The sequence below is a fragment of the Nycticebus coucang genome, chromosome 2, assembly GCF_027406575.1.
Source record: "Nycticebus coucang isolate mNycCou1 chromosome 2, mNycCou1.pri, whole genome shotgun sequence".
NCBI classification, from domain to species: domain Eukaryota; kingdom Metazoa; phylum Chordata; class Mammalia; order Primates; family Lorisidae; genus Nycticebus; species Nycticebus coucang.
Window position 1 is genome coordinate 7,302,815 of NC_069781.1, and position 235,231 is coordinate 7,538,045.

General features: G+C 43.9%; 3 protein-coding genes and 1 pseudogene across 19 annotated transcripts; 3 read left to right on the forward strand and 1 right to left on the reverse strand.

The window, feature by feature from the left end:
• Positions 1–5,473: 5,473 nt before the first annotated feature.
• GPR107 (G protein-coupled receptor 107) lies at positions 5,474–81,897 on the reverse strand. 3 transcript variants are annotated; one of them, XM_053559770.1, is made up of 18 exons: positions 78,718–81,897; positions 66,066–66,179; positions 65,080–65,130; positions 64,748–64,827; positions 62,160–62,299; positions 59,902–59,939; positions 56,983–57,039; positions 52,638–52,748; positions 51,551–51,684; positions 47,009–47,084; positions 44,782–44,855; positions 43,900–44,017; positions 42,477–42,607; positions 38,330–38,373; positions 20,136–20,185; positions 18,198–18,281; positions 17,334–17,455; positions 5,474–10,479 (listed from the first exon to the last, which is right to left on the reverse strand). In XM_053559770.1, exons 1-18 carry the CDS (start codon positions 78,856–78,858, stop codon positions 10,383–10,385), a joined length of 1,662 nt encoding a protein of 553 aa, XP_053415745.1. In that variant the 5' UTR covers positions 78,859–81,897; the 3' UTR covers positions 5,474–10,382. The 3 variants fall into 3 exon arrangements, with proteins under 3 accessions (XP_053415745.1, XP_053415749.1, XP_053415756.1); XM_053559774.1 differs by lacking the exon at positions 78,718–81,897 and adding an exon at positions 78,497–78,638; XM_053559781.1 differs by lacking the exon at positions 78,718–81,897 and adding an exon at positions 67,596–67,745.
• On the forward strand, positions 34,238–34,349 carry LOC128580283 (uncharacterized; annotated as a pseudogene).
• On the forward strand, positions 39,962–41,878 carry LOC128567599 (60S ribosomal protein L23-like). Its single transcript, XM_053564922.1, is given in 4 exon segments — positions 39,962–39,972; positions 40,923–41,126; positions 41,696–41,745; positions 41,748–41,878. Coding segments are annotated over 4 exon segments (396 nt in total).
• Positions 81,898–87,881: 5,984 nt separating the features above from the next.
• Positions 87,882–232,870, forward strand: FNBP1 (formin binding protein 1). Of its 15 annotated transcripts, XM_053559721.1 has the most exons (18): positions 87,921–88,110; positions 139,769–139,884; positions 152,888–152,944; positions 153,702–153,849; positions 171,544–171,606; positions 172,004–172,108; positions 196,155–196,283; positions 197,976–198,122; positions 201,657–201,854; positions 202,789–202,971; positions 207,270–207,353; positions 209,676–209,690; positions 214,887–214,996; positions 221,186–221,318; positions 223,981–224,102; positions 224,386–224,525; positions 225,143–225,301; positions 229,834–232,870. In XM_053559721.1, exons 1-18 carry the CDS (start codon positions 88,087–88,089, stop codon positions 229,839–229,841), a joined length of 1,941 nt encoding a protein of 646 aa, XP_053415696.1. In that variant the 5' UTR covers positions 87,921–88,086; the 3' UTR covers positions 229,842–232,870. The 15 variants fall into 15 exon arrangements, with proteins under 15 accessions (XP_053415693.1, XP_053415732.1, XP_053415710.1 ...); XM_053559718.1 differs by lacking the exon at positions 229,834–232,870 and having other exon boundaries at positions 87,882–88,110; positions 225,143–226,021; XM_053559720.1 differs by lacking the exon at positions 229,834–232,870 and having other exon boundaries at positions 224,389–224,525; positions 225,143–226,021.
• Positions 232,871–235,231: the final 2,361 nt, after the last annotated feature.

Here is a 235,231-nt window from a genome sequence, read left to right on the forward strand (position 1 = left end):
AGCAGGCAGGGGGCCTGGGATATCTTCATGAGCTTCCTTTGTAAAAGAATGTTATCTGCTCCCTGGGCTTAGGCACTTAGGGCTCCCCATGCCCCCCAAGGGGTTAAATGTGGGGGATGGAGTGGAGCAGCCCCTTAGCCCCCACCCTATCCAGCAACATCTACAATACCTAATTGTGGGGGTCAGAAAGGGGGAAGGGGCAGAAATGGGGGGTTGGTGTTGGCCTCTCCCAGCCTCTGCCCCCCCCCAGCCCTGCTCCACTCGGAGGAAACCCACAGGGACTGAATGTCTGTGCCCCCTAGAATCCTTATGTTGAAATCCCAACATATTAGGAGGCGAGGCCTCTGGGAAGTAGTTAGGTCCTGAGGGTGGAGCCCACGTGAATGGGAGTAGACGCCAGAGACCCCCTCCCAGGGAAGGCCGCAGGGAGATGGCTACCAGACAGCCCTGCCAGCGCCTTGACCTCGGATTTCCAGCCTCCAGGACTGTGAGCAGTAAATTTCTGTTTATAAGCCATCTAGTTTGTGGTATTTTAACAGCCCCAACAGACTAAGATACCTGTCAACACCATGCTGACTACAGAGCCCAGCCAGCCCTGGGTACCCTTCAGAGGGCCTGGGTCCCAGAAGGAAATAAACCAGAGAGCAGGAAATGCGTAGGTTTGGGCTCCTTGATTTACAGGAGCTGGCTGGTGGCTTGGGGCTGACCTAAGGCGAGTTGTTACCAACTTATCTCTGAGCGTCTGCAGGCCACAGGGGTAGGGCTAGCCTCTATCTAGCCTGGGAGGCTGTGGGTGAGAAAGGCCTTGGACCAGGCCATGGACTCTCCCCTGCTTTGCTGCTTGGATGAGGCTCCCAGCAGGCCCCTCCGGAGGAGTAAATATAGCCTTGTTAATAATTCTGTCTGAATCACCCTCGCAAGAGGCCCTGGCTGCTTGATGCTAAGTGTGGTTCAGGGGGTCTGGGTAGACTCATCACACAGAGGTAAAGCATGATTAGAGATCAATGCAGCCACCTGCCGATAGAGTTTATGAGGCCTGGACCGCACAAAGGCAAGAGACAGGGTCAAACATGCTGAAAAGCAGGAAGGGCAGAGAGCTCAAATGGGAACTCAGTGGGCCATACACGCTTTTCCTAAGAAACAACAAAATCAACTGTATTCCAGGCTCAGTCCTGCTTCTAGTCAAAATCCAGAGCAATGAGTGGGAAGGACTCGGCCTATGAGATAGCACCCTTGGGTGCCTGGGTCAGGACTCTGGGGGTGCCCTCAGGGTGGGGCTGGGTCAGGGCACTCTGTGATAGGCACTGAAGTGGCTGCCCGCCCTCAGGTGCTCTGTGCCGCTGATGACGAAAGAGTGTTGTCACCAGACTCTCAGAAAGGACACTGGGGGTGGCGCCTGTGGCTCAAGGAGTTGGGCGCCGGTCCCATATGCCGGAGGTGGCGGGTTCAAACCCAGCCCCGGCCAAAAAAAAAACCACAAAAAAAAAGAAAAAAAGAAAGGACACTGGTACCACTCTTCCTTCCCACGACCGCCCTTCCCCTTCCTTTGCTAACGACCCCCCTTCTAGAATGTTGCCCAAGCTGGGAGCAGTAGCTCACGGCTGTAATCCTAGGGAAGCCTGGGAGGGTGGATTGCTTAAGTTCAGGAGTTTGAGAACAGCCCGAGCCAGAGTGAGATCCTATCTCTACTAAAAATAGAAAAATCAGCCAGGTGTGGAAAAATCAGCTACTCAGGAGGCTGAGACAAGAGGATTGCTCAATCCCAACAGTTTGAGGTTGCTGTAAGTTTTGACACCACAGCACTCTACCCAGGGCAACAGAGTGAGACTCTGTGTCAATTAAAAAAAAAAAAAAAAAAGAAGTTCTCTGTTCTCACTTGTGTGTGAGGGGGAATCGGAGGATGCACTCCGGTCCTCCCACCACACCCCAATTTGTTCTCCCATCTCCTCACTGCATCTGTGGCCTCGACAATACTAAGCGTGTTGAGAATGATGTTCAACCCTTGTGGCAGGGTTGATTGGAACCACTGCTCTGATGACACTTATCAGTATAGGCACACCCTGATGAGGGGCCCCAAGTTCAGCTCCTAAGGATCTGTTCTAATGAGCAGAGTCCTCCTTTTAATGGAGGTCAGCATTCCCTTGCAGACTGGGAAGGAGCAGTTGAAGGCACAGCTCCTTTGAGGGTCACACCAACCTCGTAACAGCCAGTTGCCCAAAGTGCTCAGCAAGCTTCTCTTCCCAGGGGCACAGGCCCAATTCCCAGGCATGGGGCCCTTGCAGGAGGCCCAGCCAGCAGGCCCAGAGGTGGGGAGAAAGTCAGCATGCTCTCTCCGTAAGGCAATGACTTCCCGGCCTCCTGTGACTTAGCCTGAGCCAGTGTGCAGCTATCTGTCTGCCACCTGACAGATTCCTGATGATGGGAAGGCCACCCAAAGGCAGATGTGACAATTACGGTGCCTGAGGAGGGGCTGGGAGGACTTACCCAGATTCCTGGGGCCCAGGAGGCAGCAGCTGTTCTCAGCTGTGGACATATGTCTGCTCTGGACTTAGCCTCATGGCCTGTTTTACCCAAACCACCAGAACCCACCCCCCACCCCCAAGCCTCTTGGTACTGAGGACCCTGCTAGTTATTTCTCTGACTTCAAAAGATTTTGCCTACCAGACTGTATTTACTGACAATTATGTTTTTCCATCAGCGACAGCTGTCGGTCAGAATGACTCATGCTGTGACAGGACTCCCTTACAACAGGGGAAGTGAGACGCTGCAGCAGACAGGTACCCCTCCCCAGGAGGCACGTGTCCTCTCTCAGAATGCATGCCCACCTCAGAGCTGGCCTCCAGACCTCCTGTCACAGAACAGCTCTTCCTGGGAGTCTTGTGCAGGTTTGAGCACCAGGTTGGTATTCACTGAGCACTTACTCTGCCCTGGCCGGTCCAGTGCTGGCACCGAGTGCCTGTGAACACTCAGAGTAACTCACTCAATAGACTGGGCTGGTGACAGGTCAGGTTGGTCTCTTCAGCCTCACACTGTGGAGTTCTGGGCAGGGTGTCTACAGTCAAGGCCCTAGTGATGGAAACCCTGGCACAGCCCTGAACACTCTGAAACTGCCTGTCCCCCTCAGAGTGGTCTTGCTGAAGGAAGCCCAGCACAGGGGCAAGCATATGTGCTGAAGGGCTCTCACTTGCTGAGCACTCACTTTGCACCAGGTGGCACGTCATGTGACACTGAGCAAGGGACATAAGGCTCCTGGGCACAGGCTTTCCTAATGCCAAACCCTGGCTCTGAGGCTTCCTAAAGCTCACCTCTCTGACAGCTGTTTCTACCCGGGAGAGCTCTCCCTGGCTGCAGGGCAGGGAGGAGTCAGTGAGACATGGAACAGTGAGGGGTTCCCCATAAAAATGTCCAGGGGAATGGGCCAGCTGCCGGCCCTCTCTCACCTGGTCTTCATTGGAACCCTAGCCGGCAGGCACTGCCCGCAGACTTCAGGACCAGCAGGAGCTCTGTGCAAAATGAGCTCGTGCAGACGCCAATGGGAAGCCTGACCTCTCAAGAGGGCTGGGGTAGGTCTGTTCTGACTGTGGTCCAGAACAGCCAAGTCAGCATCACCTGACAGCTGGTCAGCAGTTCAAATTCTCCATCCCCATAGAGGATTTGGATGCTGGCTACAGTCATAGAACCACTGTGTTAAATTTAAATGATCCCCAAGGTCCTTCCCTTTATTTTTGTGACAGGGTCTCACTGTGTCCTAGGCTGCAGTGCATGGTGTGATCACAGCCCCCTGCACCCTCCAACTGCTGGGCTCCAGTGATCCTCCTGCCTCAGCATCCCAAGTAGCTGGGACTACAGGTGCCCACCACTGGCTGGGCTAATTTTTCTATTTTCCAAGTCTTTCCTCAGCTATTCCCTTGCTAAGCTGCCTCACCATCTTCTTCCTGGATTCTGAGTCCTGGGCTCCCCACTCCTGGAATGTCCCCTCCCTGTCCCTCATACTGTACTCCAGAGGCAGCCTTGGTAATAGTCAGGGACAAGAGTTGTGTGGGTGGGCCATGGTGACGAATTGGAAAACCTCAGCATGAACGTGGAATCTAAGGCCACTTTTCTTTTCTTTTTTTTTTTTTTTTGTAGAGACCGAGTCTCACTTTATGGCCCTCGGTAGAGTGCCGTGGCCTCACACAGCTCACAGCAACCTCCAACTCCTGGGCTTAAGCGATTCTCTTGCCTCAGCCTCCCGAGTGGCTGGGACTACAGGCACCCGCCACAACGCCCGGCTATTTTTTTGTTGCAGTTTGGCAGGGGCCGGGTTTGAACCTGCCACCCTCGGTATATGGGGCCGGCGCCTTACCGACTGAGCCACAGGCGCTGCCCTAAGGCCACTTTTCATTTGAGGTCCTATGATAAGGTGACATGAGCATCATCATAATGTTACGTCATAAACATAAGGGCAGTAACCAGTAGGGCTGTTTCTGAGCCCTCACCATGCCAGGCTCTGCCAAGCCCTTGACTTCAACCTCATCACTCCAGCAAGGCTGGAGTTGGGAGCCCTGGGTTCTCACCTCAGCCTTGACAGTCACTAGCTGGGAGGCAGTGGTATAACGTTCTTTAGGGTAGTTTTAAAGGCAGGACTTTGAGTGGATGAATCATAGATTCAGCATGCTGTATGAAAGAGCCAGACCCAAGGGAGGACATCCTGAATGGCCCAGGCACAGGAAGCTCCAAGACAGGCAGATTCAATGATGGTGTGATCAGAGCAGTGACTGTGGGAGTTTTGGAAAGGGGCAAAAAAAAAAACAACAAAAAACGCTGGAGGGTGATGGACGTCCTACCTTGCCTGTGGTGGAGGCTACAGAATGGTAGCCAACTATACATTTTAAAAGGATGAATCTTCTGTGTAAAATATGTCTCCATTTAAAACATTCCTAGTGGGCAGTGCCTGTGGCTCAAAGAGTAGGGCTCTGGCCCCATATGCCAGAGGTGGAAGGTTCAAACCCGGCCCTGGCCAAGAACTGCAAAAAGAAAAGAAAAAAATCGTCCTGGTAAAACATTCCTAGTAAAATAAGGAGCTGGGACTGAATGAATTCTAAAAATGTTTAGAGTCTAGACTTGTGGATGTCTCTGCTTCCGACATGGCGTGACCCAGAGCTCTGGATGACCGCTGTCGGGAGTTGCACTAAAGCCGCTCACACTGTGGACTTTGTCCAAGACTGTCATCTCCCTGCAGTGGCAGCTGTGCCCAGGGCCTGATTCTGTCCACCAGCAACGTAGGACTTTCCCTTGTTTGCATTTTAATAGTGGCTGCCTCAATCTGCTAAGATGCCTGGGACTTCTTTAGTAGGTGTCACCATCCTCGGTGGGAGCAGGTAGGAGGCAGTTAACTAATTTAATGAACAAAAATCACAAAGAAAAGATGTATGAGAAGGAGGTGGAAGAGAGAAAGCAGCCAGGAGTCACTGACTCCCTAGGATCACAAACATGTATTTCCGTCATAGAATCTTTATTTTACACATTTGCATCACAGCAAGAGAGTTCATCGCATACATCACCGTCACCTTGATCTGACCCCCATCCCTTATATGTTTACATAAATACTCTTCAATGATCATTAGTGTTTAAAAAAAAATACTGAAAACTCCTCCTGCATCCCAATCTACCCAGGAAAGCAAATGATATTTACAGACCTGCAAGCCTCCCTCAAATGAAACTTATTTCTGGATTAAATGTCTGACTTCTTTTGTGGTCACAGGACTAGGCAAATGCAATCTGCAATCTGTAAAAGCTGCTTAAAGAGTCAAGAACCATCCCCTGTGTGGCTAGGATTCTGGATCCTGTAATAGCGCCTCAAATGCTAAGAAGGCTGCCCTCAAGCTCTCCTGTCTCATCTGACTGCCCACTATAGAATCCCAAACATGCATTTCTGTCACAGGACCTTTATTTTACACATTTGCATCACAGCAAAATAAGCTGTCTTGGGGACTTAGATTTTGTTTCACCCAGAACTCCCCCTCCCCCAACTTTCTGTCCTCAGGATCCAACAGGTGCCCATCAACACCACTGTGCCTCCCTCAGGGAGTGCCTGTCCTAGCCTTGCCTCACACCATCCAAAACCATTATCTGTTTCTCAAGCACAAACCACACAGGGAGGGCAGGAGGGCTTAAGCACATCAGCAGGATACAGAAGCGGCCCCTAGGGAATTTGGAGAAGGTTCTGCTTACCCACCAGTAACTACGTTCCAGGTGGTGACAAGTATTAGCACCAACTCAGGCGGCTGTCCTTTAGTGCCAGAAACACTCTAGGGAAAACTGGAGTAAAGAGCAGATCTTCTAGAACATTTGCTATGTTCCAGATGAATACCCTTTTGATATACCAAGAGGTACCAAGTCAAAGTCTGCCTTCTTCAGCTTCCCTCCCCATAGGCACCGCACACTGTGCATGTTACAAGGCCGGGCGGGTCTGAGAAGAGCAAGGCATGAGGTGTGGCATCTGGGAGCAGGGCTGGAGGAGTGGGCCAGGGTCTGTTTTCTTTGAAATTCAGCAGCTTGGCAGTGTGAGACATGAACCTTTCGGCTGTTTCACTGGGTACAGGGAGCTGGGCCAAGAACCTCCTCAGACTATCTAATGCTCTAAAGAGCCTTCCTCGAAGAAAATACTTCAAGATAGGGGAGGTGGCCAGAATACCTTCACAACTAAAACAGGCATCTTCTACACTCTTCTTTGGCATATAAGGACTATTCTTTGTAGCTGACTCTTACAAGTACTGAAAGGAGACAGTACACTTTAGTGTGGAAGGACCATCACATGCAGGCCAAAGCTATGATATATAGCATTAGTGTGCACTGTCTTAACAAATTCTCCTTAGTGTAGAAAATATCTCCTCATGGCTGCTGGGAGAAAACACTGCAATGCACCAAACTCTGTTGTGGGACCAACAGGCCTGGGCAGAAAGGAGGTGGGGGAGGGAGGAGGAGGAAGATGAAGGGAGGAGAGGAATGGGGGAGGGGAAGGAAAGAGAGGAATGAGGGGCAGAGGAGGGAGGAGGAGGGCGGCCGATGGCAGAGAGAGGAGGGGGAAGGGAAGAGTGAAGGATTGAGGGAGGGAAGGCTGTGGGACACAGGAGAGAAGAGATACTGATGAGATCATAATTCGGGAGTGGAAATCTCGCCACAGCAATCACGTGAAGTGGACTTAGGAGGCTGTGTGCTGCCTTGGCTGGGGGGAGAAAAACGGAATCTTTTACTCAAAAGTGGTTTCTTGAAAGAAAATGAAACTGGCCCAGGTTTTGCTTGCAGCCCTGTCTTTGACACTGGAGAAAGCATCTCTTTACAAGACAATGGACCTTGGCAGCACCTGTGGCTCAAAGTGGTAGGGTGCTGATCCCATATGCTGAAGGTGGCAGGTTCAAACCCAGCCCCGGCCAAAACCCACAAAAAAAAAAAAAAAAAAAAACAAGACAATGGACCACCAAGTCATCAGGATCATATTCAACATGACAGAACTTAAATTACTTAAATTTTAAAGCACTGAGGATCTAAGAAATAGGCTGATCAATCCATGACCAGTGTTAAGAGCCAGGATCAGGAGATCAATGGTTGTTCTTGTTGTCCAAGAAATAATTTTCTAGCAAAATACACACATTTCAGTACATCTCACAGCCAGCAGCACTTTTAGTCTGCCGATTTCTCAAAGGAAACATGGAGTTCTGTGCAGGCAGGACAGCGAGCAGAAGCTATAAATACCACCCATGGCTCTGTGATGTGCACTCGGTGTTTTTGCCCAATCCCTGAAATACTGCGAGGGCTTTAACTGTTCAAACTCTGCACGACATTGAGCCCAAGTGGCCAGTGATGAGCAGCCTGCAAGAAGGGCCTGCTAGTTAGTGACACTACTTGCCTCGGGACCATCTTTACTTGAGGACAACTGAACACTGAGTCACAGCTACTAAGTGATAGAGAAAGAGAAGACGAATTTACAGAACAGGATGAAAGCTTAAATAATTTTTTTAAAAGCTTGGAACTACCACCGTTTTCCTATGAGCTGGGGTTTTGATTTTTCTTAATCATCAGCCTGACTCCAAACCTTCTACCTGCTTATTAGGAAGGCTGTGACTTTACTTGTAAAGGGCTACCCGACTCCATCTGCGTGCTGCTGTTCCACCAAGTTCAGGACTATAAAGCTGAGGCCTCTTGGGCACTCTGTGGATGAGCCTGGAGGTGTGTGTGGCATCTGGAGACCACGCGCTGGCACGGCTGGGAAGGTGCCTGTCTGGGCTGCGGGCTGGACAGTGCTCGTCCGCACACATGCTCACTCTGCCCCTCACTCCTCTACTCCCTGGTTTCCTTGTTTCAAAAACTGAGCATGTGAAATGAGGCCACCTCCACGGAGACTCTGTCTAATAGGGAGGTTTCATCATACCTTTTGTTCCTGCCAAGGAGTCTATCACCTCGCCAACAACATCTGCTTGTAGGAGAAACAGCAAATGCATCCTTCTGAAGGAAGGACCTCCGAGAGTTTGGGTGGTCTTAACACAGGACGCACTTTTGCACTCCTACTGTGTTTACGTACAGGAAAACAAAGTGTTAAAAGTATTCTGCCTCCTGTCACATAGCTCCAAGTCAAGTTTTAAAAAAGAATTCCCTTAAGTGACTCCTTCATCTCCTGAAGATGGGAAGTTACAAGAAGCTTCCCTAAAATCCCTGCTCAGAGGCATCGGCTGGGGCCCCAGAAGAGGCCCACTTCTCCACGTGAGCCAAAAAGTGGGACCAGGCAGAGCACGGAGCGTTGAGAAAAGTGCACAGTAGGAACACCCATGGGTCACTCATGAAGGGACAACAGCATGGGAGAGGGAAGAAGACTAAAGAGAGACTTTTTGGGTTCCAAATCTGCGATTAGGAATATGACCCCAAATCCCCTGGTTTCTGACTGGCCCTCTGAGCCAGAGGTGACAATCACCCCCTCAGGTGGCCCTGCACCTGCTCACTGACAAGCCCAGGCAGGGGTGTCTCAAGATTCTGGAAGCAACCCTACCCAGTGGCCCCCAAGCACCAAGCAGCACTGCTGACGCCATGCTTTGGTCTCCTGGTGAGCCCTGGGTCACTAGGGACCTTCAGAGCTTGTCTCATTATTCAAATGACTAATCTTTGAGCTGCAATACTGTTCATTTCAGGCAACTATGTGTGTTTATCCCCAAGCTCTGAAAGTTTGGGAGGGAACTTCACTGAGTTTCTGTGAAAGATTTTACTTTCCACAAATCCCTGAGTATAACACTGTTTAAACAAACTCCTTTTCCCCACATGCATACTCCTGGGATCCAGGGACCAAGTCTGTGTTAAGTCCTGCTTGGTCAACAGGAAAGATTTCTAATGAGGATGATCTGCTTGTACTTAAGTGTTTGTTTAAACACTACCTTTGTGCCTCCAGCTGCTCCTTAAGGAAAATTCCTTCCCATTTTCCACAGAATTCTGATCATACAAAATAGATACAAGCCACAAGCGAGGGGCGGAAACGAGAGACAGTGCTGCTCTGGACTTCCGGGGGAGCCGGGTGTGTGGGGAATCCTACAGGAGAATGCTTTTTAGGCTTACAAATACATTTCTTTCCATCCACTAAGCAACAGACTATACTCAATCAAGAAGATCATTTCCCACCCCTGGGCTGTGTTCCAGGACCAATGACCCTGACTGTGACATTACAACCCTCGGATGACAGCCCTTTTGGAAAGACCACTGGACCCCTAGAGCTGTCAGATCCTGATCACCTTCAAAATCTGGAATAAAGGTCTAGGGCAACATTCAGGGCCGGGCATGCTGGGGCAGGTGCTACATACTAAATTCGGCTTTGACGTTGCTTTCTAAAATAACCTAATTTCATTTACTTTTGTGCCCCCCAACGATGCGATGACACTCTTGCTTTCCCTTCTTTGTAAGTCTTGTGCCCTCAGCAGACACCTGACCATGCCCCACAGCCGCACTCCGGTACCTTGACTGGCACCAGACTCACACTTCCCACCCCTCTTCCCTCCCTGTGTTCTTTCTACTCTGCCACACGTGTGGGGTCACAATTGCATATACCCTAGGGCTCCCACCTGAAAAAAGAGTTTAAGTGAAAAACAAATTCTTTCTTTTCTCTTCCTCCCCCTTTTCTCTCTACCGCTCCCTACCACTTCCACCTGGAGGAGAATTATAGCTGCCCATCACCAGCCTCAGCTGCAGCTTCCATTAACGAGTACAAAATCAGGTTTCTGTGGCACTTCACTCTTAGCCACGTGCTCTGTGTCACTGCCAGGAGGTGCCAATAGTTCACTGTCAGGAAATGTTCTTGCTCACCAATGGGACAGTTAATAAATTAAACGTCTCCTTTGATAGTGCCGGCCTCAACGTCAACTCTATCACACAGTGCCTTCCCAGTCGCCCTGGGGCTCCACAGAGCCATTGGTCACCTTCTTGACTTTTTTCATATTCTCCATCACTCCTGACGTTGTCACTCTGAACAAGGAAAAAAATAAAACAATCAGGAAAGTCTTATAGTAAAAGGCCGTCACAGCACAGTGGGTGGGAGTAGTTACAGGTATTGGATCTAGAATCCTGGCCTGGTCTTGCTAGGAGTTGTAACCTTGTATAACCTTGGCCAAGTCATTTGACTTCTCTTCTTTATTAAGTATAATAAATTTCACATTCTAGAACCATCATAAGGAAAAAGAAAAAATTCTTCAAAGTACCTAATCAATAAACAACGGCTGTCATTACAACCATGACTAACCTCTTTCTTTTTGCCATGACCTCCAGAATTTTTATGTTGTAGACAGACACAGTGGTTAGGGTTACGGGATTGATATCTGTGCCATAATTAACATTTGGAAAAGAAAGCTAATTAGCCGCACAGACATTTATAATAACCAGCCACAAGGGATCATTTCTGAGTCACAGGACAGAATCACAGATCAGAGGAATCTTCTGGGGCCAAAGATTCTTAGACCACTACAGAAAGAGGACTAACAGCTTTCTGCAAATCCAGGCCCTGGTTTCTGCAGGCTGGGGCCTGGCTGGATGGCTGCCAGCATGCGGTCTCTGCCTCCACTCTGAGCTCCCGTTCTGCCTGCCAGTGCTTGGCACTGAGGAGGCACCAAGGTGCTGGTCGCTGAACATGAGAACTGAAAATGGAAGGTGCAAGGAGCTAGTAAGGCAGCCACTTCCATGAGACGAATCAGGACACCTCCAGAGAGGGCACAGTCTATGAGAAGACAATCTCCTGGCTCGCAAAGGTGAGCTGGGAAGATTTTAAGGTGCTCTGCATCTACGAAGGAACTGGGTGGCTCTGTGAGCAGCAGGAGAAACCAGGCAGAGATATGGAGCGTCAAAACCCACTTGGCCCAGCAATCAGAGACAATGAGGCACTTATGTTCCCCTACTGTGAACCAATAGGAATTTCCTTATCAGTAAAATAAGTTCCACGATCAACTCAATTATTTGGTGTGCATCGGGCTGGACCTCACAGGAAATGCTTTTAGGGGGTTAAGGGAGAAAACTTCTCCTTTTCTTCGTTCTGCTGTTCCTGCCACCACATTGCTGCTGTGCCCAAGCTTGAAGCCACCAGCCCTCCCTAGAATCGAGATCGTTCTCAAACAAGACCTTCCAGACTTGGCAAAGTTGGGCCAAGATATGTGGCCAGAACATGGTTCTTGTGGAAGCTGAGGTTTCCATAGATGCTACTGAGTGTAAAAATATCCTCCGAGACAAAGGGAAACACCTTGACTGGGCACCAGTATCATTTCCTCCCTGATCTCCCCCGGCAGAGATGATGCTTTCCCCCAGAGGACGCGCACACAGAAGCCTTCTCTGAAGAAGCCTTCTCTACCCGGGCCAGAGGACAGCAGCCCTCTGCTTGTCCACATCTGTTTGTAACAGAAAGGAAATGCAACCTCCCATCTTCCAGAAACCCTCTGGTAACAACACAACTATCCTATGTTGTTAGTAAAGGACAGGCACTCAACACACATTGACACTGACAGGAAAGTACGCTCACTGAGACCCAGGCGCGGCTGATGGCCTGCTTGGCAAAGACATTTTGCACCTTTCTCTCCTTAAGAAAATGTTCCTTTTCAGGTGGTGAACCAAGTGAGAAGACAACTTCTAATCTTTCAAGATTGGCCTGGTGCTAGGTGACAGAGGAAAAAAAGGAAACTGTTGCTCTTAGGGAGACAATATCCCCTTCCAGAGCCACAACACAGAGTCATTTACGACACACACCTGCTAGGAAGAAGCCCCTCTGCCTGAGGACTGTAATGAAAGCTGAGGAAGAGAAAGGCAGGGGGTAGGCAGTTTCTGAAAAGAAGAAATACAGCAGGCGAGAGGCGTGGAGGGAAACACCACCACGTTCCCTGTGCAGTTGCGGGATACTGAGCCGCAGGAGTATCTCCAGCCGCACGTGAGGAAAGCAGCAGGGAGAGAGTCAAGGGCGGGCTCGGCAGGCAGGGCAGCAGCAGCCTCATCTGCCTTGTCTAGGGGACGAACTTGATTCTCATTCCAGGGGTTCTCAGAGATTGCACCCTGGAGAGTTTAAAAACACAGATGCCCAAGCCCCAGGCTCTGAGAATCTGAGTTTCCAGGGGAGTGGCCAGGAAACCTACATTTTAAAAACACTCTCCAAGTGATTCTAGTAGCCCAGGAAAATAGACAGGAAGGGGAGAAGGTCAGAGTTGGGGAAACCAGCCATCATGGAAGCTGGGCTCTGGGATGCAAAGGGGGGTGGGGGAGTGAGACATGATGTTAGGCCTCTGCAATGTGGTCCCTCACCCACACCAGCTGAGGAAGAGGGAGGTGCTTCAGTCACCAGCTGTCTTCTGCTGCTGGCACTGGGGTAGATGGTGGTGGTACCAAGGCCTGTGGGAACGCAGAGGAAAGGCACAGAGAGGGACCCGATGCTCACAAGTGGGCTGGAGCTGGGGGTTGGGCAGCAAGGAGATGGTCGGGAGCACCTTGGGTTTGGGTGAGTACCCAGAATGAGGGGAGAGAGAAGGGGAGCACAGGCATGTGGAGCACAGGAGGACACCAGAGGTGGGACAGGTGTGGGAACAGTTGAAGTGCCTTAAGGAGATGAAGAAACCTGAGGGAATGTGGGGAGGAGAGGGAACTGCATCCCATTCCCCCAGCAAATGCGAGAAAGTTGAAGGCCACCTGGGGCCTCAGGGCTGCTGGTGAGACTGGCCAGCCCCTGCAGCCCTGGCTCCAGACATCCTCCTTGCAATCCAGATGCTGCAGCAGTGAGAAGACTGGGTCAGACGAATACCCTAAAGCCTCAGCAGAAGGACACGTGGAGGCCGGGCCTTAGCAACTTCATAGCAGCCCCCGGGTGTCCAGTTTCCGTACAAACACGGGAACAAACAGCTAAAGAGCCAACAGCTGCCCAGCAAGCTGCACCACAGGTAACAGTCTCCATGCCCTGTGGGGCAGCACAGGAAGGCCCTTCAGAGCTCAGCGTAAGCGGCCAGCATGGTGACGTGCAGAGTATGTGAGGCCTGCCCTTCCTACTTGCTCTGTGCTCCTTCCTCTCACCCCACAGCACACCTCCCTCACAGCATGGCAACACTCAGCCACAGTCCCCACTCTGGAGGGCCAATGTTGCTGCTCACAGCCAGCTGCAAGCAGACTCAGCGCACGCGGACAGGCTGGCCATTCCGCCTGCCAAATCCACTGCCTGCTTCCAGCAGAAGCTATCTGCTAGCTCTGGGGCTGCTCTGGTAAGCAGTTCTTTGAGCCACTGCTGACTTCAGGAAGGCACCTGCCTCAAGGGCCAGCAGCTCCTGAGCCAGCCAGAGGCAAGGGACCTCAGTGTCATGCCAAGCAGAGGCAGTCCCTGGGCCCTGTGTGCCCAGCATGGGCGAGTCTGTGGAGGGGACAAGGAAGGGCCACCTCCTGCTTTCTTTCTACATCTAAAGGGTGACACTCCATCCCTGCACCACCACCCTTTGCTCACAAAGCCCCAGTGTCTGTGTTTATAAGTAAAAATGCTGAACGGGACACAGACTCCTGCAACAGCAGACTACAATCATCAGATGTGGCCCATGGATGCTTCTGCTTCAATAACTAAAAACTGTTTTCTGGATTTAAAACATAGAGAGGCCTGGTTAAGAGGTAATTCTTAGTCTCCAGTGCCCTTTTCCACTTGTGCTCCCACCTACTTGAAAGAACACAAGTAGCAGTGATGGTTGACAGCAACCTTTAGGACAGGCATCCTCCAACTTTTTAAACAGGGGGCCAATTCACTGTCCCTCAGACCGTTGGAGGGCCAGACTATAGTTCAAAAAAAAAAAAACTATGAACAAATTCCTATGCACACTGCACATATCTTATTTTGAAGTAAAAAACAAAACGGGAACAAATACAATTCACACCGCTTCATGTGGCCCGTGGGCCGCAGTTTGAGGACGCCTGCTTCAGGATGTGGTCCTGGAATGAGAACCCCAGGGAAGACAATCTCCTGGCCTGGGAACTCACAGCAAATATTTCTTCCCACTCTCACTGCTCAAGATAACAGAAGTGATTCAGAACATTGGGTGGGGCATATGCACAGCATATAAGGCAGCTACCAAATCTGGTAATTAAAATTGCATGTAACACTTTTTACCTTGCTGATTATCTTAACAACAAATTCTGTCGCCAAATTGGTAGGCCTAACGAGAGACAGTCAAAGAAACAGAAGAAGAAGGGGACAGGAAGTTACTATTCCTTCTGATTGAAACCTCATTCCAATGCTGAGAGAGCTGGGTCAGGCTGGTACAGATGGCAGCCACGTGGCCTGCACACAGGCTGGGCTGGTGGAAGTGGTCTCTCCAGGGGGTGAGGACACACGGCTCAGTCCAGGAGGCAGCTGCCAAGACTCACTTCCCAGGGCAAGGGAAGGGGAAGGAGGGTGGCCGGGTGGAGGGAGGGTAACTGACAGGACCTCACCTACTGTGCATAATGCAAGGGTAAATGTGAAATATATTAAGAGTATAAACGTCTTAACACAACAATTAAATAAGTGAGGTGAAGGCTATGTGTTAACCAGTTTGATGTAAGCATTCTAAATTGTATATAAAATCAGCACATTGTACCCCATAAATGCAGTAATGTACACAGTTATGATCTAAAAAAAAAAAAGATTTACTTCCCAAAGGTACTGCAGTCCCTTCTGCTCAGGTTCAGATAAAGGTCACAACATATGCGAAAGAAACTGCCAGAATCTCAGTCAGTAAGGCCAGGTTAGAGTTCAAGTTACCCTTCCTCCCACTGGCTAAGACTCATTATAAAGAGTGTGGATTTGCTGGGGGGTGGAGGGAGGTGTTGAGGGAAACAGGAGGGTGAAAGACATAAGAAGGGTTGTGTCCCATAAAGAGGTGCTTTGTTTTGTGGCAGGGATCAGACCTGGCTCCCCTTTCAGGAAACACCTCCCAGTGTGGATGACACTTGACAGACAGCTGATGACCTTCTAGAAAACAGAGGCAAGGGCTCTGGTTGCCTCTGGCTCAGGGTTATTTCAGGATGACTGAAGAGGTGCCAGCCAGGAACAGCACTTCCAAGCAGAAGAGAGAGATGACAGCCCCGGGTGCTGTGTGGTCCAGAGAAACTGTAATTAGCCTCTGCGTATTAGCCTCTACGCTAGCTCACTGGTGGGTGAGCAGGGATGGCAGGTTGATGGCAGCGCCTCCATCTCAGGCCTATTCTGCTCTGTCACATCTCACACATCCACAGGACATTCCCAACAGTAGCTAAAGAGAAATTCCAGAAGAACTTCCCCAGAATGATTCCCTTGCTGCTGTGAAAGCACCTTGCCTCAGCCCATTCCTCAGTGACTTCTGCTTCACGGGCTGCACCTAGTTGGTGCTCACTGGACACACCACAGCCCTACACAAAGCCTCCTTCCAGCAGACGGTCCCTGCATCCTTTCTTGTCACTGGAGAGCTCATTTCACATGTACGGCGTGGCTCACGCTAAGCCACAGAAAGGCACTCAGCATCACCACGTCCCCTTCCCTTGTCACAGAGCCAAGTAAACTAAGATACTGACTCCCACATGCCAAGTTCAACTTGGTCCTGCTCTCTAGCTCCTGCCAGGCTGGTGGGCTGTGCATCAACTAACTCCTTGCTACGCCCCTGGTTTTAATGCACAAAGGCCCCCTGCTAAAATGGCTCCCATGGTCATCGGATACTGTCAAAGAGAAACAACATCCAAGCAAAATTTTAAACAAGTTTTGCCATGAGATAAGACAGTGCATTCAGGCAATGGCGGAGGGAAAGGATGTGGGGGACAGTTCAGAAAAGCAGAGAAGCCATAACCCCGCACCACTCGGCTGAGAAACTGCACAACCCTCCCTGGGAGCAAGTGGGCTACAGGGCTCCCCGTAGGGGAAGCATGCCCCGTTACTCACTGAAGCTGCTGCCGACCAGACCTGCTACTTTATAAAAGGCAGGTCTGACGGTCCCCTGCTCTCTCCTCAACTCCTCTGCACAGGGAGACGCTGTTGGGGGCCACCAGCAGGCCTGCCTTCGGTTTATGTTCCAGGGGTGGGGCTGAGCACAGAGTTGCCCCATGCTGCCGGACAACAAGCAGAGCCCAGTATGGGCAGCATCTCAGCCTCTGAATTGAGAAAAATGAAAAGGCTGCCATTGCTGGGGGCAGAGCCCTCCTCCATACCAGAGGAACAGAAAGGGAAAACTCAGCCTTAAGCTAATCACCAGGCACAACTGACCTACTATGTTACAGAGTTAACAAGCAAACATACTTAATCACTATTCATATTTCTAGAAAATGATTGCCCTTTCCCATAAAATAGGTGCTGGACTTACCTTTACACAGAACAGCCCATATTAGTGCTCAGCTATAGGACAAAAGTCATTGTACTACCTGCGAAAAGCCACTTAGTTATCCGATGACAAAGGATATTTGGGGGTCATTAGCAAATTTGTAGATGACTCAGAAGATTACAGTTTTAAAGACAAGCTCCTGATAGTGAGGCCTGACAGGAAGAGGGGTTGCCTGCTCTCAGCAGTTTTTAGCTGGCCACGTATATTCCCAAACTCCTCCCACTGAGATACAAGCAGCAGGCTCCAATGACACGCAGCAGGACAGCAAGTTCTATATTTCCCTTGACAAGACTGAGTAGAGCTTGGCAGATACTGTACTTCAAACTAAATAAGAAATCCTAGGGCTTGAGGGTCCACTTCCTTCTGCTAAAAACAGAAGGAACACCTCAAGACCTCTGGGACAAGCGGATGGTGAGAGCAGCCGGTCCAAGACACACCGTGCTGCCTTTCAGTGAGGCAGAGGGCAGAGGAAGAAGGGGAAGAAAAGGGATTTCTTACACAGATTCCATTTCCAAGTCATCGTCTTCCTGAGAAAGTTGTAGGTAGGGGTTATCTGAAGCTGGACGGAATTTATACCCAGTTAGAACAAAGAATACCAGGGTCGCCATTTCGTCCAGGAGCTGCAAGTTTAAAAACCACCCCAAAAGAAAGAGATTAGCAACGCTATTCTTCAGAAATCAGTGGAACTAAGCAAACCAATACACCCCCACACACAACCCGCCCCTTGTGACTCTCACTCAGAGTTCACAACTAGACAGCATTCTCCTCAGATGTGCTGAAGCCTAAGCCAGCAGCCTCCTGGTCAGTGGGGACATCTCGGGGTCTGTGATTTCCCTGCTTTAACCAGTCTTCATCGGTACCTTTTAAGAGCTCATTACATGCTCACATTTTCCTATAGTGCCTAAAGCACCAAGAGAGTTCTTCAAGAAAAAAATCTCTAAATATGCAAGTAGTGGTTTACTTTGGTAGCAAAATTAGTTCTAATATATTGCAAAGATATTTTATTACTGAAATAATGGTAATCAGCCAAGAAGAGCCTGGATTCTAAACTATTCTAAGCCTTATAACTGAAGGAAAAGACCACGTCTCATCTAAATTCAATTATATAGGGAAAATATCGTCTTTCTCTGAGTCTTTTCTCTTCAAAGACTGAAAACTAAAATCAATAATGTAATAATTTTCAGATTTCTCACATAATCCAGCAGTTTTCCTGAACAGAAAATCTTCAGGCCAGACCAGAAGAGAGAAGTCTTAGTAGTCATTTCCAGATAAACTTAATATGTAGTAACAACAGTAAGTTACACCCTCAGACTTTACGCTCAGACATAAATTGTCCAGCACTGTCCCCTGTGAACAGCATACCTGGTAGAGCCACTTCCACTGGAATGGAACAGCGAATTTGAGGAGAAATGCAATGATCCTGGTGAAGTATATGTAACACACAATCTGTATGAAGAAGAAACAATCGGGAAATAAACTCATCATAAACATTAGGACACCACGTTTGCTTTCACAAATTAACTATGAAACAGAAGACAGATCACCCAAAGAACAGCATTTAGCAGTTCTAAATAAATCCAGCAGTGAGAGGGGACTGCTCAGTCAGTCAGACTTAAAAGGATTCTTCACTGTCTCTAGATGACCAAGACAGTGGTTAACGGCCACACCCACGGGATGATAGGACACTTTAGTATGGCTGTTGTTAAACCTTTCCTCATCTTATACTCATTGATTTCATTCTCCAAAGGGCTCTGAAAATAATTACAGTAGTAACAGCAAAGGAGAACCACAGAGGAAAACACTGACTTCCAGGGCAGCGCCTGTGGCTCAGTGAGTAGGGCGCTGGCCCCATATACTGAGGGTGGTGGGTTCGAACCTGGCCCCAGTCAAACTGCAACAAAAAAACAGCTGGGTGTTGTGACAGGCACCTGTAGCCACTCGGGAGGCTGAGGCAAGAGAATCGCTTAAGCTCATGAGCTGGAGGTTGCTGTGAGCTGTGACGCCACGGCACTCTACCGAAGGCGACAAAGTCAGACTCTGTCTCTAAAAAAAAAAAAAAAAAAAAAACAAAACAAACAAAACAAACCACTGACTTCCAGTCTCTTCTCCAGCAGATGCTGTAAATGTTTGAGGAAAAATGTACAAACACTATATGGCCTTCATTTCTCCTCACTGTGACAAGAACTGGAGCACGGGCTGCTCCCTGGAACTAAGCCCAAGTGGCCAGTTTGCAGGCCAGGCCGGGCCCGCTTGGGTCTCAGGCATGAACACCCACTATCCAAGCCTGGCTGTTGAGGCCCACTCATCATGAACCCCACTTGCCTCAACAGACTGTGTGATGATTCCTATGCCTCTTACAAAACTATGGAAAAAACCAACCAACCAACCAACCCAAGTGGGTCTCTTGCCTCTGTTTCTCCACTGCTAAAGTCTCTAATGTTGGCTCAGGCAAAAGAACTGTCCCAAGTGACAGTCAAGGCCAAAGCCACAGATGCAAAACTTGGAGTCAGGAAGCAAATTAACTGTGTAAGGCTCGTCTCTTAACATTCTCAGAATTGTGACCCTAGCGACTTACAGCAGGTGCTATCTTTGGCACTATGCTCACGGGACTTTGCATGTCACGGGACTTTCCTAGGTTTTACAAAAACTGTCTCAATTTTTCTGTTCTTGATATTACTATCATAACATGCAACTAGTTTTCAGTAGAGAAAAATACTCCAATAATTTTTCTTTCTTTTTTAAATTATTTTTTATTAAATCATAACTTTGTACATTGATGCATTTATGGGGTTCAGGGTACTGCTTCTATATATAATGTGAAATGCTTACATTGAACTAAGTAACACATCCATCACAATTATACTCATTTGAGTAAGAACAGCAAGTCAAACGGGCAGCTAAGTATGGATATGCCTAAGAAAAAAGCTGGAAGAATAACCACTAATCCATTACCTGTAATCCCCTCAGTGGGGCTCGGGGGGCGCTGGAGAGGGGCCAGAGGGAGCCCTGCCTCACATATCATCATACACGCTTCTGCTGTGTTTCCATAATCTCTGCATTTTTTTCTTGTATCAAGCTTGTATCACTTTTTAAAGTATTTAAAGCCAAATTTAAAATTAAAAAGAAGTAATCCAGATACTTAATTTTCTGTCTTAAGAGAGACGGCTTAATTTTATAAAATGAAACCCACACAGCACCAGGTAGCACCCCTCATGTTTTTACCAATTCTTTGGAAGTTCATTTGCTCTACTTCTTGAATTAACCTTATTTACAGATTTAGTAGTTCTTTTTTTTACTCACCAAGACGTAGTAATGTCTGAAAAGCTTCAGTTTTGCTAAGTTAATAGCAGCTAGAAAAAGAGAGAACAAAATGAAAGGCTCATTAACTTTTCTCATTTTTGAAAGCAAGTCCCATTCAGGCACCTTCTCGGTCAGGTGGCCAGGGCCAATGCAGGTGAGCATCACCCAGATGCATATCCAGTAAATGGGCAGGCCCCCCCCCAGTCACCAGGAGGAGCGGGGAGTTGCTGGGCTGGTGATGAGCTGGAGCTGCTTATACCGGTGACTCCTGCTCTGGGTCAGCAGCTTGAACCAAGCCACTGGGGAGCATAGCATATTTTCAGGACCTTCTCCCCTCCCAGAGCCAGTGGTAAACAGTTCAGCTCTGAACAGCAGGCACAGAACCATGGCCTCACTAGGATGGGTCTCATGTCAGTCAGAGAGCACCATCGGGGGGAGCCTCCCAATAGCCGAGGGTGTAAACTCAGTGAACTACAGGTGTATTTTGCAAACTTCACTTCAATTTCCAGTAAGTGACTTGTAAGGAGCCCTTTCAGTACAAGCTCCCTGATTATGTCCTACCTTGCTACTGCTCAAGGTCAGCTCCTGAAGTTAGCCCCTGCTAGACAGCTGACTTCCCGACACTGCCTCAGACTATGAAATATTGATGACCACAGGACAGCCTGGCTCCCTCCCAACCAGCAATCCTTTCATTCATCACATACCCTCCTGCAGGAGGCAAACTAATTTTGCTTAATAGCACTCAATTACTGACTCAGTTTAAGAATGGGACTGTGGGTGGTGAAGGTTCAAATTTCTGCTTCCTCCCCCTTCTGGCTCATGATTAGTGGGGGGCACTCAAGCTTAGGGTTCCAAAAGAAATTCCCGGAATCCTAAATTATCTTTAAGATGATTATCAACCAACACTATCTGCAAAAACCTCCTCTGAGAAACTGAATGCATTAATAAGGAAGGGAATGTTCAGAAAGTCTTTCAGGGCAATTCTGACTCTCATGGTTGAGAGGATAGAATATAACCACATAGGCTGGCCCCAATGGCTCACGCCTATAATCTTCACATTTTGGGAGGCTGAGGCAGGAGGACTGTTTGAGTTCAGGAGTTCGAGACTAGCCTGAGCAAGAGAGAGAACTCGGTTCTCTACCAAAAAAAAGGAAAGAAAGAAAGAAAAGAAAAAAGAAAAAAGTAGGCAGGCATAGGTGGTGCCTGTGGCTCAAAGGAGTAGGGCGCTGGCTCCATATGCTGGAGGTGGCGGGTTTAAACCCAGCCCTGGCCAAAACTGCCAAAAAAAAAAGGCAGGCATGCTGGTGGGCGCCTGCAGTCCCAGTTACTCATGAGGCTGAGGCAGGAGGACTGCTTGAGTCCAGGATTTTGAGTTTGCAGTGAGTATGATGATGCCCCGGCACTCTTGCCTGGGCAACAAAGCAAGACTGTCTCAACACCCCCACCCCCCAAAGAATCAAAACACCCACATCTATAGAGCTACAGTGGACCCGTGCATGGACACAGCATCTGAAACAGCAAAATTACAGCAGGCAGATGATCAACAAAGGCTTTCTTATCTAAGCAACCTCTCTGGCAGTCTTATTATTATTATTATAGCTCTCTGGTTCTCACCTTTTTTTATTCAGTCAATACCCTGTCTGAGTTGGGCCCTAGAATACAGCGGTAACATGGCAGCTGCTATCCATGGGGAGGGCAGGGCACCTTGGCATGAACTACACACTCACTCAATCACACACACACACACACACACACACACGCACGCACGCACGCACCCACCACGTGCTGATAAGGGCAGGCTTAGGAGGACTTCGGTTTCCTAAGGTGCTCAGCTGGGAGGATGGAAAAGGCTTCACTGAGAACCAGGTGTTAAAAGGGAGATGTCACTGGATAAAGAGTGCCCAAGAATATATTTTTTTTCCTTTTTTGAGACGGAGTCTCAAGCTGTCAACCTGAGTAGAGTACTGTGGCATCATAGCTCACAGCAACCTCAAACTCCTGGGCTCAAGAGAACCTCTTGCCTCAGTTTTTCTATTTTTAGTAGAGACAGCGTCTTGCTCTTGCTCAGGCTGGTCTTGAACCTGTGAGCTCAAGCAATCCACCTGCCTCAGCCTCCCAAAGTGCTAGGATTACAGTGTGAGCCTCTGTGCCTGGATAAGAGTGCCCAAGAATTTTAAACTTTGCCCATGTAGACAAATCTTTTGTGTTCTTTTTGTCCTCTTTGATCTCAGAAAAGATCAAATCCAGGCCAGGGGATGGGCAAGTGAGTTTCCCAAAGGGCCTAAACAGAGTCCAGGAGTAGACAGGAGTGGGAGGGGCGGTGGGGAGAATGCTCAAGAAGAGCAGGTATAAAGGCTCAGAGGCTGGACAGCTTAACCTGTCAGGAAGGGACAGCAGCTCAGCGGGGCTGTGCTGTGGAGAGGCAGGAAATGGGCCTGGCTAAGAGCAAAGCCAAAAATTAAGACAGAGGACCATAAACCTGTTCTGGTTGGTTTGTGGATCCCAGGGAGCCTCTAAAGATTTTTTCTTTTTCTTGGATTAGCCAAGTGCTGTAGTGAGGAGGGAAAGAGCAGAAAACAAGGAAGTTCCATCTGTAACTGACCATGAACCATCAATTGGTTCATGAAGCTAAGATTCAGAGTTCATGTTCAAGTAGTATTGAGTATTCTATCTTCACCATCCTACACAGGGTTTTCAGCAGGGCAAAGCCATGATGACAACTACATTTTAAAACAATCTTTGTGGAGAAAGTAAGGGATGAAATAAGAGTAAGAGCCCAAATGAGGCCAAAGAAGTTGAGTGTACAGAGGCCCCTCTCAAGGAGGCTGTGATCTATCAGGGCAGAGCAATCATGGCTGGGGTGGGAACGGCTGATGTGCCCCAGGGGCTGGCCGGGGAGAAGAAAGCACAAAGAGGCAATGAAGTTGAAGATCCCAGAAATAATTCATGAGGAATGAAGGTCCCTACCCTCCACTGGTAAAACAGGTGGGGAGAGGACGGAGAGGAAACAGAAGAGTTAAGGTGCTGCAGGCATTCGTGTGGGGCTGTGTCCAAGGGAGTGGAAGGCAGGCTGGCAACTCCCTGGCATCCTGTGCCACGCTTCATACCCTCTGACTGAGAAACCCTCTCAAGGGAGGCAGGCTATGAATCGCTCCGTAAGTGAACCTGTGTGCCACATATTTGGGCACCAGTGAAAAAACATCATCACGGCACTGACGCCAGGTTACCAGGACACATGCAAGGGCTGAAAAACAGACAACCAGTCTGTCTCTGAGAAATGTAGCCACAATAAGCACAGTCTGTGGTTATTTCCATAACCTACCAGGCAGGATGACGTCACTTCCAGTCACACATCAGATATTCGTTTGGAGACTGCAGCTGGCAGGGAGCAGGCTCCCGAGTCCCCCACACTGGTGTGAATGGTGTTGCGGCATGAGAAGGGAGTAAGCTTACTTAGCAGAGTAACAAACGGGGTGCAAAGCAGTTAAGAGGGCCAGCCATGAACATCTGGACATCCTGGGTTCAAATCCCAACTCTGTTGCTTACTGGCTGTGTGACCTCAGATAACTCGGGTAAATTCCCTGAGCTTCAGTTTCCTCAACCCTCAGGGTTGCTGGGAGAAACAAGGAGGAAGTGCGTGGAAAGCAAACAGCCCAGTCAGTAGTCCAGTATCTGGTGTCACACTGTTAGTATGATACAAAATTAGCCCAGCACCAAATGGGGCACACACTGTATCACAATGGCTGCCGCATATGGGAGGAATCCAGTGAATAAAACTGGAACACATGGGGACCTGAGGCCTGCCAGAGAGCCTGGCTCTCCTGGATGCAGCACCGCCATATGGACTTGATAAGTGAGGATGCCAGGCAGGGGTGAGCCAGCTCTGAGAGGGTGAAACCTCAGCACAGTCTGCAGCGAGCAACCTGGCGTCAGTGCCATGATTCCCAGCCCGGAATCCCAAGCCTCCCTTTACTTTGCTTCCAAAGATTTCTCCAGAGTAAAGAACACATTTTGCTGTTCACTGGACTCCAGGGTACAAGCTCCTCCGGGAGTGAAGGCTCACCAGGGCTGGCTGTTTCTGACCCAACCATGAGGAGCTGCAAATATGGTGAAAGAATGAGCCTGGTGAGAGGACAAATGCCCAGGCAGGAGCGGAAACCTGTGTGCCTACCAGGCCAGCTGCTTCCTGCTCCAGCATTGGTCTGGAGTCTTATTTGAAGACTCTCTATACCTGGATTACAGTTTCTTTAGGGCAAGGCTTCTTGCACAGGGTGAGCACCGAATCACCTGGAGAGCTTTATTTAAGTGCAGAAGCCCAGGCTGCCCCATGCTTATAAATCAGGCCCAGCTATGAGGGTTTTGAAACACCTGCAGGGGAGTGGGGATGGAGAGGGTACCGTGTCCACCTGCTCCAGGAGATCCATGAGGCTGACCTCCTGTGCATTCCTTTCTCTAACTCGCTCTGAGGAAAATGACACGACTCTTGATTTTGCCAAGTACTTACCGAAATGAATGCAGTAACTGCTCACTAAGGCAGGAAGTGCCATAACTCCTGCAAATGCTCAAGAGGTCAATACTCTCTCTGACCCAGGAGCAAAAGAGCCAATGTGCTAGGATTCCCCTAGATGTTCGCCTGTCCTGTCTGAGTCAAAGAGGAACCCAGCAGGCCGGCAGAGACTGATCTACCCCCAACCCCAGCTGACTTCCCTGGATGAGTCTAGAACTGTGACAATGACCAAACAACAGTATCAGCTGGCATCATCAACTGAGTGATCACCGTGTGCCGGGCATCAGGTTGGGCATTGCTTGCGCTTCCTCTCACAATGAGCTCTGTGAGGGAAGCAGTCTGATGAAGTACTCAGGCCTGGAGAGGTTTAGCAAATTACCAAAGTCACATAACCTGCGAGTGGAGAAGCCAATACCAAAACCCAAGTCACCTCCCTCCAAGGACCAAGCTCTTAGCACCTAGGCTTTGCACTAAGAGAAAAGCAATTCATACCGTTATAATCTGCTGGCAGCTCGGGGAGGTGCAGTCATGATTCAAACTGCCAGGCAATGCCCAAGGGCTGCCATCCACCCATTCTAAGGAGTTACTGCCACATGATTATGGAATACACAGAAGCAAAGGCCTACAAGAGCCACTTAAAGGGTAAAAAATGTCCCAAAATAATACTTCCCTGGGTGTTGAGGAAAGCCTTGAGACTTACAAACATCTCCACCTACCCATCACCCTTTGTTACTACTTCCTCTCTCCGCTATGCTACAGGGGAGATTTTGAGGCAAACACAAAATTAAAGAACTACAGATGATGGCAAAGCCTGGATGGCATTAGAGTCCTCCTGAGTCACTCTGAATCTCGTCACTTCCACAATCTGCTTAAGCTCTGGGCTCCACCTCACTCTGCATGGGGGACAGAAGAGCAGAACCCATTTGTGGTCTTATGTGGGCCTGAAAGACTGGCTGGCTGCATGGCTTTTCTCTGTCGTCAGAAAGACACCAAAGGACACGGCCACGTGCTGACCTGGGACCACACAGGTTCGGGGTTGGGGTTAGCTTACAGGGTGCCCTCTGGGCTCCACTAAGAAAAGGTCCCACTAACCCATCTCTGAGGTGGCATTAGGAGGAAGCCTGGGAAAGGCAGAGTGATCAAGATCAACTATGCCGGGAATGAACTTCTATGATCTTCAAACTGTTAAGGGTCATGTGAAAAATGACTCAAAGTCCATCCCAACATGTTTTGGAAGCAATGACCCAAAACACATCAAAAGTCACCAAATTTAATAGTTTAAGTGCTGTGTATCTTGCTACAAGCAAAACTGTATTTTTGCATAATAAAAAGCATCAAAGAAAGAAGCAGAAATGGTCTACAAGAGTGTAACTTTTTCTTTCTTTTTTTTTTTTTTGAGATAGAGTCTCACTTTGTCTACCCTGGGCACAGTGCCATGGCATCATAGCTCACGGTCACCTCAAACTCTTAGGCTCAAGAGATCCTCCTGCCTCAGCCTCCAGAGTAGCTGGGACTATAGGCACCCCCCTCGATGCCTGGCTATTTTTAAGAGATGGGGTCTTGCTCTTGCTCAGGCTGGTCTTGAACTCCTGAACTGAAGCAATCCACCCACCTCAGTCTCCCAGAGTGCTAGGATGACAGGAGTGAACCACCACGCCCAGCCCACAAGCATATAACTTAAAGACAATCTGACACCAGGGAGACCAACTCCCTAAGAGACTTGTGTGTTAAGTCTATTAAGTTTCCAGCTCCCACAGAGCTGATTCTAGAACCACACCGACAGCACAGAAAAGGGAGTGTTCATTGCTGTGAGCTGTGTGAGGCCACGGCACTCTTCTGAGGGCCATAAAGTGAGACTCTGTCTCTACAAAAAAAAAAAAAAAAAAAAAAAAGAAAAGGGAGTGTTCGAAGGGCCATGCCAATCTCAGACTGTGTTCCCACCAGCCCCTCCCCTTGCCTCTCTGCCTGCTGCAGTGTGCAGCTGCAATGCTGTGAGCTACGTTACGTCAGCCAGAAATGGCATCGGAGGCTGCAATGGAGCTGAGGTGCCTGTCACCCCTGCCCCACCCCCATCTGTCTACCGCACAGTCACAGTCGGCAGCGAGCTAGGCCAGGCTGAAGATCAGTTTTCCCAAGGCTTGATGACAAAGGCTGGTTAATGGCAGGCAAAATCTTCTCAGGAAGAGAATCTGACCAACTCTAAATATTACAGTAATCAACTGAGAAGATTTGGTTTCAACAGTCTCAAAAGACCCATGGAAACTAAATGCATGTTAATGTCACTAGGCAGAAGAAGTGAGCCCAGGCAGGTCTAAGGAGGGCACGCCACGTTGGGTCATTAACCAGGCTCTTAGGTGGCTGTGGGCTCCCCAAAGCACTTAAGTTCCCAATAAAGGTCTAACAGAAAATAATGGCAATGAGTCCATGACCAGGTTGCTTCTCAGCCTGGTGATAACGAGAAGCCTCTTTGCTTTTGGTTGTAGCTTATTAACTCAAGGTGGTATCTCTGGTCAGTCCATTATTTCATAATGTTAATAGAAGCTGTGATTAGGTTATGAGATTACAGGAATTTGGGGTGATCTGTTGAGGGAAAGTAACGAAAAGAGGCTTCTGGTAATTAAAAGAAATCAAAACCTACTGTATTAAACCAGCCTAACAGAAAAAGCACACACACACTAACTTTCATTCTCTCTTCCAAATAGTCTATTTAGCAGTGGCTTTAAATGTTTCTAGGGTCACAACCCTTCTGAAAATTTCCTAAAAGCTACTAACCCTCTGCCAAGGTAAATGCACGCACCAAATCTCACGTACAGCTTTTGGTACCCACAAATCCCTATGTAATGCATTCGTGGACGCATGGATGCAAAAAGCATCTGGATTAGAGGGCTGGCTACCTAAGTGAGGGCAGAAACACACGAGGGTTGTAGAGGGGCCACACATGAGCTCTGAATGTCCTGCCATCGCAGCACCTGAAGAGCCAGTGTTCCCTGGCTGCCCGCCTGCCACCTGTCTGCAGCAAACACAGCTGGCAATGCTCTAAGGGTGCAGCTTCAGACTTCTGGGACAGGAGTGGAATGACAAGTGTATCCATGAGGATAAATGGAAGAATGACAATTTTCAACCAGCTCAAGGTAATCTCATTCCTTCTGCCTCCTCCTGCATCATGAAACACTGCTCCAGAGCGTGGGATCCCACAGCACATGCTGGGACTAAAGGAATCCAATACCCATTCTTGACCAGGCGGCACCCAGTCCCACTGTCCTCTCCAGATTCTAGGGAGGGAAAATCACAGCAAACTGTGCAGCCAGGTGGAGGGTTTACCTCGTTCTCCTGGCCTCCTTCTTGCCTTGAAGGCTTCTGAGCTGGTGTCCCCAAGTTTAGCCTTATAATGATCCTCCCTGCCAACAGCATCACTGGCTTTAGGGCAACCTTAGTTTCTGGTTGGAAAGCAAAGGTTAGACAAACCTATATAGGTTAAATATCTTTAATCCAAAATGCTTCAAAATTGGGATGAAAATATTCTAAAATCTGAAAAAATCCAAAATCCAAAACACTTGAGTCCTCAGCATTTCAGATAAGGAGTACCCAACCCATAACTGCCTGGGCGCTGGATCAGTCAGCAGAGAAGGATCATAAACCTCCCTTGGGGAAACTTATAGCCCAAAGCTCTGCTGATAACTTTACGGTAATTCATGGTAAAAGTCAAACTTGTTATTAAGAGAAAAGTGAAGATTCCCATTGGAGTGGTAAGTAAGGTAAAATATCGAAGCAAAGATTTGAATAACATAGCTCTCTCACAGTTCCACTAATACTTAAAAGCAGTAATATCTTAAATCACATAATAAGCTTTACTGTCTTCAAAGTTCTTGAATATAGAATTAAGAACCAGTAGTCATCATCCCTCTATTATATGTATGGTTTAATGAATGGTTTCTCTGGAATGTCCACAACAGCCAGAGGGTGGGAAAACTTTTTGTGTAAAGGGCTAGGCAGCAGATGTTTGCCTGTGTGGGCTAGACACCTCTGTCACAACTATTCAACTCTGCCTAGAGGTGGAAGCACCACAAACAATATTAGATACAAATGGGCATGGCTATATTAGAAAAAAAACAATTTTGGAAACAGGGGACAGGGGGTGGAGTGGGGGTGGGACTGGGTCCATGTGCTACAGCTAGCCAATCTCCACCTGTGGGAATATTACATATAATGGGAAATTATGAGACAGAATCTCTGCTTCCTCCTTTTCCCCAAAAGAGATATTTTCACTTAGTGAAAAGTTAGATAACAGTATCATAAAATATCTAAAAGTAGTCAATGGCTTATTTCTGAAGTATCTGCCACTGAACTTCCTCCACAATAAGCAGACAAGGGCAAGGGCAAATCTTTTAATGCCAGGTGAAGTTTTCCAGAGGAGCAAGTCAGTGGGCGTTCATTTCTATATTATCTCCGTGCAAAGGGACTAGCTGTCCCATTGGATGCCAGCAAGATGCTCAACAGCTTCTTGAAGTAGTGAACTACCTAGGCAAGCGAGAAGACCCCAGGCAGCAGCAAAGCAAAATGGGCAAAGAACTGGAGTTGCCATTTTCCCATAGAAGGTAAACAAATGGCCAATAAGGACATAAAACAATGCTTAACATGGCTAATCATTAGAGAAATGCAAACCAAAACCAAAAAAAAAAAAAAAAAAAAATACCACTTCAGATCCATTAGGATGGTTATTATATATAAAAAAAAGCAAAAAAACCCATGGCTCGGTGCCCGTAGCTCAGTGAGTAGGGAGCCAGCCACATACACTGAGGCTGGCAGGTTCGAGCCCAGCCCGGGCCTGCTAAACAACAATGACAACTACAATCAAAAAACAGCCAGGTGCCTGTAGTCCCAGCTACTGGGGAGGCTGAGGCAAGAGAATCACTTAAGCCCAAGAGTTTGAGTTTGCTGTGAGCTGTGATGCCATAGCACTCTACTGAGGACAACACAGGGAGACTCTGTCTCAAAGAAAAAAAACCCAAACCAGAAAATAACAAATGTTGTTTGAGGATGTGGATGAAATGAAATCCACGTGCACTGCCAGTAGGAATGTAAAGTGGGGCGGCCACTGTAGGAAACGGCAAGGCAGTTTCTCAAAAACTTAAAGGTAGAATTACCATGTGATCCACTTCTGGGCATATGCCCAAAAGAACTGAAAGCAGGAACCTGAACACATGTATGTATGCCAATGCTCATATAATAGACCAATGTTCATAATAACCTAAAGGTTCAGAAGTGTCTGCACAAATGGAGAAACAAAGTGTGGTCCATACATACAAAGGAAATTCTGACACGTGCTACAACATGGATAAGCCTTGAGAACATAAGATATGTGAAATAAGCCGGTCACAAAAAGACAAATATTGCATGATTCCATTCACTTGCAGTCCCTAGAGCAGTCACATTCATAGAGACAGAAAGTGGAATGGTGGGTGCCAGGGGCTAGGGAGGGCAAAATGGACAGTTAGTTTTTAAGGCGGAGACAGGGTTTCAATTTGGGAAGATAAAAAGTTCTGGAGATAAATGGTAGTGATAGTTATACAACAATGCAAATGTACTTATTACCACCGATTTTTATATTTAAAAATAGTTACAACGGGCTGGGTGCAGTGGCTCACGCCTGTAATCTAGCACTCTGGGAGGCCGAGGTGGGTGGACTGCCTGAGCTCACAGGTTTGAGACTCCACATACTCAGGGAGAGATCTATACCTCTCACTGCGCCTCTAGTTGTGGCAGGTGCCTGCAGTCTCAGCTACTTGGGAGGCTGAGGCAAGAGAATCACTTGAGCCCAAGGGTTTCAGGTCGCTGTGAGCTGTGATGCCACGGCAGTCTACTGGGGGCAACAAAGTGAGACTCTGACTCAACAACAACAAAAAAAATAGTTACAATGGTAAATTTTATGTTATGTATACTTTATCACAATATTAAGAAAAATGGAAAAAAATGCCAGAGCACAAATGCTCTTTGAGGCACATTCCAGTGGAAGTGGAAGAAAAGAGAAAGCAAGAAAAAATTGAAGAGGAAACTTGCCAGAGAGTTCAGTGCATTCAATTATCGAACTCTGTGGCAAGTGAGGAAGTCTCATATCATAACTATGCTGGTGTGTTACTATCCATTGTACAAGAGTAATGTGATAATTTAAATTAATCTAAAGAAGGGTTATTAAACTTGGGAGTCTGCAAATGCCATAAAATTGCATAAAAACTCCACATGGTCAGGGAGAGGTCTATACCTCTCACTGTGCTCTCAAATCACTCCGTCACCCCTAAAAGGGATAAGAACCACCAGACCAAGGAAGAATGAGATGTAAGTAACATAGACATGCAGCCCAACGATTTTTTCTCTCTCCAACAGGTTTTTCGTTATATCTTTTAATATGGACATACTCAAATAAACATAGTTCTTTCGCATGAGTTGCCCCAAGGTAATGGATGTCTTAAACATCCACTAGCATTTGGCCTGAGTACGTCTGAAGTAAGCTCGAAAGGCAAAGGAAGAGAAGAACTGGGCAGTACTCTCTCCCCTTGTGGCTGCCATGACCGTGAGACTGAAGGAACCTAATCTCTAATGCCACGGTCCTCAACCTCTCAGTCTCAGGATTCCTGTACATTTTTAAAATTACTGCAGTCTTCAAAGAGTTTTTGTTTATGTGGTTACATCTATAAATATTTGTCATATTAGAAAGTGAAACAGAAATTTCAAAAATATTTAACAATTCATCTAATTGTAACAAAAACAAACCCATTACATGTTAACATAAATAACATTTTTTATTTAAAAAAAATCTTTTCCCAAAAAATTAGTAATATGAGTGGGATTGTTTTCCATTTTGTAACTCTCTGTACTATTTCAGCCTTTTTTTTTTTTTGAGACAGAGTCTTACTCTGGTGCCCTGAGTGGAGCGCTGTGGCATCACAGCTCATAGCAACCTCAAGCTCTTGAGCTCAAGTGATCCTCTTGCCTCAGTTTCTCTATTTTAGTAGAGATAGGGTCTCACTATTGCTCAGGCTGCTCTCAAACTCTTGAGCTCAAGCAATCCACCCTCCTTGGCCTCCCAGAGTGGTAGGACTGCAGGCGTGAGCCACTGCTCTGGCTATTTTTAGAGATGGGGTCTTGCTCTTACTCAGGCTGGCCTCGAACCTGTGAGCTCAGGGCAATCTGCCCACCTCGGCCTCCCAAAGCATTAGGATTACAAGCATGAGCCACTGCCCTGGCCCACTATCCAACTTAATAAAAACATAGCTGGATCCTCACATTTGCTGCTTCATCCAATCTATAGTAAGGAGGTGTGTTGGTCAAAGTATATGAAGAAAATAACAGCCACATATAAACAGACATAGGCCTATTTAGATTACTGAACAGTCTGATTCTACACTAAGAGTTGACAAGTGGTAGCTTCTAAACATTAGTGAGGGGCAGCGCCTTTGGCTCAATGGGTTGGGCGCTGGCCCCATATACCAAGAGTGGCAGGTTCAAACACGGCCCCAGCCAAACTGCAAGAAAAAAACATAGCCGGGCATTGTGGTGGGCACCTGTAGTCCCAGCTACTGGGGAGGCTGAGGCAAAAGAATCGCCTAAGCCCAGGAGTTGGAGGTTGCTGTGAGCTGTGACACCATGGCACTCTATCAAGGGCGATAAAGTGAGACTGTCTCTAAAAAAAAAAGGTGGGGAATCTGAAACTGCATTGATGAACTTTTCATCCTATTATTTAACTCCCCTAGCCTGTCCTGTACGCTGAAGAGCCCTGTCATTCACAGTGACTGCAGGGCACCTGCACTGGTCAGGTGGAAAGTACTGTTTCAGTGCATTACCCAGCTCTCCCAAATGTCTTATTATAAAAGTTCTTAACTCACATTGTTAATATATCACACCCTTGTTTGTATCAGAAGTCTTATAAGAACCAAGAAACTGGCTCAGCGCCTGTAGCTCAAGTGGTTAAGGCGCCAGCCACATACACCAGAGCTGGCGGGTTCGAATCCAGCCCTGGTCTGCCAAACAACAATGACAACTACAACCAAAAAAATAGCCGGACGTTGTGGCGGGTGCCTGTAGTCCCAGCTACTTGGAAGACTGAGGCAAGAAAATTGCCTAAGCCCAGGAGTTGGGGGTTGCTGTGAGCTGTGTACTCTGTACCACGGCTCTCTCTCCAGGGCAATAGCTTGAGGCTCTGTCTCAAAAGCAAAAAAAAGAACCAGGAAACTATTATGCATATAATGGTAGATATGAATTTTCCTAAATACTAATTTTCACTTGAAAACACAAATTTTATCACTGGTAACAACTACCGTTAGTTGTTCTTCCTGAACTGATACTTTAATTTCATTCATTTTGCAATAAAATGACTGCCTAAAACCCAAATCTAGGTCACCATAGCAGTCAGTCATTCTTTCAAAGAAAAATGGTGTTCCACAAGCACAACAGCTAGTCCAGCTGGCGACACACACAATCACATACGTTCTTCCTCAAAACCATGACATCGTACCTTGGCCTACAGAAGGGCTTTATGTATACTTTCCATTTTGTCACACAAAATATTAAAGATAGAGACTCTAGGGTTGAGTCCATCCCTAGTGACACAGCCTTTTTCACCCTTGCAAGTAGGTGGCAGTGAAGAATGCAATGAGCACGAGCAGAGTTCAGTGCCACAGCCTCGAATCAAGCGACAGTGCCAACAGTTTTACTCACCATTGTTTTTGCATCATCAGGGCAAATGTCAACAGTAAAAAAGGTTAATAATGTGTGATTATGAAAATAACTCAGACCCCCTTCAGAACTGCTGCCCTGACAGTACAGCTCATAGGCACAGCTCCTTTCAGAGCATGGCAGCAGCTCCGCAGGCAGCCATTCCTCCATTACCCTGCAGCCAGCCTAATGTCATTTGTATAAATGTTTCTGAAGCTCCATAAAAGCTAAAATTCTTCGGAATACTTCTCCTGACTCTTCCTCAGGAGCACAAGGCCAAAAAAAGAATGATGAGAAGCAGAGACTATTAATTAAATTTATGGTGTACCTCTCCAAGCCAGTCCTATATGGTAATGACACAGAGGAATAGCACTAGGAAAGCAAGCTCAAGGGCATTATCGGCCAGTGAACCCTGGCAGGCAAGAACCATGGAGCCAGAGCCAGGCATGCCTGCCTGGGACGCAGAGGATGCAGTGCTGCGGCAGATCTAAATGACTAAGGATCTGAGAGAAGCCACAGCATGTGGGTGGAGAGAAAGACATGGCCTAAGGACAGTGGGCAGCTTCAACCTTAGTGTTTTCTCAGGCTCTGTCAAAAGGAATCTAGAAACAAAGAAGTAATAAACAAGGCCAGTGTAGTGGCTCACATCTGTAATCCTAGCACTTTAGGAGGCCAAGGTGGGGGGGATTGCTTGAGCTCAGATGTTTAAGAACAGCCTGTACAACACAGCAACACTTGCGTCTCTAAAAAAAGAAAGAAAGAAAAATTAGCCGGGCATGGTGGTGTGCACCTGTAGTCCAGAAACTTGGAAGCTGAAGTGGAAAGATCACTTCAGCTCAGGAGTTTGAGGCTGCAAAGAGCTATGATCATGCCACTGCACAAAGTGAGACTCCCTGTCTCTTAAAAAAAAAAAAAAAACAGGGAGAGAAAGGAAGGCTTTCCTAATGCATGATAGAATTGCCTATGGTGGTCTCTCTGTTCCTGGGAGTGCAACATCTTTAGGTCCTGGGGTTGAGGGTTTGTCTCAAGTCATACCACCAATCCTATTTTCTGTTCTCTAGCCAAGGCCACTTTTGATGCCATTTCCAAGACCTATAGCTATCTCACTCCTGATCTCTGGAAATAGACAGTGTTCACCAAGTCTCCTTACCAAGAATTCACTGACCATCTTGTCGAGACCCACACCAGAGTCTCTGTGCAGAGGACCCAGGCTCCAGCTGTGGCTACAACATAGGGTTTTTATACAAGAATAAAAAAGTGAATTAAGTCTGTTTAAAAAAAAAACAGTAGGGTGGCACCTGTGGCTCAGTCAGTAAGGCACCAGCCCCATATACCGAGGGTTCAAACATGGCCCCGGCCGAACTGCAACAACAACAACAACAACAACAAATAGCCGGGCGTTGTGGCGGGCGCCTGTAGTCCCAGCTACTCAGGAGGCTGAGGCAGGAGAATCGCTTAAGCCCAGGAGTTGGAGGTTGCTGTGAGCTGTGTGGTGCCACGGCACTCTACCGAGGGCTATAAAGTGAAACTGTCTCTACAAAAAAAAAAAAAAAAACAGTAAAAGTAAACAAAATCCAAACAAATACTCTGTGAAAGCTATATTCAATCAAGTGCAGGAGGAATAACAACAAACAGCAATTGCTCAGCCTGGCTACATCTAAACTAAAAATGAGATTCTTTAGCCCAAGTTACTGTCAATGCAATGCAGTGAGTCAGTGGAACGATGAACAAGAATGAGAATGGCAGATACCATCTAGCAAAATGTTTCCAAATCCAACAGGAGATATTACTGCTGGTCCATGTTCTCCTTCGCTGCTGGGATGAGCTGGATGTCAGAAGGGGTACAAAGGAGCACAGAGGATCAACAGGCCCAGTGAGCTCACTCTAGAGCACCTGTACTGCCTCATAGGACAAGGCCTCACTGCAGTCACACCTGAGGTTGGCCTGCCAGCACAGAGTGCTATTCCTGAGATTTCTCTGCAGGGGGGACTTCAGCTGTGGACACATGGCTGCCTTCACTCTGGGAGTGTCATAAGCATAACCATTTTTCAGACTACAGAATAATACTCAGGCCGGGCGTGGTGGCTCACACCTGTAATCCTAGCACTCTAGGAAGCCGAGGGGGGTGGACTGCCCTGAGCTCAAAGGTTCGAGACTAGCCCGAGCAAGAGCAAGACCCCCATCTCTAAAAATAGTCGTGTGGCAGGTGCCTGTAGTTCCCAGCTACTTGGAAGGATGAGATAAGAAAATCTCTTGAGTCCAAGAGTTTGAGGTTGCTGTTAAGCTATGATGCCACAGCATTCTACCAGGGATAACACAGTGAAACTCTGTCTCAAAAAAATATATATATATACTACTCAAAACCATCCCATAGCCCAAATCAATTCAGAAAAAAGAACATGAAGTAAGAAGACACTCCTACTCTACACTGTCCCCCTTTCAGAGCTTGTAACACTTGCTACTGAGAAATGGGTACTTCCTTATCAGCCATCCTCCTAAGAACAGGGGGGTGTAAGCCCTGGTCTGCCTATGGGACTTCCTGCTTTTACATTCACTCTCCACCGAAGAGGTCCCATGCTGTCACCTGGTGGAAAAAACAAGCAACTGCCTCATGCGCCAGATGCTGGAGGACAGGCCTGACCCCATCTCTGGCCTTACCTGCTGTGCTATCTATCCCAGGCAGGGCACTACTAAGATCCTCAGCTAATGACCAACCTCAGCTGGAGTCAACAGTCACTGGAGTCAACAGTTACTCACCACAGCCACCCCCTACCCAGACCACTAAAGCAAGACAGAGAAGGTGAAGAGCAGCGGAGTCAGAGGGAGGAAGGGCCAGAGAACTGACAAAGGTGGGGGGATGGAGCCAAGAAGAAATAAAGCCTTACCAACCGAAAAACACTGCCTCTGGGGCTTCTTAACATTTTCAGACAAAAAACCCAGAAAGGTGAATTTAGAAATACTGAAGCACGTAAGAGGAAAAAGTTTAAAGGTCTCATTACTTTATATTAATATAAGAAAAAACTGGCCGGGCGCAGTGGCTCATGCCTGTAATCCTACCACTCTGGGAGGCCAAGGCAGGTGGATTGCTGGAGGTCAGTAGTTCAAGACCAGCCTGGGCAAGAGTGGAACCCCATCTAAAAACAGCCGGGTGTTGTGGCGGGTGCCTGTAGTCTCAGCTACTTGGGAGGCTGAGGCAAGAGAATTGCATGAACCCAAGAGTCTGAGGTTGATGTGAGCTTTGACACCACTGTACTCTACTGAGGGTGACAGAGTGAGACTGTCTCTAAATGAATAAACAAAAGCAAAAACCTAGTCACTAAGTTACAAAAATAATAAAAATATCCTTTAACATAACATGGATAGGCTTGGCGCCCATAGCTAAGTGGGTAGGATGCCGGCCATATACACTGAGGCTGGTGGGTTTGAGCTGACCCAGGCTTGGTAAACAACTGCAAAAAAACATAACATGGATAGAAATGGGAAAAAAGACAAAAATATCTCCCAATTATTCTCAGAAGGTAGATTTTTACTTTTTACCTTGGGTTTTTGTGTTTGTGGCAAGATGCTTTATTAAAATTTTAACTTTAATTTTATTTTTTGTATTTATTCTATCCCATTCCAGGAAAGGGGCACAGCCAGAATAAAAACAAAGGCTTTCTGCAGACGACAATGCTCCAGTTTAAATTCACTGAAAAGGATTTATCACAGAGGATATTCCAGAGGGAAAAGAAAGGAATCCAGCGCCTCTGAAATTTTAAATGAGAAAACAAAAGAGAAGGGCTATTTCTCAGAGGTAGAAAGAAAACATAAGGAGGCATGAGCCACACTCAGGAAGCTGGGTAGGCCTTGGGAGACTGGACTCAGCCTGAGCGGAGCTCCCTGCCTGGGTAAGTCCCCCTGCCCACTGCCCTACAAAGCCACCCAGAAGCAGGAGGTACATGGATGCAGACAGCAAGCACAGCAGTAACCATTCCAGGCCCCGACTGGAGAGATCTTCCAGAATACTGCGCTCTAAGAACCCAGGGATCTTACCTGAACCTGGTGAAGCCCTGAAATCATGTTTAATTCAATTTAAAAAAATGATGTGATATTAGTTATGTATCAACTTTGTGAAATAAGATTTGTAGCCACTATATGTTTTCTAAATTTCCAAAGATAAATCCATATCACCTTTATAATCAGAAAAAAGGTCAGCAACAAAACTTAATTAACAACAAAAAAAAATACCCTGTTTCTTTTTATTATTGGTAACCAATGATGTGCCATAAAGAATGTTAGTATCAATATTAGGTGTATGACTTCACGGATCCAGAGGCAGCTCTGGCCTTCCACGGAGCCCTGCTCCTCAAACCTCTGTGGCATCTGAGCTACGGCACCCTGTGGTACTGGGCATTATTCAAGTAAGCCCAGAAACACACAAAATATTTTCTTTGCAGCTTCTTTTCTGCCTTAGGAGGCATGGTTGCACAATCAAGGAGATGGAGAAGACTTACAATGGCAGGACTATTTAAATATCAATTTTAGAGGTTCTTTCCAGCATCAGAGTCTCATTTTAAATTAATACTGACACATCTATTTTGAAAGTGTGTTAAATCAGCAGGAAGGGCTGCTTTACACATAGCCATATCCAATCCATTATACCTCCTGTTCTCACAGTAAAGTGTTATCTGGCCCTTCCAAGACAAGATTTTCTCTTTCTGACTCAGTTTTGAGAAGGTGAAAATCACAATCATGAGTGGAAATGAATCATCTTAATAAGCAGCATTATCCCTAAGCCTCCTTTACCAGTGACTCTGTCGTGTTCAACACCTGCTTCTGCCCCCCTGCAGCCCCCACTGCTCTTCCAACGTAGGCCCCTAGAGTTCCTCAGCCTCACTCCCCAAGAAGAGGAAGCCTTCAGACTCAGCAGGCCTGCCTCCACCTCTTAGCAGCATTCAGAGAAAGCTGAGCAGCACAGAAAGAGCACAAGGGAACTTGCCTTTTCCATCTGTTGCTGACGCTTCTTGTAAATGTCTGATTGACCTAAAAATAAACATTTGGAGAACAAAAGGTTAGCTGACAAATTTGCATTCCTCTCTATTTCCAGCGCTAGTAACTTGAGGCCTTGAATCCCTTAATTATAAACTGAAAGGTTGGACCATTTAATTTTAGAAGGCACCCTCCCTAAAAACCAGGGGACCTTTGATAATCAACACTTCACCATGTATGGTGCTTAAGTTTGAGAGGCAAAGATGCCCTCTGCTGGCGAACCTGTGGCAGTAAATCTGGAAGCCACCAAAGTGTGAGGAAATAACCAAACACAATCATTTAACACTGCAGAACTCTAATTTCCAATCCCCACAACCATCTCCTCACCTAACACTCCTAAAACAAAGAAGCATCACTGAGCTCACCTGCCAAGGGGATAGAATTCACCCTAGAAGAAAGTCACAGGCTGACTTCTGAAGTTGAGCCTAGGTCCTATGGACATGAGGCTTCCTGAAAACTCATTTCATTGAGCAGAGATTTCTAACTGCTAAAAAATGCCAGCCTCCAAGAAGTCTATTTTTCTGGCTATGATGTGCCAGTAACTGATTACTATCATTACAGTTTAGGCAGGAGAACATTAGTATTATTTAAAAGCGGCAGATCAGAGTTCTAGGGACAGTTCAAAGCCACCAAAGGATAAACTGCCCTAGAGGGTGAGCAGGGTAGGGTACAGGCGGACAGGGTGTGCCAGGGAAGGGAGCCAGGTTCTGACACTGTCATTCTTGTTGACAAAAGAAATCTCTTCTAGAGGCTCAGGAGTTTGCCCACCTATGAGAGGGGCTGTTTACTTGAGAAATGATTACAGCAACCCTGAAAAGCTAACCAGTACAAAGATGGCCCTTAACCCACGCTAGCTGAACAGGAATTTTACCATGTTACTGATGTTATTTCTTACATCACTTCTCTAATATTTACTGATCTTTTCCTCATTTTATAGTAACTTTCAGGACACTATTACTTTAAGAAATCTTGCCATTTGGCATCTTCTCATTAGTGCTGTAATAAACAAGTGGCAGCAAATGACCACTTGTATCTCCATAGCTTGGGTGGGTTCCTAATGTTTGTTCTAGTAGTAGCCTAAATCAGAGTGGGGTCTTCACCTCTGCTCCCCGATAAGATGTTCTTTCTATCTGGAGACAATGTTGGCCAACTTAGGTTACAGATGCCTGAGTTACTTCTTCCTGAGCAGGATGGTGGATGGTTGTGGTGATAAAAAGACTTATTAGGGCTGGGCGCAGTGGCTCACACCTGTAATCCTAGCACTCTGAGAGGCTGAGGCGGGTGGACTGCTTGAGCTCAAGAGTTCAAGACCAACCTGAGTAAGAATGAGACCCTGTCAATACTAAAAACAGAAACACTAGCGGGTTGTTATGGCAGGTGCTTGTAGTCCCAGCAACTGGGGAGGCTGTAGCAAAAGGATTGTTTGAGCCCAGGAGTTTGAGGTTGCTGTGAGCTACGGTACTCTAGACTGGGCAACAAGAGTAAGACTCTTAACAAAAAAAGAAAAGAAAACTCATTAGTACCTTCTTTTCTATGCCGGTAACTGCGTACACAACTGATATAAGATCACGTGTGAAGTACGATGGAATCACGGTGAGGAGTGAATCTAACTGGCTGGAATGAGGACTACACTCCATTGGCACCATGTTCCAAATGATCAGAGTAATTGACTAACCCCAGGATCCTAAAAAAATATTGATTTGTTGCATGGGGCATTGTAATAAGAAGCATCTCATTTCTAATAGAAGGCAGGCAAATCTATTTCTTTAAACTTTATTTCAAAAGAATTACATTGAAAAAGCCACAAAACTTGGCTTGGGGCCCGTAGCTCAGTGAGTAGAGTGCCGGCCACATTCACCAAAGATGGCAGGTTCGAGCACCGCCCAGGCCTGCTAAACAACAATGACAACTGCAACCAAACAATAGCCGTCTGGTGTTGTGACAGGTGCCTGTCATCCCAGCTACTCAGGAGGCTGAGGCAAGAGAATTGCTTAAGCCCAAGAGTTTGAGGTTGCTGTGAGCTATGACGCCCCAGCACTCTACCAAGGGTGACATAATGAGACTCATCTCTCAAAAAAAAAAAAAAAAAAAAGCCACAAAACTACTAGATGATTAAGGGTGAAGTAAGTGTTTTATTTTTTTACTACACTATTTTCCTCTGCCAGTTTCTTACTGACCAAGAAGATCCATCACTTTCCATGTGATTTAATAAGGGTATTCTTTCTCATCAACCACTGATTTCGCACTAATGCCTCTTTCCACATAATCAAAGCATAATCTATGCATCTCCATTGCCATATGCAGGAACAGAGCAAACCGTTCTAAAGATACTCCATGCTGAGAACTGTCACTGGTTTTATTAATGTCCTTCCTCATTTTCCATGTAACTTAGCAAGAAATGGCTCCTTATGGGATTTCTTCAGTTCCCTTCCCCCTAAATTCAGGCTGCCATTTTTTGTTGCAACTAAGTTCTCATTTCCCAACTCTTCTCTACTGTCTTAGAATTGTGCCCAATGTTTTTTGGCATTCAAGATGAAGTGAAGACATTTTGAGTCCTTTGGCGCAAAATTCCAGATTTTCCTGGGTTTTCTGGCAGGAGCCATGATCAATTGTGCTGATAACACAAAAGTTGAAAATCTGCATATCATCTCTGTGAAAGAGATCAAGGGACAAATGAATAGACTTCCCACTGCTGGTGTGGGTGACATGGTAATGGCCACAATCAAGAAAGGCAAACCAGGGGCGGCGCCTGTGGCTCAGTCGGTAAGGCGTCGGCCCCATATACCGAGGGTGGCGGGTTCAAACCTGGCCCCGGCTGAACTGCAACCAAAAAAAAAATAGCCGGGCGTTGTGGCGGGCGCCTGTAGTCCCAGCTACTCGGGAGGCTGAGGCAGGAGAATCGCTTAAGCCCAAGAGTTGGAAGTTGCTGTGAGCTGTGTGATGCCATGGCACTCTACCAAGGGCCATAAAGTGAGACTCTGTCTCTACAAAAAAAAAAAAAAAAAAAAAAAGAAAGGCAAACCAGCCTCTGCACCTGTGGCTCAAGTGGCTAAGGCGCCAGCTACATACACCTGAGCTGGTGGGTTCGTATCTAGCCTGGGCCAGCCAAACAACAATGACAGCTTCAACCAAAAAATAATCGGGTGTTGTGGCGGGTGCCTATAGTTCCAGCTACTTGGGAGGTAGAAGCAGGAGAATCACTTGAGCCCAGGAGTTGGAGGTTGCTGTGAGCTGTGATGCCACAATACTCCAGCCAGGGCAACAGCTTGAGGCTCTGTCTCAAAAAAAAGAAGGAAAGGCAAACCAGAGCTTGGAGAAAGAAGATACATCCACCAGTGGTAATTCAATCATGAAAGTCATACTGGAGAAAGATAACATAGGGGTCACAGTAAACAATAAAGACAAGATGAAAGGTTCTGGCATTAGAGGACCAATTGCAAAGGAGTGTGCCACAGACTTGTGGCCCAGGATGGTGTCTGATGCTGGCAGCATTGCATGATTCTCCTCCAGAATATTTGTAAAAGAAAGTTAAAAATTTGATTTTGCCCCCTTCCCCCCACCTCACAACAAGAGAACTGTGCTATATGCAAGCCCAGGGTGCCAGACTAATCTACTGGAAGGCCCTGGGGAACTGATAAAGAGACAGAGGCCACCCCTTGTCGCGGATCCAGATCAGTCAGGGACCCAGAAAGCTGTATTTTTTATTTATTTATTTATTGAGACAGAGTCTTTCTATGTCGCCCTAAGTAGAGTGCTGTGGTGACACAGCTCACAGCAAACTCAAACTCTTGGGCTTAAGCGATTCTCTTGCCTCAGTCTCCCAAGCAGCTGGACTACAGGTGCCTACCACAATGCCCAGCTATTTTTTATTGTTGTTGTTGTAGTTGTCATTATTGTTTAGCAAGCCCAGGTGGGTTCGGCCCCAGGTGCATGTGGCCGGGGACCTAACCACTGAGCTACGGGGCACTGAGCCAAAGCTGTCCTTTTAAACACATGTCTTGTATGATTCAGATCAATCTGGGAATGGTCTGTTCAGCTGTTGAGCTTGACAGCCAAGCTGTCCTATCACTCAGCCTCCCTCTCTGGGGGTTACTCACCATACCACTGGGAAGAGGATGGCTCCACAACACAGCAGGTCAACCAGAAACAGGGAGTCCTTCCACAAGCTGTACTCTGTCGTGCCCTCCTCAGTGGATTCTATGATGATGTAGGCTACATTGGCCAGGACCTGCAGGACACGAGAATTTCCTGAGGCCTCAACTAGATTGTCCCAGTGACACCAGACCCAATGTGGGTGTACACCTGGGCCTATAAATCCCAAACCTACAGCCACAGTATTAGTTCCAATCACATGTACTCTTTCACTTACTTGCAAGTTTCTCTTAATAGCACAGTCTCTATGCCATCCCCTTAAACCTGGGCAGGCTTGTGATTGATCCAATATAGTAAGATAGATTTCTGAGGAAGATCTAGCTTCTGAGCAGCTTCTGCTCAGGACCTTTGGAGCCCTGAGCCTTCTTGGAAGAAGACTGACTACCTGAAAACACCAAACTGGAGAGACCATGCAGAGACAGAAAGATGCCCAAAGGGCCTGCTGTTCTAGCCCATCTGAACAAGTGTTCTCAGCCCAAGAGACAGATCCAAGTGCTTGGAGATGCTACCAGCCACTGTCAGACTCTACATGCAATCCCAAGCCAGACCTACCCTATTAAGCCACTCCCAAATTCCTGACCACAAAAAATGGGAAGAGAAAAATTAAAGGTCAGAGTGCTAAGTCACTAAGTTTTCAGGTGATATTTTACATAGCAAAAGATAACCAGGCCACTTTGCTTTTTAGGCACTCTGAGCCCTACGAGTTATTCAGGTGCTGGACAGGGTGCTTTACACCCCATTTAGCCATGATGCCTGTACTCCTTAGGCTCAGCTTCTCAAATATCTCTTCTATGTGCCAAATGGGACCACGCGATGAGAGACCAGAATGGCAAGAATGGCAGTTTCAGCACTGCAGCTGAGTGGCCACACTGCTGCTCACAGGCATCATTTAAGCCCAGGTCCTCCCTTCCCTGGACACGGCAAACTTCTCCCCACTGAGGTTCATCTGCATCCACGTACTTAACTATATTCTGCTTGTGGAAACTCACTGATATCATTAACAGTTTTAAAATAATTTGTTAATAAGATCACTGTGTATCTGAGCTTCTCATTAAGAGCACTATTCTGTTATAGGACAAATGGATGCAGAAGAGAAAGCAGGACTGTGTGTCTCCCGAGCCTCCAACAGCGCTCTATTTAAAGTGGAGGTATTCACGGCTGGTTTAAGGATGACTGTTTAATGTCTCCCAGTGCAAAGACCTGAAGTCCAGCTCTGTAGGAATTCAGAAAGAGAATACCGATCTTCAACCCCCAAGGGCAGAAGCTAGGTTTTTGGGACAGCTGATTCCCTCTTCCCACAGAGGCCTTGAGCTGAGCAGGGATAAATGCCCAGAGAGGAAGTGACAAGTGGGATTAGGGTTCCCTTACCTGGAGTGGGATGACAATCATGAAGATCTTTTTGTCTTTATCAGAAAGGATGTGCTTTATGAAAGCCCAGCCAGTGCCAATGAGTGCGATGGTAATGAACAGCAGTGCCCCTTTCAAACTGGAAGAGAGAACAATGAACAAACACCAACGGGTTTCTTTAGACCAGTGGTCGCAACCCATAGGAACTGTATTAAAGGGTTGCAGCATTAGGAAAGTTGAGAACCACTGCTTTAGATAATCACTTGGCCAGTTAGACTGCACAGATTATTCTCGGGCTCACATGCATCCCGTAAAAGATAGGCAGCTGAATTCAAGAAATGCACCGTGTCGGCTTGGTGCTCGTAGCACAGTGGTTATGGTGCCAGCCACATGCACTGAGGCTGGAGGGTTTGAGCCCGGCCCAGGCCAACTAAACAACAATGAAAACTGCAAAAAGAAAATAGCCAGGCGTTATGGCGGGTGCCCGTTGTTCCAGCTACTTGGGAGGTGGGGGCAAGAGATTCGTTTAAGCCCAGGAGTTTGAGGTTGCTGTGAACTCTGATGCCATCGCACTCTACCAAGGGTAGACACAGTGAGACTCTGTCTCAAAAAAAAAAAAAAAAGAAATGCACCATGTGTGTAAAACTTCAGTCAGGGCACAGAGTTAGCTCTGCATCTGCTACCAGTACAGCCAATGGTCACAGGGAGGCAAGAGCAAGCCACCAAGCCCAAATTCTCAAGTTTGAACAGCTGCATGTGCACCACATACCTTTAGTATGCAAAGGCCCGGACAGCCTGCCATGGGCGGCAGGGCCAGTCAACTCAGGGCAGGTCCCTGCCTAGCCCCAGATTTTTGGTATGCCATTCATGGTATGAGTACTTCATGTGTACCCTCATACTTACAGGTGAGTTATGTAGTACACAACAGCCCAACCTTCAATAGGAAAGCCCTGAGAGGAGATATAGTGGTAGTCGATCTGAAATCAAACAACGCATTTCAGAAAGGTTCATCTGCTACACGCCTTAGCAGGGGTCCTCAAACTGCGGCCCACGGGCCACATGAGACGGTGTGATTGTATTTGTTCCCGTTTTTTTTTTTTTACTTCAAAATAAGATAGGTGCAGTGTGCATAGGAATTTGTTAGTTTTTTTTTTTTAAACTATAGTCCAGCCCTCCAACGGTCTGAAGGACAGTCAACTGGCCCCCTGTTTAAAAAGTTTGAGGACCCCTGCCTTAGAGCACAGAAAAACACGAAATGACCTCAGAGGACATCACCCATTCCACCCCATTGCCTAATGCCTCACTTGACGGTTTACAAGTAAGCGAGTAAGGCCAGGTGCAATGGCTCATGCCTGTAATTGCAGCACTCTGGAGGGCCGAGGCTGGTGGATCACCTAAACTCAGGAGTTCCAGACCAGCCTGAGCCAGAGGGAGACCCTATCTTCAAAAACAGCCGGCTATGTGGCGTGTGCCTGTAGTCCCAGCTACTTGGGAGGCTGAAGCAAGAGAATCGCTTGAGCCCAAGAGTTGGAGGTTGCTGTGAGCTGTGACCCAACGGCCCTCTATGGAAGGAGACAAACTGAGACTGTCTCAAAAACAAACAAAACACAATTAAGCGTGTGAGCGCACCAACAAATGTCAGCTTAAGAAACTCAACACAGCCTGGGCCTTTCTCCTGAAGGAAGTGAGTCACTTTGGCAAATAGTTGTCTATTTTCTTAAAAATCTACAAAGGTCAAATGCCCCAAGTCTTCTAATTATCCTGGCCAAGAACTTTATTTTTCATATTCCTGCTACTCACATAAGCCAATCAGCCAATAAAAATAATCTACATGCAATCACCCAGCTTCAACTATTTCTTTTTTTTTGCAGTTTTTGGCCAGGGCTGGGCTTGAACCGGCCACCTCTGGCATATGGGGCCGGCGGCCTACTCCTTTGAGCCACAGGCGCTGCCCACTATATTTTTCTTTTAAAAAAATCTGTAAATTTAGGCTTGGTGCATGTAGCTCAGTGGCTAGGGCACTGCCCACATATACCTGGGCTGGCAGATTTGAACCTGGCCTGGGCCTACCAAACAATAATGACAACTGTAACAAAAAAATTGCTGGGCATTGTGGCGGGAGCCTATAGTCCCAGCTGCTTAGGAGGCTGAGGCAAGAGAATCACTGAAGCCCAAGAGTTTGAGGTTACTGTGAGCTGTGATGCCACAGCACTCTATTGAGGGTGACGCAGTGAGACTCTGTCTCAAAAAAAAAAAAAAAAAAAAAAATCTGTAAATTTAGAGCTACTTAAAGCCATCAATGCATTTTAACCTAAGTGGCAAGTTTCAGGAGAACATCCAAAATGCCTCCTGGAAGAACTAACAAAGCTGACGTCAACTTATGTATCTTTCATTCTATCCGAATGGCCCCTTAAAAATTAAAGGGACTCAAGGACCCTATTATTCATTATCCATCTGGCTCCAGAAAGCTTCTTTTAACTTAGATCCAAATAGAAAATTATCCAAACAACTGTCAGATCTTGACATTATAACTGGATTATTGTAACATTACTGCTTTTTCCTAGGGGACACTTGCGAGTGGAGCAGGAGAGCTCATGTTTAGAGACTGTCACCCTCCTAAGTGTGGTCATGGGTATTTTGTTGGCCCACAGACTGGAGAAGTTATAATCTTATCCCCACCAGCAAGTTCATTTCAATTCATATCTGTCCTAAACGGTCAAAGGTAAAGTTCAATTCTTATGCCTCCATCTTTACATTATCAATTTTCTCTCAAATTTTGACTTCAAGCTAAGTAGAAACACGGGGGACTATTTGGAAACATGGAAGTCATGGGAACAACTCAGCAGGTGGCACTCTCATCTCAAGAATGACAAAAACAAAAAAAAGAAAACAAGTGCCCTAGAAAAACTGTGGGCCTATAAGTAGTATCAGAAGATATCTTGAGTCTAGTGTCAGGGAAGGTGGTAAACATTTACTGCTAGGGCCAGGCCCTCCTAGACAAAAGGAGGCTTCATGAGAAATGTATTCTTCCACTATGTTACATCAAACTATCCCTTTTCTTGGACTTTCCTGATTCATATGAGCATTGTACATCATGTCATGAAGGACCCCCCAAAATGCTAATACATACTGCATGGAACACCAAGGAAAGAGACTTGGTGAAAGGAAGAGCCGCCATCAACCAGTGAATTTTAAATACATCATTCCTATAAAACAGAGAGAAAAGAATTAACAGAAGACTCCATTCTCCCAAAGAACAGTCAAAGCTCTCGGCATCAGCTATATTTATAAGGACATAGCAAATATACTATGACCAAACTGCAAATACGAAACCTTTTCTAAAAAGGAGTTTTGGGCCTAGGTGCAGTGTTTACACCTGTAATCCAAGCACTCTGGGAGGTGGAAGCAGGAGGATCTCTTGAGCTCAGGAGTCTGAGACCAGCCTGAGCAAGAGCAAGACCCTGTCTCTACTAAAAATAGAAAAACTCATTAGGCATTGTGGCAGGCACCTGTAGTCCCAGCTACTTGGGAGGCTGACACAAGAGGATTGCTTGAAACCAGGAGTTCGAGGTTGCTGTAAACGCGGCTGATGCCATGGCACTCTAGCCTGAGTTACAGTAAGACCCTCTCTCTAAAACAAGAAAAGTAGCTTTTCTTGTTAGAAAAGGCCTGAAATGGAGTCTTATAGCCATCTCTAACATACAACTTAATCTTGGGAATGGAACCGATAGTTATTGACTGAAGCCAGACAGGCTGGGTTCCGAGTCCTGACAGGATGGAAATCTAACATAGGCTGCCAGCTTCCTCTCTAGAGATCACCCTGAGAAAGCCACGGAGGCAGGAATGAGGCAGATGGAGCTGAGAAAACAGCACAGAATCCCTAGGAAAGCAAAATGTGCTTTGGTGTAGCTACAGGGGAAGTCGGCAGCCCATAGAAGGGAACTGGGAGCAGGCAGCAGGGATGGTGAGAGAGGGGCTGGGATCACGCCCCCTCCCCAGCCAGGGCTGGTGGCTGCCAAACATCCCAGGCAAATGGAGTGAAGCACTTACTCACACCCCTCTGCTCCACAGGAACTAGTCTACCTATGGGTTGCCGCACATTCAATTACTCTCTCCTTCCCACCTGTGCCTAAGAATGAATAGGACATGTAAGACAAGTATGGAGGAAAACGGAAAACTATTAATAAAGTATACAAAGACCTGAGTAAGAGCTACAGGGAGAGAACTCACACTCAGGTATTCAGACATTATGCAAAGCCAGAGCAGTAAAAAAATGTATAACAGGTGCAGTTTATTTGTTATTCAGACAAATAAACCAATGGAATAGACTAGAAAACTCAGAAATAGGTTTGTAAGTATATGGAAGCTTGATATATGATAAGGTGACAGCAAACTGGAAGCACTTTAATGAAATTACACCAGAGTCTACCCATGACCCAGCATGCCTCCTTCTGGGACTGTAGCTCACAGGCTGCACAGACCCATGGGGGAATCTCAGGAGGCAGAAGGGAGGTTCGTGACAGCACTGCTGGAGTAGCAGGGGTATGGAGGCAGCCTAGGCCTGCACCCATCACTAAAGGGACACAGCAGTAAAATGTGGGGATGCTGGGTGTGGAATGCTGTGGAGCAGACAAAAATCGATGAATTAGGTGCACACATGGCCAGGTGGCTAGATCTTCAAAAATGTATTCCTGAGTGGAAAATGTATAAGAACTGTTTTATAGATGACATAGTTTTTTGCCTTTTTTTTTTTTTTAGACAGAGTCTCACTTTGTTGCCCTTATAGCTTACAGCAACCACAAACTCTTGGGCACAAGCAACTCTCTTGCCTCAGCCTCCCAAGAAGCTGGGACTATAGGCGCCCATCACAATGCCTGGCTATTTTTAGAGACAGGATCTCACTCTGGCTCAGGCTGGTCTTGAACCCATGTGTGCAGGCAATCCACCTGCTTTAGCCTCCCAGAATGCTAGGATTATGGGCGTGAGCCACTGCACCTGGCCTAGATGATATAGTTTACATACAGCAGAACCTCCGTAGCTGACCACTTCCCTGCACTGACCACCTCTTTAAGCTGACCTCATTTTCATAGACCAGACATGCACCACAGTACAGGAGGCCTAGCTCCTTATGTTGACCACCTCTGTATGTTGACTAGTATGTTACAATCCCCTGGATGGCAACTTACAGAGATTCTTCTGTATATTTATAATAAATGCAATACCTACAAACATTGCTTATTTATAAGTATACACAACTATCCAAAAATGCATGTTAAACACATTTGAGTGGTTATCTATGGTGGGGAAGGAGTGGGAGAGAGGACAGGAAGTGAAGGGGGAAAAACAGCAGGAGTGGGCTGTGCACAGAGTGACGGTGAGAGCACACCACCAACTGACGCCCATCCAGTTTCCAGGCTCGTTTCCTCCTCAGTACCTTCCTATTCCAGTGCCCACCTACTTGAAGGTCAAAAAGGAAGTGAAAGCCAGAGCAGTCTGTCATGACTGAAGGCCAATAGCTTTACTGAGGAAAAACCACCTGTGCTCACTCACATGCCCTGGCAAGCTCGACTTGCAGTCCATAGTTAAAGCATCAATGCTGGGGCAGTGATGTGACACAGAGGACAAAGCTCTGAAGCCACAATGACCAGGCTCAAATACTAGTGCTCCCCACACTTGGAGTTGAGGCCTGGGTTCTGATTCTAGCTCTACCAGTGGCACTGCCCATGTCTCTCACTTCCCCTCTCGGGGCCTCACTAAATGAGGCAAAGATCTCTCAGCTCTTTCCAGCTCTAAGGGGCTAACGTCTGTGAAATGTGCCTGGCAGCTATGGAGTCACACGCCTTTATGTTACCTCACTTTCTAAGCTACCAGAACTGTTTGTGAGAAAATCCAGGGGCAGGGGCTCAAATGACACATTCCTGTATGTACTCTATAGTCCAACAACAGTTAGCGATGAGACTTGTGCAAAGTAGGTCAGCTTCATTTAGCCAGATTTAAAACAGTTACAATAGGGCGGCGCCTGTGGCTCAGTGAGTAGGGCGCCGGCCCCATATGCCGAGGGTGGCGGGTTCAAACCCAGCCCCGGCCAAACTGCAACAACAAAAAAAAAATAGCTGGGTGCTGTGGCGGGCGCCTGTAGTCCCAGCTACTCGGGAAGCTGAGGCAAGAGAATCGCTTAAGCCCAGGAGCTGGAGGTTGCTGTGAGCTGTGTGATGCCACAGCACTCTACCAAGGGGCCATAAAGTGAGACTGTCTCTACAAAAAAAAAACAACAAAAAACAGTTACCATAATTTTACATAAGTGACCAAGTAATGATGACCACTGCCATCACAAACTAAAGGAAATAACCACTGAATATCTGGCTCGAAAACTACTTTATAAGAGCCTCATATTTGCATAACAATCTGACTCACAAAGCTCTCTTATATACTTTATTTTGGGAGGATCACGTAACAAATCTAAGAATCCAAGACTCCTGGAGGCAGGCAAAACAATTATTACTGTCCCAGTTTTGCAGCCAGGAAAAAACAGCCTTAGAGTGAAGCAAAGCCCACAGGCAGTCTCAGCCAAAGTTTACACTTGATATCAGGTCTGCTGACGCCTAGTCCTTTTCCAATAAAGGCAGAAGTAAAACTTTCTTTAAAAAAAAAAAACCCCAAACATTTTATGGCCTAAGTTCATAGGATACCATCTTTCTTAGTAATGGCAGACTGTTAATCTAGCCTAAATGTGATTATACACGTCCTTCAAAAGTAAACAAGAAACTCTTTCCGCCTAGTGGGTATGTGGGCTATTACAATAAATAATAGGTGCCGGCACTGTACCCAGCCAGAGCCCAATACACACAACTGTGAGTGTGTCCATTAGAAGACAATCAGGCCACCAGGGATTAAAGAGGTTTCAATTTCTGCCCCAGTGCTTCAAAGAAAAAGGTATTTGAGGATGCTTAATTATTTTATAAATTTAAATCAATCTATATTATAATACCATATTCACGTACCATCATTTACCAGTTTATAGGCCTTGTAACAAATGCTTTACACTATTCTCTGATGAACATTAATGTTTTGTTTTCAATTTTCTCCCAGAGAGCCACAGTATTCACACATATGCAGCTGCTCCCTCAAGAACTATGAACAGGAAGTTAAAGCTTCAGGGATTTCAGAAAAAAGGCCAAAAGCCAGGCCGATGGGCTCTGATGACGTTTTCTGCAGTGACCAGCGTCTGGAGGTCAACAGGGAGACATTATCCCTGCCAGGCCTTGAGCCGATGCCTTTAAGACTAAGCAGTGATTTGATGCTCTTGCCAGGCAGTGGGTCATGCTCACTCCCTTTCAGGAATAAACAGCCCCTGAATGGGACCTTGGTCATGGAGTCAGGACTATGGGAGTCTCTGCTATGGAAACAGCTTCTTTTGCTTGTATATTACTGAAATATTCAGATTTGTTAAAAAAAAAAAAAAAAAAGGAAATGAATAAACACCAAGGTTTGCAAAGGCCTCCTAAAAAGTAAAGGTCCTGTGTAGTTTCCCTAGTTCCAGGGAGGATGCCCTTGGAAAAGGACAGGAAGAGAATGAGATTGCTTAGGGCCAACTCCTCTCAAGTTGAAAATATACACGCAATTCACATCTGAACACACTCTAAATCGGAAGGCTCGAGGAAGTATAGTTTACCGTCGTTTTCGAAGGATATGAATCCACATGGTCCCAGAAAGGAAGAAGAAAAAAGCCATAGAAATGTATAATTTGGGGAGAGGAATTTCTCCTGCTGAGAGGTAGCTGTCAGGATTCTTCTCTGTGATATCAATCTGAAAAGACCAACATGAAATTAATTTTTACTTTTCAGGAACAGATTGTCCCTTAATTTGCAATTTGTAATCTCTGATATTTCACCTAAGGTTAATAAAGTGAGGCCAGGCATGACGGCTCATGCCTGTAATCCCAACACTTTGGGAAGCCAAGGAGGGATGATTTCTTGAGGCCATGAGTTCAAGACCATCCTGAGCAAGATAACAAGATCCCATATTTACAAAAAAAATATTTAAAACTTAGCCAGGTGGTGCACATCTGTAGTACCAGATACTCCAGAGCAGAGGCAGGAAGATCACCTGAGACCCATGAGCTCAAGGTTCAGTGAGCTATGATCATGCCACTGCACTTCAGCTTGGGGAACAGAGTGAGACACTGTACCAAAAAAAAAAAAGAAAGAAAAGGAGGGGGAAAGGATGAGGGAATACTAGCAGATAACAACTATATTCTTTTTTTTTTTTTTGAGATAGTCTCACTTTGTCGCCCTGGATTTGAGTGCTGCGACATCATAGCTCACAGCAAACTCAGACTCTTGGTCTCAAGTGATTCTCTCGCCTCAGCCCCCCCCTGGGTAGCTGACACTACAGGTTTATAGGCCTTATAACAAACCAGCCACAACACCTGGCTAGTTTATCCTTTTTTAGTAGAGACGGAGGTCTCACTCTTGCTCAGGCTGGTCTTAAACTCCTGAGCTCAGGCAGTCCACCCACCTCAGCCTCCTAGACACAACCACATTCTTAATACATAGGTTGAAGTGTGTAAACTCAACCTAAATTGCTTTATGTTTTCTTATTTATGAATCTTCTGCTGAACCATCCTGCCCAATGGCAGGGATGTATGTCTGACCACATTTTTCTCTTAATTGCTCTAAAAACTATTCTTACAGGGAAATAGATGTCTCACATTTTACACTGACAAAAACCATGTGGAATAGTCTCCATACAGTACTCACATCAAGGCTGAATGAAAACTTGTCACTAGGCCACAATTCATTTCCAGAACATTTATGAAAATAAAGACTGTAAAGGCCTTCTTGGTCATCAGTGCTGATGTTAAAGAAAAACTGAAAGTAAAGAAAAAACATTTAAGAGCACTCAAATCCTTAGCTATATTAATTTTAGAAATACTTATGAATATTAATGAATAAGAGAAAACAGACTACTTAAATTAATCAAATTCTCCCAAAGCAGAGTTTAAACAGATGTATTCTTATTCTACAACCCCTAATATTTTGCTAAAACAATTTTCAAGCACACGGAACAGCTGACAGAATTGTGTAGTGAACAGCTACAGACCCACTACCTAGCTTTTACAGTTAACATTTACTATACTTGCCTAAACATGTATTTATTCATCTGTAATGGTTTTCTGCAAAAGTTTACCAAAATAACCCAAGATGCAGTTATCTAGTTTTCAAGTCAACATCTTATTTTGCTGTTTGGGTGTAAAATACTTATGGCTGGGCAAGGTGGCTCAGCGCTTTGGGAAGCTGAGGTGGGAGGATCCCTTGAACCCAGAAGTTTGAGATGAACCTGGACAACATAGTGAAACCAATCTCTACAAAGAAAAAATATTTTTAAATTAACTAGGCATGGGCGGAGCCCAGTGGCTCATGCTTGTAATCCTAGCACTCTGGTAGGCCAAGGCAGGGGGACTGCCTGAGCTCACCAGTTTGAGACCAGCCTGAGCAAGAGCCAGACCCCGGTCTCTAAAAATAGCCAGGTGTTATGAAGGGCGACTGTAGTCCCAGCTACTTGGGAGGCTGAGGCAAGAGAATTGCTTGAGCCCAAGAATTTGAGATTGCTGTGAGCTGCGACACCACAGCATTCTACTGAGGGCAACAAAGTGAGACACTGTCTCAAAAAAAAAAAAAAAAAAAAAAACAATTAGCTAGGCATGGTGTCATGTGCCTGTAGTTCCAGCTAGTCAGAAAGCTAAGGCAGGAGGATTACTTGAACCCAGGAGGATTGAGGATATAGTGAGCTATGATCACTCCATGGCACTTAAGCCTGAACAACAGAACAAGGCCTGATCTCAGAAAAAAAATTTAAAAAAAAAAAAAAAAAAAATGGGCAAGGTGTCTCTTGTCTGTAATCCCAGAACTCTGGGAGGCTAAGATGGGTAGATTGCCTGAGCTCACAGGTTCAAGACCAGCCTGAGCCAGAGCAAGACATCATCTCTAAAAATAGCTGGCATTGTGGCCAATGCCTGTAGTCCCAGCTACTTGGGAGGTAAGACAATCTTTTTTTTTGTTTGTTTTTGGGGTTTTTTTGAGACAGAGTCTCACTTTTTTGCCCTCAGTAGAGTGCCGTGGCCTCATAGCTCACAGCGACCTCAAACTCTTGGGCTCAAGCAATTCTCTTGCCTCAGCTTCCCAAGGAGCTGGGACCACATGTGCCTACCACAATGCCCAGCTATTTTTAGAGACGAGGTCTCACTCTGGCTCAGGTTGGTCTCGAACCTATGAGCTCAGGCAATCCCCCAGCCTCGGTCTCCTAGAGTATTAGGATTACAGGCGTGAGTCACTGCACTCAGCCTGCAAAAGAATCTCTTAAGCACAAGAATTTGAGGTTGCTGCGAGCTATGACACTACAGTGCTTTACTGAAGGCAACAAAGTGAGACTTTGTCTCAAAAAAGAAAATAAATAGGGCGGCGCCTGTGGCTCAGTCGGTAGGGTGCCGGCCCCATATACCGAGGGTGGCGGGTTCAAACCCGGCCCCGGCCAAACTGCAACCAAAAAATAGCCGGGCGTTGTGGCGGGCGCCTATAGTCCCAGCTACTCGGGAGGCTGAGGCAAGAGAATCGCTTGAGCCCAGGAGTTGGAGGTTGCTGTGAGCTGTGTGAGGCCCCGGCACTCTACCGAGGGCCATAAAGTGAGACTCTGTCTCTACAAAAAAAAAAAAAAAAAAGTAAATAAATAAATAAAATTAAAAAGTGAGGGAAGAAAGACAGGAAAGCATCTTTGCATTTTCTCAAGTAGGCAATAAAGCCTTAGAAACAACCAAACCTGGATCTGAATCCCCCACTTAGGCAAGTTTACTTCAGCTCTTTGAGCCTCAGTTTCCTCATCTATAAAAGGGGAATAATATTAATACCTACTTCACAGAGTTGCTGGGAGGATGAACTGAGATAATAATGAATACGCACTTAGCATAATGCCTGGCATTCATCCATTTGTTTCCATAATTACTGCGGAGCTTATTATAGGCCAGGCCCAATATCAAGAGTTTCATATACAACAGTAATAAAAGAGCTAAACCCCCTGCCCTGAAGGCTACCTTCTACAGAGGGGAAGACAGACGATAAATATCATAAGTGAGTACAGTATCCAGCATGGTAGAAGGGATAAGTGCACATGAGAAACCGAGCAAGACGAGGGGAACAAGAGCGGCTTCTCTGAAAATAGGGTCATCAGTGGAAGCTTTGTTGAGGTGACATTTGAGCAAGGATTAAGGATTCTGGGAGACGAGCACTCCTGTCCGTTGGGAGCAGCCAGAGCAAAGCCTACACTCTGATATCTTTATGAGGAAGAGCAAAGTGGCCTGCGTGGGGCAGAGTAAGCAGGAGAAGACTAGCAGGAGCCGAGGTCACAGAGACAACAGCGGCCGGAGCACATGGACCTCGTAGGCCAGCGGGAAGACTTGGGCTTTCACTGTCAGACAGATGGGAAGCTGGGAGAGGATCCGAGCAAGCGAGAAAAACAGGTTAATTAATACCTATTAATTAACAGGTATTAATTAGCTATTAATATTGACGGTGATGAAAATGATGGTTATTAAGTTTAAAGAACATATAAAATTGTTAGACAGGCAAAATGAGCTGTGGTGACTGCAGGGGTGGAAGATCAAAACATTGAGAATCTTGATAGAGTAGCTTACATGGGGGCACGCATTTGTCAAAAATGACCAAGACGTACACTTAAAACCTATACATGTCACTGTAAGCAAATTCCACCTCGATTAGTGAAAACTAGATAGAGAAGAGGCAGTGATTCTTACAAGTTAATAATAAAACATTATTTGTATAAAGCTTTACAAAGCACTTTTACAAAAAAGGCTCATAACAATCCCATGAAAAGGGTCTCTTTTTTTTATTTTTATTTTTTTTTGGGGGGGGGGGGTTTGTGGTTTTTGGCCGGGGCTAGGTTTGAACCCGCCACCTCCGGCATATGGGACCGGCGCTCTACTCCTTGAGCCACAGGCGCCGCCCTCTTTTTTTTATTTTTACATGATACAGTGAGGTTCAGAAATTAAAGAAGTTGTGCAAAATCACCCAGCTAGTAAATGGGTTCTGAGACCCAGTGCAGTATCTCGTGTGTGTATATACAGTGATGCTGCCAAAAAACACTCACGTGCAATTAATAGGACAGCCGAGCAGGTCATTCAAACCCTGAGTCTCAGTGAACTCATCTCTAAAATAACATCACCCTGCATCATCACCAAGTCTTTTCTGGTACAGGATGGTATGCTTCCAGCACACTAAATGGAAGACAGCATGGGCTCAAAGAGGCAGAGAGGTCAAGGGAACAGCCTGGCAGAACTGAGTTGGAACCTTGGCTTTGTCACTTATACTGGACATTCACAAAATTATTCCTTCTCAGAGACTTAACGATTTGGTAAGTGGAAGCATAATACTATCACCTTGTAGGTTTGTTACAGTCTCAGCATTCAAGTGACAGATACATGGCACACCTAAGTTATTATTCCTAAATTCAAAATTCCTTTTATTTATTCATTTTTTGAGACAGTCTCACTTTGCCACTCTCTGTAGAGTGCCGAGGCCTCATAACTCACAGCAACCTCCAACTCTTGGGCTCAAGCGATTCTCTTGTCTCAGCCTCCCAAGTAGCTGGGACTACAGATGCCTGCCACAATGCCCAGCTATTTTTTTTTTTTTTTGGCAGTTTTTGGCCAGGGCTGGGTTTGAACCCGCCACCTCTGGCATATGGGGCTGGCGCCCTACTCCTTTAAGCCACAGGCGCCGCCCCCGGCTATTTTTTTTTAGAGACGAGGTCTTTCTCAGGCTGGTCTTGAACCTGTGAGCTCAGATAATCCACCCACCTCAGCCTCCCAGAGTGCTAGGATTACAGACCTGAGCCACCGGGCCTGGCCTTAAAATTCCTCTTAAAAATTATCCATCCATCTGGGTGGTGCCTGTGGCTCAAAGGAGTAAGGCGTGGGCCCCATATGCCAGAGGTGGCAGGTTCAAACCCAGCCCCAACCAAAAAAAAAAAAAAATGATCCATTTACATGATAGAGACAAACTCTATGAAGCTTTACTCAAAGAAAACACATACCTGAAATGAAACTGCTCCATCATTTTTATGAACAGAAAAGGATTTCTCCTTCATTGCCTGTAATGACATAACAATCTGTTTTAGGGTGATGCTAGTAGAAAAAGAGCACCATATCTTGCCATGTATAATGTGTTCCTGTGTGTAATGCGGCCAATGTTGTTGACCCAAACTTTCAGGGAAAAAAATCTTTCATTTTAATATTTATTTATTTTTATTTATTTATTTTTTTAAGAAACAGAGTCTACTTTGTTGCCCTTGGTAGAGTGCTGTGGCACACAGCTCACAGCAACCTCCAGCTCTTGGGCTTAGGTGATTCTCTTGTCTCAGCTTCCTGAGTAGCTGGGACTACAGGTGCCCACCACAACACCCAGCTATTTTTTGTTGCAGTTTGGCCGGGGCCGGGTTCAAACCCGTTACCCTTGGTATATGGGGCCGGCACCCTACTCACTGAGCCACAGGCGCCACCCCACATTTTAATTTTTAATTCAAATCTCTATTTGTTTACACATTTAGGTACTTGTTTTTTTTTCATAGTAAAGGAATTTTAGCATTTATTTTTTAACATATTACAAGAAATGTTACGCATCAAATAATTACAAAACACAAGAAGAGATTCAAAGTATAAGAAACTTTATGGGTAGTCCCAGCTAGCCGGAAAGCGGAGGCCAGAGAATCACTTGAGCCCAAGAGTTTGAGGTTGCTGAGAGCTGTGATGCCCCGGCAGTCTACTGAGGGTGACAAAGTGAGACTCTGTCTCAAAAATAAATAAATAAAAAGAAAAGTACTACCCATGTATAATGTGCATCCTTATTTTTCCCTCAAGGAGACTGGGCAAAAAAGTCTGCATTATAGGGCGGCGCCTGTGGCTCAGTGAGTAGGGCGCCGGCCCCATATGTCGAGGGTGGCGGGTTCAAACCCAGCCCCGGCCAAACTGCAACAACAACAACAACAACAACAACAACAAAATAGCTGGGCGTTGTGGCGGGCGTCTGTAGTCCCAGCTGCCCAGGAGGCTGAGGCAAGAGAATCGCGTAAGCCCAAGAGTTAGAGGTTGCTGTGAGCCGTGTGACGCCACGGCACTCTACCTGAGGGCAGTACAGTGAGACTCTGTCTCTACAAAAAAAAAAAAAAAAAAGTCTGCATTATAATACATGGCAAAATGTGGTATGTTAATTAAAATTAAACTAATTTACAAACCAAAACCACAATTCTTCTTAAACTCTAAATTTGCTAACCTTCAAAAGCTCTTTGAAAATAAAATCCTGTATCCTTTCAAGCCATCTGAAATCCCTTTCGCAGAGAGTGATATTTCTTCACGTATTTCCTTTCCTCGGCAGCCTCTTCTGCCTCTCCACTAACATTCCACCTTCAATCCTTTGCCCCAAATCTTTCTGCTAGAGTGCTTCTCTGCTCTTGAAGCTTTGGGAAGACCAAGGATGCTGGCCCAGGCCACACTCTGACATCATTCTGAATCTATTCCTGACTTCCAATCATCAAAATATTGCCCTTTATACAATGAACTAATACTAAGCAATGAAAAGAAACAAACTATTAAAAAAAAAAAACCAAACTATTAATACATGCAGCATTATGGATGAACTCAAAGTAATTATGCTGAATAAAAGAATAAAGAACACTGTATAATCCATTTATATCAAGTTCTATAAAACTAACCTCTACTATCATGACAAGTTGCTTGGGGATGGGAGGATTACAAAGGATTATATTATTAAATAATGTAATTTAACAATTACATTATTAAATACCAAATTGTCTATTTAAATATGCATAGTTCATTGTATGTCAGTTATATCTCAACAAAGCTGTTAAAACAAAATAAAACCTTGCTTATTTGGGTGCCCCTCTCACTGAAAAATCAAGATACTGCAAACCAAAACTTTCCCAATTTCCCCACTTCTGCACTTCCACCACCTTCTGTGCTCTTCTTCTCTCCCCTCCCATCAGCCTAACTGGCCTCCAGAGGGATCCTTTGTTTTACATCCCAATACATCTAGCCTGGTACTAGAGCAGATCCTAGTCACCTAACCTGTGTTACCATAATAATGTCCCGGGGTCCCTCTAATGCCACTCTCCCCTTCTCCAAGGCCACCCTGCATACTACTTTCAGAATGATGATCTTCAATAAATGCTATTTGGGTCCCATTCTTTCCTGATCAAGAACTCAGGATAACTTCCTATTGCCTGTGCATCAATTCCCGGTATCACCTGGCTCTATATTATCTAAGATCTGTCTCTCTGTGCTTCCAAATATGTACCTTTTATTTCAAATAGGCCTGTGCCTGGCATTGTCATGCACATTGCCACTGTCTAGTCTTGGCTTATTCTTCTCTTCCTTGAACAAACTCCAAGCCCAGCCCTGGTGACACCTCCCTCCTCCCCTAATCACCTGACTCTCTAGCATGTGCAACTCCATACACAATTTTCCTCTGAAATAGTTTCAGAACACCAACACTATCTTCCTAAACAGACAACCAATCCCTCTAGATCAGGTCTGTATAATACACAGTTGGCCTTCTGCATTGAGGGTTGTGTACCTGCTAACTAAACCAACTATGGATCAAAAATATTTTTAAAATAAATAATAATACATAAAAAGTAACACAGTCTAACAACTATTTACATAGATAGTATTTACATTGTTTTGAACATGAGTTATGTAGAGGTGATTTAAAGTGTGTAGGTTATACGCTACTATACCACTTTATAAAAGGGATTTGAGCACCTGCTGACTTCAGAATCCACAAGAATGGGAAGGGGTCCGAGAGCTAATCCTCCCCTGGGCACCAAGGCCTGACTGTGTGTGTGTGAGCGTGTGTATATGAGTATATAAAAATACACACAACATAAATATATATCCACATCAGAAATGCTGAGCACAAGTGAGTGGTTAGTTCTTACCTTTGAATCCACTGTACTTCTTTTAGAGTTTCCACTGTCTAGGAGCAGAAACATTTAAGATATTAATGGATAATCAAATACACACACACCACCCCTATATATATACTGTTTTATACGTACGTATATAAAAACAGGATCATTTTATGAGGCTCCAGCTTATCTAATATTGAATAATCAATATCTAATATCAAATAATTAAAAAAAAATCTTGTGGACTGCCATCTTCTCAGGTCCAAAAACATAAGTCTTGAGTTGTAGAACCAGCAAATCAGAACTTATTATATATGATATAGTAAATAAAAATTAGTACCAACAGGAAAACCCATTTCTGAATAACCTAGTGTATGTTATTATCAGAGTTAGCACATGGAATGGCTTTCCTTATTTTCTAAGTGATCACATTTAAAAAACAAATAATTTCTTAAAAAACATAATGTGTGAGATTTATTTACAACATGAAAAAATTAATAGCAAATATTAGCATAATGCATACTTATTTTAGCCACAAGAATTGTAAAGATTGCAAACAAGACAGAGTGGGCATCGAGGCCTTATTTTTTTACATAAGATACTCTTCACAAAGGTCACAGGATTTCAAGCTTCCTGAAGGAGAGGGTTTCAGAACAAAAAGAAAGACAAGACTATTTTCTGCCCAGGAAATAGTTATGAGAGCACAAGGGACCTGGATAAGGAAGTGATACACAGACATTAAACTGTGCATCACACAAATGTAATATTAATATTTATGAATGAAAAAATTGTATAAATAACAGTATGCCATAAATTGCCCTCAAAGAACTCATAAATCACTAGATGAACCTCAGTTAATAAAAGAGGTTATAAACAAAAAATGATTAATATAGAGAAAAAGTAGAGCCTCAGTAATAAGAATAAATAAAGAACAGGAATACCTTTTTTGCTTTTCATTTTAGGATTTTTTTTTCAGAGACAGAGTCTCATTTTGTCGCCCTAGTTAGAGTGCCTTGGCATTACAGCTCACACAAACCCCCGGCTCTTGGGCTTAGGTGAGTCTCTAGCCTCAGCCTCCCAAGTAACTGGAACTATAGGCGCCCACCACAACGTCTGGCTATTTTTTTGTTGCAGTTTGGCCGGGGCCAGGTTCGAATCCACCACCCTTGGTATATGGGGCCAGCGCCCTACTCACTGAGGCACAGGCACAGCCCTAGGATTTTTTTTAGAAAAGAAAATACACGGTATTGGCAGCGCCTGTGGCTCAAAGGAGTGGGGAGCCGGCCCCATATGCCAGAGGTGGCAGGTTCAAACCCAGCCCCGGCCAAAACTGCAAAAAAAAAGAAAATACACAGTATTGGCTAGGACATGCTAATGTGCACACTATTCCTATATATTTATGATAATTAAATTCACATAACTCATTTAGAAAGGAATTTGAAAATACTCTATGTATCAATATTATCAAAATTCACAGGATTATTCACAGGATTATTAACATCCTGTGAACCGAAATTCTAATGGTGGGATCCCATCCCACAATAAGTTCCTTATATGAAAAAACTCTATGCATAAACATACCCTATGCAGCATGTCCATAACAGCATAAAAATGAGAATGTGTCTCCCTAAGGGGAGAGGCTGAACAAGTTACATTAGTCACTTAACAGGATATGTGACAGGTTTGAAATAGGTTATAAAATAAACAGGCGCACATACAAAATTATAAACATGACGCTGAATTTTAAAAATCGAATATTCTTGACTTATGCAATAGCTTATAAGGTAACACAGATTACTACACTTCTGAAGTTGGGAATAAAAAGAAATGACTGGCAGCCCCCATAGGCCAGTGGGGAGGGTGCCAGCCACAACACCCAGGCTGGCAGATTCGAACTCCGTCTGGGCTAGCTAAACAACAACTGCAAAAACAAAAAAGCCAGGCAGTGCGGTGGCACCTGTAGTCCCAGATGGTTGGGAGGCTGAGGCAAAAGAATCCCTTAAGCCCAAGAGTTTGTGGCTACTGTGAGCTGTGACGCCACGGCACTCTACTGAGGGTGACATAGTGAGACTCTGTCTCAAAAAAACAGAAATAAAAAAAGAAGAAATGACAGTTCTTTTCCCATTTTCTCTGTATTTTTCTTTAATATTTACACATTTTTATATAACCTCCAAAATAAAATTATGTTAAGAAAACAACAGATCATGTCTGTTTTTAACTTATGAACAAAAAGAGATCTTCAAAACAAGGTATGAAAACTAAATGCTAGCTTCCACCTTATGGTTTACCTTGCTTTTTTTGTGTCTGGTTGCCTGACCAAACGGAAATAACATCAGGCTCCTGGTTCTGCCCAAAGACCTTCTCATCCTTGTTGAAGATGATCGCTGGTAACTGGGTACCAGCTTCTGGTGGAGACCTTATTTTTACTCTGCATTCAAATAACAAAGAAGAGAAAAGTTCAAAGCAGTGCTCCTGGCCATTTCCCATGTATTAAGTGTTACATGCAAGGTGTTGTGTTGAGCTCACTAGTCTACAGTGTAGATTCTGTCACCCACATTTCACAGATGCTGAAACTGAGGCTCAGAAAAGGTAAAAACTTGCCCAAGAGGACAAAGCTAGGAAGTAGCTGGTAGAGGAGCCAGGCAGTCTCTAAAGCCTCAGTTCCCAGCAACCACTCAATTCTGCTAAATTTTCCCCTAAGTATCTTTAAAACACTCAGCAAATTGACACATAAGGGAAAAGGAACCAGAAACCACAGAAACCAAGGAGACATTAAAGTGAAGTCCCGAGGAGCATGAGAAGAGAACGGGCCCATCAGTTGTCTGCCCAATCCATATCTGCCTCCCCCATCTTTTATTCTGAGACAGAGTCTCACTCTCTGCCCCTGGGTAGAGTGCCATGGCATCATAGCTCACAGCAACTTCCAATTCTTGGGCTCAAGTGATCCTCCTGCCTCAGTTTTTCTATTTTTAGTAGAGACAGCGTCTCCCTTTTTGCTCAGGCTGGTCTCGAACTCATGAGCTCAAGCAATCCATCTGCCTCAGCCTCCCAGAGTGCTAGGATTACAGGCATGAGTCACAGTGCCCTGCCCTCTTTCCCCTTCTTAACAGACTGAATTTCCCTATCTCACCCCAGAAGGGGCCAGGGACAGCTTCCGTGGCTGAGTGAGCATGTGACCTAAATTCGCACATAGAGGCATGAATCATCCTGACTACGGGAAACAGGTGATGGCTGGTGCCACCTGTCTGAGGAAGAGGCTTTAACATGGACGATGGCACAGCAGAGAGACAAAGGCACCTGAGTCCTTCACAGTAGTAAGCCACTGCCAGGGGCCTCTCACCTGGAGCCCTCCCACTCCACCTCAAATAGGTGAGGTCATCAATGTCTTCACTGTTAAAGCCAGTCTAAGTCAAGTTTTTTGTTGCTTGATGCCTAAAAGCATTTTAACTAACACAAGCCATTGTCAGATTAATTTTCCTAAATAAAAGGTTAGGCACCGCCTGTGGCTCAGGGGGTAGGGCGCCGGCCCCATATACCGAGGGTGGTGGGTTTGAACCCGGCCCTGGCCAAACTGCAAACAAACAAACAAGAAAAAAATAGCCAGCGTTGTGGCAGGTGCCTGCAGTCCCAGCTATTCGGGAGGCTGAGGCAAGAGAACTGCCTAAGCCCAGGAGTTGGAGATTGCTGTGAGCTGTGATGCCACTGAGCTATCACGTCACAGCACTTCAGACTCTGTCTCTAACAAAAAAGGTTATCAAGGTTACCTTGAGGTTATCGAGAACAATATAAAGTTAGAATCTACCACGGTTTTATTGCAAAGTATTATTATTTTTTAGATACTTCTTCATTCATCTTCCTACCTCCAATCTTATTCACTTCAAATCCATCCTCTTCTGGGCCGCTATTGGTCTACCTTAAAAGCAGGTCTAAGCCCACAATTCCTAGTTTAAAACCTGTCAGGGGTTGGGAGTAGTGGCTGGTGTATGTAATCCTAGCACTCTGGGAGGTCGACGCTCGTGGATTGCCTGAGCTCACAGGTTAGAGGCAAGCCTGAGCCAGAGTGAGACCTCGTCTCTAAAAATAGCTGGGCATTGTTGTGGGCACCTGTAGTTCCAGCTACTTGGGAGGCTGAGGCAAGAGAATCACTTGACCCCAAAAGTTGGAGGTTGCTGTGAGCTATGACACCATGGCCCTCCACTGAGGGCAACAAAGTGACACACTGTCTCAAAAAACAAACAAACAAAAAACCAAAACTAAAAAAAATCTATCAGGTTCCCATAGATATTACGCACAATATTACATATTTATAAGCCACAAAAATCCTGACCAATTATCTTATGAAGTAGATGCTACCATTATGAGGTAGGTAAGGACACTGAGGCCCAGAGTCACACAGCTGCTGAGTGGCGAAAACCATTACTTGAATCCAGCCCTGTTTCTAACCATGTCCCCCTCCAACTAGATTCTCTGTCAGTAAGTAATGAACCCAGCTGACTGAACCAACCATGCCATTTCATGCTGCTCGGCCTTTGCACAGACTATACCCCCTGCCTGTAATGCTCTTTCCTTTCTTATTCATTGGTAAAAGCCCTAGAAGGCTGCTTAGGTCAACACTTACCGAAAGCTTTTCCTTCTCTTCTGTAATTCTTGAGATTTTCCTCCCCACTTCTCTAACTGGCCGCGATCATTTATATTGCTGTTCACTCACCTATACAAACTCCCCAACGATGGAACCTGTCTCCCTCATCTGGTTTTTAAATCTCCAACACATGTATAGTCTTTGGCACATGACAGGCACCCAAGGGATGTTATTGTATAATAAATTCTCCTCAACTCTACTCTGAGACTGAACTGAAGGAACATTAGAATTACTTACTCACTTCTGGAGATGTCTAGGATTAGAAGGGTGACAGAGGCAAACTGTTTCTTTAAAATACAGTAATTCACATCTTCATCCTGAGAAGAGTAACCAATTGTATATCATCTGACTCCCTCACATGAGAACAAGAACAGAAAAGGTTCAGGAACAAGGCAAATGAGCGGCTCAACCTCCATTCCCAACAGTAAACCAACTGTGGGTGCTCAGAAATGCCTGCAAGTCAGAGCAGCCACTACCTCAAGAAAGTGGCAGTGCAGGAAGTAGGGTGTTCCCACTCAATGGCTTGGGCTCAAGTAAAGACAGATCAGGTCATTTCATTTAACACTTACCAGGTAGGAAGAAAAGCCATCATTCTTTGTACGGTCTAGGCTGAATCCGATCTAGGGGAGGGCAGAAAGAACAGAGGTAAAGAGCCACATAATTGTGCATAACTATCCTACTCAAAGCAAAAGAGGTGATTCTTCTGGCCTAGCTTCCTCTCAGTTTTCTTGGCATTCATTTTTGTAAGAAAGTGATATCTGGGCCTGGGTGTGGTGGCTCACGCCTGTAATCCCAGCACTCTGGGAGGCCAAAGCGGGCGGATTGCCTAAGATCACAGGTTCAAGACCAGCCTGAGTCAGAGCAAGACCCCTCCTCCTCTAAAAATAGCCAGGAACTGTGGCGGGTACCTGTAGTCCCAGCTACTCAGGAGGCTGAGGCAAGAGAATTGCTTAAGCCCAAGAGTTAGAGGTTGCTGTGAGCTGTGATGCTACCACACTCTACTGAGGGTGACATAGTGAGACTCTGTCTCAAAAAAATAAATAAATAAAATAAAAAAGTGATATCTGCCCAAGTAAAATCACTAATTACTAGAATTATTCAAGAATCGCAACTTAGGGCTCAATGCCCGTAGCTCAGTAGTAGGGCGCAGGCCACATACACCAGGGCTGGCAGGTTTGAACCCGGCTGGGGCTTGCTAAATAATGACAACTGCAACAAAAAAAATAGCCGGGCCCTGTGGCAGGTGCCTGTAGTCTCAGCTACTTGGGAGGCTGAGGCAAGAGAATCACTTGAGCCTAAGAGTTAGAGGTTGCTATGAACTGTGACACCACAACACTCTACCAAGGCGACATAGTAAGACTCTGTCTTAAAAAAATAAAAAGAATTGCAACTTAAATTTTGAAAGTAAAAATATCTGATGTCTAATACACAATTTGGTACTCACAAGTTTAATTTTCTCCATATTCTGACACTTTATATTTAGGCATTTGGGTTAGAAGGTGATTCTTTCACCTAAACTAAAATAAACCCCTTGATCTCATAAAAACATACTTACAGCGACATCCTTGTCTTCAGGCTCATTCACTGAGAGGCTACTGACGTTGACCTTCATGTACCCATCCTTGAAGAATCCAAAGGTGTTCAGATGAACCTTACGCCTCACATCATCCTGAAAGATTGGTAGTGGTGTAATAAGTAAAGCGACAAATTAACATTTGTTTATGTAACCTATTTGTTTGCTTGAAAAACTATGATATCCCGTTTCCTGCTAGCCAGTCAATATTTTCATATGCTTACTTATATACATAGCTGTGGTAATTATCTTTCTCCAAAAGCTGAAGATGATGCATCAGAAATTCATGAGATACCAGTAGTTTCTGCAGAAAGAATCACACAATGGATTCAATTCACTGCAATGTGTTTGTTTGGGTTCTAGGGCCCAACGCAGTTGTCAGCTGGAATGTGAACTCCAGGGCAGGAGAAATCATGATGTAGTCCTATCTGCATCCTTCCTGACAATATGGCATCCAGTAGGCACTCAAAATGTGTTGAAGGGACAGCCAATGGTTGCTCCAAGAATATGTTAATTTACATAACTCTTCTCATATGTTAATTTATATAATTCTTCTCATCAGTCTGTGTGCTCCTGGCTCCTCCCTTCACATCACAGGATGAAGAGTGGTATCTGCTCATTAATTTTCTAAGTTATAACTTCTTTTTAAAAGATTCATTTATATCAAAAAAGTATACAACAGATTTTCAGGGAACAAAGCCTTATGCAAGAGGAATCCCAGGAACCAGTCGCATCAGCCACATGGAGACAGAAGCTTTTGCATATAAGATAATCCTATTTGTTTCTTCTTCCAAGACACAGTCTCATTCTTTTACTCTGGTTAGAGTGCAGTGATGTCATCATAGCTCTCTGCAACCTCACCTTCCTGGGTGCAAGCAGTCCTCTTGCCTCAGCCTCAGCTCATACTACAGGTATGAGCTACTGTAAAGCCCAGCCACTAAGCTTTGATGAAACTGCATCGTGTGGGCAGACGGCTGTCCCACTGTGTGATACTGTCTCAACATCAAGATTCCTATCTCCGATGTGTCAATACATTGTAAAGCCAACAGAACAATGGTGCTGGTGAATACCTCTAAGATAGGAGTGCCACAGAGATACTTTTTACTGTACAAAGTTGAACTTTATATTGAGATTTATTTGCCTAAATAGCAACACCTTTAATAAGCATGCAGTTTGTTTCTTTGGGTGAATGGCAATTTTTTGTTTAGATTTGAGATTTCCTGGGCATCAGAGGTAGCCTAATGGCAAATACCAAAGGCCTGTGAGAAGCTGTTTGTCAGATGCTTAAAGGAACAATATAAACCACACCTCCTATTCCTCCCTGACAGGGTGACAGCCCCCCTCCCCCACTTTTTTTTGGCCACTAGGAGGATTTTACTTCCTAATCCACTCTTCCATTCAAGGACAGCTTTTTGAGAGTCCTAGATTATGGGCTGAGGAGGAGAGGGACATAGTTCCAATGCACACCTCTGCCTGGGCCTAAGAACCTTAGTTCCCGTTTCCCCTCAACACCTGTTAAAAATCCCCAGCTTCTCTGCTCTTTTGCCTGCTGGGGTTTCAGTTCCTTCTTCCCTTTTATTTGGCCCCTGGAATTTCCTTTATTTTCTTAGGAGCTCAGCTGTTTCCTGGACTTCCGCTTCCTGGTGAGGATGAGAGTAGCTTGTAGCAAACCAGTACTCTCACAGAAAACATCTAGGAAAGCAAGATAAGAGAGGTCAAGAAGACAAGGAGGGCTGGTAAATGGTAAGGCCCCCAAAAGCTAAGCTTGTCTTGAGATTCTCTGACAGAGTTAAGCCCTGTGGAAAATGATCTGAATAACTATTTTCTCAGTTCTCCCAGGGATGGTACCTGGCTATAGCATCCTGGATGCCCAGGAGAGAAACTCACTCAACTGCACACAGCGGGTATACCTGAGCACATCAGGGTCTACTTCTGTCCCAGCATCTGCAGCTGAGCAGGGCTGCACAGAGAGGAAAGGACATGTAACTCCTGCCACACACAACGACAGGGGTAAACCACACAGATACACACTGAGCAAAACAAGCCACATTCAGGCAAACCAAACCCAATTGCAGGAGGAAGTCATCCATGTGTCAGATTAGTGATAACTCTTGGGAGAAAGGGACTTCCTTGTCACTTGAGAGAATGCAAGGCTAAAGAAGCTTCTGGAGGGGCTTAGTAATGATTTTCAGCTGACTTCACAGAATGCGTTTACATTGTAGAAATGCACTGAATTGTATGCTTATGAGTCATTTTTAGAACGTATATACTTCAGTAAAGTTTAAAATTTAAAACTCTTCTAATTTATCTAGCACGTAGATGCATTGTAGGAGAATGGAAGCAGAATGGACTATGTTCATTTAGTCTAGGTGTTTTTTCTAATTTTTCTGAGAAAACGTTTAAAATTGCAACCTTATAACTTTCTCCACATAAACAGTGCATTGCTTTACTATTTTTTCTTACCTTTACATCATCACTTCATTTGATGATATAATACCATTAATAACAGTTTTGGGGACAGCGCCTGTGGCTCAAGGAGTAGGGTACCTACCATCCCCATATACCAGAGGTGGCGGGTTCAAACCTAACCCCAGCCAAAAAAAAAAAAACACTTTTAGAAGAATACTGAAAACTAAGGGTGAGGCCTGGTGGCTCACACCTGAAACCCCAGCATTTTGGGAGGCTGAGGCAAGGGGATCAACTTGAGGCCAGGAGATGGAGACCAGCCTGAGTAACACAACAACCCTGTCTCAACAAAACAATTTTTTTTCCAGACTGAGGAAAAGCAAGACCTCGTCTCTACAAAAAAAAAAAAAAAAAAAAAAAAAAGGAAAATTAGCTGAGTGTGGTGGCACACCTGAAATCCCAGCTACTCAGGAGGCTGAGGCAGGAGGATCGCTTGAGCCCAGGAGCCAGAGGTTCCAGTGAGCGAGCCCAGTGACAGGGCAAGACACTATCTCCAAAAACAAAAACAAAAAAAAATTTTTTTTCCCAATTAGCCAGGCGTGGTAGTGTACACCTATAGTCCCAGCTGGCTCAGGAGGCCAGGAGGCTGAGGTAGGAAGATTGCTTGAGCTCAGAAGTTTGAGGTTACATTGAGCCATGATCACACCACTGCACTTCAGCCTGGGCAACAAAGCAAGACCTTGTCAAAAAAAAAAAAATCACTAACAATAAAGGCATAACTCCCAGTTTTCAGCACTTTCTAAGAACTGGGTTACATGCCAAGGGCTTTACCTATAATTTCTTATTTTTTTTTTTTTTTTTGAATCGCTTAAGCCTAAGAGTTTGAGGTTGCTGTGAGCTGTGACACCACAGCACTCAACCAAGGGCGACATAGTGAGATTCTGTCTCAAAAAAAAAGAAGATATTATTGGTTGCTTTATCTACTTGTAGGATCCTCATCTGACCTGACCCCCACCTCCATATTGTTATTATATCACCACGTCAAATAAGATATGTATAGAAGTGACTTTGTAAACCGCACCTCATAATGCAAGTCACAGAGACAAATCTCAGGAGATAAAAAGGGTTTGCCACAGTAGTGAGGATGACAACATTAGACACAGCAAGGATTGAAATTTAGTTACATCTTCTGTCCTCTCCATCAGCACTGACACAGCAGGAAAGTCCGCCTGTTTGACCAAGGATTTCAGAGATGGTAAGCACATAAGACTTTGTATCTAATACTGAGCTAATAGCTTCATAGATCAATACAACTTCTTCTAACAACTCTATTAGACAACTGTAATTATGCCCATTTTATAGATGAGGAAGTAGATGGGCAGAGAGTTAAAACTCGGTTAAAATCATAAAGCTAGCAGATGGCAGAGCCAGTATTCTAACTCAGGACTGCTTAACCCCCAAACCTATGCTATTAACCATCTTATACTTTTATACTTGTAAACAAAATAAATAACATATCTTTTGTTTTTTTTTCTTCTCAATCTGTTTATTTCCTTTAAAAGTATTTATTTCTTGGTGGCGCCTGTGGCTCAAAAGGGTAGGGCGCCAGCCCCATATGCTAGAGGTGGCGGGTTCAAACCCAGCCCCGGCCAAAAACTGCAAAAAAAGAAATTAAAAGTATTTATTTCTTGAAAAAGTCCTATACGATACAAAATTCAAAACAGAAAAAAATACACACTTTGAAAAGTAATATGAGTAAATATCATAAATTTGTTACCAGTACATAAAATTTCTTGTACCTTATATCTGTTCTTGTGTTTTGTAATTTATATTACATAAAATTTCTTGTACCATAACATGTTAAAAATAAACGCTAAAATTCCTTTATAATACATAAACAAGTACCTAAATATAAACAAATAAAAATTTATATTAAGGGTGGCGCCTGTGGCTCAGTGAGTACGGCGCCAGCCCCATATACCAAGGGTGGGGGTTCGAACCTGGCCCCGGCCAAACTGCAACAACAACAACAAAAAAAACGTCGGCCGTTGTCACCTAAGCCCAAGAGCTGGAAGTTGCTGTGAGCTGTGACACGATAGCACTCTACTGAGGGCAATAAAGTAAAACTCTATCTCTAAAAAAATTTTTTAAATATAATGTTTAAAAAAATTTATGTTGAAAATCAAAACATAAGATTTTTTCCCTGGAATTTGGGCCAAAAGCATGGGCTATGACTCCACTCTGCCCAGGAGTGCACACGCATGGCGCATACGGTACCTGTGGTTGTGCTCTCCAGCCACTCAGTTCTTTGCCCCCTAGAACCTACATTTATATTTTGTATCTTTCCAGAGTCTTGATATGCATATGTACAATGCTTTATTTTAAATATGTTTTAAAAATCTTATAAAATCTGCTTAACACAAATTTTAAATATTTCAGCAACCACATCTATTTTTTTAAGTTTCTACACACACTTTTTAAAAATTTTAAGTTTCTATAATCACATCTATTAATTTTCCTTCTTTAATGGTTCCTGGCTAATGTGTCTTACTTAGGAAAGGGATCCATACTCCAAGACTGAATATGGTTTTCCTATATTTTCTTCTAATACTTTTATACTTTAGTTTTTACATGTACATCTTTAAACTACCTGGGTTTTTACAGCTGTAGAGTATGAGGTGAGGATGAAATTTTATTTTCTTCAAAGCGGGTGGTCATTTAATTGTTTCAATGTTATTTAATCCATCCTTTTCTGCAGATGCAAGTTATTTAATACTACCCAAGTTCCCAGCCATCAGTAACAACTGCCAAGGATGGCTTCATCCCACAAGTCCCTCTCCTAGGGGCCTTCTTTGCGAGGCCCCTTCTCTCTACGAGACCGTCTGGCCTCTTTGGTCACATCTTCATCTTGATAGCTCTTCTTTCTATGTTTGGCCCTCTCTGCACTAAATGGCTCCATCTCAACCTTTCTCTTGCCGAAGCCCCTGTGGTAATCTCCTTTGTCCTGGTGGTGGTTCTTGGGTTCAACATGCTCTGCTCTGGCTGCTCCCCCTCCTCTGTCCTCCCTGTACCGTGTAGTCTGGCCTGTTTTGCTGGCCCCCTAATGGACACTGCTGTGGTCCTCCCAGGAGAGGTGGTGGATTTCTTCCCTGCCTTGACCCCTGAAGGGGCCTGAATTCTCTCCTTGCACAGGTGGGCTTGGCCGGCCCAGGCTGGATTCGAACCTGCCAGCTCAGATGTATGTGGCTGGCGCCTTAGCCGCTAGAGCCACAGGCACTGAACCTGTTTTTAGCCTTTTGTAGGAAGCAGAAAACTTAGGGAGCCTCATGAAAGAGAGTCCCTGGTCTAGCATTGGGAGTCTGGGGTCAGTGTGGCCCCTTTCTGGGTATGCAGAGTCTTCTGTCACATTTGTAAAGCAAAGCTTTGGTTGTAATCCTCTAGCTTTCTGTTTTCTGATATAACCCTCAAGTTCATGTTGAAAAGAATCCTAAGTTGGCTTGGCACCTGTGGCTCAAGCGGCTAAGGCGCCAGCCACATACACCTGAGCTGGTGGGTTTGAATCCAGCCCTGGCCCACCAAACAACAATGACAGCTGCAACCAAAAAAAAAGCCGGGCGTTATGGTAGGCACCTGTAGTCCCAGCTACTTGGGAAGCTGAGGCAGGAGAATCACTTAAGCCCAGGAGTTGGAGGTTGCTGTAAGTTGTGATGCCATGGCACTCTACCCAGGGTGACAGCTTGAGGCTCTGTCTCAAAAAAAAAAAAAAAGGAATCCTAAGTCTTAGAATTTTCCATTATATTGACCATGAATGAATCTCCACTGGAATCACCATAATACATTAGTGAAAGAAATTCCCACCTACAGAGGAAACCCTCACCTCCTCAAGTCTTTGTCTAAGTAGAAGTGGGGGCCCCACAGTGCAGAGGTCCACCTGGTTAGAATCTCAGAAGGAAGTCATGTTTTGTTCCAGAAAATTTGAGGCCAGGCATGGTACGGTTCATGCTCATAATCCCAGCACTTTGGGAGGCTGAGGCAGGACTGCTTGAGCCCAGGAGTTCAGGGCCAGCCTAGGTAACATGGTAAGATCCCATCTTTACCAAAAATTTAAAACTTAGCCTGGCATGGAGGCATGTGCCTATAGTCCCAGCTACTTAGGAAGCTGAGGTAGGATGGCCTGACTTCAGGAGTTCAAAGTTATAGTGACATATGATCAGACCCCTGCACTCCAGCCTGGGTGATATCTGCTCTCTAAAAAACAGAAATAAAAAGAAAATTTGAAGCCATCAACTCAGTTAATGTTGTTTCTCTATACTCTGCCCTACCTCCACTCTCAATTATTTAGAAGCAAATTCCAGATATTCTATCACTTTATCTATCAATATTTCAGTGTGTATCTCTGGTACAGGCTTTAAAAAAATAACCACAGTAGCATGGTATATTCTCAATCATAACAAACTGCTTATCCAGTTAATTAAACATGATTGTTCATCTATGAGAAGTCAAGGTTATAGGAACATACAATACAATATAGTACCAGATACATATTTATAAAGTTGGTAGTAAAAACTTGTAGCATCTGCTTTTCTCACAAACATATCTGAGAGCACTGGGAACACAATGGGCTTTAACACTTTTTTTTTTTTTTTTTGAGACAGAGTCTCACTTTATTGCCCTCAGTACAGTGCTGTCATGTCACAGCTCATGGCAACCTCCAACTCCTGGGCTTAGGTGATTCTCTTGCCTCAGCCTCCCGAGTAGCTGGGACTACAGGCGCCCGCCACAACGCCCGGCTACTTTTTTGTTGCAGTTTGGCTGGAGCTGGGTTTGAACCCACCACCCCCGGTATATGGGGCCATTGCCCTTCCCACTGAGCTACAGGTGCTGCCCGACCTTAACACATTTATAATCTTGCAAGTAGCTATAATTTGGATTCTGTAGACACTTCATTTCCTCCAGAAGTGGTGCTAGATCTGTGGCATCAACCTTTCTGTGTTTGTACACAGCACAGTCTCATTACACTAGAACTTCAGCAGCATCTTTCAGAGAGAAGAAAGATTTAAACAATACTAAACAACACTACATTCTGAGGTTCCAAGTAGACATGAATTTTGGGGGACACTAGTCAACCCAATACATATATCCATTGTCTTAATCATTAACACTGAAATGTTTTAGTGCATAATTACCTGGTCCATGGTTTTGTTACTCTGCGATTAAAGAGAAGAAGAGCTATTCTGTCACCCAGAAAATGTTTCTTGACCCCCAACTTTTTTCTATTGTTAAAAAAAGAACTACATGTAAAGATGCACTGGAAAGAGAAGAAGCAAAGATCTACTCAGCAGAAGAGTGGTTACAAAGTGAAAAAAGAGACAAAACAATCACTGCAATTTTCCAGGGCTGTTTTATTTTCATTTTTTAAAGACAGGGTCTCACTCTTGTCACCCAAGCTGCAGTGCAGTGGCATAATCATAGTTCACTGTAGTCTCAATCTTCTGGGCTCAAGCGATCCTCCTGACCCAGTTTCCAAAGTAGCCAGGACAACAGGCATGTGCCACCATATGCAGCTAATTTTTAAATTTTTTGTAGAGAGGGGGTCTCACTTGTTGCCCTAGCTGGTGTCTAACTTCTGGCCTCAGTGATCCTCCTGCCTCTGCCTCCCAAGTGCTAGGATTCCAGGCGTGAGCCACCATGACCAGCCAGGGCTGTTTTATTAAGAAGTAGCTCAGTTAGTAGGGTGCCGGCCCCATATACCTGAGGATGGCGGGTTCGGACCCAGCCCCAGCCAAACTGCAACAGAAAAATAGCCGGGCGTTGTGGCGGGCGCCTGTAGTCCCAGCTGCTCGGGGGGCTGAGGCAAGAGAATCGCGTAAGCCCAAGAGTTAGAGGTTGCTGTGAGCTGTGTGACGCCACGGCACTCTACCCGAGGGCGGTGCAGTGAGACTCTGTCTCTACAAAAAAAAAAATTAAAAAAAAAAAAGGAAACCCCATCAATCAAATATTTAATTATTCTACCCTAGTATTCTCAGAAGAAAGTAAACTGGCACACATGCCACAAAATAGCAGTCACGAAAAAAGGCATGTTATATATGCTGAAGAGCAGATGCTTAAGATACTCTACTTACCAGAGATAAAACCCTGAAACGACAACAAAAGAGATCAGTTACAGCAGTGGTTCTCAATCTCCCTAATGCCGCGACCCTTTAATACGGTTTCCCATGTTGTGGTGACCCCCAACCATGAAATTATTTTCAGTGCTACTTCATAACTGTAATTTTGCTACTGTTATGAATCGTAATGGAAATATCCGACATGCAGGATGATCTTAGGTGACCCCTGCAAAAGGGTCGTTCGACCCCCAAAGGGGTTGTGACCCACAGGTTGAGAACCGCTGAGTTAAAGTGTATCATGAGGTTAACAGCCTTTCTAATTCAAGTATGGCCAGATATTAGTATTAAAATAAACTTCACGCAGGGCACTGTGGCATGCGTGGGTGGCACTGTGACATGTAATTGCTTGTGGTCCCAGCTACTCAGGTGGCTGAGGTGGGAGGACTGCTTGAGGCCAGGAGTTTGAGGCTAGCCTAGGGGATACAATGAGACCCCCTTATTCCTAACGAACTACATAAATAAATATAACTTCAAATGGCCAAGGATGGACTATCGCACTTTGGCACATAAAGGTAAGTAGGAAAAACAAAGAAGACCCGGATCAATCTATATGTGCACACTATCCAAGCCCAAACGAAATGGAAACCTGCTGCCAAACCAATTAACTTAAAAGCAGCATGGGCTCGGGGCCTGTGGCTTAGCAGCTGGGGCACCAGCCATATACACCAGAGGTGGCAGGTTCGAACCCAGCCCTGGCCAAAAACTGAAAAAAAAAAAAAAAAAAAAGACTTATTAATAAATTGCAATGTCAAGATGCTATTTAGATCCTGACTTTTTCGAAAATTTATTTGAACTTGATTGATATTTGATGATAGCAAGGATTTGTTTGTTGTTGTTATAATGGCAGTGTAGCTATGTTTTTAAAAAAGATCTTATTCATTACAGATATAGACCAAAATATTTATGGATAAAATGATATAATAATACCTTTGACTTGCTCTAAAATAATATGGAAAGACAATGACAAATGCAGACATTTAGAGGAGAAAGAGAAACCCTCATAAATTGCCAGTAGGATATGAAATGGCACAGTCACTATGAAAAACAGTTTGGCAATTTGTTAAAAAAGCTAAACAGACCAGAAAATGGATCATGCCTGTAATCCAACACTCTGTGAGGCCAAGGAGAGAGAATCACTTGAACAAGAAAAAAAAAGCTAAATATGTATTTACCATATGACCCAGCAATTCCATCCATTCCTGGATATCACCCAAGAGAAATGAAAACACTTGTCCCCACAAAGACTTGCATGTGAACATCTGCAGAACCATTATTTGCTATGGCCAAAAAATGGAAACAATTCAAATTTCCATCCACTAATGAATGGCTAAGGAAAATAAAATAAATCAAAACCGTGGAATAATATTCAATAAAAAGGAACTTGTTATTGATACATGTACAATATGAAGAGAAAAGGAAAAAAAAAAAACAGACACAAAAGACTACATGCTATGTGATTCATTTACATGAAATACCAAGGAAGAGCAAATCCAAGGAGAAAGGAAGTAGATTAGTGGCTGCCTGAGGCCAGGGATGGTTAACAGGAATTAACAGTAAACCAGCACAAGGGATATTATGGGGGTGATAGAAACATTCTACAACTGGATTGTATTGACAATTGTACCACTCTGTAAATTTAGTAACAATCATTGAATTCTACAGTTAATGAGTAAACTTCATGATATGTAAATTACATCTCAATAAAGTTGTTTTTAAAAGGCAAGGAATACAGGCTTGGCGCCTCTGCTCAGCAACTAGGGCGCCAGCCACATACACAGGAGCTGAAGGGTTCGAACCTAGCCCAGGGCTGCCAAACAATGACAACTACAACCTAAAAAATAAATAAATAAATAGCCAGGCATTGTGGCGGGTGCCGATAGTCCCAGCTATTTGGGAACCTGAGGCAAGAGAATCGCTTAAGCCCAAAAGTTTGAGGCCAGGGCACTCTACCGCGGGCAACATAGTGAGACTCTAAAGAAGAAGAAAAACAAAAAACCAAGGAATACAAAGAAAGGTCAAAAGAAAAGAAACATAAGAAGATCAGAAAAACCAGAAGAAAGATGTAAAGCATCACACAGAATAAGAAGAGTGAATAAAAAATGAAAGGATTCATTTCCAATTTTAGAAATAATGAAAAACAAAAACAGAAGTGATGTGTATGGGGATGGTGCAGAATTAGGCACTGGATGATGGTTACTGAAGTTGGGTAACAGGTACATGGAAGTTCATTATACTATTCTTTCTACTTCATTAAATTTGAAATTCTCCAAAATAAAAAGTTTTTTAAAAGATAAATACACAGGGCACTTGTGGCTCAAAGGAGTAGGGCGCTCGCTGGCCCCATATGCTGCAGGTGGTGGGTTCAAACCCAGCCCCAGTCAGAAACCTCAAAAAAAAAAAAAAGATAAATGCACATTCCCAGTACTCAGTGACTTTGTGTAATTCTTGCTAGTTGGGGTCTCTAACCTGATTAAGACTCCTACTTCAGTCAAAAGCAACCTAATGTTATTGCTCTGACAGGCTCTCTTCAGCTGATTTCCTTTTCCTGAGGAAAGAACTGTGTTAAAAGAAACAATTACAGTATTGCTTATGGAATGAATACTACAGCTTTTATTCAACAAGTTACAAAACTGGAAAACCACTAAGTAACTTAGCACAACAGAGAGAAATCAATGATCAGAATAACACCAATTCAGTTTGCCCCTGCCACTAAGGTTGGTATACTTTTTCACCTCTACCCATATTGCTAGCATTTACTTAATGATGCCATCTGGCATTTAAATTCTAGAAAAGTACAAAGAGCAATGGATTGGGAGCCAAGAGAAAAGGTCCTAGTTATTCTATTACCAACTTTGTCTCTAATTTGTAAGTTGTATGAATTCAGCTACATTACTTAATCTAAGAGTTGGGATCTTAATCAGTTCTTAACCTGGAGTCATAAATCTAGGGCTGGGGCTCATACATAAGCTTCAGCAGGATTATAAAGCCTCACAAATTCCAAGAAGCCTCACCTATACTTCCCTGGGGAATGAATGTTTCCATAGCTCTTAGCAGATTCTCAGAAGGAGCCAAGATTCACGTATCCTCCTGTGATTGAACTATTTTGTAATTTATAATTTTTGTTTACAAACAACAAAAGCTAATAACAAAGTATGGCTGCATGGATCTATCTAGCCAAGCTACTGCATTCAGATTCTGTATGCTTTAAACTCTAAATACAGTGTTTCAAGGCTTGCTAAAGCAACGTCCTTTCAACACAAACTTTCTACAATTGCACAACCTCCTAGAAAACTACAGCAGGAAAATAATGTATAAGACTTTAGGTCATAACAACTTAATTTTCGATTGCCCAGATATGTCATTAACCCGCTGAGCCACCCGCAGGTACACTAAACCCTTAGAGGACTTTTAACTGTCAGTTATAAAGCAAGATCCCGGGAATAATTCCAGGCCTATCCTAACTCTCTTCCCGAGACAAGCTTAAAAAAAAGCAGGCCCCCTAATTAGAAACACATTTTTAATGCTGGTTTTAAATTCTTAGTCTCGTATTTCAAATTCCTCTTGGAGTTTCTCGCTTTGGTCAGTCCAGAGATCGCCATAAACCAAACCAGGAAACTGAGGCTAAGGTTCCGCGTACCTTCAAACTTCTAAGTACAGTACAAAGGTATGGAAGAGGAAGACCACGAACAAGGCAAGTCAGGATGAAAGTCGGAAGGGAGAAGGAAGAAGAAGAGCAGGTTGTTATCGGCGAGGAACCCAGGGAAACCACCAGGGATTGCAAAAGCGGCCTCCCGAGTCCTTCGGAGTTACGCCACAGTTCGGCCCCTTCCCCTCCCTCACCTCGACTCTTCCTGCTCCCACCGGGCGGCCTGAGCACCCCCCGCGCCATACAGCTCTGTCTTTACCACAGCCCCGGTCAGACGCTCTCGAAGAAAAAGGCCGCAGCCGGGGACAAACTAGGGGCCCAACAGCTTGGAGGGCCCCACGGGGGTAAAGTTACCCTCAGCCTCGGGGGAGTGGCCTCGGCCTCCGCCCCCTGGCCCGGCACTGGCCCGGCTTACCTTGAGTGCCAGGTGGTGGACGCGGCCCAGGCTGGGCTCTGCCAGCAGCTGCAGCAGCCCCAGCATCGGGAGCAAGTGGAGGCCCGCGGCCAGCGGAGGACGGCCGGAGCCCAAGGGGCCGACCGGCGCCGGGGCAGCCATGTTTGTTCCAGCATCACCAGCCGCTTCCTCCCCCGCCCACTTCCGGGGTTAAAGGGCGGCGGCCGCCGGAAGGGCGGGGAGGGGGCGTCGCGGTTGCTTCTGCAGTTGGTGTAATAGTTTTACCCGAGGGTAAGCCTCAAGAAGTCGCCGACGGGTCTAAGCTGGCCACCAAGGGACCTTTCGCTTGTCCTCCCCAGTGCAGACTTTCGGTTTAGCCAGAAGAGGTGACGCCCCGGTGGCGGTTGCTATGACAACGGTGGCGGAGTAGAACCGGCCCAGGCCTCACCTGTGCCTCGTGCGGCTTTGGAAGCGACCGTGGGCCCCAGGGATTTCTGAACTCAGCGGAGAGATAGGCCGTGGCTGCGACACGATGCTTGGCGGTTGAATGTACTGATTTCACCGAGGGTTGACTTGGCGGAAAATATCAAAATTCCTGGCTTTGTCATAGGGTCACTTGTTTTTTTCCCAGGCTCTTAACAAATTGCAGGCCAACTGATTGCAATAATACGGTTTTATTGAGTGAGTCCTTGTGAGGCAATTTGTTAGGCCTTTGTTGCATTTAATCCTGGAACAATTCGATTTGAGATAGGAGGTAGGTATTATTGTTATCCCCACTTTACAGGTAAGCAAACTGAGGCTTTTGAGGAGTCATTCGTTCCAGGTTGAGCTGGGAATCACATGGAAGCTCCCAATTACTGTGTTATAGTGTCTTGTGCTATAACATCTGACCACTTGTAGTCTGAGTCTTAACATTTTTCTCTTATTTCTGTGCGGAAAATGTCTTTGCTTCTAATCCCTCTTTAATGGGAGGATTCAATCGTGGGTCCCTTCCTACTCACCATTCTTTATCAAGGCGCTGTAGAACGACATGCTTATTAAAATTGCCAATAGAGTAGCCAGGTTTATTTAGTTTTTAGAATCTTATTTTAGCTCGCCACACAAGTAATGCATGCTTTTTCTGTGTAATCATTTAAGCAAAGGAGGAGTAAACAAAAACCACCAGGAATCACAGTACGAATTACCTGTCAGTGTCCTAGTGTGTTTTAAGACAGAATCAGATTCTTAAAAGTTTTTAACTGGACCTAGGAACTGAAATTAACATGATATGTTTTATTGGTGCTGAAGCCCTACGGTGAGGTTTAAAGTGGGGGAAGGAGAATAGGAGGGTCCCATATTTTTTAATTGTGTGCAGTCTTAATAAGTGCATGAATCTGTGAATTCTTCCTTTAACTCAAAAACAGTACGAGTTTTGTCACATTCTCTGCAAGGACAAAAGTAGGACACCAAGGTAAGCCAGGAATATTGTAGTTTATCCTAAAATACCTGTGGTGATCACCCAAGAGAAAAGTAATGATTACTAACCCATGGAGAATATCCCCTTGCTTCCCCAGTCTCTGACCTTTGGCCACGTATTGTGAATGTGTAATCTTACATGTTTGAACAGAACTTACATCTGATTCTACTACCCCTTTTTGCAGATAAACTGAGCACAAGAAACTGTAATTATTATTTTGTGAATCCACACAGGTAGATAATAGGTTTATTTACTGAACAAATATGTCATATATTTTATTAAGCATTTTATACATACAGATACATTATCTCATTTAACATCTCAAAAACCTTATAAGGAGGCCGGGCATGGTGGCTCAGGCCTGTAATCCTAGCACTTAGGAGGCCGAGTGGATGGATTGCCTGAACTCACAGGTTCCACACCAGCCTGAGCCAGAGGAGACCTCATCTCTAAAAATAGCCGGGTGCTGTGGTGGGTTCCTTTAGTCCCAGCCACTCAGGAGGCTGAGGCAAGAGAATCGCTTAAACCCAAGAGTTTGAGGATGCTGTGAGCTGTGATGCCACAGCACTCTACCCAGGTTGACAGCTTGAGACTCTGTCTCCAAAAAAAAAAAAAAATTAAATGATATTTTCTTTTAGGTATCAAGAAGAAATACTAAAGACAATTAATGGATTCTCACTTCTAAATTAAGCTAAGTGTTACAGGGAAAGGAGATTTTTAAGTGCAATTTCATTTTTTAAAGGCAGTTTGCTATGTTTGGGGGTATTTTTATTTACTTTTTAAAGTTAGATACCTTTTTGAGAATCTGGTTTTATTTATTTTTATTTTTTGTAAATTTCAGGTTAATATGAGGGTACAAATTTGTTTGCATTTGTTAGCTAAAGTTCAAGCTGTAGTTGAGTCCTTCACGCAGGAGGTGTGCTGTCTACCCTTAGATTGTGCCCATTAGGTGAGAGTTTACCAATCCTCCTCCTCCTGCCCCTCCCCCCACTTGAATTTAATATTTTTTCTGGTGTGGAGGTGTAGTTATTTATTGGTTTCATGTTAATATTGTGTTATTGGATACTTGCTTTAAAATTCTTGTGATACTTTACTAAGAAGAATGTTCTTCAACTACATCCAAGTAAATACAAAAGATGAATCTCCAGTTTTAAATTTGAATATAATACAGTACTAAAAACAAAAAAAAGGCAGGTAGAATCTTCTTAATTCCACTTAATAATAAAATAGTGATGAAACATTGAAACATTTTTAAAATAGAAGACTTTTGTCTTTTTGTTTCTGGAAAACAATTTTAAAAGGGCTTAAAGTTGAGTTCTTAAGATTCCTTGATTCTTTATACTTCACAGGGTCACGAATGGTACCTACCCAGAGTTTTGAAAGGAATACAGAGTAGGACCACCATAGTTGCCCTCCTCCCTCTATTGACCACCTCCTTAGGTTGCCTAATTTTCCTTCTCTCTCTCTTTTTTTTTTTTTAGAGACAGAGTCTCACTTTGTCGCCCTGGGTAGAGTGCTGTGGTGTCACAGCTCACAGTAGCCTCCAGCTCTTGGGCTTAGGCGATTCTCTTGCCTCAGCCTCCTGAGTAGCTGGGACTACAGGCTCCCGCCACAATGCCCAGCCTTTTTTTTGTTAGTTTTGTCCAGGGCTGGGTTTGAACCCACCACCCTCTGTATATGGGGCTAGTGCCCTACCCACTGAGCCACAAGCGTGGCCCGGATAGCCTAATTTTCATAGACTAGATGTGCACCACATGGATGTATCAATGCAGTAGGCCTAGTTCCTTATGTTGACCTCCTCCATATGTCGGCCAGTTTGTTGCAGTCCCTTGGGTGGTCAACTTACAGAGATTCTGCTGTATTCCGTGAAATATTTAAGAGCTATACCTTGCCCATCATTACTTTGGAATTGAGAGGAGTTAAGAATGAGGGAGAACTGGCTACAAAGACTTAATGTGAAGCACTTTTTAAAACAGTTACTTTTTAAATTCTTAGAAAACTGCTACTTTGACAATTATTTTTAGGCATGTGATTTCATAGTTTCAAGAAAAGTATTTGCATAATCATGATACTGTAACTGGAAGTAGACATGTTGAGTAACAGAACAAGTTATGCCTGCTTCTCCCTGGCAACATTTTCAAAGGGGTGGAAAATTTTAAGGTATTGACAGAAAAAGCCTTCAGAGGCTGGAAAGACTGATCTCCTAAAGTTGGCTGTTAGCTTTCCTCTTAGTCAACTGCATTTTATTTTTCTGTTATCTCTAACTTTGTGACTAAAGGTTGCTACTGGTAGCAGAATGTATTACTTTCTGTGAATCTAGTGCTATTAATAATTATTTGGCATCACGTTAGACATTTCTAGCATTACTATTCTCCAGTTTACCAAAAGCCCTGACTTAGCTTTATACAATCTATGTAACAAAAACACCAATTAATATTTTCAAATTAAAAAATAATTTCTCGCAAGACATGATTGCAAGAGGGACTTTACCTAACAATTGCAATCAGTGTAACCTGGCTTATTGTACCCTCAATGAATCCCTAACAATAAAAAAATAAATAAATAAAAATAAAAAAATAATAATTTCTCCAGGGCAGCACCTGTGGCTCAGTGAGTAGGGCGCTGGCCCCATATACCAAAGGTGGCAGGTTCAAACCCGGCCACAGCCAAACTGCAACAAAAAAAATAACCCAGCGTTGTGGCAGGCACCTGTAGTCCCAGCTACTCGGGAGGCTGAGGCAAGAGAATGGCCTAAGCCCAAGAGCTGGAGGTTGCTGTGAGCTGTAAAGCCACAGCACTCTACCAAGGGTGACAAAGTGAGACTCTGTCTCTAAAAAAAATAATAATAATTAAAAAATAATAATTTCGGGCGGCGCCTGTGGCTCAAGGAGTAGGGCGCCGGTCCCATATGCCGGAGGTGGTGGGTTCAATCCCAGCCCCGGCCAAAAATCACACACACACAAAAAAATAATAATAATAATTTCTCCAGTTAAATGGGGTATAATTGTCATTTGTTGTCCTTATCAAGAGTTGATATTTCAGACCAAAATCTTCTATAAAAACATTATAGAGGCTGACTGTGGTAGCTCACACCTGTAATCGTAAGACTCTGGGAGTTCGAGGTAGGTGGATTGCTTGAGCTCAGGAGTTTGAGACCAGCCCGAGCAAGAGTGAGGCCCTGTCTCCACTAAAAATAGAAAAACTAGCTGGGCATTGTGGCAGGTGCCTGTAGTCAGGCTACTCAGGAGGTTGTCACAAAGGATTGCCTGAGCCCAAGAGTTCGAGGTTGCTGTGAGATACAACACCATGGCACTCTACCCAGGGTGACAGACTGTCTCAAAAAACAAAACTTTACATGGCTGGGCTCAGTGGCTAACGCCTGTAATCCTAGCATTCTGGGAGGCTGAGATGGGTGGATTGCCAGAGCTCATGAGTTGGAGACCAGCCTGAGCCAGAGTGAGACCTCGTCTCTAAAAATAGCCGGGCATTGTGGCGGGTACCTGTAGTCCCAGTTACTGAGGAGACTGAGACAAGAGAATCACTTAAGCCCAGGAGTTTGAGATTGCTGTGAGATACGACACCATGGCACTCTACCCAGGGTGACAGAGTAAGATGCTCTCTAAAAAAACAAAACATTATGGGGAACTAGCGATCAAATTGGGGTATGGAAATGCATTCAGAAGTCAAATGTCACTTTGATCCTTTGACTTGAAACACCATTTCTTCCATAATTGCACCTAAGGTTTTCAAGCACTTCTTGGGATGTGGGGAAAGTCCCTGAGATCTTTTTGCAGAAAGTGATCTTCATGGAAAAGCCAGGTCCTGACAGGTAGGAAGGATGTCAGTACAGTGCTCCTGACCCTTGAATCCTTTGTGTTGGAGATGAACTTCAAAATCACTTCTCAGCCTGGTGGCATACTGCGTCTCTTGTTCACCCAGTTTCTCTTCATTTTACAGACTTTTAGGGGAATTCAATTATAAGTTGTAAAGATGGGTTGCAGTTTTAAGTTTCTTAAACTTGGGGTTCCTGGTTTTATCACATCAGCTTTTTCCACTTGAGTGCTTTCTTGGTTCCTTAGTAAGTAGTTTGAATGCTAAAGAAATGGGAAATTTTAACCTAAAAACACAAGTTAAAAAATTCTGAGAATTTCATTAGGAGCAGTATTTCACCAATAGGCAACCAATCAATATAGTTCAGGGATTCTGTCCTGCGCATCATGTAAGTCAAAATCCTCCAGGAAACGGGAAAGGGAAAGGGAACCTGTAGGTGTGCCCATATTATGTGCTAAGCATTTCACATGCAGTCTTTCTTTTGATCTTTGCTATATTCTTTTAAGTAGCATTATTTCTGTTTTGTTGTTGTTGTTGTTTTTCTGAGACAAGGCAGTGTCTCACTTTGTCCCCCTTGGTAGAGTGCAGTGGCATCACAGCTCACAGCAACCTCAAACTCTTGGGCTCAAGCAATACTCTTGCCTCAGCCTCCTGAGTAGCTGGGACTACAGGTGTCCGCCACAACACCCAGCTTTTTTTTTTTAGAGATGGGTCTGGCTCTAGCTCAGAACGGTCTCAAACTTGTGAGCTCAGGTGATCCACTCACTTCAGCCTCCCAAAGTGCTAGGATTACTGGCCGTGCCTGGCCCATTGTTTTTGTTTTATAGAGTTGAAAACTGAGGCTTAGAGAGGGAAAGTAATTCTTCCAAAGCTGTATAATTGTTACAAAGCTATCCAAATTTGACTACATCAAAGCCTGTGCTCACCCCCAACACCTTCATTTCAGCCTAGTAACAACTAATGAGGTCTCTGTTTTGTGAATGAGGAAAACCAAAGCTCAGAGGATGAGGATGTAAGGATCTTGCAGAAGGCCACACCTAATAAGCAGTGCAACACTGTGATCTCAATTTAACAATTACAAAACGCATCTGCATTAGAATCTCATATCTATGTGTAGCTATGTAGATATCTGTACATCCAAGACCCTGAATTAGATGTTAATTGCAAGCAGGGTTAGAATTGCCAAAAAGCCCTAATGCAATTGTTTGCTTTTTTTTTTTTTGGAGACCGAGTCTCACTGTGTTGCCCTCGGCATCACAGCTCACAGCAACCTCAAGCTCTTGGGCTTAAGTAATTCTTTTGCCTCATCCTCTCAAGTAGCTGGGACTACAGGTGCCCACCACAATGCCAGGCTGTCAGGAAATGAGATTATATATGTATTTTTACAATATCACATCCATTACGGTCCTAACTTTTTAAATCAGTGTTCTCTAGGTGTTACTGAGAGGTGAAACCGGTATGCATAACCTGGGCTGACCCCTTAGGTAACTCCAGCATTTACAGATAGTTTAGAATACCCTCAGTGAAAACTGATTCCGAAGTAGGTCAGTAGCTCAGTAGTTCCCTTAACAGGGAGACTTCTTTGTCTTAATCACTCCCTCTTACTCTAAGGGAAAGTGAAGTGGATTTAGTTCTTCCTAAAACATACTGTGCTGTACTTTATCTTTTTTTCTGCTGGCTTATTTCATTTTGTCCTGAACCTGTTGTTTCCAGATCACTGGTATCTTTCTCTTTTAATTTTTGAAGATTCTGATATTTTCTTCTTTTTTTTTTTTTTTTTTTTGTAGAGACAGAGTCTCACTTTATGGCCCTCGGTAGAGTGCCGTAGCCTCACACAGCTCACAGCAACCTCCAACTCCTGGGCTTAAGAGATTCTCTTGCCTCAGCCTCCCAAGTAGCTGGGACTACAGGCGCCCGCCACAACGCCTGGCTAGATTCTGACATTTTTTTTTTTTTGGCCGGGGCTGGGTTTGAACCCGCCACCTCCGGCATATGGGACCAGCGCCCTACTCCTTGAGCCACAGGCGCTGCCGATTCTGACATTTTCAAACATTTTCCAGTTACTACCAAAGTTTAGTGAAGTTAAAGATATTTGCAGGGTGGTGTAATTAACTCAGTTCCACAGAGTTCTGCTGCTGTTTTAATGCGTTCCTATAACTAACAATTTCCTGCTTACTCATCTTAGAAGATTTCATCTCCATGTGGTCTCTTTCCTTCTTGTGCTGTGCCTTCCTCTTTCTCTTCTGTAAAGCATCAAGTTGTTTTACAACTTGAGTAGCATATTTTTACTAGTGGTCACTCTGTTTCTGAGAAGTCTCCCAGAACTCAGTCAACATTGGATCATTGTACTTGAAAAAATAATCAAGCCTTGGCAGTAAGGGAAATTGAGGTGATTACCCAGGCAAGGAGGCAAGGTCTTATTAGATAAACTTGCATTTCATTTGCCATTTCCAAATTTTAGCATACTGACTTGTGCAGCATTGCTTGAATTTCCATCCCTTCCAGTTCACCCTGGCTATCAATAATCTACCTTGGGATGTAGGTGGATAGCCGTTTTGATAGTTACATATCCAGCAGATCATCGAGTAAGAAGTACTTAGACCTGGTGAGAGCAAAGTATTTAAACAGACAAAAATGGCAGGGGCTGCCAGGGGCTTGTAACTGAAAAAAGGCAGACCAAAACAGTTTTGACATTTTAGATTTATTGTAACTGTTGGACAAAGGAAGTAGACTTCGAGGTTTATCTGCCAGGCTTTTTTAGCTCTGTCCTTTCAAGGAGAAGAAGGATAAACAGGTTGAGAATGGTGGGTGGGATTGGAAAAATGTATCTTCATAAACTGTATTTTACACGCAGGCCTATTTGGGAGTTCACGGCTACTCAGAAAAGCATTAACTAAGGGAGAAAAGTTGTGGGGAAAAGGGCCGAGTGATTGCGAGGAAGAGTTGGAATTCCAAAAATTCTCTATAGTTTGTCGGGAATGACTTTGCATAGACCTTTGGAATACAAGAGAGGGAGTCAGTGTCTACCTAAAGTGAGCTGACAGTTACCAGCCGGAGGCCTGGCCTCGATACTCCGCCACGCCGGGAGACTGATACCTTATTACTCCGTGTGGCACACAGGGCTCCGCGCTTCAGAGGTGGAGGCGTCGTCCGAGGCCACCCAGCTAGTACGTGGAGGATTTGAATCAAACAACTATCTGTGGGCCCAGCGCCTTTGCTTTTACCCACTAAGCGGTAGCGTGATTTCACGTCTGAGAGTTTCTTGGCCGAAACAAGTTGGAAATCACTGGTTTCAGAGATTAGAAATCACCGGGTGTGCGCCCCTGGATTCCTTTGCCAGCCGCTTGAAGCCGCTCGGGGGCTGTTCGCCTCGACGTCCCTATCAGCGCAGACGCCGCCGCGCCAGGCCCCGACCCCACCGCGCAGGGCTGGGGGCTCCTCGCGGCTGCAGCGCGGTGGGAAAAGAGCGTCCCGAGCAAACTGTCGGCGTGAATGGCTGCCAGGGGCCGGTATTGTCCTGAAATCCAAAGCGGCGCTTGGGGCGGCATAGCAACCTCAGACCTCTGCAGAGCAGCGGTAATGACAGGGGCTGGCTACGTTCAAAGGCGAGCGGTTGCCCTAAGAGCAGAGAGCATGTTGCTAATAAGTAATAAAAAAACTGGCAGGGAGGCGTCCTCCCGGACCCAGATCTCGGCCTTCCCTCCCGCCTCCCTCCGCGTCCTTCCGGACCCCGGGGCGACGCCGACCCGGCCGAGGGAGCCCGCGGGAGGTGGGCCGGGTCGGGGGCGGGGAGGGCGCGCGTGCGCGAGCTGTCAGCCGGCCCCGCCCCTCCGCCCGCCGCCCCTCCGCCCGCCGCCCCTCCCCCTCCCTCCCCTCCCCTCCCCTCGCGGCCCGGGTTCTGCGGCGGCCGCGGCTGCTTCTTCCTCGGGCCATTTTGCGGTGGAGCGACGGGGAGGAAGAGCTGCCGTGGAGACCCTGGGCGACAGGCGGCGAGCCGGAGGAGGCGCCGGCCGCGGGGATCTCGAGGGGCGAAGCGATCGCCGGGGAGGGGGACCCGAGAGCCGCGCCCGCCGCGCGGAGCGTCCCTTCCCGCCCCTTGCACCATGAGCTGGGGCACCGAGCTCTGGGTGAGTGAGGGGCCGGGCCCCTGGGCTGCGGGGCAGATGCCGGGGGCGCGGGCCCGGCTGTCCGCGCGGGGGAGATGGCGCACGGGTTGGGGTCTCGGCGGCCTGGCGAGGAGGCTGGGGGCCCCGGGCCCTTGGTTGGCCTTGGACCGAGCAGAAGGTGCGAGCCAGTTGGCCCTTCGGAGCCAAGGGGAACTGGCGCGGGTCCCCGGCCACCGGAGAAGGAGGCGCGGGTGGGGTCCCCGCCGCCCCGAGGAGGAGGCGCGGGTCCGGCGCCCCGGGCGGCGGAGGTGGGACGCGGGCCGGCCTCCTCTCTCTCGCCCGCGGCCGGCGGCGTGTGGTGGGAAGAGCCTCGGTCCCTCGGGGCCGGTACCGTGTGGTGGGAAGAGCCTCGGTCCCTCGGGGCCGGTACCGGGGCCCGGGGAGGCGCTGGCCGCGCGCGGCTGCGTGTTTGTCCTGGCGCCCCGGCTCCGACTCCCCGGCTGCCTTCTCCAGAGGGGGTGCCGGCGGGTCGGGCACTCCTCCCGGGGGCGGGGCGCGGGGTTTGGGGTTTGGGGTTTGGGAGTGTCAAGGGCGGCAGGTAGTATCCTCCCTCTGGAGACTAGGACTTCTGACTGGTGGATGGTTCTGGGCGCACTTGCTCTTAAGGGGCAGTTCAGATCCTGAATTTGGTGTGGGGACTGCGGCGTCTGGCCCGGGGTGGGAAAGCCGTAGGTGTTAGGAGGAAATCTTAGTTATCATCCTCAGCAAGAGGCTGTCTCAGGGCAAATCATTCTTTTCCCGCTGCTCAGAGGGAACAGTTTCAAACAAGGACGGTTGGCGAGGAGGGGCGCCTCGCCAGGATCCTCAGCCTGCGGGATGCGGACGGGTAAACAAGCCGCGTGGAGTCTGGAAGGTCTGTCCCGGCCTGAGGGCCAGCAGGAGAGGCCAGGGCAGGTCGCAGGCCGTCCCCGGGGCGGACAGGCTGCCGGCGGTGAAGGAAGGCGACGGGCCGGGGACGGGCAGTGCCTTGGCCAGTGGAAAGGAGGGACGAAGGCTCAATGACTGCCTCGAAACAAATGCTCTCGAGATGAGCCATTTCCCGTGGTGGACTCTGGAGCGCCTGCTCACTACCTTTGTGAATGCCATTTGTAAAGCCTGCGGAGGAGAAAGTGTAGGGTGGTGGTGTTACCTGAGATGAGGCCGAGAAATCTCACGTTGAAGTGAAACAAGGTTAGAGCCCTCACAGGAACCTCTGAGCCATCCTCGCTTAATTTGGGCGGCGGGAGAGGAGGTTGTTTTTACATAACCTTTTGTTAGGCTCAAAAGCAACCACTGTTATTAGTACCAAAATCCTGAGCGCAGTTGCTCCCTTAAATTAATTCATTTTGTAAAAACATTCTCTAACATTTCATGACAAAATTTCCGCTGATGTTTAGGAATAGTCATTTTGAAAATGAAGTAACAGTTTTAAATATTTGCACACACCAGTTTAGGTAAAAATTCACAACTTAAAGTTGCTGTATTAAAGTTTCTTCTTCTAATCCTTTTCCACTCCCTTTAGCTCTTTTTAGCTTATTTTGGGTAAGGGAACAAATCAGAAGTAATCTTTATCAAGAGAATAGAAATTTTGGTACGATAATTTTTCACTTTTTCAAACAGGAGAATGAAATTATGGAGGGAAAAAATGCAGTGTATTTCTGAGTGAAATAAGGACTGAACGCCATGGGGGACATTTCATGGTGACGTTGGTGAATGTTATGGAAGATAACAGGAAGGGAGGAAGTGGCTTTGAGAAGCACTGATAAAATTGCCTTTAGTAGCCAGAGTTATTTTGTGCATTTCTTTTTGGGGTGAAGAAGTAGTAAGGAAGGCAAGGACAGGAGTTGTTGAAAATGAATCAGGACTGGAGTATGTATGAGTGATAAGAAATCTTGGATTTGCTTCACAGTAATTTCGGGTGTTGGCTAGTGAAACAAAACTGGTCTTGAACTGGTAATTGTTGAAGCCAGGTAATGGGCTTTGAAGGTTCATTATACTGCATATGCTAGAAATTTTATACAGTAAACAATAATTGGAGCAGCGCCTGTGGCTTAGTGAGTAGAGCGCTGTTCCCATATACTGAGGGTGGCAGGTTCGAATCCGCCCCGGCCAAACTGCAACAAAAAAATAGCCGGCATTGTGGCGGGCACCTGTGGTCCCATCTACTCGGGAGGCTGAGGCAAGAGAATCGCCTAAGCCCAAAAGCTGGAGGTCGCTGTGAGCTGTGACACTACGGCACTCTACTAAGGGCAATAAAGTGAGACTCTGTCTCTAAAAAAAAAAAGATAATTGGAAAATTTTTAAGGGAGAGGCGTGTACACTGTTTTTCACTTGGTAACTTACTGAGGAAGGATGAATCCGTTATCAGCTCTATATATGCAAGTATGTGGCAGCGAAGAGTTTTATAAAAGAAGACATTCTTGTGAGTATTGGCGTTTGCCTTTGAGTAGCTTATAGTTTAATAGAAGGAAAGGAATGAAATGAACAGATTAGTGCACTGAGAGCAAAATCCCAGTTTTGAGGTTAAATGCAAAGGCACATAGGGCAATAAAATGTTTTCCAGTAGCTTTATTTTATTAGTAGGTTTTGAGATTAAGAAAAAAGAATAATGAAGGATTCAGAAAAATAAACCCCACTTTCTCTGGTGTTGAGAGACTTGGAGTTGGGCAGCCCAGTGAAGGGCAGTGATTCAGGGTTTTCCTTGAATGGTGGCTTTGGAATTGTCCCCTGTGTAATGAGATAATGATGGGGCCCTAAAGCCTAACTTGGGAGAATTATTCTTCTAAAAGGAGAGAGATGGGGCTATGGTTTGGGTGGCCAGGAAATATTCTAACAAGTGGCTACAGCTTTCTTGGACCTTCAAATACCATCAGATTTTATACACATTTTAGGACTTTAGTCATATTTCATATAGGTTTTTTTAAAAAACTACAGGCTTCTAGCGTGCATTTTACATTAAAGGCGTCTTAGCCACATCCTGCTTTGTGGAGGGAGTAAAACCTTTCTCTTCCTCTTCTTCTTCTTCTTTTTTTTTTTTTTAACCCTCTGTAGGAATAAACTTTTTTTTTTTAAAGAGACAGACTCCTGCTCTGTCTGATCATAAATTACTGCAACCTTGAACTCCTGGCATAGCCTGCTATAACCTCGCAAGCTTCTGGGACTATAGGCACACACCAGCATACCTGGCTGATTTTATTTTTTGTAGAGATGGGGGTCTCACTGTGTTTTTCAGGCTGATCTTGAACTCTTGGCCCCAAGTAATCCTCCTGCTTTGGCCTCCCAAAGTTCTGGGATTATAGGAGGGAGCCACTGCACCTAACCTAAACTTTAATATTCTAGGGAATTTTTGAGAAATTGTAAATATTGTAAAAATTATAAAAATTTTTGAGAAATTGTAAATATGTAAGGAAATTATCATACACCTGTGAAAATGAACTCAAATCCCATAATTTGTACTAACTTTATTGGATTTGTCTACATTTAAATTGGGGCTTCTATCTTTTCATCCAAGGGTCATAACGGTATGAATGGGTTTTATAAAGTGATGAGGTTATAATAAAATTGTTTTCTGTGCATTTCTTCATAACATTGCCTTTCAATCAACTTTTTAATTTTCTGTTGAACAACTGTGTGCAAGACAGTGGTCTGAGTCTAGGTCATTTTTTTTTTCTTTAAAGGCATAGTCTTGCCGGGCGTTGTGGCGGGCGCCTGTAGTCCCAGCTACTCGGGAGGCTGAGGCAAGAGAATCACTTGGCCCAGGAGTTGAAGGTTGCTGTGAGCTGTGTGAGGCCACGGCACTCTACCGAGGGCCATAACATGAGACTCTGTCTCTACAAAAAATAAATAAATAAATAAATAAAGGCATAGTCCTTTTTTTTTTTTTTTTTTTTTTGAGATAGACTCACTATGTGGCCCTCGGAAGAGTGCTGTGGCATCACAGCTCACAGCAACCTCAAACTTTGGGCTTAAGAAACAATTATCTTGCCTTAGCTTCCCAAGTAGCTGGGACTATAGGCACCCGCCACAATGCCCAGCTATTTTTTGTTGTTGTTGTAGTTGTCATTGTTTGGCAGGCCTGGGCCGAGTTCGAACCCACCAGCCCAGGTGTATGTGGCCAGCGCCTCAGCTGCTGAGCTAGAGGCTCCGAGCCATAGGTCATATTATATACATTGAAAGATGCCTACCTATTTCAGCGGTTTTACCCCTAACCTGCAATGTCAGAATCAAAAGAGAGATTTGTGTTGTTGTTTTTTTTTTGAGACAGAGCCTCAAGCTGTCACCCTAGGTAAAGTGCTGTGGCTTTACGGCTCACAGCAACCTCCAGCTCCTGGGCTCAAGCAATTCTCCTGCCTCAGCCTCAAGTTATTTTTTGGTTGCAGCCGTCATTGTTGTTTGGCGGGCCCGGGCTGGATTTGAACCCGCCAGCTCAGGTGTATGTGGCTGGCGCCTTAGCGGCTTGAGCCACGGGCACCGAGCTGAGATTTATGTTTTTATGTAAGAATAGCGAAAATGCGTTTACTTAAGATTTTGTTAAAAAGAAAACATATTTTCTTTGTTAGTAAAGAAAATTTGTTTACTGACTGGTCATTGGAGAAATGGTAAAAGCGAGCAAGAGGTAGTTTACATTTGAGTGTTTTTTCTTATCCACTTAGTGAAGGAAGTGACAGGTTATTGAAGCGTTAGCTGCGCTTTCTTTTAGCTCGCTCATTAGTATGAAGTAAATCCATTGGAAACTTTAGTTTTCCTCATGATCGTTCTGCTTTTTGCTGCTACCAAATTGCTCAGTGAGAGGCTGGCTTTGTTTCCTAGTATCCTCTCTGCCATCTTTATTTCTCTGTTGTGATACTAATGAGAAAAGAAGTAGCTCAGCGTACAAGAAAGAGAACAGAGAGACCTGAATGATGCATATTGGTTAGCAGAGTAAGAAGCCATCTGTGTTGACTGTAATTTTTTAATCTGTGCTTTTAGAATGGTACCAAGCTTATAATACACATTCCATATTGAGTATGTTGACATTGATTATGTTGTGTACTTTTAAGATGCAGCAGTGTGAGAATTATCTACCAACTGTGCAGAGAACAATGCCTCACTCAGTAGGAGTTCAATAAATTTGAAGGAATGAATAAATCCCCTTTTCCTTTTTGTCTTAAAATTCACTTTTTAAAAGTAATAGGAAGGTCTTTCTGTACTTTGACAGTTGTAAAAAAAATTTTATAATTCTAAGTTTCTCTTCTCTTTCTTTCATTTTTAAGATAGTCTTACTCTGTCACCCTGAGTTAGAGTGCCATGGCATCATCATAGCTCACAGTGACCTCAAACTCTTGGCTCAAGCGATCCTCTTGCTTCAGCCTCCTGAATAGCTGGGACTACAAACACCTGTCACAATGCCAGGCTGTTTTTTCTACTTTTTTTTAGGAGAGAGGGGGTGTCTCACTCTTGCTCAGGCTGGTCTTGAACTCCTGAGCTCAGGCAACTTCCCCCTCCACCCTCCCCCCCAATACATGTAATCTGGTTACTTTTTTTTTTTTTAATCATTACAGTAGGATTTAAAAAATTATTCCAGGCCAGGACAGCGTCTGTGGCTCAAAGGAGTAGGGCACCAGCTCCATATGCCAGAGGTGGTGGGTTCAAACCCAGCCCCAGCCAGAAACTGCAAAAAAAAAAAAAAGAAAATAGTTCCAGTATGGGGAGAATTATTATGATACTTCTTATGACCCTTGATACTAAATTGGAATATGGTATTAACAACAGTCCATAGCTCTTCTTCTGCTCTTTTTTCTTAACCCTTCAGAGAGGTCTGTTTGAGATAAATATAGCAAGACCAACAGGGATGAAAATACTCCCTAAACTATGATCAGTAGAGCAGAACCCCCTGAGAAGAGAGACAAAATCAGCTTAACCCTGCCATCCTTACTCCTCCATTAGGACAAGCTTTGCAAACAGACTTTTCTGCTCAGTAGATATTAAACAAAACAAAACATGGGAGGTCTGGTCATCTTGTGGTTGATATTTATATCTTAACTTGTTGCCTTCACTTTATACATTAGACATAATCCTGAAAATTTGTGTAAATTGCATTTTTGGTAGAGAAAACATACTTTAACCACATAAGGGAGTTTTGTAAGTGTGAACACATTACAACTCACACTTTACATTGGTGAGCTTTTGGATAGTGCTTCTTTGAAAGACTGTTCCAGTATCATCGCCCATTTCCCCGCTTAAGCTAATATTGTGTTTCCTGCAACTATTACTCATACTTGTTTCATCAACACCACCCACGTTAAAAAATAAGGCTTTATTTTAACGCTTAAAAATTGCAAGCTACCAAGAATACACGAATGCCCTGGGAAATTCGTTTAATTAGATTTTAGAATGTGGGTGTGAAGTCCTCTGGAATTAGTGTTTATAAAGAAATATTTGTTTCCTGTTTTAGTAATCTACACTCATACTAGCTTGAGTCTAGTGATGGGCCTCCTTCAAAAAAATGTGAAAAAAATATTGTGAGGCTAAATATATATGTTATATTAGAGAGTAATTTGGGGATATATAAACGTTAAATATTGATCCATTCCATCTTCTAATTGGGATCAACTTTTAACTCAAACCTCATCCTATTTATAAAATTCTATGTTAAATTTATGTAAAGCTAAGTAGCCTTAACTGTTTAATACTAGAGATAGAGTTAAACCACCAACACTAAAAAAAGGTAGATGAAGCTTCTATTTTCTTCTTGCAATAGCCATTCACATTTAAACTATAACATCATACAAACCGTATTTTTTTTTATTACAGCACATCTTTCTAGTAATTAGAATTAGTTTGTTTTGTTTGTTTTTTGAGGCAAGAGTCTCACTTTGTCATCCTCAGTAGAGTGCCATGGTATCATTATAGCTCACAGCAACCTCAAACTCTTGGACTCAAGCAATTCTCTTGCCTCAGCCTCCTGAGTAGAGTAGCTGGGTCTGCAGGCATCAACCACAATGACCTCTAGTTTTTCTATTTTTGGTAGAGACAGCCTCACTCTTGCTCAGGCTGGTCTGGAGCTCAAGCAATCCACCTACCTTGGCCTCCCAGAGTGCTAGAATTACAGGGATGAGCCACCCCACCTGGCTTTAGAATTAGGTTGTTAATAAGAATTAGACTGGTGCAGTGGCTCACGCTTGTAATCCCAGCACTTGAGAGGCCAAGGCGGGTGGATTGCCTGAGCTCATCAGTTCGAGACCAGTGTGAGCCAAAGCGAAACCTTGTCTCAAAAAAAATAGCCGGGTGTTGTGGCAGGCACCTGTTCCCAGCTACTTGGGAGGGTGAGGCAAGAGAATTGCCTAAGCCCAGGAGTTTGAGGTTGCTGTGAGCTATGACTGCATGGCACTTTACCAAGGGTGACAAAATGAGACTCTGTCTCAGACTAACACCTGTGGTTTCCATTTGTACACTTAGACGGCTCTGGTTTTCATTCATACTTTTCTGCTTTATGTGGGCTCTGAAAATGTAAATAGCTTGTGATTGCATAAACTCTGTAGTTCTTGTAATATTGTCACACGAACCGTCCCCTACTGCCTTAACCACTGTTGGATAATTATTGTCATCACTTGCCATTTATTGAGTGCCTACCATGTTCCAGCTTTTGTGCGAAGTGTTTTCCATCTCTCCTCTCATTTATTCTTCACAAGAACCCAGTAAGGTGAGCACCACTTGTGCCTGTATCCAGAAAGAAGATACTGAGATGCAGAGCAGAAAAGGTTTGAAAGGAAAGAGAAGGAAGCTGTCAGACTGTAAGACAGACCCGACAACGTCCCTGCCAGGCCAATGAGGAGCTCTGGAGCAAAGATTACTCAGGTCAGGGACACTTTGGGCAGGGCCCCATACCTCTGCCTTGCTCACTCATTGGCCAATAAGTAGCCACGCTGAAAAGACTCAGGAGTTTGAGACCAGCTTGAGCAAGAGTGAGACCTACTAAAAATAGAAAATAGAAAAACTAGTGGGGCATTTTGGTGGGCATCTGTAGCTACTTGGGAGGCTAAGGCAAGAGAACCGCTTGAACCCCAGAGTTTGAGGTTGCTGTGAGCTATGACAGCACGGCACTCCACCCAGAGCAACAGAGACTGTGTATCAAACAAAAAGAATTACCAAATTTTGGCATTCTTATTTGGTATTATTGCCCCCAGGTACTCTTTTAGAGCCCTCAGTCTTCTTTGCCACACGTCATTATGCCAGTCCCCCATCTTTTATAATACCAAACGTTTAAGTGCCTAATACACCTTTATTAGGGGATTTAAATATCCTTCATAACCTAAAGAGGACACAGTAGTTTCCTAGTTATTTCAATTTTATAGATAAGGCTCAGAGAGGTGAAGTTACTTATGGGCTCACCAAATAGTACTACTGCTAATATTTACATACAGTTTTTGTTTTTTGTTTTTTGTTTTCTGACGCCAAATGAAGCCCAGGGTAATTACAAACTGCATCTTTGTATTGGTGCACGGTTCCCTTTATCCCGGTCATTCACGCATATTTCCCCTGTCACTGCTGTAGGTTTTGCTGTGTAAAACACCTGATGTTCCTGTCGAGAATCATTGAGAATCAATGACTCATGCTGCTACCTGCTGTAGACCTAGCAGAAAAGAGTCGTGAAGGAAGTTTATATTCTAGCAGGCGTTTCGCAGATTCCTAGCCATCCATCCTTTTATTCTTTTCAATCCCAAGCTATTGTTTTTCCTTTCTAATTTAAAGAAATTAATTTGTTCGGGTATTAACTAGTAGGAGTAGTGTCAGGGTTTTGAATTTTTGTCAAACGGAGTATGTCTTGGTGAAATGTATTTTTAATTAAATCGAGAAAGAACAGGTGGACTCTAGGTATTGGCCACTTTGTGGGGTTTGGGGATGTCACACGCAGGGTTGTCATGTGGAACAAAAGGCTAAACTTTCTCTGTCCTCTCTATTGCAAAAGAAAAGGTGGCACCTGTGAAGGAAGCGTTCCCCTGTGTACTTGTATTTGCACAGCCAGAATTGACAGTGAATTCTTGAAATGCATTTTGTTACTAGATGAGTTCTTAGGCTAAATGGTGTGGGTGCTCCCAGTCGAGTGAGGCAGCGCTGGAGGGCTCAGCCTGGGTCGCATTGCTGTCCTAATCTAACATTTATTAGTGTTGGGCAAGTCCTTGCATCTCTGTTCCTCACCTTCCCAGTCTATGAAGCACCGTCTGCCGAGGCTTGCCTTTCTCTTCACAAGAAGGTGTAAAGAGGCTCGGCACCTGTGGCTCAAGCAGCTAAGGCACCAGCCACATACACCTGAGCTGGTGGGTTTGAATCCAGCCCGGGCCCGCCAAACAACAATGACGGTTGCAACCAAAAATTTGCCGGGCGTTGTGGCGGGCACCTGTAGTCCCAGCTACTTGGGAGGCGGAGACAGGAGACTCACTTGAGCCCAGGAGTTTGAGGTTGCTGTGAGCTGTGATACACAGCACTCTACCCAGGGCAACAGCTTGAGGCTCTGTCTCAAAAAAAAAGAAGGTGTAAAGATGAGTGCTTGTAGGTAAAGCACTTTGAGACTGTTGGAGAGGTGATAGGTAAAGACAGTTATTATAAGGAGAAAGGTTAAGGAAAATACCCTATTTCTTGGCAACAAATTGTAGAACTCTCTCCTGCTGTAAGAAGAACTATGAAAATGATCAATTTACTGTTCTAGACTTTTAGTTTTCACAGTGACTCTCCGTCTTTTGATTTGCAATTCTGTGTCCATGTTGATAATAAAAGAAAGTAACCCTAATATTAAGAAAATACCAGAAATCATTGCTTCGAAAAGGAAATCTGGATCTCAAAGATCATATCAACTTCACATTGATTCTTTTCTTTCTTTCTTTCTTTTTTAATATAAAATGCACTTCAAAACACTAACCATACTAATTTTTAGCAATATGGTTGGGTTTACTTGTGTACTTTGTCTCTAAGTGGAAATAGTTCTCTTTGGCTGTTACTGCCACTTTTTAAAAAAGTTTTACGAAAAAGAAAAAAAAACTTCTACTGAAGTCACATTATTTTCCCCCACCCCAAAAGCTGAATATTTGCTATTTGAGACATCTAATGGATTATTCAGATTGCTTCACAATTTATTTCTTCTTAGCAAAGATAAAAGCTTTAAAAATATTGCATTAGAAAACAAAAAAAGAAAGAAGAAAAGAAAGGATGCCTGGCCTCAGACCTTGTATTGGTTTGGGTGGCAGAGCACCTTCAAAAAAATCCTCTGCATTAGGACAGATATGTATGGAAATTTCTGGCATAGACAAATGGATTTCATGAGTGCATATCTGTATATAAAATATATTTTTCACCATGACTGAAAATAATTTTTTTGAGACAGACTCTCAAACTGTTGCTCTAGGTAGAGTGCTGTGGCATCATAGCTCACTGCAGCCTCAAATTCTTGGGCTCAAGTGATCCTCTTGCCTCAATTTTTCTATTTTTAGTAGAGATGGGATCTTGCTTTTGCTCAGGCTGGTCTCAAACTCATGAGCTCAAGAAATCCACCGTCCTTGGCCTCTCAGAGTGCTAGGATTACAGGCGTGAGCCACTGTGCCTTGCCCATGACTCTGAATTTTTATTTATTTATATTTTATTATTTTTATTTTGAGACAGAATCTCACTATGTCACCCTCTGTAGAGTGCTGTACATCACAGCTCACAGCAACCTCAAACTCTTGGGCTTAAGCGATTCTCTTGCCTCAGCCTTCCAAGCAGCCGGGCCTACAGGCACCTGCCACAACGCCTGGCTATTTTGTTGTTGTAGTTGTTGTTTAGCAGGCCCAGGCCAGGTTTGAACCTGCCAACCCCGTGTATGTGGCCGGTGCCTTAACCGCTGAGCTACAGGAGCCAAGCTGACTCTGAATTTTTTAATTGAATTTTACTTATCCTTAAAAATAGGCCATCTGTTTTCACGTTCGACATTTTAAAAGATGGTAAGATGTTCCATGCAAAGTCTCTGTGTCATCCCAGGAAAAATTAAGTTATCATCATTACCATTTTTGGCGTGAGGTGTGGCGGAGGTATGCATAAAAGAAGAAACCAAATGAAATGATCAAAGTTACATTATACCAGGTAAGAGACACAGACATAGCAAGTGTGTTTGCAATTTACTTATGTCATCCCCGACATACTTTTTTTTTTTTTGAGACAGAGTTTCACTGTGTTGCCTGGTAGAGTGCGGTGCCATCACAGCTCACAGCAACCTTCAACTCTTGAGCTTAGGCGATTCTCTTGCCTCAGCCTCCTGAGTAGCCCACCACAACGCCCAGCTACTGTTTGGTTGTAGTTGTCATTGTTGTTTGGCGGACCTGGGCTGAGTTCAAACCCTTCAGCTCTGGTGTATGTGGCTGGCCCCCCAGCCACTGTGCTACAGGCGTCCAGCCACACGCCATACATTTTTTTAGCACCTGGTCAGTGCCAAGATATGGTTCTTGCTCTCATGTACTTTATAGTCCCGTAGGGTGCAGAAATGACAGAACAGTGTGCTGAGAACTGAGGCAGGGTAACTACGTGGAAATGCTTACACGGGTGTGACTCAGCTGGAAGGAGTGAGTTGTACAGGTGAAGGGGAGATCTGGACAGAAACCTCCTGGAAGGGAGAGTCCAAAGGCCCGGAAATGTCAGAGGACAGCGAGCTCTCACATGAGCAGAGCGTGTGATGGGGCCCAAAGAGGAGCCTGAATGGTCAACTGTAGCTAAAACCCACACGAGGACTGTGTGTGAGAATAGGAGGGTACCTCATGCCCTGAGAGAGTACGAGGGATACCCTTGAACTACCGCAAGCAAGTATCCACGGTGCCAGTGTTGCAGTGTGGACGAAGGTGGACAGGCGCGAGGTAGCTGCAGCCTGCCTACACTCATTGGCCGACTAGCTTCTTCATGTGGGTTGGTGCAGAGAGCCTTGCTGGGTTTCCACGCACCAGCATTTTTATATGGGTGGAATTAGGTTAAAGCAAACTGCCAGGGAGCCTTGGATGCCTAAAGAAGGCCTAGCAGTGAACATCTTGAGAAGGGAGCCAGAGGGTGGGGAGGGGAAGGCTGGTCCACGGCTCTGGCCTGCAAGCTAAATAGTATACCAGCCACAGGGCCTTTGTCCAGCAGCTGTGCTCAAAACCCAAGTCCACTGTCACTTCATTTTAGTCCCGTCTGTCTCTGCTAGGCTGGCACCGCCTTGATAGGGCTATCAAGGTTTGCCCTTCAGCTCTTTTAAGCTAACAGATTTATTATTTTCAGTATACCTGGAGGTGACTCATACTTACTAAGTTCCCAAGACTGTTGAAGAAACCAGAATGCAAAATGTTAAACTTATACAGTGAGGAATATATTTATAAGGAAGCTGGATCGTCTTCGTATTTGCTGATCTGTGCAGTCTCTCCCTGCAGGCTAATCCGTGTGGAAATCTGTGTTCTGTAGGAAGTTTCTTGGAGAGCATACAAATCAAAATAGAGTTGGGTGAATTTAAGGACCAACGATAGGGAGCTATAGCAGCCTAAGGCCTCTTTCTCTGCCAGAGGGTCAGAGCTACGTGAAGAATAGGATAGAATCTATTTGATAGGTGCTACCTAGATGGTTCTTTTTCAGTTAACCCGTCCTTTCTCTAGGTAGACTATACTACAGCCTGGGTAGTTATAGTTAGATCTTCTAAATTATAATCTCTGTTCAATCCTGCATGCCTGAGATTACACCCAGGGACCCAGATTGGATGTTGGGCATTCATCATCTCATCACTTTCTAGCAATTTCCAAACTGGCAAGTCTGAGAATCTATAGTTTGTTTATGAGAGTCTATAATTTTAAAAGCCGTCCCGCCCAGGTGCAGTGGCACGTGTCAGTAGTCCCAGGTACTCAGGAGGCTGAGGGAAGAGGATCTCTTGAGCCCACAAGTTCAAGATGACAATGAGCTATGATTACACCATAGGTGACAGAGCAAGACCCAATCTCTAAAAAAGAAATTTTAAAGCTCTTCTAATTTTTTTTTTTTTTTTTTGAGACAGAATCTCAGTCTGTCACCCTGGGTAGAGTGCTATGGTGTCATTGTAGCTTACTGCAACATCAAATTCCTGGGCTCAAATGATCCTCCTGCCTCAGTCTCCCTAGTAGCTGGGACTACAGGTGCCCACTGCCCTACCCCTTCTATTTTTTGTAGAGATAGGGTCTCGCTCTTGATCAGGCTTGTCTCAAACTCCTGACCTCAAGCAATCTTTCCACCTTGGCCTCCCAAAGTGCTAGGACTATAGGCATGAGCCAGCACACCTGGCCAGGAGATATACATTTGGCTCACAGAGGCTTGGTGCCCACTGCTCATTGGTTAGGGCACCAGCCACATACACTGGGGTTGGCGGGTTCAAACCCAGCCTGCGCCTGCTAAACAACAACAACAACAAAATAACCAGCGTTGTGGTGGGCAATGTAGTCCCAGCTACTTAGGAGGTTGAGGCAAGAGAATCGCTTAAGCCCAAGAGTTTGAGGTTGCTGTGAGCTGTGATGCCACAGCACTCTACTGAGAGTGACACAGTGAAACTATGTTCCCCCCAAAAAAAATTGATTCATAGACAAGCTAGAGTTAAAATGGTAACATTCAAAGCTCTTGTCTTAGTTATATTTTTTCAAGCACTGTTATTTAACTTTAGCACTCTGTTGCTTAGTACAACTGTCATAATATGTTGCCCTTTTGGACAGTGACTGTGCTGACTGTTTGCTGAAGTGTTTACCTTACTGAGAATCATTTTGTGGAACTTGTTTTAGATTGGGAGGGGTGTAGACTGTGAAGAGTTGATTGGTTGAGTAAATTTTTGTAAGAGCATAGGCAGAGCTTGCAGCTTTGATATGCTTAGAGGTTAGCTAATGTACCAAGTCATACGTGAAAAAATAAAAACAAATGGCTGCTGATTGGCATTCCATTTTTTATAGTAATCTGAAATTAATGTCGCATATGCATCATTTTAATAGGCATTTGTAGACAGTCCAGTAGTACAGTATAGACTCGGTTCCTTTGAAAGCTGCCTGTGAGCTGTGACCTGGAGATGAATGGAGAATGTTTAGAATTATTCTAGTTCACACTTTGTTGCATGAGATTTCTGTTGTACCTGATATTGTTTAATTGTTTAATTTTCTTCTTTATCTTTCTCAGAGGAAGTTTCTAATTCTTTTTTTTGGAGACAGAGTCTCATCTTGAATGACATCAGAGCTCACAGCAACTGCAAACATTTGGGCTCGAGCATCCTCTTGCCTCAGGCTCCCTAGGAGAAGGGACTGCAGGTGTCAGCCACAATGCCCAGAGAATTTTTTAGTAGAAACAGAGTCTTGTTCCTGCTCATGCTGGTCTTGAACTCCCGAGCTCAGGTGATCTACCTGCCTCAGCCTCCCAGAGTGCTAAGATTGCAGTGTGAGCCATGCCACCCAGCCAGAAGTTTCAAATTCTTAATACTAGGTCAGCAAATAAATCATATTTTTGGAGAACTCTGTCTCACATATGGGACAGATTCTACTTTGCAAGGTTGTCCACAATACCCACCATCCCACATGCTCATTACAATGTGTCCTCAAGGCTCCTCCCATTGAGTGGTGGGAAAGGGCTTATGTCCCTTCCTCCTGGACTTAGGAGTATCTTTGTAACTGTCCTGACCAATAGAGTGTGGTGAAAGTAAGGCCACAAAATTTCTGGGGCAGGATTGTGAATATACACTTTTGCCTTGTTCTTTGGAGATGCTAGTTCTTAGAACTTAGTCGCCATGTGGTTAGGAAGCCCGGACGGCACACAGACCATATAGAGAAGCCAGCTGTAGAGGTTCTCGTTGACAGCCCAGCTGAGGTCTCAGCCAACAGTCACAGTCCGCCCCCAGCCATGTGAGTGAAGGGCTACCAGATGGTTCTAGCCCCCCGGAAATTTGAACCCCAGCATTAAAGCCTTTTCAGCTGAGGCTCTGCTATGTAGAACAGATACATGTCCTGTCCAAGTTCCTCACTCCTAAGGAAATGATTATGTCCCACTAACTTTGAGGGGTGATTTATTGTACAGCAACAACTAAAACAACATCCTTGCATGTTGTAGGAGATAGTGATACTACGCGTTCCTCATTTATTCAAGGACAGGGTTGCCATGTGTCCTTTTATTCTATCTTAAAATAAGATCATTTTCTCTTTGAAGAAATCATTAGAATAAGAAATTGGGCGGTGCCTGTGGCCCAAAGGGGTAGAGCGCCGGCCCCATATGCTGGAGGTGGTGGGTTCAAACCCAGCCCCGGCCAAAAACTACAAAAAAAAAAAAAAGAAAGAAATTGAAGAATTGAGGAGTTTTATGGCTATTTTTTTTTTCTGAAGCTGATGGGATAGGAAACCTAGAAGCTCTGACATTAAGACGTGAAGATTTACTGTAGAAAAACAAATCCTTAAACTATGTTTGTTCTAAGGTTCTTATCACAAGATGATACAGTTAATAAAGTCTCAAGATTTTTATGTTATTGTCGTAACCGTGGAGTCACGAAACAGGACATTTTATTGCGGTCTCATTTGCAAGAAATGGTTTTTCCCTTTTCCTCTCTTAATTTCATCTCTTCTTTGATATATAAGCCATGCCAATCTTCTTCAGAAGGATTATTTTGAGAAATTTCAAATAAAATGCAAAACTTTCTGTAGCTTTCGTTGTGAGATAGTCACTGTTCCAGAGGCAGTAAATGAGCCTGAGGAAGTCAGGGTCACGGATCTGGTTCTCTCTGCTCCTCGCGCCCTCTTTGTCTTCACAGAGTGAAAGACTTGGGTTAGATAGGCTCTGACGGCTTTTCATTTTATTTCTTTTGTAGAGATAGTTTCACTTTATTGCCTTCGGTAGAGTGCTGTGGCATCACAGCTCACAGCAACCTCAGACTCCTGGGCTTAAGCGATTCTCTTGCCTCAGCCTCCCAAGTAGCTGGGACTACAGGCGACCGCCACAACGCCCAGCTATTTTTTGGTGTTGCGGTTTGGCCGGGGCCAGGTTTGAACCCGCCACCCTTGGTATATGGGGCCGGCGCCTTACCGACGGAGCCACAGGCACTGCCTGGCTGTTCATTTTTTTAAGTTTTTGAGACAGTCTCTCTCTGTCGCCCTAGGTAGAAAGCCATGTGTCACGTCTCACAGCAACCTCAAACTCCTGGGTTCAAGCCATCTTCTTGCCTTGGCCTCCCCAATAGCTGGGACTACAGGCTCCTGCCATGACACCTGGCTATTATTAGAGATGGGGCCTGGCTCTTACTCAGGCTGGTCTTGAACTCCTGACCTCAAGGAATCCACCCATCTTGACCTCCCAGAGTGCTAGGAGTACAGGAGTGAGCCAATATGCCCAGTTGGCTGTTTATTTTTAAGTTCTTTTATCTTATTTTTATAAGATTTCTACAGTTGAGTGAGCGTGTCATACTGTTCAAGAGCATGGGTCTGGCCATGCATGGTGGCTCACATAATCCCGGCTGAAGTGGGAGGCATGAGGTGGGATGATCACTTGAGGCCAGGAGTTTGAGTTTGAGACCAGCATGGACAACATACTGAGACTCTGTCTCTATGGAAAAAAGAGAAAAAAGAAAAATTAACCAGCCATAGTGGCATGTACCTGTAGTTTCAGCTACTTGGGAGACTAAGCCAGGAGGACAGCTTGAGCCCAGTAGTTCCGGAGTACAAGGAGCTATGATTGTGCCACTGCACTCTAGCCTGGGCAGCAGAGTGAGACACTATCTCAAAAAAAAAAAAAAAAAAAAGAGGTGTAAGAGTATGTATGGGTCTGCAGCGTACAGCCAGACAGTTTGATTCATATCCTGATAACTACTGGATGATTTTAGACAAGTCATTTAATTTCAGTTCCTTTACCTATAAAATGGGGATAATGATGGTGTCTACCTTATAAGGTTATTAAGGATATTGAGTTAATGAATCCCTACTTAGAGCAGTAAATATCTGACACAGAAAGCTGTATTCATATTGGCTATTGTTACTCACCTCCACATGTTGTTGGTTGTGATAATATTTCATGCTTGTTTTTTTTGTTTGGTTTGGTTTGGTTTTTTTTGAGACAGAGTCTCACTTTCTTGCTCCCAGTAGAGTGCTGTGGCATCACAGCTCACAGCAACCTCAAACTCTTGGGCTCAATTCATCCTCTTGCCTTGGCCTCCCAACTAACTGGGATTACAGGCACCCACCACTATTCCCAGCTGTTTTTTGGAGACAAGGTCTTGCTCTTGCTCAGCCTGGTCTCGAACTCGTGAGCTCAAGTGATTCACCTGCTCTGCCTCCCAGAGCGCTAGGATTATAGGTGTCATTGATATCCTGAATGCCATGTCAAGAAGAGACTGACTGAGTACTTCCTTGTTAGGGGTATTGTAGAAGTGATCAATGAATTGGGTGTAAACTATTAGACTGCATGACCTCCAGGCCCTTGAACCCAAGTGTTCTAAGGTAATATGAGTCCCAGGATCAACTGACACTGAAATATTTGTTCTAGACATTCATAATGAATAAGACTATATTAGTGTCAATTATAATAGAGTAACTACCTTTTTTGTTTGTTTGTTTGAGACAGAGTCTCACTATGTCAACTTCGGTAGAGCGATGTGGCATCACAGCTCACAGCAACCTCAAACTCTTGGGCTCAAGCAATCCTCTTGCCTCAGCCTCCCAAGTAGCTGGGACTACAGGCACCCACCACAACACCCGGCTATTTTTTGTGGCAATTGTCCTTGTTGTTTAGCTGGCCCGGGCTGGGTTCAAACCTGCCAGCCTCAGTGTACGTGGTGACACTGTAACCACTGTGCTGCAGGCGCTGAGCCTAGAGTAACTACTTCTAAGGCTAGAAATTCTATGTAGAAATTTTATATTTGGTTCCCACTGAGGAGCTCAAAGAAATGTTAATAATGTTAATAGGAGGTTTGTAAGGGTTCAGCAGTTCAAAAAATGACACATAAATAGAATCATGAGGTATATTCCTTAAGTTGTCAGGCTCACTATGTATAGACTGGGTGTCTTGGGTGTGATTCCCTAGGCAAAAATATCAGGAACGATTGCTGAACAAAGTCTTTTGGGGGAAGGAAACTGAAAGTCTTATAGCTTTATTTTATAAGATTAGCAAGTTAATAAGGTAGATAAATAAGATTAGCAAGTTAATAAGGTAGATAAATAATGTTATTTCACAAAAACTTTAGGTGGTCTATTGCTTTGTTTGATAAAAGTTTTCAACTGCCTGATGGACTGGAAAAGCAGAATGGTCTGATGGCATTGTACTTCACTTTCTGAATTTCCTTGGATAAGAAAGTATAATGAACAGGCAGTTAGACAGAGGGGGAAAAAACCCTAGAGAGAAGTTGGAAGTAGTTGAGTGGGATAAAGACTATTTCTGATAACTTTAAGCAAATCTGTAAATTGTCATTTGACAATTAAAGATTGAAAGTATAAAAAGTTAACTGCACAAATGGGCAAAGAGCATTCTCCATTAGCACATCAGTTAGGCATCACCCATGAGTCTATAAGATCTTTTTATTCAGGGCAGTGCCTGTGGCTCAGTGAGTAGGGCACTGGCCCCATAGACCGAGGGTGGCGGGTGCAAACCCAGCCCTGGCTGAAATGCAACCAGAAAATAGCCCCAGCTATTTGGGAGGCTGAGGCAAGAGAATCACCTAAGCCCAAGACCTGGAGGTTGCTGTGAGCTGTGACGCCACGGCACTCTACCGAGGGCAATAAAGTGAGACTCTGTCTCGACCAAAAAAAAAAATCTTTTTATTTAAAAATAAATAATATTTGTGGGCGGCGCCTGTGGCTCAGAGAGCAGGGCGCCAGCCCCATATGCCGAGGGTGGCGGGTTCAAATCCAGCCCCGTCCAAACTGCAACAAAAAAATAGCCGGGCGTTGTGGCGGGCGCCTGTAGTCCCAGCTACTCGGGAGGCTGAGGCAGGAGAATCGCCTAAGCCCAGGAGTTGGAGGTTGCTGTGAGCTGTGTGACGCCACACGTGTGACGCCACGGCACTCTACCCGAGGGCAATAAAGTGAAACTCTGTCTCTACAAAAAAAAAAAAAAAAAATAAATAAATAAATAAATAATATTTGCTTGAGATGTGGACCCCATCCAGCTCATGTGCTTAGAGTGAGGAGCCTGGTTCTTCATGAGCACAAGTATAAAACAAGCTAAAGATTATATGTATCTTGATTCTTCAGTTCAGGAGAGATCAGAGTAGTTTGAAGGGAGTTTAAAGATACTATTTTATATACTATGTACTTGATAGTCTTAGAATTGTGGGTCAGTCCTAGGGACGAGCCAATCATATGTGGCAAAAATAAAGAAAAAGAAAAGGAAAGATGAAAGAGATGAGAGGGAGTGTAACATAGGATATTATGTGGAAGGCTGAGCTCTGGGAAGCTGAGTAAATTGCTGAATGCTGAGAATAAAAAAGATGACCCAAGGGGTTCTGTTGGAAGAACATTTAAGAACTTGGGTTACCTAATACCAAGTAGGTAGGGCTCAAGCCTGAGCAGAAACCCAGCAAGGACTTCCCATCTCAGAGTAGAAGCTAAATTTAGACAGTGCCTTTATATTGCCACATACTTCTCCCTTCCAGCCACTGTGTCTTCTCATTCTTTTTGCTGGCCAGTCTATTCCCACCTCACGCTCTGACCTCCTTTGTCCTGGCCCTGCCTTGCCCTCTGCCTGGAAGGCTCTTGCCCCAGGCGGTTTCAGTCTTTCACCCAATATTATTCCGCGAATGAGGTTGCCTTCCTGTTAGCTCTTCATGCAATCACACACTTTACTGAGCTCTAGGAATACAGTCATGACAGAGGAGGACTCTGTTAATGAAGCAGATTTGGGGAAAAGTCTTGATTTTAAAAGCATGATTTATTTGTTTATTTTTTTTAATTGTTTGGGATTCATTGAGGGTGCAAAGCATTAGGTTACACTGATTACATTTGTTAGGTAAAGTCCTGCCCCCCAAGAAGTGTGCCATACACCCTGATCCCCATCTCCCTCCCTCCTCCCCTCTCCCCATGTTCATGTATTTCAGAAGAGGCTGCACTTGAACAGGTGTCTAATTCCACAGTTGCTCCTTTTCTTTCCTGGAGAACCACTGTTAGTGTTTCTTATGACTTCCAGGGAGCTATCAAAGTTTATAAATAAATGTCTTCCACCTTCTTACAAATGTTAGCATGCTAGTCACATCTTTTGGACTTCACTTTTACCACTTATAATGCCTTAGTTTGCGTGTGTGTGTGTGTGTACAGAGGCTCTCTTTGTTGTCCCAGCTAGAGTGCTATGCCCTGATAGCTCATAGCTACCTCAAACCCTTGGTCTCAAGCAGTCCTCTTGCTTCAGCCTCCCAGAGTGCTAGGATTACAGATGTGAGCCACCATGCTTGGCCCAAATATAGATTTTAAGAGTATGACATGTGATAGGAAGTGGTAGAATAAATTAAGATTATTTTTATTCATTATCATTGAAGTAGCAAATAAAAGCAGATAGTTTCTCCAAAAAAAATATACACATGGCTAACAAATGCTTGAAAAGATGTCCAGCATCATTACCCATTTGGGAAATGCAAATTCAAACCCACAATCAGATACTACTTTGCACCTGTTGGGATGACTATAATCAGAGAAGTGCGGAGAAGTAACAAGTGTTGGGGAGAATCTGGAGAAATTAAAACAATTGTACATTGCTGGTGGGAATGAAAAAAATGGCGAATCCTCTGAGGAAAACCATTCGACAGTTGACTTAAACGTAGAATTTAACCAACAGTCCAGCAATTCTCCTTGGTATAAGGAATTGGAAATAGGTATTCAAGCAAATGCTTGTATAGGAATGTTTGTGATAGCACTATTTACAAGAGCCAGAAAGTTGAAACAATTGAAATGTCCATCTGGGGCGGCGCCTGTGGCTCAAAGGAGTAGGGCGCTGGTCTCATATGCTGGAAGTGGCAGGTTCATACCCAGCCCCAGCCACAAAAAAAAAAGAAAGAAAGAAATGTCCATCTGTTGACAACAGATGAATGGAGAAAGAAAATGTCATATACGCATAAAATGAAATACCCAGCCGTAAAAAAGATACTGATCTGTGCTGCAGTTTGAATGAATTAAGTGAAAGAAGCCATACACAAAAGGTCACGTAATATATGATTCCGTTTAGATAAAATACCAGAATAGGTAAATCCAGAGACTCATAAAAGAAATTGGTAATTGCCATGGTCTGGGGTGGAGGGGCAGTGGGAAGTGACAGGTAAACAGTGCCAGTTTTGTACTTTGGATAATAAAAATATTTTGGAAATAGATATAAGAGGTAGTTATACCACTTAATATTGTGAATATACTAAATGTCACAGAATTGTCCCCTTTAAAATGGTTAATTTATGTTATGTGAATTTCACCTCAATTTTTATAAAAAAGAGAAAAAACTGGAATGGTACTGGGTGTTTTAGTTATCTCCAGGATGACAAGGAGCTAGTTTGGGAAGCTCCTTGATCTTCAGAAATTTAAAGGCAATGCAAATGCTGTATAAAACAGTTGATCTTTAACTGTTCGGATGGGTTCTAAGAATTTTCTCCTTAGTGATGAAAAGATTGCTATTTCAAGTCTCCTTACTAATTGTCTAAATACTTACTCTTGTTGCAAAACAGGTTATAAGGGTTTATTAGGTGCCACTTAAAAATACACCCACAACATTAAACCAAACTCAAAGAATTAATTGGGAATTGTTCTCCCTGCAAATTAATTTCCACCAGATCAGTTGTTAAGCTATCTCTTGAAACCAGTATTTAGTGGGTCTCAGTCAAGCTGGCTAATGGTAGTCTTCGCAGAGCATGTGGGAGAGGCCAGAATGGTGTTTACAGCGACTGTTCAAGGTGGACTTTTTTATACCTTATTGTAATTACAGTGTGTGGCTGAAAATAAGTATTTGGTTCTTTTTTTAAACCACTATAGTTAGATTGTCCATAAACATCTTCAGTTTACCTGTGTTATGACTTCCTTCCACGGATGTATCGTGCAAAGCACCGAGCAAAAGTGCCGGCAGGAATGGATATGAAATGGTTTGGCAACCTGTCCTCAAGTTTAATAGGACTGAGATTTCTAGAAATTGCTATAATAATTTTTCTTTGCCTAAAAATCCTATCTGTTCTGAATGACTAGTTTTATGTTAATCTCTTTCAGAAGTACTTCGAGTCAGGCACAGTGGCTCATGACTATAATCCCAGCTTCTCCAGATCCCTTGAGCCCAGGTGTTCAAGACCAGTCTTGGCAACATAGCAAGACTCTTTGTCCAAGAAAATGAAGGCAAAAAAGTTTTGTTTTTTTTTAAGTAGAGTAGAACCTCTATAGTTGACCACCTCCTTAAGCTGACCTAATTTTCATAGACCAGACGTACACCACATGTTCATATCAGTACAGCAGGCCTAGTTCCTTATGTTGACCACCTCCATATGTTGACCAGCTTGTTATAGTCCCTTGAGTGGTCAATTTACAGAGATTCTACTATACCTTGAAAAAAGAACCAGCAATTTGATTAGAGAAGTGTTTTTTGTTTTTGTTTTTGTTTTTTTTTGAGACAGAGTCTCACTTTGTCACCCTCAGTAGAGTGCTATGACATCATAGCTCACAGCAATCTCAAACTCTTGGGCTCAAGCGATTCTCTTGCCTCGGCCTTCTAAATAGCTTGGACTACAGGCTCCTGCCACAACTTCTGTCTATGTTTAGGGATGAGGTCTTGCTCTGTCTCAGGCTGGTCTCAAACCCTTGGGCTCAGGTAATCCACCTGCCTCGGCCTTCCAGAGTGCTAGGATTACAGGTGTGAGCCACCGTGCACGGTGATGTGAAGTAGTTTAAATGTTAACTGAAATAGTAGTGTTCAAGTTTTTGTATTGCTTTTCTCAAATAAGCAGCATTTAATAAAACAAAGAGAAAAAATTGCCCAACACAAGAAAAGTTAAAAGGTTAATTCTGGGGCTAGGAGTAATGGCCCACACCTACAATCCTAGTAGGGTTGGGAGGCCTGAGCAGGATCCCTTGAGGCCAAAAGTTAGAGACCAGTCTCACCAACACACTGAGACTTTATCTATAAAAAAATGCAAAAATTAGCTGGGTGTGGCAAGGTGCACCTATAGTACCAGCCAGGAGGTTGGGGCAGGAAGCTGACTTGAGTCTAGGAGTTTACAATTAATTGCAGGAGCTATGATAATGCCACCGCCGTCCAGCCTGGGCAACAGGGTGGGACCCTATCTTAAAAAAAAAAAGTAATTTGGGGGTACTGTGATTAAATCAGAAAGCATATTTGTATGTATGTTGTTGATATGAAGATGAACATAAATTACATTGTCTTCTAGGCAGTGTAGCACGACTCTTGATGCTATTTGTGTCATGGTGTCATGGACAGCCAGCAGAAGTTTTCCTTAGCACTCACATTGAGAAATGTGATTAAAACATCATCCTGTTGCCTACAAGGCAAATCACCAGGGCAGCTTTAAAAGGGGCTATTGTAGTCACTCTCAAGTTCTGTAGCCTTTTCTTGTTTTGTTTTTAATCTTGTGAGGTCCTATGAAAATAATTCAGTGTTTTTATGGATAAAATCAGCATTTGACCACTGGAAAAATTTGAGGTTTCTGAAGTCAGGCTAGCCATCATCACTCCAAAGATTAAAAAAAAAAAACAAAAAAAACCCAACAAAACAAGCAGAGGTGTATTGTTTATTTCTTTCCAGTTAATTTTTGCCAAGTTTGAATTTATGTGCAGATTTTGATTCCAGATGGAGCAGTCATGATGATCTGTTTTGGGAACTTTATTCACTGATTTTTGTAAACATCAGAGCAAATTGCAAAATTGATATTCCAAAATATTTTCTTAAACCATTCCATGGGTATATCTTGCGTCTCATAACACAATTAAACCCATAAAGGATTTTTTAATGAGACCAAGGCTATCTAATTTTTTTAATTCAAAAAATCAACCTGTCTGGTGTATGTGGGCTCTTGTGTGCGGAAAAATATAATTATTTGATCTTTTTTTTAATGTATTATTTTATTGCTTTTAGCTAGCAAAAGATGATTCTTGCTTGCTTGAAATAAAGTCCCAACTTCAGGTTTTCAGGGGACAGAATTTTCAGAGTTTGTACAAATTCTCCTAATACAATTTAGCTACATTATATTCTTATATTTTGTAATTGGTAAGTAACTGTGTATAAAAATGGACTGTTTTGACTCCTTTTAAAGCAATCCAGATGTTCTGTATAAGCTATGTCGAGGATAAATGTAAAATTTGTGACAGCAGTGATTGCAGTGAACATCAGTGATTCTTTTCTCTCTTCTTTCTGCAATATTTCTTAAATAGCTAAGTATGAAATGTCATTTGAATCTTGAAATATGCTCATACGTTTAAAATACTTGTCACTAACACTGACTCTTCTGCCAAAATATTCATTCTTCCTTCTCTGGGGAAGAGAGGAGTGAGTACAAACAGACACTGTGTCTGCCCTTGTCGATAGAGCTTGTGGTCTGCGCAGACCTGAATCAAGCAACTACCCATGTAAATGTGGATTTAAGGTCGTCAGTTCCTCAAAAGGAAAGAACATGATGCTAGGAGACCATCTGCGGGGGAGCCAAGTAAGACCAGCGAGTTCTAAAAGGCTTTCCTAGAGAAGTGAATATTGTCTTGCTAAATTACACTATCTTTTGCAAAAACTGCTTTAAAAAACTATACAGCATGCCTGTCATTTACCACACATTAAATTATTCATAATTCCGGGCTGCGCCTGTGGCTCAAAGGAGTAGAGCGCCGGCTCTATATGCCGGAGATGGCGGGTTCAAACCCAGCCCCGGTCAAAAACTGCAAAACAAACAACAACAACAACAAAAAAAAACGCAGATGCTGGCATGGGTATGGAGAGAAGGGAACACTCTTACACTGCTGGTGGAACTGCAAACTAATAAATTATTCATAATTCCTAAATAAAGGCTATATGTCCTTTTTGTTCATTAACTTTTTTTTTAAATTTAGAGACAGACAACAACAAGTCTATTGCCATGGCTGGGGTACGGTGGCTTAATTATGTACAGGTCACGCAATCCTCCTGCCTCACCCTCCCAAGTAGCTGAGACCATAGAGGTATGCCGCTATATCTGGCTAATTTTTTTAACGTGTTTTTTTTTTTTTTTTTGTAGAGAATGCATTTCACTGTGTTGTTCGGGCTAGTCTCAAACAATCGTATTTCTTATGAATGCTTGATGGTGTTGAGAGAGCCATCCAAGAGAAAATTTCCTTAATTTGAAGGACTGTACTACAGTTGTTTTATTATCCGTGTTTCTTTAAAAAAAAAAATAAAGATAGAAGAGCACAACCTCAAGAATAAGAAGGAATTCTTTCTTTTTTAGAGACAGAGTCCCACTTTTTCGACCTAGGGTTGAGTGCTGTGGCAACATTATATAGCTCACTGCAACCTCAAAATCTTGGGCACTAGCAATCCTCATGCCTTAGCCTCCCGAGTAGCTGGGACTACAGATGCCCACCACAATGCCCAGATAATTTTTCTGTTTTTTAATGGAGATGAGACAATGTCTCGCTCTTGATCAGGCTGGCCTCAAACTCCTGAGCTCAAGTAGTCTTCTCACTTTGGCCTCCCAGAGTGCTAGGATTACAGGTGTGAGCCATCGTGCCGGCCCAGAAATTCATTTTTTTTTTTTTTAAATAAAGTATCAGGGCTCGGTGCCTGTGGCTCAAGCGGCTAAGGCGCCAGCCACGTACACCTGAGTTGGCGGGTTCAAATCCAGTCTGGGCCCGCCAAACAACAATGACGGCTGCAACCAAAAAATAGCTGGGTGTTGTGGCAGGAGCCTGTAGTCCTAGCTACTTGGGAGACGGAGGCAGGAGACTCGCTTGAGCCCAGGAATTGGAGGTTGCTGAGAGCTGTGACGCCACAGCACTCTTCCCAGGATGACAGCTTGAGGCTCTGTCTCAAAATAAAATAAAATAAAATAAAATATCAGCACAGACCTTCCCATGGATGTTTATAGCTGCTTTGTTCGTAATTGCCAAAACTCAGAAGCGACCAAGATATCCTTCAATAAATGGGTAGACAAAGTATGTAGTACATCCAGATAGTGGAATGTTTCTCAACAATAAAATGAAATGCTCAGTGAGAGAGCCAGTCTGAGAAGTCTGGATGGTCCTGGTGACATCCTGGAAAAGGCTCGGTAAAAAAGATGAGTGTTTCCAGGTTGGGGAGTGGGAAGAGGGATGACTGTTAGAACACGGGGGAGTTGAGGGCAATGAAAGGATTCTGTATGATACGATAACGGTGGATGCACAACATTATCCATTTGGCAAAACCTAGGGAACTGTACAACAGAAAGACAACACAGAGCGAATCCCAGTGTGAACTAGAGGCTTTAGTTATTAATAATGTGTTAATATTGGATTATCAATTATAACAAATGGACCGCACCAGTGCAAGGTGTTAATAATGGCGCAAACTGGCCAGGTGTGGAGGTTCACACCTATAGTCCCAGGACACGTTGGGGACTGCTGTGGGAGGAGTTTGAGACCAGCCTGGGTAACACAGTGAGCCATCATCTCTACGAAAGAATAGAAGTATTAGCCAGGCGTAGTGGCAGGCACCTGTAGTCCCAGTTACTCTCAAGGCTGAGGCAAGAGGATTGCTTGAGCCCAGGTGCTTGGGGTTGCAGTGAGCTAGGATGATACCACTGCACTCCAGCCCCAGCAACAGACCAAGACCCTATCTCAAAATGAATGAATGAATGAGAAACTGGGCCAGGGTGGGGTGGGGACTATAAAAAAGAACCTAGCATGACGTAGGCAACCGATAGCAGAAGAAACCAAGAGCAAGGATCATCTTGAACAATTTGCAGTATAAGTTAAGCACAAATGGAGCTCTCCCTTCAAATCTCATCTCTTCTGCCTAAGAGCCTGTGACTGTGCTCATCTTTCTGTGCCTCATTTTACCCATCTCAAGTAAGGCAATATTAACAGTGTCTTCCTCAGAGGATGGTTGTGAAGATTAAATGAAATATGTAAGTTGCTTGGGGCGGAGCCTAGTACCTAACAAGAACATTAGACTGGCAGCTATGAACTGCTATTTAATATTATTCATGACTTGAATAATCCACATTCAAGAGAGTGAGAGCCCGGGATAGATGATGTCTATTTCAAATGACCTTACCAAATCTTTGCCTGTATTTAGAAAAGGGGGGGGGGGGACTAGCCTAATTTATATCGACAGCAAAGTAAGATATGTTGGGATTAAACTATTAACATTTCTTCCAAAAGCTATCGGCAGTAACATTAACCATGTAGATTATTATCTCAAAATATCTGCACCTCCCAGACCAGTAAAGTCCCTTTCATTTGCGTCATGGTTCAAAGAATTCCTAGAATTCATTCACTTCCCTCTCAATTAGGGGTTGTCTGTGGTGGTGTCCGAAATCCCTGGAACACAGGGAATTCTGCTCTTAGACTCAGGGCTGTGGCCATATCAGTGGCCACAGTGTGGGATTCCTTACTAGCTTATGCCAAGACTGATGTGCAGAAACTGGGAGCAGCATCTGGTTGTAAAGATGGTTTTACTTACTCTTTTGCAGTACAAATGTTAACCATTTTGCCTGTGTTATGATAATACTACAGTGCTTAATTTTTTACTAATAATAGCTCCTTAAGTATTAGTGTCAGTGTTAAACACGTTTATTAGCTCATTTGTATGTCCCTAATACCATTACCACGTTGATACTTTTTTCTCCACTGCCTGGTTTTTGCTTTCCAGATTCATTAGAGTCCCTTTTGCTTGTAAAACTTCAACCAGATCTTACATGCAAGAGAGTCTGGAAAATGTAATTTTTAGTCTTTCATCCCTCGTGAGAAAGTGGAAACTTAGAAGAAGTGAGAATGGATACCGAGAGTCCATAAAGAAGACTGATAGAATTTCAGTATTCTCAAAGTATTGCGGTGGCTTCCCGCTCACTCCAGAATCCCTTTCAATGGCCATAAGGGCTGGTCTCACTGACCTGTCTCCCTGACCTCCTCTAATACATTGCTTTTGATTTTTTCTCTTTGTAAAATACTATGGCAAAATACGTCTGAACTTTGCCATTTACACAGTTTGTAAGTGTACGGTTGGGTGGCGTTACGTATGGTACTGTGATTATTTCCACTTGTGGATGAAGAAACTGACACACAAGCGAAGTGGCTTGGCACTGCCGGACGGCTGGGGCGGTGGGACAGCGTGCGGGCAGCCGGGCTCCTGTGGCTGAGCCTGCAGACCTCCCCCTGCCCGGCAATACTGCACATCGCCAGCAGTGCTGCGAGACTTGCGTGTACTCATTCTGGTTTGTTTGTAAAACATGATATTCATGTCTTGGTTACTTTCCCATTTGCCCAGAAGAAATGTGTAACACAGAAAACACTGAAATGAGAGGAAGCCAGAGACAATTTACAACCACTTAAAAATAGAGCCAAACATGGTGGGACTTCTTTGAAATATTTTTTAATGTTTATTTTTCAGACCTGACTAGCTTTCAGTTATTAAGCAGAGCTGACTACCCGTGTATAATTAATGAAAAGAAAACACTTGTGTTAGGTTTATAGGTGTATAAACACTTAGATATCTCACATTCTTTGGCAACAGCTTAGGGAAGGGAAACATGTGTTAGGGACTTTTTCCTTTTTTAACATTTTTTGCACTCCATCTGAGAGACTTGGAGAGCTACTAATGGTAAATTTTTTTTTTTTTTTTATTGTTGGGGATTCATTGAGGGTACAATAAGCCAGGTTACACTGATTGCAATTGTTAGGTAAAGTCCCTCTTGCAATCATGTCTTGCCCCCATAAAGTGTGACACATACCAAGGCCCCACCCACCTCCCTCCTTCCCTCTTTCTGTTCCCCCCCCATAACCATAATTGTCATTAATTGTCCTCATATCAAAATTGAGTACATAGGATTCATGCTTCTCCATTCTTGTGATGCTTTACTAAGAATAATGTCTTCCACGTCCATCCAGGTTAATACGAAGGATGTAAAGTCTCCATTTTTTTTAATGGCTGAATAGTATTCCATGGTATACATATAGCACAGCTTGTTAATCCATTCCTGGGTTGGTGGGCATTTAGGCTGTTTCCACATTTTGGTGATTGTAAATTGAGCTGCAATAAACAGTCTAGTACAAGTGTCCTTATGATAAAAGGATTTCTTTCCTTCTGGGTAGATGCCCAGTAATGGGATTGCAGGATCAAATGGGAGGTCTAGCTTGAGTGCTTTGAGGTTTCTCCATACTTCCTTCTAGAAAGGTTGTACTAGTTTGCAGTCCCACCAGCAGTGTAAAAGTGTTCCCTTCTCTCCACATCCACGCCAGCATCTGCAGTTTTGAGATTTTGTGATGTGGGCCATTCTCACTGGGGTTAGATGATATCTCAGGGTTGCTTTGATTTGCATTTCTCTAATATATAGAGATGATGAACATTTTTTCATGTGTTTGTTAGCCATTCGTCTGTCGTCTTTAGAGAAAGTTCTATTCATGTCTCTTGCCCATTGATATAAGGGATTGTTGGCTTTTTCATGTGGATTAATTTGACTTCTCTATAGATCCTAGTTATCAAGCTTTTGTCTGATTGAAAATATGCAAATGTCCTTTCCCATTGTGTAGGTTGTCTCTTTGCTTTGGTTATTGTCTCCTTAGCTGTACAGAAGCTTTTCAGTTTAATGAAGTCCCATTTGTTTATTTTTGTTGTTGCAATTGCCATGGCAGTCTTCTTCATGAAGTCTTTCCCCAGGCCAATATCTTCCAGTGTTTTTCCTATGCTTTCTTGGAGGATTTTTATTGTTTCATGCCTTAAATTTAAGTCCTTTATCCATCTTGAATCAATTTTTGTGAGTGGGGAAAGGTGTGGGTCCAGTTTCAGTCTTTTACATGTAGACATCCAGTTCTCCCAACACCATTTATTGAATAGGGAGTCTTTCCCCCAAGGTATGTTCTTGTTTGGTTTATCAAAGATTAGGTGGTTGTAAAATGTTAGTTTCATTTCTTGGTTTTCAATTCGATTCCAAGTGTCTATGTCTCTGTTTTTGTGCCAGTACCATGCTGTCTTGAGCACTATGGCTTTGTAGTACAGACTAAAATCTGGTATGCTGATGCCCCCAGCTTTATTTTTGTTACAGAGAACTGCCTTAGCTATACAGGGTTTTTTCCGGTTCCATACAAAACGCAGAATCATTTTTTCCGAATCTTGAAAGTACGATGTTGGTATTTTGATAGGAATGGCATTGAATAGGTAGATTGCTTTGGGAAGTATAGACATTTTAACAATGTTGATTCTTCCAAGCCATGAGCATGGTATGTTCTTCTATTTGTTAATATCCTCTGCTATTTCCTTTCTGAGGATTTCATAGTTTTCTTTATAGAGGTCCTTCACCTCCTTCGTTAGGTATATTCCTAGGTATTTCATTTTCTTTGAGACTATGGTGAAGGGAGTTGTGTCCTTAATTAGCTTCTCATCTTGACTGTTATTAGTGTATACAAAGGCTACTGACTTGTGGACATTGATTTTATATCCTGAAACATTACTGTATTTTTTGATGACTTCTAGGAGTCTTGTGGTTGAGTCTTTGGGGTTCTCTAAGTATAAGATCATGTCGTCAGCAAAGAGGGAGAGTTTGACCTCCTCTGCTCCCATTTGGATTCCCTTTATTTCCTTGTCTTGCCTAATTGTATTGGCTAGAACTTCCAGCACTACGTTGAATAGTAAAGGTGACAGAGGACAACCTTGTCTGGTTCCAGTTCTAAGAGGAAAAGCTTTGAGTTTTACTCTACTCAGTAAAATATTCGCTGTGGGTTTGTCATAGATAGCTTCAATCAGTTTTAGAAATGTGCCACCTATGCCTATACTCTTCAGTGTTCTAATTAGAAAAGGATGCTGGATTTTATCAAATGCTTTTTCTGCATCTATGAGAGGATCATGTGATCTTTATTTTTGCCTCTGTTAATATGGTGGATAACGTTTATAGACTTGCGTATGTTAAACCAGCCTTGCATCCCTGGGATGAAGCCTACTTGATCATGATGAATGACTTTTTTGATGATAAGCTGTAATCTATTGGCTAGGATTTTGTTGAGAATTTTTGCGTCTATGTTGATGAGTGAGATTGGTCTGAAATTCTCCTTTTTGTTTGGGTCTTTTCCTGGTTTTGGTATCAGGGTGATGTGTGCTTCATAGAATTGTGTTATTCCTCAATTTTTTGGAATAATTTCTGCAGTACAGGAATAAGTTCTTCCTTGAAGGTTTGATAGAATTCTGGAGTGAAGCCATCTGGACCAGGGCATTTTTTGGTTGGAAGCTTTTTTATTGTTTCTTTTATCTCAGTGCTTGAAATTGGTCTGTTCAGGAGCTCTATTTCTTCCTGGCTGAGTCTAGGGAGAGGGTGTGATCCCAAATATTGATCCATTTCTTTCACATTGTCAAATTTCTGGGCATAGAGTTTCTGGGAGTATTCAGAGATGATCTCTTGTATCTCTGTGGGATCAGTTGTTATTTCCCCTTTATCATTTCTGATTGAGGTTACTAGAGATTTTACTTTTCTATTCCTCGTTAGTCTGGCCAATGGTTTATCTATTTTATTTATTTTTTCAAAAAACCAACTCCTTGTTTCATTAATTTTCTGAATGATTCTTTTGTTTTCAATTTCATTGATCTCTGATTTGATTTTGGATATTTCTTGTCTTCTACTGAGTTTAGGCTTAGATTGTTCTTCTTTTTCCAATTCCGTAAGATCTCTTGTGAGATTGTTGATGTGCTCTCTTTCTGTTTTTCAAATGTAGGCATCTAAAGCGATGAATTTTCCTCTCAAAACTGCTTTTGCAGTATCCCACAGGTTTTGGTAGCTTGTGTCTTCATTGTTGTTATGCTCAAGGAAGTTAATGATTTCCTGTTTTATTTCTTCCTTCACCCATCTGTTATTCAACAGAAGATTGTTTAGTTTCCATGCCTTTGGGTGGGGTCGAGCATTTTTATTAGAGTTGACTTCCACCTTTAGTGCCTTATGGTCTGAGAAGATACAAGGTAAAATTTCAATTCTTTTGATTCTGTTGATATTTGTTTTGTGTCCCAGGATATGATCAATTTTGGAGAATGTTCCATGGGGTGATGAGAAGAATGTATATTCTTTATCTTTGGGATGAAGTGTTCTACATGCGTCTATCAAGCACAGTTGTTCTAGGGTCTCATTTAAGTCTCTTATATCCTTGTTTAATTTCTGTTTAGAGGATCTGTCCAGCTCTGTAAGAGGAGTGTTAAGGTCCCCTGTTATTATGGTATTATCAGATATCATATTGCTCAGACTGAGTAAGGTCTGTTTCAAGAATCTGGGAGCATTTAAATTGGGTGCATAGATATTTAGAATTGAAATGTCTTCTTGTTGTAGTTTTCCCTTGACCAATATAAAGTGACCATCTTTGTCTTTTTTGACTTTAGTTGCTTTAAATCCACATGTATCTGAAAATAAGATTGCAACTCCTCTTTTCTTCTGAATTCCATTTGCCTGAAAAATTGTCTTCCAACCCTTGACTCGGAGCTTTAATTTGTCTTTTGAAGCCAGGTGTGTTTCTTGCAGACAGCAAATGGATGGCTTGTGTTTTTTAATCCAGTCAACCAATCTGTGTCTCTTCAGTGGGGAATTCAAGCCATTAACATTTATTGAGATAATTGATAAGTGTGGTAGTATTCTATTCATCTTATTTTGTGAGAGTCCATTGCTTAGTTTTATCTTTTGCATCAGTGTGGAGGTTTGGTTCTGTCCTTTAATTTCTGAGTTCTTACTTTGCTGCTGATCCATTGTGGTGGTCAGTGTGCAGAACAGGTTGAAGTATTTCCTGTAGAGCTGGTCTTGTTGTGGCGAATTTCCTCAATGTTTGTATATCCGTAAATGATTTGATTTCTCCATCAATTTTGAAGCTTAGCTTAGCAGGGTACAGAATTCTGGGCTGGAAATTGTTCTGGTTAAGTAGATTAAAGGTAGATGACCATTGTCTTCTTGCTTGGAAAGTTTCATTAGAGAAGTCTGTGGTCACTCTGATGGATTTGCCCCTGTAGGTCGACTGGCGCTTACTCCTGGCAGCTTGCAGAATCTTTTCTGTCTTGACTTTGGACAGGTTCATCACAATGTGTCTTGGAGAAGCTCGGTTAGAGTTGAGGCGACCTGGGGTCCGATAGCCCTCTGAAAGCAGTGTGTCAGAATCTTTGGTGATATTTGGGAAATTTTCTTTTATAATATTCTCTAGTATGGCTTCCATTCCTCTGGGGCATTCTTCTTCCCCTTCTGGAATTCCTATAACTCGTATGTCGGAATGCTTCATAAAGTCCCATAATTCTGAGAGTGAACGTTCTGCTTTCTCTCTCTTCTTTTCTGCCTCTTTTACTATCTGAGTTATCTCAAAAACTTGTCTTCTACCTCTGAAATTCTTTCTTCTGCATGGTCTAACCTGTTGCTGATACTTTCCATTGCATCTTTAAGTTCCCTGATTGACTGTTTCATTTCCTTCAGCTCTGCTATATCCTTTTTATATTCTTCATATCGTTCATCTCTGATTTGATTCTGTTTTTGGATTTCCTTTTGGTTATTTTCCACTTTATTAGCAGTTTCCTTCATTGTTTCCATCATTTCTTTCATTGTTTTCAACATGTGTATTCTAAATTCCCTTTCTGTCATTCCTAACATTTCTGTATAGGTGGAATCCTCTGCAGTAGCTACCTCATGGTCCCTTGGCGGGGTTGTTCTGAACTGGTTCTTCATGTTGCCTGGAGTTTTCTGCTGATTCTTCCTCATGGGTGATTTCTTTTATCTGTTTCCTTGCCCTAATTTTCCTTTCACTTCCTCTTGCTCTTTAAGTTCTCGTGCCTGTGGACTAAGGGTTACAGGACCAGAAGGGTGAGAAGGTTTAAGAGCAAAAAAGGGATGAAAGAAAGGAGGACTGAGTGATAAGGAAAAAAAAGAAAAATAGAGAAAGGAGAGGGGGTGGGTAAAAGGAATATTGACAAAAAGAAGAGAGGCACAGAAAGAGGGAGACAGAGCAATATAGGTGTACAGTAGGGTACTTTGATACAACCTTAAAAAAAAAACAAAACACCTTCTGGGGGTGCCCAGTTGGGTGGTTCCCTTGAGGTCAGCAGCTCTTTGCTAACCTGATCAGACACAGTACCCCACCTCCACCAAGTAGAGAGGAAAAACAAAAATGCTATAAATCAAACCAAAACAAGCAAACACAAAACTTTATGGGATAAAATTGGCTGGAAAAACCAAATAGTAGCGGTAGAAACACTAACAAAAATGAAGTTCTAATTATTGAAATAGGCAGCAATGGGAAATTATAATTAAACTAGAAAAATTGAGAAAGAAAAAGGATCTGTATGGAAAAGGTTGAACTTAAAAAACAAAACAACAATCCACAACATCAAAATAAACAAAAAAAAAACCAAACCAAAAAAAAAAAAAAACAACCAAAAACAAAGCAGTATGTATATGTTATTGAATATTGTCTGGGCAACACGTGGTCTTCTGGGGTATGAGATGTTAATCACAGTTCTGATACAACTGGAGGCTGCTAGTTTCTCAAACCCCAGCAGGTAGACACCCTAAATATCTCTTCAGCCCACTTAAAAGGCACTTTGAACTGTTCACTTACTGAGCAGAAGCTTTCTCAGGGAAGTGCTTGTCGCTGGAATCACTGCTGAAGTGGCTATCCACTTACCCTGTGTGTCAAAACTGGTCTCCCTCTACCCCCGAGGGTTAGGGCTGCAAGGCGGCTCAGACCCCGCCCTTAGGCTACTTGGTCGCTGGGTTACCAGCTCCCACCCAATTCCAGCTCTGCGACCCTGAGGGTGGAGCTTGCCGGGGCAGATCCCTCACAATGTCTGCCTGTGACCCAGAGCCAAACACTATTAGCTCCGTCTGGCTCAGGGGCTCAGACTGGGGCCCTAGACAAAGGCCAAAGTTCTCCGCACTGCCGGTCAGGCTCTCCCCAAGGCAGTTCAGCTGAGTGCCAAGTCCAAAGACACCAAAACAGTTCACAGGTAAGGCCTTTCTGGTTTGCAGTCTCGCTGCTACTGAACTTAGAGTTGCGGGCGGGTTTAGACGGATTGAACACACGCGACCACTTGCCGGTTTTCCACTGTTTTAGTCCTCCTCTTGGGGTCCAGAAGTCTCTCGCTGACTCCCTGTATCCTCTCAGGGGTGATGATAGGCAGATCCCACCAGCCAGAGATGCCTGGAGTCCTATATCCCCAGACTCACGGTGCCCAGATACAAGGAAGCTGTTACTCGGCTGCCATCTTGCTCCGCCTCCTTGGGAGAAGCCGGTAAATTTTTTTTTTTTTTTATTGAGACAGAGTCTCACTATGTCACCCTCCGTAGAGTGCTGTGATGTCACAGCTCACAGGAACCTCAAACTCTTGGGCTTAAGCCATTCTCTTGCCTCAGCCTCCCAAGTAGCTGGGACTACAGGCGCCCGCCACAATGCCCGACTATTTTCTTGTTGCAGTTGTCGTTGTTTAGCTGGCCTGGGCCAGGTTCAAACCCGACACCCTCAGTGTCTGTGGCCGGTGCCATAACTATTGTGCTCTGAGCCTTCTTTTTCTTTCTTTCTTTTTTTTTTTCAAAGAAAAATACTATCGGCAGCACCCGTAGTTCAGTTGGCAGGGCACCGGCCACATACACCTAGGTTGGGGCATTCGAACCCATCCTGGGCCTGCCAAACAACAATGACAACTGCAACCAAATAACAGCCAGGCATTGGGCAGGCGCCTGTAGTCCCAGCTACTTGGGAGGCTGAGGTAAGAGAATTGCTTGAGCCCAAGAGTTGGAGGTTGCTGTGAGCTGTGATACCACTGCACTCTACCCAGGGTGACAGCTTGAGACTCTGTCTCAAAAAAAAAAAAAGAAAGAAAAAGAAAAATATTATCATTTTATACAAATTGGCTTGTAGAGTTGGCCGTTTTAAATTGCACACGAACTTTATGGACACCCTGATATGTAAAATTCTCACATTATCCCATGTTCTTCATAAATGACATTTTTAATAGGTCTGGGAGATCAGGGTACTCTTCAGCTGTTCACAGTTGCGTCCCCAGCACCTTGCAGAGTGCCCGGCACACATTGTGCTGAAACCTAGGATGATAAATATGTATGCGAATGAAGCTGACTGACTGTGGGCTAGAAGGAATTCAGTAACAGAAATGTCCATTGACTCATTCATGCATTCAGCAAATATTTATCGAAGGACGCCTAGGTGGAAGTGCAGTGTTAGTCTTGTCTAATGGTGCAGAACGTGGCGAATCCGGTGCAGGGAGAAAGGTAACTTGTGCCAGAAATGCCTGTGTAGTACTGAGAGCACCTTGTGGTAAGCGCAGCATTTTGAAGGTAGCAGCACTAGCAGCAGACTTAAAAACCAAAAGGAAGGTTCCAGCCTGTGATTCTGGGAGGTCAAGGCCGGTGGATCACCTGAGCTCAGGAGTTGGAGACCAGCCTGAGTAAAAAGTAATCAACTGAAAATAGAAAAACAAGCCAGATGTGGTGGTAGATGCCCGTAGTCTCAGCTACTCGGGAGGCTAAGGGAAGGGGATCGCCTGAGCTCAGGAGTTTGAGGTTGCTGTGAGCTATGATGCCACTGCACTCTACCCAGGGTGACAGAGTCAGACTCTGTTACAACAACAACAACAAAAACAAAAAGGAAAAACAGTGGAAAATGAATCCTGGGTTCTATTTAATGTTCAATGGCATGTCAATAGAGACATTTTTCCTTTTACTAAAAACATCAGACTTGAATAAAAGAATGATATTTATGCTATTTCATCATATATTACTGCCTAGGAGGAAATGATGATACAATAAAGCAAAAAGTGGAAGTTATTTCCATAATAGACATATAAGTGTCTTTAAATAATAAATCATGAATTAAATTAGTATTGTACTAAATTGATAATCACAAAAAAATGTTCATTGAAGAAAATTTGGACCACATAGAAAAGTGGAAAGTGGGATGTAGTGACCCTCATAATTTTAACTCCATGAGGTTGCCATACGTTTATATGTCAGTGTCTCAAAAAATGTAATTTTCTTAGTCTGCTGTGGCTGCTGTAACAATGCAATAAACTGAGTAGCTTTTAAATAACAAGTGTTGGGCGGTGCCTGTGGCTCAAGGAGTAGGGCGCTGGTCCCATATGCCGGAGGTGGCAGGTTCAAACCCAGCCCTGGCCAAAAACCACAAAAAACAAACAAACAAATAAATAACAAGTGTTTATTTCTCATAGATCTGGAGGCTGGGAGAGCCAAGATCAAGGTGCCCCAGCATGTTTAGTGCCTATTGAGGGCCTGCTTTCTTGTTCATAGAGTCTCTCACTAACTTCACATGATGGAAGAGGAAAGAGTTCTCTGGTGTCTGTGTTATAAGGGCACTAATCCGATTCATTAGGGCCCCACCCTCATGACCTAATCACTTCCCAAAGACCACATCTGCATTTAACACCACACTGTGAATTAGGTTTGAACATACAAATTGGGGGGATGCATTTTCTTTTTTTTTTTTTTTTTTTAGAGGGAGGAACTTTATTATTTTTTTTATTGCTCTTTTCAGTTTATTGCATGAAGGAGTTACACTAGTCCAAGTTAAAAGCAGACCCCAAATGGTTACATTATACAAGCTGTGAAGTTTTTTTTTTTTTTTTAATTGTTGGGGATTCATGGAGGGTACAATAAGCCACGTTACACTGATTGCATTTGTTAGGTAAAGTCCCTCTTGCAATCATGTCTTGCCCCCAGAAGGTGTGGCACACACCAAGGCCCCACCCCCCTCCCTCCTTCTCTCTCTCTGCTGGGGGGATACATTTGCAGTCTCTAGCAATAATATATAAAATTTTAAATCAAACTAGGAAAAGCATTTATTTAAAATATGGCAGTTAGTTACCTTAATATATGAAGAACATATGCAAAACAATAAGATAAACACGTTTCTAATAGATCAATGAACAAAGAGAACACTTACGAGAGGAAATGAACATGTCTAAAATGGTTAATATCATGAATAATCAAAGATATGTAGAGTAAATCAATTTGCATATTAAATAATCACAGTGGCTTTCCCCTCACTCCTTGGTTGTTTTTGTTTTGCAAACGGTAGTATTCGGTTCTAATCAGAGTTCAGCAAGATAGGGATCCTTGTACATTGTTAGTGGGTATATAATTGTCTTACCTTTTCTAGAAAAGACATAGGCAATAGACAAGGCTGGATTTTTAACTAGGGCTTTTCGTTCTGCTTGGACAAGTAGTCTATTGATAACTGATAGATTTCAAGGAGCTTGAAAGTGTTCATATCCAGAGACCTAGTAGATGTCCTTGTGGAAATATAAACAAATTAATTTCTGAGGTTTCTTTATAGCTTCGTACAGTAAAGGTCTATTAGTATGTAAGCACCACAAGAACGGAGAATGTATTCTTCTGTTTACTGCTATGCTTAGTTCCTACAATAGTGTTTGGCACTTAGTAGGTGTTCAGTAAACCTGTGGTTGGAAAAAGGATGGGTGAATTGTGTTTTTGGCATAGAGTAGAAACAGCATATGTTGCTTACTATGATGTTTTGTGTTCTCTTAATCTTCATGAACATTGTATTTGAGAGGGAAATGATCTATTAAAGTTTTTCCCAAGTGTGAAGTCTTTCTTCAGTCAATCATCAATCTATACTTGGGTATTAAATGATGTCCATTTTCTGAAGAATGTTTTATATGTTTTTATGGGAACAAAATAGAAAGTACATCAAGTACATCAATCAGGGAAAAAGTAATAGTCCAATATCTATGTAATAGATTTTTCTATCGACTTCAACCTTTCTTTCATAAATGTTTTATCTTCATTTTTGGTCTCCAGTTGGCAGAGGCTGAAGTAATCTTGCTTCTTTTATCCTGAAGATTTTCCCATCAACACAATCGCAAACTAACAAAAGAATACATGAAAATTATATAGAGAAAATATTATGTTCCACAATAGCAGTAAAATGAACATCCATGTATATGCCACCCAGACAAAGAAATGGACCATTACTTTAGAATCTTCCTGTGAGCCTTCCCAGATCATAGTCCTGGTTCAGCATCCGAGTTGAGTACTATCCAGAATTTTGTACTAAAAGTATTCTTTTGGTCAGTGCAGTAGCTCACGGCTTATAATCCTAGCACTCTGGGAGGCTGAGGCAGGTGGATGCCTTGAACTCAGGAGTTGGAGACCAGCCTGAGCAAGATAAAGACCCTATCTCTACTAAAAATAGAAAAATTAGCCAGGCTTTGTGGTGGACTTCTGTAATCCCAGCTACTTGGGAGGTTGGGGCAAGAGGATCCCTGGAGTTCAAGAGCTTGAGGTTTCTGGGAATAAGTTTTTTTTTTTAGACAGAGTCTTACTATGTCACCCTTGGAAGAGTGCTATAGCATCACAGCTCTCAGCAACCTGAAAGTCTTGGGCTTAAGCCATTCTCTTGCCTCAGCCTCCCAAGTAGCTGGGACTACAGGTGCCCACCACAACGCCCAGCTATTTTTTGGTTGTAGTTGTCATTGTTGTTTGGCAGGCCCCGACTGGATTCGAACCCGCCAGCTCGAGTGTGTGTGGCTTGGTGCCCTGGCCATTGCCTCAGTTTTTCTATTTTTAGTAGAGATGGGGTCTGGCCCTTGCTCAGGTTGGTCCCAAACTCCTGAACTCAAGCAATCTACCCACCTTAGCTTCCCAAAGTGTGCGGATTGTAAACATGAACCACCATGCCCAGCCTTATTATTTTGTTTTTCCCCTTACTTTTTCATCACTTATGAGTTTTGCCTATTTTTGGACTTCATATAAGTAGAATCAGATGGACAGTCAAGTTGTGTCTTAGTCTATTTTGTGTTGCTATAACAATACCACAAATTCATTTGGCTTATGGTTCTGGAGGATGGGAAGTCCAAGAGCGTGCTGCCAGCATCTGGCAAGGTGGTTCCTGCTACATCACCATCTGGAAGGTAGAAGGGTGACAAAGCAGGAGGAGCCCAAACTTGCTTTTATAGCAAGCCCACTCACTCAATAAGGACATCTATTTATGAGGGCAGAGTCCTCATTCATCACCCCTTATTAGGTCCCACTTCCCAATGCTGTTGGCATTGGGGGATTAAGTTTCCAACACATAAACTTTGAGTGGCCACATTCAGACCACAGAAGCTTGTTTCCAGTGTTTTGCTATTATGAATTATGCTGCAATAAACATTCATATCCATATCTCTTGATGGGCATGAGTAAGAGGTGGGGTCCTTGCTCCCAAATTATCTAGACTGGTAATAGAATGGTAGAAATTTATTGCTCACAGCTCTGGAGGCTGGAAAGTTGAGGACCAAAGTGCCAGCAGGTTCAGTGACTAATGAAGACCCATTTCTTATTGATGGTGCTGGCTGGGTGTCCTCACATGGTGGAAGGGCAAAGGCAGCTCTCTGAAGCATCTTGTGTAAGGACATTAATCTGCTCCATGAGGATGGTGGCCTTATGGCCTAATTACCTCCCAAAGACCCCACCTCTTAATGCCATCACTATAGGGGTTAAGTTCCAACACGAATTTTGGAGGGAAACATACATTCATCCATTATTAAAGGAACCCAAGTGTCCTTTAATAATTCCACAACTTTCTTCACAAAGATTTTACACATCTCATATATATATATATATATATATATATATATATATGTTTTGTTTTGTTTTTGAGACTGGGTTTTTGTTGCTCTTGGCAGAGTGCCATGACATCACAGCTCACAGTAACCTCAAACTTTTGGGCTCAAGAAATCCTCTTGCCTCAGCCTCCTGAGTAGCTGGGAGTACAGGCACCCACCGTAGTGCAGTTATTTTTTAGAGATGGGGTCTCGCTCTATCTAGCTCAGACTGGTCTTGAACTCCTGAGCTCAAAGCAGTCCACCTGCCTCGGCCTCCCAGAGTGCTAGGATTACAGGCATGACCCACTGGGGCTGGCCTAACACAAGTGATCCTCTCACCACAGCTTCCCAAAGTGCTGGGATTAGGAGCCACTCCATCTGGCCTGTCAGTTTGATTTTCTTAAAGAACCTATATGATATAGGGGACTGTGCTCCCATTAACAGATGAGAAAACTGAGGCATACTAGAGAAAAGATCTTTCCCAAAGTAATATGACTTATAATTATTAGAACTGGATTTTCTTTTTTTTTGAGACAGAGTCTCACTATGTCGCCCTCGATAGAGTGCCATGGTGTCACAGCTCACAACAACCTCAAACTCTTGGGCTTAAGTGATTCTCTTACCTCAGCCTCCCAAGTAGCTGGAACTATAGGGGCGCCTGCCACAACACCCAGCCATTTTTGTTGTTGTTGCATCTGTCATTGTTGTTTAGCTGGCCCGGCCGGGTTTGAACCCGCCAGCCTGGGTATATTGGCCAGGGCCATAACCTCTGTGCTACGGGTGCTGAGCCTAGAACTGGAATTTGAACCCAAGTGTTCAGGCTCCAAGTCCAAATCTCTTACGTTACACTTTTCCCTTTGGGAAGATGGAATTTAGAACTTCTCTGCTAAGTGGAAGATTGGCTGGTGGATTATTAGCTTAAGCCCTAGAAAATATTAGTCCATAAGGCTTTTGATTTCTCTCAAAAATTAGGTCTCTCTTCTTTGGAGATAGTGGCCTTCATATAGTTAAAAATCTCTTTTCAGAATCTTTATATCATAGAGTCTGTCTTTAAACCTCATTAAAATATAATCATAGATTATATCTCTAAGCCTCATTAAATAATTTAAAAACACAAGGCCGTGAGTCAGAAAGAAGGCTTAGAGAGAAAAGGGATTGTATTGGTTGGTAAACTCTCAGCACAGTCCTGTGAAATCTCCAAGGCCCTGGCTGACCTGGCCCCTGCCTCTCTCCCCACCGCGCCGCTGTCCCTTGCACCTTCACCTTCCGGGCACACTGCTTACCTTCCCTTTCCTTCCTCTTGCCCTGTCCTTTCCTTCCTCTGGCCTCTCACATTCCCTTCCCGCTGCCCGGAATGTCTTCCGCTTTCTCACCTTCCAACCCTCCTTCTCCCTGCTTTGAATGGCTGACTCTTACTCTTCTCATTTCATCTTAGAAATTATTTCCTCCTCCCTGTTCCCCTATCTAACTTGGGTCTCACAGGTATAGGCTCCTACTGCTCTTTTATTTTAACCCCCATCAAAACTCCCCTGGCCTCCATTCTCATTCCAGCGCCCAGCACAGAGCTTGGCTCACGGTCAGCTCTCACTAAGACTGGTTGAATTATTGCAGTTTATTGAAAGGAGGCAGAGGTGTGTGAGTTAGACCAAAAGACTCCAGGAGAAGTGTCTTAGACAATAAGGGCATATATTCTATCTCACATTAGCAGGAGCCTGGAGGCAGGGCGGGTCCCAGTTGCTATTGTAGTTCAGTAATAGCTTCATCAAAAAGCCAGGTGCTTTCTGTCTTTTGGCTCTGCCATCACCAGCATATCGATCAATGATGCTTCCTCCTCATGGTTGCAGGACGGCCGCAGCAATTCCAGGCATCGCAGATAGCTATGACTATGTCAAAGAAGAGCATGGGATTATTAGGCAGGAAAACCTTTCTCAGTATCTGTCTAGTACAGCGGTTTTCAACCTGTGGGTCGCAACCCACAGGAACTGCGTTAACTGCATTAGGGAGGTTGAGAACTGCTGGTCTAGTAGATGTCCCCTGCATCTGGTTAGCCAGGCTAATGTCGTATGCCTGTGTCCTAGCTGCAAGGGAGATGGAGAAAGTGATCCTGTAATAAAACAGGTACTCTGCCAGGATGCGTGGGGGATAGGATAGTGGCTCAATTGTCAGCCAAGAGCATCTGTCCCAAGAGATATCTTACAGGAAGAACCAGGGGCTGGGTGAGCAGGCCAGTCTCCAGAGGACTCGGGTCCTTTGCCAGAGGAAAGCTCACAGATACCTCTGTTTGAATGCCCAGGGTAATGTCTTGCACCTGCTTACTCTCCTTCTCTGCATACTAGTCTTGCCCCCCAAATTGGCATGCACCTGGACAGAAATTGCAGGTTTTACCTTTTAATTCCAGCACCTACTCCCAGACAGATTTTGCTTGGTCCAGGCTACCTGTCATGTAGTTCCTGGAGGCAGATGATCCACTGTGGCTGTGGGGTGGAGAGTCAGAACCCCCTCTCTCCGAAGGGGGCATCACCCACGTGTTGTGCTCAACCTTCTTTACTTAAAGCCAGAAGTGAGTGCATTGATACGTAATTTGGAGGAAAATCTTCATTGGTGTGTGTGTTAACTAAGTTTCAAATCCCACGGCGTGAAACGTTTTTCCCTGTGATTTTTTTGTGATAAGTAGCATCCACTCACTCTCCTTCCCTTCCCTCGACTTGGAAATTTTTATCGAGTTTAGAAATAAGTCAGAACTTCAAAACTCTAGCTGCTTCTTCTCATTAAAAGTTTAGCTTGTGGGATGTCGCCTGTGGCCCAAAGGAGAAGGGCACCAGTCCCATATACCGGAGGTGGTGGGTTCAAACCCAGCCCCGGCCAAAAAAAAAAAAAAGTTTAGCTTGTGGCGCCTATGGCTCAAAGGAGTAGGGCGCCGGCCCCATATACTGGAGGTGGCAGGTTCAAACCTGGCCCCAGCCAAAAAAAAAAAAGTTTAGCTTGTGTACTTGGCTCTTCTTTAGTCTTTGATTTGCCTTCACTGTTCTTCCTGGTATTCAGAGTGCGGTTTCTTCCTCCCTTTATCTTTCCCTTTTCTTCCTTTCTTGGGTTGATCTTGAACTTTCTGGGGGAGAAAATATCTGGAGGAGAACAGGGCAGATGTTTGGGAGGTACAGTTACTTCTCTGGGGTTAGAGGAATACAGGACAGCGGGCGCAAGGAAAGCACCTGCTGGCTGAGCGGACTCAGGAGAGAGACCAGGCGCGTTCAGACAGCCTTCACTGCCAGACTCCACATCGAAACTGGGAAGTGAGCAAGTAGATTCCTTTCCCAGCTCCAAACCAGATGCAGATATACCTACCACACATTTGTGTTAAAGATGAGCATCTTAAAGTCATGACTTGACCAAGCCCTTCTTGAGTTCTGCTACAAGGAAACAGCATTTTTATTATAAAGAGCTAGATTTTGCTTTCAGCAGTTAGCGTCTGTCTTCCATGAGAAATGATTCAGCCCACCACAATTACAAGTTAGACTCATCTTTCTGAAATGGACCTTTTTTTGAGGCATGGTCTCACTGTGTTGCCTGGGCTGGCCCTGAACTCCTGGGCTCAAGTGATCCTCCCATCTTTGCCGCCAGTAACAGATCACAGGTGCAGACCACCATGCCTGGCTCCTGAGAGTAATATTAATAGCCTTGTTGCCCTTAATAATCTTCCTGTTCTACTTAATGAGATGTTTAACAATGCCTATCTGGAGGAGTAATTTTTTAAATATCTTTAAAATTAGTTTTTTTTACATAAAAAATGTAAGCATTTAAAAATTTTTTTTCCCTTGAAAATCTCTGTTCTTTACCGTCTCTTTCACTCGGCATGCTTGGAGCAGTTACAGATGTTTGTTCTCGTTTGTTTGTTGCTTTTACTGTCTCCAAAGAAACAGAGAGAGGAATGGAAAGTGACTCAGGTGTTCTAAGAACATTGAAATAGGCTAGAAGCTGATTTCTGTTTCTTAAAGGAATACGTTCTATAGCAATTCCTCTTCCAAATCTCATCCATTCAGACTCAGCTTTTTCTGCAGGTTATAGTTTTCCCTCTCTTTTTTCATTTCAGGCGTGATGTAACATTGCTTACGTTAGAGCATCGGGGCATTCCTTAGCTCTGGGTCCTCCACGTGCCGTGCCCTTTGTTTGCTATGCTTCCTGTATCAGCCTCCTTATCGCGCCTTCACACAGTGATTTAATTACCGTAATCACAATACAAAAACGCAATTTTCTGATTCTGGCTTTCCTCATTCCTTATGTCATTACTTTCATCCATGTGCAGTCGTTGCCTCTTAAACCTCAGCTAAGTTTTTTTTTTTGTAGAGACAGAGTCTCACTTTATAGCCCTCGGTAGAGTGCCGTGGCGTCACACGGCTCACAGCAACCTCCAACTCCTGGGCTCAAGCGATTCTCTTGCCTCAGCCTCCCGAGTAGCTGGGACTACAGGCGCCCACCACAACGCCCGGCCATGTTTTAGTTGCAGTTTTGGCCGGGGCCGGGTTTGAACCCGCCACCCTCGGTATATGGGGCCAGTGCCTCACCGACTGAGCCACAGGCGCCGCCCCTCAGCTAAGTTTTTTTTATGTTTTTCACTCGTACGTAGATTTTTATCTTGTGTTTGCTGACGTTCTTGTCTCTTGTGTCTGGAATGCAATTTCTAGTAAGTGCCATGCACATAGACTCATTTCCTTGATATTTTTATTTCTGTAATAGAAACAGATATGACTAATTACAGCATAGAAGCCTAAATTTGTACCTGTTTTTATGGCAAGTTGTAGGATTGCATGTTAAAGAGATTCTGAATACAGAAAGGCCTTTTGTTTGCGTGTTTTCCCTTTCTAATGGAGACCTGTTTCTTAACCGTCCAGCCGTGGCACTGCGAGGTTGAAGCCTCTGTTTTGTTACTGACGTCTCTCTAGTCCCAGCTACCCAGGCTTCTGCTTTCCGCGGCATTACACACTACCCTCATTCAAAAACCAGTTTCAGAAATAGCAGACGAATATATGATTTTGTGAAATCTGCATCTACTCATGTTGTCAAGATATAGGGTATCTGTGCTCCTCGAGAGAAACCTTCTAATTCTGGCTTTCCTATTGTATCTGTTCTTTTTGTGGGTAAGCAATGAAGTCCCTCTGGGTCATGCTTTTTTCCATCACTTTAAGGCAGGCGTCCTCAAACTTTTTAAACAGGGGGCCAATTCACTGTCCCTCAGACCGTTGGAGGGCCGGACTATAGTTTAAAAAAAAAAAAAAACTATGAACAAATTCCTATGCACACTGCACATACCTTATTTTGAAGTAAAAAACAAAATGGGAACAAATACAATTCACACCGCTTCACGTGGCCCGTGGGCCGCAGTTTGAGGACCCCTGCTTTAAGGTTTGACACTTTTGTGTTTAACAAACAAACTTGGGTATTTCTGCTTTTAATATGACCTGTAAGAAAAATCCTCAGTTTGTCCATGAATTTAAATCTTTGTTTAAATCTTAAGAAATATAATTTCAGGTGGTATTTCTGATGTCACATTTTTGTTTGTGAAGTTTTATAAAACTTTTTTCTGTTTCTGTATGTAGAACTTCTTTAATATTCAGAATCCGATTTCTCTCTCTCTCTCTTTCTTTCTCTCTTTTACTAGAGTCTCACTCTGTCACCCTGGGTAGAGTGCCATGGTGTTATTGTAGCTCACAGCAACCTCAAACTCTTAGACTGAAGCAATCCTCTTGCCTCAGCCTCCTGAGTAGCTGTGACTAGAGGCACAGCCCTCTGTGCCTCGATAGTTTTCATTTTCTTTCTATTTTTAGTAGAGATGGGTCTTACTCTTGCCCAGACTGGTCTTGAATTCTTGAGCTCAAGCAATCCATCACCTTGGCCTCCTGGAGTGCTGGGATTACAGGTGTGAGCCACCATGCCTGGCTCCCAATTGATTTTTAAAAACATTTTAAATGGAAGTTTTCTTAACATTTGCTGTTTGGGTAAATCTACACCTTCCAACACTTCCCTCTGGGGTAAAGGAAGCTGATGCCAGTGACATCATCCTAAGAGATTCTGTTTAGATAGAGTCACGTAAGGTCTGCTTCTCAAATGGCCCAAGTCTCAGGAAAATGGATTTATCAAAAATTAGAGCATCCTTGAGTAGTATTCCAGACAGCACAGACTGCAGTACACTCAGGGATACAAAGGGGATAATTCCTTCCCCTGAGCGAAGAATTTGCTGCAGAGGGAAAGGTTTGTTCATGAAGGGGATCTGACCTCTGGGTCCCCTTTCCTCGAGTTTATGCCACTTACACAGAGGTGCTTTTAGCCAATCAGTATCTTACTAGATTGGCTTATTCCCAGGGACTTTGAATCAATGTCGGTTCAGTACACTGTTGAACCACAAGCAGCTCCATATTAAACGCTGACCTGTATTTTGGAGGAAGACTTCCTTGACGACTGATTTGCATCTCATCATCTCAAAGCAAGCCGTTTTTCTGAATATATTTCTGGGTCAAGCCTTTGCTTAATTTGAAAAAAAACTCCAGATTCCAGAAAACTTCCATTCACCATTATCTACTGACCTAGAAAGACCATTCTTAATATCAGTTGATTGTAGGTTTGTAAAGGCAAAATGTGTCCGTATGGAGCTTCATGATCTTGTAAGAATTCTGACGAAGATGTAATGATAATGACCTAAACCAGCGCCCTAGTTCACAGTTATTCTGGTTCAGTCTTCACTTTATAAAGGAGTCTAGGACATAGTCTAGAACATAAAACCGGACGTGAAAATAATCATAAAGGTCTGCTTATAGATTCACACAACTGCTCTTCCCTCCTTGGTCTTTTCTGCTTATTCAGCTTCTCACGGCTGAAAGCACCTGGCACAACTTTTCACTGGTTTAAATTCAAGGAGCAGAGTAAGTCAAGGTCAAGTGTGAGGTCAAGGGTGTTTAGGGAGCTTCTTAGACATTTTCTGTTAGGTTGTACATTACCTGACTTTCTTTCCTTTTTTTTTTTTGTAGAGACAGAGTCTCACTGTACCGCCCTCAGGTAGAGTGCCGTGGCGTCACACGGCTCACAGCAACCTCTAACTCCTGGGCTTACGCGATTCTCTTGCCTCAGACTCCCAAGCAGCTGGGACTACAGGCGCCTGCCACAACGCCCGGCTATTTTTCTTTTTGTTGCAGTTTGGCCGGGGCTGGATTTGAACCTGCCACCCTCGGCATATGGGGCCGGTGCCCTACTCACTGAGCCACAGGTGCTGCCCTCGTAAAGTACTATTTTTTAAAATAAAAAAAAAAAATGCTAGTTCCGTTCATATGTACTGGACTTATTGTCTTCTTAAATGAATTAATACATATTTTAAAAATTTTCTGTTTCTATTTTCTGATAGAGCGAATATTGATAAATATAACTCACTAGAACAAGCTTGTTTTATTTATATATTTCAGTGATTTGAAGAGGGCAGAGAGGTCCTCAGAAGCACTGTCATGAGACAGCAAGCAGGAAGGGGCGTGTTTTCGACAACGGCACCATTCCCAAAGTAGCAAAAGCTTTTTTTTAAAGGGCCACTTATAATATTTCCTCACAAAGGATTCTTTTTAAGATTTGGAATTTTTTCCATTCAGTTTTCCACATTTTAGTCAAGAATGTGAGTGGGTTGATTAGTTTTTCATCTGTTTTGAGTTTTCTTTTTAGCTGTTGTCAAAAAGGTCCATGCCGTGGCGACCCATGTGATAGCAGGAATGGGGTGTGGTGTCGCTGGAGATGTCTTAATGTGTCATAAAAAGAACCATGCTGTAGTCACAAACAAGCACTAATTCATTTGCTCCTGAGTCAGGTTTTTATTATTAAGATTATTTGGACCCCATCATTTTGGTAGGTGCTGTATTATAGCTTGCAGAATGCTCTTATGAATACAGATAACTCTTATGAATACAGAGAACATATTGTTGGTGTGAGGCCGACTCACTTTATAGCTTGCACCTTGAATGAAAAATAGATGAAACGGATGCTGGACTTGGATGATGGTGGATGGCATAGTGAGTGCCTATAGTTAGCGACATGTATGTACACGTACAAATTTGCTGGGAGGGTAGGTTAAGTGTTCTTATCAAAATAAAAAGTAAATGAAGGGGCCAGAGGAAATTTCTAGAGAAGATGTATGTGAAAATGGGGTAGATTGTGGTGATGGTTTTGGGGGTATATACTTTTCTCCAAACTCCTCAAGTTGTATAGAGCCTTTAAATATGTATAGCTTTTAAAATGTCAACCATACCTCAGTAAGACAGTTCTTTTTTTTTTTATTGAAGTAAATCCAAATATCCATTTACTCATTCAACATTCAAAGAGGCTCATAGTATTTTAGCTCAAATTCTAGCAGATGATCAGATTTATCAATTATAATGGTTAATATCTATATAAAATATTCACATAATCACACAAAGACAGGGATTTACACACGATACTCTGTTGTTTATGAAACTCTTATACACACATCATCTTATTTAATCTTTGTGATAATTATGTGGCTAGCAATATTTAGTACTGAGCAAACTGAAACGGAAAGAGGCTTAACAGAACAGGACTAACTTTTTTTTTTTTTTTTGGCCGTGGCTGGGTTTGAACCCGCCACCTCCGGCATATGGGACCAGAGCCCTACTCCTTGAGCCACAGGCGCCGCCCAGAACAGGACTAACTTTAATTCTATGTGAAAAGAAACAACTGGAGCAATCAAATTTTGTAACAGTTGACCAGTGCATTACTGTTACATTTGGCCTATGCCATATTCTTATTTTTTTATTTGTTTATTTTTTGATTATTAAATCATAGCTGTGTACATTTGTGCAATCAAGGGGTACAATGTGCTGGTTTCATACACAATCTGAAATAGTCTCATCAAACTGTTTAACGTAGTCTTCATGGTATTTTCTTAGTTACTGTATGTAGACATTTGTATTCTGTCTCTAGTAGGTTTCACCTGTACCCATTCTAAGAGGTTTTGCTGTACCCATTCTAAGATGCACTGTAGGTGTGGGCCCACCCAAGACCCTCCCAGTAAGACAGTTCTTAAAGATGTAAAGTCTGACCCGAAATGTTGCTGTTATATATGGTGTGCACTTGTGGTGGAACTGACTGGTAACTTTGTATCTTTGTATTTGTGGAGGCGCATCCTTATTTTTCATGATCCTCATGACTGATTAGTGAAATTAGGCAGGGAGGACATCTGCGTCCTTGGGCAAATGGTTACAACTTTGAGACATTTGGTGGCCTATCTCTCTGCATTCCCATTGCTGGGCCTAGAATCCTCGTCCTTTTATTACCGTTTCCTCTCAGGAGGCAGCAAATTTTCCATGGAGAATGTGGTTTCCACTGAAATTCTCCATTCCCGGCCATGTGCTAATGCTCTCTCTGGCTCACTTCCACAGTCTGTTCCAGGCTCTCTTTCCCCGGCGAGGCCCTCTTTACTAATTCTGTGCTAAGCTGCAGTAGTCTTCAGCATTCCGATTGAGGCTGCTGTTTCAGAATCCACCTACCCCCTAGCCTCCCTTCTTGAGCTTTATCTAGCTTCCCTTCTTGAACACAATTCTGTTTCCAACTCTTTTCCGGACATATCAGCCTCTTGTTCCACATGTGAGAACTGCATTTTAATTTTCACTCCTGCTCCTCTCTATCTGGACTGTCTGGCTAATCATTAACAGCAGAACCAGAGACTCTCCCCATCATTTCCCTCCCAGTCTCCTCATTCAGTCATCTGTGAACACTATTTGATTCTACTTGTTAGACATCCCTAAAATTCTTCCCTTGTGCTCCCATTTCCTCTCATCTCAACTGTTAGGGCAATCTCCTGACTTCCATCCCTGATGATTCTAAACGTATCTATGGCCATGCCATTCTCTTTGCAAGTCCTGCTTGTGCCCACTGGGCACTTTAACCCCCCAGCTCTGTGATCTGGCCCTGGACTATCTCTAGTCTTACCAGCCACTGCCACCTTTGTGCCTCTGCTTGCCCACCTTGCACTCAACTGGGTCAAGTCCGCCCGATTCCTCCATGCCTTTTGTTTTAGCTGTTGCAACTGACCCTCTCTTGTTCTTGCAGACTCAGAATCCGAAGGCCCTCTGCAAACTGGGGCTATGCTTCTGTTCATTTTGGTTCCCCAGGTCCAGGCATTGTTCCTGGCACAGAATGTGGGCTTATTGTATGTTTGAATGAATAAAGCCCATGTAGCTTGGGGGGGGGGGGGTGGCTCACGCCTGTAATCCTAGCACTTTGGGAGGCTGAGGAGAGTGGATTGCTTGAGCTCAGGAGTTGGAGACCAGCCTGAGCAAGAGCAAGACCTGGTCTCTACTAACAATAGGAAAATTAGCCAGGTCTGTTGGCAGGTGCCTGTAGTCCCAGCTACTTGGGAGGCTGAGGCAAGAGGATCACTTGAGCCCAGGAGTGGGAGGTTGCTGTGAGCTGTGATGCCATGGCACTGTACTCAGGGTGACTGAGACTCTGTCTCAGAGAAGGAAGAAAAGCCCATGCAAATTACTTTATTCATTTGAAGAAAGCAGAATTTTGTAACTCTCCTCTCCTCTTGCCTTGCTCCAAATTTAATCAATGTTTTGAATTAGCTAGAGATAATGGTTAGCTAATATTTAGTGGTGTGACTGAGTTAGCAGGTGTGTGTCTGTGTGTGCACACATGGGAGTAGGTTTCACCTGTCAGTTTTTAGCATTTGGGAAAGATATTTTCCTTTGCACTGGGACATCGCTTATTCCAGGCAGTTTTCAAACCAAATTTGGTAATGTTGATTTAAAATTGCTCAACAAAAAGCACCCAAGTATAATCATGGAAAATATTAGTGCTGCTTTCTGTGCAGCAGCATATTGTTAAAAGAACCGTTCCTTGACATTGTGTTAATCACAGAGAAAGACTACAAACTCTCTCTTTGTTTCAACAGGATCAGTTTGACAACTTAGAAAAACACACACAGTGGGGAATTGACATTCTTGAGAAATACATCAAATTTGTAAAGGAAAGGACAGAGATCGAACTCAACTATGCAAAGCAACTCAGGTAAGTTGATGATGGAAAAGGTTATTTGTGAGCTGGGTGCTGTGGCGGGCGCCTGTAGTCCCAGCTACCTGGGAGGCTGACACAAGAGAATCGCTTAAGCCCAGGAGTTTGAGGTTGCTGTGAGCTGTGACCCCACGGCACTCTACCGAGGGCGACGAACTGTGACTCTGTCTCTAAAAAATAAAATAAAATATACATAAAGGCCTGGCGCTCGTAGCACAGTGGTTACAGCACCAGCCACGTACACCTAGGCTGGTCGATCAAACCCAGCCCTGGCCAGCTAAAAAAACAACAATGACAACTGCAAAAAAAAAAAAAAAAAATAGCTGGGCGTTGTGGCTGGTGCCTGTAATCCCAGCTACCTGGGAGGCTGAGGCAAGAGAATCGCTTAAGCCCAGGAGTCTGAGGTTGCTGTGAGCTGTGACGCCACAGCACTCTACTGAGGGCGACATAGTGAGACTCTCAAAAAAAAAAAAGGAAAAGGTTATTTGTTAACTGCAAAATGGATGGAAGGCTAATAAAGGCATAGTCCTTCAAATATTTTTTTCCTTTTAATGTAAAGTAATATTTCAATCAAAACAGTTGTTTTTAATACATAAAATGAATTTTCATAGAAGAGTAAAAATAAACTAAATCATTGCTTTCAGGCTCAGTTTTTTCCTGAAGGATATTTGCTAAATTGGGGGGAGCTTATTTTTTAGTAAGCTTTTTATTGAAAGCTAACATATATGTACAGAGAAGTATACAAATCATAAATGTACAGTTCCACATGTTTTCACACCATGAACACACCCATGTAACCAGCACTCATGTTAAAATAGAAGCTGACTGGCCTCAGAGGCCCCTGTGGCCCCTTCCAGGTCACCACCCTCCCCAGCAGGGTAACCACACTCCTGACTCTAACTGCATGGGTTAGTGGGACCTGTTTCTAGTTGTACATGGATGTAATTAATGATTTGGTATGCTTTCTTCTGTTCTCAAGCTTGTGACAGTCAACCACATTGTTGCATGTAGGGGCAGTTTGTTTATTTTTGTGGCTATTTTTAGTATTCTGGCCCATGAGTGTATCACAACTCATCCAATTGTCTCTGGGCAATTAGTTGTTTCCAATTTGGAGATGTAATGAATACTGTTCCTAGAGGCATTATTGTACAAGGATGGGCTTTTTTGCGGATATATGAATACATTTCCCAGGATATACCTAGCAGTGAAATTGCAGGGTCACAAGCTAAGGTCACGTGTGTGCCTAGCTTCAGTAGATAAGGTTACACCATTTTCCAAGGTGCTTGTACTAATTCACACTCCTTCCAGCAACATGCGAGGGATCCTGTGGGAGAGTATTTTAAATACTTAGGACCTCCTTTAAAAAAAAATTTTTTTTTTTTTTTTGAGACAGAATCTCACTATGTTGCCCTTATAGAGTGCTGTGGCATCATAGCTCACAGCAACTTCAAACTCTTGGGCTCAAGCGATTCTCTTGTCTCAGGCTCCCAAGTAGCTGGGAGTACAGGAGCCCGCCACAACACCCGGCTATATTTTAGAGACGAGGTCTCCCTCTTGCTCAAGCTGTTCTTGAACTTCTAAGCTCAGGCAATCTACCCACCTTGGCCTCCCAGAGTGCTAGGATTACAGGCATTTGCCACCTCACCTGGACTTAAATATTTATATATGCTTTTTATAAATACAAATCTTTAAATATTTAATGATTATATTACCTAAGAAATTTGTGTTTCTGTAAAAAATATTTACGAGTTGTTGGCAGACCTAACCTTGGACTTGGAGTGGCCTGTAAAATCTTTAATGATCTTACTGTACAGCTGAGCTGGTTTTTGCATATTGCTTTTAAGACTTGTTAAAGTGCTAGACGATGTTTGGTTTAGAAATATTTAGTTTTAATCCAAAGAGCACCTACATAAGGGATATGTCATGTGTCACTAAAAGAATATAGGTTCTTTTTTTTTTTTTTGTCGTTTTTGGCCAGGGCCTGGTTTGAACCTGCCACCTCCAGTTTATGGGGCTGGCACCCTATTCCTTGAGCCACAGGCACTGCCCAAGAATATAGGTTCTTAAGGGTTTTTGTTGTTTAAAGAAGCACCTATGTGGTACATGTGGGATACTTTTAGGAATAACAGGTTTTGTTTCCATTGAGTAAATAACATGCAGGATGTTGCTCAATGAAATCATTTTGTAACTGGAGAATCCAGGTCCATTTCTAGGGCCCTGTGTGCATATCGGCCTCACTGGCACTTAAGGGCTTTCAGAACTGGACGTAGAACTGGGACGCAGTCTGCTTCATGCTGAATGTTTAAATATTGTACTGTCAGTCAGGAACAGTCGTCTTTCATGTGGAAATGGGCCACACATTAGTGCAGCATCTGGGGGTCTCCCTTCCTGGCCACCTGTCCTCCTGCCTCCTCAGGTCGAGGTGCCCAGCGCTCGTTCCGGTCATTCCCCCTCAGTCTGTGCTCTCCTGGTGACCTCATCTGTGTCATGGCTCTAGGTCTGATTCATGTGGCGGCAGCTCACAGATGTGGATGTCCAAGCCAGGCTTCTCTTCTGAATGCCGGAAACAGCTGGTCGAAATCTGTTTGAATGCCTAAAACACCTCTGAAATGTAACTTGTTTGACACCCAGCTCTCAACCTCCCCAACGAAAAATCTACATTTCCACAAGCAGGCTTTCCTCCACTCACTTGAGGGCAGCTACAGTCTTCCTGGCTTAGGTCAAAAACCCTGGCGTCTTCTCTGGCTCCCACTTTCCCACACTCCCCCATGCAAGCCATCAGGAAATCCTGGGGACTTTACTTTCCAGATTTATCCAGGATCCAACCACTTCTTACACATCCGCTGCTACCCCCGTGGTCCGAGTCGCCACCCCCTCTGACCTGGATTATCATGGATCTTCCAACTGGTTTCCCCCATCCTTCTCCTTATTGCCGGTCTGCTCTCTGCAAAGCAGCCAGATCACTGTATCCTTCTGCTCAAAGTCTCAGCGCCTCCCTATTTCATTCTGAATAAATCCAAAACAACACAGTGAATGTCCTAAAAGCCCCGTGTGATCCAGTGCCCCATAACCTCTGACATCATTTCTTTCAACTCTCTCCTCCTCCTCCTCTCTGCTCTCACCGTGCAGAGGCCTCCGTGCTGTTTCTCATGCTCCTGTGCCAGGGCCATTGCACTGGCCTTTCATAGAAATGACACCTGCACGTCTTTTCCCAGAAATGTAGCTGACTCCTCACCTCCTTCCAGTCTCTGCTCAGGTATCACCTGCCCAGCAAGGCTGACCTTTCCCCCCAGCCCACTTACCCTGCTTTGCTTTTCAGTGTCTCCATATCATTGATAACTTTCTACCTTTCTATATGATTTTGTCTATATTTTAATTTTTTTTTTTGAGACAGAGTTTCACTTTGAGTTGTGTTCACTGATGTCTCTCCATAATGTGGAACAGCACCTGGCACCTAGTAGGCTCAGTAAATATTTGTAGAATGAGTGAATCAATAGGGTACAGTTCTAAGATACTTAATCAGCATTGCTTCGAGGGGAATTACGTGTTTGCATATAACAAATGGCAGAGAGCTCATGCGGTTTTGTCAGCAAAAGTAGAACAAATAACAGGGTGCCAACAGTTCCAGTCACTGGGGATGCTCTAATGAATGAGGCACAGGAGATGCCTGAACCTGGGGAGCTCCCCAGGAGCCATGGAAACCAGGCTGCATGCAAATAAACACGGACGCAGCTCATCTAAAGATAGAATCTAGCCCTTCAAATAAGTAAAACCAGTGAAACAGCAGAGAATCATGGAGCTGGGGTGAGGTTTGCTTAGCTAGGCTGGTCAGGGAAAACCCATTATTTGTGAGGCGATGGGCAAAGAGAAACCAGGCATGTGACTATATGGGGGGAGCTCTTTCAGGCTGAGGGGTGAGCATATGCAAAGATCCTGTGGTGGGAACAGACCCAAAGAATGGGAAGGCCAGTGTGGCTGGAGCATGTTTAACAAATACTTGCATGAAGTTTCAGTATGATGCTGAAAAATTGTTGTGACTTCTATCATTAATTTTCTTCTAACTTGTTCGGACACAGTTCCTATAGGTCAGGGCTTGGCAAACTAGGGACAAATCCATCCCCTGCATGGTTTTGTGTTAATGAATTTTTACTGGAACATAACCGTGCCCATTCATTGCATATCATCTGTGGCTGCTTTCACAAGACAATTGGCAGTCGAGTCGTTAAAACAGAGACTGCAGTCACCTCCAAGTCTATATTTCATTTTTTAAAAAAAGCTCAATTGTTATGGCTATGATATGATTAAAAACTTTTAAAGGAACGAAATGGGATATAGTGAGATGTCCCCTCTCCCATCCCTGTCAGGTAGTTGTTCTTCCTGGGGAGAACTGATATTAATCAGTTTTTATGTGTCTTTCCAGAGAAGTTTTTTGCACATACAGGCAAATACATGTGAGTTTTCTCCCTGGTGGGCCAGCAGTTCAGCATGGCCCTTGCTTTTCTGCTTCCTGGAGATTGTCCCAGGAGTTCATTTTTGTTTTTACAGCTTTACAGTAGTACATTGGATTGATGGGCATTTAGCAAAGTTGTGATGAATACCCTTGAATCGTACTGCAGGACAAGCATGTCATCTGGGGGTTAAGGACCTACATGTAGCACTTCTGCTGCTGGGACCAGGGGCCGAGCCTGGCCAGGGGTGGTGGCCCTCCAGCAGCGTGTGGTGGTCTGTCCTTAACCTCCCTTCCCTGGTGCTTTGTGTTAGCACACTCTGATCTTTTCCAACTTGATATGCAAAACTGGATATGGAAATTACCGGGTGGTAATTTGCATTTCTCTTACTAGGAGTATGAATAAGGTTGAGCTTCTTTTTATACATTCGAGTCATTTGCACTTTCTTTTTTATGAACCATTCAGGTCCTGGTCTGTTTTCGTTATTGGAGCTGATTGTATATAAAGGGTAACTGGGTAGGAGGCATTTTATAAAATCCTGCATACTGTGTGCGTCTTATATACAAAGAATTGAATTTAAATTTACTTTAAAGCTGAGTTTGCTGGCTCACGCCTGTAATCTCAGCACTTGGGAGGGTGAGGCAGGTGGATTGCCTGAGCTCACAAGTTCGAGACCAGCCTGAGCAAGAGTGAGACCCTGTCTCTAAAAAGCAGCCGGGCACTGTGGCTGTTTTTTTTTATATGTGGACTATTTAAAAATAGTCCCAGCTACTTGGGAGACTAAGGCAAGAGGCTCACTTGAATCCAAGAGTGTGAGCTAAGACGCTACTACCAAGGGTGACCAAGTGAGACTCTGTTTCTAAATAAATAAATAAATTCACTTTAACAGTAAAAAAGACATTAAAGTGAAACTGAGGGATGTGCTGAACTTTAAATATTAAACTCTTACAAGATTTACCCAAAAGCCAGGTGCAGTGGCTCACGCCTGTAATCCCAGTTTCACTTTTGATCACATTAGTTGTAATCCCTTTTGATTGCATTAGTTGGTTTCATGCTATGATTATTGATCCTCTTGCCTCAGCCTCCCCAGTAGCTGGGACTACAGGTGCCCACCACCATGCTCAGCTATTTTTAGAGACAGGGTCTCATTCTCACTCAGGCTGGTCTCAAGCTGCTGAGGTCAAGCAAGCAGTCCACCCACCTTGGGCTCCCAGAATGCTAGGATTACAGGTGTGAGCCACTGTGCCCCACCTCCATGTTGCAATTTTTTTTTTTGACTTTTTTTTTTTATTGTTGGGGATTCATTGAGGGTACAATAAGCCAGTTACACTGATTGCAATTGTTAGGTAAAGTCCCTCTTGCAATCATGTCTTGCCCCCATAAAGTGTGACACACACTAAGGCCCCACCCCCCTCCCTCCATCCCTCTTTCTGCTTCCCCCCCCATAACCTTAATTGTCATTAATTGTCCTCATATCAAAATTGAGTACATAGGATTCATGCTTCTCCATTCTTGTGATGCTTTACTTAGAATAATGTCTTCCACTTCCATCCAGGTTAATACGAAGGATGTAAAGTCTCCATTTTTTTTAATGGCTGAATAGTATTCCATGGTATACATATACCACAGCTTGTTAATCCATTCCTGGGTTGGTGGGCATTTAGGCTGTTTCCACATTTTGGCGATTGTAAATTGATCTGCAATAAACAGTCTAGTACAAGTGTCCTTATGATAAAAGGATTTCTTTCCTTCTGGGTAGATGCCCAGTAATGGGATTGCAGGATCGAATGGGAGGTCTAGCTTGAGTGCTTTGAGGTTTCTCCATACTTCCTTCCAGAAAGGTTGTACTAGTTTGCAGTCCCACCAGCAGTGTAAAAGTGTTCCCTTCTCTCCACATCCACGCCAGCATCTGCAGTTTTGAGATTTTGTGATGTGGGCCATTCTCACTGGGGTTAGATGATATCTCAGGGTTGTTTTGATTTGCATTTCTCTAATATATAGAGATGATCCATGTTGCAATTTTAAACAGACTTAGCTCACTGCTATGAAAGATAAAGAAAATAATATTTACACATTTTGCTGCTTCTTCCAATTGAGTTATATGATTTGGCTCTGTAAAACACAGATCCCCCAGTTAATGTGTCTTAATTCTGTATTGTGCTCACCACCATTCTCTGTACCATAGTTTGCTGCTTGTTTCTGGATATCAAAGAAGGGTATTTTCCCGCTAGTGGGGGTTCATGGCACATTCCTTGACTTCTTTCCCGCTGGCGATTCCCTTGCACTTGATCGTATGACTAAAGCATACTGCCTCTTTGGGCGGAAAAGTCTAGTCAGACAGATTTTTTTCCTTACAGTCATCTTGGCTTTTTCTGAGTAAATATGTGCAGATTTTTTTTTGTTTGTTCAGTCTATCAGTCTGATAATTTCACAAACCATGCTTGGTGTTGGCTACCCTTTATTAGTTTTTCTTAGAGCCGTTTCCTATGTAGACTCTACCTTTGTTCATTTCAGGTGAACTTTCTTTAGTTACATCTGAATGTGCTTTTCTTCTATTCTGCTTACTGGGTTGTATAGTTTAGAGACGGGAGTCTTTATAGTACACCTTCCTCTTTACATCCTCTCTTTCTTTATAACATTACTTGGTTTCACGCTATGATTATTTGAGGCATTTCCTGTCTTGAAGTTGAGTTGCAGCCTCATTTATTAGTGATCTGTTTTAGTCCTCTATTCATTTCCTTGGCTTTACATCTCACTTTTCATCCATTCTGTTTTATCCAGGAGACTTAGGATTCCTTCTTTGTGTTTTTATTAAATTTGTTTATAGTGAAAATAATCAAGAGGGGTCTGGTTTTTTTTTTTTTTTTTTTTTTTTTGTAGAGACAGAGTTTCACTTTATGGCCCTCAGTAGAGTGCTGTGGCATCACACAGCTCACAGCAACCTCCAACTCCTGGGCTTAAGCGATTCTCTTGCCTCAGCCTCCTGAGTAGCTGGGACTACAGGCACCCGCCGCAACACCTGGCTATTAGGGGTCTGTTTTTTTTAAGGCAGTTTTTTCCTCCGTTCTTTCTCTCTCCTTCCCCTCCCTCTCTCCCTATGGTATTATCTGTCATCTCCTATCTTTTCACCTTGCTAATAATCAGCAAGAGCACCTTGGTGAAGTGGTTCAGTTTCAGACTCTAGAGTCCCAGTACCTGGGTCTTCCACTTAATAACAGTATGATTTGGGGCAAAATCTCTGCTTCAACTGTAAACTATGAGCCATCATCATGATAATCCCCACCTTATAAAGTTGTTGAAGGGACTTAATGAGATAAAGCACGTGAAGTTTCTAGACTAAACCGACACCTGGCGCTGTTTGTCATGTGAGCAGCACCCGTGCGCCGTTTGCTCTCAGGGGTGCAGCCTTGTGCTCCTTGTCTGGCACCCGTGGCCTTTCCCTCTGCCTTCCATTTGAGGCTGGGCACCGTAAATTCTGCCTGATTGGCTGAACTCTGAGAACGGGTGGTTACCGAGTTGTGCTCTGGGAAGGGCCTGGCTTTGTCTCCAGCCCTGTCGTCTCTTCTGAAACTTTGTTCAAGACTCTGTTCCGTTTTTTTCTATTAGGCCATAGATGTACCCTGACCCCGTGGAATTAGACTGGGGTGATCCCCCACGTGTTCAGCATGGACGTCTGCGTGGCCAGCCCCTGCCCCCGCCAGTCCCCGGAACCTGTCGGGGTGGTCCCTGAGGATGTTTTCCTCTCAGAGTTTTCCTGTCACTTCTGTCTGAATTGATTTTCAGGGTTTGGGACCCTTGAGGGTGGGGCCTGCATCCCTTCTCAGCTGTCCAGAATTTTCCATTCCTCTCCTTGGTCGCCGCTTTCTGAGTTTAGATTCCTATCTTCTTTTGTTTTCTGCCATTGTTTTTCACCTTTTATGGACATAAAGCACAATTCTATTATTAAATTTTATTCTGCCATCTTTATTCAGAAATCTTGAGGTGAACTATAAAAAAAAAAAAAAGAATGAAAAAAGAAAAACAAAAAAACATTCCTGGGCCCCACCCTGGACATTGTCTTTCTGAGGGTCTGGAACGAGGCCCAAGCATCTCTTTTTGAAGAGCCTCCCTGTGGTTCTTAGGTCAACCGGGTCTGAATCCAGCATCCTTATTGCTGGATTTTTTTCTCTCACCTTTTAATTAGTCTATCTGAAGAGCAGGTTCAGTATAGAAAACACTTCAGATTTCTCAGAAGGACACTATAGTTGCAAAATGCTATCTTTTTTATGATTTATTTGCTTGTTTTTTAAATAGCTTAATACCAAGAGAGCAAAAAGCCTCTCCCAAGAGAATGGAAATGGAACCTTGGTCTTTTTTTAGTAGTAGTTCTTGAGAGCAGTATCCTTAGAACTGAAGTTCACTTCTAGATCTCTTCAGCTTTTAGGTTTCTGCTGTATTTATAGTGTGAATTATTCATTAGTGCGTTTGGGAAGCATCTTGAATGCTGTATAGGCAAAAGTTGTCAAAGTAGTGTTCGTCAGAACTTGATGGTCTTTTCAGACAATCACCTGCAACCAGTCTTTAATTCTGTTTAGGATTTAACTGGTGAAAGAGAACTAGAAAGAATACTGATTTTACCTGGATCTATTCAGCTAGGCTTCCTACCACTAGATGTAAAATTTGAATGATTTTTTATGGCTGTTAAGGACTGGAAGCTAAAAGGAAAATGTGGATTTAAATAACCTTTAAAATAACAATTTTGGAAGAATTTTTGTATGAGGTGTGAATTTAGAAGTGGTATTTTAAGTTTGTAATTTGTACAAATTTGTAAATTTGTAATGTGAATTTCAGTTAAAACATGGTGGGCGGCGCCTATGGCTCAGTCGGTAAGGCGCCGGCCCCATATACCGAGGGTGGCGGGTTCAAACCTGGCCCCCGTCAAACTGCAACCAAAAAAAAAATAGCCGGGCGTTGTGGCGGGCGCCTGTAGTCCCAGCTACTCGGGAGGCTGAGGCAAGAGAATCGCTTAAGCCCAGGAGTTGGAGGTTGCTGTGAACTGTGTGAGGCCACAGCACTCTACCGAGGGCCATAAAGTGAGACTCTGTCTCTACAAAAAAAAAAAAAAAAAATGGTAACCTACTTCTTTTTTTTTTTTTTTTTTTTTGTGGTTTTTTTTTTGGCCGGGGCTGGGTTTGAACCCACCACCTCTGGCATATGGGACTGGCGCCCTACTCCTTGAGCCACAGGCGCCGCCCGGTAACCTACTTCTTAGTACTCTCAGATTAAGCTGAAATAAAAGAATAAATGAATAAACAAGTTGGTAAGTTATAGGTAACAGAAGAAATGGCTAATATTTAAAGCTCGCGCTGACGGCACCCGGGGCGCGGCTTCTGGACGCTGAGCGCTCCAGTCTCCCGGCTGCGCGGCTCTCATACTTCGGGAGAAGCACTGGCAATCAGGTTCTCATCTGCTTTGCATGTTCCTCCTCTCCTTCCCGGTCCTTGTGCTGGTGTTGTTTTTACTACATCTGCTTTATTTATGCTTTTATTTATTTATTTTCGAGGCCGAGTCTCACTCTGTCATCCTGGGTAGGGTGCCATGATCTCATCATAGCTCACGGGAACCCCACACTCTTGGGCTCAAGTGATCCTATTGCTCAGCCTCCCTAGTAGCTGGGACGACAGGTACCCACCATAACACCAGGGCTAATTTTTCTACTTTTAGTAGAGACAGGATCTCGCTCTTGCTCAGGCTGGTCTCAACTCCTGAGTGTAAGTGATCTACCTGCCTCAGCCTCCCAGAAGCTGGGATTACAGGCGTGAGCCATGGCACCCGGCCTACATCTACCTTTTAAGCAGCAGTTGTGATACACCAACTCAAAGAACTGGACTATGCTTTTAATTCTATTTATCCTTTTTGCTTTTTTTCCTAAGGCATAGGGATATACTGTCTTTTTTTTTTTGTAGAGACAGTCTCACTTTATAGCCCTCGGTAGAGTGCTGTGGCCTCACACAACTCACAGCAACCTCCAACTCCTGGGTTTAAGCGATTCTCTTGCCTCAGCCTCCCAAGTAGCTGGGACCACAGGCGCCCGCCACAACGCCCAGCTATTTTTTTGGTTGCAGTTTGGCTGGGGCCGGGTTTGAACCTGCCACCTTCGGTATATGAGGCCAGCGCCTTACCGACTGAGCCACAGGCGCTGCCCGCCTTTTTTTTTTGTAGAGACTGAGTCTCACTTTATCACCCTTAGTAGAGTGCCGTGGCAACACACAGCCCACAGCAACCTCCAACTCCTGGGCTTAGGTGATTCTCTTGCCTCAGCCTCCCGAATAGCTGGGACTACAGGCTCCCTCCACTACGCCTGGCTATTTTTTTGTTGCAGTTTGGCCGGGGCCAGGTTTGAACCCGCCACCCTCAGTATATGGGGCCGGTGCCCTACTCACTGAGCCACAGGCACCGCCCCACAGATATGCTGCTTTTTTACATTATTTTGGATCTAGTCTTACTAGGTAAACTCTGCTATATATCCCTGCTATCTGTAGAGAGAGCATGGTGTAGTTTACATATTAGAATATATGCTCATGTGAGAGAAACCTTTAAGTAAGTACATCCTTCTTCCAGTTGGGTTAATTAAAATGTTTAAACTGTTATATATTCATGTCTTCTTTCTTTGAAATAACTAGAAGGGGCAGTAGAGGTCACGCTGTCCAAGACCCATCAGCTCGCACTTGTTCATTCGTGGAGGCCATGCGTCCAGCCCAGGTCTCTTTTTTTTTTTTGTAGAGACAGAGTCCCACTTTATGGCCCTCGGTAGAGTGCCGTGGCCTCACACAGCTCACAGCAACCTCCAACTCCTGGGCTTAAGCGATTCTCTTGCCTCAGCCTCCCAAGTAGCTGGGACTACAGGCGCCCGCCACAACGTCCGGCTAAGCTCTCTTCTCTCTTTTTTTTTTTTTTTTTTTTTTGAGACAGAGTCTCACTGTGTCGCTCTGGGTAGCGTGCCATGGTGTTACAGCTCACAGCAACCTCAAACTCCTGGGCTCAAGCAATTCTCTTGCCTCAGCCTCCCTAGTAGCTGGGACTACAGGTGCCCACCGCAACACCCGGCTATTTTTTGGTTGCAGTTTGGCCGGGTCTGGGTTTGAACCTGCCACCCTTGGTATATGGGGCCGGCGCCTTACCGACTGAGCCACAGGCGCCACCCCCAGCCCAGGTCTCTTGATTCCCAGAAGTTCCTGGAGTTATGTCCTTTTGACTAAAGTCCATTGCCTCTTGCATCATCTGATGTTTGTTAGAGATGAAACCACATTGCATTTCGAATATGAAATGTGCCATGATTAAAATTGTAAGTTTATGGGCGGCGCCTGTGGCTCAGTTGGTAGGGCGCCAGCCCCATATGCCCAGGGTGGCGGGTTCAAACCCGGCCCCAGCTGAACTGCAACCAAAAAATAGCCGGGCGTTGTGGCGGGTGCCTGTAGTCCCAGCTACTTGGGAGGCTGAGGCAAAAGAATCGCTTAAGCCCAGGAGTTGGAGGTTGCTGTGAGCTGTGTGATGCCATGGCACTCTACCAGGGCCATAAAGTGAGACTCTGTCTCTACAAAAAAAAAAAAAAAATTGTAAGTTTATTTTCACATATTTTTCCAGGCAAATGTGTAAATTTGGGGGAAATGGAAGAAGTAGAAGTAAAATGTGAAATAATTAAGGTGCCTCCTATAAAAAAGGAAGAGCAATAGGGAATGGACAAGGAAGTGAGCGGTGAGATGCTGACCAGTGGGAATCCTCCTGCGGGTCCTTGGCCAGCGCCCTGCGGGCGTTTTTCTAACTACAGCAACCTGGAGTCAGGACTCAGGAGAGATCAGCCAGCAGTTTTCTTTTCTTATTATCACTTCTTCGTTTTTATGCATTTTTAAGCATGCTGAATGAGACAAAAGTATTTGTATTCTTCACTTGGAGATGGGATTAGGAAGGGAAACCCGAATGATTTGTGCTAATCTGAGAGTATTCAGTGCAAACCTACTAGGCAGGTTAAAAGTCTTCTTAGTTTAATGTCTTAGCATGAGTAAAATATTGTCTTTACTTCCATCAAGGAGACATGTTCATGGTTTTCATTAGCTCTTTGATAGAGCAGCTACACACCCTTTGAAACATGACCCTTGGCACTTTGATTTTTAATTTACACATTTGGACAAAGTTTTCCTTGGATTTGGAGCAACAGTGCCCCCACTGAGGATGATCATGGGGGACTGGGAGCCTGGTAAGAAACCAGCTCTGGTGCTATGAATTAAAGCCACTGCCTGTTCACACATGGTCAAAAAAACAGCGAGTTAAAAGTGACCGCTTGCTGATCATTTCTCTTCTTATTTGCTATATCTTTGAAGCAAAAGCCTAAAAGCCAAGCAAGTCTTTACTAACAGGGTCTTGATCACACGTGTGGAAAGATTGAAGGAAATAAATGGATTTCAGCTATGGACATTTGGAGGATTTTTTTTTTTTTAAATCTAATTTCATCTTTCACTCTTGATTTCTTAATTATCTTTCTACATAAAGGTAACATGTCTGCATTTTTATTTTAGGAATCTTTCAAAGAAATACCAACCTAAAAAGAACTCGAAGGAGGAAGAAGAATACAAGTACGTTTGTCATTGATAATTGTGTGGTGATGTCTGTCTGCCACTGGTGACGATTACAAAAGAAAAGAACTATCTATAAAAATAAGTTGCAGGGTGCCGGCCCCATATGCTGGAGGTGGCAGGTTCAAACCTAGCCCCGGCCAAAAACCGCAAAAAAAAAAAATAATAACTTGCAGTCCCTATTCAATTGCAGTTTTTAAATTGGGGGAGAGCACAATAAAAACATACTCAATTAACTTTTCTTATGTCGAGTTCCTAGACCTATTCCAGATTGTTTGAATTAAAGTAATTAGAAAAGGTTTATACTATAAGCTAAATGAATACAGGAAGTTTAGATTATGCATTCTAGAGTCTAGATTTGGTTGTTACTACCAGGAGTCCCCTGAGTGTCATACCACTCGTTCCAATTAAGGCATCTTAGCATGGACAGCCCAAAATACTATATCTCTAATTTAGATTCAAATATCCTTTGCATTGATACATATAGCATGTATATGGGTTAAATCTGGATTTAGTATTAACAAAGCCAAATACTGCATTACATACAGCAATTCAGTTTCACAAAATGAAAAGTATTTTGATTGTAATTAATTCTGAACCTCTTGATGAGACTATACTATGTGTAATGAATCGTCAGGGTCCTATGGGAGATTGATGCAAATTAACCTGATTTTAATTAATATCTCCTCAGTGCTAAGCAGAGTTAGGAGGGATGTGGCCTTGTTTGAAAAGGAATGGTGTTTGTTCTGTTCCACAGGTATACGTCATGCAAAGCTTTCATTTCCACCCTGAACGAAATGAATGACTATGCCGGGCAGCATGAAGTTATCTCCGAAAACATGACCTCTCAGATCATCGGGGACTTAGCACGCTATGTTCAAGAACTGAAACAGGAGAGGAAATCGGTAATAAAAGTTTTATTTTATGTTCTCTCTAAAAGATGGGCCAAAGACAATGGGAATATTCCTAGAATATTTAAAATTGAATGGAGACGTATAAGATGATGGGTCTTAAACTAATAACCTTTGAGAATCGAATAAAAGCTATGGACCCTGTTTCTAGAAGGTATTTCTAGGTCTCTCTCTCTCTCTCTTTTTTTTTTGCAGTTTTGGCCGGGGCCAGGTTCAAACCCGCCACCCCCTGTTTCTGGGGTTGGCACCCTATTCCTTGAGCCACAGGCACCGCCCAATTTCTAGGTCTCTATGCATAGTTCCAGGGTCCCCCAGACACTCTGAAACTTATCTGGAGACCCAAGACTTTGAATATCTGTGAGGAATTTAAATATATTTGAGGTTATCAGACACTTAAGAAAGTAAGTAATAAATAGGCTGGTTCACATGCAGTGGTGTTGACAACTAACTGATAACAACTAGTTATCCAGAGTCCTTTGTTCCTTCTCCACTCCCACTGCTTCACTTGACTAGTCTTTAAAAAAAAAGACAAGGAGCAATATTATATGGTATAGACTGTGTGGAATAAATAGTATTAAAATAAATGCTTATAAGGATTCAACAAAACAGAAAGGTGAGCTCCGTTCTCCATCATTCTGTTCCTTGGCCCTCTCGTTACCATCTAATGAAGCAGAATATACCGTTCCTCTTACAGTCTTTCATCAATAGCTTTTATTGTTAACCAATGAGAAAAATGTGTTCAAAGTATATTCATAGTCAAGATTTTGCCTTAAGAAATTTATCTTTTGGGGCTGGGTGCAGTGGCTCACACCTGTAATCCCAGCACTTTGGGAGGCCAAGGCAGGCGGATTATCTGAGCTCAGGAGTTAGAGGCCACCCTGAGCAAGAGTGAGACCCTGTCTCTAAAAAATAGCCAGGTGCTGAGGTGAGCGCCTGTAGACCCAGTTACTTGGGAAGCTGAGGCAAAAGAAGCACTTGTGTCCAAGAGTTTGAAGTTGCTGTGAGCGATGACACCACGGCACTCTACCAAAGGTAACAAAGTGAGACTCTGTCTCAAAAAAAAGAAAAGAAAACGAAATTTATCTTTAAGTCATGGTCTGTATCATTGTGCTTTGATTACTCATGAACTATCTAACAAATCGTTATTAGTAATAAAGTCCCAAAGTTGGCCAGTTATATACTTTTTTATATAAATTTGGATACACAATAATTCTTTTAGTGGCTAGGCACATTGGCTTATGCTGTGATCCTAGCACTCCGGGAGGCCGAGGTGGGAGGATCCCTTGTGTTCAGGTGTTGGACACCAGCCTGAGCAAGAATAAGACCCATCTCTACTAAAAATATAAAAATTAGCCAGGTGTCATGGTCGATGCCTATAGTCCCAGTTACAGGGGAGGCTGAGGCAGGAGGATCACTTGAACCCAGGAGTTTGATGTTACTATGAGCTAGATTGACACCATAGCACTCTAGCCTGGGCAACAAAGTGAGACTCTGTCTCAAAAAAAAAAAAAAAAAGGAATTAAACAAATAATTATCTATTTTAATGCCCTAGAGATACATGAGCTAAGAAGATAGACATGCTTCCTGCCGAAATGGAGGAGGCATTAAATAACAATGATAAAACTGATTATTTAATTGCAATGATGATAGTTGCTACAAAGTAAGAGTGTGGGTGTTGTGAGAGCCTGTAATGGAAACGCCAGCAGGCTCATGCTCCAGCAGCAGGACGGGGCTTCCCAGGGGCCTTGCAGTGAAGGCCTGAACAAGACTTGAGGGATGTGTAGAAGCTGCTGGGACAAGCATTCAAAAGGGAGCAGGCAGTGCAAAGGCCCTGGGATAGGAAGGTGTTTAGACACCTGGACTTAATTCTTTCTGAGCTATAAATATGTAGCATATGGCTTTGGACATATTTAAAAGCTGGAAAGAGAAGATAAATGCCTTAAGAGCAACCTATTGGTTTAAAATAACAACAATAACAACATTCCAATAAATGAGATGAAAGATTTATATCCACTCTGCCTTTGAGCCCCTTTTAACCGTGAGTGTCAAGGCAGTGGCCCAGGCTGGGACCCAGCTTTCTGGGTTGGCAGTTTTCTAGCCCTTAACTCTTACACCAAGACTGGCATGTTCGGGATCCAGGTGAGGGGGTGCATTGATGGACATGCAATAGCCTCTGCTGTGTGGTGAGTGCCCTGCAGGGCACCCGTGCCCTCCCTGAGTTGCATGGGGCCCACTGTGCCTTCCCTGTCAGTCCCAAGCTGCCGTCTCTTTGTGGCCAGTGAGACTGGTGCAGGCTCCCTCAATGGCAGCGTGGCACTGCCAAGAGTCAAGGGGTACTTGACAGGCTGGTTTGGTCTGGAGCTGCGAGTTTTAACTCCTGGCTGAAGTGTAATCACCCCCTATCTAAAAATTCTGCTGTGCAAGTAAACCACTTGTTTGGATACTGTGGAAAAAAGTAAAAAGAATTTTTGTCTATTCATATTAGAGCAACAGTGTCAACTGGGGATAATTTTGTTTCCCACTCCAGCAACATTCATCAGTGCCTGGAGACAGTTTCTGTTGTCCAGGGCATTGGAGCTGGGGGTTTGCCACTGGTGAGCAGAGGCCCTGGAGGCAGCCCCACAGCAAAGAATTATGTGGTCCAAAGCGTGCACGTTGCTGAGGTTGAGAGATCTCCTCCTGGAGCCCCGGATTAGATAACATCCTCTGCTACACCATTCATTAAAGAATGAATCTTTTTCCCCAATGTAACAAAAAGGAAACAGAGAAACAATACTTAGGTTCAGAATGAAACACAAGTGTCTAATATAATAGTAAAATAAATACAGTAAATCTTACCACAATGTTGGGCTGTTTCCTCAGTTCCTGAACTGCCCTTGACCTTGGAAGGTCTGTGTGTTCTTCCTGTTTGTTACTTTGGTCAATGCTTTCTGTCTCTTAACTGATCTTTCTCCGCCCATATGGTTTAGTATCTCAGCCAACTCCCTAAACAAAAACTCTGCGCATTGCATTTACCTTTGTAGGAGCATAAATTCTATTCCTGGAGTGAATCATGAGATGTGAGGTCTGCATAATCTGGCCACCTGTGTCCTCTCTGAATCCCTCTCCTCCAGCCAAATGGCCTCCTTGCCGCTTCTTACCCCTTACCGGCCTGCAGCTGCCTCCAGCCTTTGCCCTGGCTTCTTGCTCCCAGTCAGGAATGTTGCTTTCTCACTGAGCTCTTTCTTGTCCACCTTTAAAATCTCAGCGTCCCCAGCTTCCCCTTCTCTGCTCCGTTCTCACCACCTAGCCTCTGCTCTGCTCTTTCCCGGATTCTCACCAGGAGTATCCAGCACTCTGTGTTTGCCCATTGATTTTCTCTTACCCACACTAGAACACAAGCTCCGTGAGAGCAGAATTTTCTTGTCCACTCTTTTTGTCCTGAGTACCTAGAATAGTGCCCGGCGTGGCACAAAGCAGGCTCTCAGTAAGTACTGTGGAGTCGGAGAAGCAACTGAGAAGTAGGGGGAGCCGTCTCAGTCTCAGCTTCGCGATCAGATTTTGTTTACTCCGTGAGGATCCTTGTATTTCCATTGTTGTTATGACTGAGGTTATTTACTCACTGTTAATCATGTCTTTTGTATAGTTAGTCATATCTGTATTTTCAATTCTGTCCGTCTTTTAAAATCAGAAATTATAGTAATTTATGGAGTAAATTACAGGGAGCACAGATACGCATTAGATAATATCTTGCCATACGGATGTTCCCTTTATTTTAAGGAGAATTGCAAGTACAGGTCTCTGAGTCAGATGTTCTGTTGGGAGGAGCTGCAAAGTCTCTTGAAACATTCTGCAATTAAAACGACATTTTTTTTTTAGCAGATTGCAAAACCTTTTGAAATACTAGAAAGGTTCAAAATCCAACAAATGCATACTTGTGGTATTTTAATATAATATCTCATGAGCATTTTTTCTTTCGACATTATCTTGAATGACAGCGTGGTGCGGTCTTACGTTGCACGCTAATCACTGTAATTTTAAAAATTATTCTCATAATAGCGGATATTTAGTTGTTTAGCCTTGAGTGTTCATTTTGATAGATGATAATAGCTAACCTCTGGTGCACCTTATGTTTAGTCCTCACTGTGTCCCTTTGGGATGGGGACCGTTATTTTACACATTTTATCCCAGGTGAGGTCCCTGGAGCGCAGGAAAGTGAAGAGCTGGAGCTGGGCTTCGCTCCCAGGCAGCCGGCTTCTCCGGGTAGTGTGTGTGTGTTTGCGTGTGAGTTTCCGTTTCCCCTGAGTTATTTTCTTTAACTTCCCTTCGAGGATGCTGGATTAAATAGCATGACCATCTTCTTTTGCAGTTAGCTTCAGAAAAGGAGCTATTTGTCATCTTCTCATAATGACGACTATTTCTCCTCGAACCTGACTTTTCTTGGTAAACACTCCAGTTTTTGTAAGGGTGACTCTTAAAACAACAACACGATGCTATCATTTCCATTTTCTGGTGAGGTTAATTATTGGCAGAAAAGGCATAACAGAGCAAAAGCTCCCATTTGGGCCTTCTGATGCCAAATCTGGTCAGCTTTTCATTGTGCTGCTGGGAGCAGCCTGTAGCGAGCTCGGGGTCTTTCTTACGGAATGGGAAGCCAGCTTCAGGGCTGTGTCTACAGGGCTGGAGCTCCCTGCTGGGTGTCAGAGCGAGGAGAGGAAAGGACACAGGCTTTTGGACCCCTCTCAGGATTCCTGGCAGCCCCACCAGCTCTGACACCTTGGGCAGATTCTGAAATCTCTGCACTCCCACTTCTGAATCTCTAAATTGAGGCTGATCGTGCCCACCTTAGTTGCAGGGCGTTTTGCAAGAAGGCAAATATAAACCAGCCAGCACAGTGCTCAGGTATACGGATATACAGGCACCACGTAGCCGGTTTCTCTTACTGTGGTCATTCTGTTTCTTAATACAGAATCTCGTTTCCGCCCCAGAGCTTCTTGATCAGGATTTATCACAGAATCCAGAACATGTACAGGCTGCTTGCCACCATATGTCATTAGCAGGCATTGCCCAATTTAAAATGACCTTTCTAAAAATGTTGATTTGGTGGATGACATTGAAAACAAGCTGCTTTTACAATTTCAGACCTGGTTGCTATGTCTCATAGATGGCTGGAGACAGTGCCTTGCTTAAGAACCATTCTTAACAATTGGTATAATACAAATTGGGCCTTTTGTGTGGTGGCAGAATCATGTCTGCCCACGGGATGATCTTAGACTTTAGAGGATTACTGCTGGTTTTTGTTACTGCGTGTAGAAGGAATGTCCAAGTTCAGCTGAGGATGCCGGTGGAAAATTAGTTTTCATTTGTATTTTGCTGTGTTTGAATAGGTAAATCTCCAACAAGGGTCAGCATGATGGAAAATAGTTCATCGTGCACAAGATGAAATTTCCTTCTCTCTGTGCAAATGTGAAAGGAAGTAAAAGAAAATAAGGTAGAAGGAGAGACTGATATTTTTCTTTGCTTTGCGGCCGTATTGTGATAATGAGGGTGCTGGTTGATCTTTAAGTCTTCAAATCTCTAACTGTAAAATAAGGTTTGTACTATTTTTGTTTCTGGGAGAAAAGATGCTTTTTATGCAGCACATACGCTGTATTCGTATATCATAATGCAGTTGCGCGCACATAATGTTATGAATAATCAGTGTTTCTCCTGACACACAAATCTGTAGGCATATGTAGATTTTTAAAGCAATTTCTTTCTTTTTCCTCCCTGCCTCCCTCCCTTCGTTCCCCTCTCTTCCCTTTTCTTTTCTTTCTTTCTATTTTTGAGACAGAGTCTCACAACCTCAAACTCCTGGGCTCAAGCGATCCTCCTGCCTTAGCCTCTCAAGTAACTGGGACTACAGGCAACTACCACAATGCCTGGCTATTTTTAGAGACGGGGATCTCACTCCTGCTCAGGCTGGTCTCGAACTCCTGAGCTCAGACAATCCACCCACTTCGGCCTCCCAGAGTGCTAGGATTATAGGCGTGAGCCACTGCACCCGGCCTCTTTTCTTGTTCCAGATACTGTTAAGAATTAAAGTAAATTCTTTAAAAAAAAACTGTGGTAGCGCCTGTGGCTCAGTGGATAGGGTGCCGGCCCCATATACCGAGGGTGGCGGGTTTGAACCCTGCCCCGGCCAAACTGCAACAAAAAATAGCTGAATGTTGTGGCGGGCGCCTGTAGTCCCAGCTACTCGGGAGGCTGAGGCAACCTAAGCCCAAGAGCTGGAAGTTGCTGTGAGCTGTGACACCACAGCACTCTACTGAGGGTGACAAAGTGAGACTCTGTCTCTAAAAAAAAAGAAATGATCTCTGCAAGAACTTATCAGTTCTTCCCTGCCTGATGCCTGAGCCTGCACCAGTTCTCGTTAGGAAAACAAACACTCCTAGAAACCCAGGACAAGGGAGCCTCTTAATTTCTTACCTAATGGGCTGTACTTAAGGCAGCTGTGTTTTCAGCAAGATGTTCACCTTCTCTTTAGAGATAATGGAATCAGTGTCCAGTCTTTGGGGGTGAATATAAATCAGAGTATATGGTAACAAGTCCTTTACTTTGTCTTCAGTCTCTCATTCACAAGCATAAATTGTCAACAAATCTGTGCCCTGTAACAATGTGTGAGATTTATTGGAATTTACTGATAACAAGTAGAAATAACTGGAAAGCCCACATTTCTTTGTAAGGCAGCATGATTAGTTTTAATGTAGTAAGATCTGGAAATTTAATACAAGTCTGATTTTTCTAGATTTTTACAAATTTACAATGAAGGTTATAGTTATTTTAAACTGCATACAAAAGGATCTTACATTTAAAAACTTATCTTTCTCTGGCGGCACCTGTGGCTCAGTGGATAGGGCACCGGCCCCATATATCGAGGGTGGCGGGTTCAAACCCAGCCCCGGCCAAACTGCAACAAAAACATAGACAGGCATTGTGGAAGGCAGCCTGTAGTCCCAGCTACTCGGGAGGCTGGAGTAAGAGAATCACCTTAAAAATTAAAAAAAAAAAAGAATCACCTAAGCCCAGGAGTTGGAGGTTGCTGTGAGCTTTGTGATGCCATAGCACTCTACTGAGGGCAATAAAATAAGACTCTGTCTCTACAAAAAAAAAAAACACAAAACTTCATTTTCTCACCAGTAGTCCCAGCTACTTGGTAGGCTGAGGCAAGAGAATCACTTAAGCCCAAGAGTTGGTGGTTGCTGAGAGCTGTGACACCATGGCACTCTACCCAGGGTGACAGTTTGAGACTCTGTTTCAAAATAAATAAATAAAAATAAATAAATAAAGACTTAACTTTCCTTTTCTACACTATGATTCATTTACGAGTTACCAAAATTTTAAAAGAATATTACCAAAACTGAATTAAAGAACAAAAACTCACAAGGCCTTGTAAATCAAAATCCTTATTTTTCCAAGTTTCTTTCCTGATGTCATTTGCAGATATGGTAAGATTTAAGAGTATTAGTCCTATTACAGACATAATTCATATTCTTCTTCATTTACTATCACAAGCACTTTCCATGTTTTTACCTGAGAAGTATAGTTTTAGTAATTGGAATTGTAGAGTAATTGTGTATTATTCTAACTATTATAATTCGCTTAATTCTGGAGCAGAGTGCAGTGATGTGTGCCTATAGTCCTAGCTACTTGGGAGGCTGAGGTGGGATCACTTGGGCCCAGGGATTGGAGACTAACCTGAGCAACACAGCAAAAACCTGTCCTTAAAAAAAAAAAAAAAATTAACAGCCAAGTCTTTGTTGTTTGATTTATAGGCTATTACCAGTTTTTGATTTATTTACTCAGTCCATATAAACAATATAGCAACAAGCTCTTTACTTTTACAGCTGTTTTCTTTGTGTGTGGCGCGAGATGACTTCCCAAGCTAAATTCCCAGAAATGAGACTATGAAGTCAAGGGCACATGATTAAACATACGTTATTTATAGATCTTGATCACTTATAAGGTTAATGGTCTTCAACAGAATTATAGATGTGATCAGCATGGATGTGAATCGGCTCATGCAAGATACGGGTAGTTGGAGCTGATGACAGATGTGTTCCTCCATAAGAACGACTGTAATCCTACTAGCAACTTCTGCACATTGAATCAAGTTGTTTGGTTCTGCTCCAACCTTTGAGTCTGTCCAGGGCTCCCCACAATGGTCACCACTAATCACATAGGAGGAATTTATGGAGATTTGTGGCTCCTGTAGGAGAACCAGGAGGTTTTCGCCAGCATTTTCTGGAATTTCAAGAGAACTCCCTGCAGGTGGAAAATATGGTTCATTACTCACAAAATCTTAGGGACCAGAATCACTTTTTATCTGAAGAGAACTAGAGGAAACATTATACCATACTTTCAGCGACTCACTAAAATTTTTATAAACCTCATACTCATATGCCAATACACCCCCACATTACTTAGAATTGACTGTTTAAAAGTTTTCCCAACGTTCCTGAAATGTTAGAAAATTGATGCTACACTAAAAGCTATATATTTTTTAAAATGTTAAAAAGATTTAACATTGGGCAGTACCTGTGGCTCTACAGAGTAGGGTACCGGCCCCATGTGCCGGAGGTGGCGGGTTCAAACCCAGCCCCGGCCAAAAACTGAAGGAAAAAAAAAAAAAAAAAAAAAGATTTAACGTTAAGTATTGGATAGGTCTGATACATGGACCTTTTCAAGGAGCTTAATTTCTTACGAGGCCATTCTACAGCATTGACTCCAATATATTTAGAAAAAAAGGTTTCTATTAGGGAGTACAGCAAAGAGATTAAACTTAGCGTGAAGAAAAGCAAAAACTAAAAGAAATTTATGTGTGTGATCTAGCTAATTACAAGCCCATTTCTGATTTATTCAGTCCTGTCGATTCAGGACACGTAGAAAGAAAACATAAAACAGTACTGACATGCCGAGGGTGGTGGGTTCAGACCCAGCCCCGGCCAAACTGAAACCAGAGAATAGCCGGGCGTTGTGGCGGGCGCCTGTGGTCCCAGCTGCTCGGGAGGCTGAGGCAAGAGAATCGCGTAAGCCCAAGAGTTAGAGGTTGCTGTGAGCCGTGTGACACCATGGCACTCTACCCGAGGGCGGTACAGTGAGACTCTGTCTCTACAAAAAAAAAAAAAAAAAAAACAGTACTGACTTTAGGTTTCGTGACATGGCACATGAGTGGTGAGTGTTCATAACAGTTCTTCCACACTGGTAGCATAACATCTGTTTAAATCAGCGGTTCTCAACCTGTGGGTCGCGACCCTTTATTGCGGCCTTAGGAAGGTTGAGAACCACTGGTTTAAATGAATCAAAAAGTAAGAAGCTTTTCTGTCTCTTCGTTGTTGGTCTTTCCATGAGTCTCACTCATACACCAGCCAGCCCAAAGAATTAGGAATTCTCTTTGTATCACTGCCTAGCAAACACTTAAAAATCTTTATAGGTTGGTATCCTCCTCGCCAACACACAGGCATCCCCTGGCTAAATGTAGCTCTAGGAGGTGTTTTGTTTTGTCTTCTATGCTTTGAAAGAACACGTACAAGCCGCATTCTGTTTGTTAAGAACGGGCCCTTTCACCACTGAGGTTCTGTAACTTATAAAACTGTTGATTTGGTGAACCAAAAAATTGTGTCGTCATTCATGGGATAACATACTTAGTTTACAGGACAGTAATTCTCTTCCTGGACTTGAACTATGACCTTGGGTTTTGTGTTTCTTCTGAGAATTGTGACAATTACTTGACTTCGGTTTTGTGCCTCCCCTGACTCTCCTACATCCAGCCACCTGTTTGACGTCTCTCCTCAGACACCTGGTGCAACAGCCCCCATTGTGCCCCTGTCTGTGGAGGCCTGAGGTCCAGCAACAGTGTGAAGGATGACCCCAGAGTTCTGCAGTGCAGTAGCCCTGTTAATTCACCCAAAAACCTGTCTCTGACCCGCGGAACTCCTTTACCATGCCCCATTCCAGTCTACACTTCGTCCAGTTCTCAATAAATGGCACTGTTTTGAACCTAGTTGCGCTGGCTAAAAACCTGGGGCCATCCAGGACTTTTCTTATCCCTCACCCTCCACATCTTGTTTACTGTCAAGTCCCGTCTGCTCTGCCCTCAGTCAGCACTCTGAGTCCAAATGCTGCTCACCACTTCTCCCGTGTCTGCCCTAGTTAGTTGAGTTGGTCATCATCTCCCAGATGGGGGGCTGTGCTGAGCCTCCTAACTCACCTCTCTGCCTTTATGCTTTCCGGGTGGGGTGGGGGCGGTGGTCAAGCTGTCCATCTCTGATCCACACCGGCTCTCCCATCCTCCCACCCCCTGCCACTCTTGCCCCATCTGTGTTCTTCACTCAGCAGCCAGCTCGACTTGCAGTAATGCAGATCAGGCCGTGCCACTTCCCCTCCTAAATCTTCCACCGTGCTGTGCTCACTATGGCTGGGGGGGGCTATTCTTAATCACGCCCTGGCTGCTTTACCACCTTGTCCACGTCAAGTCTAATGGCACTGGCGTCTCACTTCACTTGAACAGGTTCAGCCCTGTCATACAGTGCTGCGCGTTTGCGCTTCCTGCTGCTTGGAAGGGTGTTTCCCCAGAACTCTGCAAGTTCACGCCTACATGATATTCAAGTTTCTACTGAATGTCATCCCAGACTACCCTGTCTAAAACAGCCGCCTTCACCCACACCCGCCCCTCCGCATTCCCCTACTCTGTCTCTTACTGGGTCTACTGAGTTTCCCAAGGGCAGGGGACTTCGTTTTATTCACACTGCTTTCCTCATATCAAGAGTAGCCCCATGCGCATGTGAGTACACAATTAAGGTCTGATGAACAGATTATTGAGTTAGACCTGTCAGCCCTAGGAAGGATTATTGCACCGAAAGTTCCACCCATCAACCTGGCACTGTAACTATGGAGACTCTCCTTGTTCTGGTTGGAAGTAACAGCTGTAAATCCTCAGAAGGGATCAGGTGAGAGATGTGAGTCAGTCCATGCTTGATATTGGTCACTTAAGTTGATCCTTTCCAAGACTCCCTAAGAGTTAATCACGATTCTACAAAAGAATTAGAATTTCAAAGAAAGTGGCCCAACGAGGTGGCTCATGCCTGTAGTCCCAGTACTCGGGGAGACCAAGGCAGGAAGCTTATAAACCTAAGCTCGTGTCCCCTGAGCTTAGGAGTTGGGGACCAGCCTGAGCGAGAGCAAGATCCTGTCTCTACTAAAAATAGAAAATTAGTTAGCCAGGCGTTGTGGCAGGCACCTGTAGTCCCAGCTACTTGGTAGGCTGAGCCAGGAGGATCTCTTGAGCCCGTAAGTTTGAGGCTGCTGTGAGCCATGATGATGCCACTGCACTCTCGCCAGGGCAACAGAGTAAGATCCTATCTCAAAAAGAAAGAAAGGAAAAGAAAAGAAAAAGAACCTCGGATTATTTTGAAAAATGTCTGACAAGACTACTGAAGCCTAGGCAAATTACTGATGCAGAGCATTCTAGGTGGCACAGGCCATCTGGGAATAGCAAGGACAGTGAGCAAAGGCCCCTGGAGAAGGAGGGAGGGAGACGCAGCGTTTGAAGCTTAGGCCTGGCCGGGGCCGTGTGCAGGTCCCAGATGGTCAGTGTTAGGCCTGAAGCCAAGCATCGGAGCAGGACACCGGGATGTGGGTATTTTGGGAAACTTTAAACAAGTCCATTGAGAAGGTATTTTTATTATAAACATATTTGGGAAAAATAGGCTTTACTGAATAAAAGCAGAATGCATGTCCTGTCGTGGAAGCTTTGCTTTCTCGTGTGGCATGTAAGTAGGGTGGGAAACCCTCGCTTGGACAGGTCTGGGTCTGTGTGAATCTCTGCGCCGTTTATAGCTGTAGTTACATTAAAGCTGGGGATCCCAAGTCAGGCTTGGAAGCTGCTAGTGTTCAAACCTACTACACTGTGGGTTTTGAGAAAACGACAGTGTTTGTCAAAGACATATTTCCTGGAAGCGCCTTCTTTCTTTGCTCTTTCCAAGTCTTTCTATTCCTTTGTTTTCACCAGTGGAATCTGAGTCTTACTTAAAATTCCAGATGGTTGACTGTTCTCAGCTGAGCATTTATTCTTTTGTTTTTGTACTTTTATTTTTTTCTGAAATGGCTGCTCTCCCATCAGTGCCATGTTCTGCCTTTTTAACTGTTAATGGTTTAATCTCTCTCTGTATAGTAAAGATGAGCAGCTGTTGCACCTAATTGCAGAGCTCAAATAATAAACATTCTCAGGCTGTTTATGTGAGTTCAGTCTAAGTATGATTTCTTATAGTGCAGTGAGGTCTCAAAACATTGTCATTCTAGTTTTCTTTACATTAATGCTTGCTTGTTTTTGGTTCTCGGTGATTTTTTTTTTTTTCCTAAATCTCAGCTACCTCTGGTCACTGGGAAGTTTCTAAAAAGAAATTTGAAGGATGATTTTATCCATCTCAAGTTCTGCTAACAAGTTGAAATGAAAATAAGTGCAGGTAGCTGTCACTCCTGATACCATTAGGCACTTTTTTTAGCCCATTATTATGTTTTAAGAGAAACTAAAAGCATCTTATTACAGGAGAAAGTAAAGAGCCTTCCTCTGGGTCTCTAGAGATGGCATTTCCTGTCTGTTTTCTGATAGGAGAAAGGAGCAGCAATGACTTCATTCCATGGCTGGGAAGCAGGGCTTATTATCTTTGTTCGGAGAACAATTCCTCCTTATTCAGAGCTTGGAGGCACACTTTTTAGACACAAACTTGCGCACTGTCCAGAGAAGAAATGTTCTGCCATTGTTTTTTGATAAACAACAAACACATCTGGCAAGCCGGTTTGTTTGTTTAACTTTGTAACTGTTAACATGGCTTTTCCTGTGAAAAGAGTGAAGATAGAACTGGTTACTAATGTCCCCAGCTCTTCAGGTCACCTGCTTACAGAGCATAAGGAAGGCTTTTGCTCGATCCTTCATTTCGTAAGGAATCAACGCAGTACAGAGAGTTTTCTGTGTGTTAGAGCCAAATAAATGGTGGAGGGACACACACTATGAAAAGAAAACCAGGGTCACCCATATCTCAAGCCATATGAAATGGTAAGGTCATAATTGCCATATTTCAGATCATTGTTTACTCATGGAAGGAGAGTGTAACCGCGGTGCCCTCGTGGGAGAAAACGCACCAGTAAAGTCAAGGTGTGCCATAAACGTACATGCGTGTTTACTAAACCATTAAGGAGTGGTGGGAGGATTTACTAGGTGGATTATTCCATCAAATCATCTCTAATGCTTCCAAAACAAGACTTTTTTTTTTTTTTTTGCAGTTTCTGCCCCGGGCCAGGTTTGAACCCTTCACCTCCAGCATATGGGGCCGGCACCCTACTCCTTTGAGCCACAGGCGCTGCCACCAAAACAAGACTTTTCTTTGAGGGGGGGCTCTTGTCTCCAGAGAACATTCCTTTTATAAAATCCAGACAACCTGTGCCAGCAGTGTCAACGTCTGTGTTTGGTGTGCACTCTGCGCATTTCCTGTCCCCACCCGTAGGGCTGCCCAGGGGTGAAAGGGAGCTATCGCTTTGCTAAAACATTAATTTTAAGAGTTGCTATAGAGATCATGTGAAAACCTAGAGTATAGCCCTGAGTTTAGTGCTGGGTTTCTCTTTGTCTTTTTGTGCCTGTGTTTGAATCTCAGAGTAAAACTTTGGGGAATGGTGGTATCTCTGCAGCAAACTGTAGAACCGTGTCCTGCCTGGGAAACGGATTAAGACAGAGAATTCACCAGGTGAGGACATCAGGACCCCGGCTGCCTCCCTGGGAGGGTAGGCTTTAGCCCTGGTGGTTTGACATGGCCGGTCTGTCTCTCTTGGGATTCTCCCCAGCTGTTCCACTTCCCTGTCTGTCTCTCTCTCTCTCCCCCACAACCTCTCTCCCATTTTCCCTCCAGGCTTTTTAAAAGTGGTACATGTGGCTTTTGGAAAACTGGCTTGCATTTTACATACTTTCTCCAAGCTTCAGAGTTTTCCTAACCTTGCCCTCAGCTCTAATTCTTGATTCTTCCATAGCCTTGAACTTTTCTTTTCTGTTTTGTCCCTGTGTCCATTATGAGAGCTGAAACATGAAGCCCCGAGGGGCTCCCCTTGGGTCGGTAGAGACCTGAAAATTGGTGGATAGATAAAACTTACTGCAAAGAGGAGCTTAAAACAGTGAAACTCGACCTCCAAAGAGACACAAGGAAACATTCCCTTATAAAGGAGCACTGTTCGTAAAGAAAAAAAGGAAAGAAACCCTGATGTGTCCTCTCTTCCCTTGCCTTCCTGAGTCAGTTACCTTTCCTGACTCAGCTAAGTCATAGGTTTGACGAGGTCAGGCAGACTTAGGGGACCTCCCTTCCTGTCTCCTTCTGTCCCCAACCTTCTCCACAGTGCAGAAAACACATTCAAACCAGAAACTGAAGGAAGGAGCTTATTAGAAGGAACATGTAGGAATTTGTGGACAGGGCTCAGGAGAAGGAGTAAGGGATGGGGTGGCACCCTGGGGAACTGTTGCAGCCCCCAGGCGTCACAGGGCAAGGAGGAGCCTTACAGGAGTGCCACAGGTGAGCTGTGTGCAAGGTCTATGGACCCAGCCAACCTGCAGCATCTCAGCTGGGGAATTCTATGACGGAACCGCCCATACACCAGCATCTCAGCCAGAAGAGACCGCAGATACAGATCCAGCCCTCAGAGCCGGGGGGGTGAGGGAGCCCATTCACGGGATCCAAGCAGGTCAGCCTCTGGGGACCAGAGCAGGGTGGAGAGTGGGTCTGGGAAATCCCCAGTACATTCACTGCCCAAGATAGTGAGGTCACAGTGGAAAAATATTAAAAGATTTTGGGAAGTGGCAATTTTAGGTCTCTGAATTTTTAAAAAAGACATCATTTTCTTAATATTTCTGTATATTTCTAGCATTTCTTTCCCTGAAATCTTTGTCTTTTCTGGTGACCTCATCCTGTCTCCTGGCTTTAACTACCCCACTTTATTGTGGTCCTAAACTTATCTTTGGTGTTGACCTCTGTCTGAACTCAGACCCATGCAGTCAAGTACGTATCAGCCTTTCTACTTGGGAGTCTCGTAGACATGTCACCTTGAACCTGTATAAAACCATGTGTCTGAGTGTCCCTGGCCAGACCCACTGAGACTTCCCTCTCCTTCTGAAGGTCAGACCAGCAACCTCAAAGTCACTCTGGGCATCCCACTTTTTCATAGGTGGTCCCATCCCCCAGACAATGCTGGTGGTTTAACTAATCAGAAGACACCCCAAATCTGAAACCCCCGTCCCTCCCCACCCCCATACCACCTGGTCTGAGGCCCAGTCATGTCCTGGGTGTTGTGACAGCACTCTGTCTGGAATCTTCCCTTCCCAGCATTTGAACTCGGAGTCATCCCTTGGCTGTAGCTCATTCAGATGAAAAGGCCTGCAAGAGCCCATGCACCTCCCCCTTCCTCCTCCGACCTCATCTCCTAACACTCTCCCGGAGGCTCACCCAGACCTAGCTCCCCGAGGTTGTTGCTGGGTAACCCCACACACGTGCGTGCCTCGGGGCCTTCGCAGATAGCAAGGAAGTGAACTTACATTTAGAAATATCTAAGCCAGGCAAGGTGGTGCGTATCTGTCGTCCCAGGTGCTCAAGAGGCGGAGGCAGGAAGCTCCCGTGAGTCCAGGAGCTATTTCTTGGCTGTAGTGCACTGTGCCAGTTGGTTCTACACGTTAAATTCACATCCATGCGGTGGCCCCTGGAAGCAGGGACTACCAGGTTGCCTAAGGAGGGGTGAACTGGCCCAGGTCAGAAACAGAGCAGGTTGGCTGGGTGCCAGGGCTCACGCCTGTCGTCCTAGCACTCTGGGAGGCTGAGGCGGGTAGATTGCTTGAGCTCAGGAGTTCAAGACCAACCTGAGCAAGAATTGAGACCCCAACTCTAAAAGTAGTTGGGTGTTGTGGTGGGCATCTGTAGTCCCAACTACTCGGAAGGCTGAGGCAAGAGTATCATTTGAGCCCGAGAGTCTGAGGTTGCTGAGCTATGATGCCACTCTACCAAGGGTGACGAAGTGAGACTCTTGTCTCAAAACAAACAAACAACAACAACAACAAAAACAAGTAATGAAAACATCCATCCCTACAAAACTCTCCATCCCTACAAACATTTGTAACAGCATTATTCATAATAGCTCAAACATGGGAACAGCCCAAAAGTCCATCAGTTAATGAATGGGTAAACAAAACATGGTATAGCCACGTAATGGAATAATCAGTTGACAGTAAAAAAGGATAAAGTACCAGTACATGTGGGAATATGGCTGAACCTTTAAAATACCATATTAATGAACATTATGACATAATAAAAACATGCCAGTCACAGAAGTGCTCACTCTGTGTGATTCCATTCATATAAAACACCCAGAATAAGCACAGCCACAGAGACAGAGTAAACGATGGTGCCTAGGGCCGGGAGGTGGCGGAATTAGGTAGTAACAGCTAAGACACAGAGGATTGCTAAAATTGGTTGTGGTGGTGGTTGCATAGCTTTGCAACTCTACTAAAAATGATTGAATTGCATAATTTGAATGGGTGAATTGTATACTGGGTGAATTATGTCTCACAGTAATTAAATGATGATCAAAGTGGAGGCTGGGTGCGGTGCTCACACCTGTAATCCCAGCACTTGGGAGGCTGAGGTGAGTGGATTGCCTGAGCTCACAGGTTCAAGACTAGCCTGAGCAAGAGCGAGACCTCATCGCTAAAAACAGCTGGGCATTTGTGGCAGGTGCCTGTAGTCCCAGTTACTTGGGAGGCTGAGGTAGGAGAATCGCTTGAGCCCAGGAGTTTGAGGTTGCTGTGACCTGTGACATCACGGCACTCTACCGAAGGTGACAGAGTGAGACTGTGTCTCAAAAAATAGATGATCAAAGTGAGTGATGTTTTTAAAAATATTCCTGTTGTTTCTACAAGTGGCATATATAAACCTTCTAATTCAACATTATTGCATCTAAAATTTTAAAGACAATGCTGACATTCTTTTTTTTCCCCTCTAAGTAAAACTCTTTTTTCATCTGTGATGACTATTTTTATTTTCATTTCCTCTTTAATTTATACTTTTACTCTTAAATTTCTTTGGACTGTACATACTAGATGTTCAATATTTAAATGGTTTCTTTTGTCTGTTTTTTTTTTGGGGGGTGGGGGGGTTGAGACATTTTGTTGCCCTTGGTAAAGTGCCCTGACATCATAGTTCACAGCAACCTCAAACTCTTAGGCACAAGTGATCCTCTTGCCTCAGCCTTCAGAGTAGCTGGGACTACAGATACCCTCCACAATGCCCAGCTAGTTTTGTCTGTCTTTTAAATATGTTTTTTAACATTTCAGGTTAATGTGCGGGTATAAACAACTTGGTTACAATGTTTGCATTTGTTAGGTAAAGTCCCTCTTATAGTTGTATCCCACAGGGCCTGTAGTCCCAGCTACTCAGGAGGCTGAGGCAGGAGGATCACTTGAGCCCAGGAGTTGGAGGCTACAGTGAGCTATGATGATGCTACTGCACTCTAGCCTGGGCAACAGAGTGAAACTCTGTCTACAAAAATAATAGAATAAAAACAAAATAAAAGTGGATGAAAAGTTTTTCTTCAGGGTTCATAGGAGAAAGAAGGACTACTAATCGCTGTGTGTTTTCCCCTTTCTAGAACTTCCACGATGGGCGTAAAGCCCAGCAGCACATAGAAACCTGCTGGAAGCAGCTCGAATCAGTAAGTGAAACACGAACAGCTAAAGAAAGGTCTTTATAGATTTTCTAATTTGAATTTAAGCTTGAATTGATTAGTAAGTTAAAAATGTACAAACAAAAACACTAAAGAAGCATCCTTGTGGTTTTTCTCAATAGAATTTAGTTTGATTTTAGAGCCATTATCTATGATTTGAGCCAGAAGAGCTCAAGTAGAGTGTTTTTCTAAATGCTATATGGAAAAAACAAAGGTTGGGTAGTTTTTGATGAAAATAAAGGCAGATATTAAAATGACTTTTTGGAATGTATGACATAAATCAATTCAGAGAAGAATTGCTTTTGTGGGGGGGAGGCTTATGGTAAAATTATATCATCTCATAGAAATCTCAGTTTCATCCATAAGTATTTTCCCCTAATTTTAGAGTAAAAGACGATTTGAACGAGATTGCAAAGAGGCTGACCGAGCACAGCAGTACTTTGAGAAAATGGATGCTGACATCAATGTCACCAAAGCAGATGTTGAAAAGGTGAGGTAAAGGCGGGAGTCTCTTTCATTTCCCTTGTGAGCACCGTTCAGCACAGACAGCGCGGGTCCCCAAGTTCCTCTTTCTGATGTAGCCACAAAAGGGCGCCCAACTGGGGCTGCCTGCAGCATTGTCTCCCCTCAAGGAACCCATTCTCAGGATAACTGGAATAGTTCTCCTTTTGTGCTAAAGGTCATGGAGACGCTAAATCCGGGAGATCTTCATTCATTGTTAGGATTTGAGGAGTTTGTTTAGTCACCAGGACCATCAGGCAGAGACTTGGATCTTGAGCAGATGGTAGGAAGGTGGTTTCAGGAGGTTGCAGCTCTTAATGGTTGTTCAAAGACAAAGCCAATTTCTTGAGAGCCAAGGAGACAGGAGATGGTTCAGGGCCATCTGGAAGAGTTTGGCAGCTTAAAATGTTGCTTTTAGAAAGATAAAGAGCCTCCACTGCTTGCCTGACTCCTAATTGATTCCTCTAGGTTGCTAACTGGGAGGTTGCAGCTGAAGGCTTGCATTTTTGAGTCCTCTCAAAAGCTTTCTCTAAATGGACTTGTCTTGGGAATTAAGAATATTATAAAGCTGGTACTGTATCTTTTTGTGGCTCAATATGTGTTTTTCCCCTAGACGCTGAGTTTTCTTTTTATAAAAGTCATCAATATAGTGTAAACAAAATTAGGCTGTTCATTCATTACGGCCCCGGGCTGTTTGGGCACTCACTGCCTTGAGCAGTACACAAGTGAAAGCCCTGTGTTTTTATAGATTTCTTTTGCTTTTTGCCAGGTTAGTTGGAGATGAGTTTAGTTGGGTAATAGGATGAATTAATATTTGCCCAATTCTGTCAAATTCCTCATTTAAGAGTGGGTATTAAAAAAGAAGACCAGGTATATATTAGTAATGCCTTTCTATAAAATCATTTAATATACTAAGATACATATTCTCTCTGGGTATGGTGGCTCCGGCCTGTAGTCCCAGCTACTCAGCAGGCTGGGGTGGGGTGTTAAGCCCAAGAGTTCAAGTCTAGCCTGAGCAACACAGCATGACATAATCTCTATATCTGTATTTGAATCTTGAAGTGGGCTATTTATTTTGCCAAAAGATATAAAGTAAGCTGATGAAGTCACCGTAAGTGCCATAAATTCACCATAAGTTCCTATTAAGTGGCTAGCTCCCCAGTATATACTATTATAGTATACTGTTACATTTGTGCTAAATATATATATTTATATACTTATCATAGGAGAAGAATGACTTTATCCTTCTCCTAATTCCCACCCCAGAGCTAAAACGTATCTTGAATTTGGTGCTATTTACTCTCCATAGCTTTACCACTTATGTTTATATCACCAGTGGTAAATTTTATAATTTTGTCCCTTTTGTATGTTTATGTAAACAAAATCTTATTTATTTTTTTCTAACTTGATTTTCTTTCATTCAACACTTTTTTTTTTTTTTTGAGACAGAGTCTCACTCTGTCGCCCTGGGTAGAGTGTCTTGCCGTCACAGCTCACAGCAACTTCAATCTCTCGGGCTTAGGTGATTCTCCTGCCTCAGAGTAGCTGGGAATACAGGTGCGTGCCACAATGCCCAGCTGGTTTTTCTATTTTAGATAGAGACGGGGTCTCCCTCTTTTTCAGGCTGGTCTCTAACTCCTGAGCTCCAGCAGTCCCAGAAGGCCAAGAGTACAGGCGTGAGCCACCACACCCAACCCTCAACACTGTACTTTTGACATTTAATTCATGTGGGATATAGAACACATGACTTTTATGTATTAATATTAGACTAGGGACTGCAGCGAGCTATGATCATGCCACTATATTCCAGCCTGGACATCAGAATGGGACCCTGTCTCAAAAATATAAAGAATAAAAATTAGAGACAGGTGCCTTCTTTGTATTTTTATTCTGCTTTTTTCTGTAGAGATGGTGATATCATCGGCAAGTAATGCAAGTTTTATTTCTTCTTTTCTGATCCTTATGCCTTTTGTTTATTTTCCATATCTTACCTTGCTAGTTATAAGCTCCATTTTGCTGAGGAGAAATAGTCACTGGGCTTCCTGTCTTGGGCTTGATTACAAAGAGAGTGCTTCAGGAATTTCGTTCTGAATGATTTTAATATCCTCTTTATTGGATTAAAGAATTTTCCTTTTTTCCTGTTTTGCCAAGAGGCTTTTTTAAAGTTTGACTTGATATGGAATATCATTAAATATTTTTTCTGCTTCCTTTAATTCATTCAGTGGTAAATTAATTAATCAGTTTTCTTACATTGAACCCAAATTAGCAATTCCTGGGACAAACTCAACTAGATTGTGATATATTTTTTAGACATAGCTGTATTTGTTTTGTTAATATTTCTTTTTCTGCTTTTAACATCTTTTTTTTCCTTTTATTTCAGTTTAGTAAGAGGGTATATACAATTATGTTACGTTGTTTGCATTTTTAAAGTTAAGTTCAAGTCACGGTTGAGTCCTTCGTCCAGGAAGTGTACCATGTACCCCTACATTGCACCCCGTAGGTAGGAACTTACGGAACCTGCTCCTCCTTGTTCTGTTAATATTTTATTTAATATTTTTTGTGGAAATGTTCTATATTCATTGAATTTGGTCTATAATTTTTCTTTCTTGTGTGTTCTACTTTGCCTTACTTATGAGTTTTGGTGTGTTTGCTCTTTTTTCTGAAAAAAACATTTTTTCATATATATTTGATTTTTAATATATAGTTAATTTTTATATATACATATATAAATGAACTATCATTTAAATTTTTTTTTTTTTATAGAGACAGAGTCTCACTTTCTCGCCCTTGATAGAGTGCCATGGCATCACACAGCTCACTCCTGGGCTTAGAGGATTCTCCTGCCTCAGCCTCCCAAGTAGCTGGGACTACAGGCACCCGCCACAACACCCGGCTATTTTTTTGTTGCAGTTTGGCCAGGGCCGGGTTTGAACCCACCACCCTTGGTATATGGGACTGGCGCCCTACCCACTAAGCCACAGGCACTGCCCTTCTTAAATGTTTTTTGATGCTTCTTTGTGGAAAAGCTTCTAACTACCAATCTAGTAGTTGTCTCCTTCTTCAGGGTTGATCCCAGTGGGTTACATTTTTGTAGTAATGTATCTGCTTTATCATAAATTTTCTTTCTTTTTTTTTTTTTGTAGAGACAGAGTCTCACTTTATGGCCCTCGGTAGAGTGCCGTGGCCTCACACAGCTCACAGCAACCTCCAACTCCTGGGCTTAAGCGATTCTCTTGCCTCAGCCTCCAGAGTAGCTGGGACTACAGGCACCCGCCACAACCCGCCTGGCTATTTTTTGGTTGCAGTTCAGCCGGGGCCGGGTTTGAACCCACCACCCTCGGTATATGGGGCCGGCGCCCTACCGACTGAGCCACAGGCGCCGCCCTATCATAAATTTTCAAATTTGGCTCAGTGCCTGTGGCTCAAGCGGCTAAGGCACCAGCCACATATACCAGAGCTGACGGATCCGAATCCAGCCCAAGCCTGCCAAACAACAAAGACAACTGCAACCAAAAAATAACTGGGCATTGTGGCAGGTGCCTGTAGTCCCAGCTACTTGGGCAGCTAAGGCAAGAGAATGAATCGCTTAAGCCCAGGAGTTGGAGGTTGCTGGGACCTGTGATGCCACAGCACTCTACCCAGAGCGATAGTTTGAGGCTCTGTCTCAAAAAAAAAAAAAGAGAGAGAGAGAGAAAAGAAAATAAGAAATTTTCAAATTTATTAGCAAAACATTGCTCCTAATATGCTCTTGCTTTAATTTTTGCTGCATATGTTATGTCCCTACTGTTTATTCCTAAGATTGCTTATTTATACTTTTTTCTGGATTAGTTTTTTTTTTTTTTAATTATTTTTATTGGTGTTTTCTAAGAACCTAAAAACGAAATTTTGTCTTTATGGAGCCTCTCTTTCCTATTTTTATTTTCTATTTTTTTAAATTTCTTCTTCACCTCCTGTTCCCTCTCCCGACCTCCCTTTCTTCTTTCCGCTTTCTTCCCCCTCCTCTGTCTTTGTCTTTGGATTTATTCCATTGCCTTTTATTTTTCTGAATTTTACTTGTTCTTTTAGAGACAGTCTCACTCTGTCACCCAAGCTGCAGAGCAATAGTGTGATCAAAGCTCACTGCAGCTTTGGCCTCTCAAGGATTCAGGTGAGCCTCCCTCTTCAGCTCATGAGTAGCTAGGACTATAGGTGTGCCACCACCACGCCTGGCTAATTTTAATTTTTTTTTTTTTTTTTTTTTTTTTGAGATAGGATCTCACTTTGTTCCCCAGCCTAGTCTCAAACTCCCGGGCTCAAGTGATCCTATCTCAGCCTCCCCAAAGTGCTGGGATTATAGGTGTGAACCGCTGTGTCCAGCTCATTCCCCTTTTATTTATTTATTTATTTATTTTTTATTTTTTGTAGAGACAGAGTCTCACTTTATGGCCCTTGGTAGAGTGCCGTGGCCTCACACAGCTCACAGCAATCTCCAACTCCTGGGCTTAAGCGATTCTCTTGCCTCAGCCTCCCCAGTAGCTGGGACTACAGGCGCCCGCCACAGCACCCAGCTATTTTTTGGTTGCAGTTTGGCCGGGGCCGGGTTTGAACCCGCCACCCTGGGTATATGGGGCCGGCGCCTTACCGACTGAGCCACAGGCGCTGCCCCTCATTCCCCTTTTAAAAAGTTCTTTTCTCAGATGCTTCCCACTTTTCTTCTTTTCTAATGCAAGTATTAAGATCACAGATACCCCACTCGTCTGCCTCCGACAAATTTTGACATGTAGTATTATTAATGCTGCTCGTTTCCAGACACTATTCATTCCTTTTACCATTTAATCTCTCACCTATGAGTAATTGGAAGCATGGTTTTAAATTTCCAAATGTGTGATCTATTTAAACTTACCTTTGTGTTATTAATTTCTAATTAAATCGCACTGTGGTCCTAGAAATTCTATGTGAGTTTGAATCTTCTATATTCATTGACAGGTTTTATGGCCGGTTACATTTTTATACGTGTTCTGTAAGTAGTTGAAAAGAATGTGCATTCTCCACTTCTTTATTTATTATTATTTTTTTTTTTTTTGCAGTTTTTGACCGGGGCTGGGTTTGAGCCCACCACCTCTGGCACATGGGGCTGGCGCCCTACCCCTTTGAGCCACATGCGCGGCCCAGCACTCTCCACTTCTTAGTTGTAGAGATCTACCTATTTACATTAGGCTGAACTTGTTGATTGTGTCATCTAGATCTTCCTATCATTAATGATTTTATTGTCACCTTTTTCTGACATTTTCTGAGAGAAATATGTATCCTCCTTGTCTGTGAGCCAGTGGACTCTGAGGAACAGGACTGATGCAGGTGTTAATCGAGTTAATATGTATAAGGTACTCAGAACCATTTATGGGACGTGACCAGTGATCCTTATGTTAACTATTCTGACGGCAATGGTGGAGGATTTGCCATTTTCCACCAACATTGGTCTTTTTTTTTTTTCTGAGACAGAGTCTTACTTTGACACCCTCAGTAGAGTGCTGTGACATCAAAGCTCACAGCAACCTCTAACTCCTGGGCTTAGGTGATTCTCTTGCCTCAGTCTCCCAAGTAGCTGGGACTACAGGCACCTGCCACAACGCCCGGCTATTTTTTGTTGCAGTTTGGCCAGGGCCGTGTTCGAACCCACCACCCTCAGTATATGGGGCCGGCATCCTGCCCACTGAGCCACAGGCGCTGCCCCCAACTTTGGACTTTTACTATAACGTTTTTCTATAAATAAATAAAGTGAAAAATCATAGTGTCTTCAGTGCCGTTCAATTTTTCACAGATGTATGGCAATCCTGTTTCCCCAGAGTCTGACCAGATTTGTACTACACTTTGACTTCACATTTTTCTTTGTCCTCTTATTTATTTATTTATTTATTTTTGAGGCAGTCTTACTCTGTTGCCCAGGCTACAGTGCTGTGGCAGTTGCCTAGTTTACGGCAACCTCAAACTCCTGGGTTCAGGTGATCCTCCTGCATCAGTCATCCCAGACAGGCACCCACCACAACACCTGGCTGATTTTTCTATTTTAAGTAGAGATGGGGTCTCGCTTTTGCTCAGGCTGGTCTTAAATTCCTGAGCTCAAGCAATCCACATGCCTCGGCCTCCCAGATTGCCAAGATTACAGGCATGAGCCACTGTGCCCAGCCTATTCTGGTATTTAAATGTATCTCTTGGAAACGGCATAATGTTGATTTCTGACAATCTTTGTCTTTCCCTGGGAGAGTTTGGACTTATGTGCCCTGTCTTATTTTGTGTCTCCTGTTGGTCTCACTTTCTCTTTTTCCTTCCTTCTTACCCTTATTGCACTGAGTATTAGCACCTTAACCCTCCCTGTTTGGAGATACTGGTCCATGAGAACACTTTTGATAGACACTCATTTCATCAGAGTTGAAACTCTGACCCAGGGTGGAGCTGCCTGCCTTTACCCGGTGTTTTAATCTAGGAGGAAACACTGTCCTGACATTTGCATTTGTACTTGGAGCTCCACCAGGTCGTCCAATGTAATGGAGGTGCAGCTGCCAAGCCAGCCACCACTTGCAGTTCTGTACATTTTTAGCCTTTCCCTGAAGTCCCTCATGAACGAGGAGGAGGCAGCTCACTCATCTGTCCTTTCAGACATGACCGTGCTGTGAACAGGTGCACACGGGCCCGCGAGGCTTCTGCATCACACAGGCATCATTCCCCACCGTTCAGTCTTAGAAGAAGGTACAAACCACAGCAGAGACACATGTGTGGTATAGAGAGATGGTGTGCGATTACGTGTGTTTCTTGGAAATTTGTTTATGATGAAGGAGGCCTAAGCTTGAGGTGCGTTTTCCAGGAAGCAGGTGTTACTTGGGGTCACTACCAAGCTGCATTGATCCAGATTTTCAACTTTGGGGTTGAAATGCTCTATGAATTCTGGCCCTTTGTGGCTCAGAACTTTCCAGGATGACTTTCCTCTTCATTTTTCTCCCTCAGGTCAACTCTAAGGCTAACTTTCTGTCAACTTAACAAAAGTGCATTTGCTAAATGCAAAGGCAACGTGAGGACTTTTGTGTACTTACGAATTGATTTTTTTTTTTTTTTTTTTTTTTTTTTTTGCCGTTTTTGGCCAGGGCTGGGTTTGAACCCGCCACCTCTGGCATTTGGGGCCAGTGCCCAACTCCTTTGAGCCACAGGCGCTGCCCTACTTACGAATTGAATTGCTGTCCTCAGCTGTGTGAATATTTCCAAAGACCTGGTGTTTTGTTTTGTTTTTTTAATACACTGAGAGCATAATTTTTTGCGAAAGTACTACTTACCTCCTCCCCAAGGATATGATAACTTATTCAGTTTTGGCATTACAAACATTGAAGCTGATAGAACAGTGTCTAAACATTGAAATTCTTAAGGTCTTTTGTTTTGAATGTGACTTGAAATGCTACAATTTTGCAAAACTGTTCTATCCTTTTTTTGCTCGATTACCTGTTAAGCCTTTTGTCAGTGTCAAGATAAATGGAGGCAATGTTTCAGTGTTTATTGTTTGATGCCATTCCCGTTCTGATTTCTGCCAGCGCCGGAATCTCATATCAGTGTCTTTCCCCCTAGTTTCTGAAATTGATTGAATCATATCCTTGTGTTTGAAATGGCTCATCCTCCTTTTTCTAGCAGCCAGCCACTCAGCCGTGGCAGTGACAAGCCTGTGCTTACAGAGACATTGTCACTGCAGGGTGGAAGGTTGGGTTTCTCTAAACTGTTTTGTGTTTGATGGTACAGTTGGCGTGACCTGTACTCAGGTGTGTGTTTTCTCAACTATTGACCCGAGATCTGGGATGAGCCTGATCTTTTATCTCTAAAGAGTTAAATGTCCCGCACGTGGATTGAAACCACATTTTTCATAAGTTCTGTGTTCAGATCACCTAAATCGGTCCTTTATGAGAGTGTGTGTCACCCCTGAGGCCCCCAGTTTAACTAAAAGTAGATGCTGTCTATACGTATAAAGCATGCGAGAAAAACTGGCCATTTTATCTGTGGGCAGAGTGCATATTGGGATGTGTGAGGATGCTGTGTTCCTTAGAGGAACAGTGAAGAAAGGGAATATGCTTAATTGGGTGGTCTCTCTCTGTTTTGTTTTTTTTTTTTTTTTGAGGCAGAGTCTTACTCTGTCCCCCTGGGTAGAGTACTGTAGCATCAGCATAGCTCACTGTTGGGCTCAAGTGATTCTCATGCCTCAGCTTCCCAAGTACCTGGGATTATAGGCACCTACCACAACACTCAGCTAATTTTTCTATTTTTAATACAGCCGGGTCTCGCTCTTGCTCAGGCTGGTCTCAAACCTCCTGAGCTCAAGCAATCCACTGCCTTGGCCTCCCAAAGTGCTAGGATGCCAGGAGTGAGCCACTGTGCCCCGGTTGTTGATAGCATTCTTAGGGGGTGAAGTGCTGGTGGTCTTCATTCATCCCCTTACTCGTTACTCATCGTCTCCTGGCTTGGGGTGTGGAGGGCGTAGCTACCAGCATATAATCACAAGTGCCTGGCTTTGGAAGGCTTCCTTTCCTTTTCTTACTAATACTCAGTTTACTGTGTTGTGAATTTTCCTGTTTGTCCCCTTAGCAACTCTTTTTTTTTTTTTTCCTTTTTTTTTTGAGACAGTCTCAGGCTGTCACCGTGGGTAGAGTGCTGTGGCGTCACAGCTCACAGCAACCTCCAACTCTTGGGCTTAAGCATTTCTCTTGCCTCAGCCTTCCAAGTAGCTGGGACTACAGGCTACTTTTTTGGTTGCAATTGTCATTGTTGTTTTAGCTGGCCGGGGCCAGGTTCAAACCACCAGCCTCGGTGTCTGTGGCCGGCACCCTACCCACTGAGTTATGGGCGCTGCCCCAGCAACTCTTGAATGACATTTCCATGGCAAAGACTTTAAAATCGAGGTTTGTCTGTCACTCTGCCTTTGAATAATACCATACTGACAAACTTGGATGAGAGGGAGTACCCAGTCTGTGTGTTCTGATAGTGCTGTGGCTGGTTTGGTGTGGTATTGGGACGCAAAAGGAAAAGGTTATCAAAATGAATGGAATGTGAACTAATATTTCTGAACAGAGAGAACAGTGTTTTCTAAATGCATGCATTAAACCGAGTCCACCCATGTCAGGCAATGAATAATTCCCTTTCTCTAATTCGTCCTTGCCTTGTGACTATGGGCTCTTACATAATTTGAAAATGCAAAATAGGATATTGTTTAACAGAAACTGCAGTTAGTGGTTACCAGCAGCTGCAGAAATTGTTAGTTGAGTTCAAGTTATGCTTTAAACTCCAGTGACAGTTTCTTTCTTTTCTGTTAGGTCTGGTTTCATTTAACTTGGATAATTCTTTCACTGCTAGCGTCTCAATTGATGAGTGGCTGTTTTCCACGAAAAAGATAACAGGACTTTTTCATTCCATTTCATTGCAAGTCTTAGTGGGCGGAAGCCAGAGGAGTTTTCTGTCCGGTGTGAGAAGTTTTTAAAAAATCACAGAGTTTTTCATATACAACCTGATGTGAGGAAATTTTTTTAAAAGTGTAATTAAATTAAAATCCTAATCAGAAGTACTGAATAGCATGTCAGCTTCTTAAGGAGTTTGCATTCTGTTTTTTGCTATTCTAACTTCTAAAGGTATTTGGCTTTGAACGTTATTAGTAGCTTTTAAATCCTACACATATCTCCCTATTGTGAAATAGAATAGGAAATCTTGAGTGATTTATGAATTAAGGGAAAATATAAGAAGTACGTGATAAAAGGTGAAATTTCATGTTTGTAGTTACAATAAAATATGCATGTACTTTTTTTTTTTTTTGAGACAGAGCCTCAAGCTATCACCCTGGGTAGGGTGCTGTGGCATCATAGCTCACAGCAACCTCAAACTCCTGGGCTCAAGCGAGTCTCCTGTCTCCACCTCCCAAGTAGCTGGGACTATAGGCGCCTGCCACAACGCCCGGCTGTTTTTTGGTTGCAGCCATCACTGTTGTTTGGCGGGCCCGGGCTGGATTCGAACCCGCCAGCTCAGGTGTATGTGGCTGGCGCCTTAGCCGCTTGAGCCACAGGCACTGAGCCTGCATGTACTTTTTAATGTGTCACATATAGTAGTTTTTTTTTTTTTTTTTTTGAGACAGTCTCAGTCTTTTGCCTTGGATTGAGTGCTGTGGTGTCATAGCTCACAGCAACCTCAATCTCTTGGGCTCAAGAGATCCTTGTCTCAGTCTCCCAAGTAGCTGGGACTACAGGCACCCACCATAATACCTGGGTAATTTTTCTATTTTTGGTAGCGTCAAGAGTATCACTCTTACTCAGACAGGTCTCAAACTCCTGAGCTTAAGCCATCCACCCACCTCGGCCTCCCAGAGTGCTAGGATTACAGGCTTAAGCCATTGTGCCCAGATGATAGTACAATATTTTAAAGAGAAAAATAAAATTGTACTTAAGAATCTGAGCCAATTTTAAGTAAAAATTTACTCGGATTATCAGTTTGATAATTATCACAAGAAAACAAATGAAATTTAGTAGTTCAGCAAGTTTTCTTCAGTTGGAATCAGCACTGCAGGCTCTGTGACACACAGGCCAAAGGGAGCCGATTCCGTCTTAACTGAATCCAGCTGAGTAGCAGAGTGTTAAATTTTTTTACCATTTGGGGAAACAGTCTCCAGCAAGATGACCACTTTAGTCATTGTACGTATAAGGAATTGTACTATTAAACTTGTTTGCCGTTGCTGTAACTACAAGGCTGACATCTTTATTGAACATGTTAATAAATGTTAGTGCTTTCCCCAGATTTCTGTTTCATATAAAACGTCTGACTCTAGTTATCTGAAGGAATTGTTCACTGTAACAATTTAGAAAACAAATTTTTTTTTTTTCAAAAAGAGGAAGTGGTTAGCACGAATGCAGGAAATCAATTTTGCAACTGCAGCTTGATCTTTTAGGCTTAAAAAGTTGAAAATGCTTTTTATTTGAAACAAAACAAAAGGAATAGAATTGAAGAAGTATTATCAAAAATGGATATTATTGCAATGACTGTTCTAAGTGTGTCAGCGTTCACATAGACGATTCTAGAAAAGACACTTTTGTTATTCTCTTGTGTATATCTATCCTGTAAGCAGTCCTATCTGTGGAGTTTATATTTACTGCTAAAGGCATAATCTTTAACGAACCTGCAAGTTAATGTGCAAGATAGCAATAGAGCAGAGTAAATGACAGCGTCTTTCTCACACCCTCCCTGGATCTGAAGATAGACATGGATTTCCTGAGACATTTATTTGTGTGTGTGTTTGGCTTTAACACTTTGTGCCCCAGACTGCTCTGGAGGCTTTCATATGGTAACTCATTTATTTAGTTGTTGTTGTTTTTTTTTTGACAGAGTCTCACTCTGTTGTCCTGGGTAGAATACCATGGTGTCACAGCTCCCAGCAACCTCAAACTCTTGGGCTCAAGTGATCCTCTTGCCTCAGCGTCCCAAGTAACTGGGACTACTAACTAGTACCCACCACCATACCTAGCCAGTTTTTCTACTTTTAGTAGAGATGAGATGGGGAGTCGCTCTTGCGCAGGCTGGTCTCAAACTCCCGAGCTCAAACAATCCCTGGGCCTTGGCCTCCCAGAGTGCTGGGATTATAGGCGTGAGCTACCTTGCCCGGCCTTACTAAGGTATTTTTTGCTAATAGTAAAAGGCCTTGTCCGTGGCCAAGAGCTTTTCCTAATCTTGGAAATGAGTCCAGATCTTGTTTCTACCGTCTACACATGGAATGACATGAGGTAATTGTTTTCATTTTTGAGTCTGTTCCCTACTCTGTAAAATAGGAGTATGGTTCTACACTTTGAGCGCCAACTGTGGGGTTTCGGTGGTATGTGATGTGTGTAAATGGGGGCCCTGTTTTTGGACTGCAGATAATCAGTGGGCACGATTACTGTCACCTGTCACCTGTTTATGTCCTTCCCCTCGGATTGCTTCCGGCTCTTCCCGCCTCAGCTCTTCCACTTCTTGTGCTAACTTTCTAGGTGTCCAACAAGGAATATTATTTAGACAGGATCACAGGGAAGGATGAGGTGGAGAAGCGAGGAAAGTATGAGTCAGCTGGAGAATAGAGCAGCTTGTGGAACATGCTGATTGTGTGGTGGGAACAGTCAGAACCCCAGCAGTTCACACATGATTAAGGAGGCCCCCTCTTCCGTGAAATCTCCTAGTCCTGTGATCACCCTAAGAGCTCACAGGTTACTCATGGATTCAGAAGAGCCTGCACAGATGATGGGCCTGAGAGAGGGGTTAGGGCCTGAATCTGAGGAATGTGTGAGAATGGGAATGATGTCGCTGGGGAGCCCCTTATAGGGCAGCAAGAGAGACGTGTTGTGGGTGTCACCTGCCTGTCAGGACAGGGTCCTTCATAGGGTCTCACTGGAGAAGTGAGATGGGAACAGTTCATAGGAAGATATTAAAAGCCAAATGGTGGGATAAGTGTGACCCTGATGAAAAGTTACTGAGCCTGGGCGGCGCCTGTGGCTCAGTGAGTAGGGCGCCAGCCCCATATGCCGAGGGTGGCGGGTTCAAACCCAGCCCCGGCCAAACTGCAACAAAAAAATAGCCGGGCGTTGTGGCGGGCGCCTGTAGTCCCAGCTACTCGGGAGGCTGAGGCAAGAGAATTGCTTAAGCCCAGGAGTTGGAGGTTGCTGTGAGCTGTGATGTCATGGCACTCTACCGAGGGTGACAAAGTGAGACTCTGTCTCTTAAAAAAAAAAGAAAAGTTACTGAGCCTACCCCTCAATACACATACCCTGGAAAAGTGTTTCCTATTTCCCAAAGGGTTTTTGGGAATCCTCTCTACATTTCTTTTATCCTTTAAAAAATTATAAAAAGAGTAAGGGGTAGCCCACACCTGTAATCCTAGCACCCTGAGAGGCCAAGATGGGAAGATCCCTTGATCTCAGGAGCTTGAGACCAGCCTGAGCAAAAAGGCACTGCTAAAAATAGAAAAACTAGCTGGGCATTGTGGTGGGAGCCTGTAGGCCCATCTGCTTGGGAGGCTGAGGCAAGGGGATCGCTTGAGCCCAGGAGTTGGAGGTTGCTGTGAGCTATGATCACACACCACTTTAGTCCTTTAATTAATTAATTTATTTATTTATTTTTTTTTGGTAGAGACAGAGTCTCACTTTATGGCCCTTGGTAGAGTGCCGTGGCATCACACAGCTCACAGCAACCTCCAACTCCTGGGCTTAAGCGATTCTCTTGCCTCAGCCTCCCGAATAGCTGGGACTATAGGCGCCCACCACAGCACCCGGCCATTCTTTGGTTGCAGTTCAGCCGAGGCCGGGTCTGAACCCGCCGCCCTCGGTATATGGGGCTGGCGCCCTACCGACTGAGCCACAGGCGCCGCCCCTTAGTCCTTTTAAATGTTCTCATATTATATTCATCTCAGTGTCAGAGTCATACCCTGTCTCCTAAGAAAAAAGAAAAGAAATAGGCTTCTAGACTGGTAAATATTTTCTTTAAATGTTTTGAATATGTCTTCCTATCTTCTTTCATTATTGATGTTCCTCTTTAGGAGGCTAGCTTTCTATTTTGCATTTCTTTGTAGATAACTTGACTTTCTTCTCTAGTTGTTAAGACCTTGTATTCGCCTTTGGTGTTCCATGGTATTTCAAAGTATAGACTTTTTTATTTTTAATTTAGTCTGCCTGGGGTTCCTGGAGGATTTTTTTTATATATAAATGTAGGAAAACTCTCAGGCATTGACACTTCAAATATTACCTGTTCTTAATATCATTGGTTCTGGAGCTCATATTAGACGTGTGTGAAACGTCTTCTATTTTTTATACCTCTCAAGTTTTTCACACATGCCATTGTGTTCTCTCTGTATCTTACATTTTCTGAAACGTCCTCAGCTGCTTCATGAATTCTTTTCAAATTATTCGTTATTGAACTCATCTAATGAGTTGTTTTTTTTTTTTAACTGTACCAATGGGGAAAGAATCAAATGAGTTTTTGAATTTTGGTGACTTCATTTTTCATTTCTAGAAGTTCTACTTGATTCTTTTGCAGATGGGCCTGACCTTTATCTAGAGCAGTGGTTCTCAGCCTTCCTAATGCAGTTCCTGTGGGTCTCGAACCACAGCTTGAGAACCGCTAATCTAGAGCATCTTCTTTATTTTCTTGTGGTCTCGTTGCTGTTTTTGTTTCTTTAGTCCTTTTTAAATGTTCTCATATTATATTTTCTTTCAAAAAATAGTTTCTTTGTTTAGTTCCAGTTCTGATAGTGGTAATTTTTTCTCTATTGCATCAGTTCTCATGGTGGTTTATTTCCTTGTGCATTTATAATACTATTATCTTTTCTGTATGGGCATAACTTCAACCAGAGATTGTTTTTTTTCCCCTGGGAATCCTATTAAGGGAGGATTGTGGAAGTATTCTCCCAGCAAGGTTTTATAGTGTTTCTGCCAGGCAACCTGGAACTAATTTTTATGTTAATTTCTTGGCTTGCAGACTCTTGCACCATCTGTGTTGTGTATTCAGGCTTAAGGTTTTGTCTTTCAGAGGACACTCGTCCAGTCCCTACCCTGAGACCTAAAGACGCTTATTGTTACCTTCTCTGGTAACTAGAACTTTTGCTGGGCATTGCCCAGCTTAGAGAAAGCAGAAAAATGAACATTGAGGTTAAAATGGAGGAAGATGCTGAGCTCAGTGGCTCACGCCTGTGATCTTAGCACTCTGGGAAGCCGAGGCAGGTGGATTGCTTGAGCTTAGGAGTTCAAGACCAGTCTGAGCAAGAGCAAGACCCCGTCTCTACTAAAAATAGAAAAACTAGCTGGGCATTGTGGCAAGCACATGTACTCCCAGCTACTCATGAGGCTGAGGCAGGAGGATCACTTGAGCCCAAGAGTTTAAGGTTGCTGTGAGCTGTGATGACGATACAGCACTCGACCCAGGGTGACGGAGTGAGACTCTGTCTCAAAAATAAATAAATAAATAAAAATGGAAGAAGAGTTTATAGTCTTAATCTTGGCCTCATTGATAGTATATTACTTAATAACATGGGTAAGATTTTAATATTAAGCATTCTTTTTTTTTTTTTTTGAGACAAAGTCTCACTTTGTCACTCTTGGGCTTAAGCAATCCTCTTGCCTCAGCCTCCTGAGTAGCTGGGACTATAGCCGCTACAACTCCCAGCTATTTTTAGAGGCAGGGTCTCACTCTTGCTCAGGCTGGTCTCAAACTCCTGAGCTCAAGCAGTCCACCTGCCTCAGCTTCCCAGAGTGCTAGGATTACAGGGTGAGCCTCCACGCCCAGCCCAATATTAAACATTCTTGATTAAACATCTGTTGTGACTTCAAGACTAAAGGTGAACAGCTGCTAACCTACCACCAAACACCTCAGATTTCTTTAGAAATGGAAGTATGTGGCTCGGCACCAGCAGTTCAAGTGGCTAAGGCACCAGCCACATACACCAGAGCTGGTAGGTATGAATCCAGCCCAGGCCTGCCAAACAACAGTGACAACTACAACCAAAAATTAGCCCAGTGTTGTGGCGGGTGCCTGTAGTCCCAGCTACTTGGGAGGCTGAGGCAAGAGAATCGCTTGAGCCCAGGAGTTGGAAGTTGCTGTGAGCTGTGATATGACAGCACTCTACTGAAGGCTCTGTCTCAAAAAAAGAAACAAATGGAAGTATGGTATTTAATTTCTTTTCCTGGGTTGTGTAACGTGACTAATTTTTTTACTTTACTAGGGAACAAATCTTTTCTAGAATTGCACCTTTAAAAAGTGCTTGAAGTATTTCTGTACTTCACGGTAACTTCATGGCAATAGAGAAGGGTGATCAAATGAACGTTAACTTTTAGCCAGAATCCAGCCTATTATCTTCAGCTGTATGTATACAAAACTTTGTGAGTGTCATTTTCTGGGGTGAGGGAAAGGGACCCACCATAAGCAAACGCTCAGGTCTCTTGCCAGTGACAGTGCATTAGAAACCAGGGAGAAGGAGGAAGGGCCACGTCTTGGGAACCATGGTTTATATCTTACCAAGATCTCTGAGCTCATACCAAATTTGTTTTCACTGGCCTTCCTCGGAGACTTGCCAACATCCAGATGAACGAAACAACATTGGCTTCTTCTGCCTTAGCAGAAATTGTCTACCTTGAGTAAACAGATATTTCAAATTCTACTTTTTAAGTAAGGCAACCAGGGACAGGGAAACAGAAGGCCTTTTCTTAAACTGTTTAGCAAGTCAATGGCCCATGTGGGATTGAGATGCTGGTCTCATTTGGTATCTTTTCCGTCTTCCCTCCTGTTTTAGCAATCCTGGGGCTAGGAAGTTATAAGACTGTTAAAAAAAAAGAAAGAAAGAAAAGAAAAAGTCAGGAAATTGCTGGAATATTTCAAGCACATTTCTTTGGTTAACTTATTTTGAAGTTTTTCTCTGTTTTGTATTCTAGCTGCCCTTACAATTTATCAAAGACAGACTCATTGTTTTGGCAAGCCCCTGGCCTGGAAGTCTCCAACAAAAACTCACTGCACTCTCTCTGAATAGGAATTTTTAAATGCATTCTTAGTCTTGAACTTGAAAATGTATTCTAGATGCTACAGTTTGCTGGGAAATTTAAACAATGGCATTTATCATACAACAACATTGCTGCAGACAAAGAGCGTCTTCATCTCTTCCTTTTCAGTCCCCTCCTACTCCAGTCACTTTTCAGAGCTTTTTTTTTTTTTTTCAACTGGACCTCAAAGGCCAGCCATTCCTCATCAAGGTCTCACCGTTTCTGGAATTCAGTAACAGAATGTGTCTCTTTTACTAATATTTTTTGGCAAAAGAAAATATTCCTTAATCACTCTTTTCAGGACTGACATTATTGATGTTTTGTTTTTAAAATAATGGGATTATGCTATAACTACTGTTTTGAAAACTTTTTTTTTTAAGACAGAGTCTCCCTATGTCACCCTGGATAGAGTGCCCTGGCGTCGCAGCTCATAGCAACCTCAAACTCTTAGGCTGAAGTGATTCTTTTGGCTCAGCCTCTCTAGTAGCTGGGACTACAGGCCCCTCCCACAACACCCGGCTATTTGTTTGTTTGTCTAGCAGGCTGGGACCAGTTCGAACCACCAGCCTGGTGCATGTGGCCGGCATCCTAAACTCTGAGCTACTGGTACTGAGCCTGTTTCGAAAACCTTAAAATAAAATTTTAAATTATATTTAGCTTTTACTTCCCTTATTATTAACTATTTCTTTACACTGGCTAGACATTAGTCCATCAAGGGTATGACATAGTATTTAAGCAATTCTTTATTTCACATTATTATTTCAAATAAATAGCTATTATAAACAATATTATGATGGGTATTGATAAGTTATCAGAGATGGAATTGCTGGATCAAAGACTAGGGTAAAATTAATTGTACTCTTAAACATTAACAGATCCTCCTAAGAGAAATTTGTTCTGCCAATTAGGGTTTTCCAGGACTCCCAACAGGTTGCTGTTTTTCTGATCTCAAAAATACCTATAAAAATATTCCTTCAGAGTAGAGGAGGGAAAGAAAAAAAGAAACAAGCACAGAAAAATATGAGATCTGACTAAGTTTACAAGCTCATCCTAGAAAAAGTGCAACCTGCTTCATTGCTAAATATCACTACAGTCACCTTCTGAGAACTTCCCTGAGAAGCTATGAACCCAGTGCCAGCACCTAATCCATCCTTCAAAGCGCGCTTTCTGGGATGAGTTCACAAACTTAATTGTCAGACCTCATACGACGATGGCTCCAATGGCCATTCCAGAAAAGGAGTTACAGAATTGTTTGGGAGGGTAGACTAAGCCCTGGCATCAGCAAATAGCTTCCTAAGGGCGCACGTTGGAGGCGACCGTAGTGATGGGTACACAGCAATGAGGTGTGCAGGAATTTTTCTAGGATGAATTCTCGAACTTAATTGCCTATGTAGAAAATAGGGAATAATTTCCAGCACCCTCTACCTCATTTGTGTGCTGCAAAAATACCTGTGATTTGTTCTCATTCATGTGGCTACATCCGAAAATCAGGCTTCTTGGGGTTTTCAGTAGGTGAAATGCACAGTAGGGTTTGCTTTTTGAACCACATAATTCTGTAAATTTGAATTATAGGGCAGCGCCTGTGGCTCAACGGAGTAGGGTGCCGGCCCCATATGCTGGAGGTGGTGGGTTCAAACCCAGCCCCAGCCAAAAACTGCCTCCCCCAAATAATAATTTGAATTACAGGGCGGCGCCTGTGGCTCAGAGGAGTAGGGCGCTGGTCCCATATGCCGGAGGTGGCGGGTTCAAACCCAGCCCCGGCCAAAAACCACAAAAAAAAAATAATAATAATTTGAATTACAAAATTTACAGCAAACGGTAGAAAAGGGCAGCCCAAGAGCCCAATTTGTTACATTAGTAAATAATTTTTTTTTTTTTTTTTTTTTGTAGAGACAGAGTCACTGTACCGCCGTCGGGTAGAGTGCCGTGGCGTCACACGGCTCACAGCAACCTCTAACTCTTGGGCTTACGCGATTCTCTTGCCTCAGCCTCCTGAGCAGCTGGGACTACAGGCGCCCGCCACAACGCCCGGCTATTTTTTGGTTGCAGTTTGGCCGGGGCTGGGTTTGAACCCGCCACCCTCGGCATATGGGGCTGGCGCCCTACTCACTGAGCCATAGGCGCCGCCCATTAGTAAATAATTTTATCTAGAGTGTGAAGTCAGTGGCTCCGGTGGTTTGAGGAGTGGGAAGGTCAATTCCGGTGTTGAGCTGGCGTCTTGCTGTGGCTCCCACCTGCGGGTGGTGGCCGAGCCCATCTGCCAGCCAAGCTGAGTGGCTGCAGGTTGCTGGTCTTGGGATAACAGCTTCGGGCAGCCTATCAGTGGTGCAAAATAGCACATTCTTCCATGAAAGTGAATAAAATCTAGGTTGAACCCTCTTTCCATCTGTTCTAAAATACAATTGGCCTCTTCTTATGATAATGATGAAATAAAATATTGGAAGTGCAGCTGTTTCAGAGAACATTTACTCTTGTTTGGGTGACCAGTGATAACTGTAAAATATTCCTTATTACTCTCCCCAGACTTTTGGTAATAAAAGATGAACATTTATAATGTGTTATATCTGTTTATCAAAGGAAAAGTGACTTTTTAAAAAGTTCTGGACCCTGCTACATTGAATAGTTTACCATTTAAGGAACATCGATGTATACAATTCCGAGAGGTTCAGGCCATGTTCAAAAAAGTAATAAATCTCATTATTTATTCAGACAATATATAAATGGAACTAGTCCAAATTTACTCATTTTGTTAAAAGCCAAAAGTCGTGAAAAAAGATGCAAGGCTATCACTTAGAAAGCCAACAGACCATGTTCCCCAGGTGAAAGCAAGCACGTTGCTTAGGACACTATGCCTTCTCTGTTGAGATTTAGCCAGAATTCCTTTGAAATATTAAGGAAAAAGTAATATTGAATTAAACAGGAAATAGCTGTACGCTTTGGCCATGCTAATAATCTAAATTTAGCTAACTGAATGGATTTCAGTATTTTTATCTTTAAACCCGTTAGGATTGCAAAGTTTTGGACTGTAGTTTAGTTTCTAAAATGTTGTTTTCTGTATATAGAAAGTGACCTTTCAGAAAGTACAGCTTTACGTCCATAAAGTCATTGAAAATGGACTGTGTTAAGAATTACCAAGAAGTGAAGTCATGCATGAGCAGCGCATTCTTGGGCCTGTTTGGATTTATTTGGGGAGATTCCCAAGGGTTTATCAAAGAAATTCTGAAGTTTAAATTCCGTCTTTCTGTTACCCACAAAAGTGGTCTAGATCTTATTCAGAGATGTCTGTGACTTATAGCCTCAGGCAACGTGGTCATTCTGCACTTTTTAGAATATTATCTCTAAAATTTGACTCTGACTCATTTAAAGCGAAACAAAACAGACCAACCCCCTGGGTATCTTTCTGCCCTGTAGCAGTGTTACTATAAGTTGCAGTGTCTTTTATTTTTAGAATGGGAAATTTAATTTAATTTAAATAAACAGCTTATGGGCTGGTTTAGAATGGAAACATTGTACTTCTTTGAGATAGTAGTTGCTATTTTTAGACCGATCTAAAAAGAGATGAGAAATTATGATGCTTATAATCATCACTGAGCTTTAGATGTTAGGAAATAATCTCTAAAATACATAGTTCCTTATTGGTTACTCCAGACAAGTCTTTGAAAGTGTTGCAAAGATATTTTAACAAATATTTTTGTAATGATGAGTAATAGCAGTTCACTAATTGAACATAGGTTTTCCATAGTGAAACTTGGTGTAGAACAATGGCACATTCCTAGGCCAGAGATTCAAAAGTGGATATTAATTCAAAGCAGCTGGATGTAGGAACTGAGAAAAAGACGGTGACTCTCCCTGCTGTGGATTGGCAGAATCTGATGTGCAACCATATTTTGCTGCTTCCAAGTGTTCCCCTGTCCTTTTAGGGGAGAGAGAGAAGGAGAGAGAATGTAGAAATAGCCTTTTGTGATCTTATGTTCAAGCTTTTGCATTCAAGAAAAATCCCCAAAAAGAAAGTATTGCTTTTACATAAAAGTAGACCTGTGTCCTCTGAAGTTTACCTGGTTTATTTTCTTCTGCTTGGCTGCTATCTTTCCAGGCTAGATTTTAGACATGTCATTCTTTATCCAGCTTCTTCTGTAGTTCAAACCTAGTGGTTTCTAGTTATATTTCAGAATTACTGCACACAAACAGGGTGAGGGCATGATGGAACTGTTTGGAGTTAATCTGTGATATGAAAGCAATGAGACATTCCAAGCTGAAACATAATATGTGCATTAGGGATTTTCTGGAGAAAGAGGGGAGGATCACAGGCACTTCCCACATGGTGCTGGGGTGCCCCCAACACCAGCTCTCACGAGTCAAATATTCCAGTGTTGGTATAAACGTGTTTGTTGTCAGGGAGGGGTTTTTTTGCAATTTTGGCCGGGGCCGGGCTTGAACACGCCACCCCGGTACATCCCGTACATGGGGCCAGCGCCCCTAATCCTTGAGCCACAGGCGCCACCCTGTCAGGAAGGTTTTATCTGCCCATGTGGTATACGCATTTGCGTGTGCTACACGCAGACATACTCTATATAATGACATCCCCGTTTCAGATTCACTAAGAATCCCCCACTTAAACGAGGGAGTCTCTAGCTTGTTACGCGTTACTGTTCTTTCTGTGAGAGATGGAGAAATGCCCCTTTGGATTTTTGTGAGGCTTCTGAGGAAGGTTTGTGAATGAAATAGAGAATATTTGAGCAATGTGAGGTCTCTGGGAATTTCCTTGGTTTTTTAACAAAGCGATGAATGATGAACTGACTGCACTTGAAGGGCTGATGGGCTTTCGTGCTGGCTTCCTGTGGGGACAGATGGAGACCTGTGGGGTGGAGCTGTTGCTTAAACGGAGGGAGGGGAGGTACTGTATATTGGGATGGGTTTTTGAGAATAGCTGGGTGCTTAACTTTTGGGGGACTAGACTAATATATTTACTCATGGACACAGTAGGGATCAGAAGCCAAAGTGTATGTCAGGAAGGGAGTTCACAGGCCACCAGCAAAGAGGAAGAATGTGGCAGCTAAAATAAACCCAGGGTAGATGAGAAGTGGATACCATGGTATCAAGATGCCTACAGGCCCGAAGAAACTAAAGAAACCTCAATAAGAAGGAAATTAGGGTGGGATACCGATACTGTTGCCTTCAAGTGGGAAGTGTTCATGTAAGAATAGGGAAGAAAATAAAGGAAGCGGCAATGAATTCCCACCCGGACTTAGGCTGATAAGCGTATGACTAAAATGTGAAGTGAAAAGCAGGTTTCGTCTCCAAGTCACATAGGCAGGACGCCAGCAGAGAACGCTGAGATGAAAAATAAATAGCCAAGATGGGATGTCACCGTCAGACAGAAAGCAGAACAGACAGCTTGAGCGTCTCCGCTGGGTTTACGCGAGAACGTTTCTGCGTGCCTTCTTCCTTCCACTACTAGGTCTTAAGTTTCTATAACACTGGTTCAGTAAAACAGAACAGAAACAGGCAAGCAAACACAAGGTTGCTTGGGTTATGTTGGAACACGGCCCTTTTCCCGTTGTGTTTTGGCTCAATGCCGGGACTTGGCCAAGTCACCCAAGGACCAAGCGTATCTTCATCTGGCAGGGGGTGGGTTTGTGCCCTGCGGGGACCTCAGATGGTGTTGGAGAGTCTTGAGGGAGTATTTGTCAAGAGGTTACCAAAATGCCATATAAAATCTAAGGTGGCATTGACAGGGTGACAATCTCCTGTATTTGTGGATGACTTTAGAGTTGGCAGATTCTCGTTTGAGCTTTAAAGTCTATTCTGTAACTTGTCAACAATTGCCCCTCTGCCTTTTTTTTAGATAAGTGATTAACTAAAATAAGAATTAAAAGAGAGAAACAAATTTGTAGATTTTGTTAGTGTTTTTCTTTTCTTTCTTTCTTTCATTCTTTTTTTTTTTTTGAGAAAAGCAGTGCAGTAAAATGAAGTCGCAACCCCCCCAAACATTAAAGGCCCAGAAGGCGCCACACTTAACTGCTTCTTTAAAGTATATACTAAAAATAAAACATAGTGGAAAGGTTTAGAAAGGCCACTTAGATCAATAGTTCTTATATCTTTTTAGTCCATGAACCCCATTGAGAATTAGATTTTTTAAAGTATGGGTTTCCCCTCCCCTCCTAAAAAAAATAAAGTATATTATATGTGAGCAGAAGTTCCCACGGGGTCTTTCAGATAATGTAAATAAATATGTGAATTGGCCAAAGCTATAGCACCCTGAGACCCTATACGAGGGGCTGGGGAAGTTTGAGAAAACTAGGATCACACTCCTTACTGAAGTAACTTCAAGTACAAAACATTAAAAAAAAAATTGGATTTAATTTTAATTTTGACCAAAGTACATTACTTAAACATTAATTTTTTTTGTGTGTGGTTTTTTTGGCCGGGGCTGGGTTTGAACCCGCCACCTCCGGCATATGGGACCGGCGCCCTACTCCTTGAGCCACAGGCACCGCCCTTAAACATTAATTTTTAATTCAACTTGTTAATATGTTGTTTAGGATATTGCATCCTCATTTATAAGTGAAATACATTTGTAATTTCCCCTTTATAATAATATATTTTCTCCAATTTTAATATCAGGTGTATCCAGATTAAGTAGAATGATTTTGAAGTATTTCTTGTTTTTCTGTTGTCTATAAGATTTGGCATTATCTGTTTTTTGAAATTATCTTTTATTTATAAATATTAGTTGTCTATTTTTTGAGACTTTGGAAAAAAAATAAGAAGTTGTTAACTGATGACTCCATACTGAACCTCAGAGTCAAAACCTTCTATAATAGACATACTCTTATCTGACAATGTGAACGTTACTTTCTTTGCATGATTATTATTATTATTATTGCTTAATATTTCGATGCAGCAATCATCTTGATTTCTTTTCTGAATGTATTTATCTTCATTTGTTCTTTATGAGGTGTGTTGTTTCTAGTCCTTATCTTTTTTTTTTTGTAGAGATAGAGTCTCACTTTATGGCCCTCAGTAGAGAGCTGTGGCATCACAGCTCACAGCAACCTCCAGCTCCTAGGCTTAGGCGATTCTCTTGCCTCAGCCTCCCAAGTAGCTGGGACTACAGGCACCCGCCACAACACCTGGCTATTTTTTTGTTATTGTTGCAGTTTGGCGGGGCTGGGTTCGAACCTACCACCCTGAGTATATGGGGCTGGTGCCCTACCCACTGAACCACAGGCACCACCCTCTAGCCTCTAGTCCTTATCTTAGATATTGTTATTGTTATTAAATTATTTATTTATTTATTTTTATTGTTATTAAATTTTAAGCCTTTTTAATTCTGTGAAGGCAAAAAGTGGAAACCTAATAAACACATGTATGTGTAAAAAAAAAAAGTAGCATCCACAAAATACAATAATTTGTGGTAAATTTGGGACCTAAGCACCCCATTATGCAGTCCTAGAGTTTTGCTTGTGATATCTAAATGTGGGGTGTTATTTTTGCTCTAAGGCCCGACAACAAGCTCAAATACGGCACCAAATGGCAGAGGACAGCAAAGCAGATTACTCATCAAATCTTCAGAAATTCAACCGCGAGCAGCATGAGTATTACCATACTCACATCCCCAACATCTTCCAGGTAAGACATTCACATTTCATGTTGTGCTTGCCTTAGAAACACATTGCTTCTGGCCGGGCGCGGTGGCTCGCACCTGTAATCCTAGCCCCCTGGGAGGCCAAGGCTGGGGGATCCTTGAGCTCAGGAGTTGGAGACCAGCCTGAATAAGAGCAGGACCCTGTCTTCACTAAAAAAAAAAGGAAAAAGAAAAATTAGCTGAGCCTGGTGCTGTGTACCTGTATTCCCAGCTACTAGGGAGGCTAAGGCTGAGCTATGATTGGTGCCACTGCACCCTACCCAACCCAGGGTCACAGAGTGAGACTCTTGTCTCAAAAAAAAAACAAAAGAAAAGAAAAAAAGAAAGAGGCTTGGTGCCTATAGCTCAAGTGGCTAAGGTGCCAGCCACATACACCAGAGCTGGTGGGTTTGAATCTGTCCCGGGCCTGCCAAACAACAATGACAACCCACAACCCCAGGGACCCACCACAACCCCAGGCTATTTTTTTAGAGACAGGGTCAGGCTGATCTCCCAACTTGTGAGCTCAGGCAATCCACCCACCTTGGCCGCCCAGAGGGCTGGGATTATAGGCTTGAACCACTGTGCCTGGTATAAACTTCCACAGTTTACAGTTGCAACCATCTATTAAGTCTTCAACTCTGATTCTCTGAATAATGCTGTCTTTGCCAAAAGAATGATCTGGTTACAAAAATGCCAACTTTAGGAGTCAGAGCAACAGTCATACAGTTGTAGAGTTTGAATAGATGGCAGTTCTTGCTTTTGAATATTCTTCTTTTGATTCCTTAGGTTGTCAAAAATAGTCTGAGGAGGCTGAGGCACCAGCCACATACACCAGAGCTGGCAGGTTCGAATCTAGCCCGGGCCTGCCAAACAACAATGACAACTACAACCAAAAAATACCCAGGCATTGTGGCGGGCACCTGTGGTCCCAGCTACTTGGGATGCTGAGGCAAGAGAATCGCTTATGCCCAAGAGTTGGAGGTTGCTGTGAGCTGTGATGCCACGGCACTTTACCCAGGGCGACAGCTTGAGGCTCTGTCTCAAAAAAAAAAAAAAAAAATAGTATGAGGAAAGATATACACATGTTCTCCCTCTTGGGGAACTGTTATGACTTTTAGTCCAGTTGTAGAAAAAAAAATTGTTTCTTGGTATCTACACATACAGCAAACAAGAATTTCCAAATTGTATTCAAAAGCACCTGATTTACATCTCAGGGTTGAGACACTTAACTAAATACTGTGTTTCGGTAAAGTATAAAGTGAATCAAAGCTGGAGAAAGTGTGCCACATTACCAAAGAGTGTTAATAGTAAAACTACCAAGTTTGGGGATTCTTACTGAAATAAGAATGGAATTGAATGAAGTATAAATAGTAGAACCTCACACAAAGAACCTCAACAGACTGGTCAGCATACAGAGGTGGTCAACATAAGGAACTTCCATTGAGGGCATGTCCAGTCTTTGAAAATTAGGTCAATTTAAGGAGGTGGTCAATGTAGGCAAGTGTTCAACTATGGAGGTTCTACTGTCCTTGGGCAGCCTAACAATTTATAAAATATGTATGTACAGCTGGCTAATACAAAGGCTCTCACTCTAACCCCCTAGAGAATTTGTTAGAGGCAACAATGTTGCCAGAAAACAACTTCCTTAAATAACAGTGGGCCAAAGTTATTTCATACAAAGTCTAATGTTACAGAAAATACAAGAGATGGAGGAAATGAGGATTGTGAGACTCGGAGAGTCGATGAAGACGTATGCGGAGGTGGACCGGCAGGTCATCCCAATCATTGGGAAATGCTTGGATGGAATAGTGAAGGCAGCTGAATCAATTGATCAGAAAAATGTAAGTATTGTAGTTTGGGCTTCATTTACAACCATTTGTAGAGCCAGTACTTTTGGCTCTACCTTCAAAATACCAAACACAGAGCCCACCCAGCTCTAGCCACAGCCACTGTTTCCCTCCTGATCCAAGGTCCTGTCATCTTTGATTATGCAGGAGGTCCCAGGGTTGCTGCAGAAGCATCTGACTAGTCTCTCCCCCTTTGCACTTATCCCCCCCACCAATTACTTTTTTAATGCAGAGACCAGAGGACCTTTCACATAAGTTGGGTCCCGTCCCTCCTGTGCTCATAACCCTCCAGGATTATCCCCAACTCAGAGGAAAAGTGAAATTTATCTTTGCTCCATTCCCCAGATGCTCCAGCCACAGTGGCCTCCTTGCTATTCCTTGAAAACTCCAGAAACATTCCTACCTTGGTCTTCCTCTGCCCGGGATTCCCTCCCCCCAGGTTTCTGTGTGGCTCCCTCTCTCACCTCCCTGACTTGAATGAACACGTTTCATTCTGCTGCGTCTCTGAGAATTCGTGAGATCTTTCTTACTCCCTACAGGTCATCATTCCTTGCACATTCCCTTCATCTTTCCAAAATGTTCCTTCTGTGTTTCAGATGGTTTTTCAAGTTTGTCCTCTTTTGTGGATTCCATTCTTGGCAAAGTTAATTATGGTCTCACTGCTTTGATCTTAGGTATTTTTATTGTAGTTTTCATTTCATCATGCCCTTTTATCTCTGCCTATTCATGTTTAAATGCTGTTATTCATGTCCTTTTTTAAAGTTTTGTTTTGAAAAAAGTGGTTTTATAAAGTCACTCGCTGAGTATTCACTGAACACCTGTTGGCCTCCCCGTGACCTGTGAGGAGAACCCTAAACTCAGGGTGGTCGCACCCCTGCCCAGGATCACATGAGGGAATATGTCTGTCTGGCTCCAAAGCCCATATTCTTTCCTCTAAGCCCCACCACCTTGTTCTTTTTATTTCTACAACAAGAGTTTTGGGCACATATTTGAATCTGCTCACTCATTCACAAGTGCCAGGCCTGATTCTAAAGGGGGAGGGGGACAACAATGAAATTAACGAGAACATTATTTAGAATTGAAAACATGAGCATTTTGGAAAAGATGAAGCAGAAAAGATAATAAGAAGTACCTTTGTGAGGTGGTATAGGGGCTGGAGATACTAGGTCAGGAAGTTACATTTGAGCTACAGTTTGAAGGACATGATCTGACCAATATTTCAATGGGCCAGCGAGGTCACTCACTCCTGTAGTCTCGGTGACTTGGGGAGCTGAGGCAAGTGGATCACTTGAGCCCAGAGTTGGAGTCCAGCCTGGCAACATAGCAAGACCCACCTCTAAAAATGAAATAAAATATATATAAAGTTCAAGTTGCTTTATTTATGTAAAGCTAGTTCCCATTTGTATCAAATTATGGTGTTTTTACTAGAACAGTGTACTCACTGGCACATTTCTAATCATTGTGGAAGTGAATCTGCTAGTTCATATAGCAAGAACAATAGTATTTTTTTTTTTCTCTGATGTAAAAGATGTCTAGAGGTAGAGGGTCCAGCGGTGGCAGGGACAACAGTCTAAACCCTATCCAGGCTCCTGCATTTCCACTCTTTGATGACGGGACCTTCAAACTCATGGTTCCATGTGGCTCCTGGAGCTCCAGCCATGAGATCCAAATTCCAGAAAGCAGAATATGGAGAAGGGCCCTACCATCACTTTAAAGAGACTTCTAATGCTGGGGTGGTGGCTCACCTAGCACTCTGGGAGGCCAAGGCAGGTGAATTGCTTGAGCTCAGGAGTTCAAGACTAGCCTGAGTGAGATGGAGACCCCATCTCTACTAAAAATAGAAAAACTAGCCAGGCGTTGTAGTAGGTGCCTGTAGTCCCAGCTACTCAGGAGACTGAGGCAAGAGGATCTCAAGTCCAAGAGATTGAGGTTGCTGTGAGCTACGATGCCACAGCCCTCTACCCAGGGTGACAGTGAGACTCCGTCTTAAAAAAAAAAAAAGAAATTGTACTTTGTACTTCTACCTACATCTCAGAGGTCAAAACTTAGACATGCAGTCACTTCTTACTAAACCAAGGCTGGACTATAAAGCCTTTAGCTCAGTGCCAAAGTTCCCAACTCAAATCCATTCTTATTACTAAGAAGGAAGCGGGATTATTGGATACATCAGAAGACAATTGGCATTCTGTAGCACATCTAAAAATTAAGCATTAGCTAAAGCAGCTTTGGCTAATTAAAATATGGTCTCACATTAAGATCCTGAAGGGTTTTGCTTTCTTATCGATCTTTCTATCTATCTACAACATTATTGATTATAACTTCCAGATGCATTTATTTCTACCAGCCAACTCTGAGCTCCCTGAGAAGCTATTGGACCCATAACTCCTAGCAGAGTGCACACTACAGAGTGCATTTGGCTCATTGATTTATTTGGCAAACATTTATTGTATTTCATTATCACCATCTAGGTACTAGGAATACACTAGGAAAAAGCAGAAGAGAGCTTAAATTGTAGTGGGGGAAAGACTGAACAAATATATAATAAAGAAAAATTAAGCAATAAATTAGTATCCTTGAACCACAATGATCAAAGAAATTAGAGTTTATTTCCTCTTTGATTTGACTTTGTTTATGGAAAATTACTTTAAGAACTTCTACTGGGGGGGCGGCACCTGTGGCTCAAAGGGGTAGGGTGCTGGCCCCACATGCCAGAGGTGGTAGGTTCAAACCTGGCCCCGTCAAATCAAAACTGCAAATTAAAAAAAAAAAACTTAAAAAAAAAAAAAGAACTTCTACTGGGAACCATTTTTTTAATGTTTTATATTTTTCAAGGGAATTGTAAATCATGGCCCATTGATTCTTCTGCTTTCAAAAACTAGCCCCCTCCCCCTTTTTTTGAGACAAAGTCTCACTTTGTCACCCTCAGTAGAGTGCCATGGCATCATAGCCCACAGCAACCTCAAATTCTTGGGCTCAAGTAATTCTCTTGCCTCAGCCTCCCACATAGCTGGGACTACATGTGCCAGCCACAATGCCCAGCCATTTTTAGAGATGAGGTATAGCTCTGGCTCAGGCTGGTCTCGAACTTGGGAGCTCAGGAAATCCACCCACCCTAGGCCTCCCAGAGTGCTGGGATTATAGGCATGAGCTACCGTGCCCAGCCTAACAAACTAGCTCCTAACTAGTATTTATTTCACTAATTATAGAAAAATAGTTATTGACAGTATCTTCTTCTTCTTTTTTTTTTTATTTTGGCCGGGGCTGGGTTTGAACCCGCCACCTCTGGCATATGGGACCGGCGCCCTACTCCTTGAGCCACAGGCGCCGCCCAGTATCTTCAAATCTTAACTGGAGATAATAGATTTATAAATGATACTTATTCCTTCTTGTGATAAAAATGTTACTAGAAAATAAATCTATTGTCAATATAATTCCCTTAGAATATCATCAGTATGAGCTCATCACACTCCACTGTGGAAAAAGTACTTGCATTTGAATGTATTTGTGTGTTCCTGGGTATAATTTCAGGATTCACAGCTGGTAATAGAAGCTTATAAGTCAGGGTTTGAGACTCCCGGAGACATTGACTTTGAGGATTATACTCAGCCAATGAAGCGCACCGTGTCGGACAACAGCCTTTCAAATTCCAGAGGAGAAGGCAAGGCAGAGCTCAAATTTGGCGGCAGATCCAAAGGAAAGCTATGGCCGTTCATCAAAAAAAATAAGGTACTGATGATTGGATCCAGTATGAAAAGAGTTTTTTTAAGGTGTGGAGATTTTGACCTTTATCTCTTAGTCTTGAAAAAAACTAAGATCTTAAGGCTGTAGTTTCAGAAAGAAAAAAAAAGCGACTATGCTATTTTCCGTAAAAGTCTTTCTTTCTGGTGGCGGTATGTTTGCCATGGCCCTTGTCTTATTTCAGACGCATTATCATTTGCACCGTGTCACCCACACTAACAGATGACTGACCTCTCAGCCGTTTGCGTCATGCTTATCACCCCAGAGCCCCCTAGATCGCTGTGTACCTTGGCTGGGAGAAGGGGCGTAGCCCAAAATTTCTATAACAATGTATCAGTGCCTCTAATCAAAATTATTACCATGTTACTCACTCGGTTTTGAATTCGTGTTAACACGTGTTTCCATGAACATTTTTCATTTTCTTTTCATAGTGTGATAAACAGGTGCATGACAGCATTAACCTGGGGATATAAAATACGATCAAGGCAACATTACTGCTTTAACCTTAGAATGATTTAATGCTTAAAAGACTGTCTTGCTGTTTTCATAACCTAAGCATTTAAGGTCTTTCGTTTTCTCCCATTGAACTATGTTAGCTTAGGTAGTAGAAATATTTACCCTCCTGGCTTAAACTGGTTTAGAGTAACTAGAGTTACAGTTTGCATGTGAAAATCTGCACGAGCTTCTCGTCAACTATTTCTTGCTCTTCCTCTGTGGCACTACTTACTAAACCTCCCACTCTCGTCATATTCTTCATTTAACATGTTCTACACGTTTTCTTTTGGACCATGGCCTCAATATTTAATTGTTTGTGTTTTACTTGCTTTGGATTTCAAATATTATTTGATGCTTATTTTTGTTTTGTGTCTTATCTCCTTGTTTCTGATTTTCACTCTGTCACCGCTCCATCTCTTACATGTAGCTTGTGTCCCTTTTAACATCCCCCCATCAGCCTCCCCCTCCTCCCCCTGCCTCCGCCTCACCCTCTGCTGTTCCCAACGGCCCCCAGTCTCCCAAGCAGCAAAAGGAACCCCTCTCCCACCGCTTCAACGAGTTCATGACCTCCAAACCCAAAATCCACTGCTTCCGGAGCCTAAAGCGTGGGGTAAGTTCCGCTCTGGAATCCTGTCTCTCTGCGCACTTTGGTGGCATGTTTTGTTCTGCATAACTTATTTTGTTTGTGAATGAATCCATTGTTTTTTTCCCCCGTAACATAAAAAAAAAAAAGGACCTATGGTTCTTTGTAGCTAGAAAGGAGAAAGAAAGAACAGGGGAGAGGGAAGAAAGCGGGATGGAGGTAAGGAGAGAGAGAGCCAGCCAGCCAGCCCAGACTTCTTTTTGCCTCTAGAACGTTTTGGAAGGCCTTTACCCCACTTCCCCTTTAAAGTGCCCTAGTCATTAATTTTTTTTACCTTGATTTTACCAAAAAAGGAAACATAGATTCCATTTCTAAAACTGGCAACCTACAAGATGAGGAATTGGAAGTGACCGTATGGTCAGAACATATTTGCTTAGTAATTACTGTAGGGATGTGAGTGTAATGAAGAGAGTTCCCTCAGGGTTCAAAGGGGAAAGGTCACATTAGCTGTTTTAGTGAAATTATAAGATGTTGAAAATATCTATTGACTAGAAAAGGTCTAATTCAGTATTTCCCTTTAAAGGGTGAAATAATGAAAGTGGGTGACATTTATCAAGTGCTGCTTCTGCACCAGGATCTGTCCTGTGTGCTCGTTACTTTTATTCAACCACCCTGGAGAGCCCAAGTGGTACTAATAGTTCCTTATTTTATTACTGCTAAGGAAATAGAAGCATAGAAAGATAAAGTTAGGAAGATGTAGAGCCAGGATTTAAAGCCAGGGAATCTGTGGCATCCACATTCAGGGATAAACGATTATAATATTTGACTCATAAGTGGATTTCATGAAGGCTCAAATTTGCGGTTCTAATTAAGATTGATGTGCTTGGGCGGCGCCTGTGGCTCAGTGAGTAGGGCGCCGGCCCCATATGCCGAGGGTGGTGGGTTCAAACCCAGCCCCGGCCAAACTGCAACAACAAAAAAATAGCCGGGTGTTGTGGCGGGCGCCTGTAATCCCAGCTGCTCGGGAAGCTGAGGCAAGAGAATCACATAAGCCCGAGAGTTGGAGGTTGCTGTGAGCCCTGTGACGCCACAGCACTCTACCGAGGGCAGTAAAGTGAGACTCTGTCTCTACAAAAAAAAAAAAAGATTGATGTGCTTAAGGCACGGGGTTCCATGGAATTGGTACAACATAGATGTCAGTTTGGTTTATAGAAAAAGATTGCAGTCGTTTGTAGCTTCTGAATCAATCTAAATGATCAGTGTGGCCTAAGCCTTCCCAAACTCCCTCTTATAATGATAATGCTATTTGCAATCAGGAGCAAGGAGATCTTTCGTGCATAACATATCCAGAAAGGTTCTTTTGGGTTTTTGTTTTAAAGCTTGTTCTGTGGGAGTTGTAACACAGTTGTAGTGGAATGCTTTCTCTTACAAACATGACTTTTATCTCTCCCTTTTAGTAGGATCTACAGCCAATCTACAGTTGGGTTACTTCTAAAAAAGCGGTGCCTCGTTAGTTACCCCTAAATCAGATACAGTTTTCTGAATGAAAACTCTCAAGTTTTGTTTTTTCTTTTTGAGTGTGAGCTGATCCATTGGAAGGGATTCTAAACTGTCTTATAGACCATACCTTCTTAATTCCGCTAGAGGTGTCCTTGTCAGGTTCAGAATTGATAGCTACGATAGCTAGTTACCAGCAGGAGAGTAGTGGTAGTCATTGTTAACCTGACAGTCATATTATTTCTTTGAGTCCACAAAAAATAATCTGTATAAAAAAGAATATCAGTATATAATGGGTGACTAGATTGTTACCTGTTAAAATAAGGGACAAACCATTTCTTTATATGCAGAGTTCCTTTAATAAGAGAGTCTCGAAGTTTTATGCAAAGAATACAGTTGGTGAAATTATCTTGTCTTAAGGCTACCCAGCATATCCAATTAAGAATTAGAAATTTACTTTCGTAAGGATGTGGAGAGAGGCATTATTATTTTTTTTTTTTTTTTTTTTTTTTTTTTGGTAGAGAAAGTCTCACTTTATGGCCCTCTGTATAGTGCCGTGGCCTCACACAGCTCACAGCAACCTCCAACTCCTGGGCTTAAGCGATTCTCTTGCCTCAGCCTCCCGAGCAGCTGGGACCACAGGCGCCCGCCACAACGCCCGGCTATTTTTTGGTTGCAGTTTGGCCGGGGCCGGGTTTGAACCCACCACCCTCGGCATATGGGGCCGGCGCCTTACCGACTGAGCCACAGGCACCGCCCGAGAGAGGCATTATTAGAAGCGGAGTCCAGCCTCACAGTGGGTGATGGATCTCACTGACCTCTACTTTTGGGACTTGCTGGGAAGCTGCGGTATCTTCGCTTGATTATGACAGCTTTTAGGACTTCACTCATTGTTCATCAAAGAATTTCTGACATATGATAAAGGTGTTTTTGATGATACTATACGTTTTATATTAAGAATAATCAGATAACCCATCCCAGCCACTCCCAGAACCTTTACAAAGCACTCACGTATTGTGTTTGTGATAAGTCCCTCTGCATTTGTCTTTTGGACTCTGGTGATGAGCCATGTTGAATGTTCAGGATTGTTTAGTGTTTGTTTATGTGTTGACTTTAGTCTTCTCTCAACATCATGCAGTGTGTTGGTTGCAAATGGTTTCTGAATCTCTGTTTCATGATATTCTTGAAATATTTAGGAAAAGATCAAAGAATTCAGCAATCAATAAGAAAAAGATGGTTTGAAAAAAATGTAACACTTAAAAAAAAAAACCATGAAATGGGACACTGGTTATTTTGATGATTTAAAGAAGATCCCTTTTTTTTTTTACCATAATCAGCAATACAAATTTTATTTCCTATTCCTCAAATCTGTGCTCAGAAAATCTTTGTTAAGAAAAATTTCCTTAATGGTGAGTATGTCTTCCTGAGGGCAAACCACATACATACACCAGCTAGAAGCATTAGTAAAGAAATAGAAAAATATTTTTGCTTCCTTCATTTCTGGTTAATCTGTTCTTACTTGGGGTCAGGTTTGCTGTTCCTTCCTCTGGGGAGTACAACAGATATATAATAAAATTGCTTGAAGAACTTTTGTAAAAAGCAAAAGAAAGAAAAAAGTTGAAAACACAAATCTATGGTTTGGGGGAATAGATTTGACTTTGAAGCAGTCTCAACCCAGAAAATTCATGGTTTACGGGCTCCATGACCAAAATGATAGGACCCTTGCTATCATTTATTTATTCTGTTTTTTAACTTAAGACTATTATAAATCATTACCAGGAAGTGGAGGCAAATAAACAACTTTTTTTTTTTTTTTTTTTTGAGACAGAGTTTCACTTTATTGCCCTCGGTAGAGTGCCGTGGCATCACACAGCTCACAGCAACCTCTAACTCCTGGGCTTAGGCGATTCTCCTGCCTCAGCCTCCCGAGTAGCTGGGACTACAGGCGCCCGCCACAATGCCCGGCTATTTTTTTGTTGCAGTTTGGCTGGGGCTGGGTTTGAACCCGCCACCCTCGGTATATGGGGCCGGCGCCCTACTCACTGAGCCACAGGCGCCGCCCAATAATATATATTTTAAAAGACCATTATACCAAAGATAATTTAGTGAGAGAAGTTACTAGGAGAATAACAAATCCATACCTTTTAACTTTTTATGTTTTGTAATTTTTGAATTCATGTTTCAATAATTTGTTTCTGTTGTCAGAGTATATAAATCCTGTACATATATTTCTCAGCATGACTGATTTTGTTTCTAAATACAGTAGAACCTCCATAGTTGACCACCTCCCTACAGTAACCACCTCCTTCAGTTGACCGAATTTTCATAGACTGGGCATGCTCCTCATGTACGTATCCATAACAGTAGGCCTAGTTCCGTGTGTTGACCAGTTTGCTGCAGTCCCTTGGGTGGTCAACTTATAGAGGTTCTACTATAATTAAACCAGGTGAAATATTTTTTGTCGCAAGCTGTTGACATTTGTCAGAAAATTGTTTCACTGAAGGCCTTTAAAGAGCACTATTATTTCACAACAGTTAATGACTTATTTACGTAAGTCAGAGGAAAATGAAACTAGACGGTATGTTCCCAATTTGCAACTCCAAAATGTAATTTTATTGTCTTAAATTAGGATTTCATTTTCTGGCCTGTGTCAAAGACTTCTCTGCCTAAAATGTGGACTCCCCACCCCACACCCATATTTTAATTGTATGGAAAAGTACCATCAAAGTTGATCAAAAAGATTTTGATTACCAATTATTTGTCAGATGTTAAAGACTTATGCTTACTTTAACTTTATGTTATCTTGTTCTCTTGCTGGTTATTGGCAGACTCAATCTTTCTGTTTTCACAAAGAACTCATGAAGAGGACAATAGGGAAACCCACGTATGCCTTTGAGGCTAGGGACTATGTTGTAAGTTTACCTGTGACAGCCAGGTCATGCAGTCACGGCACAGCCACTAACCCCATTCAGAGCACCAAGACTGGGGACCCACCTGCACTCTGTTATGCTTCCATAACAGAATTGGATGCCAGGGAAAAAGCAAATTGCCTAAATTCAACCACAGGCTACTTCATCTGAAAAATTTGCATAAAACAAGGAACCAAACTTCCTGATCATAATTACACTTTGTAATAACAGCCGTGAGCTGAGCTTGTTGTTCTTGATTTGGTGGTTTTGTTTTTTTTTTTCCCTCCCCTTTTTGTTCTAGTTCTGGTAAAACTCCTTTACCAGCTCTAACTGCCCTTTGAGATGTCATTGGTGCGATTTTATAGCAGAATCCCACCCATGAAACGCAGCTGCGGAACATGGTCGCGGAAGAATGACTCTCTCACAGACAGCAGTTGTGTGGCACAGTTATCCACACAGACGGGTCCGTGTTTATGACAAGTGGATCCATAAGGGAGTTATGCCATAAAGCTTTGAAAACCAAAAAATAAATGTATCAATGAAATATGAGCAAGTTCATGGAGTAGTAACACGATTTTACTTGAGTGTCTACCATGTACACCTCCGTATTGATTTCCACTGTCCCCCTTCTTTGTACTTGAGGTTAGTACCTGTGACTGTCCAATAACACATGGACCCACCAGCTCTGTGTCCCCGCATGTGTTATTGACGCCTGTGGCTCCCAAGGCTCTTTGATTGTCGCCTGAAACTGACAGCTTTTTTAATTCTTCAGATGTCTAGCAATGCACTTAATGAAATCTGCAAAATTATTCTTTCAGCCAATGAATAGCTTTCTAGTTTTAAGTGATCTAATTGGCTAGCTTACAGCTTAAGACTGGAAACCAGTTTATAACTGTTAATAAAGAATTCCCCATGCCGTGCTTGTAGACAGTCTACCACTGTCCGCTTCAGAAAACTGGATTTGTCTGAGAATTCAGGATTTTCTTTTCTGTTGGGATTTATGTCCGATCCTAATGACATGTTTTTATTACACAGTGGTAATCTTCCCATACAATATTTTGATGTTAGAATTCTGCGTTTGGAATGCTTGAGCAAGACTATATAGCTTCAAGTAACAGAAGTAGCCAAATAAAGAGCAAATAGCACACACCTAGTTGAAATGTTGGTTCTTTGAATTAGCAATGTTTGGCAGTAATGTGTGAGAAGTGTCTGTATATGTTAGCGCGCTTTGCAGGGAAGATATTTGGAAAGTTTTCTGCGCTGCACCATAAGCGTGGTCTGTATGTATGACAAACTCAAATTGCATTGAATACATCTATGCTAAAGTTCACGGGAGGGCTTAAGCAGTTACAGACTGCCCACAAGAAAGAAACCAGGAATGAAACATTTATACACCCCTACTCCCTACAAAGAAATTTGTCTCACTACTTCTTTCCTTCCTCATAGGGTCAGTTCTTAAAAAAAGGTGTTCTCAATTTACAAAGAAGTATCAACTATTGAGTCAATCTTAAAAATTAGATCTTAAAGCCAAGTGCATTGGCACACACCTGGCTACCTAGCACTCCGGAAGGCTGAGGTGGGAGGATTGCCTGAGCTCAGAAGTTCAAGACCAGCTTGAGCAAGAGCAAGACCCCATCTGTAAAAAATAGAAAAACTAGCTGGGCGTTGTGGTGGGCGCCTGTAGTCCCAGCTACTCGGGAGGCTGAGACAAGAGAATCACTTGAACCCAGGAGTTTGAGGTTGCTGTGAGCAAGGCTGATACCATGGTACTCTAGCCTGGGCAACAGAGTGAGACTTTGTTTCAAAAAGAAAGAAAGAAATGTCAATGTTTAATTTATTAGAGTCCCTTGAGATTAAAAAATATTACAGCATGTACATCATGGAAATAATTGGCATTCAGACTCTTTTTAATCTGCGTAAAACTTTTCATGGGAAATTTGAAGAACCAGGCTGTGTGATTACATTTGCCCATTATCGGCATTCATATACCACCAGCTACAGGCTGATTTCAGTGCCCCTCCAGGCCCAGGAGACCAACACAGACCTGTCGCAGACACTCTCCTTTTCTGCCTTATCTTTGCTCTGGCAATGGGGCAGCCTAAGAATGATTTCATTAGGGACCAGCCCTTCTTGTAAACTTTTGCACAGATCTGCTACAAGTCGTTTTCATAAATCAACAGGTGAATTTATGTGTTATTTTAATATGGTGGAATTGACTGAGTTCCTCTTATTCTGATGTGTTGTTTTTTTTCCCCCTCTTTCTCTCTCTTTCTCTCTCTTCCTCTCTCTCTTTTTTACCATTACCTCTTCAATTTTTACATGAAGCTTTCTCTCAAGCTGGTAAGCACAATTATTCCTTGCATGTCCTGAGTCTGATCAGGTGTTTGGTGTCTGTTTTGTGGATGTTGTACCTGTGCAGCTTTCTAAGTTAACTGTTAATTTGTGTTTCTCTTATGTGGGCTTCTTGGTGTTTCTTTATTAGACCTTTGGAATACAAAGGTCTGGAATCTAATAGAGGTGATCTTAATCTTTCCAAGTTACTAAGAAAATTAACGCTTAACTCATGATTGGGCTTTCTTTATTATTAGGGCCTAAAGCGATGGCAAATATTGATGAACTATCTGTATTTTTGGTTCTCAACCTCCCTTACGCCTCCTAATGCCTCGACCCTTTAATACAGTTCCTCATGTTGTGGTGACCCCCCCCAACCATAAAATTATTTTTGTTGCTACTTCATAACTGTAATTTTGCTACTGTTATGAATCGTAAATATCTGATATGCAGGATATATTTTCATTGTTTCAAAGGGGTCGCGACCTACAGGTTGAGAACCGCTGGTCTATATTGATAGAATCACAAATATTAAATCTTAAAGAGACAGTTATTGGAACATTTTCAATAAAAATAAATTTAATAGTTGAAAAATGTTCCTCTCTGGGAGACATGGAAGTAGATGAAAAGCTCTGGGAACCTGAGGTTTAGGGCCACCGTGAGCACAGGAAAATGTGGTATCTTTCAGGTGCTACATCGATACGCTGGCACCCTGCGCACAGCTGATTCAGGAGACCACAGGATGACTCCATGGAGAGTAAAAAGAGCCTCCTAAGCCTTTTAGAATTATTACTTAGTGTTTTGTGTTGTTTCTACGTAATTGTATAGAGCTGGTAGACAAACTAAGCCTTAAACCCGTTAAAAGAAACTTAACGACAGAACCCACAACAGTGTCCACGCCTCAGAGTATGCTGAAATAATGGCCAATCACGAGCTGTGACAGTTCAACCAGGAGTGAGATCAACACCATATACACTGCTGTTGATTTCCTAGGATAGTATTTTATGGTGATTTTTATGTGTACATTTATTTACTTATTTATGTATTTTTTGAAACAGAGTCTCACTATGTCGTCCTCAGTAGAGGGCCGTGGCATCACAGATCACAGCAACCTCAAACTCTCAGGTTTAAGCGATTCTCTTGCCTCAGCCTCCCGAGTAGCTGGGACTACAGGCACCCACCACAACGCCCGGCTATTTATTATTGCAGTTGTCATTGTTGTTTAGCTGGCCCAGGCCAGGTTTGAACCCGCCAGCCTTGGCGTATGTGGCTGGCGCCATAACCACTGAGCTACGGGCGCCAAGCCTTTGTGTATACATTTATATATATGTGTGTGTGTGTGTACATATATGAATACGCACAATTTTTTTCAGCCTGACTCAGTATTTGGCAAGTGACCCAACCCAAAAGAAAAAGAACATTTTAGTAAATATTTCTTTTTTTATTTTTATTTATTCATTTAAAATTGTTTTTTTATTTATTTTATTCTTTTTAGTAAACATTTCTTAGCCCGTGAAATAAAATCCGGAGACAGTCTTGAATTAAGGTCTCTATCAGAGGGAAAGAGATCTAGGCACTTAAAAGAATTACAAGTTCATCAGTAAGGCGGCTCCTCTGGCTCAACGAGTAGGGCACCTGCCCCATATGCCAAAGGTGGTGGGTTCAAACCCAACCCCAGCCAAAAAAAAAAAAAAAACAAGTTCATCGGTAATGAATCAGGGAGACCTTGGATCAATGGACGAGGAGTCTTTCCAAGCTGTCTGGGTTTCTTTCTTCCCCTTTATTCATTCTTTTGTTGGATGCTAGCAACAAGAGGTAATATTTTTAGGCAGGGCTTCTGCTATTTGGAGGAAGTTGCCTATGAGCAAGTGTTTTTATTAGCATGTAAAATAAGATCATCTTATAGAACTCCCGCCATATAAAACATACATGTATGTATATGATCCACTCTCAACACCAAGTCCCACTTGGTATAGCCAGTCTCTCTTTTTTTTTTTTGTTTATTTTAAGTCATCAGTACAGTGCGTGTCACTTACAGACTTCTTGGCACCCGTTCATATCCAGCGTAAACTGTACACCTGCACACAGGGCAGAGAAGTGCCATCCAGCATGGCAGCCACTTACCATGGGTGGCTACTTAATGTTAATTAATTAAAATTAAATACATTTTAAAAATTCAGTTCCACAGCTGCACTAGCCACATCTTTATTCTAGAAAACATGCTTATTGGGAAAAAACTGAAATCACTTTTCCTCAGCTCTCACACCATAGCAACAATCAGCTCAGAGATCTCTGTGACCAAGTGTGTGAGTACTTTGCCCCACGCACCATGCTGCAGCTGGGTGTCCTCTGATTTAATTTGGTTCTGACGCCATCTCTCTGGAGATAGTGTCCGATCCCACGGATTGAGGGCTCGTTCCTGCAAAACCACCTTCTTCTTCCCTCCAGGCCCCCAGAACTTCTGACAAACCAGCTGTAAGTTGGGGTTCTTCCAGCCCCCTTTTTGGGTTTGAGTGGCTCATAGAACTCAGGGAAACCTCACCTGTGTTTACCGGTTTATTAGAAAGGATATTACAAAGGACACAGACAAGGAGCTGAGTAGGGTGAGGTGTGGGGACGGGATGCAGGGCGTCCGCACCCTCCCCTCTGGGAACCTCCCCATGCTCAGGTGTCCAGAATCTCCGAGGACCCTGTCCTTGTGGGCCTTTTATGGAGACTTGGCTGGACAGGCATGGCTGAAGCAGGGACACATGTATTGAAAAGTGATCAGACAGGGTGGGAAACCAGCATGGCCTGTCTATTCAGATTCTTCTTGGCCTCTCGGGCGGCCTTCCTTTTCCTAGATATGGGGCAGGACCCTCTCTGGAATGAGGGTCTCATGACCCATAGTCAAATTAGCACTCTGCCTTGGGCAGGTGGAAGACAGGCAAGGGGAAGTCAGAGAGAGAAGTTCTGTTTTCAGAGGCCTGCTTAGGCACCCCAACATATAACAAAAGACCATAACCAGGACTGTGGGAGTCAGGGACTGTGGACAAGTTATTATATATATATAAACCTATATATATATAATAATAATATATATAATAATATATATAAACCTATATATAATAATATATATAAATAGCACAGTGCTGGTCTGTTTTAAGTAAATTTAGCATGAGCACAAACTATTTTCTTTTGAAATGATTGAATTAAATCAAAAAGCTGCTATAATAGCTCAGGTTTTAAATATTGTCACTTTTCCACTGTATATGGAAAAGAAAAAACAAATCTTATGTATTTGTTAATCCTATTAAGGATTAGTGTTGATTCACATTAGTTTGAGTCAAATTAATCTTCCTTCATTTGGTATTAGAAGTAGGCTCTTTGGGCACAGTAGCTCACACCTGTAACCCTAGCACTTCCGAGAGGCCACGTGGGAGGATCACTTGAGCTCAGGAGTCCGAGACCAGCCTGACCATGAGCGAGACCCTGCCTCTAGTAAAAATAGAAAATCTAGCTGGACATTGTGGTGGGTGCCTGTAGTCCTGGGTACTTGGGAGGCTGAGACAGGAGACCGAGGTTGCTGTGAGCTAAGCTGAGACTACAGCACCCTTGCCTAAGCAACAGAGTAAGACACTGTCACAAAAAGAAAAAAAAAAACAGGCTCTTTCATTCTGGTTTCACTCAAATCCTATCTCCCCACACCCACCCACACACACACTGGAGGGTGAAGGCAACCAGTCAGAACGTCTCACAGGTGAGTCTTTAAGAAGATTAGCAGAAAAGTCTTTACATGGCCTCTGTGGTCAACTGTTTGCTGAACCACACACTTCCCAGCACAGCAGCCTGGCATTTTGAGATAATCAGCCTAGGAACTCAGTCACAAGCCCCCCCCCCGTGTAAGCTATTTGACAAATTCAGCTTGATTCTGGAATTACATTAACTGGGTCCCTTCTTTCTACCAGCCCCAAGCCAGTCCTGCCCTTGTTTTAAAAGAATTGAGGTTTTTCAAATAAAATCTCCTTTCTAAATTCCCTGGCTTATGACTGGTTAGTTGAATACATTGGTCTTTCTTTATGAAAATAGCTTTACTTGGGCGGCGTCTGTGGCTCAGTGAGTAGGGCGCCAGCCCCATATGCCGAGGGTGGCGGGTTCAAACCCAGCCCTGGCCAAACTGCAACAAAAAAATAGCTGGGCGTTGTGGCGGGCGCCTGTAGTCCCAGCTACTTGGGAGGCTGAGGCAGGAGAATCGTGTAAGCCCAAGAGTTAGAGGTTGCTGTGAGCCGTGACGCCACGACACTCTACCGAGGGCGGTACAGTGAGACTCTGTCTCTACAAAAAAAAAAAAAAAAAAGAAAGAAAATAGCTTTACTTAAGTAAAAGCACTTGATAGCACAACTTAGCCGCAGCTTTCTAACCAACAAGCATCCACCAGAGTTTACAAACTCACTGTCAATGTTTTCTATTTAGAGTGCAGAGGAGAGATAGTGATTGCTTTTGAAAAGCAAGTAGAGATTTTGAAATATACTTTCTCTGACAGTTTAAAACCAGGAGAGGTCAATTTCGTACACTGTGGGAAGTTGGTTCTGAGGTCAGGAGGGCAGTCTATCTGAATCCTCAAGAAGTGCCCGAAAAAGCGATCAGCCTTTCAGAGGCAGCCGAGGGAAGCGGGCCTGGGCTCAGGTTCTTCTCACCACATCCTCTGAGGATCACGGCGTCCCAGCTGTCACTTCACAGGGGTGGAAACTTGCAGCCGCAGCCCCTTATGAAGAGAGGAAGGAATAGTCAGCCTAGGAGACAAGGCAGCAGCTGACGCGAAGCCATTGATGGGAATCGTATTAAGGAAACACAGACTTCTTTAAAAGTTCAGTGTTGCCCAGACACTGGTGGTTAACACTTTGTAGGAAAAGGCAGAGGCTTCTGGCTCAACATTTGGTTTTCATGGACTCTCGCTGCAGTCAGAACTATTTCTTCTTCTCTCCCCTCCCCCTGCCTTTTCAGGGGTCTTTGGGCCAGCTCGAAAGGAATGTGGAATGGTGTGTGGACTTCTGCGGTGCGCATGCATTGATTTTTGCATCTCGGCTGGGTGCAGAGGGAAGGAGGCTAATGTGTTTGGTGAAGCCGCGTGATGCAGAGGCCTGCCTGTCCTGCCTCTTGCTTCACTCGGGATCGTAGCACGGGGCAGCCGGGCTCCTGGCTTCTCATTCCTGTCTGTGTCCACAGGGCGCGACTCCAGAGGACTTCAGCAACCTTCCACCTGAACAAAGAAGGAAGAAGCTACAGCAGAAAGTCGATGAACTCAATAAAGAAATTCAAAAGGAGATGGATCAAAGGTACTTACTAACTAAGAAATTCCCGTTCACTTTGGAGAGATGGGAGATGAAATAAATTTAATAGAGATTTTCAGTGTGTGTTGTCACAGATAGTGAGCTGTTTATTATAGTCCTATAGTCCATGAGATTCACTTTTACAAACAGGTTTTATTCAGAATTTAAGGAGCAAAATACATCTGGTTATTTCTCTGTCCTGAGTGGACAGGCGAGCTCATCTGTACAAATGGGGGTGGCCATCACCCTCTCCCTCGCCCCACACCCTCGCTTTGGGAAAACAATTTCCTTTGTCTGTATGAGGATAAGGACACAGCAGCCTTCCTGTGGCAGGTTCTCCAGTCTTGACGGTGTCTAGAAAATTAGTCATAGGATGTCTTGCTCGATGGTCCCCCAGCCATTATAGAAGTGTTGGTGTCTGCTTGCTCTAGGGAAGGCTCTGCAGAGGCCCCTGCTTCAGGGGTTCCCAGATTTCTGAGCTTTCTTATAAGTTTGATCGTATAGATTGGTGCACATGCAAAAAATTATAAAACAAAAGTACAACAGATTCGCCGTCTCTTCCCATGTGAGTGTCCCTTCCCACATCTCTGGCTGTAATGCTGTCCCACCATGTGGGGTGTTTGCTAACAGGGCCGACTGAAAAGCCACTTTCTCTGTTGTCGCTCACCCTCTGTGTTCTCACTGAGATAATTGGGCAAGTCGTTCACTTTTTGGAATTTGAACCTAGAAGATAACTTGAGATGTTGTGCTCTCTATAAATAGGTCAAATGGTGATGTCACGTATCATTAAGTTACATTGAAGCTGGGCTAAAATTTGGTTATGCAAAAAAATAACCAACCAGCATTGGAAAGGCAGTACAGTTTAAATGCATGCAGCAGAAAAGGGTGGGGTTTTTAAAAATTCTTTCACCCCTGATAGAGCAACTCTTAAAAAAATAGGTTATTTTATAAACATTTTTACAGCATATAAAATATAGGAGCACACATAATTGGCTTTGTTCTAGTTTTGTATAAGAAGTATACTTCATAAAATGGAAATTTTGATTTGTACTTCTTTTTTTTTTTTTTTTTTTATTGTTGGGGATTCATTGAAGGTACAATAAGCCAGGTTACACTGATTGCAATTGTTAGGTAAAGTCCCTCTTGCAATCATGTCTTGCCCCCATAAAGTGTGACACACACCAAGGCCCCACCCCCCTCCCTCCATCCCTCTTTCTGCTTCCCCCCCCATAACCTTAATTGTCATTAATTGTCCTCATATCAAAATTGAGTACATAGGATTCATGCTTCTCCATTCTTGTGATGCTTTACTAAGAATAATGTCTTCCACTTCCATCCAGGTTAATACGAAGGATGTAAAGTCTCCATTTTTTTTAATGGCTGAATAGTATTCCATGGTGTACACATACCACAGCTTGTTAATCCATTCCTGGGTTGGTGGGCATTTAGGCTGTTTCCACATTTTGGCGATTGTAAGTTGAGCTGCAATAAACAGTCTAGTACAAGTGTCCTTATGATAAAAGGATTTCTTTCCTTCTGTGTAGATGCCCAGTAATGGGATTGCAGGATCAAATGGGAGGTCTAGCTTGAGTGCTTTGAGGTTTCTCCATACTTCCTTCCAGAAAGGTTGTACTAGTTTGCAGTCCCACCAGCAGTGTAAAAGTGTTCCCTTCTCTCCACATCCACGCCAGCATCTGCAATTTTGAGATTTTGTGATGTGGGCCATTCTCACTGGGGTTAGATGATATCTCAGGGTTGTTTTGATTTGCATTTCTCTAATATATAGAGATGATGAACATTTTTTCATGTGTTTGTTAGCCATTCATCTGTCGTCTTTAGAGAAAGTTCTATTCATGTCTCTTGCCCATTGATATATGGGATTATTGGCTTTTTTCATGTGGATTAATTTGAGTTCTCTATAGATCCTAGTTATCAAGCTTTTGTCTGATTGAAAATATGCAAATATCCTTTCCCATTGTGTAGGTTGTCTCTTTGCTTTGGTTATTGTCTCCTTAGCTGTACAGAAGCTTTTCAGTTTAATGAAGTCCCATTTGTTTATTTTTGTTGTTGTTGCAATTGCCATGGCAGTTTTCTTATGAAGTCTTTCCCCAGGCCAATATCTTCCAGTGTTTTTCCTATGCTTTCTTGGAGGATTTTTATTGTTTCATGCCTTAAGTTTAAGTCCTTTATCCATCTTGAATCAATTTTTGTGAGTGGGGAAAGGTGTGGGTCCAGTTTCAGTCTTTTACATGTAGACATCCAGTTCTCCCAACACCATTTATTGAATAGGGAGTCTTTCCCCCAAGGTATGTTCTTGTTTGGTTTATCGAAGATTAGGTGGTTGTAAGATGTTAGTTTCATTTCTTGGTTTTCAATTCGATTCCAAGTGTCTATGTCTCTGTTTTTGTGCCAGTACCATGCTGTCTTGAGCACTATGGCTTTGTAGTACAGACTAAAATCTGGTATGGTGATGCCCCCAGCTTTATTTTTGTTACTAAGAACTGCCTTAGCTATACGGGGTTTTCTCCGGTTCCATACAAAATGCAGAATCATTTTTTCCAAATCTTGAAAGTACGATGTTGGTATTTTGATAGGAATGGCATTGAATAGGTAGATTGCTTTGGGAAGTATAGACATTTTAACAATGTTGATTCTTCCCGTCCATGAGCATGGTATGTTCTTCCATTTGTTAATATCCTCTGCTATTTCCTTTCTGAGGATTTCATAGTTTTCTTTATAGAGGTCCTTCACCTCTTTCGTCAGGTATATTCCTAGGTATTTCATTTTCTTTGAGACTATGGTGAAGGGAGTTGTGTCCTTAATTAGCTCTTCATCTTGACTGTTATTAGTGTATACAAAGGCTACTGACTTGTGGACATTGATTTTATATCCTGAAACATTACTGTATTTTTTGATGACTTCTAGGAGTCTTGTGCTTGAGTCTTTGGGGTTCTCTAAGTATAAGATCATGTCGTCAGCAAAGAGGGAGAGTTTGACCTTCTCTGCTCCCATTTGGATTCCCTTTATTTCCTTGTCTTGCCTAATTGTATTGGCTAGAACTTCCAGCACTACGTTGAATAGTAAAGGTGACAGAGGACAACCTTGTCTGGTTCCAGTTCTAAGAGGAAAAGCTTTCAGTTTTACTCCATTCAGTAAAATATTAGCTGTGGGTTTGTCATAGATAGCTTCAATCAGTTTTAGAAATGTGCCACCTATGCCTATACTCTTCAGTGTTCTAATTAGAAAAGGATGCTGGATTTTATAAATGCTTTTTCTGCATCTATTGAGAGGATCATGTGATCTTTATTTTTGCCTCTGTTAATATGGTGGATAACGTTTATGGACTTGCATATGTTAAACCAGCCTTGCATCCCTGGGATGATGATTTGTACTTTTTATTACATGTGGAACCAGATATTAAAAGAATTAATACAGGCTTGGCGCCCGTAGCTCAGTGAGTAGGGCGCCAGCCACATACACTGAAGCTGGTGAGTTTGAGCCTGGCATGGACCTGCTAAACAGCAATGACAATTGCAAACAAAAAATAACCGGGCGTTTTGGCAGGCGCCTGTAGTCCCAGCTACTTGGGAGGCTGAGGCAAGAGAATCTCTTAAGCCCAAGAGTTGGAGGTTGCTGTGAGCTGTGGCGCCATGGTACTCTACTGAGGGTGACATAGTGAGGCTCTGTCTCAAAAAAAAAGAGTTAATATAATACAGACTTCATGCTTTTTTTTTCTTTTTTTTAATTGATGGTATCTAGAAAATTAGTTATGATTCGACTCTCTTTTAGAGAGTCTCACCACATCACCCTTGGTAGAGTGCCATGGCACCACAACTCACAGCAACCTCAAACTCTTGGGCTCAAGTGATTCTCTTGCTTCAGCCTCCCAAGTAGCTGGGACCACAGGTGCCTGCCACAATGCCTGGCTATTTTTTTTTGGTTGTAGTTGTCATTGTTTTGGGGGCCTGGGCTGGATTTGAACTCATCAGTTCCGGTGTATGTGGCTGGCACCTTGGCTGCTGAGCTATAGGCGCTGAGTCTTTTTTTTTTTTTTTTTTTGAGATAGAGTCTCACTATGTCTCCCTCAGTAGAGTGCTGTGGCATCACAGCTCACAGCAACCTCAAATCTTGGGCTTAAGTGATTCTCTTGCCTCAGCCTCCCAAGTAGCTGGGACTACAGGCATCCGCCACCACACCCAGCTATTTTTTTGTTATTGTTGTCATTGTTTAGCAGGCCCGGGCCAGGTTCAAACCCATCAGCCCCAGTGTCTGTGGCCAGCACCCTAACCACTGAGCTACAGGCACCAAGCCAAACTTCATGCTTTTTAATAGTTGAGCCATTATATTTTCTATAAGAGTAAGAAATTATGATTTGGCCAGGCACACTGGCTCACACCTGGAATCCTAGCACTCTTGAGAGGCTGAGGAGGGAGGATCCTCCTCAGGAGTTGGAGACCAGCTTAAGCAAGAATGAGACTTCATCACTACTAAAAATAGAAAAGTTAGCCAGGTATTATGGCAAGCACATTTAGTCCCAGCTACTCAGGAGGCCAAGACAGTTGGCCTCAGGAGCCCGGGAGTTTGAGGTTGCTGTGAGCTAGGCTGATGCCATGGCACTATACCCAAGGCCACAGAGTGAGACTCTATCTCAAAAAAAAAAAAAAAAAGTTACAATTCGAGTATCTGAAATGACATTTTAGATGTTCGTCGCAAACTTAAAACAGATGTACCCTTTCTAATTGTCCAGTATCATGTAGGAAGCTTTCTCTGTCACTTAGGTGGTAGCCATCAAATTTGATTAACCTTTTAACCACTATGACAGGCCTTGTAGGTAATAAGATAAATCATTGAACTATTCAATGACCGTTTATTGAACACTTACTGTGTACAAGGAAATATTGGAGGCACTGAGGTTAAAGCAGTGAACAAAATGTACAGAAACCTTTATTGTCATGCAACTTATATTTTGTGCAGAAAAAACAAAATAAATAAAAGACTTAGAGCAGAAAATTGGCATGATCTGGGAAATTTTTTAGAAAAACAATCGATTTTAAAAAGGCAAGAAAAGGGGCTAGGTGAGGTGGCTCACACCTGTAATCCTAATACTCTGGGAGGCTGAGGTGGGTGGATTGCTTGAACTCAGGAGTTTGAGACGTGCCTAAGCAAGAGCGAGACCCCATGTCTACTAAAAATAAAAAACCTAGCTGGGCATTGTGGCAGGAGGCTAAGACAAGAGGATATCTTGAGCTCAAGAGTTTGAGGTTGCTGTGAGCTATGATGGTGCCAGGGCACTACTCTACCCAGGGTGCCAGAGTGAGACTCTGTCTCAAAAAAATAGAAAGAAAGAAAGGTGGGGGAGGGAGGAAGAGTAGGGGGCAAAGCTCTGCTGTCTGCCTCCTGTGGATACTCACTGTGGATTCAGCTTCTTAACAGTGGAAATGGCATTAGTAAAATTACCAAAAGCAATTAACTGTGCTTCTTTATGAGGCAAATGTAGTATAACCCACAAGACTCAGGATGCGGGTCGTAGCTTTAGTTTGCGTGAAGAATGTACATATGGAAATACTTGGGATTTCTTTGTTTTTCCTGTTGTTTGGGCAAAGGAAGGGCAGGATTAATTTATTAATCCTTCTTCTTTTCTTCTTTTCTTTTTTTTTTTTTGATAAAGAGTGTCACTATGTTGCTCTCGGTAGAGTGCTATGATGTCATAGCTCACAGCAAACTCAAACTCCTGGGCTCAAGGGATCCTCTGGTCTCAGCCTCCCACAAAGTTGGGACTATAGGCACCTCCCACAACACCTGGCTATTTTTAGAGATAGGATGGTCTTGAACCCCTGAACTCAAGCAATCTGCCCATCTTGGCCTCCCAGAGTGCTAGGATTACACACATGAGTCACAACTCCACCACAACTCCTGGCCTAATTTATGTTTCTTATTCACTGGAGGTAATAGAGAAATACTATCCAGAGAAAAAAACAAATGAAATTTAAAAATCAGCCTCTGGATTATACAGCCCTGGCTAGCAGAAGTCTTGCAGAGAATTTCTAGAATGAAAGCTGATGTGAAGATGGTCCCTTCAAATCTACACTCAGAGATAATCTCGCCACGTTTCCACTCATCCAGCTTTCAAAGTTTTGGAATACAATTGGCCAACAGCAGTAGCCTTTACCGTGTTCTGTCTGTTCTTTTTTTCAGAGATGCCATAACCAAAATGAAAGATGTCTACCTAAAGAATCCTCAAATGGGAGACCCAGCCAGCTTGGATCACAAATTAGTGGAAGTCAGCCATAATATAGAAAAACTCAGATTAGAGACCCAGAAGTTTGAGGTATGAAAACTCTTCTTCAAAAGCCTTGTTGGTGGGGCGACACCTGCGGCTCAGCGGGTAGGGCGCCGGCCCCATATACCGAGGGTGGCAGGTTCAAACGGAGCCCCGGCCAAACCGCAACAAAAAAATAGCCCGGCGTTGTGGCGGGTGCCTGTAGTCCCAGCTTCTCGGGAGGCTGAGGCAGGAGAATCACCTAAGCCCAGGAGTTGGAGGTTGCTGTGAGCTGTGTGAGGCCACGGCACTCTACCGAGGACGATAAAGCGAGGCTCTGTTTCTACAAAAAAAAAAGAAAAGAAAGAAAAGCTTTTTTGGAAACAAAGAAAGAGAAAGAGGAATAGGGCCCACTCCACGCATGGTGTGGAAGCCGGCAGTCTTCCCTGGGAGAGGTGCTGCCGGGACTGGCCAGCTATCCTGGGAGTTACAGCAAAGGAGAAATACAGTTACCGTGCACTGCTTTTCAGCATATTCAGTTTAGTTGTGTGTCTTAAAATTATGTTGAAAGTTTTGTATGTATGAAGCGTTGTCTTTTAAGCATCTCAGTTAAGTTTGTTCTGTTTCTTTCTTTCCTTTTATTTGAGACAGAATCTCACTTTGTTGCCCTCAATAGAGTGCTGTGGTGTATTAATTAGTTCACAGCAAGCTCAAACTCTTGGGTTCAGGAGATCCTCTTGCCTCAGCCTCCCAAGTAGCTGGGACTATAGGCGCCCGCCACAACTCCTGCCTATTTTTTGTTGTATTTTTCATTGGTGTTATTTAGCAGGCCCTGGCCAGGTTTGAACCTGCCAGCCTTGGTGTATTTGGCTGGTGCCCTACCCACTGAACAGCAGATGCCGAGCTGAGTCTGTTCTGTTTCACTGCCATGTTAATATAATTGGGAGTGTTGGCTCATCCATCAGTTCAGTGATTGAAAAAAGGCAATGAAAAAAAATCAGCTGAAATATGTTAATATTCTTTCAGAGGACCTATTATGGGAAGGTTATATATGTAAAAATTGGCAGGAAACACAAATAATAAATGTGTTAAGAAAAGAAAGGAAGGCTCAGCGCCTGTGGCTCAGGCAGCTAAGGCACCAGCCGCATACATCTGAGCTGGCGGGTTTGAATCCAGCCCGGGCCCGCCAAACAATGACGGCTGCAACCAAAAAATAGCTGGGTGTTGTGGCAGGCGCCTGTAGTCCCAGCTACTTGGGAGGCTGAGGCAAGAGAATTGCTTGAGCCCAGGAGTTGGAGGTTGTTGTGAGCTGTAATGCCACGACACTCTACCCAGGGCGACAGATTGAGGCTTTGTCTCAAAAAAAAAAAAAAAAAAATGAAAAGAAAACTCAAAAGCTATAAACCCACTATCCCCAGCAGATTTAAAGACTAGAGAGGGGCTGGAGCTGATTCCAATCTGAATAGATCATTTCTACCAACGAAGGGTCAAATTTGGCTTTTTTTTTTTTTATTTGTTTTAGAATCTGTCAACAGATTCTAAATAATGTTGCTCTGATCTTTTGGAACCTAGAAATAGCACTTTCTCATCATTTTTATTCCTTTGCCTTCTTTATACTGTTTCAAATTGTGCTGAAGATAATTTTATCCACTTTGATTTCCTATGTATGAGTTTCATCACTATTTTTTATTATTTATTTATTTTATTTCAGATTAATGTGAGGGTACAATGTTTGCATTTGTTGGGTAGAGTCCCTCTTATAGTTGTGTTCCGAACCCAAGAATGCACCATATACCCTTACATTGTGCCCACTGAGTGGGAGCCCACCTCCCTCCTTCCCTCTCTCCCCTTCCTGGTTCCCCCCAGCTTGAATTGCTGTGAGTTTTTCTCTTGTGTGGGCGTGTATTAGATCAACTACTGGCTTCATATTAGGATTGAGTACATTGGATACTTGCCTTTCCATTCTTATGATACTTTACTAAGAATAATGTACTTCAACTACATCTAGGTTAATACTAAAGATGTAAAGTCTCCATCGTTTTATGGCTGGATAGTATTCCATGGTATACATATACAGACCCCAGTTTGTTCATCCATTCCTGGGTTAGTGGGCATTTAGGTTGTTTCCACGTCTTGGCCATTGTAAATTGAGCTGCAATAAACAATCCAGTGCAAACGTCCCTATGATGAAATTATTTTTTCTTCTGGGTAGATGCCCAGTAATGGGGTTGTGGGAGCAAATGGAAGGTTTAATTTGAGTTCCTTGAGGATTCTCTGAATTTCTTTCCAAAGAGGCTGCATTGGTTTTTAAAAATTACACTCCTAAAAAAAATGGAAGTGTGGCTTTCAGACTGAATCGCTGCTTAAGTGTGATTGTGCCCTCAGGTGTCCCAGGGTGACCTCATGATCACAGAATTTTTGGAACTGAAGGAACTAGAAGTGACTTATCCAAGATCACACAGCTGCTTCAGGCTCGAGGCTGTAGACTAGAGCAGTGTGCCACACTGTGGGCCCTGTGCAAACATGAGTTGGATTCTGCTTCTCCAGCTTCAGGGGAGATCGGAGTGGCTGCCTTTGAGTGTGTTCAGACAGCTTAGGGTAGAGGAAGTAGACAGTCTGTCCCCAGCTGGACCTTCTGCCTTAGTTTAAATGACCAAGAAGCAGGCCCGACTCCACGGTCCTGCCTTCAGATGAACTGAGGCCAGAGTCTTTCATTGCTTTTTGTTTCCAGGCCTGGCTGGCGGAGGTTGAGGGCCGACTCCCCGCACGCAGTGAGCAGGCCCGCCGGCAGAGCGGCCTGTATGACAGCCAGAACCCGCCCACGGTCAACAACTGCGCACAGGACCGGGAGAGGTACAGTATCTGTGCCGGCCTGCTCTCAGCGGGGAAAGAGATGTGCTTTGCATTCATTTCCAAATCCTGGAGTTGGGAAATGAGCAAAAGGCACTTGTTAGATACCAAAATGTCTGTTATGATTGACTTATGATTCTTCCTCTGATCTGAGCGTGTGGAGTGATTTAGGAGGGTCGTAATTACGGCACTCTTGGGGGGGGGGTTGCATGTGGTCAGAGGGACCAAATCACAGTCCTCTCTGGGGTCCGTCCGCTATAGTTGCTGTGTGTTTTCCTTTCTTGAGCAGCCCAGATGGCAGTTACACAGAGGAGCAAAGCCAGGAGAGTGAGGTGAAGGTGCTGGCCACGGATTTTGACGATGAGTTTGATGACGAGGAGCCCCTTCCTGCCATAGGGACCTGCAAAGCTCTGTACACATTCGAAGGTAACGCGTCATGTCGGCCGGATTCTCCTGCCTTTTATGAACCAAGTCTGAGTCACTCTTCTGTTTCTGAGCCCAGAACTTTCTTTAGAATCCTTCCAACTCGGGCGGCGCCTGTGGCCCAGTGAGTAGGGCGCCGGCCCCATATACCGAGGGTGGCGGGTTCAAACCCGGCCCCGGCCAAACTGCAACAAAAAAATAGCCGGGCGTTGTGGCGGGCGCCTGTAGTCCCAGCTACTCGGGAGGCTGAGGTAAGAGAATTGCTCAAGCCCAGGAGGACTTGGAGAAACGTCCTTAGGGAGGCCTGAAGTTCACGTGTGGGAGAGTTTCCAGGGCAGTGAGTGAGGGTCAGTGCACCTGAGAGGTCCAAGGGGAATGCATTTTTTAATTTTTTGTACACATGGGGCCTCACTATGTTGCTCGGGCTTATACCGAGAGAGCTCCCAGCCTTAAGCAGTCCTCCTGCCTTGGCCTCCCACAAGCGCTGGGGTGACAGGCAGGAGCCACCACACCCAGCCAGACCTTATCTTTTCCTACACTTGTTTCATCACCATGACCCCAGTTTGCTTCCTACCTGAATTAGACAAGGAACCTAAACTCTTCTGATACTGCCTTTTCAGGTCAGAATGAAGGAACCATTTCTGTAGTGGAAGGAGAAACCCTGTATATTATAGAGGAAGACAAAGGAGACGGGTGGACCCGCATCCGGAGAAGTGAAGACGAAGAGGGTTACGTCCCCACGTCGTACGTCGAAGTGTATTTGGACAAAAACGCCAAAGGTGCTAAGACTTATATTTAATACCACTTAAAAAAAAAACTTAAAAGTTTTGGAGTTGTTTCTCCCCACAACTGTCGCTGTTACAGGCAGTTCTTCAAGAGACTGGAAGGCCAGCCCCGCAGGGTGTGTTCCCATGTAGTCTCACAGTGGACTGACTGGCAGGCATCGCGCACCCGAGTTGCCTTGTCTAGTTTTGACTATGATCGAGTTTCTGGCTGAGGAAATTTTTCGCGGAAAGCTGCCAACTGCCAATTTACAACTGTGTCCTTCAAAATCTGATATATGTTTCTTCTTTTGGCGGCACCTGCAGATAACAAAGTTGCATTCTAACTTCTAATCGGTGTTTCTGAATTAAAAAGGCTGCATGCGCCTGTCATGCAGGTGCAGAAGACTTCAGTTCTCGTGTTTCTATCTGGTATCTACCATAAATTGAACTTTGTTAGGGTATTACGTTTTGTAACTTAAAAAGATTGGACTATGCTAGTTTGTTAAATTTTATAATCATTCACTTGGGAGGAAGTCATAATTAAAATTTCCCCCCTCTTGATAAAAGAAATAAATAAGATTGGTATATTGGTACCAAAAATGTATATTTTTACTTAAAATCATGATTATCCCATTCTGACTATATGATCCCCAACAAGCAATTGAAATCTGGAAAAATTTGCTCAATTAACCTGTTGATTTTTATATGACATTAAAAATGATCTTCCCAGCTCCACCCAACTGATGTGCTAATGCTATCTTGGTGGGGGACAGCTACCCCTCGGCTCCTTTTGGCTGTGACTTTCTGGCACTTGGTTGTTTCTGTCGGAGGTTTTGTTGTGGGTAGAGTGTATCCAGCTCCAGTGGCCCAGGTGGGGCACACAGTAGAACTGGGTATGCCAGTAACTGCTTCCACACACAGGCACGCCACTTTTCAAAGGGTTTTGTTTTTTCTTAATCATTGGCAAAGTTTAAACTTACTGCAAATTGTTCCAGAATTTCTGGCTCATTTATATGATTAACTGTAGCCAGAATAAAATAAAATCCTTCACTATCTTTAAAGGAATCTGGGCCACTTGGGAATTTACTTTTTTTTTTAAGAGACAGTCTCACTCTGTTGCCCTAGGCTAGACTGAGTGTCGTGGTGCAACCCAGCTCACTACAACCTCAAACTCCTCAGCCTCCCAGAGTGCTGGGATTATAGGCAGGAACCACATGCCCAGCCAAGTACACATTTTTAAATTGGCACTAAGGAGGGAGGGTAGATATGAAATTGGTCACACGGCCAGGCACAGTGACTCACACCTATCATCCTAGCCTGACACCTATCATCCAGCCTGAGCAAGAACGAGACCCTGTCTCTGCTGAAAATAGAAAAACTAACCAGGCATCTTGGTGGGCGCCTATAGTCCCAGCTACTTGGGAGGCTGAGGCAAGAGGATCACTTGAGCCCAAGCGAGTGAAGTTGCAATGAGCTATGATGACACTCTATCGAGGCACTCTATCCATGGTGACAGAATGAGACTCTGTCTCAAAAAAATAAATTAAAAAATCAGTCACGTACATAGATGGATACCACCCCCAGGATTTCCTTGTGCCCATTGCTAGAATCCGCCCTGGGATCACAGCACCGGCTGTGAGTGGGTCAGAATAAAGGTGCCAGCTCAGATTCTCCTTTTATTTGACTTTGAAAACTCTTTGTGCGCCTTCCTTCCTTTTAAGTAGGAAATTAGCTCCTTCCCCCTCTCCCTTGTGGGTCCACTTTATAAGCTCAAGTCAATTTAAAGCTGCTTTTTCATAAGCCATAGCTGCACGTCAGGCTCTAGAACCCGGCAGCAGTGATACGTGCTTGTCACTGGGTTTCAAGATTCCAGCAGCAAGTTCCCTTAAATTTCACAAGGGCCACCAAAATAGAACTTAGTAACCTTTGTTTAATGGCAGACTGACTTTTCTAAAAATATACTTTTTATTTTGAAATAACGATGGAGTCTTAGGACGTTGCAGAGAGGGCCCAGAGATTCCCGTGTACCCTTCACCCCGTTCCCCCCCCGGGGCTGATCTTACACAGGTGCAATGTCAGATCCACAGCAGGAAGACAACACTGGGCAGCAGGAGTTTGAAAGTAAATGGGAATTTTGTAATAAAAATTTCTTATGGGGCGGCGCCTGTGGCTCAGTCGGTAAGGCGCCGGCCCCATATACCGAGGGTGGCGGGTTCAAACCCGGCCCCGGCTGAACTGCAACCAAAAAATAGCCGGGCGTTGTGGCAGGCACCTGTAGTCCCAGCTACTCGGGAGGCTGAGGCAGGAGAATCACTTGGGCCCAGGAGTTGGAGGTTGCTGTGAGCTGTGTGAGGCCACGGCACTCTACCGAGGATCATAAAGTGAAACTCTGTCTCTACAAAAAAAAAAAAAAATGTATATATATATATATCTTATGAATACTTTTGCTGGCACAACATCCACAAAGCCACTCCTCCTGACCCCTCCGTGGGGGCGTTGTTTCAATTCTCTTGGCTGACCCTTAAACAACAGGGGTTAGTTGTAAGGAGCAGCAGCAAGTTTACAGCTTGGTGCGTGTAATCAAGTGAATGGGGGACCTTAGCTATTAAAACCTGACCTTTCTATTGGAAGATGAACTCATTTCCAGACTATGTAGTCCTGGAGAAAGCAAACTAGATGCTGAAAATGTCTAAAATGGGACAAAACAACACTAGCCTTTAAAAAACCTTCTCTGAAAATACCGCATTCTGTCAAAGTGTGGGGTTTTTCCTTTAGTTATCCAAATTTGATTCAGAAAATAGCCCTATTGACTTGTGAGGAGGTGGTGTTGCTTTGGACATGTACATTTACTTACAATTATTAATCTGTGTGATCAAATAACACAGATGAATCTGTGTAACGGCAACTAACCAGTAAGGGTTTTCTGTGGTTTCAGTTCCATTTAGTCCATGTGGGAAGTATTAGAAAACCCTGCAACAATTCCCAAGGAAGCCGGGATTCCCATTTCCGCCCCACATATACTTGTTTTCTTCCAACAGTTCTCAGTTAAAAATAAAAGAAGCAAAACCTCAGCTGTTGATAAAGCTTTCTCCTTTTATTTGATGGATACACTTAGAGGTTAGTAATATGTAGGCGAAGGCTTTCCTCCCTATAAATCTGCCCAGCTTGCCTGGAAACACTGTTCCCCCGGGCCCATCCGGTCTGAGCAGCCCGCCACTTTCTGATGGACGCAATGGACAGCAGTTTTTATATTTAATAATGCCGGTGCACTTTGTGTGTGTGTGTGTGTGTGTGTGTGTGTGTGTGTAGTGTCTACAATGTGCTTATTTAATAATTGCCAAACTATTTAGACCAGAGTAACTTTCAACTGGTCACTTGGATTGTGACTTTCTTTTGTGGTTTTGTTTCTGTTTTGTAAATTGCTTTCTGTTAAACATCATTCCCTCCCCTGAATATATTTGTATATACTGCCCTTTAAAAACGAAAATGAGTACTTGAGTGCATTGATTTCACGTTTTAGTCTTTTATCTGTTTGTTTTGTTGGTTATTCTGCCGCCTAATGACCTTTTTGTTTTTGTGACTGCCGGAGACCGCATGGCCTCCAGCGCTGGTAGCAGGTCCCCTGCTGGCCGCTCCACACTTGAATTTATTATAAACACTTGGGTTCTGAGTAAGTTTTGTTTTAATATGGCCAAGATGATTGTTTCTTTCTATTCTTATCCTAAAAGAAAAGAATCTGTCTGGCATCTTTTAGTTGTACCCTCGTATCTGCCTCTCTAATAAACGTATTTTTCCTTCAGTGTTGTGTATTTTAAGTGATTTTTCACCTTCCCAAGAAAATTATTCTGTGTACTATGAATACTTAACGCTTTCCTCTTTAGTAACGGGGAATTTTCTGACCAAATGCTTTCTTAAAATTCTGCCTTAATGACATCTTGCCTGTTCCTTACCCTGTGTGTACTTAGGCCCTGAAAAGTCTGTGTGCCTCATGTCTCTTCCTCCTCAGGATAAAGAACTTTCACTGTTTATTGTTGAATGAACCCTGAGTGAGGAGCTGTCCTTCTCCCCAGAGATTTTACGTTGCACTGCCACAGACCAGACGTTTCCGCTGGAGGGAGAACGCAGGCCTTTGCGTCCCTTACACCATTCTGAGCAGCCCACCCAGTTCTTTCTTATCTGACAAGGAAACTCAGTCTTCTGTGTGGGCTTCTTTCATTTGTTGGTGTTGCAGTTTTTTGTCGGGGCCAGGTACAAACTTGCCACCTCCCGCATATGGGACTGGAGCCCTACTCCTTGAGCCTGTGTGGGCTTCTTTTAACCCAGAAATAAAGACCAGCTAAGGACTGGAGATCAAACCGTGAAAGTTCCTTATCCCACCTGTGCCCTGGGGTAACCAATTGCTCCAAGTCCCCTCCTTGCCTTCCTTCCCCAGCATCTTCCCTCCCCCCAGGGCAGGGCAGTTTGCAGCCCAGAGCAAAATGCCCGCCTCTAGCCTGCTGCCTTCTTCTCTAACGGAGTCTTTCTTTCTCTTTCTCTTTCTGTTGTAGATTCCTAAAGGTGGTGGATGCCAGCGAGAGCCTCCCTCAAGCCTTCCCAGGAGAAACCCCTCAGCCTGGCCTGCTTGTCTCCGCTGCTCGCCCTCCTGGCGGGTGGGCCCCACCTGCACCTGCAGCCCCGTGTGTGGGCCCCGGGTGGGGCCTTTCTCCCTCCTCCCTCTGCCGCACGCTCCTGTCACCCCTCCTGCTCCTTGTCGGGGGCAGGCCTCTCCCGCCCCACCCCACAGCAGGGTCATCCTCATTGTCATTGCTCGCCCACCCTCCCAGGCCACTGAGACAGTGGGACTCACACACCGCTCCTCTCCTGCCCCTTCCTGGGCGCTCAGTCCACTGGGGCTCGTGCTGGGTCCTTCCACATTTCACACTGTGCCTTTCGTGGAAACTTTGCCACTGGTCTCCCGGGGAGACTGACAGAACCGGGACCTGGCGAGTCAGACGTGCACCAGGTGGAATGAGCGCCTGGCTGTCATCACCCTAGGAAATGCTTCCTCTTTTCCCAAGACCATTAAGTATTGTGTGGTCCTTGTCTGATTCTGGGTCTGAGAGCATCTGTGGCGGGCACGGGGCACACACACACACACACACGTTTTTGTTTGGAGCCCTGTCTTCACCGGCCAGCCCGTTGTCTTGCCTGTGTCCGCCTTTCATGAGGAGCATCTTGGCTGCCCTTCGACAGCGTCTCCCTGTCCGAGGACTGTGGGGCATGCACTGTGAGTGAGAGTCTCACCCCCTGGGTCACCTCACAGCCAAGTGGACATTCCTCTTCCTTCCATGAGTCCCGAGGGATTGTGGCACCTCCATCACCAAAGACCCTGCACCTCCTGTGGCCACCGCCCCCGCATCTTCTCACCTGTGCTTCAGGCCATGCGGAGTTTAGTGGGTTCGCTTGGGGACTTAAGTTTCCTTCCCTTATGGATCTTTAAGGAGAAACTGAGGTCACATAGCCCCTCTCGCCTTAGAGCAGCTCAGTCTCTCTTCTCACTCGGTGCAGAAACAGTCAAGAGGATAAATTGGCTGTGCGTTTCTGAGAACAAGGTCGCCAGCAGATGCCTAAGGATGGAGCCAGGCACCTTTATTCTTTTGTTTGGCTTTTGGTCAGTAGGTGGTCACCTCTGTCGTCCCCAATTCTTCTCGACGTTTATGAATCTAAGACAAGGAAGTCCCACAGGAGCCAGAGGGACAAATAGTTGGGAGCCTTTGCTCATGGTTCATCCTGTGTAGGAGACCACTCCTCTCTGCAAAGCGGGGCTGACCACACGCCACCCTTCAGGAGCAGCTCTGTCAGCCCTGAGGAACTAGAATCACAGCAAGGATGTGCCAAGGGCAAGCAGCTGAAAAGGAAACATGAGCACATGAGCCTTCTCTCGTTCTTTCTTCCCCAAAAGTGAGGCCCAGCCAAGGGCGCTGGCACTGCTCACCAGGGAACCTGTGCAGCCTCAGGAGTCTCAGGCTCCCCATCTCTGCAAGGGTGACCCGGTCGTCACTCGCTCATCAGCCACTGCAGAGAGTGGGTTTTGTGGGTTAGACAGAAGCCAGGGTGCTGGAGGGTGGGAACAGTCAGGGCCACCGGTCTGTCTGCAAAGCAGCAGGTGCATGGCCAAGGTGGCGGGCCCCACTGCTCTGCCAATGGGCTCCTCTGTCCACACAGCTAATGGGAATTGCCAGGAACTTCTGACCTTCTCCGAGTCAAGCAGACCACTCTGCACTCCACAAGGATGCTAAAGGGTTTTTTTTTTTTTTTTTTGTAGAGACAGAGTCTCACTTTATAGCCCTCGGTAGAGTGCCGGTGGCATCACACAGCTCACAGCAACCTCCAACTCCTGGGCTTCAGCGATTCTCTTGCCTCAGCCTCCCAAGTAGCTGGGACTACAGGCGCCCGCCACAACGCCTGGCTATTTGATGCTAAAGGGTTTTTTAAAATCTGATTTTAGAACCTGGGGAATGCACGTGCAGCCATCTTTCCTAATGGGTCAGGATAGATTCATTTCTCACAGCATAGGGGGAAAGGTATAAGCTATAGTGATTTGTACTTTTAATGTCTGTCACATCCGATACAGGATATGCTTGTATCCTCTGTGTCCCCTTGCATCCTTGTTTTAACATTCTGTACCATCGGCATCCAAAATCGAATGGCTGATGACTGCTTTTAAATGTTTAGCTGTGGTGTTCGCCCCCTCCATCTGCATGGCTGGGGTAAGAGCGCCGCTCTCCAGCTGGGCTCCGTAAGGGCATCAGTGACTGTGAGAGTGGAGGTACGTCACTGACTCCGGGAATCCCGTGACATCATTTCTGTGTTGTTAGGGGCAGCCACACAGAGTAGGCACGTGGGCTTCCCTACAAGCTTCTCTGCCCTGCCTTTGGTCGCTGCCTCTCATTTCTCCACCGATGCTAAAAAGTAGTTGTGTTGTAAGATGACTAATTGTAAAAGAACCTGCCCTGAAAACGACTTACAAACAAAATGAAAGAGAGGAACTTGTCATTTACCCAGTTTTTCCACTGCAGGATGGGAAAAATTAAAAGGCGTGAGAAGCTGTGATGGGATTTTCCTTTGTGAGTTTTTATGGGGCTCATGTAGGAGATAAGCCGGTAGCTTGTCTAACCAGCACAGGACAGAGGCCTCTAACACCTTCTGGTTAACATCTATAATTATAGAAGAAAGTTACACAACGTAAAAAAATGTTCTGTTGATACTAAGTATTTTTCCAGAAATTTTGGTTTCATGTTTCTTACTGGCTCTGTTTCCTGTGCTTATGTCATCCAAAAACTTCTATTAAAAAAAATCCAAAATTGTATTTTAACATGACGTTGAGCACCTTTAAACTTTTTACGTGTGTTGCACTAATTCTTAACTTTGGAGGCATTCCTCTGTCGTGCAGGCCCGTTGCCAGTGTGAAGGTCCTGGAATCGCTCATTTGTCTCTGGAGATGGAATTAAACCAAATAAAGTGCTTCCATTGGAAGGCTTCTGTTGACCTTGTAACTACATGTTAATCCTCTGAATGTTAAATATAATAAAAGTATAACTTCTGGCATGGCGTCATGGGACTGTTTTGTTGCGTGAAGAGGTGACCCTTGTGGAAGCAGTCTGGTGTTGTCAGGAGTCCTCTGGGGTGGGGGGCTGGTGACCTAGATAGCTCTAAATACCAGCCCCACCAAATGTGAAGTGTCTGATTGATCACTTTTTTTTTTTTTTGAGACAGAGCCTCAAGCTGTCACCCTGGGTAGAGTGCTGTGGCATCACAGCTCACAGCAACCTCCAACTCCTGGGATCCAGCGATTCTCCTGCCTCTGCCTCCTAAGTAGTTGGGACTATAGGCGCTTGCCACAACGCCCGGCTATTTTTTTATTGTAGCCATCATTGTTGTTTGGCAGGCCCTGGGCTGGATTCGAACCCGCCAGCTCAAGTGTATGTGGTTGGCACCTTAGCTGCTTGAGCCACAGGTGCCGAGCCGGAATTATTATTATTATTATTTTTTTTTTTAAAGAGAATCTCACTATGTCACCCTTGGTAGAGTGTTGTGGCGTCAGAGCTCACAGCAACCTCCAACTCTTGGGCTTAAGTGATTCTCTTCCCTGAACCTCTTGAGTAGCTGGGACTACAGGTGCCCTCCATGATGCCTGGCTATTTTTTATTGCAGTTGCCACTGCTGTTTTAGCTGGTCAGGGCCGGGTTTGAACCCACTACCCTTGGTATATATGGTGCCAGCGCCCTACCCACTGAACCACAGGCGCTGCCCGAGCCCAGGAGTTTTTTTTTTTTTTTGAGACAGAGCCTCAAGCTGTCACCCTGGGTAGAGTGCCTTGGCATCATAGCTCACAGCAACCTCCAACTCCTGGGTCCAAGGGATTCTCTTGCCTCCGCCTCCCAAGCAACTGGGACCATAGGCACCTGCCACAACACCCGGCTATTTTCCGGTTGCAGCCGTCATTATTGTTTGGCGTGTCCAGGCTGGATTCGAACCTGCCAGTTCAGGTGTATGTGGCTGGCACCTTAGCGGCTTGAGCCACAGGCACTGAGCCTCATTGATCACTTTCATACTGATTACATGTTGGTGGGATATTTGGGGTATGTTGGGTTAAATAAAATTAATCAGTTAAATTTAATAAATAAATAAATACCAGCCCCACCCACTGAGAGGAAGGCTGGGGGGTGCTGATGTGAAATTCAGGTGAGGGGGATTTGGGAGGCTCCTAGGGATTTTTTGTTTTGTTTTTAGCATGCGGATTGGGCTGGTGACTGGCCTTGGGGGGGGGCGCTATTCTTGGGTAGGGCAGGGAGAGGCTGTGAAATGTGAGCAGACTTGAATCTCAGGGATGATCTGGCATCACCAGCACTCTTGGTAGCTTGACCGGAATCACTAGTGTCTGAAGCTGCAGGCAGCGAGGAGCAATTTGGGACAACTAGAAAGGGTGGGCCCTATGTCCACAGCAAGCTTTGAAAGTTTCACCCCAGCCTTTCACGGGAGGTAGGATTGTTTGGTCCCACGCCTCTGTTCCCTAAGGTGTTTTAGAGCTGAAAGAAAACAGTTGTTCAGGGAATGAAATAGCAGCTACACCAAGTGTGGGCAGGGCAGCCCTGGCTGCCAGGCCAAGGTCAGGAGGCGCCCCCTCCCTTCCCACACACAGGTGCACCCAGCCGGCTTCACCTGCTCCTCAGGCTGCTGCCAGCACCTGGGGAGGATGGGCTGGGAACCACAGCGGCAGAACCACCAAGAATTCGTGGTCCTCGGTAACCGCTCAGGTGCCTGGAGCTGCTTCTGCTGATTTGGGCCTCAGTTTCCCTGGGCGTGGCCAGCATTCCTCGCGGGTTGGGAACAGTGGCAGCAACTGGGCGATGTGCTCCCACATGATTCCTTTTGGGGTGCACTGGGGAAGGCTCTTGAAGCCAGTTTCAAGCAAACTCCTGACTCAGGAAGGCCACGGACTGGTGCGTCAGGCTCCTCCGGTAGGTCAGGAAATACCAGCCCGTCCGGGCACCCCGCCCCCACAACCTGCCCTGGGTGCGCCCGCCCGGGCCTGGGCAGCGGCTTGTCTGCAGGGTCAGCGGCGCCCCCTCGTGGTAGGAGGAGACAGAGCGTGGGAGAGGAGGGCTCTCTGAGGGGCGACCAGAACTGAAAGGGAAGGTGGCGGAGGGAGAAGGCTCAAATATAACCCCTTTTTTTTTTTATTAAAGCAAAAGAGATTCTGAAATTTTTAAATTCATGGGACAGCCTGGAAACTAGACTCTGAATTGCTGCTGTGAATTGCTACTGCCAAAGATGGATAGTGAAGTGAAAGAGCAGGTCCTAAGCGGTAAGCCCAGTCCTCCTTGCTTAGATGAGACTTGTTCCCTGGGTGCTGTGCCCCTTTCTGAGAAGAGGCATCTGTGATGCCAGCACCCTCTGAGACTG

What these genes read in the sequence shown, in the direction of transcription:
- FNBP1 (XM_053559718.1), top strand. Translation starts at nt 88,087, where the DNA reads ATGAGCTGGGGCACCGAGCTCTGG. An exon ending in ACATCCCCAACATCTTCCAG is followed by an intron (nt 196,284 to 197,975) that starts GTAAGACATTCA and finishes CTAATGTTACAG; the next exon opens with AAAATACAAGAGATGGAGGA. An exon ending in CAAAAGGAGATGGATCAAAG is followed by an intron (nt 214,997 to 221,185) that starts GTACTTACTAAC and finishes TCTTTTTTTCAG; the next exon opens with AGATGCCATAACCAAAATGA.
- GPR107 (XM_053559770.1), bottom strand. Translation starts at nt 78,858, where the DNA reads ATGGCTGCCCCGGCGCCGGTCGGCCCCTTGGGCTCCGGCCGTCCTCCG. An exon ending in AGTTTTCATTCAGCCTTGAT is followed by an intron (nt 51,685 to 52,637) that starts GTGAGTACTGTA and finishes TGGTCTTTTCAG; the next exon opens with ATTGATATCACAGAGAAGAA. An exon ending in GACTTGGAAATGGAATCTGT is followed by an intron (nt 10,480 to 17,333) that starts GTAAGAAATCCC and finishes TTCCTTGTTCAG; the next exon opens with AGTGACAACGTCAGGAGTGA.